The 288,358-nt window shown below is 37.5% G+C and overlaps 2 protein-coding genes and 2 pseudogenes across 3 annotated transcripts in view; 2 read left to right on the top strand and 2 right to left on the bottom strand.

Moving 5' to 3' along the window:
• The window catches only part of LOC138834374 (A disintegrin and metalloproteinase with thrombospondin motifs 6), a 209,452-nt gene extending 198,000 nt beyond the window's left edge, over positions 1-11,452 (top strand). For both annotated transcript variants that reach the window (XM_070032999.1, XM_070033000.1), the window contains exon 25: positions 8,368-11,452. In XM_070032999.1, the coding sequence (XP_069889100.1) occupies positions 8,368-8,477 (110 nt within the window). In that variant the 3' untranslated portion in view covers positions 8,478-11,452. The remainder of the gene's footprint in view (positions 1-8,367) is intronic.
• A 114,089-nt stretch (positions 11,453-125,541) lies between these two features.
• On the bottom strand, positions 125,542-287,202 carry LOC138834400 (spliceosome-associated protein CWC27 homolog; the record flags this gene model as incomplete). The annotated part of the gene is made up of 7 exons (XM_070033036.1): positions 125,542-125,950; positions 158,902-159,005; positions 165,675-165,784; positions 218,531-218,631; positions 284,599-284,753; positions 286,201-286,234; positions 287,123-287,202. Coding segments are annotated over 7 exons (747 nt in total), but the record flags the coding sequence as incomplete, so codon positions are not given.
• Positions 127,232-130,884, top strand: LOC138834373 (cytochrome c, somatic pseudogene; annotated as a pseudogene).
• LOC138834402 (U4 spliceosomal RNA) lies at positions 242,769-242,851 on the bottom strand (annotated as a pseudogene).
• Positions 287,203-288,358: the final 1,156 nt, after the last annotated feature.

Raw genomic sequence — 288,358 nt, 5'->3', positions numbered from 1 at the left:
GAGAGGCATAAGTAGGAAGACTGTGGCACAAGCTTGGGCAAAAAGTTTGAAACTCGGGGCTGGGAAGGTGGCTCAGTGGTAGAGCGCTTGCCTTGCATGCAAGAGGCCCTGGGTTTGATTCCTCAGCACCACATGAGCAAGAAGAAAAAAAATGTTTGAAACTCTCCTTTAAAACTAAAGAAATAAAAAGGAGTGAGAGATATGGTTTAAGTTGACAATATCTGCCCAACAAGCATGAAGAAATAAATTCCAACTCTTAGAAATCCCCATCCCCCCATACACCCTACACAAAAACTTAAAAGCTGTTAAGAATCTGGAGGTATGTATGGCATGGTGAATGGGGTTCAGACAACATTTTCACATAAAATAGAGCTGTGATCAAATCAGGTACATGAACAACATATAAAATAACACATTCAAATCAACTAAGTAACCCATGATGGGGTTCTGCTTGAAAATAAATGTCAGAAACAGAGTTCCCGATAGGAAATGTACTCATTTACCTTACTCAGATAACTGTAACCCCTCTGTACAGTATTTTTACAGTAAAAAATATACAAAAAGAAAAAAAAACAGAGTTCTTGTGGCTCATACTTATAATGCTCGCTACTCAGGAGACTGAGATCATAGATTCTAGTTCAAAGCCAGTGTGGACAGATTTGTGAGACTTTTAATTTCAATTAAGCAGCAAAAAGCCAGAAATAGAGACATGGTTCAAGTGATAACCATTAGCAAAAAAGCCAACCCAAATAGCTCAAGGCCCTGAGGTTAAATCCTAGTGCCAGTCAAAAAAACCAACCCACAAAAACTGCCATAAACATGTCAAAGCAAATATCTGGTTTGACAGGACACAGAGTCCTTGCCTCTTTGCCAAAGGTCCAGTTTTTACATATTGAGGCCACAATGCAATTACTTTTATTATAAATTTTTATATTTTCAAAATAGTATAACCTTGTTTTACATTAATTGAAAATCAAAACTTTGTAAGTTCTCTGAATACTTATTTTTTGTCTTTATGAGACATTCTAAAAAAGGCTGCCTTGAGAAGAGCCCAGCATCCATAATGGCTAGAAGTAGTTTGCCTAGAAAAATTGTCTCTTAAGCCGGGTGACAGTAGCTCACACCTGTCATCTTAGCTACTCAAGAGGCTGAGGTCAAGATTCAAAGCCTGCTTGAGCAGAAAAGTCTGTGAGACTCATCTCCAATTAACCACCAGAAAACCGGAAGTGGCCTTGTGGCTCTAGAGCACTAGCTTGAGCTGAAATGAGCTCAGGGACAGCACCCAGGCCCAGAGTTCAAGCCCCATGACAAAAAAAGAAAGAAAAAGAAAGAAAGAAAGAAAGAAAGAAAGAAAGAAAGAAAGAAAGAAAGAAAGAAAGAAAGAAAGAAAGAGAGAGAGAGAAAGAGAGAGAGAAAGAGAGAAAGAGAGAAAGAGAGAAAGAGAGAAAGAAAGAGAGAGAGGGGGAAGGAGGGAGGAAGGGAGGGAGGGAGGGAGGGAGGAAGGGAGGGAGGGAGGAAGGGAGGGAAAGAAAAGAAATTGTCTCTTAAATAATCTAAGTAAAAATGTCTCCCTTTCATGAAGCTATGGCAAATAACTGATCCATTGTAAGTTATTAGCCAGTCCGTTTCTTTCACAATGTCAAGGTACAAAAGTTCAGTGGGAGGGAAAAATGTAACTATCAGGTTATTCTATTAGACCCTTTATATTATCCATCTTACTTGTGTGACATACATAAATATACCTCCCTGTATGTGTATGTATGCTTACTATGCTGACAACAATCTTTTGAGAGTTATTGCTGATAAAGAAACCCAAGCACAGAGAGGAAGGGTTACTTGTGCAAATGAACAAGGCTAGGAAATAGTAGGAAAGAATTTGAACTCAGATTTGACAGAGCCAAACATAAATGTTCCACTAGATTTACATATACTTTTTAGTTGTTTTGTTTTGCTGTTTATAACACAGGTTCTCAAAATGTAGCCCAGGTTTGCCTTGAATGTGGTGATCCTCCTGCGCCCCCCCCCCCCCCGCTAGTATACAGGTATGCACCACCATACCAGACATTTGGCAAAAAATGCTGTGTCTCTGTATTTTGTCATGCCTGATGATCATTTTTCTTAAACCAAAGTCCTAAGTAAACTAGAACAATGGATATAATTTTGAAACATCTTTCAAACTTGATAGGTCCAGCCTAAAAAATACATCTTTTTAGGAAAGGTTTATATCATTTTTACTTGAAAAATTATAAATTATTTCGATAGATGCTATTATTATCATTGTTTAAAGTAGGAAGTAGGAGGCTTTAGTCTAGGAATACAGCTTAGTGATAGAGCAATGCTTACCTAACTTATGCAAGGTCCTGGGTTCAGTTACTCTGCGGCAAACAACAACAACAAAATAGATAGAATTCAAGGGAGAGAGAGAGACAGAGAGAGGGAGAGAGACAGGAGAGAGACAGAGAGAGAGTTGTGACAGTTAAAGAGAATGAGAAAGATAAATAGGGTATCAAGAAGCCAAAATAGTGGAAGGGAAATAGGAAAAGGAAAAAGGGAGATATAATTTACTATATTCAACATCTGCTTTAGTTTTCTATTTCTGAAAGCTGTCAGCAAAAGGCTAAAACGTAAGCATGATCTTGACAGCTTAACAGACTGCCACACCATTGCTGCTGAAGTTGAATTATTGTCACACACAGACTGCCACTGATGAGGGTAACACACCATTGCTGCTGAGGTTGAATTATTGTCACACTGCATTTGAAGCAATGTGCAAAATTTCTAACGTATGTTCGGCAGCTAGGACTAGCCTACTAAAGCTCATGTGAAACTATCCAAAAATGCCATTTTTGTATTGTGCATGCAGTTTCAAGTTTCCTTGTAGTTTATATGGTGAGTCTTTTCCACTTCTTGACAGCACAAGACACTGGGTCATCTCGTATTTATTGCTGTCAGTTAATGATTCAAGGTGTTCATGAGCTGGTAACCCACCCAGGACAGGTGTCTTCAGAGTATATTGGTTTCCTAGCCTCTGATGTCTGATGGTGGCTTTTGATGGATCTGAGTCTCCCTCAACAAAGAACTTAGGAAAGCCTTCGAGGCTTCACAGGTCTCATACTGAGATCACTGGAACAAAATAGCTACTGAATTTAGATTTTAGTGTGGAACCTGAGATATTAAAAATCAGTGAGAAAAACAATAAAGACCATTTGAATGCTGATTTCTAGGAGGTAGGGAAAGTCAGTTTTTAATTTTTTATGTACCACTTCAAAGAGCTCATAATCTACTTAAGAGTTCAGGTTCACATTCCTGGCTGTCTGGACTTGGGTTGCAGTATGCCACATGGAGGTAGAGTGTGGGTGGCATCCAGGGAATTGAACTGGGCAAAAACAAAATGGGAAAGCAAAGAGAGAAAGGATTCATCCATGGTAATATGAAATCAGAATGGAGTTTGCTAGCTAGTATCACCTAGCTTCAAGATAAAAGGAAGTTGGTGCACTGCTCTAATAGTAGTGAATAATGTCCCAGGTGAGACTTGTTATTTCCTCCTTGGCTAGGATGTATAAAATGTATAAAATGCCAATGGCTCAAGTGCAACCTTATCAAGAAGAGCCCACAGAGGACACCTCCCCAATCTTAACTCCTATACAGGAATGCATCCTGCTCATCTCTGTCTTTCCATTGCTTACCAAGCTCTCCATTTCTATGGGTAGTCTATCAGAAACATGTCTGTGTTGTACTTGTTTATTTTTTTAATCCAAAAGAAATGCCTTAGGCTTAATTCCTAACTCTGCTTACTATGTTTGTCTGAATCTCATAAGCAGCTTTTAGGCACAGAGAATCTATGATACTGTTCTACAAAGACAGATACTGAAGTGTCCACTGTGGCCATGGACAAATCTGTGTGTGGGTGTCTCCATGACTCCAGTGATTTAGTTGGCAAGCCTTAGAGTGGTTGATGAACTAAATGCTAAAGTACTCCACTGGAGGAGTTTGTCTAGTCACCAGGCCAAATTAAGACTTTAAAGTCAGAATGAATTTGAATCCCACTGCATCCTAAATGTGTAAGGCTTTTGAACGCATATCTTTTAGATCAGTGTTTTTGAAAGACTAATGTAAAGCACCTGGGGGAGGGGGGAAATCCCATTGCATATCAATGATATATAGATTCACGTGCTACCTATGAAAAAGGTTGTGTGATTTCATCATTCAACTCTACTAAAGCCTGGTTTGCCAATAAGATCTGCTCCAATGTGGGCGTGGCAAGTTATTTACAATTCTAATAGTGATCTAGTTCACTTCAAGGGACACAGGGACTGGCTTTAGGTACTTGATGTGTTTCTAAGAATTTTGGCATACTTGATGAATTGATTTTTTCCTACTAGAATTCCTTGGTCTTGGGTACAGTGGTGTGTGTGTGTGTGTGTGTGTGTGTGTGTGTGTGTGTGTGTGTGTGTGTGTGTGTGTGTGTGTGTGTGTGTGTGTGTGTGTGTGTGTGTGTGTGTAATAAGAATGGAATAAAGTATAAAAGCAGAGACTTGTTAGGCCCACAGAATGTGTCCTAGAGAAACCATATAATAATAATAAGCCAGACATTTATGGCTCATGCCTGTAATTTTAGCTACTTAGGAGGCTGAGATCTGAGGATTATGGTTCAAAGCCAGCCTGGGCAAGACAGTCCAGTTCATGAGAATCTTATCTCCAAAACGCTACTTAGAAAAGGCCAGAAGTGGTGCTGTAGTTGGCTCAAGTGGTAGAGCACTAAGCCCTGAGCATAAAAAGCTCAGAGGCAGGGCCCCAGGCCCTGAGTTCAGGCCCTGGGACCAGGAAAAAGAAAAGAACGAAGGAAAGAAAGAAGGAAGGAAAGAAGGAAGAGACAGAGAGACAGAGAGAGAGAAGGAAAGAGAAAGAAGGAAAGGAAGGAAGAGAAAATATAATAAGGACCTCTTCCCCGTCCAGTATCCTTACAAGAAGGTCTTGCCATTCTCCTCCCAGGAGAGTAGTTAGCTGGTATAGCCAGGATATCCTGCTCATAGTGGAACAGAAAACTCAGACTCTTTCCTCTGAAAATCTATGACACTTATGGCTCAGATTCCATGATCTTAAAGTATAAGAAAAGGACTTGGGATGTAGGGCAGTGATAGAATGCTTGCATAGCATGAGAAAAATATGACAGTAAAGATCAAAATTTTTAAGGCAGATGAATTTATAGAAAACATTTTTTTCAATCTTCCCTGGAAGATCATGAGTTTGAGGCCAACCTAGGTTACATAGTGAGATCATGTCTCAATTAGAAGAGGGAGGAGGAGAGAAGAAGGGGTAAATAGGGAGAAGAGGAGGAAGGAGAGGAGAAGGAAGAGCCCTAAGGGATTTATTGAATAGATCTATTAGTATTTATTTGTGGATAAAAATACTACTTGGGTGTAGAGAAAATTTTAAGTATTATCCAGAAATCAATGTCAATTTATGATCATTCATATATTAAGATTACAGCATTTAATTACTGTTTTGATTTTAGTGGGAAAAAATCTGATTTACATACAATTTTCCCTGAGTTTTATTTCATTTTCTTTTTACAAAAGTTAGCTGTATTATATATTGTCTCAAGAGTAGAAGACAAAAAATTATTTCATAATTGTAATGAGTTTTGAGAATGAGGAAGACCTGTGAAAGGATAAGTTTTGTAATTAAGTCCCCTCAACTACATCATCATTATGTCAGCAAGTCAATCCAAGCCTAGAACAAAGCAGTCTTCTCTAAGCTAAAACTGACAATGTCAAGGATGAATACACCAATCCAATTTAAAACAGTTCTTTTTTTTAAAAAAATGTTTTTTATTTAAAAATCTTTATTAAACAGACTGGTTACAGTTACGTAAAAGAATACATTTCCTTTTGGACAATGTTACCCCTTCTCTTGCTTTCTCCCAATTTTTCCCCCCATCCCACCCACAAGTTGAATAGTTCGTTGTATAGTTCAGTATGGTATCCAGTGAAGACTACTGCTGCATTTGTTTACCCTTGATCCCTCCATTTCTGTATTAATGTAACAGCAATTCAATTTCTTGGTGTATCTAAACATTGTCTGTCCACTCATTAAACTGATGAAAGGTAGGAAGCAGTCATTTAGGCTACTCTAAATAACTGAGACAACTGGACTTGTATTTTTAGGGCAGTATTTTCCCAGGAGCAATTCAAATAGTACATTCCCATTGAGAAATTTAACTTCTTGCTTCCTTCCCAACTTCTGGCAATAAGAGATGCTAACTCACGACTGATGATAATATCAATTCAATCTCTTACACTTACCATGTGTTTTCTATGCAGATGCTGTAATTGTTAAACCTGTAGTCACCCATGTTCCATAGTAGAGTGAATAATCACTCTTTAGTGACAAATGAAAAAGCTTTAGAAACAGAAGAGTGATTGCTTCACAAAGGTTGTACACAACAAAGCTAGTATTAAATCCAGGCAGTCTGGCTTCTAATTTTATGTTCTTGTACTATTGAAACAACCAGTTCTCTTCTATCTGTTTATCAGTTAAATCATTTTTATATTTTGGCAAAGAAGGTCAAAGCCAAAGTTTACTTTTGTATTTGAAAGTCTTACAAAGACCTGTTGCAGAGTATAATGTGATTTGGGATTAAAGATGAGTGATACTGTATTACCAGGGGTAGGCTCAGTTTTTTTCCCACTCTGGTAACTGTATTATCTTGACAGTAGACTCCTCTTGGTAACAGTGCTAAAAAAATTTCCCCAAAATATTTATTTTGGGAAAAATATTCATATTTTCACAAAATATTCACCTTCTAACCTTTTTATGAGAGTTGGGTAAGTTTACTGATCATGACTAACTAGAAAGAAGAGAAATAAAATACAATACTGGTTAACTTCTAGTCTAAAATATGTGCTCTTTTCCCCTCAGATTCACATAGGATCCACCAAATATTATCCAATTTTTAGTACAAAGTTTTAAGAATATTTTTTGTACTTCTTAACCATCTTTCAGCCAAAACTCAAATTTACTGAGAGTCCTAATGTGAAAAGTTTCTGTTCGAATTTCTAAATATTATTCTCTTTGTAAATCAAATCTTGAATAAGTGGCAGAGTTTATGTGTTTGGAGGATTTGAGGGTTCCAGTTTCAAATGTTAACTGTCATTGAAAGGGCTTTGACAGTGAGATCAGTAAGATTGTTACCTTACATTTTGAATAAGAAGAACTGGAAACTTTCCCATTTCTTTACAGTTAATTTTTCCACGTTTATCCTGTGCTCATGTAACAGATATTAGTTTCTTAGAGTTTTAGTGGGTTTCTGAAGCCAGGAAAAATCAAGCAAACAGTACCCTACCTGAGTCCTAATTACCTTAGAGAGTTTACCCAGGATGCTTCAGTACAGTCAGCCTGGAAAAAGCAAGGGTGGCATTTTGTTCTTGGAAGTGTGTAAGAATGTAATTACTAGATTGATAAAGCACTTTTAAATCTCCTGGTAAAAGTGTTGCAGAGTCTGGAGATGACTATCACCGCCACTGTTAGCACCAGTGGGATTGTGAGGCTGGCGGGTGGAGGGCTGCTGTGGCTACCTCTGCAAGCAGCCACCGCTGGAGCTGGGAAAGAGCATTTATTCACCTTCTGGCTGCAACAACTATAAACTGCAACTGTGGCAATTCTAGCGCTGAGGAGAAAATACACATAGGAAAAAAGGAGGCCATGTCTCACTTCCAAATTAAAAAAAGACATTTCTACATGTTTCCATAACCCACAGACTGCTGCCATTTGAGGCCAAGCCCTCGAAGCTTTCTTCTTTGTCTAGTGCAGTTGCTGAATCTAGGCCACGGTCAGCAGCCCTTTTCATTCACTCAGGCCCGTCCCCCGCCTCACAGATGCAGAGATTCTCTCGAGACGAGACGTGTACTTTGGTATCAAACAATACAACTCATGTTTGATTTTGGATAACCTTGCACTGTTGAATAAAATAGCCCTTGAGAAAGAAGCAATAAAAGCTCTGTAAGAAAAATGACTCATGTTTCCAAGCTGTCTAAAGTGATCACTTATCCCAACAAATGGTAATTCTTTCAAGACGCAGTGGGCATGCACCATACTTATAAAAGTCTGGAAGGAAAGCCTTGCAAACTTATTTAAAAAAAAAAATTCTGGGCTAAACTATATCAAAAGAATGTTTCTGGTAGTCTGTACCAGTCAGGGCATGCTTAAAAACAAAAACAAAAACCACATGGATGTGGAAGCCAAGGTGTATTGGCCCAAAATGAGGGGGGTGCGGGAGTCCTTGCTAAACATCCAGACACATCAGCTTGTTTATGTACTTGTTTATGTGCCCCTAATTGTTTTCCATTTTCTCCCCCCATTCGTTAGAGTGCAAAGATGTGAACAAAGTGGCTTATTGCCCACTGGTGCTGAAGTTCAAGTTCTGCAGTCGAGCATACTTCAGACAGATGTGTTGTAAGACCTGCCAAGGCCACTGACCCACAGAAAGCCAGAGAGAGAGTCTTGTCATTTCATCGTGGAAATGCATCCCTCAAGGAGAGCCACCCAGAGGAAGAGGATTGATGTCCTTGCGAAAGCATTACCCTGTGGAAAACATAACCACTGGTCAGCCCTAGCTGACAGGATTTCAATATTATTTTAACTTCTGTGAAGTGGGATTTATTGATCCAAAGTGCTGGACACGGTATTAGGAGGGAATGCCAGATTGGAGAGATCCAAACAACACAGGGAGACTTGCTTACTGTGGAGCGTTTGTGTTCTTTCGAGTAAATCCAATAGCCTGTTTACCTCCTTGGACCATTAAGATAATTTTTATTATGGACTTAGCAATGACACTGAATCCATTTGTATTTAAAACTGTTTAAAATGTAGCTGTTATGACTTGGTTAACTATGGAAGTAAAAGAAGATTCAGAATTCTTAAGTCATAGCTTAAAAAATATTTACTATACTTTATCTCACTACAACAGCACCACAATTTAAATTATAAAATGGGCTTTGAACTGTAATTTAAGGACCAATTATAAATCAAAAGTAATGGAAGTTTGTATTCTTTTTCTCCATTCCACTTAATTTCCTTAGGAATAATCCCCCTGTTCTGAACACTGCTGTGAGCCATATATAAAACTATATTAACGTGGACAATGAGGGACTTAGTTTAAAGCAGAGCAGCGGTTGCTGCAGCTGTGCAAGTCTATAAATTCAGTGCTAAGAGACGGTGGCCAACTCGCCAGTGTGCAAGTGAAGCTGAGATTTCCATTAAAAACTTTAAGAGAAAAACATTGCAATTTCATCCAGAAGCCAGACCTGTGGTATGGTAGAGACTGAAGTACTGGGTCCCTCACTACCACCACACCACACAGGATGCCTTATTTTTCACTTGAGTCCCTCCAACTCACTGTGTTTACATCTTCACCAGCCACAGATCAGCTTCTGCCTTCGATTGTTGCGTGCATGTCCAGCTTACTGAGATGATGCCATACAAAAGATAGGCCGCTCAGTAACAACCAGGCAGCCCCTTTTGCAAGTTGCTGACAATTATGATGCGTTCCAGATGTCCCTTCTTTGATATGGTAGAAGGGCATTTATTTATATGAGAGCAAGTGTGTGTGTGTGTGTATGTGTGTGTGTGTGTGTGCAGGCACTTCTGAGTATGCAGATAGATGAGTGTGCTTGCACATAAATGTGCTATTTTGTGAGTTTGAAAGTAGGCAAGGGACAACAACCAAAGAAGAAAAACTCACCAAGACTAAAGAGCATATGGCATAATTTTAACCATCATCCTACCAAGTATTTTGTGTTTTTTTTTTATGGATACTGTTTTGTTAATGTCAAATGTGAAGCCCAATTTCTTGGGCAAGTCAAATTCTAGAATGACATCCACTTAAATTAAAATGACTAGCCCATATCTTCCCTATCTTCACATCTTGCTTGTCCAAAGACTCAACAGCTTAGTTTTTAAAAGGGTAGTCTTTAATAACACTTTGTACTTGAATACTCTGTAGCTCATAGCAGGTTCTTGATGAATGTGCTCTGTGTTTAACAGGCCTTCTTTGGTGCACATACGTGTATATCATGCATTCACCAAAACTAAATGGCTACTTTGTAAGCATAGTATGTACAGTTGAAAAGCATGTGTCATACACTCCATGGTTCATTTTTTTTTCTAAAAGGAAAAGAAACTCAGATACCAAATGTCACCTAATCTTTCAGGTTTCTGCTGTGGCTAGATGGCACTGGCTTGTTTTCTGTACATTCCTTCACAACCATCCACATCTTATTCCCTGCCTGTCTCTCAATACCACAGTTCCTATCCCTGAGTTTTCCGAAGGTCTCTTGATATACAAGAGATATTGTCAAACCCCATGTAACTGCCCTTGGAAGACCAGCCCAACCACCACACTAGCTAATATGTGAAGGGAAAGCAGCTTATGGGCAGTGCAGTTGAAGCTTGAATTCCCTCTTGATCCTTTTCAAAGAAACATAAACTTGGTGCTAATGTGCCCTGGTGAAATTAAATAGCGCATACGTGGTTTTTGTGGCAGTTTAAGCATAGGTTTTCTATCTAGATCTGATTGTCACTAACACAAATATCAGCATATGTTTTTATTTCAAAAAGATACATTACTGATCAAAGGTCCTGCTTCATCCCCACGTGGAAGCTAACAATGCAAGGGCTGTCCCAGGGGTCCTGTGCATCGCCTCAGAGGTGGGGGAGAGGACCGAAGCCTGAATTCCCTCTGGGTCATACATCAGCACCAAAAACACGGTGATCCCTACCCTGGAGCATAGCATGCCTTTCAAGATGGAACCAAGCATAGAATGTAACAGGTTTAAACATTTTCAGGTAGGCCCTGAGTTTAAACCTGAACTGGCTTTAAAAAAGAGAGAGAGAGAGAGAGAGAAGAGAGAAAAGACCAACACATTCCACAACATGTTTCAATACCAGTGCTACTGTAGCCATTCATGTGGCTTCCTGAGGCTCTCCTCCTAAGTGATAACAATAGGATCTTCAGTAGAGGCTCCATTGCCCTGGCAGGTGGTCCAAAAGCTATAGCATCTGCTTAGGTACCCATGGCTGAGAGTAGTCTCTGCCATTGGTATAACTGTCTACCAAACAAAGGAAATGTAAATGTACCCAAATGATTGAATCCCTGGAACTACATGAGACTTACAGTATATTCCATTAGGAATTTTTCTCTTTGAGTGAATGTCACAGTAAGTATCCTTGATAATACAGAATGAAATTACCTTTGTATTATTGTGATTAGTTGTTGCTTATTATTTTATATGCAGTATTAATGTGGTACACTGTTACTTTTTTTGCTTTTGTAAATTATATTCTAATTTATTGCCATGTTTCCTAACACTTGTCCTACATTCATTCTCTTGCTTGTAATGAAAATGAAAAAAAAAAAGTCATTGTAACACTTGATGGAGTGAAATTCCACACCAGGCACAGATTTTTTAAAATATAGATAATTTAGTAAAAATAAAAAAAATCAGCTTGTAAGAACAATTCAGTGAAAGTGGTCTGTTTCCTGAAAAGTTTGTGTTAAACTCAGTGAAAGGAATTCTTCCCTTGGGATATTACATTTATATTATCTGAATTATACAGCTTGAAATAACCAAAATACCTTTCTTGGGCACTGCACCTATCTGAGGATAATTTAGTCTGATCTAAATGCAAGGTTTCAGAAATTTCATTGGTGCTACACCTCCTGCAGAAGAGCCAAATACCCACCAGCTACTTACTCTGAGGCTAGAAAGGAAGTTCTTTTGGTCATTGCCACACATCTTCATTCTGGAGGTGCACAACTCTTTCCTTCCTTGCTTGCTTACCCTGTAAATTCTTTGGGTGAGGACCAAGTAATGCAACCTGGTGGATTTTTCTACAGAGACTGAACAAGGAACATAGAAGCATGATGGACACACTTTTCCCACATTCACACATTTCCTTTTAATCCGAAGGTGAACTAATAGCATTGGTGGAATAGCACTGGTGCCCTCTGACACAATAATATAAAAAGGTAATTTTATATATTTATTATCTATAGTTTTATAACATAAAAATAGTTTAAATCTGAACATAACCTTCCTAGATGCTTAACTGTTTAATATTTTAATGACAACTTCACCTGTTGCATAAGAGGTAGAATATCTAAGCATAATGCTCCTCTAGTCCAGCCTCTCCCTGCCCCATACACATGCAAACATGCACACACACAAACACACACACACACACACACACACACACACACACACACACACACACACACATCGTACATGAAAGTAAACTAGGTTGGGCCATAAGTAGTGATGAAGAGCTATAACCCAAGAAACTAAAACAGGAGGATCAGGAATTTGAAACCATACTGTGCTTCATGGTAAGACCTTGTCTCAAAAAACAAATAACAATAAGACCAGAAATCAGGTTTGGCCAAATAAAATGATTAAGGTTGGAGGTAGATTTCCCCCAGATCACACTAGGAGCCCGAAGTAGCTGATTTGTGGTACCAATTGTTGGTTCTCATGGATATGCACCATCACTGCATTGGCAAAGGTTAGTGCTGCTGAGGGTTGGGTTGGGACCTGCCAAGAGAGAGGGCTTGCTTTCACTTAGATCTTTCAGATTGGATTCTATCTTTCCTTGTATGTTGTTTTCATGCTTTGAGTGACATGCCTCCTCCTTCGAAGTATCTAAAGGATCACATCATACTAAGGGTACTCACTCAATGGACAATCTGTCCTCTATGGAGATGTTGCCACTTCCCAGGGAGCACTAAATGCCATCCTAAATGTTTTACATTCCCAAAAGCCAGGTAATTTACTTTGGCTCATGGTTGTAGAGGTTTACATCCGTGGCTAGCAGCCTCCATTGGCTTCAGGCCTGTGGCAAGAGAGCAGGGTGTCAGGAAGAATGTCATGGGAGAAGGGTGTGTTGGAAGGAAGAGCTGCTCATCTCATAGTAGCACAGAAGGAGGCAGGGAGGAAGCAGGATGGAGTCCCAGATGATATACCTTAACAACCTTCTTCCTCCAACTAAGTTTCCATCACATCCCAATAATGCCTTCAAATCATGAATCCATTGGGGTCTGAATCCACTGATTAGGTCAGAGCCCTTACGGTCCCATCACCTCTCAGCAATCGACTCTGCCAGCTGGGGCCAAGCCTACAATAATTAAGCCTTTGGAAAGGGGAATAGGGAGATATATCTACCTTACAGAGGTAGGGGAAACATTATCTCACCAATTCCAGGCCTCCCAGAAGTGAGATTGCCTTTTTCCTCAGGCCGTCACACAAGGTGATTTCAACTACATCAAAGCTGATGCATTTGTGGGAAGGGCCTGGTCTGTGTCCCCAGCCAGGGCTGGGGCATGCCAGCTTAGGGTCACAGTCCTCTACTCGTATTGAATTGCTACTGTCAGAATAGCATTAGAGGAACCCAGAATCACTCAAGGACAGTGTGTGGCCTCTGTGCCTAGAGAATGACACTGAGACACCCATTGGCTCATATAGCTCACAGATGTGAGTACCTATGGGGTCTAGGTCCTGCGTTAGATGTTTAGCATATGGTCTCTCTTAGACTGAGCCACAGCTAAATTAAGAGGATGCTATTATGAATCCCCATCTACAAGTGCTGGAACTGAGGCTCAGAAAGGTTCAACCAGAAGTCAGGAAACTGCCGTGAGGAGCATCAGCTTCTTAACAGGCAGACGAGGAGCTGCCTGGTCACCCTCTGGATCAGGAAGTAGAGAAGGATGCCCCCTGTCGGAGGGAAACTGACTCTTCAGGCCTGAAGAAACCAGACCTTCCTTCTTGGAAAACAAGGGACACGAAGTCGCCAGAGAGGCTTCAGGGGTCAGTCCAAGGAGGGTGGCGCTCAGGGCTCCCATCTTGGCAGGAGCCGGTGATCAGTATGAAACTTCTAGTGTCTGATGATCCCACCGTGGTTTCGAAGCCTGTAGATTGTTCGTGGAAAGGGGAACAAGGAGAGGTCGGAGCCCATCTAGGATGAAAGATGACTGCCACAGAAGTCAGTTGCCAAACACTTGCCTATAGAGTGCTCCCCACTCTCCTGAAACATCCACTCGCTGCAAACCACAGAGCCCATCCCTGCCTGAAAGTCCCCTACACTATTTACAGACATACCAAATGGCCTAGCGGACCTATTTCGACACAACTGGAGCAGCATGATCCCAGGATTGACTTCAGAATAAATTCTGAAGGAGAAAGGTGGGCTTCTCCATATTTCAGCCCGAGAAAGACCACTGGGACTCAAAAACTTCGGCCATAGGGTTTCCGCCAGCAAGAACATTCTTTTGACCTGCGGTGGGTCCACAGAGTAGAACCAGGTGTTCTTTCAGCCCATGCCAGAATGTATTGGCCGCCCAAGTGGCCTCCTGTCTCCACCCCACCATGGGGCTTTAGCTGGCCTTCTACCAAACAGCTGTTCTGGGAGCCACAGGTGGCCACCCACGCCCATGCCCAGGCCAGCAGCTGCACTGGCCTAACTCAGCCTGGCAAGATATGATCTGTTGTCCTTCTACCCCAGCCTCTCCCTCAGCCATGGCACTCTGGAACTCTGGGGACTAGGGAAACAGAAGACTAAAGCTTAATTAAATATGCTCACTGTGTTGAATAGTCTCATAAAGCTGTTTGGGGTCCAAAGATGATCAAAATGTATGCTGTTGCTCTTCCTTCAATAACACCAGTTTTTGTGTTTTTTTTTTAAACCCTTCAAATTTATCTTACATCAATGCCTAGAACCTATTTTCTGTTTGTCGTACATTTTATTATTAGACTAAAACTCATTTCCGGGTGCTATGGATTTATAATTAAAAAGAAGCCAAGAATGCTAGCCCAAATTCAAAAAAATTATTATCTTGGGAGACCATCCTAGGTGCCTTAGGTAATACTGACATGAAAGATCATTATTGGACATTTGGATTAAATATACTAAATATACTATGAGATGAATAAAAGCACACTCAAACTAAGGGCAGTAAGTGGTAATTTGGTTTAGAGCTTTAACTTTAACATATAAAAAATCATAATCCTGAGACAATAAGTTATATGATGAAAAAATGCAGACTATCATTTCATTTAGAAAAAGCAGGGAAAAATAAAGTGTCTGATGTATTTTTGAAATAAGCCATATGTTAAAATAATGAAAGAAGATGATAACCTGGTAGCCCAGTTGGATCTGAAACATTTCTAAAAGGCAGGTCAGGCCAGAAAGACATTATTACCTGATGTGCTCAGAGACCCCACTATGTGGGGTGCCCCCACTGGGAGGGAATAGTGGGACCTACTTCTTCTATCCCACATTTAATCGCAGTTGCAGAAATTATGTGTACATACTATTCTCTATGTCTGGCTTTTTAAAAACCAACATGTTGGAACTTAACTATCCAAATGAATGCTGTTCCCTTCCATGTGACCCCAGAGATCACTTTGTCCTCATTGCAAAAGTAAAATCATCCTTCAAAGCCTTTGTGACATTGCTTCTTCAGATGACCTGCTCCAGTTGGATGGATCTGATTTGTGAGAAAAAGAACACACAACCTCACTCCAGACCAAATTTGGTACGTAATTAGTATAGAATAATTTTGGCCCCAAATAGCTTGTGTATTAGGACAAATAATGCCATAGACTGGAATTTCAAATGTGCTTTTGAACAAGTGATTACTTTGAAAGGGTTTTACTTATTGGTATACAAAAGTTGCAGTCTAAAAAAATGTTGTTCCCTCTCCTCCCCCGTTTTCCTGCTAGTATTCCTCCTCCTCCTCCTCCTCCTCCTGCTACTGTTCCTCTTCCTCCTCCTCCTCCTTTTTTCCTTCTCTTTTTTTTCCTCTTCTTCTTCCTCTATCTTCCTCTTATTCATCATTATTACTTTTATATTAGATATACAGGAGGAGATTCCACTGTTGTATCTTCATATGTGTTTATACTATACTCTGGTCAATTTCACCCTCCCCATTACACTTGCCCCACCCCACCCCCAACCCCTCCCCCACCAGAATCCCCAGAAGGTTTCCTTGTTTCAGTTTCATGGTTGGGAATAATCTGGTTTGGTATTTAACCTCCTTTATCCTCCTTGACAGAACAACCCCCTCTTGTTAGTCCCCACCCAATCTAAAAATTTTGTCTAAAATTTGTCTAAAAGTCACTTGCATTGCTTCATCGGTCAGTGTAAAATCCATACGCTGCAACATTTTGCTAAATGTTTTGCTATTTCCAGTTCTAAAATTAGCAGGAACCTGGACCACCTAGATGGTGCGGTCTTCTCTATCAGGGTGAAGAAAGATCTCATCTGGCTTCTCCAAGGATTGAGTAAACCTGAAACCCTGGAAGCCAAATCATTTGGCTTGAAATTAGCAAAGTGCTAATTTTACCTTCCTGGAGTCTCTAAAAGAAACACTTTCCTTCCAGAGACCTAATTAACTAAGATCTGTCAGCAACGTTAATGAAGCTACCCCCTGAATAGGCAAGACTTGAAGCTTGTCTGTTTCCTGGCCACTGATGGAAGTGTACAGACTGCACCCCAATTCAGACTGAGACAAATACACCCCAATGTGCACATGCAGGCTTCATCTGTGTAATGCTATTGCATCACGTGGATTTGTATGACACTTCCAAAGTAAACCTGTCATTTGACTATCAGAACGGTCCTCCCTGAGCAGTGAGCGGTATCTCCTAACTTACTTTAGTACTATGCAAACAAATGTCTATGAGAGTGAATGCAACTACTGTAAAGAATTCCAAGAGCGAATCATTTGAAGAACGTAAGTGTTCCGTACTTATGTAAATTTTTACTTGGGCTTTTTTTTTTAATAGACATGTACACATATCATGATACAAACTAAATATTATTTCCCAACATTTTGTTAGAACTTACCTGACAAACATATAAAGAACCAAATCATTTTAAATTTATATTCTCTCCCTCCCCAATCTCCAGTGTTTACAAGGCTCTGTGGCCTTGTTACTCGATGACTGTGGCTCTTTTGTGCGTTGCAGTCTGTATAGAAAGCTACCCTGGGTAGTAAAATCCCTCTCAGCTGTCCCCTTTAGCCCACAAGCCCAGAGCAAAATTTTCAGCTATAACCATTAGGAATTAATAATTCATTGTCACAAGGCCAAATGTGGAATAAAATATATAATTGCAAGTTATCTTTCGATGGTCACTGGTGGCTCATGGCTGTAATCCTAATTACTAAGGAGGCTGGGATCTAAGGATCACAGTTCGAAGCCAGCATGGATAGTAAAGTCCATGAGTCTTTTCTCCAATCAACCACTAAAAGGCTGGAAGTGGAGCTGTGGCCCAAATGGTACAGTATCATCCTTGAGTAAAAAGACTAAGAGCCTCCAGGCCCTGAGTTCAAGCCTGAGTACTAGCATATAGTGAAATACCATGTTTGTAAAAAGCTTTCAAATAGGCTTTTATTTTCTGTATGTTTCAGTGAATTAGAGAGAGAGAGAGAGAGCAATACAACAAATGTGTGAATTTGGTGAACCAGTGAACATAGGTGAGAAAGAGTGCAGTTTCACAAAGATCTGCTCATGAAGAGATTACAAGGGGGTTGAAATCTTAATCAAAAGTTTAAAGCTCGGGGCTGGGAAGATGGCTCAGTGATAGAGCACTTGCCTTGCATGCAGGAGGCCCTGGGTTTGGTTTCTCAGCACCACATAAGCAAAATGAAAAAAGCCAGAAGTGGCGCTGTGGCTCAAATGGTAGAGCTCTAGCCTTGAGCTGAAGAGCTGCCAGGCCCAGAGTTCACGCCCCACGACTGGAACCCCCCCCCCAAAAAAAAGTTTAAAGCTCAACGAACTAGTCTTTCCTTTTATAAGCAGAAAAGCAAGTAAGGAAAGGAAAGCCAGGAGCTAGACGTCCAGGTCTTTCAGATCAAATAGTGGCACACACATGCAATCTAGCACTCAGAAGGCAAAGGTAGGAGGATTGTGAGTTCGAGGCCAGCCTGAGCAGTATAGAAAGTTCCAGGCCAGCTGGAGATACTAGTGAGACGCCATCTCAAACCCACAGTAACAACAAAGCGTACATTTTAACACCCAAAGCAATACATTGTGCTTTACAAGTTCTTGCGACTGCCTCTAGTTTACTTTGTCTTTTTTTCTTTTCAGAAAAGGAAGATTCCAACTGCTAGCACAGAAAACCATGCAAGCGGCTTAAGCATTAAGAAAGGCAAGTGTCCAGTGAAGTCGGAGCTCCCCCAGCCCACAGGGGCTCCTCTTCTGCTGTCCTTTGTGTTTATAGCTCCCTTCATTTGCAGGGAACAGCAGAAACACCAGAAGCACAGGCTAGCAAAGAGGGGGGGGGGCTGTTTCTGCAGGTTTGCCACTTTCTCTTGGAGAACAAGAAAGTTAAAGAGGCCTCCAGAAAATGAATCCCAGGGACACAGAAGCCAGAATTCAGCCACGTGGAGAAGGGCCAGCTTAAGGGAGGCTGAGCAGACCTGAAATGTTTTAACCTTGGCAACAAGGGACCAGGAAGGCTATAAGTAAGGACTGAGAAACGACATGGGGGTCTCAGAAAACTTTATGGGGACTGTGTCTGAAGCCTAGTATCTGGGAACTAGTTGGTTGGAGCCTCCCAGGCTGAGGCCTGCACTGGCTACCAGGTGTATCTCCATAGGGTAAGAAACGCTTGGGGAATTCTGGCCAAGTTTAGAAGGGAGATTTGTGAAAATAACTAGCAAAGTCCTCGAACAGTGCAAGAGAGCTTGCAGAAGCCAAATGATATCATTGCTCTGTCTAGAGAAGCTTGAATAATCGCGCATCATTTTGCCTCCCAATTGCATATTAACAATTACTCATCTTTATTAACTGCCTTATTGAATTATTCACGAAAGCAAGGGTTCTGAAACTCACACACAGGCCTGGCCTTCCTTTGCAACATAAAGGAAACTGTAACCGCTCCTGCTAAGAGTGGTTAGTGTAATTAAAAGGAAAGGTTACTGCATAGAAGAGCTATGGACAACATCATAACCCACAGATGACATTCAACAACACTTTAAGCATGTTGTGGCCCTACCATTCCTGAAGCTGTATAGAAGACAAATTAGAAGGTGACATCAAAACTGATAATAAAATGACTGAATGAAACTGTACTGTACTGTAGACTCATGCTTCTCCCAACTTAATGATGTTGGGGGGAAAAAAAAACCCTGAAATTCTTCACGAATGCATCCAGATGTAGAAAGGGCTGAGTAGGTAGTGCTGGGAGAAATAAACAAGGAAAAAAGTCATAAAGAGAAGAAATCCCAATTCAGTGACAAAGTCTTGTTCCATGAAAACTAGGATGGCAATTGCTCCAAAAAATTAAACTTAGAATTGCCAGCAATTCCTCTTCAAGAAGAGGCTGGAAGATATGTTTCTACTCCCACGTCCATTGTAGCATTGCTCCCAGTGCTAAAGAGTGGACACAACAGTCCCTCAGCAGACAAGTGGATGGACGAATTGTGGGGCCTACTTACACAGATCATTCTTCAACCTTTGAAAAGGACATTCCGACCCACACTGCAGCATGGATGAACAATTAAGACATGACACTGAAATAAACCAGACACACAAGACAAATACTACATGATTCCACTTACAGGAGCTCTCTGGAGCAGACAAATTAATAGAGGCAGAGAGTAAAATGATAGTTACCAGGAGCTATGGGAAGGGAGGAGAAGGTGGGAAGGGTGGGGATGGGAAGTATTTAATGAATATAAAATTTCCATTGGAGATCAAAAGTTCTGGAGACAGATGGTGGTGATTGCTGCTATTTAACGTAGTGCTGTTGGACTAGCAATATGGTTAAAATGACAAGTTTTATATCATGTATTTATACTAGGAAAGATTTAAAAAAAAAAAAAAAAGACTGGGTGCCAGTGGCGCAAGTAATCCTAGCTACTCAGGAAGCTGGGATTTGACGATTGTGGGTCAAAGCCAGGCTGGCCAAGAAAGTTCATGAGACTCTAATTTCCAATTAACCACCAAAAAGCAAGAAGTAGAGATACGGCTTAGGTGGTATAGTGCTAGCCTTGATTTAAAAAAAAAAAAAAAGCTCAGAGACAATGTCTAGGCCTTGAGTTCAAGCCCCAATACTGGCACAAAAAAAGAAAAAAATATGTATATTATGTAAAAGAAAGAAGACAAGGGAAAGAGTAAGGAAAGAAGAAAGAAGGGAAAGAGGAAGAAAGGAAAATGGAGAAGACAGAAAGGAAGAGAAAAGGGAATGGACAAGGAGGAGAAAGGAGAAAGGAAGGAAGGGATGTAAGAACAAAGGAAGGTTAAAAGGAGAAAGGCTCCTAGGACCATGCCCTAACCCCTAAATCTCTGTGTCAGCTTGAGGGAACCAAGATCGTGGTCACCATTTATCCAATGGTAACATGTCCTGTCATTACAGTGTGCTCTCCCTTGCAGACTTGCCCATTGCCTTGTGACTTGCATGGCCATGGCTATGCAAGCGTCTACTCTTGTCTCATTGTCTTTGAGTTTGGCCACAAAACCCATTGTTCTCAGCCAATGAAATGTGAACAAAGGGATCTCCTGACCATTGGTAGTTGGCCCTTTCTTTTTCCCTTCTGCCATGAGATTAGCTTGTCTGAATCAGAAACCATTTGGGTGATTTCCTTTTGGGATGTTCATTTCAGTGTACTAGGAACAAAAGAAAACAATCCTTCAAGGCTACATTCCATTTAGTAATGACATGATCTTTTTTCTCTGTCTCTTCTTGTCTCTCACTTCTTCTTCCTCAGTAAGGGGAACTGCCTTCTAAAAGCATCACCTTGGAGACAATGTGTTTCCTGGCACATTCCTGGCTATGTAGTCTTGTGAGCAGGTTGTACTGAGGGTAGCTATTCTGAGAGTCCATTGGGAAATCTCCCAAATGTATCTAGAAAAATGAACAGAGGCCAGGCTTAGAGACTTATGTGATATCTCTGTGCTCTTGCCAGAGAACTGGGTGAAAGGCCATTGGTGCCCAGCCTTGAAGGAGGAAGGTATTTTCCCCCCTTGCCTGATCCCTGAACTTTTGTCTTCAGTCCTTATTAAAAACAAAACAAAACAAAACACCCTCCCTGTTTCTAGCATCTTTTCCTCTTCTAATATTCAGGATTGTTCTACTCCTTCCATCTGAGATGTGTAAATTGCTACATCTGGGTAGAGCCTTTCCCAGTGTAACTCTGTAAGCATTTTTTTTGCCTGTTCCCTTGGTGTCTGACCAAAATAGGTACAGTCATGAGGACTAATGCAGGCTGTTGGCCCTGGACTGCGACTGTGAAGCAGATGGAGGGAAGAAACGAAGGCTCTCACTGAGAGGCCTGTGGCAAAGGCCTGATCCAACACATTTGCCAGCCAGCAAAGAGTCTGAAGATGATGGTCTTAACCCTTTGTCTTGATTGCTAATTTCTAGTTGCCATATCATACTCAGTGTTAGAAACCATCCATGCACAGAGGGATTGCTGTCTCAGTGGCCAGTGCCCTGCCTTGTGCACCAGGCTGGTGAATTGATATCTTGTGATGGCCAGGCAGACTCAGGGGGTGGGGAGACACCGGCTCTGTGAAGAGCTCAAGTGTTCAATCCAACAAGAGAGAAATGGGCGTCAGCCAGCCGTCGCTGTCTGGCCTGGTGGTGGAGAAGTTGTAACAAGATGATAAATAATTGTGCTGGTTTATGAGCAGGGAGCTTTATTACACCAGAGACTCAGATCCTTTTGAACACAATTCCCAGACCTACCCAGTGGCCTCAGAAGCTCTGATTGACAGAATCATCGCCATTTTTTGAGGGGGAGAAGTTGAGTTATGGAGCTGTGCGTCAACTTTTCCACATCCCTATGGCACAAATAGCCCCAGCATTAGGTTTCCTGCCTCCCAGCCAAGGCAGGCAATTTTTTCAGACCTCTGGCCTCTTTCACAGCACTCTTCTGATACAAGTGTCACCCACCAAACATCCAAAAAATTTGAAGGCCCAGCACAGCTTTGGCTTCAAATTCGAGTTGAAAAACAATTGGTGGTGTGCAATAGAGCCCTTCCCAAAACAGGGCAGGAAAGTAGCCAAGCGGGAAAACAGAGTGGCTCCCTCATTAGGAGTCTCTGCTGGAGGGACAGACACCAGACACCTGTATTTTCCCTGTGTGTGGCCCCCAGGAACAGCAAATGTGGGAGCTGACTCCTCAGCTCTGCTCACTAGTAGAGCCTGGTTGGTACAGTTGGCAAACATCAGACTCCACATCTGGCTCAGCACAGCCCCATTTCTGAAACTGATCATGAGGTTCAATCCTCCCCGCCTCAAAGATCCCAGGATGCACGGCTTCCTCTCAATAAGTCTGGGACAGTTTGAAATGTGCCCAGGCCAACCCAAAATGACAAGAAAACTTCATGGCTGTCAAGGAGCTTATCAATATAGGAGAAAAACAATGCTCTGAATTACCATAAAAACACCCCAAACAATAACAACACAGAGAGAAACAGAAAAGGAAAGTGGGGATGAAGAGGAGATGAGGGGAAGAGAACTGGAAAATCAAGTAGCTTCACCATGAAGGCATGATTGTTTTTGTAACCCACACTACAAATCACCAAAAAGAATAAAGCACAAAGCCAGGAGAAGTTGCCAGTCCCTAGACAGGGCATGTGGAAGGAGGTGGACCAGCTGTCCAGGATGACGAGATTGCTGTTGATGGCACAAGCCTGCAGGGAGGTGGCTTTGGATGGTGTTGCCATGGTCTGATCGCAGTTGTTTACATCTATTCCTTGCAATAGTAAAACAGCACTGGGTTCCAAGCGCTGTGCTTCTGCAAGCTAACTGCAGTCCCCCTCAAAGCACAGGCGCCCCAGCACAGGCCTGAGGAGATCCTCCCTTCTCAGTTCACTTGAGATGACACTGAATGGAAAGAGCACTAATTTCCTACCCTTGTTTCTGTCATCTGTCCCTATTTTACCTGTTTCATTCCCCTCTTGGTTTGGAACAGCCATATGTAAGTCCTCCTTGTGCTGGCATAAGGCTCAAATGAACTATGTATGAACTATAAGTCTTCCTAGTTACCAGTGCCCCAGAGTTAGTCTACCATTGCCCTAGCGTGTGGTATATTTTCCATATTTCAGTCACACATAGGGCTTTGACTTTCCCCTTCACTCTTTTACAGACAGTGCTGGGGATTGAACCCAAGTCCTCAATAGACACTGGGAAAAGTTTCTGAGCTACATCTCAGCCTGTCTACTCTCTATTCTAATTTCTTTGAGATGGGTGGAGATGGTCTGTAGCAATGTTTCAACTCTAGGCTTCACACTTGTACTTGGCTTTCTTGCTCACAGCTGGTATTCTACCACACAAGAGCCATGCTTCCATTCCCCATCCTTCATCTCTGAGCACATGAGTTCACTACATGGTCCGATATTCCTGCTGTGAACCCTAGTTTCTGTCAGATGACCATCAACTAGTGAGTATCTTGTCCCCATTTCCTATTTCTAGAGTAAGTGAACTAGAATCCAATGTTTGCTTCACTGTAGGCAAAGGTACTGAAGTCTTAGAGTTTTTTTGCAGATCTGTTCCAAAGACACAGATCTGTTCCATCAACAGATCATTTGATGACTCCTAAACATGGTCTCCATACTAGTGGGCAGTAGTAGATTAGTGAGTAAAAAGACCATTTTAGCAGAGACTAACAAATGCCAGGCTCAGTAACAATCACACCGTGGGATCTACAGGAAAAGAGAGTAAACCATAGTACAAACATTTTGGACAAAAACTTCAAAGGACACCACAACCTAGCTCCCTGTTTTCTACCTGCCACCCTAACTTCATCATTGAAACCCCCCAAAAAACAGTAGCAGAGAAATTTCTGTTCCTACTGTATCTATAATTTCAGAGAAGACAAGTCTCAGAAGAGTTGGGAAGAAATTTAAGTGGAATTCATGTGTCTACAAGTGCACTGTGGCATGTACAGTTTCATAACTGAAGAAGCAGTTATTCTTTACACCACCAATGTAAACAATCAACAAAATGAAAAGAATGACATGGAGAGTATGCACACCACAGGAGGGGACATTATGCAGAATACAACATAAAAAAGACAGATAAAGAATTCAGGCTGGGAATGTAGTTCAGTGGGGTGGGGGGGGGGGCTTGCCTAGTCTGTGTACAGCATGTGTTCCATCCTCAGAACTGCAAATACATACGTACATACATAAAGACATACAAACATACAGACAGACAGACAGGCATAGTGGTGCATACCTGTAATCACAGCTATGAGGAAGGTATATGTAAAGTATCAGTATCTGAGGCTAGCTCTAGCAAAGAAGGGAGACTCTTCATGAACAAATAACTAAAGAAAAAGGCTGGGAGCATTGTTCAAGTGGTGGAGCTCTTGCCTTGCAAGCTTAGGGTCCTAACTTTAGACCTCAGTACTACCACTAAAAAGAAACAAAATAAAACAAAAAAGCAAGCAAAAACATCATAAAGGAGGATGCCATTTAAGGAGGAACACAAAAGTGGAACTTTCCTGAATGTTTAAAATACGATCTATTGACAAACTCAAGGAAACAGAACATGGTTTTTTTTTTTTCTGCTGTTATTGGTGGTGGTGGTTGTTTTTGTCTGGGGAATTTTTTTCTCTTGGGGGGAAGGAGAAAGGAGGCATACAGAAAGGGAAGGAGGAAGGGAGAGAAATACAATCACACTATTCAGCATACACTGTGTGGAAAATGACCTGTGTAACTTGTGGGCAGGGATGGGAAGGGGAAACTTGGGGAAAGTAAAGGCCAGGATGACAATGTCCAAAAAAAGAAATGCACACATCACCCAACTTAGGAAATGGTAGGTTCTCTGTACAACACATTAAAAGTAAAAATACAAACATTTTTTAAAAGGTAAATATTTAGGTTCATACTATCTTTGAAATAATTTCTCTCTATATTCTGTGGATTGTCTTTTGGTCAACTGGCAAGACACTTTATTACAGCAACAACAACAATTCAGAGTATGGGGAAAATGTAGAGGAAAAGAAAATTTAGGAACCAGAGGAAAAAATTCTTTATAGATGCTTTGCTCTGAATCTGAGCTTAATAAAGGTGTGCATTGACTAAAGAAAAACTTAAATGTAAGATAATAAAATGCGAAGACAGAACAGCTAGAGACACAAAATGAAACCCCGCTACAGAGGGAATGAATGACTTACCAAGAAAATGAAAGGAAGTGACAAAATTTCATTCTACCTTATGGCTGAATAATATTCTGTTGTGCACACATACCACATATTCTTGATCCATTCAACAGTTGTAGGGCATCAGGGCTGCTTCCATAGCTTGGCTATTGTGCATAGTGCTGCAATTAACATGGAAACTTCTCTTATAGCCTGACCTACATTCCTTTGGATAAATGCCCAAGAAGGGTAATGCTGGATTGTATAATAGTTTGAATTATTTTTTTCAGATTCCTATAATGTTTGCATAAACTTTTCTGGTTGAGGATCATTACTCCAAAATCCTTCAAAAATGCCAAACTTCCTGAAGGTCATGTCAACTCTCAACATGTTTTAGATTTTAGGGCATTTCAGATTGTTGACTTTCAGATTCAGGATGCTCAGTTTAGACATAAATTGTGAACTTTCCTTTCTTGTCGAAGCCAAGTTGGATTCATGTTGAAAGCAACGGAAAGAGTCCTGCCTGCGATGTACAGGAGGCTGGCAGCCTACCGGGGCCATATTGGCTGGGGTTGGGTGAAATTGATGAAAGTGAGGACGCTGATCATCAACTGCTTTGTTGAATGGCAACTCCTTTGTACAACTACTTAAAGATAATACACACACACACACACACACGAAGCATCTTAACACAAACATCATGGGGAGGGGAGAGGAGGACAGGAAACAAAGTGCTCCCTCATCTCTGGCCCCTGTGTGATAGAGATACTCCTCCTTCACTGTTGAGCCCTTGGTGAGCTGAAAATGATGCATGGCTCATGACACACACAAAGTACAAAGAGAGCAAGTGATAGAAATAAATTAACACAGTACTTGATTGCAATGTAAATGCATTCTTAGTTTGGCTTTACTTACTGACTCCCCTCCTTATCGACCAAGTGTTCCTTGACACAGGCTCTGTGTTTTTCTCGTGTTTTTCTATGTCCCTGGGCCAGGAACAAACACTGTTTAATGAATTGGAATGCAGGTGGATTTTTGTTTTAATAATTTGCAGCCTTGAAAGGAAATGACTTACTTGAATTGAGAAGTTTACTTAAAATGGTGGATTTGCTCATTAGGAACTTGTCCTAGACTCATACTCGATCCTTCCCCTGGGTGCCCAGTGAGGGGCTGAGCTTCACTGTGATTTTCCATCCCTGAGGGTGTTAGAGAACAGCTTGAACACGGGATGTCTGAAGAAGGCTCTTTTATACCACTTAGGACTTGCCCCCCTGTGGACTCCATTAGTATTAGATTTCTTACCTTTCCCCTGGCCAGACAATGTTCTCCCTACAGAAGCCAGGCATGGGAAAATTAGCCCCCAAAAGAGTGTCAGGACTCTGCAAGCTACCTCTCCATAGGAGCAGCACAGCAGAAACTGATAAAAGTATCAAGCGAGATCTCTGCCCTTTGACCCTCACTGGTCATCCTCAAGGCCTGGCAGATGACAACTGAGAGGCATCTGATGATGACCGCATCTGATGCTGGAATCGCTGAACATATGGAAACAGCGAGCGAACCTGAGGGGCTGGGGCTCTTATTTTAGAGAACAGAGGGTGAGCGTAGTCAGGCAAACTGCGATCTCTACGTGCTGGACAGAAAAGTGAAAAACAATCACCTAATTATGACATGGGCTTAATTTTAACAAGCTCAAAGCGTTTTCCAGCACTCTTGAAGAAAGGTTCTCAGCCCCCAGTGATTTCAGTTGCTTCAGGACAACCCGCACGCTGCGTCTGGGGCATCAATTTGATTTACAGAGTATTTCAAAATATTTATATATTTTTTAGGGTTTCCATCACAGCCCCAGCCAGTAACCTGCTGTGTTTGGAAAATGTCTGGGCAGTAATTGTCATTGTTTGCAACCGCTATTTTGGACTCCGGGCAAGTGCTGTGGCATTTTGTAGAATCTAAGAATGCAATTACCAAAGTTGTGTACATAATCCAAATGACCTCTTGGCTTCCGAAGCCCAACTTCTGTAAAGAGGGGGAGGTGAGGAGATGAACTAACAGCCACAAAACATTTGTTTAATTTTTCTTCTGTAGTTGGTCAGTGGTACATTGGATTTTTATTATGGCCAATTTGGCAAAAAAAAAAAAAAAAAAAGATCATTAGTGTAACAATTCCTTATAAGTACAAAACAGTGTTGAATTAAACACAGAAGAAAGAGTAGGAGTGGCAGAATGGGCTCTTCTGACCCAAGGTCATACCTAAGTGTTTGAGGAGGAAATTAGATGCGCATGACATGTCTGGGTCCTAGAGCCCGCCGTTCTTCATGGTGCAAAAGATTGTTCTGTCCCAAGTCAAAGAAAGTACTCCAATGCCACCTAAAAATCAGGTGCGATCAGTTAAGAATTTTGTTAAAAAGAAAAAGAACAGAAATCCTATTTAGTTAGGGACTATCTTGGAGTGAGTGAATGTACGTGTTGCCCTGTGTGACATTAGAAATTTAGACCTCTTAGATTTTATCCATGTCTGAAGGGATCGGGTTACTCACAAATTACTTTTCCTCTTTCTTTCTTTCTTTCTTTCTTCTTTCTTTCTTCCTTTCTTTCTTTTCTCTTTTAGATACTATCTGGAAATGGCACTACTGAAATCCTCCTTTACTGACAAACAGTCATTAAAGTCTAGTTGATCAGCAGAATTTCTTAAGTGCCAACAGATAAGTAGTTTGGGTTACTCTAGTGCTGGAAATACAGAACTGTCAAAACAAGACAAAGCACAATAATTTCACTAGGAGGAGTATCATGATTGGAGCTGGGTGGTGTGGGGCTGGGGTGAGGGAGAACCGCTCATTGGAGCAGTTTAACTTGCATGATTCCCAGCTCACTCCCCTCCAAAAGAGAGAGATCAGATTGCAAGGACCTTCCCGGCTTAAGGCAGTCCTCCTGTCATTGTCCCCACCTGAATTAAGACTTGTGCACCCCCACTCAGGCTACACTCAGGTTTACAGCCTCATCTCAGAGTTAGCGCTTTCTTTTCTTTGGTGGTACTGGGGTTTGAGCTCAGGTTCTTAAGCTTGCTAGGCAGGCACACTACCACTTGAGCCATGTCTCCAGTCCAGATTTAGCAGTTTATGGCTGCTACTCAAGGTCTTTTCTTTACTTTCCAGCTGGGATTTCAACTGTCAAGAGCCTCCCTTGTAAACTACAAAGCTGGCCCCAAAGAGATCCACTGAAAACCTGTAAGGTCAGTCCTGCAAGTGACTCCAGATCAAAGCAAGTGGGCCTAGCAACTCCTAGGCTCTCTCACTGCTGCACATCCATTTTTGTTTTCGTTTTCCTACCAACTCTTTAACTTCATCTTCTGTTTTCTCACCCCTGCCTAGAATTATATTATAGACACTCCCCCACCACCCCTCACATAACTATTTCCACAAAACCACCCATTTGTGCTGTAGGTCTGTTCTAAACTGCCAGCCAGGCTCTCCAGACATCTGTATCAACAGCTAATACCCAACAGGAGCATACAGGGCTGTCTTTGCAGGAGAGCCTTGCCAGGCACCTTCATGGAGAAAGAGCTCCTTCAAGACGTGGCTGGTCCAGTCCAGCTGCAGGACAAGAGACTGCGCAGAGGCCGCTCCAGGCTTGCTCACGGGAAGGCAGAGCTGCAGTGATTAGGGAGGGGTCCTGAGCCCAGACTCTGATAAAAGTCAGCGTTGTACAGTCTAAAGCATGCATCACCTAAAAAGGTGACCTCCTGTTCAATATCTTGGTAAATCATCCAGAAAGATCAGTAAGAAATAATTCCCTGGAAGCATTTTAAAAGTTGTGGTTTTTGTTTTTTGTTTCCCCCTTTTTCAGATTATACACATGGCCAAGATAAAATGTTTTTCTGACTACTGTTTGCATAAATTCTATGACCCTGAAGTGACAATTTTGCATTAAGACAAGCTTATCTTTCAGCCAAAGGCATTTGTATAGTATTGGCTTTACTAGATACTTCCTTTCTCTATCATACAGACTCAGTTACTCTGTTTTTCTGTTGTTGTTTTGTCTTTTTTTTTTTTTAAACTGTGAAAATACCGCACAGAGAGGTTACAATTTCATGGGCAAGATAATGAGTACATTTCTTATCAAGCATTGTTGCCTCCTCCCTTGTTTCCCCTTCCCATCCCTTCCCATCTCCTACCCCCACCCCCTGTTGTTTTGTCTTTTATTACTGTAAGCATAGCTTTTGATTCACAGAAATGAAAGCATGGACATTTTGTTCATTCATTTTCAAAGGGAACTGATGCTTTTGTGATGTAAAGATGTTCCCTGGGAAGCAATGACAGCCTTTGCCTGAACAGTGGACTTAACAACTAATACATTATTTTCTTGTGCCAGGAAAGCAGAGTGAGTGGAGCCTCAGACAGGAAAGAAAGCAAGGTATACTCATGGGAATGCGAACAGAAAGGACTCCAATCCTCCTGGTTCATTCCAACCAAGCCAAACTGCCTCACACCAGGAAATAGCAAATTAACTCTTTCTTATGTCCTTCACTTTAGCTAAGAGGCGATGTCAGGAGAGTGGAAAAACTACAAAAGCTGAGGGACAACATCCATTCTCTGAGTTCTAGCCTCAAGAATGACATGCATCCCCTTCCTCCCCACAACCCCAAAGTAATATATTCTAGGGCATTACTTAAGGCCAGAATTTTCTATACCCCAGCAAGTGCTACCAGTCCTAATTCTGTTAGTTAGACACAATACAAGATATTCAAGGCCTCCCAATTTTTGAGGATAATGTATGTTTTACCTTTGCCTTCTACTCTCTAGATTCTGGTCCCTTGCATTCAGGCTTTTTATCTGGTAAGGTTTCCAGGTCTCTCATGATCTAATTGCCACCCACTAAACGTACTTCACTGGATTAAAGTTGTTATTTTATAAATTGTGTGTGGGGGGGACTATCTCTGAGCTCTTTTGCTCAAGGTTAGTGCTCTACCACTTGAGTCACAGTTCTATTTTAGCTTTTTGGTGGTTAACAGATGAGTCTCATGGACTTTCCCGCTTGGGCTGGATCTCACATCTCAGCCTCCAGAATCTCTGGGATTATAAGGCCTGAGCCACCAGCACCCTGTGGTTAATGTCTTTAAATGTGGTACCTGAAACTGAGCCTGATTGTGAAGGTGTTCTCTGGAGTAGAATGTGTCTTGTAGTGGGAGGGCTCCAGTGGCATAGCACAAACATTAAGCATTAAGCATATCAGTAGTATTATCCATGATTTTGTAAACAAATGTAAATCGTATGTTAGTGGCATTTGGGAATGATACAGAATGATGTGGGACAGTTCAATTCAATCTCAGTTGTTTTTATTTATTTATTTCTATCACACTGTCTTTAGGAGAAAAATACTTGAAGAAATATACCTGCAAGGAGAGAAAGGTTATTTTTTAAATATTTATTTATTTAGCATTTATTTGTTTGGTGGCCCTAGAGGGTTGAACTTGAGGTCTTAGCCCTGCTAAGTTATCACTTGAACCACATCTCCAACACTTTGTACTCACTCTGTTATGTTCATCCATATGCCTCTTGTCTCCTATATTCCTGTCTTTCTTCTTACAGACTCTTGACAAACTAGCCAAGCCATTTACTACTGTCCTGACTTGAGGCTACTTGTCTCACAACACAAACTATATTTTCTACTGCACCATTCAAGGTCACCGGCAGAAATGCTGTAGTGAACTTGTATCCCTTTCCAACATTCATTCACATGCCAAGCTGGCTTATCTATGAATAAAGCTTGCTTTATTTCCTCTCTAAGAGCTGGTTGTAAAGGATGTTGCACATACCCACTGGTGTGAGCTGAGAGAAGGAAACTAATACAATATTGTGGATGTCATCCAGATATGAGCTGGACTGTGGCCCTACTTATAACTTCCTCTATTGTTCTGGTTTAAATGGTTTTGTTGTTCTAAATTCATGCATTGAAAACCAAGTTCCCAAATGGTGATATTCAGAGGTGAGACCTTTGCAAACTGGTTAAGCCACAAGTGCAGAGCTCACCAATGAGATTATTGCTATTCTGAAAGAGGCCTGAGAAAGCTTGATTGTCCTTCTGCCGTAAGTGGACCCATCGAGAGGCAATATCTGTTCATTACAATGTAGCACAGTACCAGACACGACATCTGTCAGGACCTTAATCTTGGACTTCCAGAATTCCACATAAATTCCTATTTCTTAGAAGCAACTATTTTCACCCAATTTTGCTATGGAAGCACAAATGGACTGACCCTTATGTATTTCTTTATTAATAGAGTTTTGAGACTCCAGAATCAATGTCAACTTGAAACCGGTTTCTGACAGTCCTCAAAACTTGGGAACCTCCTCCTCACCAGTGCATGGTCACCCGATTAAACATCTACAGCCCTTAAGGAATCATTACAACACATGTTTGCTGAGGTAATGCAGGGTTAATGCAGAGTCCTTTTCCACTCCTTCATTTAAAAAATTCCAGGTGTGCCGGGCGCTGGTGGCTCATGCCTGTAATCCTAGCTACTCAGGAGGCTGAGATCTGAGGAACGCGGTTCAAAGCCAGCCCGGGCAGGAGAGACCGTGAGACTCCTATCTCCAATAAACCACCAGAAAACCGGAAGTGGAGCTGTAGCTCAAGTGGTAGAGCACTCGCCTTGAGCTGAAGAGCTGAGGGACAGCACCCAGGCCCAGAGTTCAAGTCCCACGACCGACCAAAAAAAAAAAAAATTCCAGGTGTGAAAACTGGTTCAGCTATAGAAAGAGGGTGACATTGTGACTTCCTATTAGGGTTACTTCCCTCAGGCTCCTGATCATCCACCATTGGTTCTGAGAATCAGTCAAGTACTACTCTTGTTAGCTGCCTCTCCATTTTCCAGATTGTGTAATAATATAAATGATGTTCCATTGTTACGAACCTCTCAAGTTTCATCAAGCTACACATAGCTTTCTTTGCTCTTGCCCATTCAATTTTACCTATTTTTTCTAAACTTTCTGAAGTCTGTTTCTTGAACATTAAACAACATGGCAGACTGAGATAACATGAGTTTGAACCCACCTACTATATAAAGACATGGAATAAAACATAATAACCTCAAATTGATATGATATCAGAGTAGTATTTAAAAGTTGGTATGTGGGCAGTGAATTGAGTGTAGCATAGTTACCTTTGGGGTGAGAGTCAGGGTTCTATTGACCATATGGTGACAGAAGATATGCTTTTGGACATGAAAATAGTGAAGATAGAATTGATCTTCTTATGTAATACTCAATGCCCAGAGCTTTTTCAGTAAATCAATAAACATGAGAATGTGATACAATGGTTAAGGACCAATATCCATCATAATGATCCTGGAAACAAAAAATCATGAAGAAAAAAAAGGTAGCAAATCTAATCCAGCTATCCATAACATCATGACCAAGTGAGATTTATCCCAAGATTACAAGATGGTCCTGCTACTTGAAAAATCCATGCAATTCATCATATAAGTAAACTGAAAAATATAAAAATCACATGATCTAGCTTACTTTGCATAATATAATTTTTCCAAGTCTTTCCAGATCCAAAGAAACATAGGCTGTGTGGTTTCCCTCATTTATAATAATTAGGATGTGCCTAAAATCTACAAGTAAATCTAATGGATAGTAAAAAGACAAATAATTACACTTGTACATGATTAATTAAACAAAACTCTAAACATTTACACAGCGGGAACAAAGGAGGGTGTTCTTAGGAGAGGAACACAAGGGCGCAATAGCTATGTGCATATGATCATATAAAATGAAGATATCGAAATGAACTCCAGGAAATGGAAACAAGGTTATTTTTTATTGTACTGTTTGTGGTTCCCACATCCCCTTTGGTTTATTCCTTTTGTCACTATTTTTGATTTTTGTACACTTTGTCTCGTACATAAGTTTATCTGATTTGGGGAGGGGATAGGGAAGCACAGAACTGGTGGGACAAAGGGTGAACTAGTTTAGCAATTTTACTCACTAGACACTATGTTGGAAGTTAACTATATAACTTGTTGGGGAGGGCAGTCAGAAGAGGGAAAACTGGGAGAGAATGAGGGAGGGAGTAACACTGTTCAAAAAGAATTGTACTCATTTCCTCACTTATGTAATTATAACCCCTCTGTGCATCACCTTTACAATAACATTTAAATTAAAAATCATATGATAATTTCAATAGATATAGAAAAGGTGGCTGACAAAAATTTATATCTATACATGATTTAAAAAGAACTGTTAGCACTCAAAAAATATCTGGGCTCTTCCTCTGCCCCATAGAGCCAATCTAGACTAAACTAAGTTAATATCATCTTTAGTGGTGAAAGACTGAATGTTTCCCTTCTAATCAACAGCATGACTAGCCTGTCCTTTTTCTGTAATCTTGTGCAACACAGAAATGAAGGTTCTGTGCCATATAAAACAAAACAAAAAAAATTGTGCTACAAAGCAAGAAAAACAAATAAAAGACATGTAGATTTGAAATGAAGTTAAATTGTTTATTTGTAGATGACATGATAACTAATAGAACACTTTAATTTGGCAAAGTTTCCAGACATAGGGTCCATGTATTTCTACATTTAACAAAACTATGAGAAAATGGAATTACAAAGAAACCCATAGCATTTAAAACAGCATAAAAATCAAATATTTAATGATAAACTTAACAAAATATGTGTGCTATTTGCTTAATGAGAACTATAAACCATTGCTCAGAGAAAATTAAAGATGGAAATACACAGAGCATTATATTATGTGAATAAGTGTACAGACTCAATATTGGGGTTTTTTTACTTCTATTTTATTTTATTGTAAAGGTGATATATAGAGGGGTTACATTCATATAAGTAAGGTAATGAGAACATTTCTTGTTGTACAATATTACCCCATCCCTCATTTTCTCCCACTGTCCCTCCCCTCCCTGGCTTCCTGCCCCACGTTGTAATGTGCATTTTCAACACAGGGTCTTGTGAGTACGGCCACTGCATTGGTTCCCCCTTTGTCCTTTGTCTCACCGTTTTGTGATTTCCCTTCTCTTCTCCAACTCAGATAAACATAGATACAGGACAAAGGGTACCAAAATCAAAAACAGTTACAACAGGGGATAAACCAAAGGAAACATTTCTTCATGTGTCTATTGGCTTCAATATTGTTGACAATTCTGTCAAAATTAATATAATCCCAATAAAAATATCTGATGTACATTTTCATAGCAATTGACAAGTCTCAATAATGTTGACTTCAAAAATTTAAAGGTAATCAGTAAAAGGCTAAGAAAACATTTATAACTTTCAAAAGATTAGAAAGGATAAGTGAAAAGTTAGAACAAAATGAAGTAAATCTAGATCAATCCAGAAACAGAACAAGAAAAGACATATCAGGTAGGAACAAAGAGCATTTTAAAAACACGACAGAAATTTAGGTGGCTAAATAAATTCAAACATATTAGTAATTCCAATAAAACTGAATAGATTAAATTTACATAGCCAAGGATACCAATTCTCAGATTAGATTATAAAAACAAAATCTAGCTATTAGATTTTTCAAGTGATTAATTAAAAGTTTAATTAATTAAAAGTTTGAAAGTTTAAAAATGAAAAAAGTACCGGTTAAATTGTAAATAAAATTAATCTAGTATGGTAATAATAACATCTGAAAAAAGTAGATTTTTTGAGATAAAAGGTATTATGTGAACAAAATGATAGCATATCTGATCATATGAAAAATTTATTGAGCCTGGTATAAAATTAAAAAGCTACCTACATAATGCTTCCTACAATTTATTCAGTAAAAATACAAAACTTTTACTTTATAGCATTCTAAATAATTTTCTAGGGAGGTAGAAAAATTCTGAAACTGTATACACACCTAATAGCATTGCTTAGAAACAAAACCTGACAACATAACAGAAGAAATTGCTAAGTTTTTAGGAGGAAGAAATTAGCAAGACCAAACAGATTCAAACTTAATAGGATAGAGACTATTTTAATCTCACAATTAACAAACCTAATTCAATGGCCATACATTAAATTCTACAATGAAAAAATAGGCATGCATACTTTGTGGACAAAAAGGGAGTATTTAGAAGTAAATCCAACAGAAACCTCAAGAGACACTGACTGACCAACAGTACTGACCCCATCTACTTACCACGTACATACAATAAAATAAAAAATAAAAGTCTGATTTCTTAAAGTCTTAAGATATGTACTTAAATACACTCAACATTTCGATTTCATAGATTATCTTATGACTTTTTTCTTGGTGTCTTTTGCTATTTATTTTCCCATCACCAACAAAATTTTTCTTGGCTAAAATTAAATCCAGATTAGCAGCTTCTTAGCTGTTTCCTCATTCTTTGAAGAGATGAAATTGTATGTAAAGGAAGGCCAATGTTTTATCAAATGTTCTGCTTCTAGTTCAATAATGTTTCTAACACATGTCTACATGGTTAAAATATTTCATTGTGATTACATCAGTTTAATAATCTGTATTAAGAAAATATTATTTTAAAATAAAATATTTCACAGTCTGGCCAGACTGTCTGCAATACGCTTGTATGACATTACCAACTCAATTTCTGAATTCTTTTATTTTTCATGTAGATTTCATGGACTTGATTTTGCCTTCAATTTTATGAGTTCCTAAAATAGATTTATATATAGGACTCAGGTCCTCTTCTCTTCCTCCCTTCTGCTATCTGAATATTCATTTTCAAGGTTCTTAATTCCTGAAAGGATATTCTTCATCTAAACCTGCCATACTTTTTCAGTGATTCCTATATAAACTTGTTTCCAAGTTTTTCATTTAGTATTATGTTGGTTCAACAGGCTTGTCTCCTCCTTCAATCCATTGGTACACTATAAGAAAACCAAAATTTTCTTAGTCTGTTTTCCTTTTCCCTTTAACAGATCACTTGAAGTTCTTTCTTTTTTATTGTTATTATTGTCCTCTTTAAGTGGGACTTCAAATCAATGTCAGTTTATGAGTATTATGCATTTTTAAATAAGTTTTTATTGTGAGAATACTGTATAGAGGAAGGGTTACAGTTCATGAGCAAGGTAATGAGTACATTCCTTATCAAGCATTGTTGTCTCCTCCTTTATTTTTCCCCTACCATCCCTTCCCTCCCATCTCCACAACTACACCCCCCCCCAACCTGAATTGTAAAGTTCGTTTTTCGACATAGCATCTTGTACATCTCATTGTTGCAATGGGTCAACCTGTATCCCTGTTTAAACAATTTTTTTCCTTCCCCTCCCCAAATTATACCAACATCAAATACAGTAAAAAAATAGGGGTTATACCATGGGGGAGGGATATACAAACCAACAAAAAAAATCACGTGGTACCTTATAAATACGTTAGAAGCAATAGCAAGAAAGAAAACATCATTTGTGTCCTTATCTTGGGGTTCATTTTGCTTAACATCAACTTATCTGACTTTTCTGCTTGTCTCAGACATAGACTAGTTATTGCAAATAAGGGAAACCATGGGACCTATGTTTCTTCCAGCCTGGCTTACTTCACTTACTATAATTTTTCTAAGTCTTTCCATTTCCTAACAAATGGGGCAATGTCATTCTTTCTGATGGAGGCATAGAATTCCATTATGCATCTTGATCAATGTCACCGCTTCTATCATTCTCCCCCTGTCGGTTTTTAGGTACTTGCTTCATTATGGCTTTTTCTTCCTAGGGAACCAAAGTATTTCCTTAGAGTACACTCTTTTAATGTCTCCTTAGATACTTTCAAGCTCTACTTTTTCTCTTGATTCCACTACTGAAGAGTCATATTTTCTTGAACAAGTGCTTTCTTTGTCTTAAATTCTCTCTTGCTTTTTGGGCTCCTATTCCTCCTCTCTAAAATAGAAATAGTACTAGCACCTGTTTGGTAAGGTTGTTATAAGAACCTCATGAGTGAACATATTTCAAATGCTGAAGTCGGTGTGCATAGTCAGAGCTTAATACGAATTAGCTGCTATTAAAATGCTTTGCTCTTAAATTTTGATTTACAGCCCTCTTGATTTCTTTGGTGAATCCTTTGCCAACTACATTCCTGCAGGGCTTTTTATGGCATCGTCTGTCCCTTCCTCTCTGGTTCGCAGTCCAGGAAACTGAATTACTTCTTGACACCACTGGCAAAGCTGTTTGCTTACTTTGCACAGTCAGAATCATAAAACAGCAGAAAATATTTTTTAAAATATCTGTTCCTAAATCCTTCCATCTTCCACCCAAGCACCACAGCCAGTAGAGATACATTTCACACCTTTTCTGACTCTATCTTGTTCTCTTCTTATGAATCAGCAGACATAGATGGGCTCAAGGGCAAGTTCAGAGGTCACAGCTAAGTTTACTTCCCATAATCTTTCAAATAGGGAGTCAGCAGCCACTATAACCCCTGTGTTCTAGGCAAATGCCAGAATCCTTCTCACATGATAATATTTGAGAAGCTACGATGTTCCAGGTTTTAGAATTAAATTAAAGCCAAGACCATTGTGAGTCAAGCAGTCATTAGTAACTGGAAAGCATTTTTTCCCTTCATAGCTTTCTACCACATTAAACTACTTTACTCACTTACTTATTCACAGAGATTGATTCCACTACATTTCTCATCTTTTTCCCTTCCTTCTTTCCCATCCTTCTTTCCTTCCTTTCTTTTACATTTCCTATATGATTTCTTGTATTCTGCCAAGAAAACGATCATCTTTACTGCGCAGAAGAATAGGCCCATGTTTTTCTCAAGAATCCTTAAGTGTACGGTGCTGGGAGAGTTCCCTCAGTGTTCCCTCCTTCATGTAGTTTATGGCAACTTTCATACAACCTATCCTTGTAACTCTCTAAGGCCACTCTCAGATAGCTCTTGCTTATGTCTCTGTTATGTATTGTCAACAGTTAAGCCATTATTAACTACTCCTTTGACATTTTCAAAGAGAACGTGGTATTTTTTCAGAGTTAAGAAGCCCTTTCAAGTGAGCTTAATTTGCTACAATCACATTATCTAAATTTAATTCACATAAATTCACCTATCAAAAGGCCAGATGAGGGAGGGATGTCAGCCATAGTGGCTGAGTAGAAAATGTTCAAATTTTGTTTCTCCTCCAGAGTAGCAACCAGAATCAATTTTATCAGGACTCTGAAAATGACAGTTTTCAGCAACCAGTTGACATTTATGAACAAAACCAACACAATCCCCTGAGTATTGGTAAGAGAGCTCCTGTGGCATTTAAATTTTGCACTAATACCATTCCTCAGCTTGAAAGAAGACCTTCAAATTGAATGGAAAAAAAAGCAGCCCCTGTGCACACTGTAAGTTCCTAGTATTGCAGGGAAAAGTACAGAACTAAAATTATTTTTGAAGGTCTGTGGTTGTTTTGACCTTTCTTGGGTTTCTTAGAAGAGGAGTTCAAAGGGCTTGCCTTTCTTTCACCTAATTGGAAACTCTTCCAAGGCTGAGGCAGCTATAGAGAGAGCATTTGTTAAAAACACTTAAAGACAGATATGTTAGCCACTATCACCTAGAACAAGGGATAAATCATAGTTGGTGGCAAACAGGAAGTAAAGTAAGCACTGGAGAAGGAATGCTTTGAGGAAGAGTTTTTCAAAGCCCTCACATATTCTTGAGTATCTACAAGGCCACGTGTGTTGCCAGGTCTCGATGACTGTTCCATAATGACTGAGAAGGTCCTGAACTAAATCCCTGATTTATCTTCTGTTATAAGCAGAAAATGAACCTTGAGATAGAGGTAGAAACTGCTTACCCGAGTATAGAAGGTATATCCTCACATGGACTCAGCCTATCTGCAAAGAATGGCCATTTTGGTTTATTTTGTTCCTAGAGTTAAAAAAAAAAAAGGTCTTTGTCAAATCACCAAATAACTATTAAGCTAAAGGAATAAAGACTTCCATGACCACACAACAAAGAATAAGACTTTATAAAATTAATTTAGAAAAGGTAGGTATGGGCTGGGAAGGTGGCTCAGTGGTAAAGCGCTTGTCTTGCATGCCTGAGGCCCTGGGTTCGATTCCTCAGCACCACATAAGCAAAAAAAAAAAAAAGCAGGAAGTGGCGCTATAGCTCAAGTGGTAGAGCGCTAGCCTTGAGCTGAAGAGCTGAGGGACAGCGCCCAAGGCCCCACGACTGGACCCCCCCCCAAAAAAGAAAAGGTAAGACATACAGTAGTAAGAATAAATTCTGGAGAGGAAAAATAACTTGTTTCTCAAAGTTGTAACATATAAGTCTTTAAAATGTCTATTTTTAAATAAAAATACAAATCATGAAAGAAACACCAATTTATGACTCACACACAGGGGTAATATGACTGAAAATATCCCAAAGGGAGCCCAGACACTGGACTTACCACATAAGACTTCTAATCAACCATGTTCAATATAATCAAGGTGTAATCGAAAGCCACATATAAAGAATTAAAAAGAAAATATTATAAGAAACTGTTTCATAAAATAGTCAATAGCAATAAAGAGATGGAGATGATGAAAAAAATAGCAATTCCAGAATTAGAAAGTATAATAATTAGTTGGGCATTGGTGGCTCATACCCACAATTCTAGCTACTCAAGAAGCTGAGAGTGGACTGGGAAGGTGGCTCAGTGGTAGAGTGTTTGCCTCACATGCATGAGGCCCTGGGTTCAATTCCTTAACACCACATAAAACAGAAAAGGCCAGAAGTGGCGCTGTCGCACAAGCGGCAGAGTGCTAGCCTTGAGCTGAAGAGCTGAGAGACAGAGTCCAGACCCAGAGTTCAAGCCCCATGACTGACAAAAAAAAAAAAAAATAGAAGCTGAGATCTGAGGATTGCCATTTAAGGTCAGCCTGGGCAGTAAAGTCTGTGAGACTCTTATCTTCTATTAACTTCCAAAAAAGCTAGAAGTAGAGCTGTGGCTCAAGTAGTAGAGTGTCAGCCTTAAATGAAAAAGCTAAAGGGAAAGCACTCAAGTCCTGAGTTCAAGCTCTAGTATTGGCACCAAAAAAAAAAAAAGTACAATAATATTTTTAAATTCACTGTAGGAATTCAGTAGAAGTATTGGGTAGAAAGAAGAAAGATTTAGAGAATTTAAAGATAAGTCATTTGACATTATCCAATCAATAAGCAGAATTAAAAAAAAAAGTGTGGTGGGAAGAACAGAGTCTAAGGGAGATGGAGATATCATTAAGGACATCCACCCTTATTAGATGGAGAATCCCAGAAAAGGAGGTGAGAGAAAGTAAAGGAGCAATTATTTGAAGAAATAATGGCCCCAAACTCCCCAAATTCAATAAAAGATATGAGTCTATGCTTCAAATAAGGCCTCTGAACATCACGAATGGTGACCTTAAAAGCACCTAAACACACTAACGACAAAAACATGTAGGATACAAGATCAACATACAACAACCAGGTGAATTTCTATGCAGTAGTAATGAACAATCCAAAAGTAAAATTGAGGAAAATGCTTTTACAGCACCACCTAAAAACAAAATATTTAGGGATAAATTTGACAGATGAAATGTAAAACTTGTACACTATATCAAGTGCTGCCAAAAGAAATTAAAGAAGAGCTCAATAAATGGACAGACATCACATGCTCATGGATTGGAAGCCTTAATACTGTTAAGATAGTTGGATGGGGGAATGGAATCTTCTAGAATTCCTATCCTATTGTTGTATTCAGTGTGCTTATCTCTGAAAGTTAGCTGTTCATTTATTCTGGTCTAGTAGGGTACATGGCTTTGAAATCATATTGTAACAGCTTTTGACTAGAGGAGTATTTCCCCCCCTCAAATCCATGGGATTCAGGGAACACTCTGATTGGCTGGGCTTGTATCGCATGCTCACACATGAAAGTCTGTGGCCAAGGGAACAGAAGACTTTGTCCAAGGGATACAACCATGTCAAGAGCCAAAGAGGTTAGTTCTATGACCAGATCATGAGTGGGGACATGCTGGCAGTCCCAGGCAGACACAAAGCCACTGAATATTTGGGGATGTTGACATTTGCTTTATTTGGTTATTGACTGGAGTAGTGAGGGATAGGAATGAGTCAAGCATGGCATTTAGCTTGTATGACTCAGAGGATGCTGGGGTCGTTTTTGAAGATAGGAAACACAGGAACACAAGCAGGGCTGGAAGAGAAAATGAGGTCTGATTTGTACCCGGGAGGCTTGAAAGGCACATGGGAAGAATAAATATTGTTAACATGCCCGTATTACCAAGAAATGGTGCATAAATTCAACACAACTCCCATAAAAACTTCAGTGATGCTCTTCACCAAAACAGAAAAGCAAGCAACCCTAAAATTCATACGAAAGCACAAATGACCATGAACAGGCAAAGTAATCCCGATCACACTAAGGGTGATCCTGGGGACATCACAATACTTGACTTCATGCTACACCTCAGCACCAAAGTAACAGAAACATCATGGTACCAGCACTAAAAAACAGACATGCAGACTACTGGAATGGAATAAAAGATGCAGAAGTAAGCCCAAGCATGTATAGCCACTGATTATAAGCTTATTAGTAGGACTGCTTCCTCAATGTTGATACTCCAAACATTAAAAAAAAAATAAACAGCAGAAAAGAAAGAAAGGAAAGGAGGAAGGAGGCATTATCTGAAGTCATTTCCCTCTAAACCATCACGGTAAGGCCAGGCCCTGTTATCGGAATTCATGTTGCCCATCAGGCTATGTCTTCCTTTGTGGACTTTGTTTTACAAAAACATTAGGTCTGACTCTGACACTCCTGGTATCTGGTACTGTTCAGAAGCATTCTCTAACAGGTAGTTGTTTTCTTTTCTCCCATCCTATTACTTCCAGGAACTTCCCTGAGGGACCATGTGAAACAATTCCACTTCTCATGTTTATATTCCGAGGATGCTTATAGACTTTCCACATTCCCTCTTGCTTTGAGCCTAGCCAAGGTATACATGCTTAATTCCTTTAATCTCTCCCCCTAAGTCACTCCCTCTGGCCCCTTAATCATCTTAATTGCTCTTCTCTGAACAGCAGCCAGCTCATTATGTGCATCTTCCTTGGGAGGCTCTGAAGAACATAGTATTCCCCGTGTGGTCTCACTAGACTCATATATTACCTCCTAGCTTCATCATCTCCGGGCTGGACATGTGCAGCTGCACCCCACCACCATCCCCATCCCCACAACACCCTCGCCTCAGTAAATCCCTTATCTCAACAGGTTATCTCCCCACTTCCAGGTGGCCCATTCCCAACCTTGGAACCTGCTTTCACCATCTGTTCTCCCCCAGGCTCCCATCCAAGAGGCCCCTTACTGAAAAAGGTGGCCCAGGCCCAAAACCCAGATGGAGACCCAGGCTGAGTATCTGTAAATTGCAGCTAAGCTCCTGGAAGTCAGCTTTGGAAGGGGACAGCCGGCCCAGTGCCTAGAGTTAGAGGATGCAATGGGTCTGCCACCAATGCTCTAGTCTGCAGGCTTGTGACATTAAATAAGGTGTAACTCAGAGGTTGCTTCTCTGTTTCTAATTATCCTTTTTATCTCTGGTCTAGCCCAACCTCCTTCCCTAAGTGTTTTCATAACTCTCAGCCATTACTTTCAACTTGGTGAGGATAAACATGAAACCAAACGAATTACAAAGATCCTGTCTCACGATTGGTTATCACTCAGTGAATAGAAACCCCTGCGGAAGCTGAGTTCTTTGGAAGCTCTAGTCTCTCCCCCTCCTCCCCTGCTTTGTTGTTTTTGTTTTTGTTTTTGTTTTTCTTCTTAAGCTTTGTAAAAAGAAAATCCTCTAACCCTCTAAGGATGTGGTGGGAGAGGTTAAACTGCCTTTGAAAACGTCAAATGTTTGGATTTCACTGAAGGTTGGCATGGAAACCCACCTGAGGCTTCCTCCTGTGTCCTGGGAGGAAATAAAACCTGAGATGGATATTTCAGGCGCAACTGGAAGGCCTGACCTGGCATGGCCTGCCCAGTCTGAGGAGGAAACTGCCCTGTGGGGGAGAGGGGTGCACAAGAAAGAAATTGAGGGAGAGGGAACAAAAAGCCAGAAAGGGCATCACTGTTGTGTGTATACAGAGGCCAGAGGAGAAGATCTTGGTCATCCCAGTACTTTACACAGCTGTGGCACAAGTTGTTTTTATTCCAAGCAATTGAATCAACAACAGCACAGGACCAAGAAAGCTTTGCTGCTTGCAAACTCTGGGCCCCCGGTGAAGGCAGGGTGAGGTGATGCCTTCTTCCTTCTGGGGTTCCCTGGACCCTGGGCCCATCAAGGTGGAAAGCCCTGGGGGAAGGGGAGGGCCTGATGTCTGGTGTGGACCAAGCTCCCCTCCTTCTGTCTCCCCAAGCTTTCTGGGGTGAACAGGTTATGTTTTGCCCCTTAGTGTAAATTGCTCTACTCATATCCATACTTCAGTGGAGGAAAATTACAGTGAAAGAAAAATGTTATGTTGGTTTCTTCAGGGTAGGGGGCGGAGGAAGAGAAGAAAGTGATGGAAACAAAGAGGGAAACATCTCTCCGCATGGTAGGCCAGGCTTGTGGGCTACACAAGCCGTTGCTCTCCAGAAAATTACTGCCTTACCACTTCTTCATTGTGAGCTTGAGGATGCCCAAGTAAACAATCCTAGATTTTGAGGGCTCCATCTTCCACAGCTATCTATTCAGTGTAAGGTTGCCAGGAAAAACAAAACAAAACCCAGTTCAATTTCAGTGTCAGATGAACAGCAACTAATTTTGAGCATAAGTACGTCCCATACATTAATTTTTGTTTGTATCACTAAATCTAGCAACCTTATTTCAGGATTTCTGATCATTCTTGTAGTTTAAGTCTTACCCAGACAATCACCCTCTCGACAAGAAAAGAAATGTTAGTTTCAGGCACCATTTCCTGCCTCCTGTGTGGTGTGTCCCCTCTGTAATCAGCACCCACTCAGCTGCATGAGAAATCCTCAGGTGTTTTCTGGGAAAGTCAGCCTCAGTGGAGAGAGTAAAGAATGGGGATGGGAGCTTCTGGGTGCAGTAATTCAGGATCACGGTAAACCAGCCATTGGAATTGCCAGTGTGAGGTATGGTTAGTAGTTAAGACTTGTAGTCTCCTTTAATGGAGGAATTTATAAGATGTGCTATGAACCTAAGAGTTAAATAGTGTTCGCCTTTTTGTAAGCAGCAACTCTAAGTGGGGTTTACGTTTGGGATTAATAGTAAACCCCTTAGGCCTTAGACAGAAGAATGTAACTGCCCAAATAAACACTGTCGTGATCAGGACTCAGATCAAGCCATCTGAGTACTCAGTCTCTTCCTAGCAAAGGAGCATTTCCCAACTCTGAAGTAATTTGTAATTTGCTGGGAAAACGTTCTCAAAAAATGGATATCTTAGATACCATAAAAGGGAAAACAATTCTCTCTTTTGAAGTAATAAATACCATTTGTAGCAGAATTCCTCCAGTTTGCATTTCTGAATTATTTCCTGATAATGCTAGGCTTATAGTGCCTGAGTTGTGCCTACTGCCTAGTAAGGAAGAGTCTCATGAAGAGATGTGGGTGTGGGGTTTAGTGTGCTCTAAATGTTACACATTCTTCTTAGCACATAAATCCAAGAGTACTTCCCACTGATCGGATTACTGTAGGCTTTCAGGCAGAGTGGAAGAGCCCTCAGAGAGGAGAATTGTGTCACACTGTCTCCCAGCGGCCACTCTTCCATCAAGCCTCCTCGATAAAAAGGGGGAGAAAAGGCTGACGTTTCCCCCATAGGATTTTGACTAGGGTATTTGCCAGGGTATTTTACTGGGGTGTCGGGGGATGGGTCTCAAACGACCTTAGGAGGATTTCCCTTAAAAGTTCTGTCCTCTGGTATAAACCTGATTGCTACTTACCTAGGGAAGACTTCTTCCCCACTTCCAGATGGTTCTGAGGGCAGCTATAGAGAATCCTATTTCCCAGAGGATCTGGGTATCAAGTACCTCATTCAGGTTGGAAGGAGCTGAAGCAGCTATCTTCCCTTCCCACTAATTTCCTGGAGCACTATTGGTTGATGACCTAATAGGTCCACATCCCTCTTTACCAAGTCGTCAGGGGAGGCAGGCTTGGAGCAAGTGTGGAATTCTGAGTCCTGGTGGGGAGTCTTGGGAGTCAGCAATGGGAACGCTATTCTGTGTCGTGTGCTTGAAACTGTGGCTGGCCTGATGCAGATATTCAGGAACTATTTGTCGAATCTGTTTGACTGTAGAAATGTTCTATTGTCCTGAAGCTGCTTCCTTTTCAGTTCCTCCAACTTATCAATCTGACTTTAGCAGTCGTGTGCACTAAGCTATGCTGATGTGTTTTTCTTGGATACTGACAAATCTTTCAGCATGGCAGGCTGATTTATTCTGACCTTAATTGTAACTTCCTGATCGTGAGTCTTGTAACCAGAGGTTTTGTAGGAGATAGTTATGAGTGTGCACTGTACCAAAGGTGGGTTTGGCTTTTCTGAAGAAATGTTTTATTTAAGTTTCCTTGCTGAGGTGTTATATCTCATCTAAGCCCACTGTGTGATATTTGGGACTAGGCTGAGAATTTGGAGAGAGCAGTTCACTTGAAAACTGGAGCTTATTGAAAATGAGGAGCCCTCATAATTAATAAACTCTGGATATCTATCTTGGGCAAGTTATTTAGGTTTTCCTGAATAAACCAGATTTGCTTCACCTCAGCTTTTGGCTGGCAAATAAGAACATGTCTGGAGACCCCCATCAAATCCACATGGTTGGCTGCTCTCTCTGCAGGAGAATTTATGGAAAAGTTTGTCCAGCAGTTGGCATAAGAAACAATGCTACTGACTATTCAAACAATTAGATATTTATTGCAACCAGACTGTGAGACATTTCCTGGTGCCTCCTGTGGCGGGACATGGAGAGGGAGGAGAAGGTTCTGTGTCTTCCTGTTGGGAGCTCGTAGTTCAGTTGAAGATTTGAAGCTGACAGGCAAAACATTCAAGCACATTACTAGACAGGAATGTGCAGAGAGCATGGGTCTGGGGAGGTGGAAAGAGCAAGAAAGCGAGGAGGGGCTTGAGCTGATAGCAATAATGACAACATGCCAGTCACTGGGCTAAACAACTGGAGTAGATCTGCTCTGTGCATTTCGCACCAGTTCTATGATCTTGGTACAATGGCTTCTCCCATTTTATCCATGAGGAAACTGAGCCTTTAAAAAAAAACCCCGAATGTTTTGCTGAGGCCTTGCTCTGCAAGTAGATGGCAGATGGGAGACAGAAGTGTTTGTATAGGAGAAGGTAAAAAGAAGGATGTGATTTAGTGGGAAAACACCATTTCCTCCCCCTTCCTCTCTCCTTGAAATGTGGATTATAATACTTACCTTTCAGGATTGTTAGGCGGGATAAATGAGAGTGTCTGTGAATGTTTCCGTCCTGCCTGCTGCTCAGCGGGAAGTCAGACCGCACTGGGGAGGGGGGCTGGGGAGGATAGACATCTCATGGCGGGAACTGTGACATGACGAATGCAATGCCATCAGTGGGAAGTTCATCTGGAAGGGTGGAGGGAACCAGTTTATAGAGAACCTTCGAACCACAATAAGAGGGTGGAGTTCAATACTTTAACAAAAGTCATTGTTCTTTTTTAATTTTAGGAGAATCTATTCTTGAATATTTTGAGGGGGGGAAACTCCTCAGAAAGTGTAGTGATAGAATAAAAGAATCACACCACTCAGAGATTAAACACTTAGAATCTCTTTTTTGAAATTACCAAATTTCAATCCTAACTACAATGTGTTATACACTCTAGTATCATGATCCTAACATTATGAAATATAATGTTCATATGTATATAGTGTATATATGAGAATCCTGTATATTAAGCTCTGTTTCTCTTATTCTTCATCATGAATGTTTTTTTTCTCATCATCAGATAATATTAGAAAAGAAACTAAACCTGTAGAATATTCACCAGGTAGAAATCCCATAATATATTTAACAATTTCTCTACTGTCTGCTGAGATTGTTTCTAAGCTTTTGCTAGTATAAGTTGTACTGTGACAATTATCTTTACACATAAAATTTTAACTACATTAAAAATGCTTTCTTCTCCTGTAGCCACCTAATCTTTGATAAGGGAGATAAAAAAATAGAATGGAAGAAAGACAGTCTCTTGAGTAAATGGTTCTGTCAAAATTGGTTAAACACCTGTAGAAAACTAAAGTTAGATCCTTATATATTACCCTGCACCACAATCAACTCCAAATGGATCAAAGACCTTGGAGTCAAAGCAGACACCCAGAAAACATTTCAGGAAAGAAACCCTAGGTCTCCAAGGTACAGGCTGAAATTTTCTTAATAGAGACCCAGAAACACAACAAATCAAAGAAAAGTTGGGCAAATGGGATTGCATGAAGCTGCAGAGCTTCTGCACGGCAAAAGACATACCTGGCAAGATCAATAGAAAGCCCACGGATTGGGAGAAGATCTTCAGTAGCCATACAACAGACAAAGGTCTCATATCTGAAATATACTTGGAACTCAAAATATTAAATCCCCCAACAACAAATCCTCAAAAAAAAACAACTGCCCAATAAACAAATGGGCTAAAGACTTAAAGAGAAACTTCTCTGAAGAGGAAATAAGAATGGCCAATAGACACATGAAGAAATGCTTGACCTTTCTAGCCATAAAAGAAATGCAAATCAAAACAACATTGAGATACCACCTCACCCCAGTTAGAATGACTATAATCAAGAACTCTAATAACAGCAGATGCTGTGGCCAAAAGGGAATTGTTGGTGGGTGTATAAACTTGTTCAACCATGTTGGAAAGCAATATGGAGGTTCCTCAAAAGACTCCACATAGGGTGGCTGGGAAGGGATGTGAAGGGTAAACAAAGGAGGAGGCTGCAATGCTTGATAAGAAATGTATGCATTATCCTGCCCATGTAATTGTAACCCCTCTGTACAGTATGTTCTCAAATAAAATAAAATAAAATTTTAAATTAAAAAAAAAAGACTCCACATAGAGCTCCCCTATGAGCCAGCAATCCCACATTTAGGCATTACCCAAATGATCACAAAAAAGACCATACTAAAGCTACCAGCACAACTATGTTTATTGCAGCATTATTTACCATAGCTAAGATATAGAACCAACCTAGATGCCCCTCAGTAGATGAATGGATCAAGAAAATGTAGTGTATATATATATATATATATATATATATATATATATATATATATAAAATGGAATTCTATACTTCCATCAGAAAGAATAACATCACCCCAATTGTCCATTTGTTAGGAAATGGAAAGACTTGGAAAAAATTATATTAAGTGAAGTAAGCCAGGCCCAAAGAAACATAGGTCCCATGGTTTCCTTTATTTGCAATAACGAGTATATGTCTGGGATAAGCAGAAAAGATCAAAAGCTATGTACATATGACCAGATGAGATGATGTTAAGCGAAATGAACCCCAAGATAGGGACACAAGTGGTTTTTTCCTTCTGCTATTGTTCCTAACATATTTATAATGTACCATATGATTTTTTTTGTTTCTTTGTATGTTCCTCCCCAACAGCATAACCCCTGGTTTTACTGTATTTGATGTCGGTGCCCTGCATCTTGTATATACAGTTCTCTAGCTTGGGGAGGGGAAGGGAAAAACCCAAAATGCTTAAATAGGGATACAGGTTGACCCATTGTAACAACGAGATGTGCAAGGCACTATGTTGAAAAGCTAACATTACAACGGCGGGGAGGGGGGGGGGGAAGAGTAGGGGAAAAACAAAGGAGGAGGTAACAATGCTTGATAGGAAATGTACTCATTACCTTGCTCATGTAACCATAATCCTTCTGTACAACAGTTTTATAATAAAAAATGTATTTAAAAAATGTTTGCTCCTTTAGGCTGAATTCTTAGAAACAGAGACACTAGGTCAAAGACTGTAAGAGTTTGAGAGCTCTTGAATCATATGACCAAGTGGCTTTCCAGAAAGGTTGAATCAATTATTTACCCACCAGTAGTGAAGAAAAGTGCGTATTTTGAGAGACTTGACAACAATGTTTTATTTATTTTTTAATGTTGCCAGTGTGATAGAAAAAATTGTATCTTGCTTAACTTTGTACGTTGTAGATTATAAATGAGGCAGAACATTTTATTTTGGACCATAGTTTGTTGGCCATTTATATTTCTTCTACTGTAAAATTTATTTTTGTTTTCATGGCCCTTCTTGTAGAATAGCTCTTTCTAACAATATCTAATGCAAGCTTCATATGTAATTTAAAATTTTCTTATAGTCATTTAAACACATGAAAAGAAACAAGATGAAAAATATTAATATTTATATAAAATCTCAATAATGAAATTTAGTTAAAAAATATAATCAACATATAATGTTAGCAAAGGCATTAACCACATTTCAAATGCTATGTTGAATAAGGAAGACTCAGAACTTTCCCAACATAGCAGACAGTCAACTGGATGACACAAGTATAGGATAGTAGCATCTTTGATATTTACTTATTCATAAAGGAAGTTTATGTAAGTAATCTTTGTCCTGTTTGTCATAGTCTTTTCTAATAAATCATTTTCCTTTTGATGTTCACTTTAAAAAGTGTATGTTTTACAAATCGTTTAAATAGGGATACTGGTGGACCCATTGCAACAATGAGATGTACAAGTCATTATATCGAAAACGAACTTTACAACTTTCGTGGGGCGGGGTGGGGAGGGAAGAGGGAAGGGGGGTGGGGAGAATTGGGTGGGGGGCGTGGGGAGGATGGGATGGGATGGGAAGGGGAAACAAAGGAGGAGGAGGCTACAATGCTTGATAAGAAATGTACTCATTGGGGCTGGGAAGGTGGCTCAGTGGTAGAGTGCTTGCCTTGCATGCATGAGGCCCTGGGTTTGATTCCTCAGCACCACATAAGCAAAAAGAAAAAAAGCTGGAAGTGGTGCTGTGGCTCAAGTGGTAGAGCACTAGCCTTGAGCTGAGGAGCCGAGGGACAGCGCCCAGGCCCAGAGTTCAGGCCCCATGACCATACCCCCCCCCCAAAAAAAAGAAATGTACTCATTATCTTGCCCAAGTAATTGTAACTCCTCTGTACAGTATTTTCACAATAAAAAAAGATCCATTACTATTGTTAAAAAATGTATGTTTTAAAATTATACATGCATATCTATCATTCCTCCAACTTGTTTTTCCATTATTTTTTCACATGTTACTTTCAGATTACTTAATTTTTAAAAGGTTTCATTTTTAATGTAGTTATTCAGTATTGGCATTAGTCCCATTTATATTTAAAATGTATCTGATTTATCAAAAACATCACTTTTGTGTGTCTGTTGATGTCTCTCTATAGATTTTACTCATTCTTGTCTTAAGTATTTTGGTGGTATGTTCTTGTGTGCATGGGTGTTCAAGATTGTTGGTGCTTGGCAAAAGGCATGACTCTTTTGTTTTTTTGTTTTTTTTGGGTCCGGTCGTGTGGCCTGAACTCTGGGCCTGGGCTCTTTCCCTCAGCTCTTCAGCTCAAGGCTAGTGCTCTACCACTTGAGCCACAGCACCATTTCTGGCTTTTTTCTTTTTGCTTATGTGGTGCTGAGGAATCGAACCCAGGGCCTCATGCATGCAAAGCAAGCGCTCTACCACTGAGCCACTTCCCAGCCTGGCATGACTCTTTTCCACCTTTATTGTCATTTTGGTTTGTTTCCACATTTTCCTAAGAAATCATTATCCAAGATTTGCTTTTAATTTTAATTTTGCTCTAGTTTTGTAACTATTTTTACAACTCTTATCCTTTGGTCTTAATTCTTGGTTCTTATCACTAGTCCTTTTAAGTGATGTTTTCTGTTATTTTTAAATTTTTTATTTTGTTTTAACACAGTTGATATATGCTTTTCAGTAATTATTTCAAATGCCTATCTTACAGTAAATACTAAATATTTTGAATTAAAGAATAAACAAATGGCGTTAAGTCTATGCAGACCATGAGATGCCTTTCGTTTACTGTCATTCCTAAATTTGATGATTTTGTTGAAAATTATATTTTGCCTAAAAATTACAGAAATATCTAATTACCACTCAGTAGAATTAAAGACCACATGCCTTTTTGTTCTGTAATAAATTTAGTGTTTGCCCTAGATGATAGTCTTATTTTTTTAAGCATTTTTGCCAGGATAGGTCTACAGTTTGGTTTCCTTTCATTGGTTTTACCTGGAAAGAAATGAGACACTTCTATCTGCATGCTTAAATCTTTCTTTAATTTTGAAACTTTTTTCTAATATGTATTTGTTTATGTCGCTGTTTTGGATTTTTAGAAACATAACTAATTTAGACATTGGATCCAGGATTCTAGACCTTACAGCTATCATTAATTTTTATCTGTTTCTCCATTTTGTGTATATTCTGAAGACATTTCAGACATTCCATAAGTAAAGGATTAAGTTAGCCTTTCCTCTTGTTTTTCTTCTCAAAACTGAAAAAGTACAAGCTCGCTTTCTCTGTCTCATTCTATTTTTGGCAGTGTGAGTCTTGTGCTTCACGGGCTGGGATGCATATTTCACTTAAAACAAGAGACACCAAAAGTAGGATTGTGTTCATGCTTTTTTCAAAAGCTTGGGTGGCTTCATTTTTTATCTTTACTTATTTGCTATAGTTTTCCACTCTTGTTTTATATTGTGCACATGTCTTGTTTACTTGTGAGGTCAATCAGCTTTATTAAGTGTTTATATGATTACTCTGATAAATACTTTTAGGCATCTGAATCTCTTTCCATCATTGTTCGGCATTTTTTCTTTTATGTATGCTTCTTTTGGTAAATGCATTGTTGATTAAAAACTTGCAGGATAAATTATAGTGGGCTGCTCCATGCACTTTCTAAAAAATCATAAGACACTCATAAAGCACTGGTGCCAGTCTCAGAAAAGCACCTGTTGCAACACCTCCCAAGTGCCATTCCTGAATATTTCTGCCACTTTGACCACTCTCACCACCTACTTGTTTTGCTTTGTGTAAAACTTTACATGATCAGTATTAATTCTTATCTTTCTTTTAACTTTTTTTTTTTTTTTTTTTTGGTGGTGGGGCTTGAACACTGGGCCCAAGCACTGTCCATGCACTCTTCAGCTCAAGGCGAGTGCTCTACCGCTTGAGCCACAGCGCCACTTCTGGTTTTCTAGTGGTTTATTGGAGATAAGAGTCTCACAGACTTTCCTGCCCAGGCTGGCTTTGAACTGCGATCCTCAGATCTCAGCCTCCTGAGTAGCTAGGATTACAGCCATGAGCCAACGGCGCCTGGCCATTTTTAACATTTTTAGTTATGCTGAAGAAGACAGATCCAGACTGAGTGCTGGCCAACAAACAGGGTAATGGTTTCTTGTCTTTTCCATTTCTCCTTAGGTAGATGGATGCCCTTTCTCAGATTCACAGCAAGAATGATCATGGTTGGGTGCACTTTCCAGTCCAATTCTTCTTTAGAAGTCTGAACTGTTATACCCTTCTCTCCAAAAACTGATTCCTTGATACTTGGGACATATAGTCCATGAAAGGTATAATTTCCAGCACATATTGAGAATTAATTTAGAATTTCATTTAATAGCTGAAATTAAGAAAAAAAGTACAGCAGCTTATAAGAGTTTGGTTTTTTTCCTCTCTCTACCTCAGTATTCAGTACTCAGCAATATCAAGTATAAAAGTTCTGTTGGTATAAAAATTCTGCCTCATGACATCCTCAGAAGCCAGGCTCTTTCTGGCTGTTTGTAGCCCTAAAATGTAGTGCATGTTCTCAGGTTCCAAAGCAACCATAAAATGCTGGGCAATAGAATGGAAAGGGAGACGAGGAAAGGGGTGTGTATGGAGGGGGATGGCAAAAAGAGCACATCAGCTGTTTTGTAAAGGGACTCATTCATCTTCTTATGTTCCACTGGTCAACACTTAGTTCATGGGGATTTAAGTGAAGGGGTAGATGGGAAATGTAGTCAGTGCGCTGCAAAGTCATTATCTAGCTAAACCCTTTCGCTGTAAAAGGCCAGGCTAGATATGAGAAGCCAGACAAAAATATAACAGAGTCCTCTGTCTCCATCTGGAGCATAGCATATTGCATCATTTTCTTAAATTCCTCGCCCTGTTGCATTCTGGGAGCACAGGCCCTAAAGGATGCAGAGGGGAAGCACTTATGAGGCCATAAGGGGGTCCAGTAATATGCTGTTTCAAAAAAGCAGTACTTACTCAACACAGTGAAAGCTGCCCAATTTTTTAAGGCACATACCTGCATGTCTGAGAAGAAGGAAGTGAAAAGAAAATAACAGTCTCTTTGGTTTGTTAACTTTTAAGTGGCAAAATATGTCAGTCTCTTATAGTTCTTTTTTTATTCAGTTCCACATGTTTTTTCTTTAGTAGAATTTCCTCCCCAGATTGTAGAAATAGTTTTACTGTCAATCTTGATGTTTGGCTTTTTCTTCATTCATGGCTACTTTAGCCTATAGAAGAAGTTGGATTAAGAATTACAATCAATTTTTGACCAGAAATTGAGGAATGAGAGTTATACTGTAGAAGGATGCTTGAACACTCATTGGAAGCAATTGAGTCTGGAGGAAAATCTAACAAATCTGAACACGAGGCAGATAGCCTTCTGATAGTCTAGGGACACTAGAATGTAGTGGTAATGTGTATCCACAATCCAGTTCCTCCCAAAGGAAGCAGTGGGTCTATGTAAAACCATTAGACATGGCAGCTGAGAGAGAGAAGAGTTGACTTTAATTTTTTGTTCTGGGGGACTGGAAGAGTGGTATTGCTGTTGTGAAACACAGAGTGAGAGGAAATCTGACTTACAGGAAAACATTATTTTAATTTGAAGCAGGATGGATTGGAGAGAAAACCAGTCTATTTGTGGAAGAAACCCCAAATTACCTTATTCAACATCTACTTGGTCTTGCTTCCAGTTTGCTACTCGTAACTCAGGTAACTAAGAAACCTATTCCACTCCATCTCCACAGCAGACAAACTGTAAGGAATGTGTCTTAGACCCTGACAGTAGCTGCACCTTAGGAAGTTTAACTGCAGAAGTGAGTGGACAGGCATATGCAGGTGCTGAGAGCAATGGAGTAGTAGGAGATGGCTTTCCAAACACTAATAAAGAATGCTTTCTCTGGATGGCATTATGTTGGGAGATTTGGACAGAGTCTGTTGAAGGCTTGACAGTGGTACTGGGGAGTTAACAGAAGTCAGAGTCCAACACTTCCCCCTGACACAAAAGTAACAGAGGAGGGTGAGAATCCACAGGGGTCTCTGTGGATATAGTTCATTCACTTGGGAGCAAGGATGTTGAATAGATTTACAATTACATACATTTGTGCACAATGGATTAAATACTTCTGAGGATACACTGATGCAGAGTTGAAAGGAAGAGATGGCCAGGATGAGGTGGCCTCCAAAAGAAAGACTGAAAGTAACTGCTGGGAAGTGAGAGACATTACAGTAACTATAAATCACAAAGACAGTTGAGTAGCTGGATAGTGCCTTCCCTTATAAAGCCCAAATGACAGATGTCATTTAAAGTAATATAAAGTTTAGATCACTCTCTTTCCACTTAGAGTCAGTATTCCCTCAGTATTCTTGCCAAGATATTTAGGCTTCTTGGAGAGCTTATATTCTCTTAGTTACCTCTGGATCCTATTTCCTGACTTTTTGAAATCCTTAATCTATCTTTTATCTTATATCTTGTTTTTTTTTTTTTTCAGCTGTTTTCCTTAACCCATTTCCCCCACATTTAATGGAAACATTTGCTGAAGGTTTAGGAATGAAGGTATGCATGGTGGCGATGGTGGGGAAGAGAGGAGGCATTAATCACAGAAATACACATAACAGATATTTTAAAATGGAATGCTAAAATCACTGTTCATCCCAGCATGTGCTTAGTAGGATCATGGCAAAACGATTTTATTTTATTTCACTAACTTGTCAACCACACAAAAATACCCCATAGGATTGTTTGTGAGGATTAAATTGTGTAGACCTATGTCTAGCACAGAATAAGACATGATATAAATATTTCTTATGACTGTTATTATTTTTAATAGCATGACCTTGAACAAGCTGTTTAGTCTCTGAATTACATCTACCTTATCTGTAAAGCAAAGGTCATGTCACCTATCTCAGAGTTTTTGCCAGAATTGAAACTCCATCCAACATATTCAATGGTAGTTCTCTACCTATACCACATGTTAGGTAATTAGATACCAAGGTTATTGAACAACATTCCTGTCCTCAAGGAACTCTATTTGAGGTAACAAAGAAATAAACTACTATTATAGTACAAATAAGAGCGGTGAAGAAGTTATATCAAGTATACCTGCTGGTGGGCTGTATTTTTATTTTAATTTGTTTCTAGAATTTTAAACATTTCCCTTTTATTTTGTGAATGGCCCACTGACAATTTAAAAGTATATTGCTCAGGCTAGGCACCGGTCTTTTTGATGTAAAGTGCCATTTCATTCTGAAGTTTCTTTGTTGATTTTTTTTAATCTATATGATTTAGTATTGGTGAGAGCGGAATATTGATAGTTATTATTATTTTGTTGGAGTTTATCTATGCTTTCATTTGTAATAATACTTGGTTTATGAAACTGGGTGAGCCGATAGTCTATATATATTCATATATATATTTGCAATTGTTATAACCTTTTATTAGATTACTTTCTTTATCAATATAAAGTGATCTTCTGTCTCTTCTAATTTTTGTTTGAATTTATTTTGTCAGATTACTTGTTGTCAGGCTCCATTTGCTTGAAAATCCTTTTTCTGCCCTTTCACTTTTAAGCTTTTACTGTCTTTGCCAGTGATGTGTGTTTCTTGAACCAATTAATAGCTGGGTATTGTTTTGCAATTCAACCCATAAAAGATATGTGCTATTGCCTTTGAATCCTTTCTAGTCCTCCCGTTCTATTCTTTCAGTGAGATTTATTCTGTCCTTTGTTTTCATTGTCATGTTTAGCTTCCTCTTCTCTGTGTAGGGTTCCTTTAAGATTCTTCTGCAGTACTGGTATAGTATTCATTAGTTCCTTTAGTTTGTATTCACTACGAAAGGTTTCTATTTCTTCTTCAATTAGGAATGGTAGCTTTGATTGATACAATAATCTAGGTTGGAGTTATTTTCTTTCAGTGCTTCAAGTATATTGTTCCACACACTTCTGGATTTTATCTTATATCTTGTTTTTTTCAGCTGTTTTCCTCAACCCATTTCCCCTACATTTAATGGAAACATTTGCTGAAGGTTTAGGAATGAAGGTATGCATGGTGGTGGTGGGGAAGAGAGGAGGCATTAATCACAGAAATACACAGAACAGATACTTTAAATCTGCTGTTATTAATATTCTGTTCAGTTTGCCTTTCTGTGGGACTTGGTGCTTCTTTCTTGAATCTCTCAATATTTTCTCTTTGTCCTGTATACTCAATGTTTTAACTACAATATGTTATGGTTAGGTTCTTTTTGGTATTTTTAAAAGTCTGCAATGGTTGAATGACCATCTCTTTCTCAAGATTTGGGAAATTTTCTGCATCTTTAGTTTGTGCCTTTTGCTGACCCCTCCTCCACCAATGCCTATGATTTATATGTTTGGTCTTTTGTGGTCTAGCACTCTCACATTTTCTGTTGTATTTTCTTTTTTCTCAGTGTTTTAATTTACCTACCTTGTTTTTAATTCCTGACATTTTTGTCTTTTACTTCTTTCTGTTCATTTGTAAAGCTTGCAGTGAAGTTTTTATTTGACTTATTAATCTTTTCATTTCTGGAATTTCAATTTAATCTTTTCCCGATTTAATCTTTTCCCAGGCATTCTGTATCTGTATTCCAGGAATTTAGTTTGTTTTCATCTCCTGCATGATCTTCCTTATTGTATTCTACTTTTGTATTCTTTTTAAATTTATGTATGTTTTTGTTCATGTACCTTTTAATTTCATTGACAACTCATCTAATTCTTTTAAAATCCCTGTTTGGGATTTCACTTTTTTTTCCATTATTTGAGCCCACTAAAAATGCAGTTAATTACTTTTTTAATGAGTCATGTTGCCTCATTTCTTCTTCTTTCTTGTGCTTCTACCTTTGGATTTGTCCATCTTAGACCAAGATAATGGCTGTAAGTTTTAATCAAGTGACTTATTTCAGTTGAGGTATTCTCACCGTTGAGATAGTACTGGATAGTGGGAGGACTGAGGTATAGTTTCTCACCAGTAGACTAGAGGTATAGCACAAAAGCCAAACTGAGTCATAGTCACCTATGAGCCAATCAGAGAGAAGTACCAGTTAGAGAGAAGAAAATAGCTAAATCTTTATATATTATGCTGAACAGGAAATGCAGTGGATATGTGAATAAAGATCAGCTGTGCAGTTAAGGGTTGCAGTCACTTTAGAAGATTGCTCTTTGTGTACCAGGAGCCACTGACGGCTCAATGAAGTTTTGCACTCTGTGGGCTAGGCTGGTTCTCATCATTCCATTGTTTCCCCAATTTGTGCCCCAGAAACAGCAAGCATGCACACCTAAGGGTGTCCCCTGAATGCATATAATAGTGGAGAAGCACAGTGTCTTTCTTAGACAGGGAGAACCAAGATAACCTGGCACTCTGCCTATGATTTTCAGCAAATTTAGCTATTGCTCGACAGATGGCTCCCCATAAGAGAACGAAAGCTGGGCAAGTAGGGTTATCCACCAGGCTAGGAAACTAACATGTGGCAATTAGATAGCTCTTGGAAGCCAAGCAATGCACTAGCCATAGACTTACTCTTAATCTGTAGTAAAAACTCTCTTACTACAGTAATTCTCAGGTGATTAGCTTCATTTCTTACTGAAGAGGGATAGGCAGCCAACCACCATATCCCTTGCTGTCTAAGCTATCTGTTACTCAAACTTCTCAGCAGATCCTTCTCTTCTTAGTGACTTCTTTTCATGATTGGCTTCTACCAAGACACTATATCAGGGTGCTCTCTGGTTTCTTGAATTTTTTATTGCTTTCAGGGTCCCGCTGTAGCTCAATCTCAAACAATAGACTATGTCTCAAAATTTTATCTGGCAGCTGGGTGCCAGTGGCTCATGCCTGCAATCCTAGCTACTCAGGAGGCTGAGATCTGAGGATCTAGGCTCAAAGCCAGCCCAGGCAGGAAAGTCTGTGAGATCCTTATCTCCAAAAACTACTCAGAAAAAGCCAGAAGTGGCACTGTGGTTCAAGTGGTAGAGCACTAGCCTTGAGCTCTAAGAGGCTCAGGGACAGATCCCAGACCCTGAGTTCAAGCTGCAGGACAGGGGGGAAATACAGACACCTGGCTATAGCTCTTTGAGCTATCTGGAACAAAAGAAGAGCTTTCTTTCCCAAGGCTGGCCTGCACACTGGAGGACTCCATCACCTTAACTCTCCCCACTGTTTAAGGCTTTCAGAAAGTGTGGGTTTATTTTGTGGCTCAGTCTGCCAGCATTTTTCTTATAAAATTTACCTGGCTTTCCATGTGGTTGTGGTTTTGGCTTTCCTCGTCCCTATAGAGCTGGGGCTGGAGATCTTTTCCTTGCTTTCCTCTGTCTAGAATACTCTTTCCTTATCCTTTAGTCAAGGACCAAAGGAATACATGTCAAGATAAACCTATTTACATTACCCTTAGAGGTAATTGCTCTTTTACACAACTCATAACATTTCCCATATCATCTCTAACAAAGCACCAGGACATTATCCTAGAATGGTTTTCATGTTTCGCACACTCATCAAACTTTGGGATACTACATGAAAGAAAGTATGTCTTATTCAGTTTTGTATCTTGGCCTCCTAAAGTAGGAAGTAGGAGCTCACATGAGAAAAACTAGAAGAGTCATTGTGAATGTTGGAATATATTTGGCAATCTTATAAGGAGCAGTTTCCTAAATTAAGAATAAAAGCAAATTAGCCATGCTTGTGATATCTAGGTCTTTCTTTTGTACTATTCCATATAAGAACAGTCTTACATTTAGCCATAAAGTAGTAGCTGGGAAGAAATGTATCTGTCACCCAATATGACTAAATTACATTATAGAACAAGAATCAACCAGCATCTAGCCTTTCCTTCTCCAGATTCATTAACCACATGGAGTTCAATGTCCTCCATATTCTGGTTCAGGATTCATTTTTTTTGGATCCTGACTTGTTGACATTCTCCTAGGATATAGGACTATGTTTCTCAATTTCAAAAAGTGTAATTTTTTCTAGCCACTAACATGAATGTCTGCAATCCATAGTTCATTTATATTTTTAAATGATTTTTGACATTTCAGCATTCTTCATGCCCAAATCCTTCACCAGGCAATATCTGAAAAGGAGTAAAATTGGCAGATTTCAATTCTAACTTCATTTTCTTCTCTTGCTCAGACTTTGCTGGAGGTGTGAATGGGCCACGAGCTGCCAGGAGGCCACCAGCCAGAGGAAGAGCAACAACCTGGACATTAACTCCTAGAAAAGTGAATCTTGTCTCAGAGACTAGAACCTGCCTGTTTTTTTTTTTTCTGACTTCTGAGTATTAAGTTCTATTGCCACGTGTAACATGTGAGATGGATATTTTTGTGGTAACATGGGTGAATTTGTATGGAGAATGATTCATATGGAGCTGTGAAGTAAGTAGCTGGGGGGAGAATATGGAGAAAATTTGTTTTTGGCAAGAGACTGTGCCACTGAAGTTTCTTGAAGGCACTATGTATAACATGGAAAAAATTATGTTTCTTCTGTTCTCTCCAACCAACTACACGGTCACAGTGAGAACAACAGAATGGAGGTTTTTCTTGGAGACATATGTAAAAGAAAATTTAGCAAAAGTAAGAAATTACCTAGGAGAGCTGCAGAACCTACTCAAGTTTGTATTATTTCCTCTCCATGAAGAGACTGAAAATCTCTCAGTTTAAATGAAGGATTATTGCTGGCCATCAAAATGAAAATCCTCCTATACCCAGTAGCTGATGGGTGTACAAACCTCTTTACCAATCGGTATTCCATCTTTTGGCACAAAATATAACTTGAACTCATCTGTCTATTTATATTTTATTCAAAATTCCTAACTCCATGGGATAGAAATTGTCAGGCTCCCAAATTCAAGTCTAGAGAAGTTAAAATCCTGATTGTTTACAAAGCTTGTCCATCCAATAGAGCTGGTGTTAATTAACTCTGACATCCCTAAATTCAGTTTGCATATTCAGTGGTTGCCATAAAAAGCTGGGTCTGAAGGAACAAATGCACAAACAGTACCATTAAGGAGGGCAAAGGCAATGCATATTTTTCCTTGGGTTGCTTCTGTTACCAATCAAACCTGTAGACGTGAGACTAGAGAGTTTCTGACAGTGAGTTCCACCGAAAAAAAGATGCTGTTCATTTGTTTTGGCAGTGAGCTGCACTATTCTAAGAAGGCAGCTGTGCCTGGCAGAACCCAGCACTACAACTGAAAATCTGTCTTGTCTCAGCTTTTGCAGGACATTTGGTTATAGGCGATAGAACAGAAAGAAGATGCTCAGGAAGCTGCAGTAAAAATGCTAACTTGTAAAATTCTTTATGTGCAGCAAAATGTTTTCAGTTATTAAAGCAAAGAAAATTTAAAAAGAAATTCACTTTTCATCCTTTGCAGAATTGTATATTCCTACCATCATAGCCAGTTGTATTTCTTTATGCAGATTCTTTCCACCTGGAAAAATTCCATAGTAGCTCATGAGCATGTTTAAACCTGCAGCCAAAAAGTTTCATTGATAATACAGAAATTCTAGGGAGATTTTTTTCCCCCAGGCTTTGTTAAGTTCTACAAATGCCCTATTTAAATATATCATTCTAGACATCATGAAAACCAGTAATACAGAGACTGAGGCGTAAATGTTTACTTAAACTCAAATGCAAACTCACTTTGTGGAGTGCACTGGGCCATACCCATGTCTATATCACAGGAAAAACTTGATGTGCAATGAAGAGAAGGTGTTCCCTCTGCCCTACGTGACTGAAAATTCATACTTGAGTGAGCTGTCTGTCTGTCTGTCTGTCTGTCTGTCTGTCTGTCTGTCTACCTACCTATCCATTCACCTACCCCTGTTCCTTTCTACTTGATGGCAGGATATCCACAACAGTAGTAGCTTGGATGCTAAGTGAGGAGGAAAGGGGAAAGGGACAGAGTAGCCGAAGTAATATTTGCTCTTTTCCCCTAGCATGAAGTAATATACAGTGTGTATTCATGTCTTCTATGGGTTGACAGACACATAATCAGCTAGTTCTCTTACATGGCAATCAACTTCTTTGACAATACTTTTGTCAACACCATCTGGTATAGTATATCTTTGATTATATGCTAGAAGCTTTCTTTGTATCAGGGGAAGTATCTAGTTGTATCTATATTTTAAAGTGGTGAAATACAGACTTGGGTTTGGAATTGAGATTTGTGTGGGTTGGTACCAGGATTTCAACTTTCATGTCTTACATTTGTTTTGCTTGTGTGTTCAGGTAGTGCTATATCACTTGAGTCATGTCTCCAGCCTGGCCTTTTGCTGGTTATTTTGGAGGTGGAATCTTGAGGACTTTCATGACTGACTTCAAGCCCTGATCCTTTGGATTTCAACCTCCTGAGGAGATAGGATTATAGACATGAGCCCTCAGTGTGTGCATGCATGTGTACACATGCACACACACATTTGTTTGAACCTGGCACAATGGTTCATGCTTGTAATTGTTATCTATGCAATTAAATATGAAATTATCTGATTTGGGGAGGGAAAGGGGAATAACAAAATGGTGAGACAAAGACAAAGGATGACCCCATGCAACAATGGTACTCACAAGACATTATGTTGGAAATTAACTTTATAACTTCATGGGGGGACGGGAGGGGGGAGTGGTGATGGGAAGGATAGTGGGAGAAAAATGAAGGAGTGGGCAACAATGCTTGACAACAAATGCACTCATGACCTCATTTATGTAACTGAAACCCCTCTATAGAGCACCTTTACAACAAAATTAAATTAAATTAAAAAAATTATCCATATCTGAAAAATAAAAAACAAATAAAGTCTGTGGGCATGGATCAAGTGGTAGAGTACTTGTCTAGCAAGCATGAGTTCAAACTTAGTACCTTAAAAAAAATTTTTTTTTCCGGTCATGGGGCCTAAACTCTGGGCCTGAGCGCTGTCTCTCAGCTCTTCAGTTCAAGGCTAGCACCCTACCACTTGAGCCACAGCACCACTTCCGGCTTTTTCTGCCTATGTTGAACTCAGGGCCTCATGCATGCAAGGCAAGCAGTCTACCAATAAGCCATCTTCCCAGACCCCAAAGTAACATTTTTTTTTAAAAAATCAGATTAGTCCATTTTTCCACTTTGCTTTAGACCAGATTCTCCTTGGGCATTGTTGGTGCTATATGATGCTGTCTGCAGAAACAGGCCATAAGTCAGAAAGCAAACACTAGGCCAGTTGTATTGTGTATTTCTAATATAATACCTGACATGTGTGAACTGGCCAGACAGCTCCTCCAAGAGCTGCTGCACAGGATGTATGTAGTAAGCATTGGAACAAATTAGAAGTACAACCCTTGACTCTTTGGGAAAGGCCTAAGTCATACCATCCTAGAGGCAGGCATAACCCTTCTGCTTCTCTAGTGGATAATGTTTCTTAAATAGCACTAATGGCTTTATTGCAGTCAGTGGAAGACAAGAGGCCATTTGCCTCCTGCACAGCCATCACTGTGGTCCTCAGGCCTTGGAATATGTTCACTAGGAGACAGGCCATACCAGCCTCACTCCTCAATTCTTGAATAGCACTCAAACTAGTCTTCTAACTCCAAGAGTCTAATGAATCAAACTCTTTGGAGAGAAGAGGTATGAAGAAAACCCCAATGTCCTCAAATGTTTGAGTAAAACCAATTGTTTATCGCTTATGTATGCTTTAGTCAGACGTTTGCCAACTAGGACTTTTTGTTTTGTTTTTGGTATGGTCCCCAAAATAAAAGTAATGTTAAAGGTCTGATTTAAAATAAACTCAAACCAGAGAATATATGACAGAGATAGTATAAAGCCCACAAAACCTAAAGTACTTATCAGCTAATCTTTCCAAGAAAGCAACTAATGCAACCATTCAGGTATCATCTAACTGTGACTCTTCTTCTCTCCCCTTCAGTCTATCTGTATTATCAGTGAGACCAACATAGGACTTTGGCTTTGACTTAAGGAACTCTCTGAGAGCTGTGTGTAATTAAGCACCACTTTTGGGTAGGTCCTCCTAAACCCCAAGACTGCTCTACGTCAGGTTCCTGTCTCAGAAAACCTCCACTGACTTACCAGTCCTGCCAGGGTATAGCCACTTTCAGTGAGCACACCTGAAGCCATTTGATACTTTGGTGCTTTTCTCTCTCTGCCCTTTTTGAAGAGCCCATTCACCTCCAAGGTTTGGGGAAGATTAGATTTTTAACCAATTCCTGAAGCTTCTAGCTAGAGATGAACTTTCAATTCAGGTCCTTCCTCTTTTTTTCCCTTTTATTTGAATCCCAGGAGAAACATGAATATCTCTCCAGCTGCAGCTTTGTCTGATCGTTGCTGGCATCTTGAAGGAATATCTTTGGTCTGCTGAATCTCCTAGGCTAATTGGGTGGAGAGAGATGTTAAAGGGAGGACTTAGTAAGGGATAGTATCTTTTCTCTTTAGATAAAGCTGTGTTTTGAAAGAACAATAAATCCCAATAAATCTAGACTTAGCTCTAGACCCCAGGGCTTAAGGTCCTCACATTTGCAGGCTGAAGAGGGAAAAAAAATCTGGATTTAAACAAGCTCCCTGATTGGCATCCGTCAATGTTTTGTTGTTGTTGTTTCCTTACTCTTATTTCACCTACTCCTCTTCATCCTTTTTGATGGGGCCATGACTCTGGCTTTCACTATATCTCAGAGTCCAGAGAAGTGGCTTCTTCTCTGAGGACTCCAAGTCCCAAAAGCAAATATACACGACTCTATGTCCAACTTTTAGGGAGCCAAAAACTCCCCTGTGCCACCAAAAGGTGGAACCTCTTTTCATCCTCCATCACCTACAGAGTCAAAACTCCATCTGCTGCAGTATTTTGAGGTCTGCCTACTTCTGTAGGAGAGCTACTTTTTTCCTTACCTCACCTCTTTCTTGTCCCTCTCCCCTCAGTGGTGGTTACCACGAGGCATGTGGTTCTTTAGGTGGATGGCCTTCCTCTACCCTTCCTCATTCTGGGTCCACCACCTGAAGGGCTGCCTGCTTTGCCTCACTAACACTCAACCATGGGGACAAAGGCATGTGATTTGACTGGGAAATGGGGTATTTTCAGATCAATAAACTAAGACTGGCTTCAATGAGATGGCCCCAAATCCAGAAATTAAGGCACAGAAACAGACATACCTAAAGACAATCTGAAGACAAAGGAGGAAGACAGCCATCTAGCTACAAGCCAAGGCACGACCCAGGCCACCTAAAGGGGGAGACAGTGATGGAACTGAAGGAATCTATGCCCTCTGAAGGAATCAGTAATGCTGGTATTCAGACTTAAGACTTCTCAACTCCAGAACTATGAGGCAGCCACTTCCTATTGTTTGAAAGTTGCAGAATTGTATTTTTTAGGGCACAGTAAGGCCTGGGCTCATGACTTTCTCCAGTGATGTTCGTTCCACACTTTGAGTGTCCAAGATTTCAGCACTTGTCTATCTAACCAGCAGTCACAGATCTGAGGTCAGAGAATGTCTCTGAACATTCAGTGCTTGCTGCAGCGCTAGAAAAACGACAAGCACATAAAGAATGTTGGTTAAGTGAATGAATTTATGCTATTGGGATTATATATTGGGGCTGATGATATGCTTAAGATATCTTGAGGGGCTGGGAAGGTGGCTCAGTGGTAGAGTGCTTGCCTTGCATGCCTGAGGCCCTGGGTTCGATTCCTCAGCACCACATAAGCAAAAAGAAAAAAGCTGGAAGTGGTGCCATGGCTCAAGTGGTAGAGCGCTAGCCTTGAGCTGAAGAGCTGAAGGACAGCGCCCAGGCCCAGAGTTCAGGCCCCACGACTGGACCCCCCCCCAAAAAAAGATATCTTGATCTTATAATAATTACACTGTCAAACATCCCTCATTTTCCTGCTCTCCAATGTTTTCATTTGTTTAAAAACTGATTGGAAGTAAAGGGCCTCTATGACGAAAACTTTAAAAACCTGAAAAAGGAAATTACAGCAAGGAAACTAAACCTCCCATACTCCTGGATTGGGAGGATTAACATCGTGAAAATGGCAATACTGCCAAAGGCATCTACAAATTCAATGCAATACCTGTCAATGTCCTAATAGAAGAAGCAATGCAAAAATTCATATGGAACAATAAAAGACCCCGAATAGCAAAAAACAATACTTAGCAGAAAGAACAGTGCTGGAAGAATATCAATACCAAATTTCAAACTCTACTACAAAGCCATAGTAATCCAAACAGTTTGGTACTGGCACAAGAACAGACCTGAGGACCAATGGTATAGGATTGAAGACCCAGAAATGAACCCACAGACCTATAGTCACCTAATTTTCAACAAGGGAGCTAAAAAAGTAGAATGGAAGAAATACAGCCTCTTCAGTAAATGGTACTGGCAAAATTGGTTAAACACCTGTAGAAAACTAAAGCTAAATCCCCATATATCACCAAATGGATCAAAGACCTCAAAGTCAAAGCAGACACCCTGAAAACATTACAGGAAGGAATAGGAGAAACCCTAGGTCTCCTTGGCACAGGCCAAAATTTTCTTAATAGAGACCCAGAAACACAGCAAGTCAAAGAAAGGTTGGACAAATGGTATTGCATGAAAACTGCAGAGCTTCTGCATGGCAAAGGACATAGCTAGCAAGATCAATAGAAAGCCCACGGATTGGGAGAAGATCTTCACTAGCCAGACAATGAACAAAGGTCTCATATCTAAAATATATTTAGAACTCAAAACATTAAATTCCCCCAAAACAACTCCTCAAAGAAACAACAGCCCAATAAATAAGTGGGCTAAAGACTTAAAGAGAAATTTCTCTGACAAGGAAAGAAGGATGGCCAATAGACACATGAAGAAATGCTCAACCTCTCTATTTTTTTTTTTTTTTTTTGGTTTTTTTGGGTCTGGTTGTGGGGTCTGAACTCTGGGCCTGGGTGCTGTCCCTCAGCTCTTCAGCTCAAGGCTAGCGCTCTACCACTTGAGCCACAGTGCCACTTCCAGCTTTTTTTCTTTTTGCTTATGTGGTGCTGGGGAATCAAACCCAGGGCCTCATGCATGCAAGGTAAGTGCTCTACCACTGAGCCACCTTCCCAGCCCTGCTCAACCTCTCTAGCCATAAAAGAAATGCAAATCAAAACAATACTGAGATTCCACCTTACCCCAGTTAGAATCAAGGACTCATAACAACAGATGCCAGAGGGGGTGTGGCCAAAAGGAAATTGTTGGTGGGAGTGTAAACTTCTTCAACCACTTTGGAAAGCAGTATGGAGGTTCCTCAAAAGACTCCACATAGAGCTTCCCTATGACCCCAGCAATCCCACTTTTGGGCATTTACCCAAAGGATCACAAACAAGACCACACTAAAACTACCAGCACAACTATGTTTATTGCAGCATTATTTACCATAGCTAAGATATGGAACCAACCTAGATGCCCCTCAGTAGATGAATGGATCAAGAAAATGCGGTGTGTGTGTGTGTGTGTGTGTGTGTGTGTGTGTGTGTGTGTGTGTGTGTGTGTCTGTGGGTCTGTGTATATATATATATATATATATATATATAATGGAATTCTATGTCTCCATGAGAAAGAATGACATTGCCCCATTTGTTAGGAAATGGAAAGACTTGGAAAAAAATTATACTAAGTGAATTAAGCCAAACTCAAAGAAACTCAAAGGTCCCATGGTTTCTCTTATTTGCAATAACAAGTATATGCCTAGGATAATCTTACCAGACAAATATAAAAGGTCAAAAGCTATGCACATATGACCATATAAGGTGGTGCTAAGCAAAATGAATCCCAAGATAGGGACACAAGAGGTTTTATCTTTGTTGTTGTTGTTTTTAATGTATTTATAATATATATATATTATATATAATATATATATAATATAATATAATATATATATATACTATGTGATTTGTTTCTTTCGTATGTTCTCCCCCATGGTATAACCCCTGTTTTCACGGTATTTGATTCCAGTACCCTGCATCTTCTATATTTTTCTGATTTGGGGAGGGGAAGGGAAATAACCAAATGCTGAAACAAGGATACAAGGTGACCCATTGTAACAATGAGATATACAAGACACTATGTTAAAAATGAACTTTACAACTTGGGGGGGTGATGGTTGGGGAGGTGGGGAGGGAAAGGATAGTAGGGGAAAAACAAAGGAGGGGTAACAATGATTGATTGGAAATGTACTTGTTACCTTACTCATGTAACTGTGTAACTCTGTACAGTATCTTTACAATTAAAATATATATTAAAATAAAAAAAAAACCTTCTTGGGAAGAAAAAAGAACTCCACGCACTTGGAGAAAGACATATTGGGATGACATAGGATGGTAGTGAGGCACAGGAGCTCATTGTTCACTGTATTTTAATCTATCCTTTTGCTGGACAAAAGTCACCTCCTTGCTCTGCGCTCCTCCGCCAGTGCTCCTGTATAATTGCCCATGGAAGCTCGAAGTAGTTAGTTCAAAGCTATCACGAGTGAGCAGCAGAACCAGGGGCCAAATAGATTTTACCTAGAAGCCTGTGCTTTCTCCAAGACATCCCAGAAACTGCTGCAAAAGAATGCTGATGCTCTACCAGCTGTATTATTGGGGCATCTAGGCTCTTCCCCACAGAAAATTGAAAGCAGTGTAGATAATGCTGAACTAGGCCAGCTACCTAGAGCTCAGATGCAGTTACATAGGCACCCTCTAAATGGTTTCAGTTCTGACACAGACAGCCTTGTTTTTCTACTACCTTCAAGGAACATGATGCTTAATATAAACACACTTTCCAAATTCTTGGCTTTTAATTTTAAAAGTTACATTAATAATTTTGGATCGAATAATTCTGAAATGTAGTATCTTTATGTTGCCTTCTTAAACAAGCTGTATCATTTCTCCATCAGTCAAGAGCAACTCTTTTGGTCCCAGCACTATGCTGAAATCCATGCATTGTTACCCTAACACATTGAACTGTACATCCCTACAGTAAATGGCCTTATATTTAAGGATTTTTTGAGGCAATATTCAGTTTTATAATTTTTTAATTTCCCTTCTATAAAGGCCACCAAGTATTCCTATTTGCTGCTGTCAGTGAATCTATTCCTAACATTGTCTTATTTAATTTGTTCATCTATATTTAATTTGTTAATATTTCTGTAGGGAGAAGAAAATGAACATCAAAGCTTGTTAGAAATACGCACAAAATGAAAATGAAGAGAAGATGAGTTGAGGATTTAAGTTAAGGATTTCCTTCTGAGTTAATTAATATATGAGAGTCAGTACTTTTTAACAGTTGTTTTTAACTGCTCAGAGATTTCCTGGCCCTGAACATTAGACTTTGAAGTTAAGGTCACCTAAAAATGACCTCTATAAAGGTATAATGAAGCTTTACAATATGTTAACTCTCTTCCTGGGAATCAGTGGCAGACAACACAGTTGCCTGCTAAGAGTTCCTGTTGCCAATAGAATGAAACAACCTGGAACAGCCAAAAGAAGGAGGCCTTCTAAATTAGTGTTTGAAAGTCTGATATTGGAACTGAGGATGTAGTTCAGTGGTAGAGATCTTACCTAACACCCATGTGTCTCGGGGTTCAGTCTCCAGTAACACACACACACACACACACACACACACACACACACACACACTGTTCAACAGTTATCTCAATTGCCTTTGCTATTTCACATTTAAGATTTTCCTATACCCTTGGCAACAGTCTTAAAATTGAAAGGCAATCTTATTTATACATCTTGACTAAATTATATGCTACAGTTTCTCATTTTGAAAAAAAAATGAGAAGAAAGAAAGAGCAAGCTCAGATGAAGAGGAGAAAGAGGTAACTGGCTAAAATTCATGTGATTTGTGAAGAGACGGTTGGAGGCCAACACACAGGTTGTGCTCTGGTTGACTGGAATGCTTAGGTGAGAAACAAATGGAAGGCCCAGCCTGGAGGCACTTCTTTCTGGTTATTTCTTACCAAAGACCCTTAGTTTCACCTTAAAAAATAACATTTGAAATGTCTGTGTGATATATCCTATAATAAACCAGTACCAAAAACTCAATTCCTTTAAACATACAAACCAGCCATAAGGAATATTTTCTAGGTTAGAATTTTCATCTAATGTATGAAAAGGTCTACTACAGACTAAAAGTACTTTGACCTCAGATAATGCAATACATTTCTGAGTTCTAAGGTGATTTCCTGGTTCAGCAAAGGCCCTCCACAACAAAATGGCCCGGTAGCAATTTTTATTTTCTTACACTAACACAGGTTTTCTTATCTGTTGCTGAAAATTTTATGATTAATGAAACAGATAATACATTGGAGTTTAGAGCTAAACACTCAAAACAAAACATTGAAAGAAACTATCTCTCTTGGACAGCCAGAACTAGCTCTATTGGACAACAGATTTCATAAAATAGTTGCGAACATAAATAGTTATGGTTATTTAGGCTGATCATGTAGAAAAATAAGGATCCAATCCTTTGGCAGTAACATACGTAAAAACAAAGAATGCGGAATGTTTTTGGAAAAAGTGTATTCATATAATCTAAACAAATTCTTAGGGAAATGTAACCACCAAGGTATAATGTTAAGTACTGTGCTAAACTTCAGTTCTTCTTGATAAGTGCTTTATCACTTTAAAAAATTATTTTATTTAAAAGAAAATCTTAAATACACACAATGCTTTAAGCAGCAAGAAATTATCAGAGACCTTCTTTATACCTGATAGATACATCAGTATGTCCCCAAAGGATCTAGACATTAGGAGAGCAGCCTGCATTCTACCAAGGAAAAAGGGCACTGTATTTACCTGTACATACCATGTCTGCAGCTTTCCTTTTTAAGTTCAAAATTTTTAAATAAAAAAGCTGGAAAGGTGGGGGAAGATGAAGATGTCAACATGACTTTCTATAGCTTATAACAACTCCATAATGTTTTCTTTCTAACAAAAAGACTTCTCAGGAAAAGATATTGCACGCGTGCACGCGCCCGCGCGCACGCGCACACACACACACACACACACACACACACACACACACATACACACACACACACACACACACACCTGTACCCTTTCTCCTATTTTTATAGCATTGAAGCCCGACTTTGAACTTAAAAAAATCATATCAAATTACTAAGCTGTTTTCAAAACTACTTGTCAAAGAAGTGTACACATTTTTCTAAGCATAAAAAAAGTTGACCAGAAATTTTAATAAAAAGAAAGCAAGCCAGTATAGAGAAAGGCCATTTTATTATTATAGAGTCTATTTTTGCAGGTGGAAGAATTATTAGTGGCTCACAATTTAACTAGGAGGCTTCCTCTTTCCAATTATCCTTCACTCATATGATTCCTTTGACTTCCCTCCTACCACCCCAACTCTGATTCCAGGAAATTGATCAACAGTAGTCTTTGATATTGCATGCTTTGGTTACCTATTTTTTCCATCTATTAAAAAAAACCCACTCCATGCATGTGCCAAAGTTTTCCTCAGTCTTGCGTTTTGCCATAAGAAATGAACTTTAATTGCTTTTGATCAAGATAAAATATAATTAGCTTAAATATGATGCCAGACATTCCCTCCCACCTCTTAAATTTGTAAGAGTTTCATGGGCTTCTCCTACTTCTTGGAATCCAGAGTCGTGTGTGTGTGTGTGTGTGTGTGTGTGTGTGTGTGTGTGTGTGTGTGTGTGTTGTTTTCAGTAAATGGTAAGACATATGAATGTTGTTTTTAGTAAATTTGGTTATCTTAATCTATCTTAACTTTCTTCTCAATTGTGGTTAGGGTGTTCTGACAATACAACTTTCCAAATGCTCAAGGAATCGCATCCCCAGAAAACTTCAACATCTTTCCTCAAGAGAGGAAAGAATTTGCTCCAGCAAATTGTAATGCTCTGACCCATCTCCTTTCATCAGACACTTGATATTCCATGTGGTGCCAACAGAGACGGCATCTTTCTCCTACATCCCCCAGTACTTCACTCCTTTGCTATGTTCTTTTCTTTAGAGTTTCTCCATGAGAATCCTGCTCATTTACATTGGTGTTCTGTTAGCTTTCTGCGGTAAGGGGAAAGCATTTCAACAATTCCCTGCCCTTCCACTGGGAAATGTGTCTCATCCCTGCTCTGTTATCTTTTTGCATAGAGTGAGGTAAAGAAATGATTTATCCTCTCAACTGCATGCTCAGCATTGTCTTGCTAACATCCCTTCTCGGCTCTCCATGGGATTTGAAAACTTGTGTATTTCCTTGCTTTTGCTTGCTGATTGTATAAAGTATTTTTATCTTCTTGTTTTAAGTTAGATCTCACAAGCGAGGATTTTCTTTCTTTGGTAACACTTTATTTCCTATGTTCTTTTTCTTTCTTTTTTTTTAAGTTTCCTTCAGTTTGTTCATACTTCATTTACTTTGTCTTTTTTTCCTAATATTTTTAAAGAGGTATTTGCTTTTTAATCTATTTATTGACTTTTTTCTTTTTTTTAATTCCTTAGAATAGCAAACTAGTGCTTCTCTTTCTCCTCTTTCTTTCACTATTGTTTAAACAGATCTAAAACCTGAATTTCATTATCATTCCAAAGGCTCCTAGGTTTAGTATCTAAAAAGTACCACCAATCAGAACTGAATAGTTAGAATCTCCTATTGTCATACTTCGTGGGTTTTTTTTTTTGTCCTTTGGGGTATAAACTTAGCTCTGTTCAGGTGAAACAAAATATGTGTCTGGGGGAACAAAAAGAACAAACATTCCCTCATTCTCTGGGTCCTCACCTGTCCAACCACAGACAGACAAGAATTCTGAATAACAGTTTCTAAGACTTAACTCTTATGTATCAGGGTAAAAGGATAAATATTTATCTTTCTATATCTATCTGTGTTTATAAAGACAATTCATGTAAGAACAAAACAGTATTTTACTTAAGTAGCCAAAGGTAACTGAATTTGAGACTCTTTTTACCTCATCTTTCCAAGTGTGTGCTACAACACATTGGTAAATGTTACAGACCCCAAAATAATATATTGCAAGTTACATTCAGCTTTAATAAGATATAACAAATATTGTTGTATAGGATGTTTCCCAAGTTTCAGGTGACAGTTCACAATTTGAAAATCAATACTTAATCATAGATTGCAAGGAATTGGAATAGTAGCTGAGACTTTACCGTAAACAAATCTGCTTATACTTGGTTGGTTCCATTGTTGTTGCAAACTTTTTCTCTTAAGTGATACATTTTTCCTTAGGTAATATTTTAAGATGGACTTAAACATGAATCAGCAGCACCAAGAGAAAACTACTCTTTCAAGGATATGGGGACATCCCTTATCATTTGTAGTACGCAATGAGAAAGATGAGGAAGGCATATCTAAGAAAAGATAATTTTCAAATTATAGCAAATATTTACCTCAATTGCCTTGTTTTACAATTTCTAACTGCCATGATGTTGTCAGATTAAGAATTTATGTAACAATCGAAATGCCCCTTTGAAAAAGAATATTCAAATCAGATGACCTTCCTGTGGCCCTCTACCTCCCTTCTAGCATTTCAGTGGAGATTTTCAAATAGTTTAAAGTAACCGAGAAAGCACACCAATGGCCTCCGGACATGGCCAGTATTTAACATGACCACAGAATTGATCAACTGTTAAAATACTTTTGGTAGCAAAGAGGTTGTGTAATATACCTTTTCATGCTGCTAGTATTAAGAATTATTTTAGCCTTTATCTCAATATCATTCCAAGGAAATTATCTCCCTACCATTTATTGACTTATGTCATGCCAGTGTTTGACTTTTTTTTTCTTACTAAACTGTAAACTTTTGCTACTTCCAACTTCCAAGTGTGGTCTACAGACTAATAGCACTGTTATCGGTTGAGATTTTGTTACAATTGCAAAGACTCAAGTCCCATTCTAGACCTGCAGAATCTGCCCGTGAAGACAATCTCTGGAGGATATACATCGATGTTTGAGAACTGAGTCGGTCCACTTATAAACAATACTGCTGTGAACATCTTTGTGTACATAATTTCTCCTACTTGTGGATGGTTTTGCTGCCTTCCATTTCCAGAAGCAAGATTGTGACTTCAGAGGACTTGCAGAATTTTTTTTTATGCTTGCCAGGCTTTCAGGTGAGTACTTTGAGAGTCAGAGGTGTGGGTGCGGTCAACCTGAGGATTGGCTCAGTTGATGCCCTCTGTGGGATTGTGATTGACCTGTTGGAGCCCTTTGTCTTTAAGAGTCCTCCAGATTCCTATCTGGAGGCCAAGTCAGAGAGGAAAATAACTTTCTGTTCCATCTCTCTGCCCCATAGACGCACAGAGCTTCTCACGGTGCCCATCAGATTGCAAAGGCTGACAACTCCTAAATATTCCAGATACAGGCCAGAAACCTCCTTAAATTTCCTGTCTAGGGAATTCATTCCTGACTTTCTCTGAGTCATGAAGAGAAAGAAATGCTTCTTTTGGGGGCCTTTGGACTCACCTTCCAAGCCACAGTAATTCTAGCTTTCTTCTGGCATCCATAACCCAAAGGCTCATTGTGCGGCTTCCTGATAGCTCCCCGGGTCTCTTTGCCTCCCCACAAAATACAGATATTTTCTTTTACAGATAATCTCAGCCATTTGGGGTCTTTCATTCCAGTGCGTATGCCATCTTCATTGGGTTCCAACATATTATCCAGCTGTGGCTCTTCTCCCTCAGCATCTCCAGTATTTTTAGTTGGCCTCTCTGTTGCTGTTTTTCTTGGGACTCTGTCGCATTCTGAGGTTTATGATATGCTTTCCTGATAGTGATATTGTCCAGATCCTGAGCTTGTTTCTCAGCATTCTTAAGCCTGCCCATCAAAACTGCCACACATCAGGCCTGCTTATCTGTATGTCTGTCTGGAACAGTCTGGGAACTTCATCCTGGTGTTGCCTTCATTTGGGGATGATCACAGATGGACATCTGGATTTCTGTTAAGATGCCTGGAATATCAACATCCATCCTAGCAGACTTGACTTGATCTCTAACATGCCTTTCCAATTTCTCCTGAAGAGATTCCCCCACCCTCAGCTAAGGTGATCTTCTTTGTCCTTCAATAACTGGGCTTAATGATATCTCATAGAGAAATGCAAGAGTCCTTTTCATCACTTAGTATTCTTCATGAGATTCAGCCTGTGAATCCTACTTAATGTAGAGATAGTCAACTCTTTTGTGAGTATGGAATTTGTTTTTATTTTTATTATCTTTAAGTAATTATACAAAGGGGTTTCAATTCAACATGACAATTTATGAGTATAATACCTTTTGATCAGTGTTGTTCCTTTCGTTGTGTGGTATTATCATGAGCATCGTTGGGAACTGTTATATGAGTATGGGGAAGGAAGGGAGGGAGAGACAGACAGATAAACTATACTTCACCTATAATCCTTTTTGCTGTGAGATAGGCCAAATACAGCAACCTGTCTCCAAGATACCTACCTTCAGTTTCTTACCTTCTTATATGCCGAAGTAGAATCTACGCTTCTACTTCTGTAAGTCTGGACTGTCAATTGCCAATAAAATACAGCAGAAGGAAAGCTAGGTTATAAGAAGGGTTACAACTTCTTTGTGGCTCTCTTAGACTGTTTACATGAAGAAGTTCAGCCAAAATACAAAAAAATCAGACTATCCTGAGTCCATCATGCTATGAGGATGCCCAAGGAAACTGCATGGAGAAGCCTGCTGACAGAAACATGGGCAGCAAGCCCTCGGTTATCTCAGTTCACATGCTGGATATGTGGGTGAAGAAACTTTTAAAGGCTGGGGATGTGGCTTAGTTGTAGAGTATACTTACTTAACATGTGTGAAGCCCTGAGTGTGATTCCCCAAGACTGAAAAAAAAATGACTCCAGCCTCTGCTTCCATCCCACTGGACTGATGTGAGAGGTTGCAAAAGAAAACCATCCAGTTGATCCCTCAATCCTCATAACCAACATTGCCTTGTAAACCAGTACAGTTTGGGTGTAGGTGGTTATGCAGTAATAGATAACTGATAAACAACTAAATCTCTCTGTCTCTGTCTCTGTCCCTCTCTGTCTCTCATAAGGAGACTTCTCATTTCCAAAGTTGTGGAGCAACTGAATATGTGATTCTGTGTCAGGATTTGAAGTTCTACTTCCACCTGCCTCGAGAGGATATGGATGCTCTGGGAATGGCAAAACGTCTTCCTTAATTTGCTATCCTGAGGTGATATTCTCCAAAGCTGGTGCTGATAGCATCACTCCAGTGCTGAAGACTAGCTAGTGCTGGCAATTCATTCTTAGATAATGTGATTTATTATTCATTTTAACTAGGCATAAAACCAGGCAATAATCACAGAAAGTAATGGAATGAGCCTTAAATGGAAATCACTTTGTTTAGAGACATGCCTGATAAGATAAACACAAGGGCACCAACATAAACTCTTTTTCCCAGATCACAAAGTCATGTGGTGGCAAGGTCATGGCCAGTATCACAGTATTTTATCTATTAATTTATGGTAATTTTTCATTCCTTGTATGTTTACCATGTGCTAGTGATCTGTGCAATGGAGTAAATATGGTAGTCCCTTCTTATCCAAGATTTTGCCTACCGCAGTGTCAGTTAACTATGGTCAACTATGGCCCCAAAATATTAAATGGAAAATTCTAATTGTACACAATTCATAGACTTCCAATTACTGGATCATACTATCATTGATTGTACTGTAATCGAGCATCTTACTAAAACTGTTCTGTTTTAATGATTATTGTTGTTAGTATCTTAACGTGAGGGACCAGATTATGTTGGGGCACATATGTGATCCCAGCTCTCAGGAGACAGATATTGAGAGAATCATAGTTTGAAGCCAATCTGTGAACAAAAGGCTAGCCAAGATGCCATCTCAACCCACAAGCCAGAAGTGTTTTGTGTTTGTAATCCTAGCTACATGAAAGGGCACTGACAAGAGGATCATGGTTCAAGACCAGTCTGAGGCAAAATTGAACTGTATCTGAAAAATAACTAAGGCAAAAAACTATATCTGAAAAAAACTAAGGCCTGGCAGCATATATCAAGGAGTCAGGCACCCACTTACAAGCCAGAGGTTCAGATTTTAACCCCAATTTTGCCAAAATATGTGTGAATATCTAGAATACTGGGCTTAATTTATAAATTAAAATTGATGATGGTAGGTATGCATTATGTATGTATAGATGAAGCGTAGTATGTGGAGGGTTTTTGGTGCTATTTGGTTTCAGGCATCCAGTGGGGGTCTCGGGTGTAACACCCTGTAGGAAATAGGGGACTACTGGACTGACTCCTAGGTCCACTCAGAGAGCAAAAGGAGACAGTGTATGGAAATTACTGGACACTTGCTATGTACTCAATAAATGATAAGTACCTTCTTCAAGAGCCTAGTAAAACAAACTCTTTGGATTGCCATCCCAAGGGCCTTTAAATTGGAAGACTTTCCCCTACAAACAATACCCCAGGTATGAGAAATCCATCACTGGGGAGGACTACAGAAGGAACGCAACATCCACCCAAGGTCTAACCCAGACAAGTAGACATTTAAACGACCTGTGAGAAAAGAAAGGAGCGGGTGGTGGATAATTAGCACGAGCGCATGGAATAATTCACCCTGCTGCTAAGGCAAGCAGACAGGGCTGAGTCAGCTCTGGACATGAGAATTAGGGGAGAGCAGGCCTGGATGTCTGGAGTTCTTTCTGTCAACTTTTTATAAAAAATAAGTACCTCTAGCTGTCTGTCTGTCTGCTGAGGAGACGATCCATCACAGGGTCTGTGAAAGTAGCTTTCCTTGCGCCCGTCCTCCAGACTTCTGTTGTGGTTACACGTCTCACTGTGGTTATCCTTGTGTCTGCGTCTCCGTCTCCCTTGTATCATATGTGCTGCGTGTGTAAAACTCTTTATGTGGAGTCTGGGAATGGTTTTTAATACATTCAGAGCAATAAGCCAGAACCTCCACCTTAAATACCTGCTTCTGCCATTTCTCATCAATGGAGTTGCAAACACATATGGGAAGCAGCCGCCCGTGACCAGCCAGGGCCCCACCGTGCAAGGAGAAGCAGATGGGGAGAAAAGGGAGCTATTGTGCTGAACACCTGTCCAGCCATCGGGAGCAGAAGACAAGGCGCTCTAGGGGCCATGCCACACAATGGACAGAGCCCTGGTTTGTAGACACAGTCAACAAGTGACACCACAGGTGTAACTTTCATGGCGATTTTAGATGATGAGCAGAAAAATCACTTGAACTAGGTTTTCTTTCTTTTTTTTTTTTTGGTTCTTCTTTTCACATTGAATTCTAAGGTGAAATTGTTGAAGCTGTTATGAGATGCCTTTGGAGGTAAATTGATGGGTTCAAATTCCAGGTCTGCTGCTGGTTGGCTTTGAGATTTGTGGCAAGTTATTTAGCTTGCAGCTAAATTTCCTCACATTGCCTCTCCCCCACCCCCCGAAAACAAAAGTGGGAATAATAATGTCTGTCTTGCAGGCAGCTGGTGAAGCAGATCATGTGGCAATAGTATAAGCAAAGTGCCTATCCCTGCCCTGGAGTACTGTAGTTGCTTCATGCATTAAACATAAATTATTTATGTTGATAATGATTTTCATAATGAAGGGCAGAAATATTGCAGAGTGAATAAAACCAGCTTACACATTTTGATTAAATATTCAAGTCAACCTGTAAAAGGTCACTGGACCTCACTGCATCTATGAAATGAAGAGCCTTCTATCTGACATATTCACAGACTTGGTGTGCTAATGTCCCTTTGCTGAAGTCTTATATTCCTTTTCCCTGAGACATCCAGATGTCTGCTTCAAGAGATGTGAGGGGCCTCAGGATTATAGTCTAGGTCAGGATTCGTCTGACTCTGTGTAAAAGACAAACTCAGTTTTTATTTTACTTTGGGATGCTGGGGACTGACCCAGAGCTGTGCACAGGCTAGGCTTTAAAAAAATATTTGATGGAAAATTGCTTGTGTCCTCAAAGGAGAATGTTATAAACATCTACTACTATGTTTGTGCTTTTAAACTATTATTGTTCTGTTTACAGAGTAAAAAAGAACTGCTAGTCCTATGTTTTGCTAGCAGTTTTGTAATAAGTATAATAGTGAATAGCTTTTCTAGACTCAACTAATACAAAAGAGAATAACCATTGTTCACATGCCTGTGAGAGGTACCAGGCATCTTGACCTCCTCCGAAGTGGATACTTACACCCAATCTTACAGAGGAAAAATCTGAGGATAGGCATCTTGCCAAAATCCCTGCTGGGACTCAGTGGTATTGATTCCAAAACCTTTGCTCTTATCTGGTCCACTTGAACACCTCCAGGCTCAGCATCATTTACTTGATACTAACAACCAACAATAGGAACCTAGCTGCATGGCGTCTCTACAGTTGAGATTCTGCACACTATCCGTGCTTTCATCTTTGGAGTGACCCTGATGTTTCACCCTGGGTCTAGACGATAGAAACTCTCTACATATGTCAATTATTACAAGATGCTGAGTGTCAAACCTTTAATCAAGTATGTCACGGGAAGGCTACATCTGGAAAGAGTTATCCAGATGTTAGAAACCCCTTTGGCCAGCAGTTGCCAGGCTTCTGTCCAGGTGATGAGAACAGGACATCTCCCCCTCCCAACCCCCAGCCTCAGTATGTGAAAGATAGTCTGGAGTGACCGAGAGCTAGAAAACCGATAAGTACTGTTTCCCTGGAAGGGGCTTCAGCGACCTGGGTCACATACTTTCAAAAGCAACTGTATCCTGATGATGACTTGGAAGAAACTCTAAGCTCGAGAACAATTTGCCCCTTTTCTTTTCTCATGATTTCTGCCACTTACTGGGAAGAGGAGTGAGATTTACTGTGTCATGGCCTCACACTCAGGGCACACGTCCCCACCATGACCTGAAGGTAGGAGTTTATTTTTAGGTTGCTTTCCTTTCCACTAAAGAAGGAAGAGAATAGAAGAGAAAGGACAGGACAAGAAAGGAAAGGAGAGGAGAAGAGGGGGAAGGAAAGGAAAGCGGAGAGGAGAGAGTGGAGGGAGGGGAGAGGAAAGAAGGGAGAGGGAGAGCAGAAGGGGAAGGGAAGGGAGGGGAGGGGAGAGAATGCACGTGCAAACCCTGAATCCCAGAGCAGCTGGAATCATATAACATGTTGCAGAGAAATAAGGCAATGTGGGCAGGGCCTCTGCTAAGAGGACTAGCTTTGGTAAGAACTATGGCACCATATGAGGAGATTGGGCTCCCAGTGACTCACACAACTCCCTTATAAGACAGGTAACTGATTTCAGATCAAACTTTATGATGTGATTCAAATTACATGATCCTTTGCTTTTGGTCTCAGTATGCATTGCTGATATTTGTCGCTGATGGATTCTAGCCTGTTAATAGGGAAGCAATATGGCATCAAGTCAAATGACTAAAATGCACAGATGAAAAATGAGAACAATTTGCATTCAAATACATTACTGTCTACCTAAGTAATCAGGTATGAGTTAACTTTAGTTAACAGAAGTGTTAGTTTTCCCTTAGAACACAGGTATAATGTTAATACCAAACCTCATAGAATGGCCATGAGGCTCTAAGGAAAAGATGTATGCAAATCACTCGACACATGTAAGGGCTTAATGAGCCTCACTGTGGTGCTAGTGGTTGCTTTTGTACATTATTCTAAGAATGCTTCGTGTCTTCCTGTTAGTTGGAAGGCCACCAACCTCCTTTGGAGGAATGGTAGGGATTGGGATCACTTGTATGGAAACTCAGTTGGCTAGTGACTGGGGCCAGAGCGGGGAAAGACTGCTGGGAAGAGCTCAGAGCTAGCTGATGCAAGTCACATACTAGCAGACTCCACTTGTCATCTGGCTCAATCAGCTCAATTCAAAAAACCAGCCTTCCCACAGGAATTTCACACATGCAAATGAGTATTTTGATGGTCCTTGTAAAAGAACCTCTAGTTTAGTCTGAACAGTCCTTGCCATTTGCCAGCCAAAGTCCCCAAGATAGACCAAATTGCTGCCCAACTCCTCCAGTCTAAGCTCAGCCTCAGCAACCACAGAGGTAACAACTTTCAACCTTCCACTCCTCCAGGATGCTCCCACATCACTGTTGAGTGAACAAACCCTTGAGTTCTGTGAGAAGTGAGCTGTACAGCACTTAGGCCTAGAAAACGAAAGGGCATTCACATTCATGCCCACCTTTCAATGCTATGGTTCAAGGAGAAATGTCAGTGTAACCTTTAAGAACAAGAATTCTTGCTCTACAAAGCCAGTAGAACCACTTCGAGGTATGCCCATGTTTCTCGATGCATACAACATGTTGGCTCTCCTTTACATGTCTCTAATTATTTACTTACTTCTTTTTTCCTTTCCTTAAAAACAATTTTCAGGACAGTGAAATAATTGAGCTCTTGGAAAGATTGAAGCATAGTTTTGTTTTATCCGGTACATCTGGATTATTTTCACCCTAGGCAAAGATCCATTAGCATCACACAAAACAAAACTATATTGTCTTCAAACTGTTTTGTTGAGTAAAATTTCCACTGTAAAGCAAATGACATTTCTATGGCTTCATATAGAAAAGATTCATAGGTACTCTTACTTTTGGTATAGTCCTTGCTTGCTTTCTACTTCTCCCTCAAATGTAGGATTGTCCCAAAGATATATCCGGGGTCTCTTCCTCAGTCTCAGTGTTCCTGATTGTGGAGGTGCCAGCCAGAGTTATGCTGAGAGACAGAGGAGGAGACTGATCCCTACACCAAAACATTGAACTTTGGCCAGGCCACAGGACATCTAAGAGAGAAAAGTTTAGCAGATTCATTTCCCTTGAAGTATACAATACAGTCTTTAGCAAAAGCTTCATTCATCTTTCATGTAGTCATAGCTTGAAAAGGTTCCTATTTTAATATATCAAGAGTCATATCTGTTTGTCAAGGATGCAGATGAAATGTCCCTTTTGCTGACTTTTTTTCCATAAAAGCCTATGGGTCTCCTATGTCATGCTTCTGTGTAACAAAATGTTGCTTATAATGTCTTAATAAATCTCTGTGCTGTGGGATCATGTGGGCATGCTGATGGCTTGAGGGCTGTCCCCTGAGGATTATAACATGAGGGAGCAGGCAGGAGCTTTGCCTTTAAGGACATAGGTCTCTCAGCCTGAGACGCAAGTCAGGGTTATTGTTCTTCATGTATTTTAAGGTCAAGTGAGAGATTCAAGTTGAGAACCAAATAGAGTCTTCTTACATGGGTCCTGTCTAAGCCACCTGAGGGCTAGAGCAGAAAAAGTGCCCATGCCATCCCTTCCTCATTTGAATGTGAAGCGAATTACTTCTGTAATGGAAAACAAATCCTCAATGTCTAATTCTGAAGTATCATCTGGGAGCAGGTATAAATAAGTCTCCATTCCTCAGCTACTCCCTCAAAGCCAATCTGCAGCATTCTGGGAAGTTCTCAAAGTGGTCTGTTGTGCTTGGGTTAATATTTTGAAATCATTTCAACTCTATGTACATTGTGTGTATGTGTGTGTGTGTGTGTGTGTGTGTGTGTGTGTGTGTGTGTGTGTGTGCGCGTGCGCACGGGCATGTAAGTATGCATTTGTGTTGGTAGTACTGGAGGTATGAACTCAGGATCTTGTCCTTACTAGACAGACATTCTATCAGTCATCCATATGTCCATCCTCATCAATACTTGGTATTTTTTAGCTTACTTCTGGCCTGGTCTATACCTGGACTGCAATCTACCTTGTTTATGCTTTCCATTATAGCTGACAGTCACCATCACACCCAGCTACTGATTGAAAAGGGGATCTCCTGGATATGTCCAGGCTGGCTTTGAAATGTGATCCTCTCAAGTAGCTACAAAAACAATGTGAGCCAGAGGCCTTAGTTCTTTCTGGATGTATTGTCATTTTTTGTTGTTGTTGTTATTTTTTTTAGACAGTCTTGCTATATAACCCAGGCTGGACTTGAACTCTCCATCTTTCTGCTTCTGTCTTGTAAGTGCTAAAACTACAGGTGAGCATCACCACACCTATTATTGTTATCTTCTTTCATTTGTCAAATGCAGTGCATTTTCTCTAATGAGTTACTCTGTTAGAACATAATTCTTATGGTTATATTATACGCTTTTGGATGGACAGTTTATTTAGCTAGTATTCTGTTGCAAATTAGTTTTAATAATAAATAATTCTACCATAAATATCTTTGTACATCTTGAATTCTTGTCCTGTAAATAAATTCCTAGATCTTGAATTGGGTAGAAGTGTGCTCATAAGAAAGGGTTAAAGTTATTATTATAAATGAATAATATAATATAATATTAAATAGCATTAACCATTAGCCCAATGAATAGTGATTTTTCTAGAGAGAGGTCTTAAAATTGAAAAAAAATTACACAGTTTTAAAAATACATTTTAAGGAATAAGAACCATTCCAAATGGATTACTACAAAGAAAACAATTTGAAGTTTTGAATTGTCTTAATAGTTAACATCTTTGTTCTCTAAAATTTAAATTAGATATAGTATTCTTGTGGGGGAATGATAAACATATTCAAAAGAGAATAAAACAGACATCCTTTACTCGTTATATTTATAAACAAGTCATGCAAGGTCAGACAGACATTCTACACTTCATTTGAAAGCTAGGCATGCTAAAGCTTGTTCATTCTCTACTGGAAAGATATTTTAAAGTCCTTGTGGTCCATAAAGGATTAAGTGGAATGTATGACTTGTATCCTTCACTAAATTTTAAGAGAAAGGAGTTGTCACCAATGTACTTTGACCAAATGCCTTATTAAAGACACCACCAAGAATGGGGCCTGGAAGCCAGGAGGGCTGGCCCTGGCAGCTCCTTATTCTGTGCTTTAATAACTCATTGGCAACATGATGAAGTCGTTTATGTTCCAGACTTTGCCTCCTAGTATCTAGATTTTTATAGGTGTTTTGACTGAGGTGTAGAGAGACTTTTTTTTTTTGGCCACTGATTTCTATTCCAGATTGTGGGATGTGAATAATTTGGTAAATTGACATCAATGGGTTAGACTGTTCTTTGTTACCAGAAGCCCCTGGGCTGCCTGTTCCACTGGATGGTCACAATAATTTGCAACCACAGAAGAATGGCTGCTGGGCACATATACCCAAGTTAAATTTCCTTTTGCACGTTTTCCCCTTCCCCCATTTTAGATATTTAGGTAGCCACGAAAGTCTGAGGCAGCTCTCTCTTGTGCATTCATAATTCTGGCCAAACTTAGGGCTTCCAAAACTAATATCAGGCAGGAAAGATCCAAACCTTAGTGCTTTTGTGGCTTTTTTTTTTAAATTCTGGGGCCAGTTTTCGGCCATGTTTCCAATGATCAGTCTGTACTCCAGTTATATACTAAATACTTAAACTGTGTGTGTGCTACAAATGATGTTTTTCTAGCTTGTCCTTATAGCCTATTAAACCAGAATTGGCAGTTTTCCATCCCTTAGGAGAAGCATTTGGCATAAATAATATTGTCATTTGGGAAGGCTAGACATGGTTTGAAGAAGTGACCTTGTATAAATATTGTCTGAGGTATGACTGAGGCTAGTATAGTCTGGGCACTGGGCCCTCCTGCTAATGAAGTTGCTTCTTATAGCAATGGAGCCATCTGAACTGAAACTGTTATCAAATATATCAGAGGCTGTTCACACAGGAACCCACTTATTTAGGAATCCTCAGGGTCTGGAGGATGGCAGAGCAGGGCTGAGATTGTGTTGTCTTTTTAAAAGACAAGATGTCCTAGAAAGTGCCTTTGTCCTTACCACATAACTTCCCTCAGTGTGGAGACTGCTAAGCAGGCCAAGAGTTTGTTGATTTCCCCACCCACGTTTGGGGTGAGCTGCTGGCACTGAGTGCAGAGTCTAGGGTATTGCTGGGTATTGGCTGGGCTGTTCGTGGTTGACTTGGTATATCAATAGCACAATACAGTCCCCAAAAGACAGTTACTTTCCATTCCCTCTTTCAACACCCTAATTTAGGATTTCATTTCCTCTTTCCTGTCCTATGTTGCTCTACCGGTCTCCTAATTATTCAGAACTCCTTCCCTTCACTTTCTCTTCCTTCTATTAATTGACTTGCCAGATTTGTCTTTTCAAAAGCATGATTTTATTTTCAACAGTCTATGTATGTATCCATTCATTCAATAAATATTTATTGAGTGCCAACTGTGTGTCAAGCATTTTCCTCCCTCTTAGAATAAAATTTATAGTCTAGTGGGGGAGACAGATATTTGACAAATAACCAGGCCACTGGATATATTATAGAGTAGAGTTAGTGTTGTGTAGGCAAAATAAAGCAAGGTTCTTCAGGAGTATGAAATAAAGGAAGCTTACCGGGATGGAATGATGAGGAGAAACTACTGGGGAAAGAATGATCATGAAATTGTGCAGGTCTTGACTAGATAGAAGAAGGGTTGAGCCTTTGGGACAGGATGAGGTTGGGAGAGGGATTCCAAACAGAAGAGGGAACCAGCCCTGGCAGTGGGGGAAGTCTGGAGGACATGTGATTGAAGTAGACTGAGAGCACCACACTGGGAGGGTCTTATAAGGCCATGTTAGGAATTGTGGTCTACATTCCATCAGCAGAGTAGAATCACTTAGAGTATTCAAACAGGCTTACGCTTTGATAAGACTAGTATTTTGGTGGGAAAAAAAAAAAAAACTCCACAAAACACCTTGGGCTGCAGTAGGAAGACCTGAAGGACAATAGCTGAAGTGAGAAGTCACGTGATCTAAATACTAAGTGTGCAGGCAAGAGATAGACAGGTTTGAACACTGTTTATATGGAGGAAGAAAACCACAGATGTTGATATGAATTGGAGATGAAGAACAAGGGGAGGGAATTGTCAAGGATGGCAAGTTTCCCATTTACTCGTTTATTGATTATGGGAATGCTAAAAAAAAAGAGAGTTAAAATTTAGGAGGAAATCCTGAACAAAGACCAGAAGCAGGAGCATACTAGATGATTTTTTCAGGGAATAGCACAGAGGACAGTAGTTCTTACTTTGAAAATCTTAAATCCAAAATACAATAAAATCTCAATCCTTTTGGGCACTAACATGATGGCACAAGTGGAAAATTCCACACCTGACTTATGTGACAGGTTGCAGTCAAAACACAAGTACACTAAAAATATTGTGTAGAATTACCTTCAGGCTATGTGTATGAGATATATATAAAATATACATAAATTTATAAATTCATATATAAACATACATAAATGCATAAGTAAAATATAAATAAATGTACAGAAGATACTTCATTATGTATGTGAATATTCCCAAATTCAAAACCATCAGAAATCAAGCACTTCTAGCCCCAAGCATTTCAAATAAAGGATTCTTAACTTGTAATAAAAGATAAAGTCATTCAAGTATGATGGAGAATACAACAGATTAGGTCACACAGAGACTTGTAGACCTTTAGAGAAAGATTTTAGCTTCTAACTAAATAGAATGAAAAGATATTTCAGGCAGAGCAATTTCATGATCTGATTTTTTTTGTCGGTCATGGGGCTTGAACTTTGGGCCTAGGCACTGTTCTTCAGTTCTTTAGCTCAAGAGTAGCACTCTACCTCTTGAGGCACAGCACCACTTCTGGTTTTCTAGTGGTTTATTGGAGATAAGAGTCTCACAGACTTTCCTGCCTGGGCTGGCTTTGAACCATAATCCTTAGATCTCAGCCTTCTGAATAGCTAAGATTACAGGCATGAGCCACCAGCACCTGACCTGAGTTACATTTTTGAAAGATTCCTAGGCTACTATACAAGAAATACTTTAGAAGTCAAGTTCAATTTCAAGGGGAGCAGTTGAGTGACAATTACAACAGTCCAATTACAAGATGCCAGTAACTTACATCAGGCTTGTAAGGTGGTAAGAAGTAGTGAGATCCTGGGCGGATTTCTGAATATGGAACCAGCAGCATTTTCTGATGGATCATATATAGGGATAAAGAAAGAGAGGAGTAAAGGATGACACCATATATATAATATATATTATATATATAATATATGTAACTATATATATATAACATATATAACTATATATAGTTATATATGATATATATAGTTACATATATATATATATATATATGTATATATACATAGTTACCAGAAAGATGGATTGCTATTTACTGAATGTAGACTTCTGTAAATTCAGAATTGGATTTTGAATATTAGGTTTGATATTCTTATTAGCTGTCAAATGGAAAGATTGAAGTTTCAATAGGTGGTTTATGTGGGCTAAAATTCAAATAAACAATCTAGAATAAAGATAGAAACTTTGGTACATTTAAGGTAAATGTAAATGGTACTTGAGTCTGTGGGAAAGCATAAGTTGACGAAGGGAATACATATAATTATAAAAGAGGAACAAACATTGAGAAGTAAAGTGTAAAGAAGAAGATGAATTTTAGTCAGTAGTGCTCAAGGTTAACATAACCGGTTATAAAACATAATGACAAAAAAAAAGAAATGTACTCATTACCTTGCCCATGTAATTGTAACCCCTCTGTATGGTATTTTCACAATAAATAAATAAATAAATAAAATAATTCGGTCAATAAAAAAAACATAATGACATCATATGTCCCCTGATATGACACACAAAATTATTTCTGAGGTCTATTTGCCAAAAAATATAACCATGAGAAATGATCAAACAAATGCAAAATTAATGCTATTTGCCCAAGTTAATTGAGGAGTACTCTTCAAAAGAGTTAAGATCATGAAAAATGAATGATTGAGAAATCGTTACAGCTTAAAGGAAACTAAAAAGCCATGACCAATACATGCAATGTGGGAACCTGGATTGGATCTTGGAACAGACAAAGGATATTAGTGGGAGAACTTAAAATTCAAATGAAGACTGTAGTTTTGTTAATAATATTGTAGCCATCTTATTTTCCTGGTTTTGATCATTGTACTATGGTTCTATAACATGTTAGCATTAAGAGAAGCCTGTTAAGGAAATGAGGGGACATTGTTTGACATTTACAACTTATTTGTAAATCGAAAGAGAAAAATTAAAGAAAATTAAATTTATAGCTTTCAGACAGGATCCTTAAGGATGTGGCTGCCCTTAGGTTCATTCTTTCAACTTAGCACAGAGAGACTGGAGAAGCTGACTAATCTATGGACTTTCAGACTTACCCCTAAGAGACAGTGAAAGGTTAAGCAGGGTTTGTGGTGTAAGATGAGAAAATATATGTATTTGTTTAAGGCAAATAAGAAAACAGAATAAATACTGGGTTAGGCCCATATTCAGGCAAACACCCAGTTACTTTCAATTATTCATCCTGTTCTCCAAACAGAATTGACCATGAGTTAGTCCATGACTCACAAGGGTGTTAGCACATTGTAACGTCTGGCCGGGAAGATTGCTCAAATCCCAAAGGATTATCCTTGAGGAACTTTGCAGCATCCTGTTATTTTTTTTTCTCTCTCTCTCTAAAGTTCAGGCAGGAGAGGGCATTTGAAGCTTGTGGACTTAAAGGTAAGTTGTATGTAAAGTATATACACACCTGTCTCAGAGGATTCCATACTAAAGATGACAGTGGGATTCAGATACCAACCTGCATGGTGAGGAAATGCCAGGAGTAGACTGGGGAAAGAAGGAGAGACACTGAACTTTCTCTGCCAACTCTGCCTAGGGGGAGGAGAGAATAGAAACTTCATCACAGCAAAAGGGCTAGAGGTTGTTGAAGATGTTAAATGAGGAATGCTAGTGGTAAAATCATATATTAAACATTGGCTTTGGAGAGACTGCCCAGGAGTTTATAAAGAGGTTCGTAAAGGAAGAGTTGGGATTCAGTCCCTACTTAGAGAAAGGGCGAAGCAGTCAAAACATGTGCTCTTTAACCTTCCTACTGTCTCATGGGAACAGGCCAAGCATCCAGAAGAGTTTTAATCTTGGAGTCCAGGGTATGATCACCCCTCGATGGTGCCCTACCTCATTGCCTGACATGACAGGAAACCACAAGTCCATGCTCTGCCCTTGGAAACTCTGAACTCATCCAGTCCATTACACTAAGGTTCAAATCCTACAAAATACTATTATGAAATGTACCCACCGCTTTCTGGTGCTTACCTCATGCTAGCCTCTTTATATAATTGCGTCTAATCCTTTCAACAACTCATCCAAGTTGTCCTTCTCATCTCCATTTTAACGGGGGGATTTTATGGGTGAGGAAATCAGTTGAGCTCCTCCCAGTTCATACAACCGATTAAATAGCTGAGCTGGAATTTGAACCCAGGGCTGGCTTCTCACAGAGTCCCAGAGCTTTCCATTGGCCTGGTCACCTCCCAATCTTGGAGGATCATAGTACCAGGAGGAAGTAACCCCTGAGAAATATTAGCAGTTCTGAGGAGCACCATGGTTATCACTCGTGGAAGGCTGCTCAGTGTGCACACAACTGCAGGATTTCAGGCAGTTTTCCTGAGGAGAGGGCCAGCATGCCCCCCCCCCCCGGCCCCCTGCTGCCTGGCGGGAGTACTGAGGAGAGTTACAATAGTGCAGGCCAGGAAGAGTAAGGGGGCAGGGCAGGGAGCGGCCTGGCCTGCACACCTGGACTCCTCATGTTGGAAAATCATGAGGATGTTGTCAGTTTTGGCCTGCAGCTACATTTCTGGCTGAAATTTTGGGTGGCTTTACCAAGCCTCCAAGGCGGAAAGAACAAATCATGCTGAGAGAAACAGGGGCTTTGACAAGTGAGAGAGATCCGGGTGCTTGCTGGCCCTTTGCCATGAACTTGACATGTAAAGAGGAGCAGAGAAGTTTCCTTGTTACTGTCAAACTCTGTCATCTGCCCTGGGCGTCCCACAGAGTGAGAGGTAGTCCGGCCTCAAGCCTGCTCCCTGGAGCGAGCTTCTTTGATGCAGAATTATAGAAGAGTCCAGGCCCCCCAAAGACATTGTGTAATGACCTACCACATAGATGAAATAGACCCGCTAAGAACTAGTTTCATTAAGTGCAAACGACAAAGGAAGGGTTTGTGTGTGTGTGTGTGTGTGTGTGTGTGTGTGTGTGTGTAAAAAAATCAGCATTTTCCCAGAAAGGTAAATGAGAAAAAGAAAAGAAAAGCAAGTTGAGTTCAGGTGATAGGTGTGGGGAAGCAGAACAAAATAGATTCTGTTCAGAAGAGAAGCTCCTGCCTGTCCCTAGTTTTATGTCACTTATTTTTCCCTTCCTTGGCTATATTGTTCTCTGGCTGCTCTGCTCTTACCCACTTGTTCCTGCTCCCACAACAGCCTTTATTCCTCCCCTTGCTGCCCCTCATTCCTTGTGTAAACTTATTCTCCTAATGGAGATGGAGTGACTTCTAAATGAATGCTCCTCTTCTGTAGCTCCTATTACTGTCTAGACAGAGTTCAGACTTAAGACAACAGATTTGACCCTTCCCTGTCTGTCTTTGCTCACCTGAGTCTTGTCACTCTTCATCTTCAATCCTGAGCCATTTGCAGGTGGTTTTGGCATATGGAACACCGCTACTGCCTCTTCCTCTTGCTGTGTAGCCCTTTGCTCTTAGGGCTCATCTTAAATGTCAGTTCTTCCAGGAAGACCTCCCTGGGTCCTGATCCCTGGATTCTCAATCCTGCCAGGCATTGGTCTTCAGTGCTTATCTCTTGTGGCCACTATCCTACCCTAAGGCAGGTCTGCTTCACTCCAACAGCTGTATGGACTCTGTGAAGGGAGATACTGGATCTTGGTTTCAATAACTCACACGGGGAGTAGCACAACATTTAATAAGCATTCATTAAATGAAGAAATAAAGGGATTACATTTAGGTCAAGGTTCTGACCCTGACTAATTTCCATCAACATATACATCATTCTTTGAGTGAGTTCATCACTTCTATAACATTGCCTTAATTACCCCTCCTCCCTTCTCTCCCTTTTTTCAAAGATTATATAATAGGTTTCACCTTCACACACACACACACACATACTTTGATCCTTAAAGATGGCATATTTTTGTGTATTTATTTATTTAGATATATTTGCATTACTGTACAATGAACTCAAGGCCTTGTACTTTCTAGGCAGATGTGCTACCACTTGAGTAATGCTTCTAGCCCCTTGTTAAGGTTGATTATTTTCCAGGTAGGGCTTGCTTTACACCCAGGCTGGTTTAGACTTAGATCCCCCTCCTTAATCTCTGATCATGGAGGGTGATTTGTGTGCACCGTCATACCCAGCCACTGGCTGAGATCAGGTCTCACAAACTTCGTTTTGCATGGGCTAGCCTTGGACTCTGATTCTCTCATCTCTGCCTCCCCATTTTCTAGGATTGCAGGCTGGGGTCACTGTGTCTGGCTCCATGGTGGCATTGTAAGGACAGGTGACATAGGAGGGGGACATAAAGCGTAGCAGTTGTACAATCAACTTTCACTTTTCCAAAAGATATAAAGCCCTTTCTGAGGTGTTTGCCTTGGAGCCTCTTTTGAATGTGGTCAACACCCTGTCCCACTGTCCCCTGGACAGAATGCTGTGTCCCGGCGGGGCTCAGCTCTGCTCACTGGCTTTAGGGCTTGGACACAGCTCTACAAAGCCTTGTATTACTTCTCTAGCAGAGATCATCTGGGCTTAAGTTGGGGGCAGTAAAACAAATTAGATACACCAATGACCCTTCCAACTACAGCCACGAAAATAAAGTGAAACACATTTGTGGCTGTCTTTATTTAAAGCTATCTTTAAAGAGTCTTTAACCCCCCCAAAACAAAATAATACTCTTCTTTGTTTCTTTCTTATTGTTGTTTGTGTGTGATTAATTGGAGGTAAGAGTCTCAGGCTGGGCTTCCAAACATGATCCCTAGATCTCAGCATCCTGAGTAGCTAGGTGTGAGTGACTTGGACCTGGCTAAAATGAAGCATAGAAATATACACAGCAAACATGAGGGTTAAATGAAAATATCTAGCATATATCTGATAACTGCATAGAGGAAATAATATTTGAATGAAAGAATTTTTCAGAAGAATTTAAAAACTATAATCTCCCAATCTAGGAATGTAAATGATGCCCAGAAAGGATCAGGAAAAGCATGTGTACCTAAACATATACAGGTGGAACTGTAGAATACTACTAGTAGTACTGTTGCTGTTTCTGCTAATAATAATAATAGTACCAGATAAGATACTTTGGTAAACAGATAGATAGGTCCTCACTTTTAAACATGAAATTACTATGCCACCCAGCAGTTCACTGCTAGGTTGATAGCATAAATGAAAACACATATTTACATGAAACTTGTAGATAAATGTTCATAGTAGAAGCACTCTTAATTGCCAAAACTTAGAAACAAACTAAATGCCTATCAACTTATGAAATAATAAAATAGGATATGACATATCCACCCATTACTATTCAGCTATAAAAAGACATTGAGCCCCGATGTGTGTTACAACATAGATGAACCTTGCAATACCATACTTAAGTGAAAGAAGGCAATCACCAAAGGTCACATACACTCTAGGAGTCCACTAATATGTTATGTCCAAAGTAGACAAACCCAAAGATATAGGAAGTAGATAAGAAGTTTCAAGAAGGTGATGAAAAAGGAAAAGGAAAAGGAAAGATATAAAAAAGAAATGGTAGAGAAAGAGAGAAACTACTCAGACTACAGACACTGTGATTCTACTTATATAAGAACAAAACTTGGGGGCTGGGAAGGTGACCCAGTGGTAGAGCACTTGCCTTGCATGCATGAGGCCCTGGGTTCGATTCCTAAGCACCACATAAGCAAAAGGAAAAAAAGCCAGAAGTGGCGCTGTGGCTCAAGTGGTAGAGCACTAGCCTTGAGCTGAAGAGCTGAGGGACAGTGTCCAGGCCCAGAGTTCAGGCCCCACGACCGGATCCGCCCCCCCCAAAAAAAGAACAAAAGTTGGCCAAAGGAACTATCATACTAGAAAAGATGTGTATATTCTTGGTAAACTATAAAGAAGAGCAAAGGGTGATTAATGTAGTATCCACATGCTGTTTTTTTTTTCTTTTTTCGTTTACAGGGTGAGGTAATTAGAGAAAAGTATGCAAAAACTTCTGTGACACTGGTAATGTTCTGTTTTTTATCCTGGGTGGTGATTATACATTTCATTAGTATTTCTTTAACCTCTACAGAGAGACTATGTTAAGTTCTATATAGGATATGTTCCTCAATTATATACAAACTCAATTTTGTGATATTATGGCAAAGATTGGATGACACAAAACGCAAAAAGTTCCTAGCGTATGAGAAGTTCTCGAGATGATATGTGCATAAATCTAAAGACAGAATCAAACAACTTTTCCCTGAGACCTGCACCAGGTGGGTTGGGAAGGCACCACAGGGGTGGGGTAAGGACAGGGGACATCTTCTGACCCTCACTTAGGATGCAGAGACCCAGACATTGTCTGGAGCTCATCTAGCCCTTGAGGCATCTGCCAAGTGAGGTGAGCAGATGCATTCCAGAGGATGGCATGTTTACAGCCTCTTGGCCTGACATCACTGTCATAAAAGCAGCCAGCCCAATCCCTTCTTTCTCATGTAAAAATAAACCCCAGGTTATTTTACCATTGGTGCCACTGTTACAATTCTGACTGCTTAAGGAGAGATGACTTGCCTTACGATGTACCTCAGCACCCACCATCCATTAGAGCAGAATGTGAGGTGGCCACCAGGCAATGTTTGCTCACCTCATCTCTGCCCATGAGGGTTTAACACCCTGGCTGAAGGCCAGTTTTACTGGTGGTCCTCAAGGTCTTTTTCCAATCATCTTAACTGAGCACTTGATAAGAACAAGGCACTGTGTCAAGCACATGGTACTATGCATTAAAATTAAGACTTCTCAAAAGTTATTCACATTTTAACCCTAAGAATCTGTGAGGGTGACTTTATTTGGAAATAGGGTCTTTATAAATGGCCAAGTTAAGATGAGGTCATGTTAGAATGGGCTTTGATCCAAGATAAATGATGCTCTTATAAAAAGGAGAAATTTGGACACAGAGAAATGTGCACAAGGAGTATGCCAGGTGATTAGAATTATAAGGCCATAAGCCAAGGAACTTCCAGAAGCTATGAGAGATGCTGTCGGACTGTTTGTGTCCCTCAAAAAATTGTTTTATATGCCCAATGTGAGGGTATTGAGAGGTGGGAGGTGATTAGTTCATGACTCAGAGCCATCAAGAATGGGTTTAATTCTCTTATAAAAGACCCTAGAGGGTAGATACTGTGAGAAAATGGCCATCTGGGAACAGGAGCAGTAATCTGGCAGACATTGAATCTACCCACTTCTGATCTTGAACTTTACAGCCACCAGAATGGAGAGAAATACTGTTTATAAGCCACTCAGCCTATGGTATTTCATTATAGCAGCTTGAATGAACTAAGACAGAGACTTGTAACAGGTACTTCCACAGTGTCTTTAGAGGAAGTCAGACCATGAGCTCGTGTTACATAAAGGACAACACTATCACCTGTTGGGCAGTAGCTTCACTCATCATCCAACAAAAGCTCCCCGTGTCTACTTAGGAGCCAGATACCATAGTAGGTCTTCAAGAATAAGGCAGAGTTTCTGTCTATGAGTAGCTCACAGTCTTGGACCTTCCTGTGCTGAAACCAAATGTGGAAGAAAACAATGAGAATCCAATAAATGAGTATTGATACTGCTAAGTGTCAAGGGAGAGCTAAAATGGGAGTATTTCATCTTGAGCGAGCAATTCTGGCTTTTGCTGGTGTGGAGAGCAGGTGACATTTGAGATGAGGTTTTTTTGTTTTTGTTTTTTTGTTTTTTGTTTTGGTCGGTCGTGGGGCTTGACCTCTGGGCTTGGGCGCTGTCCCTGCGCGCTTCAGCTCAAGGTGAGCGCTCTACCACTTGAGCCACAGCGCCACTTCCTTGAGATGAGTTTTGAATGCTGAGTTTGTCAGGAAGAGGACTACTACAAGGAATAGAAAGAAATATGTACAAAGAAACATGACAAAACAGGTGACATTTAGAGAAGGGTAAATGTTTGGTGGGGCCAAAGCATAGGGTTCTGAATGAAGTGAAAACCCTGGGAAGCTGGGCAAGAGCACTTTGCAAAGATCTTTCCTTGTTAGTTCAGGAAACTCGTGTCATGATTGGCAATGTGGAACTTTTGAGGGACTTCTTGTCTTTTTATAATGTATAGTAAATAAGGAAGTGACATGTTAGGATTTGCTTTGAAACATCTAGTATTAATAGAGGAGGAAAGGGTAGAACAGGAAGGGCAATGTTTTAAGAGGCTGTTACCACATTATTCATGACCACAAATTGAAGACTAGAACTGGGTGGGTGATGGCAGAGTAGACTTGGGATGTAGAAGATAGTGTCAGTTGACGTCTGGGATGCTTTGTGGCCGCGAGGTATTTCTTGAATACCCTTGCTAGTTTGGGGAAGTGCCCAATTCACGAGTCTATCTTTCTCAAAGAAGCAACCAGAAATTCTCTTTCTCAATTTCCATGACAGATGGGTTCAAGCATGTGGTTCACCCAATGCCACAAGGCCTTTGATTTGAAAGAGGAGAGATCATGTGGAATTCTCTGTCAATGCTAGTGGAAAGACAATAAGTTTGAGAGGCAGTGGTCTTAGCAGCATCTGGATTTCCACTGGTGATTTCCCTGGCAGAGTGGTTGAGTGTTGTTCCTGTGGGCAAAGCCTTCTGCTTGGGCCTGCTGGCCCTCCTGAGGAGTTTGTGAGCCACCTAATAATTTCAGCTTTAAAACTGTCTTTTGTTGTTGGTTAAACTAGCTAGAGCATATTTTGTTGTGTGAAAAATACCATAAAAATAGAAATTGATACATATGGAAATGATAGGACTCAGTGGATAGATTGGGGTCAAGGCAGAGGTGGAAATTTGGATCCCTTCTCAGCCATCTATTTTGGGTGCCCAGGTTGAGCAGTAAGTCATATGTTAGCTAAGCTTGGGACAATGACAGAGAAAGGAGAGCTAGCAAAGATCACTGAAGCCATAAAGAGTCCAGTTTCAACATGTTGCGTTTCAGTTTCTTTTGGCACGTGTTGGTTAAGGACAGAAATATGAATCCTCTTATCAGCAAGGAAAGCTAATACCAGAGGTAGGATTTGTCGGAATGTATATTCATATTAAGTTATTATTGAGTGCTTTCAGTGTACTGCACACAGAGGGAACTGTTGCGAATAAAGTCCCTGATCTCATAATCCATATGATCCAATGGGATAAATCAGAAATAAGTAAAAAAATATTTACAATGATCTTGCAAAGATCGTTGCAAAGAAAATAGGTCAGAATAAAGAGATAAAGGGTGATGGTAGGAAGGATGGAGGGATGGGTATGTGAGAAAGGGGTCCAGGGAAATCCCTCTCTGAGGAGGTCCCATTCGAGTAGAATTAGGGAGTGAGCTTCACCAAAGACAAAAATAGAAAAATAAGCTTAGAGCAATTAAGGAAAAACAAGAAGGATAATTTGGTTTGAGTAAAGTAAGGGAAAGGAGTATGGTCAAAGATGGTCTTAGAGAAGTGGACCAGGAAGGCCTCAGTTCACATAAATCTCTACTGCTGGACAGAATATGGAATTTAAAAAAATCTTACTCTAAGCTAGGTACCTTTGGCTCATGCTTGAAATCCTAGCTGCTCAGGTGGCTGTGATTTGAGGATAAAGGTTCAAAGGCAGCCTGAGCAGGGAAGTCTGTGAAGCTCTTATTCCCAATGAACTACTCAGATAAAGCCAGAAGTGGCACTGTGGCTCAAGTGGTTAAGCACTAATCTTGAGCTCAGGGACAATGCCTACTCCCTGAGTTCAAGCCCCAGGACCAGCATAGAAAAAAAAATCTGATTCTCAGTTTGACAAAAAGGCATAGAAAGTTTTAAGCAGGAACAGAAATATGCTGCCCATATTTTCAGGCATAACCGCTGCCATGGGAAATCTTTGGGTGTGCAAAGAGTAGAAGAGAGACTAGTCAGCAATTATGATGATTTAGACTAATGATGGTACTTGGATCCTGGCTGGCTTTATTTTTATATAGATAGACAGACAGACAGACAGACAGATAGATATTTAAGATGCCATTTATTTGTGGGTTGTGGGGCTTGGACTCTGGGCCTGGGTACTGTCCCTCAACGATTCAGCTCAAGGCTAGTGCTGTACCGCTTGAGCCACAACACCACTTCTGGCTCTTTCTGATCTTGTGGTGCTGAGAAATTGAACCCAGGGCCTCATGCATACAAGGCAAGTGCTCTACCACTGAGCCACCTTCCCAGCACCCTGGCTGGATTTAGAAGGCACGGCCATTAGGACTTGCCAGTGGGATTGTTAGGATGAGAAGTCTAGTTTGAGCCTGAGGAGTGAGAGGACCAGTGGTGTGAGTTACTGAAGTGTGGGAGAGAAGGTTTGGGAAATGGTGGCAAAAATAAAATATTTGGATTTGCATTTCAGTTAGAGATGCCCATTAGACCAACAAAAAAAAGAAATGCCTAATTTTGTCAATTGGGAAATCATCTGAGATAGTATTATGAGCCACAGGATGGGATAAGGTCTTTAGAAGGTGAATGTAATTTGTGTAGAGGTCTTCAGATCTAGCACTGTGTTCATACCCATAGTAGAGTTTAAGCAGATAAGAAAGAGCTAGCTTCTTATATTGGGGTGGCCCCTCAATATTGGGGTCCGTGATCAAAGGAACGAGACTGAAACAAAGCGAAAGTCAGACAAAGCGGTATTTTGCGCCAAGCACTTAGAAACAGACTGACCGGTCAGGGCAGCCTCGCAGAGTGAACCCGCCCAGCTGCACAGGCTAATTTTTATAGGGAACAGTCCATGCAGTTTAGGCTGGCCACATGCAGGTGGCCAATAGTATTGCAACACTCACACAAAATTGCACACTCATGTTGGATCACACACAGGTGACCAATGAGGCTACAACTTATCCCTAAGCAGTTGTTTAAACTAGCCTACCACTTTGGTCAGTTTTGGCACGTGGGTTTGGGGGGCAAAAGACAGGGTTTGCATTCCTTGGTGGGTAGAGGGGGGTTACAGTAAGGAGTACATATGTACTCCTTACTGATTGGATGTGTCCACCTGACCTCTCGTCTTTGTTCTCTAGGCTCTGTTATCAGAGACTTGCAAACCACATTTTTACTGGCTTCCTAGACTTGTTTCTCAAGTTAGTTCCTCTAAGCTGATTCAGTTCCTCTGGGGTGGGGGTGGTGGTCCTAACATTAAGATGGGGTCCCAACACATCAGTAAATAGGAAGAAATCTGGAGACTGCTGTGCCACAAACATCAAATAAGAATAAGAGTAGGTTTCAAGATGGGAAATGTAATGAACAGTTTTAGTCTGGCTGCAAGTTTGAGTAAGGAAATGACTAAGAACTGGCCAGTGGGTTTGGTGGCATGGCGGTGGCTGGTGGCTCCTTGACAAGGCCAGCTTACGTAGAGCACTGGGGATAAAGCTCAACTAGAATGGACACAGCAGGGAGTAGAAAGTTAAACAATGGGGGTTAGTATGCACTCAGGACTAGGAGGAAGTGCAAAGGGGGGCCAGTGATTAAGTGTACACTTAGTACACTGAAGTTATGAGCATAGCTGAGCTTCCTCAGAGTAAATATGCAGATTGGTATGAGGAGAGAGTTGAAGAACAGAATCTTTAGGCATCATCAAGAAATATAGGCAACTTCCTCCAAAGATAGATTGAAATGAACTAGCTAGGTGGCAAGAGAAGCTGGAGAGAATCATGATCCAGAAACCAATAGAAGAGACAAGGTTGGAAGGCAGAGGTGGCCAGTGCAGTCAAAGTTTGCAGATAGGCAAAGAACAAAGAACCACTGGAGTTGGCTATTAAGAAGTTCTTGATTATTTCAACAGGGCAATTTCAATAGTGGGAAGATGTGATCCAGGCTATGTCTGGTTAAGGAAGAAAAAGAAGGTAAAGCACAGAAGGGAGATGGAGGGATGGAGAGAAAATTGCTACAAAAAGGTGAGAATTTTAGTCTTCAGGGAGATTTCAGCAGAAAGTTTTGCTGGCAGGAAAGAACAAAAGGCAGTACAGAAATAGAAGGAGGCGATGAATATAAGAAAGAAGAACAGCAAGTAAGAGGTGGGAAGTCCTTAGCTGCTGGCCTTTATTTTCTCCTGAATGTAGGATGTCAGACAGTGGTGGAGGAGGAGAATATGGGAAGACACCTTCAAGGGTGCTACGCTAATACATTTACATACTATATGATTTACCTACTATTTTGGTGTTTCTCTCTCTGTATGTCTCAGCAAACCTTCCAACTTTCATCAAACCAGCTGTCTCCCCACCTCCTTCCTCAAATCCCACCTGCAGCCCTGGGAAAGCCTGCTGTCTGGGCTGAGTTATGGATGAAATCTTTATCTTTCTTCTCTGGCACAAGTCTTTCCCCAGGAGGTCTGTGCTGAACCCACCGCAAGTCAAACACAGAATAGGAAAACCAGAAAATCAGAGCGAGAACTTTTAAAGAGAAGCATGTTGTGATGCATTAGAAATGTTCAAAAAATAGGCTAAGTTTTGAGAGTGGGTTTAATAGATGTGTGCTACCTATTTGAGGATAGAAGCCTTGCTATAAGGCAGGGGTGGTTTTGTTTTGTATCTCCTTAGGAAGCAGTTTAAAGAAATGGTTAGGACTCTGGCCTTGGAACTTGGCTGGAAATGAGTCATCTTGGCTAGTTACTATATCTGTCAGTGTCTCAATGTCCTCACCTGCAAAAGGGGGATTGCAATAGACGTCCTTCCCAGGGATTGTTGTGGAAATTAAATGATTGAGTATGTATGAAGTCCATAGGACCGTGCTTTTGTTGAAAACAGTCAATAACTACTAGTTGTTCATGTTAAGTTTATAGGCTTGTGAACCCTATGATAGGAAGTAACTCAAGATGAGACTAAAATGCCCTTATAAGAATGTTATAAGGGAACTGGGAGATGGTGGCTCACACCTGTAATCCTAACTACTCAGAAGACTGAGATCTGAGGATTGAAGTTTGAAATCAGCTCGGGCTGGAAAGTCTGTGAGACTCCTACCTTCATGAAACTACCGGGAAAAAAAAAAGCCACAAGTGGAGCTGTGGCTCAAGTGGTAGAATGTTAGTCTTGAGCAAAAGAAACTTAGGGCACCCAGGCCCTGCTGCCACAAAAACAAACAAACAAACAAAAAATCCAAAACATATAGGGGTGATCTTGTGTTGGTGTGAGAAGATGGGGTTTGGGATGTAACATCTTCTAGTCTTAGATTCTTTTCCCTCACCAGGGCAATTTTCAGGCATCCTAGGAGTGCTCTGTGGCAATCTTGGGACAGAATGTGAGGTTGGTGAATGGGGAATTTCTTGGGCCTCCATCCATGGCCATTCCTTAGAATCTCCTTCCTGAAGTTGCTAACTGTTGCTCTAGAGCCTGATGATCTGCTTTGCTTCCTGCTCATCTGGGTTTCCTCTTCCTCATATTCCTATGTGGAGCCATTTTTTATGAGAACTTACCAGTCCTTGGTGTTGATTCTTCAGATGAGAGTCTTTGCTAGCCAGCTGACCAGAGGACTTGGGTATCTTTCCTTCTAGGCAATATTTGCCTTAATGCAGGTCACTATGAAGAAGACAGAAGGTTGGGTGACTGTGAGAACACTTAGCAAGGAGGTAGACTATGGAACCCACACTGGGCAGAGCAGAGAAATCCAGACTCAGACAGGTCCGCAGGACCCATGTAAGGATTTGAAGACCTTAGGAAAGTTATTCTAGAAGGTTTAAATTGATTTGAACTCTAAACCCTGGAAATAGAAAATAAAGTTTGTCTACCCAGTGGATGGGTGTGATATTTATATAAAACATTGGACTCTGAAAAAAATAGATTTTTGAGATCTATTTAAGAATAGATATTTAAGTCTGGGGATAAGAATAGCAAAAGTTCTTTGAAGCTGATTTGAATGTTGGCATCTTATATCCCCTATGATAAATGTATGCAGTTAAATCACTGAATAGAACACAGCCCAAGCCCCCCTCCCAGACTTCATAGTACCCTCTCCAGGTGATTCCTTCTAGAAGTAATTGGGTAAGATATTGCGCCCTCACATTCTCTCTCTCTCTCTCTCTCTCTCTCTCTCTCTCTCTCTCTCTCTCTCTCTCTCTCTCTCTCTCTCTCTCTCTCTCTCTCTGTTTGACAATGAGGAGGGTGGTTCTTGTCCAGCTATTTAATGAGGGAGAGGGTGATATCTCATAAGTAGAAATCTCAACACTTTTACTGGATCTTTGTGTAACTAAGAGAGCAGCCAATAAAAAGTTCACGTCCTCTGCCTAAAGAGAAAGACCGCCAAATATACAGTTTTTTTTTAGTGAGAGGAAAACAGTAAGAACTATAAAAGATATTTGGGGACAACCAGAGAAAATCGAATAGAGATAGCATATTAGATCATTGCTACTCAGAACATACTTGCCGTAGCAGCAGGAGAAGAATGGAACATGCTAGGAAGGAAGTGTAGAATTTCAGCCTCCAAATAAGTGATTTATAGGTGCACTGAAGGTTGATAAACAATTTTGTTGTACTGATGTTATATTGCTTGTAGTTAGTAATGGTGTGCAGGAGTGTGTATGTGTGAGTGTGAGTTTGTCTGCCTATCTGTACATTTGCTTTTAACCATATGAAGGTAAAGCCTATAAAATAACTAGATGCCAGAGTCTTGGATGGCACCAAATATTGTCCTTATGGAAGCATTAGAACAGAAACTTCTAGGTTGAAGAGGGCAATCATGAAGACATATGCTACACCAAAAAGAGAAAAATGCTAGAATTAGGCCAAGCCCAAAGGGATGGCGCTCTGGAGTCTCCTCACATGTGGGAACTCATTCTTGCTTTGGGCCAGGTCAGCAAGTTTAGGAGTTCCAGTGTGTCTTCTAAATTCAGTAGGAAATGCCTCTCCTCTTGGTTGGAGGACTGTTCATTTATTGTAATTTCCTTTGGTTTCCCCCAACCCTAAAACCACATACCCCTTCCACATTGTGTGATGATGAGAAGAGAGAAATGAGACCTGCCCAGTGTTGGTGGAGGTTTTTGAAGAGGTAGCATCCTTGCTCCATGGGGAAGAAGTCCCTGGATTCCAGGTGGCATTTTTCAGAAGACAAACTGGGCTGTTGCCAGCTCCTAGGTCTCATTTAGTGTGCCATCTCCCCTGTCAATTTAAATGCTACCTTCATGGTTCTGGATCATTGCTGGGACTTTTTCTTTGTCAAATCACCTAAGCTGAAGGGATGAGGATGAACCTTTCCCAACCTCTTTATTTCTAGAGGACACTGACTCCTGGCATTTATTTTCAATAAAACCCAGCACAAACCAAAGACTGGGAGAAGTAGCTCCACCCCACTTGTATTTCCAAATTCCATTCTGGTTTGGAACTTATGTGCACAAGTTTCATTTTGAAATATGAAAAGGTAGAAGGATCCAACCTTTTTCTATTAACAGTAGACAAAGATAAGCATCTATCCACAAAGGTACAAAAGATGATGCTGCCCTTCTGGAATACTGGTAGCCAATTGAAGTTGTTTTGAAGCACAATGCTACCCAGGAGGCCTAAACCAAAAGAACCAGACATTCCAGATTGACTCAAATAATTCCATGTTTTACATGTAATGTTCTGGCACCTCAGTGATTTCCATGTTTGTTCCAGTTTTCATCACGCCCTGTGGTTTGAAATGGCAAGATCGATTGTGAAGTTGACTGCCTTCCTACCTTGTGACTGTCAGGTATAAGATGTTGTTTGTCAGGAATTAAAGAGGGGAAAAAAACTCTTTTAATTCAAGAATGCTCTTTCAGCAAGTATAAAGAGGGGAAAATTATTTTCTGGGGCAGCAGTCTTAACAAAGAAAAAGTCAAAGAAAGAAAATTCCCCATGGAAATTGTGGATTTTTGATGAACTTTTCCCTTTCTGCACAACTAGGCAATTACTAAAACTCAACATAAAAGCATTAAAAAAATTCTTATTGTGTCTTATGCAGTATTTAGTAGAGGAAGAAAGTGGTACTATTAACAATTGAACCATATGACTCTCAACTGCATTGTAACTTGACATTGAAGGCAAGTCACTATCCTTTTAGAAACTCCAAGTAGGAATGTTAAATCTTTTTTTTATTTTCTTTTGATTTGGAAATTCTTGCAACTCAGAGCTGAGATGTCTGTAGCACAGGCCATGTAACATAGTTATGTTGTCTCTGATTCCACAAAACAAATCTTGCCAACCATGCTGGGACAGATCGATCCTCTAGTAAGGCCTGTCTGCACGGGCCAGACTTTATCAGTCTTCAGTACTCCGTGTGATAATTACCTCTTGCCAAACATACTTGTCTGAATTATTCCACAAAACACACTTGATAAATGGGCTTCTCAAGACCATTATGTCTCGAAGAACTTAAATTAGTCCCAGATGATTTTCTTTTCAGTTAAAAAATGAATTTAAATAGAATATCAATGTAAATGCATTTCCAACTCCAAGTTCCCTTTCAACCACTGAAGAACATTCTGGCACTAAGTGATATACCTATTTCTGACATTTATGGCTTTTGTTTTTCTTGGACACAAACAAGATCTCAGGTGGCTGTATTTATTTTTTATATTTATGACCCTTTTGTATGTGTTGGAAACAAACAAGCTCTCAATTTTCTACCTGTAAAATAAAATAAGAACAGCTGCTGTGTAAAGATCTTAGGACGATTAAAGAAGATAATAACCATAAAGTACTGGGCATGCATTGGGTGCTCCCGGAATGTTATGACTTAATTCCATGAACTCTGCAACAGTAGACATACACAGATGTGAGGAGTTGATTGAACTAGAATAATCTCTCTTCCCAAATGAACAGATTTATCTTTCATTGTAAAATAATGGATTTCAGAGCGATTCAGGGCTAACTTTTGTGCATCAGCTAACTTTTCAACTTTGGGCTGAGGACATAGTTCAGTGGTAGAGCACTTTGCCTAATGTGTGAGAAGCCCTTGATTTGATTTCCAACTTCATAAAATATAATAATAAAATAAATCGACTAGTCTTCCTGATTTGCCTTTCCAGTCCTACTCCATGTCACTCCCTTCATGTTCCCAGTTGACCAGTCTGAGACATGGTGCCCCACCCAAACCCACGTTCCCACATCCTTGTCTTATGATCTCATTCTTTCTTTAAGGCCCTATTCAAACATCTCTTCTTCTACAAAGTTACTGTCATCCAAAGACAATCTCTCTCTTGCAGATATTCTCATGATATTCAGTGTTTTTGTAAATTGAAATTTAGAGTAGGATTAGATTTATAGTAAAGGTGTACATACATTCCTAAGCTCATTTCCTCTGTTCTTACTCTGGTGCATTTGGCACAACTAAGAATGTAATATTGGTATAAACATTGAGCGAGTTTTACTTATGGTGTTGATGAGTGCAAATTGCATTGCATTCACCTACTCCATGAATTAGAAATTGTAAACTTACTGAGATCAGGCACTGTGGTCCTCAACTCATTAATTTCTGTAATATGTACTAAGTCTGTATTTACCAATGAAAACAAAGTAGACACTGGCATATTTAATGATTGAAAAAAACAATTGCTTGAATTGCCTTTGTTACTCACTGAAAAAGTATCCTCTATTTGTTTGCCTTTTTGTTTTACATAAACTTATTATTAAAGTCAGACAGTATTTAGAAAAAAATGTGATTAGAAATGTAGAGCTCATGGAAAAATAAAGTTAATTAAAAAATTAAATAAATGTAGAGCTCAGTGAATCTTCACTCCTGTAACTCTCAACTATTTCTTAAAATAGAATATTGCTTTCATTCCAGAAGCCCTCCCCAGCTCTTCCAATCACTACTGCTCTGTCCATCTTAACTTCTCATACTGCCTTCACTTTTATTTTAGTAATGGGACACAGTGTGTTGGTCATGGTTATAACTTGAAACACTTTGACATTGTTCTAACCCTTCTGAAGTGGCTTGAACCTATTAAAAATTTGCAACTTGATTAAGATTGTAGATTTTCCAACAATCAGACAATGTCCATTGTCTCTGTAGTTTATATAGTTTCTGCATGAAGCTTAGTTTATAATTGTACCTACTTGACTTCAGAGTGATTCCAGTCCTGACAACATCAGTCAGACTAGTATAGGAAGTAGGACATAAACCATTTTCATTTCTGTTCCTTTAGAAACACATGGAACAAAATAATGCTTCCCAAATGGAAATATACAAAACCACGGAGGAAATAGATACTATTTTTAGGCTTCCCAGAGGGTATCACAAATAACTGGGAGGAGAGTGGAAAGAATTCCCAAAACAGGTGACCTTTTAACGGGACAACACAGGAAGGTCAACAACTGTCTAGAGAATGCATTGAGTTGGAGGAAGGCGCTGGGCAGTAGGAAGGATGCCATCCTTTACAAATGGGGGGGCCTTTTTGTATTTTTAAAAAATCAGTTTACTTTATTATTATAGAAGTGATGTACAGAGGGATTACAGCTATATGAGTCAGGTCATGAGTACATTTCCTTTTGTGCAGTGTCTTCTGCTCCCTCATTCTCTGCTAGTCCCTCCCTCCTGTTCCCACCCATGGGTTGTCTCGTTCACTTTCACCAGTGTCCAGTAAGTTCCACTGCTGTACTTTTGCACCCTTTTCCCTTCCAGTTGTGTACTCTCCCCCAACTCTCCTGAAGATATACACTTGAATGCACCGTACATAAGGAAAAAGAAGACAGAATCATCAAAAAATAAAAATATAAAAAATTTAAAAACTGAAAAAAGAAGAGAGGTCTCTTGTTTCCATATCTTGTAGTTTGTTTTGAGATATATTATTATACATAATATGTTATATATATATTGTGTTAATATAAGGAGGCACATAGGCATTGAGCCTTTGTGTTTCTCTCTTAAGAGTATCCTCTTTTGGTCTCAATGTGTGTATCTAGACTCCTGTGTAATTTATCATATCCCAGTGTATTTTCCATCTAACTTACACATATCAGAGAAAACATGTACCGTTTGTTTCTCGGAGCTTTGCTTTCTTCACTTAACATGAATTGTTCTAGTTCCATCCATTTCCCTGTCAATTACATGATTTTATTCTTTCCAATGTCTATATAAAATATCATTGTGTATAGGTCCCATATTTTTTGGATCCACTCATCCATGGTGGGGCATTTGGGCTGTTTCTATATCCTGGCTATTGTGAACAGTGCACCAAGAACCATGGATGTGCAGGTATCCTTCTCAAATCCCGGCTCATGGTGTTCAGGGTAGATGCTGAGGAGTGGTATGGCTGGGTTGTAGGGAAGGTCTATGTTTAGCTTTTTGAGGAACCTCCAGACTGCTGTCCAGAGTGGTTGTACTACTTTACATTCCCACTAACAGTGTAGTAGGGTTCCCTCAGTGGGGAGGGGCAGGCTTAAAATCCAGTTAATTTGGAGATTTAGGAGTTGCTGGCTATATTGCTGGCAGCCAGTGTGGCATTCAGAAGGCTAGGGCTCCTCTAAGAGCAACTCTTCTACAGTGATGTACTCATGAATCTACTACAGTAGATTCTTGGTGGAGGCCACAGACTGGGCGAGCAATGGTGGCATTGTCAGTAGACCACATTGTTCCTGGGAGGAGATGGAGCTGGGTAAGCATCTCCTTTGCGTTTAAAAGGAAAAGAAAAAGCCCACGGTCTTTCTTCTTTTGAATTTGTACCACTGCTTCACTGCTAGTTCTCAAATCACTCAGGAATCAATACCTACTTTGCCAAGAAGATCCTGATTACACAAAATTACACAAAAACCGATCAACATGGGATTGAGAAAATGGTTTCTTCTAGAGATAAATAAAGTGTCACACTTTCTGTCATAAAGAAAGACTCCCAGAGCAAACAAAGAGGGAGTCACCAAGCGTGGGTCTTTCTGCTATATAGCTCAGGTCACAGATAGCCACAACTCTGAACACAGGAGGGATCTACAATGCTGTGACACCAATGCAAGATGCAGAATGTACTGTACCATAAATGGGGACAGCTACTTTGGAGAAGGCAGAAATGCACCTCACAGCTACTACTCTTCCTTCATTTAGGCCCAGCTTCTTTTCCAGATCTTGTTCAAATCTTTTAGTAAATAGACAAAGACAGTTTTCCCAGGAATACATTGGAGCTTATGAGGAATAGAAGTAACACTGAATGTGTGACATCAGTGTTCTGAAAAATCACTAGCCTTTCTCTCCACCAGGAATTGTCCACTTAGGACCTGATGGATCTCCTCTCCTCTCTCCTCTCTGCCTGCTATCACCCATTAAAGCTCTCCACCTCCCACTAAGGTTGGTGACTTAGTTCACAGGTCTTACAGAAGCTTGCCAGCCTCCAACAATCAGCCTTTACCCTGGTTCTCTACCATCAACAATGAGGAAAAGAGGCAAGGTGTTCAGGTTTTTATAACTACTCCATATAGGATCAGAGTCTTTGTTTGGCTTGGATGCCAGAACAACCATCAAGTCTGAACAAACATGAAGAAGGCTAAAGGGATGGTGTTTCTGCTACCCACCATCTATTAGAAATGGCGAACATCAAAGATGCCCCAAAATGGCAGTAAGATTTAAGCGCTCTGAAGCAATGTTCTCTAAAAATGTATAAAATGTTTCTGCTAAAGTTAATCATAAGTGGGAAAGTAGAAAATTATTATGACTAAGTAATGTTAAACATTCGAAAATCTGTTGTAAAGGAAAGGAGAAAACAGATGGAATAGAGATGTATCCAAATGAGTATGTTCACCAGTGTGGAGGGATAGGCTTGCTAATTTTGGGGGTGATCCACAGAGGAATTCTGAACCCTCTGATGTGTGATTGGCTTATGGTGAGTACATAATTCTCTACCTTCTGATTTTATTGGGGGTACAATAGGCAACCATTACCAGGACACTATATCCTCAGCCCTAACTTTTCACCTTTACAAGAACATGTTCTACTTTTCAAAATATAAAACGAGGAAGAAAAATTTGAGCTTTGGAAACAGATGTTCCCGGAGGGTAGGGGCAGGAGGGATGGGAACGCGGTAGAGGATGAAGGCAGGGAAGAAGAAGTTGTAGCTGTTCATGTGGTATGGTTGTTACCTATACAGCCTGGGAGCCCAGGTCTCTCCAAGGCTGCTGGTTGGAGCCACCAAACAGGGGAATGGTTTATCTCTAAGCCCAATGATGTCACCTTAAAAAAAGCCAGAAAGTGTTGATTAACCATGAAATCTAGATTAATCCCCCAAGAGGAAGTGGGGGATGAATCCTTTTGGAGGATGCCCTTGAAGAGATTGCCATCTTGAATGCCACCAGGCACCATTGCCTGCAAAAGTGCCCCCAATAGTAAGACTCTCCTAACCAGTACTCCCTTTCCCCAATTTACTGTAGGCTAGGCAGTAACACATGGGCAGAGTCGCGTGGCAGCCTCTGCCAGCCTTCCCCCAGGCTGCATGCTCCTGTGCTTGTGTGGTGGGCAGGTCCCTCCCTGGGCAGGTTCATTCTGTACTGGCAGTGGTCAACACACACAGACTAGCTGTGCTCTTAAAGATGGCTATCATCACGATGGTGAGACAGTTGCTTGGCTAAGGCCTGTTCAATCCTAGAGCCAAAATGGGTAAATGAGGCCCTGGACTACTCATTGGATGACACTTTGATCGCCTTGCTTTTTGAAAGTATAGGATTTTACAGCCTCCTGTCATAGTGAGATCTGTACTATAGATACATGACCTTCATGCATTTATTTTTATTAAAATTGTGTTTAATGATTTCATCTTGTCATTAGGACACAGCAATCCATGCCTTTGAAGAGTAACCGGTAGGCTCTCCAAGTTGGCTGCTGGCAGGACTAGGGTCCTGTGTCAGGCTGAGGAAAGGTGGGTAAAACAGAGTGGGCGCCCACCAGCATGGAGGAACAAGAATCAGGCTTGCTGATTCTTGGAGAGGCCCACCGAGGGATTCTGAACCTTTTGATGTGATTGCTCTTTCCTCAGAAAGTCCTGGGAGAATTTACATAAAGCCAGTATCCAGAGTGTCAGTAGTGAGCTGGTGTTGCCCTCTGGAGTGGGTTTGCAAAGTGTTCTAAGAATTCTGGGTGCAACTGGACCTTGTTTTAGGCCATGCAAAGGGGGAAAAGAATGGAAGCATAGGAAATGGGAAGCCATTGGGCATCTTGACACCATCTTGACCTCAGTGTATTTCCTCTTGGGACAGATTGTTACAAAAAATTGGCCTTGTGGTCAGTTTTGAAGGGATCCTCACTTGCTTGATCATCTGTAGCAGACTGTCCCACCCTATTTGTCATTTAGTTGTTTAGGCAGAAGTTACATTGTGGAACACTGTTCTCTCCAACCTCCAGCTCCTTCTGTGGGCAGGAGGTAGGAAGGTATTTGGGGCTTGGAGATGGAATTTGGGTCCAGGTGGGCAGGATTGGCACCTCTCAAAAATATCCCTGCCCCACATTGCCCAGATCATTTGTTTGACCACATCAAGGCTTTCCACAATCTTCTTTTTGATTTTCTTGCCTTTATTCTTTCTCTTACAAAACAATGGTCTCACTAGGGTTACCAGCACAGTAAGTGCTACAGCGTGTTAAGATTGCCTTGGCAGGGAGAAGGCCTTTCTTTAACTGCTTTTGATCACTGCTGGAGTCTCAGTTCTTTAAGTCTTTTGAACTCACATCTATTGTTCCAAACTAGCTGCTACTGATTCTATAATCCCTGTTCTCTTTTGATTGTATTTCATTGACTCAAGTATGATGTCCTCAAGGGGATGTGGGTGTAGGGCAAAGAAGTTCCTAAACTGTAATCAACATCTTGGTACCCTTTGACAGATTGGAAACACATACGCAGCATTCACAACTAACTGGGTTTAGAAAACATGGCAGGTTTATGTAGTCTGGGAAAGACAACCCGGGCCCAAGACATGAGAGGAACAGATAGGGATGTTTGGTGGCTGCTTACATCAGAACTTCTCAAACTGGGGTCACCATCAACATCACCTGGGAGAACTTTAAGACCTCAGAGTCCCTGGATTGGGAGTAGGAAAGATATGCTAAGGCAGGACTGCTCCTATGGGCCTTTGCTACCTCATATAGTGGCCAGGACTCAGATTAAGCAATACAGCATTCCTGGGGCAGAATGTCTGGTAAGAGCATCTAGGTTCTGCAGATATATCTGGTCTAGTTTTCCAAACTTCTGGCTTTGCTGTTGGGTGTGGCCTTACGATTGGGACTCATAGCTGAAGGGATGTGAGAAAGGAAAGATGCTTCTGATCACCTGAGTGACCTGAGGGGGACAAGGCTTAGCAGGTACCTAAAGGCACAGAGAAGGATCCAACGCTTTGGTGAGTGACCCGTCATTGGCAGGAACAGTAACAGAAGAGCTTTACAGCAATGTCAGGCACCTACACACCTGGTTCCCAGTCAGCCAGCAAAGAGGAGCTGCAAGATAATCTTCCAGGAGTCTAGAACAAATATTCTAAACTATTCCAGGGTTGACCAAGTCAGAAACAATAATAACCATTACCAAAACCAAGCCTATTTGGCTTAACACTTAACTGGGAACTCTGTTGAACACTTTACAAGTATTAGCTAATTTTATCCTCACAATAAGTGTTTGAGGTAAACTGTGTGTCCAGTTTACAGCTGTAGAAAATTGAGACTCAAGGTTTAGGCAAATCATCTATGGATGCCCAGCTAGTAGGTGGCAGAGGCAGAAGTTGATTTGAAGACTGTTTGATGCTGCTGGTGGCTCTGTTGATATCAGAGGGCTCATTTCACTGGCGTGGTCTCAGAAGGGAGGTGCATACAAGTTGAAGGGTTGGGGTGGTGATAGGAACTGAATGACAATAACCCTGAAAAATGCAAAGAGCAATTAGAAGTCACCTCTTAACTATTTGGGAGTCTTGTGTCAATTTGGCTCATGGTCTGAGTCCTTAATCAGTCTATGACATCTTCATATCAGCCTGAGGGTTAGATAGGGGCATTGTAAACCAAGGCAATGGACCCAGATGTTTGTTAAAATTGTATTTTAATAGATAACTATTCATACTTCTTTAGGATTGTTTAAAAGGAAACCAGTGTAATTTTGTTAATTTAATTTTCTGACTTAAGCAGTGTCTATAAAGGGCTCACCAGTTTGGTCAGTGGAGATTGGCAGTGACTTGGAAACCTCATTGTCCTTGTAATACAGACTAGATGGTCTAGCAAGGGAACAGTAAAGGAAATGACAAAGCACCTTTTGGAGGATGATGACAGAAATCTACGTATGAAAATAATCACACCTTGGGGATCTTGGAGGATCTGTAAGCGTCATCCATTACTCACCAGTTGTAAGATCTCCCAGCATTAATCCACCTTGGCAGAGGAGAGGACATTACCAAATGACTACACTGCCTGCTGGCTTCTTCCAGGCTCCTGGCTGGAAAAGCAAACAAGTGAATATTCACTCTGGAAGATGAAATTGTTTCTCATAGAGAGTCTACCTCATAGAGGTCCTTCAGGCAAGCAAACCAGGATTTGAAATTTTATTTTTTATTTTTTTCGTTGATCACATTCCAACAAACTCTGGAGCACTGGAGTCCTGGAGGCAGTTTTCTTTCTTTCTTTCTTTTTTCTTCTTTTTTTTTTTAAATTTTAATTTCATTGTCAAGGTGATGAACAGAGGGGTTACCGTTACGTAAGGTAGTGTTTACATTTCTTGTTAACTTGTTACCCCCTCCCTCATTTTTCTCCTTTCCCTTCCCCTAACCACCCCCTAAAGTTCTACAGATCATTTCCAACATATTGTCTTGTGAGTATCGCTGTTGCATTGGTTTCTCTCTTGTCCTTTGTCTCACATTTTGTTGTTGCCTTTCCCTTCCCTAATTCAGATAAGTGTATATACAATACCCAGGGTACCAAAATCAAATACAGTGACAACAGGGGATAAACCATAGGGTAAAAACACAAAAGAAACAAGAAGTCACGTAGTACATTGAGAACAACAAAGAAAAATCTCTTTTGTCTAGGTCTTGGAGTTCATTGTGCTTAGCATCATCTTATAGGGTCATATGTACATAGCTACTGAGCTATTCTGCTCATCTGCTAAGTTTATCCTAATGTATACTAATTACTACAAACATGGGACCTATGTTTCTTTGGGTCTGGCTTACTTCACTTAATATGAATTTTTCCAAGACTGGAAGCAGTATTCTTAAGGTTTGTCCAGATACACGTATGTCTATGATCACCAGGACTACTTCCTAACCTTGTAATAATTTTAGAATAATATATGAATGTTGAACCTTGCCCCTCCTATATTGACTGAAAAGGGAAAACATTTGTTTGGTTCTTGAAGTACCTCACCATTTTAGGTTAATAGTTACTCCATTTCTAGTCCATGTGATAGTGGGAGAAGAGATTACCTGTAAAAAAAAAAACAACAAAACACCAGAATGAAACATTTTTCCCCTTATTGGTGGGATATGATTTTATTCACTAACAAATAAGGAAAACTCAAAAGAAGATGACAAAGAGCATGGGTATTCAGATGCTGGAAGACTTCCTTGGCCACCAGAGATTTTGAAATGGCTGCTCTAGACAGGTTGTCAAGAGATAAAAAGATAATCCGACACACTCGACTAATTTAACATTAGATTGGTGGCACATTACTAACCCTTTGTAGGACAGAGGAGACTTTCTTTGGAAATGCTCGAAGAGTACTACCCACAGTTTGCAGATAGACAGCATTCCCCTCCCAGCAGGGTTTGAAAGCAGGCCTCAGACCTGGCATTGGGAGCACAGCAGCCCTCCAGCCCAGTAAAAAATAGGTCATGGGAACATGTGACTATCACCAGCCTATAGAAGAGATGCATTTTTCTACTCAGAGCCCACAGAGTTGACAAGAATGTCTTTGTTCTTCATTTTGTTGGGTGACCATAGGCTTGCTGGCTTGGTGCAGAACTGTGTTTCACCTGGTACTTCAGAAGATTGGCGCCCAAAGCCCATAGTTGTGGTCCTGGGCCATGACTACACCAAAGGTTCTTCAGTTGCTATTGAGTAACTGAACTCCCAGAATTTTCTCATCAACAAAGCTGGGGCTTTGGCACGTGAGATGGTTTGCGTCAGATTCTTGTCACTAAATCTGGAGTCTGTGCCTCACACCTCTGGCAGAAAGATAAATGTCTGATGGAATGTTTATTGTGGCAGCATTGAAGAGGCACAGGCAAGACATGTGGAAGAAGCAGCTTCTCCAGTTGCTGAGCACTTCAGCTCAGGGGCCATTTTATCCTAGGGAGGTTGGGCCAGGTTTCTCAGAACTGAGATCTAAGAACAGAGCTCACCGAAAACAGGCAGGCCAGGAACTGCTGGGAGAAAATGGAAGAAAGAAGAGAGAACTCTTAAAAAGTGGACTTGGCAGGAAGAAAATCATGAGTGATCTTTGAGCAAGAAGCTTTCAGCATTCCAGGAGGAGTCTGAGAAGTATTGAGGCTGTGGAAGAGTGACAGCCAAGGGGGAGGAAGTGAAGAATTTTACATAGGGCACTTGTCCTAGAGGACATCATTCACATCATCAGCAACTTAGCTTTGATACTTGGGTTAAAAATGGTTTCTGCAGATTCTTACTTTTTTCTGATACATGGAAGGAAGGAATCTTGGGGAACTAGTATATTTTTTCCAATTCATACAAAAGCACCATATGGATGAGCAATCATCCTGAAGGAAAAAAGTACAGTTATCAAGAAACCATTCCATGGATTAAACCGTATTAAAATGGTAGAAACAATGAAGTGTCCTAAAGAAGAAATATTTATTACCTTTATTAACTTTATGCTTCAGATGGAGGGTAGTGAAGATTAATGTGTGTGTGTGTGTGTGTAAGATAAGAAGATCAATGGGAATGAATCTTCTGGTTTCAACAAGTATGAGAATACAAGAACTTTTGTTCTGAAAATTCCCAAAGGCTTTTTTTTGAGGGGAGGCATCCTATTTTGCCTGTTGCACTCCTCCCCAGAAGGGCTTGAAGCCATTTGTTGTAGTTGCTAGATGGGTTTAGAAAGTAACTGGAGAGTGAAGTGGGAATAGAATTACTAAGAATGTTTTTTCTTAGATATGGCTTCCTTGATGTGTTGCTTCACAAAGAACATGCGAAACAAGTAAAGTGCAAATTGTATTTTCAGTTGCACCACAACGGCCTCTAATAAAATCACTTCAATTTCTTATTTTCTATATCCTTTGAAAAAAACAAGTTTAGAAAACTGAGTTAGGCTGAAGACAAAAGAAACCATAGTTACAGTTTTTTTTTTGGGGGGTGGTGGTGATCCACTAATCTTTGTTGTGGGTATGGTTTGTGCTGCCAAACTAAAAAGGCCTCTAAGAGATTACATGTGGAAAACAAACATTCTAATCTTGATGTTCTAATGGAGGGCATTCCACTGATTAGGTTTTTGAATAACTAGTTTGTTCTCCTCTAACTTTGGAGTATTTCTTAGAAAATGATGGCTACGGGAAGGGTACATGTAAACACCTGGATAAATTACTCATTGTTTCAGTGAGTCCAACTGATTTTCTGTCTGATAAATAAATTGACCTGCTTAGACTTGGACCACTAGGAAGTCTTACCAGGATCATTAATTACCTTTTCCAGTCATGGAGTCATTGTGCTCAGGAAGGGTGAGGGGTGTACCCAGCAGGCTGGGAACTGAGAACACACGAGCTGTCGACTTGTGCTTGTGGCTTTGCAGGTTGATTACATAGTTGTACTTGACATTGTGCTATTGGTGAAAACTTCTACTATCAAAGAACATGGTGAATTTACCGAAGAGCTCATTTCATAAGGGAATTCTTAAGGTAATATGAGAAGAAAAATTAAGTCTATTTTTGTCATTTTAAAGTCTTATGTCCATGTTCATTCTTCAGCACTCTGCCTTAAGATAGTGTCTGTCCAGGATTCATCTTACAGAATAAATTGGGGGAGTTTATTTATAAAAAACACACACAACAAAGAAATCAAGTGTCCATCAGTTTCTTGGACCCCTAAGTCAGTACTTGTCATTTTAGAGGCCTGGGAATTGATTTTGACAAGATCCCTGACCTCTCGGAAGAATCTGCAGTACATTGACACATTTATAATGTCACATTTGTGTTCTCCTAGTAAGCAAGTGTGAATGTGTTCACACACACAAATAAGGAGGAAGAGAGGGAAGGAAAGAGGGAAAAAGAAAGAGAGAAAGGAACTGATTCTTAATTCAATACTAAATCATGAACAGAGACCTTAGGCTCTGCTAACCAATGAAATAGAGAAAACTTGAGTGTATACACACACACACACACACACACACACACACACACACACACACACACACACACACACAGAGGCATGCAACTGGTTGTGTGGACTGATTTGATTGGACTGAAAGTATTTTAAACTGTAAATTTGCAAAACTATGAATTCTATTGATATTTAGAATGATTTTTTTAACAAGATGGAGCATAACCTATGTGTTAGTTTTCTGTCACTGTTACAAATGTCTGAGATAAATCAGCTTAAAGAGAAGAAAGGTTTATTTTGGCTTACTGCTTCCAAGATTTCAGTCCATGGTCACTTGGCTACATTGCTTTGGGACTGTGTTAACACAGTACCTCATGGTGGGTATGAATGGTAGAAAGGATTTTCACTTCATAGAGGTCTGTAAGAAAAAGGGACTGGAACCCCAGTATGCCATTCTAGAAGGACCCCCACATCCCAGAATTTAAAAAACTTTAAAAAACTTTAAAAAAAAGTTTTACTGTTATTATAAAAGGGATATACGGTTAGATAACTTAGAGTACCTTTCTTTTTGGACAGTGTCACCTCTTCCCTGTCTCCCAGTTTTCCTCCCAACCCTAATTTAAAGTTCTGTTAATTTCCAGTTGGTCTACAGATTGATGACCAAGCTTTTAACACAGATTGATGAGCATCACTTTGGGAGGATGTTTATGATCTAAAGGATGGTACTCTGTCATCCAGCTTGTCAGAGTTCAACTCCTGATAAACTAGAATCTGAGTCTATTCAGAGTTCTACTCCTGGTAAAGTAGAATCTGGGTGTATTTCTAATGATGAATTTGATTCTTATCCAATGAGATACTTGAAATTTAGGGGGGGGGGAAAGTCTGAAATATCCAAAATAAGACTTGTATGTTCCAAACTTTTAAAAATTAAGGATTAGAAAACACAAGTAATGCTTGGATTTGGACTTAAATTCTGGCCTATACACAGGCTTTTCTCATGCTAATTTTTCAAGTAATGTAGGCTCAGTGCAATTTCTCATAATCCCATTTCATCTAATTTACTTAAACTCCTGTGCATCTTAGTTTACATTCCATAAAAGCAAACATCATTAAAGCACTGGCATTTTAGCCTTTTCACTGAATTGTGTCTATCTGAAAATCTGAATCTAGCATTCTTGATCCCTTTATGAAATTGGATTTAAGAGGTAGTCAATTTAAGTAGCTCTGAAATGATTAAGGAGCCCAAAGATGAGGCATTTGTGGTCTCCACATCCCCCCGCCTGTGGACCTGGCAGGGGCCTCTGGATGGGGAATTCAGGGAGGGGTCTCTTGGGGATTACCTCTTGGTTTACTCCTGTAGAGAGGCCGCCAGCAGCTGCTTTCCCAGGCCGTGAGGTTTCCAACCTTGGGTTGATGTGCGGTTTTACTCCTTTGTCTAGCCCATCATGACTTCCTGTTCTTTTTCTGTAATGTTTTTCAGATCCGCTTTTTCCTGTTGCCTTCCCAAGGCTGATTTGGGTCCAGACTCTAATTACCTCACACACACCTGCACTCTCCTAATATCCTCTTTTCTGTCTACAACTTTTCCTCTCACCATTTTTTTTTTTAAAAGAAATTCTTTTCACACAGAATCTTCTTCCTTCCCTGAAGCATCATTTCCATCGCGCTCCCAATTGCATTCAATCCTGATTCAGGTCTTCTGCTCCCAAACCTCTGTCACTGCCCGCACCATCCATCTCCTTTACAACTGAATCTCACTCCAGCCAAGCAAACGTCCTGACACTGTCTATACAATGCTGGAACATCTGCTTAATCCAGTCAGCTCTGTCAAATCTTCAGTTAATCATCTGGATGTTTTGTCTACAGAACGCCAAACATCTGGATTGACTGAAGAAATTCTCTACACTGATGGAGGTTGTTCTTTCTGTCTGTCTCTCTCTCTCTTGTAAATGGAGTAGACCAGATGTTTTGGCACCACGTAGACACATTGCTGTCTCTTACATTTGTCTTAGTAGCTTGTCTGCACAACCTTCTCTCCACCTGGAATATGACTCGTCTCCTCAATGCCATGTTCTCTCTCCAAAGTATGGTCCGCATGCCATCTGGTAGAAAGCACCTTTAGATAAATTCCAGTAACCCATCTTTTGGTCCATTCTAGCATTCAGTAAGTTTTTACATATGCAATTCTTTTAAACTGAAATAATTGTTTGCTTTTGGAACATTGTTGTCTTCTTCTATCTCATTAGATGATAGGCAAAATAGAAGGTTTGCCATAAAGACAATATGGCCTATGTAAAATGAGACTCAGTAGCTCCATGAACAAGGGCAGAAGCTCTAGAAGAGTCTTATCTTATATTCTCCTTACTTACTCTTCTACTTACTATGTGACCTGGAAAAATTAACTTTTTAAGCCTAAAATTTCTTCCTTATTTGTAAAATGAAGATAGAAACACAACCTACTTCCCAGAGTTGTCGATAAGGCTTAAATTAGCTAATTCAGAGAAGTGTTTAAAAGGGTGCCTGGCATAAGGTAAGTGTCCATTAAATGTTAGCACTTACTATTACAGATGGTTACTCTTGTTGAAACTTGTTTTGCTTGTCTATTTCTCCTTTGAGAGTAGCAGAAACCCAAGGGTCTACCATTGGCTTGTTTAGGTGCAGGTCTGAGGCCTCAAAACCCTTTCTACATTTTCTTTTTCTTTCTTTCTTTCTTTCCTTTTCTTTCTTCCTTTCTTTTTCTTCTCTCTCTCTCTCTCTCACCCCTCTTTCTTTTTCTTTTGTATTGGTCCCTAGGGCTTGAACTCAGGGCCTGGACACTGTCCCTCAGTTTTTTGCTCAACTCTAGTGCTCTACCATGTGAGCTACAACTCCACTTCTTCCACCCGACCTTTCTTATACTACCTGCTAGCCTTCTGTTCTTTCTGGAGTCAGGAATTAGAATATTTCTTGTTAGAAAGAGCTCCTGCTGAAGGAAGTAATATAGTGGGCATGTAAGTGTGTGTGTGTGTGTGTGTGTGTGTGTGTATAGACTAGAGGCTACTCCAAATTGATTTGTGGATTCTTCTTCATCTATGACAAAGTGCCTTATATGAAAATGAGAAAAGGGCAATGTGGTGGTGGTTTTCCCACAGTGTCATTTATACAATTGTTAGAGCTGTCCCTAAGGTCAGGTTGTACGCTTCCGCCATTTTTTTTTTTTAGCATAAACACATCTTTATGAAATGATGGGGATATTAAGTTATAAAATATGTAATAACCTATTTTGGGTCCTCAAGGATTTTTGGACATATGCTGGTCCATTCATGCATGTGTTTATTATTTCTTAGGAATGGCTCTAGGCTCTGAGACAATTGTGGAGAACTTTGGAAAAATGCTTGATTTCATGAGGTGAGTTCTGAGGTGAGAGGTGGGAGCTAATAACTGCCTTTCTCAGATTTGGTTTCGTTATCTGTAAATGGACAATAGTTCTCACTTCGTAGGGTGGGACAGTTAGTAAGAAGTAGGTAGGTTAGTCAGCAAAGTGCTTAGGAGTTAATGGTACTGTTGACTAGTTGCAATGGCAGATGCAAGGCTGAGCATGGGGGTAGGGAGATTGTGGTGAAGTACAGTGGAGACTGTGGGCTTCATTAAGGAGGTGTCGCTTATGCAAAGGCTTGGAGTTGCCCATGCTGGTCCTGGGGCTTGAACTCAGGGCTTGGGCTCTGTCCCTGAGCCTCTCTGTGCTCAAGGCTCGTGCTCTGCCACAGCACCATGTCCAGCTTTTTTCTGTTTATGTGGTACTGAGGAATGGAACCCAGGGCTTCATGCATGCGAGGCAAGTGCTCTGCCACTAAGCCACATTCCCAGCCTGGGAAAGCATATTCTAGGTAGCTGCAACAGCCAGTGCAAAAGCCCTGTGATGGAATATCAAGTCTTGTTTGATGAACAGTAGGAAGGATAGTGTGGATGCTGCTGCATGGGGAGAGTAGTATGAAAGCAAATCAAAGACTGAGGGGCAGGTAGGGCAATGACATGGAACCTCATGTACCGCTGTAAGGACTTGGGCCTTTATTATGGATTAAATGAGGTTCCAACAGTAAAGCAATATGACTTGTATTTTAAAAGTTTTATTGCCCCCCCCATGTTAATCATAATTCATAGGGAAACAAAGGGGAAAGTAAGGACACTAGTTGTGGAATTGTCTAGTAATCCACATGGAAGTTGATGGTCTCCTTGATGAGGGTACTGCAGCACTGGAAGAGGCCAAGTAGTGGTAAGATTCTGAATCTTTTTTGCTTTTGGTCGGTGGTAGAGCTTGAACTCAGGGCCTGGGAGCTGTCCCCGAGCTTCTCTGCTTAAGGGTAAGTGCTCTACCACTTAGAGCCACAGCTCCACTTTTGGTTTTCTGGTGGCTAATTGGAGGTAAGAGACTCACGGATGTTCCTGCCAGGGTTGGCTTTGGACCACAATCCTTAGGTCTCAGCCTCCTGAGTAGCTAAGATTATAGACATGAGCTACCAGGGCCCAGCTCTGAATCTATTTTGAAGGTAGAGCTAAGAAAACATTGCAGCAAACTGAATGTAGATGGTAAGGAATCCTGGCGACTGGAATGACACCTTGCCAATAGAAAAACTGTGAGATAGGAAAACTGTGAATGAAAGTTTAGTAGAAGCAGGTAGGAAGTATAGATAGGCGTTCCTTCGGGATATATTAGGTTTGGCAGACATATTTGCCTCTGAAATGTACTTAGCCTTCACATGATGTGCTAGGTCACTTTCCTAAATTTTGCTTTTTTTTTTTTTTTTTTTTTTACATTAAAACATCTCTTGCTGAATTCTCTGATTGCCAGGGAGTTAAGACCCATTCTCAATCAATTCATTCATTTCCACCAGTAATATAACATTAAAAATTTCCAACAGAGATAGAATGGTCCTTTTACCCTAAAAAGATGTCCCTCCAATTGCAAATTAAAGAATTTGTATATACCACACCAAAGGGAGAAGGAAACCCACAAATTATAAGTTTATTGTAATTGTTTTTTTTTTTTTTGGGGGGGGTCTGGTCATGGGGCCTGAACTCTGGGCCTGGGCGCTGTCCCTCAGCTCTTCAGCTCAAGGCTAGCGCTCTACCACTTGAGCCACAGTGCCACTTCCGGCTTTTTTCCTTTTGCTTATGTGGTGCTGAGGAATCGAACCCAGGGCCTCAGGCATGCAAGGCAAGGGCTCTACCACTGAGCCACCTTCCCAGCCCAGTTTACTGTAATTGTTGAAAACTAAAGCATAAAGCATATACTCTAAAGTAGTTACTATTTCCTATCTCTGTGTCCTTCATTCAAAATATAGTTTAATTAAAGTATCTGAATATCATCAGAAATCTTCAACCAAGTTCAGAAAAATAAATGAAAAAATCACTATCGTGTTTCCTGCTTTTGAAATTATCCTGATTATCAAATATTATCCTGATCATTTAAAGGTGTCAGTACATTAGCCATGACTGTTATTTTTGGCGTCATGAGAATAAGAAAATAATACTTGCTAAAAGACCAGTAACGCCTTCTTTTTGACTGGTGCTGTGAGTAAAGCCTCCAGAAGATGTTTTTGCTGATTAAGTAACATGAATTAATACCATGACCTAATCTTAAGGAAATAATTTCCAGCAGATGTGGAAGAGAGACCAGACTCTTGTCTGCATTTTGTTTGGAAGCAAGGGTGCTTTTTCTCTCTCTCTTCAGGTAGGATTTCTCACTCTCTAACTTGAAAATATTGTTTTTTATGTACATATGACCATATAAGATGATGTTAAGTGAAATGAACCCCAAGATAGGGACACAACTTGTTTTTTTTCTTTCTTGCTGTTGTTTTTAATGTATCTAAAATGTATTGTGTGATTTTTTTGTTTCTCTTGTATGTACTTCCCCCACTGGTTTATAACCCCTGTTTTTTCACTGTATTTGATGTCGGTGCCTTGCATCTTGTATATACATTTTTCTAATTAGGGGAGGGGAAGGGAAATAACAAAATGCTGAAACAGGATACAGGATGACCCATTGTAACAATGAGATGTACAAGACACTATGTAGGAAATAAAATTTACAACTTCGGGGGTGAGAGGGGAGTTGGGGAAGGAAGGGATGGTAGGGGAAGAACAAAGGAGGAGGTAACAATGCTCTATAGGAAATGTACTCATTACCCTACTCATGTAACTGTAACCCCTCTCTGTACACTATTTTTACAATAAAAAACAGTAAAAAAAGTTAATTGATAGATTTGTATATTATCATTTACAGGGAATAACTTAAAATAATAATTATATTTATCTTCCTTTTTCTGTAGAATTTCATTGCTTTTTGAATTGGACAAAGGATTAGCTAGGTCAGAAAATAATGATAAAAATAAAAATAGAAATATGCATGAAGATCATGACCCTGGCAAAAAGCTCACAATTTTGTGTGAATTCTTTAATTTCATTGTAAGTTTTTAGTTAAGTGAAATCAAATGGAAGAACTAGTTGTATACTGGAGGTATCTTCGTTGTATTAAAGTTAGCTAAAGTGATGGTACTTATGTCATGATAGCTAGAAGGCTACAAATTAAAACTTCCCTTTCATTCTTTGTCCTTCCCTTCCATCCCCTTAACCCTTCTATTCCCTTACTTCCCTTCCTTTCTCCTTCCCTCCTCTCCTCTGTTCTCCCTCCCCTTCCCTTTTAGGGATTTAGGTTACCATCATACCACATAAAACATCTCTTCACATGGGTGGATGAAACTCTTGGCTCCTCCCTGATAAAGTTGTGACCTGTGGCTGTGGTAAGGGGTTATTTTTGAGAATTAAAGACTATTTTTTTTCTATGAACATAGAACTTTTAACACCCTAATAAGATCCTGAAATTTACTATTTTTCCCCCAGAATTCAAATGTTACCAAGTCCTTATTAGGAAGGATTTCTCTACAATAGGGTTCCCTTATCACTTCTCTTCATTAAAAGCTAAAAGAAGAAAGGATATAACATGTACTTGGAAAGACTCCTGCTTTCTAGTAAGTGGAAGTGGTGCCACCTGATAAAGTGTTTGGAGTTACTGGAGGAGTCACAACTCTTGTTCTGTCAATGGCAGTGTTGAAGAATGTAACCCCTCAACTTCTCTACACCCCGTCCATACAAATTGCTCATACTGATAGGACCCTCAATGGTAACTCACTTCACACCTTCATTGCCTTTCTGGCTATCACTAAGATTAGACAGCATGTTTAGGCAATATTCTGCATTTATCTAACCTTTTCTATATAGGCCATGATGACAGCACCCAACAGGTTTATGTACCTCACACGTCAGATCTTATCAAGAAACTGGGCTGTGACAGTTTGATAAGGACACCCACTGTGGCTCACTGAATACATTCTAAAAACAACGGCAGCAAAACGCTCATCTCACACTGGCTAATGACCTTGCTTTATGGTGTCCTCTGCAATTTTAGATGCAGCACATTCAATGGCTGTGTGGTTTCAGAGGATGCAGAGAATGGAGGGTATGTGACAATGTGGAATTTTATATTGTACTATTAAATTTTAGAGACAGCCACATTTCCCTAAATTATCCTTCAAGAAAGGGAAAAGTCCACATTTAATTTTAGTTTTCATTTTGCCAACAGCTTCAAACAGTGAGTCTCAATGGTGGCTTAATCCAGTAATCCTATCTACTTGAGAGGTGGAGATTGGGTGATTACAGATCAAGGCCAACCCCCCCCCCCCCACCCCCCAGGAAGCAGCAGGGTTGGGGAGGGAAGACATAGGGGAAGAAAAGAAGGACAAAAAGTAAAAAACAAAAAAAACAAAAAAAACAAAAAAAACAAAAAAAACTTTGCCAGATTCCATCTTAATCACGGGGTTGTGGATTCATCTGCCTACCAAGCATGAGATCATGAGTTCAAACTCCAGACACACACACACACACACACACACACACACACACACACACACACACACACACACACACACACACACACACACACACACACACACACACACACACACACACACACACACACACACACACACACACACACACACACACACACACACACACACACACACACACACCCCAAAAGCTACCAGTTGTTTTTATCTGGGCTCCAGTCTTGTGATTGGCAATAAGGACACAGGATGACCCACTGCAACAATGATACCCACAAGACAGTATATTAGAAATGAACTTTACAACTTCCAGGGTGGGGGTGGGGAGTGAGGGAGGTGGGAGGGGAAAGGGATAGTGGTAGAACAACAAGGGAACGGGTAACAATGCTCAGAAAAAAATGTACTTATTACCTTACTCATGTAACTATAACTCCTCTGTATCGCATCTTTACAATAAAATAAAAATTTTGGAAAAGAATAATGAACAAGAATAACGACATTGTTATCTCAGAATAATGTCCTTGAGCAAGACACACAAAAAAAGACCAAATATAAAATTTATGAAATCTAAAAGTTTTTACTTCATTTTTGCTATTTTATGTCTGGTATTTTAATTTATATCTCATTGTAATCTTGTTGCTAGTTATTCATGTGCCTCAAACATGTTTCTATGTCCAAAGGCTTTATTATGAGTACATTTAATAGAATATTCAACAGAATTTAATTATGTCTGTATATTTGCCAAAATAGTTATTATTCAGTTAAACTCACAGTGAATTTTCATCCTAATATCTGTGGGATGGGACTTTCCTTGGAGATGAAGCAGGATGAAGAACACTTAATCAGACTGAGATTTATATCATATCAAATTATCTTTTTTTTTGCAAGTACTTAAGTCTGAATTGAGGACCTTGCATTTGCTCAGCTTGCTTGGCTGATTGATATTCTATGGCTTGAGCCACACTTCCAGCTTAGCTTTTGCTGATTACTTTAGACATAGAATCTCTTGGACTTTTCTTCCTGGGCTGCCTCTGAATCACAATTCTCTGGATCTCAGCCTCCTGCATAGCTTCAATTCCAGGTGAGTTACCAGTGCCTGGCTTCAATTATCTTTTAAAACTGAGATTATTATTGTGACCTGTGCCAAGAAGGTATGTGGGACCCTCTGTTCTTGTGTTAATACTGGGTTGGTAAAGTGGTCACATTTGAGGAGGAATGTCAGGGAAACATGGCACATTCACATAGCCTCAGCAGCCATTTTTTAAAAAATGACCAGTAAAGAATGTGTTTAGAAATCAAAGTTGCCACTTGTGAATAGCTGAAGTAAAACTGATAATACGGCCTTTGTGTTAAGGGGAAGATAGGGCACACTTCCAAGTGCTTGTTGGGTGGCTCTGAGACTGATTAATGTGCATTGGAGTTGGTTGACATTTCCCCAGCATATTTCTATCATCTCCCTCTCCTCTTTGAAGCTTACTTTTTCCTGAAGCAAAAAAAAGTTCCTGTTAATATGGACAACCCTTTCTGTCTTCTCACCTCTGGTTTTCTAGATAAGGACATAAACAAATGATGAAATACTTGACATTCAAAAATGTATGAAGAATGGGACTTAAGCACTGATCATCTAGCTTAAGCCCACATGAAGCCTCCTGGACACTCCTTTCTCCTTCTCAGAGGGGACCACAGATTTTCTGTTTTACCATACTTCTGTTATATATGTATATACCCATAAACAATATTTAAATGCATTACGTTTTAAAGTTTTAGATAGCTTATTTCCATTTTTCACATTTTTAGAGACAGATTACGTATAGTTTTGTTATTTATTCTTCACAAAATGCTGAGGCTCAAATTCAGGGCCTGGGATGTGCAAAGTAAATGCTCTACTACCGAGCTATATTCTGTGTATTGATACTTACCTTTGCATTTTATTCTATGGATATACAGTAACTTACTTATCCATCCTCTTAATGATGCTTCAGTGTATGCATGTTATCAACGTCTCCTTGAACAATGTGAAATTTCTTTATAAACCTAGGATTAAGAATTTTGGATTAGTGAATATACACACATATTTGAGAATGTAAGAAGTTTTAGCAGGGGAGTATAGCCACTCATATACCCTTGACCAAAGAATGTTCTTCTGGGACTAGGAAAGTGGCTCAGTGGTAGTGTGTTTTGCTTTGCATGCATGAGGCCCTGGGTTTGATTCCTCAGCACCACGTAAGCAGAAAAAGCCAGAAGTAGCGCTATGGCTCAAGTGGCAGAGCGCTAGGCTTGAGCTGAAGAACTCAGGCCCAGAGTTCAAGCCCCACCCCTGACAAAAAAAAAGAAAAAATAAAAGAATGTTCTTCTGTTAGGGAAGCTTTTCCTCCTTGACTGTGCGTGTGCACTTCTCATAGGTCTCTAAGTGCTACCTCTGCAGTAGTATTGTTGCGGTTATATTTTGAGAATATAGAGAAAAGTCTAGAGAAAAGTCTACTGGGTTATTATTATTATGTTTTAAGATTAAATGTTGAAAGACAGGCACTATTCAAAAAGTGGCTGGTGAAATTTTATTAGGTGACTAAAATTAGTCTTGTGGTATAATTTTAGCATTTAGAGTCTAGAATAGGCTAGCTAAAAATAAATAATATAAATAATATAAATACTCAGTGTGAACGATTGACATCAAAGGTTAAATTCTTAACAAGTTCCAATGGCAGCACGAGACCTAAGTATGAGCTGTGCAGAGGAGGACGGAATGACAGGTGTCCAGCATCAGGCTGTGGTGTGTAGTGGACCTAGCTCACAGTAAGTAGAGAGGCAAAGCATCCTGAAGGTATCCATAAAGTGCAGGCACTGCCTAGAGGAAGGGTGAACATTTACTCAGATTTCCTTATAACTTAAAGCATGAGGCTATGAAGTCTTACTAGTTTGGTTATTTTTACATATTTAGATGCACAATAAAACCATCAATACTTGTATTTTTATTTGATACTTTTTTAATTATATCCCGAAGTTAGTGCTAGAGAGATTTCCCTTAAATAGTCTCTCTGCAAGAAATTCTTATAAAAACATCTTGAAAAAGAAGCCTCACATATTTCAAGAAAAATGAGCACAATCAGGCTTGTGCAATGTGCAAATGCTTAACATATAAGCTGAAGGAAACAGATTTTATTTCAGATTTAGCACTATAAAAGGTCAGTTAGGAAAAAAGCACGAACCAGTAACCAAAGGCATTTGCTTACATCATTCCAGAACTTAAAAAACATAGTCATTGTCTTTTATAACGAGACAACAGGTTCAAAACTACTTTTCACACCCCTACGTGATGTGATGCTGTGGGGAACAATGGCCATTGGAAGGCCATTTATTGCTGGCATATTCTAGCATGTTCTGGTTATCTTCTTTCTTTTTTCTCTCTCATTAACTTCTTGCTTTCTTCCCTTCTTCTTTTATTCACTGGATTCCGAGGATCATAGATTTCAAATGTATCTGAATCTTGCATGCTTGCATCTTTAACTTTTCTGCTTTTATCCTCAAACTGGAGTACATGTGACATCCTAAGGATGGAAGAGAAATGCTTCAGTGATCTTTGCATGAGCACTGAACATAGAAATTTCATATCCCACTGTCACTGGCAAAATGAGCCATAATGGTAAAGAACACCGAACACCAAACACCACGATGGAGTTGCTGCTTATGGGTCTTGTCCCACACGGAAATCAACCTCTCAGAAAACACTGTAGTTTAAAGAATGTGCCTGGGGGTTGTTCTGATTGGTTGTATTTCTAGTAGTGAAATCTCTGTCTTGCCTTCACTTGAGGTTCCTTCCTGGTGGGGGGGAAATGAGAGTTCAAGTGATCCTCAAATTGTGCTCAGAGAGTAAATTCTCCTCACCAGGTTGAAGGACAAAACGCCAGACAATAAACCACACTTATCTGATGGTTTATGTTTTAAGTAGTTCAATGGGTCAAAAACAAGGATTACATGAAGAAAACTCAAAATAGTCAGGTTTGGGATGGTGCTCAGTGGTAGAGCACTTGCCTACCATGATCCCCAGTGCCACAAATTTATTTGTTGTGTGTATATATACAGACACTTATATGTATATTTATAATGTATATTATAGTGAGAGTTAAAAAAATGAAAGTAATATTGAAATGGTGTCACCAAACTTTTCTGGACAGTTGCTGGATTAAAAGTGGTTTTGTTTTCATATAAAAAGAAACTAAAGTTTTGGCTTAACTCCACGGCATGGACTGATTTTCTCCTCATACTGTTGATTACTATAAATCTAACCATCCTGCGTTCCTATTCCAGCAAACACTTACTAGTCTTAAGGTATCAACATGTGCTTGAATCTAAAGTGGTCATAAGCTGTCTGTCCTTGGCATCAGGGAATGTGTAAGTGATTAACTGAGCCCCCATTAGGAGGTGTGAGGAATAAACAGAGGAGTCAAAAAGATCAGACTTCAAGGTGACTGGATGAATTTGGAAGGAGAAAAATTCAGTTTTATACAACAAAACAATGTTGTTAAGGTTTCTCTACCACTTAGTTAAATCAAAAAATTAAGGTGTCTTATTCATTCTTTGCTTCATCACAGCAGATAGAGCTAAATTGCCTATAGGACTAAATACTCTGTATATACCACTGCAACTTTCAGATGAAACTTAAATAGGCTATTAATTTCTTATGCCCTGTATCTATATATAAGCAGAGATCTGGCAGTAAGTCCTAGTAGAGAACACTCACTCTTTGCTTTCTCCTCAATAGCTAAAACAAGGAGTGACATTTATTTGAGGGGAAAACTGTCAATATATTCAGATTTTGAAGAATCCTAATGCTCTTGGGAGAGAAAGACTTGCCATTTCTGAGCATTGTAGCTGCTACTCCTCAGGGTAAGTGGAAGCGCTCTCTACCTCTTCTATTCCACTGAGAAAGCTCATGAGTACCAGTGATAGATGACCTAGAATCAACTTGAATTCACAAATGATGCAAATCATATTCATATTACTGTACGTTTTAATTAATAATATGCTATTTGTATCAGGTTGCATAAAATCTCAGTAGAGACCCATGTGATAGGTGACTGCTACTTTTTATGCTATAGGTGCTTTAGTAAACACTTAGAAAATGCATCATGTAGCCACTGCACATACAGATAGATTCCAGAGTCTGATTTTCTTGTGATTTCAATTTTCTACAGTGTTTTAAGAATTAGCCTCGCAAAGTAAGTAATTTCTAACTCCAAAAAAAGGTTGAATGATCTATAGTCATAGTAACAAATAACCAATGGAATCAGCAGGAAACATCTACTAGACTGAGCCAATTAATGAAGACTCACTTAGGTTTAAATGATCAGTGATACCACCTCAGAACATATATTGCTGAAAGCCAACTAACCAGCAAGAGCCACATGTTTTTGGAAGTTGGCCAACCAAGTGGCAGACTCACCCAGTGAAGTGCTTCTGAAAGCCAGCCAATCAGCAACAATCACTTTTGAATGCTTGTGCTTCTAAGAACTTTACATAAGATTTGCAACTGCTTTGCTTGGTGAGAGCTAGCCTAATAACATTGCTCATTATGATTTGAATAATCGAGTTAGTGTTTTAATTTTTCATCAAAAGTTGGTCTTTCTGGCTGCTAGAGGCTTACAGAGCCAGACTGGGTAGGAAAGTCCATAGACTTTTATATCCAAGTAATCATTACAAGCTGGAATTGGTGGTGTGGCTCAAATAGTAAAGTACCAGCTTTGGAAGAAAAAGGGGCAGTAGTCAGGCCTTGACTTCCAGTCCTAAAGATCGGTGCGTGTATGTGCATGTGTGCCCACATGTGTATACACACAGAATGTTGGTCTGTTCTTCAATATTTCTTATAATCTATAGTGTTCCCCATAAAGCGCATTCTAGAAATTCTAGGTATATTATTACTGAAGGGAAACAAATTAAGAAGAATGTCAAGACTGTTCATTTAAGGGTTCTTTGCCACATATCAGGATTCAGCCCCTACACTGCATTCCAACAAGGTCTTAGTAGCTTGCCACATACTTAGTGGTTATGTTGATACCTAAGTCAACAGGAGGAAGTAGCTAGAATCACATGCTGCCCTTTAGAACAACTTTATTCCGTACTCCTACATGGATATTTTCTTCCCATCCAACTAAGTTATTAACACATTTCCACATATACGTAATTCTATTTTAAAAATGATCCCATTCTTTATCCCAAAATACAGGTTTTTTTTCTTTTGTAGTATCAATTTCAGGTAGAAATGGTCCACGTTTCAAAAATGATTTTACCAGACTTTGTCAATTTAAAATCACAAAAGAACACCTTCCTCTTTTTATGCCACGAGATAATCTTGCAAGTCTTGGCTCTGGTGTAGGAAATAAAATCTAGACACGTGAACAGCAGCACAAAGTCGACAAGGAGAAACAGATTTTCTTACAAATGTGAAAAAATAGAAAGCCATAAATTAAAGGAGCTGCCTGTTTCAACTGTTTGTTTCATACACCACTGCACTAAACAAGTCCAACATTTTGATTAATAACAAACCTAAACCCAGAGGAAAGAAGGGGCTATCAGCTTACAAACTACTTTAGATTTAATACCATAATACTTAGCATGGCTGGTTATTCTGCAATAATATTTAATCTTTAAGAGAAATAAAAGCATAATCAAAAATGCTTCACCCATTTATCTTTCAACAGGCTTCGGTCACTTCATTTTCAAAAGGAAAACAAAATAGTTATTATGATTTTCAGCATAATAAACTCCTGACCTATGTGCCTCCATAAATCACAGACTGTACAAACTGCAAGCATACCCGTGCGTCATAGACTCCAGCGAGGATATTCATGTAGACGGGAACACAGACTTACTCAAGTACACGAGGGTTGGGAGTTTACCTTCTCCCATGGCCTAGAAACTGCAAAGCCACTCTTTGGCTGGGCAAAGAACTGGCCAAAGAAGAGCAATGAATTCTTTTGGAATTAATTATGCACCAATCAGTAACATGAACATTTCAGAACATGACCGCTTGAAAGCAAAGACAAAAATCTGGTTGTGACTAATACAAATTTTCACACAGGCTCAGATTCTTAAATAAGAACACTGATTTTCGTGAACTACAGAAATATAGAAGCTTATATATACAGAGGTTGTGTTAGGAATTTTTAAAATGGAATTGTGAAAAATTAAAACGTAAGTGATTATTCCTTGTATACCTAGTTTTTAAGGTTTCCACACAGTTATGAACTAGATTAAGATATAGATAGTACTTAGTATCCCTAAGGAATGATTCTCAAACTTATAGTAAGTATCACAACATAGAGTTCTAAAGTTGAAATACATTTAGATTATTTAAGATGATCTGATATAAATGGAAGGGGAGGGGAACAACAGAATGGAGAGATAAAAGGCAACCAATACAACAGAGATATGCACAAGACAGTATGCTGGAAATGATCTGTACAACTCTGGGGTGGGGATTTGTGGAGTAGGAAAGCAGGAGAAAAATGAGAGAGGGGGTAACAAGTTCAACCTTACATATGTAATTGTAACACCTCTGTACAGCACCTTTACAATAAAAATAAAATAAAAATAATTTTGTAAAAGATCATTCCCATTTCTAAGTCATTTTTTTTGTTTTCGAAAGAAACATTTATTTTGATGTTTATTTTATAAGCAGGACTGAGGAAAAAATATCAGATTTTCTCCCATACAGACACTAGACCTTAAAAATAATAACAGAATGACATAAGTATAAAATGGAGAGGGAGGGAGGGCTTTTTGGGGGTGGGAACTAGTGAAAGAATGGAGCGGAAAGATGAATGAAGTCTATTTAAATGGTTTAAAAAGGGGGAAGGGAAAAAAAAGCAAATGTAATGGGGGGACTTAGAGCAAAGTACATTTATATTCATGTGTGGGAATAGCATACTGAGACAATAGACATTAATTAAAAAAGAGAAAAGATATGTTGTTGCAGGTACTTTAAATGTTCTACATCTGTACTGATTCTCTATCCACAAACTCTTCGGTATACTCGGAAGTATTCTTTATTGCACCTTTCTTTTATATCATCCTTTTGGTCAAGAACAACTGAAGAGAGTGCGGGACGTCTGCCTGAGGAGCTGTTATCCTTCCTGTGATAACGAGGAAAGAACGAACTGAAAATGGTGATGTTGAGAAAGGCAAGAAGATTTTTGTTCAGAAGTGTGCCCAGTGCCACACTGTTGAAAAGGGAGGCAAACACAAGACTGGGCCTAATATCCACGGTTTGTTTGGTCGGAAGACTGGTCAAGCATCTGGATTCACTTACACAGATGCCAGCAAGAACAAAGGCATCACTTGGGGAGAGGATACACTGATGGCGTATTTGGAGAATCCCAAAAAGTACATCCCTGGGACAAAAATGATCTTCGCTGGCATTAAGAAGAAGGGAGAATGGGCAGATTTGATAGCTTATCTCAGAAAAGCTACAGATGAGGAATAGCCACTGCCTTAGTTATTTACTGCTAAACAAATGTCTCATGGCTTTTTAATGTGTACCATAATTCAATTGATTTCTAATATCAGATTTCAGATCATGAATGGCTGGCAGAATATTTTTGGACAGTCCTGATTTAAGTAAAACTGGCTTGTGGCTAAGTGAATATGATCTTAAAAAAATACTGTCACTTTTTTCCCCCTTCTGTCATATGATTAGACTTACTAATGTTCAATTTTTCAGCAAGGTAGGGAATAATACCATCTCCAAATCTGTTAAAGATTGGTTTTATAGGGCTGGGAAGTTGGCTCAGTGGCAGAGCACTTGCCTTGCATGCCTAAGGCCCTGGGTTCGATTCCTCAGCACCACATACGCAAAAAGAAAAAAGCCGGAAGTGGTGCTATGGCTCAAGTGGTAGAGCACTAGCTTTGAGCTGAAGAGCTGAGGGACAGCACCCAAGCCCAGAGTTCAGGCCCCATGACCGGATCAAAAAACAAAAAACAAAACAAAACAAAAAAAGATTGGTTTTATATTCAGATCTATATGGCGAATTATGAGAACATCTTTAAATACTGAGGAAATCCCTTTACTGTCTAGAATCAAGCAAAGCTAACCTGTTAAAGGCAATGGCTGAAGATGAGGAACAGTGTCTATATTTTTGGTCCTGACTATACCAATTTAATTAGAATGCCCTTTCTCTGAGATCTGCCTTTTACTTTATTGAAAGGCATTTTAGTGTGGCTTATGTATAAATGTCAAACAAAGAATATTTAACACTTGCCACATTTTATAGTTGTCTATCAGTACAGATGCTTTTAAAAGTGACTGATAAGATAGAATACGGACTTTATTTTTGAATTCTTTACTAAGACAGACCAAGTTATAATTCTGGATTTTCTTTATGCAGCTGTTCAGAAACAAAATTGTGGAACTACTGTGTATATGTGATTGATAGTGGTGCTTTTTGCCAACTTCTTAGAGAAAAGGTTTCAGGTAGAGAGATAATTTGTAAATTATGTGGCCATAAGACTTAAGATAATTACAGATAAATATTAAATGAAAAAAAAAAGAGAACTGAATACTTCACTGTGATGCTTAAAGCTCTGTAACACCTAACTGCTCCCTATCTCACCAACACTTACTTTGTTTCTCTCACCAATTCTTGCCATTTCATAATTGCCTGGGGAAAGACTGCTAGTTGTTTGCAGTGGGATGCTCAGAGCCGAGCACAGTGATTTGTGATGGGAACGAAGCCTTTAGCTCCTCTGTACTAGCCAAGCCTGCTTGGCTAAGTTTGCTAAGCTACACCTGATCACCTTTTGTGAACAGGGATTGCCTTTATTTTAATGAAATACTCCCTGACACATCTCAACTCCATTGTCTCATGTCCCAGCAAGGCTGACAGTTGCTCCTGCACTAAACTCATGACAGTGAATGAAAGGACATTAAATAAATCAGCATGTCAATGTATAGATCTAGAACCTTTGTATCAAATAAAGGCTGAATGTTAAAAACCATATGAATAGCTTCAAAACCACTAGTTCTGGGCTTCTACCTTGAGAGATATTGATTTGATAGTCCTAGGTTGGGGTCCCACCATTACTAATAAAAACAATTTCTGATTATTATTGTTATTGTTATTATTTTGGTGGTCATCGGGCTTGAACTCTGGGCCTGGGTGCTGTCCCTGAGCTCTTCAGCTCAAGGTGAGTACTCTACCACTTCCACTTTTCTGGTGGTTAATTGGAGATAAATGTCTCATGGACATTCCTGCCGGGGCTGGCTTTGAACCATGATCCTCAGATCTCGGCCTCCTGAGTAGCTAGGATTAGAGGTGTGAGCCACCGACACCTGGCAATTCCTGATTATTTTAAAGTGCAAAGTAAATATCACAGAACTAAAGTTTAAGAACGTTAGGAGGGATGAATAATAGAGGGGTGAATTTGCTCATAGTGCATTACATACATACATAGAAATACCACAAGGAAACTCCTTGTGTAATTAATATACATTTTAATTAAGTACATAAAAAAGAATATTCACAATGTCAGATTGCTTTGTTTCATTATCACTTGGTTTTGCCCTTTCAGAGATGTAAAATAGTTGCTTCTTAGTAATAACCTAACTCACATACATGAAGACACTTAGTGGCCATTATTGAATCTATTTTTCCAACTAATTAGTACCGAGGACATTACTCATTTCTGAGTACTAGAACTCTATTCACTCAGCAAACATTTCAGGACTTTTAAGTGTACAGCTAATGCTAAGTACTAGTGATACAAAGTAAGATATGACCCTGGCCCTGCACTCCTGAAGTGAATGGACAGAAGGAGATGGCAAATGCATATTTTGGAACCGCCTACAAAGCAAGAGACAATGAGAGTGTCCACTGACACACCACTGCAAATAGCTTTTCCTTGTGAATTTGATAGAGTAGGTAGGAATCATTCCCATTTCTTTCTTTTTGCAGTGCTAGGGATCTTCCAGTACTACAGCAGTTTTTTACACCCACAGAGCTGCTCCCTCGACTATCAGCCCAAGACTGAAGGGGGAGAAACACACAGCTGGTAAGATGTTGACCAGGTGCTTTCTTGAATGTCTGCAAACTTTCATCTTATGAAAATGGATTTAACTTCATTCAGGAATAAGTTGGAAATTAACCCAGTACTAGATCTAGAAAGGGAGATTAATAAAAATCAGATTGGGTAGTGCTTAATATACGGCACAAAAATTTAAAACTGTAGCTATAAAGGGACGCAAGTGATTAGTTGTATGGCACCCAGGCTGAGAAGTTCCAAAAAATGTCTTGAGCAATATGGGTACATGTTTGGAAAAAAGCTTACTTGAAAAAAACCAAGTGATAATAAAACAAAGCAATCTGACATCGTGAATGTTCTTTTTTATGTACTTAATTAAAATGTATATTAATTACACAAGGAGTTTCCTTGTGGTATTTCTATGTATGTATGAAATGCACTATGATCATATTCACCCCCCTATTCATCCTTCCTAAGGTTCTTTTTTTCCTCTATACATTTGTGTCCTTTTATTGCCTTAAATAACTGCTTTCTGGAATCTCAGTCTCACTTTCTCCTTGCTCTTTCTAAAATGTGCATGCCGGGTAAGACTCCATTCAGCTGGAAATCCAACAGGGGTAGAATCGAAGGCTCAGGGCCTGCTGCTGTAGGGGAATGTGTCTGGCAATCTCCTTTCATGCACTGAATTATTACAGATTGCCTTGCGATCAATGATGATCTCCAGGTCTTTTTTTCCCCATATATACATGCATATATATATATATATATATATTTTTTTTTTTTTTTCAAAAAAGCTGTGAATCTAACCATGAAAACCTTTCTGGTTTAAATCCTTCGGTGCAATGTCTACATAAGGAAACTTAAATTTCTTATGTGGCTTTTATAATTTGGCCTTTGCTCCCCTCATTGATCTTCTACATCATCTCCCCACAACCCATCCCCATTACATAGTATGCTCCAGACATTCCAAATTCTTTCAGTTTCCTGAAGAAATCCTGCATTTTCTTGCCTTTTTCTGCCTCTCCCCACCCAATACACTTTTCATCTTCCTTCCCTTAATGAAGAGAACACCCTGATTCCTATCCTGGCCTACCCTTTCTCTAGCAGCATCAAGCCTTCTGGGCTCCCAGAAAACCCTGCCCACAGCTCTAGTTTTGTCTTCCTCACACTGTAGTGTAACTGCTGCTGCCCTTACTAGGTTATGTGGACTCTGAAGAATGGATGTTCTGTTTAATTGGCTTTTGTACCAACATTGGTCAGCAATAGTTGGCAAGAAGAATGCTCTCAATAAATGCTTATGAATACATACATATTTCTGAGAAGTTGGTTATCTCCAAAATCTTTGGCTAGAACCCTGGATTTTGTTCCCATTTCTCCTTGGTAGTAGTAGTACATAATTTCAATTTATTTAGCAATTATGTTTATAAACTTCTAGTTTTGCAGGGGATAGAAGAGAGATGGGGAGAATGATGAAAGGGGTGACTGATCAAGAAGCACTGGACATTTAGATAGACATGTTAAATTATAATTTCTTCTTCTTCTTCTTCTTCTTCTTCTTCTTCTTCTTCTTTTTTTTTTTTCCCCCCGATTGGTGGTAGGCCTTGAACTCTGGGCCTGGGCTCTGACCCTGAGCTCTTTAGCTCAAGAAGAACACTCTACCACTTGAGTCACAGCGCCACTTCAAGTTTTCTGGTGGTTAACTGGAGATAAGGGTCTCATGGACTTTCCTGGCCAGGCTGGCTTTGAACTGTGATCCTCAGATCTCAGCCTCCTGACTAGCTAGGATTACAGGCATGAGCCACCAGCACCTACCAACTGTAACTTCTTTGTACAACCTTTTAAGTTTCAAAAAAAAAAAATCAAAATCCAAAATAATAGAGAAAAGGCTACTACTCAAAAAGCTGAAGCAAGGCGTTTTCACCAACGCTGAATTTATGCTATGAAATTCCAACACTTCCCTTTCTCAAATGGGCCTGGGAAACTGCTTAAAGATAACTGTTTGCCTTGCGTCTGCTTAGCTCTGACAGCCTTCTCTTCCTCACCACTCTGAGAATGGCATGTACAAAATTTGTCATACACATAATTTGTGTATTGTGTTGACAGTTTCTCATTTCTTTATTAAGTTTGAATTCTTAAAAAAACCCAACTAAATAGTTCTTGGTTATTACTTATGTCTGTCATTCTATGAGACTGTGAATTACAAACTTAAATGATCTGGTTTAAGATTTTTGGTGGACATGGCTTCAAAGAAGATTTGTACTTTGAAACACAAAACCATCTAATTTTGTTTTTAAATAAAAAAAATCGAGCAAGACAAAACAATTTTCAAGTGTTACCCATGTTTTAGTTCTTTAAAAGGACCACACTGTTCTATATCAGAGATGGGCTGCAGCACACTTCTGTCCACGTCACTTCTCCAGAATGCTGTGTTACCTCCTTTCCATGGTATATGTTTTTGGTCCTTTCCAAGCCCCATTCAATTTCTACTTCCGCAAAATCTCTTCTGTCTGCCCTGGGCCTTATGATATGCCCCTACCTTTGAATTTCTGTAACATTTTCTCTAGAAAACTGTGGGATGAAGTCACACTTGAGTTTCAGTTACAGGTTAGTCACTGAGTGACTGTAGGACAGTTACATTGCTTCTCAGGGTTCTGTTTTCTTGTCTGTGTAAAGATGCACCCTATTTACTTCATATGGCTAACTGAAGTGATGAAAAGCCACCTTTCTTGCAAAATGGTACCTTTGCAAATAGCAAAGGGTCCCTGGATATTTTCCATCATTTTGACTTACATTGTACTTTGTGATTTACTCACATTGAGCCCAAACCTAATGCTATAGACTGAATGGATTAAAGATCAGGATGGCTTAGAGAACAAGATCAAGCAGTGAAAGGAGCTGGTACAGGCTTTCTCCTGGGGCTGCCTTTATAGAATCAATTAAGGTTAAATGAGGTAACTAAGACTAAACTCTCCTCTAAAAGGACTCATGTCCTTGTAAGAAGAGAAGAGTCATGAGAAACACAGGGGCATGGAAAAAAGGCTCTATGAGGGTACTGTGAGAAGGTAGCTATCTGCAGAAATTGGCCTTACCAGCATCTTCTTTTTAACTACCTAGAGTCTAATATGGTGAGAAAATAATGTCTGTTAAAGCCACCTAGCCTGTGGTATCTTGTGACTGCTGCCCAGAACATTCAGACTTAGCTTTTACCCAACTGTCTTTTTCTCTTCCAAGATCTCATTCCTCAGAATGAGATCTACTTTCATTTAGTCGGCACATTCTATTTCCTTGTTTTTGATCAATTTTATGGTTTAGGGGAGCACTGATCAAGCATTTATTAGGCCACCATATCACTGGAATTTGGTATTTTTCTTGGAAGACTTAGCTTACAAGAGAAAGATCACAGATACAAAACAGCATTTATAACATCGCATCAAGGGTTCGTACTATTAACATGATTCATAATGACTGAGAGTAATTCAATTACCTTGCTAAAGTAGCACTTCCCAGATTTTCCCATATACATTCACATTTATTTATTTGTTTTCTTCTTTCCATGTTGTACCCATCGGAAGGAAAAAAAATCACTCAGTACAATCTAAACCTAAGGAGTAAAGAATTATCCTTCTTTATTCTTCATTCCCTCCTCTCTTACCACCCCCCCCCTTCTCCACTTTCTTTTGGGGGTTCTAGAAGATGGAACTCAGGGCTTCACATATACTAGGCAAGTATGCACTATCACTGAGCTATACCTCTAGTCCCTTATTATTGTCGTCGTCTTCGTCGTCATCATCATCATCATCATCACTTGTTGCTACCAGGGTTTGAACTCAGCGCCTCATACTTGCTCAGCCTGTTCCTCTGCTGGGGCTTAACCTCTTGAGTCATGCTCCAGCCAGAAATTTGTTGGTTATTTTGGAGATAGGGTCTTGAGAGCTTTTCTGCCTAGGCTGGCACTGAATCACAGTTCTCTGGATCTCAGTATACAAAGAAGCTAGGATTACAGGTCTGAGCCACTAGTACCTGGCTCCCTTATTCTTTGTATTAAAAATGTGATTACTTTTGCTTTTATCCTTTCTCTTCTTCTACTGGTATTCTTATTTGGATTCTATTAAGTTTAAAGAATAATTTTGTGCCAGGCATGGGTGGCTCATGCCTGTCATCCTAGACACTCAGGAGGCTGAGCTCTGAGGGTCATGGTTCAAAGCCAGCCTAGGCAGGAAAGTGCAGGAAACTCACCTCTAATGAACCACCAAAAGGTGAGAAGTGGAGCTGTGGCTTAAGTAGTTCTAGCTTTAAGCACAAAAGCTCTGGGACTGCGCCAAAGTCCTGAGTTGAAGCTCCAGGACTGACTCAGAAAAAAGGAAGAAAAAACAATAATTTTAAAGTAATTTGATTTTAATAAAAAATTAACTATACTATACTAGAAACATACTTCTTTTTGATCTTAATAAAAAGTTGCAATAGTCTTCATTTACATGAAGATTCTGATTGTTTCTTGATCATTATCATTTGGTGAAATAGATTCTTCAGCAACTGATGGGAAGCTACTGAAAGGCAGAGAATTAGCTACCACACTGAAGTCAGCTTTCCAGTTGACAGTATTGAAAATGCAGATACCCAAATATAACTAATACTGATACAGATACTTATGCTGCTAATGACAAACAAAGACCATAATAGTCTCTGGAGATTTGATAAAACTATGCTAACAGACATTTGGTACTTGCTATGTTACAAATAGCTATGTTACAAAAGCAAATTAATATAAAAATAAACTTTCAGATTCAGTTTGAGTGAATTATTGATCCTTAGCCATATAAATAATAGTGATTTTACTAACCCCAAACATGGCAACTACTTTTTCTTCTATGATTCTCAGTTCACTTTAGCCACTACATTTTGTGGCTGTTTAGAAAATTTGACATTTTCTTATGCTTTCCAGAATGTTTACAAACACCAATGAGATACTTTCATTTCTTCATTTTGATAATCAAAATGTACTTTTCAGGTAAAAACCCTACAAGATTTAAATTTAGGGCTTTTCTCCATCATAGACTACAAATCCTAGCTCTCACAAATATTTAAAGCTTTTTTAGTAATTAAGAAATAAGAGGGGTTAAGCACCAGCACATATGAAGAAAAGAAGTGTGAACTTTTTTTTCTTTTAACATAAACTAGATGGCAGAGATGACAATAACTCATATGAAGAGGCAGGGACAGGTAGACAAAACAGGAACGACTCCAGAGATTAAAGTATGTTTAAAGAAAAAAGAGTTCAAGTCCAGTGGAACAGGGTGCACAAGGTAGTGAGGACTGAGGAACCAAAGAGGTATAAGAGAAAGAAATCAGGAAGAGAAGTGAAGATGAAAAAAGACTTAAAATGAGCAACAGAAATATTCACTTAAAGGAAATAGAAAAATGCAGGCAGAAACAATAGCTAACAGACAAAAGCAAAACTAAGAAGAGAGATCTAAACACTGACAGGAGAAAAACAGGAACAAAATTTTAAAACACTTCAACAAACAAACATAAGTAGAAGAAAATAGAACATTTGGAAAGCCAAGAAAGTATGAAAAATAGACACAGACTTTTGGAAAAAGAAAACAAAGAAGAAAATCAGTGGATTTTCTTTTATTGTTCATTACTAACATGGAAAAAACTCTCCTTTGTTCCGAATTTTGAAGGAATGTTAATATTGCCCCCTCAGTTTGGGGTTTTGAAAAGCCAACTCTAAAAATGCCTTTTGTTTCCCCTAGTTAAAAAGATTACATTATAGAGTGTCTTTAGTAAACACTGAGTATTGTTGGGCTAAATGTGAAATATGTAATTTTTAAAATATCTCTGGCAACAGGGGAATGCAGTTTCCTGGCTTTCATGCCTATCTAACTGCTTAACACGCAGCAGGACACAGGTGGAAAGATTTAAGAGGCTTTCCAGAATAGATCTGCAATATGCATTCTTACACCTGCCTTGGGGTTTAACCAACTGCTCAGCCAGTACGATGTAATCTATGGCCACTGGACTAATAGCTCCACATAGGGAAGACAGAATTTCCAATCAAAATGGCCTGGTGAGCAGCTGGAGTGCATGGCTGGCTGGCCACCTCTATCAAATCAGGCTTGTGAACAAAAAACAAACTTCCTTAATGTGACAGAAATTTATTTCAGGGCAAATTGTAAGAAATCACGGAGAAGAGCTTTCTTCATCCAGAAGAAAAAGAGCAGAAAAAGAGGTGACTTCAGAGACTGGACAGAGAGCTTAGAATTAAAATAATCACCATCCAGGGTCAGCAACTCTGAGGAGGACCTATTTATAAAGAACCACATCGGTCTTTTGCAGGATTATTTATAGTCTTGTATAAAATGAACACTAACCAGGGAACTTGGTCTATAATCATCTTCTCTCTTGCTTCATTTTTATCACTACCTTAGAGAAGTTGGCCAAGAGAGAAGAATGGAATAAAAACATTTACATTTCACTGAGCTTATAATTCTATGCTCTACAGTGATGAGACACTTCTGCTTTACATTTAAATTGAATTTACAGTGGGTGATCCTATAAGCATCTTTCTTCAGCTCCCACACTTTAAAAATTAGAATTTTTTTTTGTCAGTTATGTGGCTTGAACTGGGCACTATCCCTGAACTTCTCTGTGTTCAAGGCTAGTGCTCTACCACTTAAGCCATACCACTTCCAGCTTTTGAGTGGTTAATTGGAGTATCCCAGGAAATTTTCTGCCTGGGGCTGGCTTCAAACCATGACGATCATATCTCAGCCTTCTGAGTAGCTAGGATTACCTACCCAGCAGCACCTGACCCATACTTCTTTTAGTAGAACAGACAGTACTTATTAAGGAAGCATTACTGATCATTAACAAACACAATAAAATTAAAGCTCAAATTTACCTTATCTCAGAATATTAAGAATTGTGATAGAAACTAAATGAAAGATAACCAGTGTGAACAATCTTGGATTAACTAAAAAAAGATCCCTAAATAGTCAAATATCATAGGCATGGTATAAATTCCAACCATCATCATTACAGATCTACTGACTATAGTCAATTCTTAAAAATAATGGTAACATAGAAGATGAAAATGATGAAATATTTATTGGCACTGATTGTTCTAGATACCTTACGAAGTCTTTAAAAAGAGTTTCTCATTTAATCCACGAACTGATCTATCTCAAAAGAGATAGAGAAAAAGGATAGAGGGGTTATGTAATTTCTCCAATAACACACAGCTACTAAAATTTCCAGTCAGATTCTAAATTCGTATGCTCATACCATTTTCTATTTATATTCCTATGAAATATTGCAGGCAAATGATGCTGCAACTTCTTGTTCAAGTTGAACAAGCTTTTAAATAGCTTTCTGAACTTTGAGTATCATGGAAATATGAAATTTAACATCTTTTAAGACTTGAAAGAAGCTAGACAATTTTTAGCTTCCAGGTTAGTACAACCCTAAAGTCATTTGTAACAAAACTGCTGCATTAGAAAATTGAAAAACATGAAAGCAAACTCAGGGAAACTGCTAAGTGGGAATGCCATAAACACTGTCACATTACGTTGTACCCTATAAGCTGGGAATACTTTTCTTTTTAAACAACAGAGAATGTGATGAAATTACAAGTAACAACCAACAACAATAACGAATTACAAACAGAAGAAAAGATTTTGGATGCAAATAAAATCAAACTATTGAGCTCTGTCTGAATGACTGTTTCTGAGCACTTCAACTCCCTAGCTATGAGATTATGACCAGATTAATTTTTTTTGTGCCTCAAGTATCTTCCATATAAAATGGACATGGTAAGAGCTCTTAGCTTGTTGGTTGAAACAGAGTGGTGTTTGTAAATGTAAAAGTTAGTTGCTTAATGAAACTCCTATTTCTACTAAAATATCAGCTCGAATCCAACCGTTCACTTATCATTGTCAGATGAATTAGCTACATATAAAGAACTGCATGAAATTCAGAAATATTGAAATGGTTCCCTGTATTCTGTCAGACCACAATGGAATAAAATTAGAGCTCAACACCAAAAGCCATCATAGAAAATTCTTTAACTCATGGAGACTGAACAACACATTGTTGAATCACCATTGGGTCACTGAAGAGATCAGAATGGAAAATCAAATATTTATGGTATTTAACAAAAATGAACACATAAAATACCAGCTCCTCTGGGACACAGCAAAAATCAATAGTAGGCCCACAATGAAAAGAGTGAGGCTGAAACCAGGAAAGCAACTCCTTTTGCCACAGCCTTAAAAGAAAAACAACGACGACAACAACCTGGGAATTAACTTAACCAAAGATGAGATGGACCTCTATGATTAAACTTAAAACTTGAAAAAGGAAATTAAAGCAGATTTAAGGAAGTAGAAAAACTTCACATGCTCCTGGATTGGGAGGATTAACATGGTGAACATGGCAATACTGCCTGAAGCTATTTACAAATTCAATGCAATACCCATTAAAATACCAACAACATTCTTCAATCATAAAGAAGAAGCAATCCAAAAATTCATATGGAATAACAGAAGACACTGAATAACAAAAACAATGCTTAGCAGGAAGAACAGTGCTGGAGGAATATTAATATCAAACTTCAAACTTTTATTACAAAGCCATAGTTATAAAACAGCCTGGTTACTGGCACATGAACAGGCCTGAGGACCAATGGAATAGAATCGAAGACCTAGAAAGGAATCCAGAGACCTATATATAGCCACCTAATCTTTGATAGGGAAGCCAAAACACAGGATGAAGGCTGGGAATGTGGCTCAGTGATAGAGTGCTCGCCTAGCAGGCACAAAGCCCTGGGCTTGATTCCTCAGTACTACATAAACAAAAAAAGCTGGAAGTGGCACTGTGGTTCAAGTGATATAGTGCTAGCCTTGAGCAAAAAGCAGCTCAGGGATGGTCCTCAGGCCCTGAGTTCATGCTCCAGGACTGGCAAAAAACCAACCAAACAACAGCCAAAAAAAACCCCAAAACCACAGGTTGAAGAGATAGGCTCTTCAACAAATGGTGTTGGCAGAATTGGCTATAGAAGAAAGCTGAAGTTAGAGCCTTATATAGCACCTGCACCAGAATCAATTCCAAAAGGATCAAAGACCTCAATGTAAGACCAAATACCCTGGAAATATTACAGGAAGGGATAGGGGAAACACAGGGTTCCTTGACACAGGTCAAAACTTCCTAAGATCCAGAAACACAACAAATCAAAGAAAGGCTGGATAAATGGAACTGCATTAAACTCAAGAGTTTTTGCATGGAAAAGGACATAGCTAGTAGGATAAATAGAAAGCCCACAGACTGGGAGAAGATCTTTACTAGCTATACATCAGACAAGGATTCATATCTAAAATACAATTAGAACTCAAAAAATTGAACTCTCCAGAAACAAATCCTCAAAGAAACAATCCCATCAATAATAAGTGAACTAAAGACTGAAAGACTTCTTTGAAGAAGAATGGCCAATAGACACATGAAGAAATGCTCAACATCTCTGGCCATAAAAGAAATGCAAATCAAAACAATACTGAGATTCCACCTCACCTCAGTTAGAATGGCCTTTATCAAGAAAACTAATAGTAACAGATGCTGGCAGGGATATAGCCAAAAGAGAACTCTACTATACTATTGATAGGAATATAAACTTGTTCAACCACTCTGGAAAGCAGTATGGAGGTTCTTCAAAAAACTAAACATAGACCTTCCATAGATAGACTCAGCAATCCCATTCATGCACATTTACCCAAATGACCACAAACAAGGCTACACTAACGCTACAAGGACAACCACATTCACTACAGCATTGTTTACCATAGCTAAGATATAGAATGCCTCTCAGTAGATGAATGGATCAAAAAAGTATATATGTATACAATGTATATATAGACAATGGAATTCTATGCTTCCATCCAAAAGAATGACAGTTGTAAGGAAATGGAAAGAGCTGGAAAAAATTATATTAGTGAAGTAATCTAGACCCAAAGAAACATATGCTTCATGTGTCTAGGATATTCTTAGTAGAGGATCACAATGGCTCAATAGCATATGACCATATAAAATGATGCTTACTGAAATGAACTCCAAGAAATGCAAACAAGAGGTTTTTTTAATTGCACTGTTTGCAGTTATTTCTTTTTAATTTTTTCCTTTGTTTTATTGCCTGTTGCCACTGTTGTTTTTTTTTTTTTTTCATCCCTGTACCCTTTGTCTTGTAAGTTCATCTGATTTGATGAAGGGAAGGGAATCACAGACACAGTGGGACAAAGGGCAAACCAATTCAACAATGATACTAGCGAGACACTATATTGGAATTAAATTTTACAACTTGGGGAGGAAGGGAGTTGGGAGAGGAAGTAGGAGAAAATGAGGGAGAGGGAACACTGTTCAAAATGAAATGTACAGCCAGGCGTCGGTGGCTCACGCCTGTAATCTTAGCTACTCAGGAGGCTGAGATCTGAGGGTCACGGTCCAAAGCCAGCCCGGGCAGGAAACTCCATGACACTCTTATCTCCAATAAACCACTAGAAAACCAGAAGTGGTGCTGTGGCTCAAGTGGTAGAGCACTCACCTTGAGTTTAAGAGCTCAGGGACAGTGCCCAAGCCCAGAGTTCAAGCCCCACAACCGACAAAAAAAAAAAAAAAAAAAAGAGAAAAAAAGAAAAAAATGTATTCATTACCTTAGTTATATAACTGTAACCCTCTGTACCTTAACTTTACATTAACATTTAAATAAAAAATAAAGAACTGCACATTACTCCTACATTTAACTTGACTGCATAATACCAGAGAAAAGGACTGGAGGTATGCCCCAAGTAGCAGACAGATTTAATATCCTGTACCACACACATACACAACAAAAACAAAACCAGAGAGGAGAAGTGATCTGACTAATTCAAATGACAGTAGCTGACAGATCATCAAACATGTCTAGAAGAGAATTTTATGGCTGATATTTATGTGTGGCTATCCTATGTCCTTAAGATTCACATAAGAGAAAACAGAAGGGCCTAAGGGCACCTGCTTGGAGACTTTGTTAATCATTTGTGCTTTCATTAGAATACCAAAGAGATGGAAAAACTTCTGAGGAAGACACACACACACACACACACACACACACACACACACACACACACACACACACACACACACACACACACACACACACACACACACACACACACACACACACACACACACACACACACACACACACACACACACACACAAAACAAAACACTTATATACCTTTATCAGAACATGAATAGCTTTAATTCCTCATGCTACTTATTTTCCATATGTGATCTTTTCCATTACTTTGAAGAGTTTCTGAAAACGAATTATTTTCTTTTTTGGCACCACCACTGCAATTCAGGTAGTGGTCACCTGTTAAATAAAGGAGGCTTTAAAAAAAAAATTGATTCTATGGTCTACTGTCTAAGCTTTCTCCAGGTGTGGATAACTAAAAGAGAATAAGAAAGTAGCATATTACTCACTAATTTAAGCTTTGAAGGTAATAATATAAACGTAGAACAATAAAGGTCCAACTTGCTTACCAGGTACTACACAGGATTATACACTACAGTAATTAAACAGTGGAACAATTGCATAGGGATAGGGGCCACCCCCAGCAACATAAAGTAATGAAACAGACCTAAAACATAGTAAGACTTCTCTCTATAATAAAGGTGCATTTAATATCAGTGGGAGGAAACAGAAGTGTTCAGTTGTGGTGGTGTGCCATTTAGAAAAAAAACAAAAAGGTAGTGGTGCTGTAGCTCAAGTGGTAGAGAGCTCGCCTTGAGCTGAAGAGCTGAGGGACAATGCCCAGGACTAGAGTTCAAGCCCCACGACCGACAAAAAAAAAAAAAAAAAAAAAAAAAAGAAAAAAAACAAAAAGAAAACCCCTCCAAAACCCCCCTTGACCTAATAAGTTAAATAAATTCCAGGTGAGTTTTTGTTGTTAATTAAAAATAAAACCACAAAAATATCATAAAAGATGTATCTATATTTACCTAATCTTGAAATTTTAAAGACAGAAAAGGATCAGCATATGTTGTTGTAAGTATTTCAAACTCCATGTTCCACATAAAACAAAACAAAAAAACCTCCATAATTATATGGCCATGACAAGCTGGTTAAAAACAACTTAAACAAAAAGTAATATCCTTAATATTTAGCAACTTTTGTAAATAAAAAAACTTATATATATAACAGACTAGACAATTAGCCACCTCTATCCACAACAAAGAAATATAAATGGCCAGCTAATCCATTGCAAAAGTTCAACTTTATCATTAAACAAAGAAGTACAGATCATTCTAAGTGAGATGTTGTCAAAGATAGTCGACTGACTGTATCTGTGATTACTACATCTACAATGTACATGTGTACTCACATAATACCTAGGGAGAGGAGAACCAGCAACTTTTTACTGCTGGGATGGGTAACAATGACTCAACCTTCTGGAATGCAGTGTAGTGAAAATGTTATCAAAGGTTTGGGGAGTCTGCACAGAAAGCACTAGTGCCTGGTAGAGAGCACCAGTTGGAAAGTAGCTGAAGGAATTCCTGGGGTAATGTAAATGTTCTTTATCTTGGATTGATGGGTTTACATGAGTGCATGCAAATATCAAAATTCAAAAAGTGACTAGATAACTGTGTGCTCTCATTTTAAAATCAGGATGCAATTACATTTTTTTCCCGAAAAGGAACCTGTTTAAAAAATTTGTTTTTTCCCTTCTCCCCAAATTATACCAATATCAAATACAGTGAAAACAGGGGTTATACCATGGGGGAGGGACATACAAAGCAACAAAAAAATCGCATGATATTCAGCAGTTTTATTTCCTCTTAGTTTAAGGAAATAACAATGAATTTACTAAACTTTTAACTACTGCTCTAGTATTGATGAAAAATGAGATTTTTTTCATAAAAGGACACACATTAAATTATGCTATAGTCTTATGATAGAATATTATATAATCATCAAACGACATAATGTAAAGGCATATTTGATGATGTGAAAGCTGTTGATAATATACTAAAAAGAAAGAAAAGGGGAAAAAGAAGCATGGTATATTTCTACTTCTGGGAAAAGCATTTGTACACAATGTCTGGGGGATAGATAAAAACATTATGATGACTCTCTGTGGGACAGGAAATTAGAGCTTCCCCCCCCCCATCTTTCCCTTTTTACATGTTTTCTATACTAATATATATTAACCCAAATCATGTCATTTGAAAACACCAGAGAGGTGTTTTCTATAAAAAGAAACTGACAAGTTATTTAAAATTACCTATCAAGAAGTAAGACAATAAGTAAATACTATACATCTTCTTTCACTAAAGTTCACCTAGGATTTTGATTTATTCTGTTTTGCTTTGAGTAAGACTCTTCATTGGTAATTTCTTGGTAGCCTGTATACTGTGGTAGTTTGGTGCAGAGGAACCAACCCAGGCCACACACATGTGCTCTACCACTGTCCCATGCTCACAGCCCAAGCTTTCACTCTGCACTGCTTTGTTGTTATTCATGGTTACATGTTACAACTATGATGAAGTAACTTTTTTTTCCCTCTTTTTTGGGGGGCTACTTTGTGCCAATCCTCAGAATCTCTGCTCTTTAAACATTCTTTCCAATAGAAGTAAATGACTTAAGCATGCAGCACAGCTTTTTGCAGTTCCAAGATGTTCCTGTCAACTAAAATTAAAAGAAAAAGAAAGAAAGGAAGGAAAAAAAGACTCTGGAGAGAGTCCACAATCCATACTGTATACTTGTATCAAAGAAAAGGTAATCTCTTCTGCTTTCACCGCCCCTTCTCTCTGAAGGCTAAATTTACATTAGTTAAACTCAGTTAGCTTCAGTATTTAAAATCTGGATTCAGCTAAAGAATATACTTTTTTTAAAAGGCTATTTTTTTATTAGCACATTATCAAATAGCATCATCAAACTACTAACAAGTTTATACCTTTCTCTAGGTTTAAATTAACATGTGCCCTTTCTTCCTGTAGTACCTTTCTGTCAGGTCGTTAGGTTAAGAGAACTGTCTAAATAGCCTTTCACCAATTTAATTTAAGATGTTTTGTTGGTGCTGCTTGAGTAATCTGTCAATCCTCACTGTACTGCCCCAGGTACACAAATGCCTGTCCTCGCACACACTTAGTATTTCCAGAGCTTTTGCTAAGAGTTTGGCACTGTGTAGAGTGCTTTTGATGCTAGCAACCTTACAGGTGAAGAAACTGAAGCTTGCAGTTTTGGCTGATCACTCAGGTCCTTAGGCAGTGGTCACAGCAGGAACTTGGACACAGGCCATCTGATTAGACAGCTGCCTGGATTATGACATGATAATTCAGAATGTGGGGTGAGAGAGCAGGTTCTCATCTCAGAACTCTCAGTGGAAGAGAGGAGTGACTGTTTCCAAGGGTGTATTTTTTGTTTTAAGCATGTACAAAGTGTTCCCCCAGGCGAGAGTGGGTGCTCATACTAGCAGAAGATGGATACTGTTGTTTTAGATCAAAAGCCTCTCAAAGCCAAGCTGAATTTTTCCTTTGTGCTATTGATGATCATTTCCTGTTGGGCACACTGCTGGTAGAAGCAGGAGTTCATGATTCTTGGTGTGATAGCCCACCACTTGTTTCCATGTGGTTTGGGCAAATAGCCTCATTTCTTTGAACTGTACTCATTTATAGACTGGGAATGATGTTGATTATCTGATGGAGTTGTGAGAAAGGGTCCCTACCCTACATGTAGCTCTGGTGAAGGTTAATGAGACAAGATGAATAAAGGTAGGGGCACCTGAAATATATTCCTGCAAACATGTGCCCAAGAATGAACTGGTGGCATCCTAGGCCACTTCACCTTCTACTGTAAGCAGAAAAGTCAACATAAAAAGAGTACAAAGCAAGGATATATGATTTCTACAGTTACATTCATAATTGTATTAATTTGAATAAATACTTAGCTAAAATATACTTAATGAGTAATTTCAAATGAGATTTTACATTCAAGTAGCTTATCAGATATGCCCCAACAAACCTATAAACATATATATGCTATGTTGGGAGGCAGAGAAAATTTACGTGGGAACTTTTATTTGGTTTCTTTTCCGTGCATGTGCGCGAATGTGCGTGTGTGTGTGTGTGCGCGCGTGTGTGTGTGTGTGTGTGTGTGTGTGTGTGTGTGTATTGGAAGATTTTGAACTCAGAACCTCATGCCTGCTAGGCTAATGAGCCATTCCCAAAACTTTGCACTTCAGTTGTTTCTCGGGTTGGGTCTCTTATTTTTGTATAGGACCAGTCTTGGATTTTGATCCGCCTATCTATGCCCTTTGTGGATCAGGATTAATAGGCCTTTACCATCTTGTCCAGTTTGTTGGTTGAGATAAGGACTCACTAACTTTTTGCTCAGGTTCACCTTGATCTAAGATCCTTCTGATTTCTACCTTCCAAGTAGTTGGGATTATATCAGGTCACCATTTGTTTTAATGTAGTGAACTGAGAAGAATCAAATGAGCTTCATAGATTTTAGAACTTCTCATTGGTTAAGTAAATAAAGGGCCATTTCCCTGGGCTCCTGCCTCTGCCGTGTTACTATCTACTCTCTGAACCCGAAGTCTCAGTCTCCTCTTTGGTAAAAGAGGCAACAGTCTCAACAACAACTTTTCACAACTTTATGAACACAAAGTTTCTTGCCAGTGACTGAAAGCACTTCATCATTGACTCCCAGTTCCTGTTTTAAGCAGAAATCTTCCTCACAGTGACATCTGATCTCTCTTGGGATACTGGAACGTAAATCCAGTGTGGATATATGTCATGTCTGAGGTTATTTCACATTCCACACCTCACACACTATTTACATTAACAACAATCAAATGAAATCAGGATAGCTTGCAACATATGGCAACTGAATTAACTTGACCTATGCGAATAAGTAGAAACCTTTAAATACTGTGCGCAACTCTAGTGCTGTTGCAAACTTTAGCTTTGCTTGTTAATATCTATACAAAGCTCAAGGATTCATAATTATATGCTATTGGCTCTACAGGTTCTAAAGCATAATTGAAGACAAAATGCGTATTATCTGGCATTCTTTTTTTTGGGGGGGAGGGTCTGGTCATGGGGCCTGAACTCTGGGCCTGGGTGCTGTCCCTCAGCTCTTCAGCTCAAGGCTAGCGCTCTACCACTTGAGCCACAGCGCCACTTCCAGCTTTTTTCTTTTTGCTTATGTGGTGCTGAGGAATCGAACCCAGGGCCTCAGGCATGCAAGGCAAGCACTCTACCACTGAGCCCCCTTCCCAGCCCCTTATCTGGCATTCTTAATTGGTAAGAGTATAGGTTGTAAGACAGCTGCAGTTTATTGAGCAGAAAAGGCTCATTATCCAAATGTAGGAAATCAGACAGCAGGATTTACCTACAGGATGGAAATTTGAATTTCTGAATTAAAGAAAGAAAGCATAGGAACAAAGAGAAACTCTAGAGCTCTGCTATAAGCTACATGAAGCATAATTACAGTAACTACTGAAAGAATTACTCCCCAAAAGCTGATGATGAATGAGTATTTGGTTTGTATCTGATTGCTTAGTTTAAGTTTTAATGTTAAGGGGTTTCCTAGTTTTGGCAAGAAGAACAAGAGGGAGTACTTTACAGCTAGTGAGTAAAAAAATAGATCTAGTTCTTTTGAGATTATTTTGCAATACACTTTAATAGCAAAATGCATTCTCCTTTTGACTCTAAGAACTACCAATATTGCTTTGTTCAGATTAACTGAGCCAAGTACATTTTATTAATTTGATTTATGGCTTCAGGTATTATTGTATTATACACTCTTTCTCTCAGCTGGGGACCTCTGTACCCTTCCACAGCCCACAGAAACCTAAATCCTTCCAGCATTTTTTTGCTAACTGCAGCATGTCTTATGATGTTCAGGCCTCCCCTGCTTCCTGCACTCTGGCTTTCTTTGGTGTACACTATGTGAAAAGAATTGAAGTCTCAGTTCTCCAGAGTCTCTAAGCGAACACTTTATACCAAGTTTAGCTCCAATAGAGGCTGTTAAGAGATCCTGGAGATGTCATATCATGCATTGCACCAATCAGTCCACTTGTCTCACAGAAGCAGTTTGCTGATCACTTTTTGTGATTTCAGTATGCTGCTAAGGACCTACTCTTCAATCTGTGAGGCCAACAATGCACAGAATTTTCCCGAAGATATACATTACTCTTACTGAGGATAATTCAGAGCCAATTACTAAATATTTTAAAAAGAGAACAATGTCTTTCATGCTAAGAATGATTCACTATACAAATTTTCTTTTTTTTTTTGGGGGGTCCGGTCATGGGGCCTGAACTCTGGGCCTGGGAACTGTCCCTCAGCTCTTCAGCTCAAGGCTAGCACTCTACCACTTGAGCCACAGCGCCACTTCCGGCTTTTTTCTTTTGGCTTATGTGGTGCTGAGGAATCGAACCCAGGGCCTCTGGCATGCAAGGCATGCGCTCTACCACTGAGCCACCTTCCCAGCCCTCACTATACAAATTTTCTTTAAAAACACTGAAATTGCTAGATGTTGACCTGAAAGAAATGAAATCCTGTTAGGCATCGTCAAACTATTCAAAATGATGAGGATGCAGTAGACAACTCAGCACCATGCAGTTTGAGACAACCTAACAGTCATGTATACATCTTAAAAGAAGAATAGCTGCATGGTGCAGGTTTCAGAATCTTCAAAGAGAAAAAGGGAGAACCGGTATCCAATTCTGAAGAGTTGTGGTTCCAAGCGGGTAGGATAAAATACAGTGGTTCCTCACATCCCTTTCCTACCTCAGTTTAGCCCTGATTATGGACACAGTGCAACAAGTGCAAGGCAGAACACTAGAACGAATGTCCCAACTTCACTAGAACGAATGCCCCAACTTCCTGGCTAGAAAATGGTAAAGGGGAGACCTAGGATGGTAGGTGTTAGGGAGACTGTGAAGAAGGAAAGAGATCCCATAAAGTCAGTACACTTGGGGGTTTGATTCTAAACTTGATTCTAAGCTTTGAGAATTTAAGTAAGAGACAGATTCATCGCCAGATCCCAGGCAGGCAGTGGCCCATGTGAGAGACAGATAAAAATAGCAAAGTAGAGACCCTATGCACAAGACTGCCACTGAAATCAAGCCCTTTCCAAAGCTGGAGCTGGGTGGGCTATCTAGTATGGCAATGGTAACATTAAACATAAGATTTAACAAAGACTCTGAAACCCATTGTATTCAAAACAGTGAGGATAAAATAGACAACTATCTTGCATACAAGGATTAGGAAAATCTCAGCCTGAATGGGAAAAACAATAAACTACCAACACTGAGATGAAGACCCTGGAATTACCTGATAGTTTAAAATAGTTATTGTAAAAATGCTCCAAGAAACAAGAGCAAATACTCTTGAAATAAGTGGAAAGACAGAAAGCTTCAACCTAAATAGTAGATACTAATAGAAATAGAATAATTGAAATAAAAAACCCATCAAATAGGCCCATTAAAGATGACTTAGGAAAGAAAAAAAAAGTCAGTAATTCTGAAGACAGATCCTCAGAAACAACACATTATAAACTGAAGAGAAAAATGATTGGAAAAACAGAAACAAACAGAGCCTAGGGAACCATGGAGAAACACCAAAAGTCTAAAATTCAAAATAGTAAAGAAAACTTAACATAGCAAATATGTTCATTCTCCTCAGATTTATCAATAAACTGAATGAAATTCAAATAAAAATTCCAGGAAAGTTTTCTATAGATAGACAAATGGATTCTAAAGTTTATACAGAAAGGCAAAGAACTAGAATGATCAAAGGGATTTTGGAAAAAAGAAACATAGGCTTTTAAGAATCATACTATTCAATTCTAAAGCTTACTATAAAACCATAGTAATCAAGCTTATGTACATGATGATGAGACAAACACACAGACTGATGGAACAGATGGGAATACCAGAAGAAGACCATCTACACAGTGGACTGACAGGAGACCTCCCTTCCACACCCATATACAGAAGACTGATCAGGAGAATCCTCACGTATACACAGAGGACTAACTAGGAGACCTACCTACACATAGTGGACTTCAGGAGACTCCTCACCCACACACAGCAAACTGACCAGACTGACCAGGAGAAGCCTCACATACATGCTGTGGACTAACTAGGAGACCTACCTATAAACAGTTGACTGGTCTTTGATAAAGTTGCAAAGGCTACTCAACAGATAGTCTTTAAATGTTTTTACTGGAACAACTGGACAGTTATATGAAGAAAATTAAATGACCTAAGACTCACACATTACATGAAGTTTTACTCAAAAGAGATAATAAACCTAAATGTAAAATGTAAAACACTAAAACTCAGTGAGGGCAGAATGAGTGAGATCACTAATGGAAGAAGTACGAGGTTCCAGAATAGAAGATCCTGACATTAAATGAGTGGGAGAAGATGTGCCTAAAGAGAAAAGGAAAATCAGGACTGGCTGTACTTACAGAAGCCAAAGCAAGAGAATATTTGGAGCAATCTATCAATATGACCTCTAAACCAAGATGTATCTGGTCTTCAGACTCATGGATTTTAAATGAAAATGTATGTGTTAGCATTGCTGGAATTCTGTCAGAGCAGTTGTGTGCAGTCAAACCAGTGAAACTGCTGTACAATCCTTCCATCTAAAATAAGGGAGGAAGCTAAGAGGAAGAGGTGGTTGTTGTTGTTTGATGGGAAAAGGCTTGACTCATGTTTAAATGATGATGAGGACAAGTCGTCAATGGAGGGAGAAAGAGAGAGAAGAGAAGCTTATGATGAAGCAGGATTCCCGGCGAGAGAAAGGAACAGGGTCAACAGTACGGGGCTAATGTCCACACTCACTAAAGAGCAGACAAGGAAAACAGAATGGATCCAGACAATTACTAATGAACTATTCGTTATCAAGAGAATAAAAGCAGTGTACCCATGTAAGATACATCAGCAACATTCCTAGAAGCCCAAAGTAATGAACTATATATATATGTATATATATATATATAAAGTATATAAAATATATTTTAGAAAAATAGCTAACGACAGCACAAAAATAAGACAAAATTTCAAAATTTTATATGTTAAAAACAAATCTGAAAGGTAAGTCATAGATGGGAACAAGATACTTGGAATACCTATGGTTTCCAGATTGTGTAAAGAACTACAAATGAAGAAGAAAAAAAAAAAAGAAAAGAAAAACCTATTAAGTAAAACCTTTAAACAATACTGTGTAAATGAAGAAAAATAGTTAAAAGGAAACAAAACCACAAAATCAAATGGTATGTAGATCACTTGAAAACAATTAGACTTAGTGAAGTATTGCTGTGGGAATGTCCAAGATTCTGCTGTAGCATGCCTAAGTTGGTGATTCTGTGCACACTGAATCTCAAAAATACCATAGTGACATTGCTTGAGAAGAATGACCAAACAGAGACATGGAAATAAAGCTTCCCATGTCCTATAGATTGGGTCACATCCACACAGGATGATGTGGGCACTCCAATTAAAATATTTGTTTGCTGCCATTGTACTTTTCATTCGCGATTTGATGGAAATATACACAAATGATTCTGTAAATTATGTGTATAAAGTACATACTTAAAGCTTTACCAGGAGAAGCAATGAGAAGAAGCTATGTTCACTAACAGTATCTTATAAGGTAGAGCCAAAAGTCAATCATCTTGCTTTTTTTAACATCTGTATTATTAAAATTTCACTGGATATTCAGACAACTGGTATTTATTTCTTATGTACTATGCTAACTTCAGAGAAACACTCTCCGGTTCATGACTTTCAAAACTTCCATCTCTAGCAAAAACAGTGACTGGTGTATAAAACTGATATTAAACACAAGCCAGAATTTAGTAGTAAAACTCTGGAAAAAAAAGTCCAGACTTTACAGTTTTAACCCAGAATATTTAGGAGGAATTTTTCAGAACCAAGAATAAGACAAATCAGAGATGAGGCTTCTGACAAGAGCTGTGTCAAAAAGTGTGTAGTTTTATTAAAAACAGAAGCAAACCAGACTGAATGTGTATTTTAAAAATTCTTACAAATGTAATTCATTTCTCCTAAAATGTTATTTTCTTTCACTAAGCACTGCAAAGAACCTTAATCAATCCTTGAGATTCTAACTGCCTTACAGGCAAGTCTAAACTGAGTTGGGAGTATAAACTAGAATGACGTTTAGGGCGGGCCATTTGAAAGTGTTTAGCAGAAGCCTAACATGCACCCTCACTGACTTAGCAATTCCAATTTTAGAAATTTATCTTGAGAAAGTAGACAGTGGAACAGATAAAAATGTTCTTCTTAACATTATTTATAATAACAGAAAGTAGAAAGAGCCTAAGTACACACAGGCATGGTCATTAATAAGACAACTCAGACTATGTTTATCATATAATAAAATATTATGGAATACTAAATACTAAAATCATTTCACAACGTCATGTATGACAGGGAGACGTAGTCACTATACATTGCTGAGGGGAAAAAACAAGGATAAACTAAAACATATGATCCTATTCCCTCTTAAAATATACATGTACATAGAAATGTCTGGAAGAGTATAAATTAATATGTACAAATTACTAATGTAAATATTTACATATATTTATAGTATACAAATTAATATGTGCATATTAGGTATTTGATTTTGAGATCACAAATTGTTTTAATTTACTTTTGTGATGGGGCCTGTGGTCTGATTTTTCTATAGGGAATAGTATTTTCCTCATAATAACCATTAGCAACGTTTACTTCAGGCAACTATGCAACATTAAGGTTTTTCACATATTTAAAATACTGAATACTGTATGTACAATGGAAGAAAGGGGAAGGGGAAGAAGAAGTCAGACAGACCATTATAGTATTTAGTGAAGTTTAAGACAATCTTGCATTTAACAATCTGGAAAGACATTTTCGAAAGAGTATGTTAGTGAACAGTTAATGTTCACAAAATTTCAGTCTGCACTCAGATTTAATTTTTTGTGGTAAGAGCAGGTGGCTTTCTTTTTTATAAGTCTCTCCACTGCCTCGTTAGCTTTAGCTCTCTCAAAACTTTTCTTGGGAGCTAATCAAGCTTTATCTAACCAAACCCAAACTGGCATATGGACTTCATCCACATGGTCACATGAATGCTTTGGCTGATGCCTCCTGCCATGTGTCTAATCCATTTTATGAAATCCCCACTTGAAGATTGTTCTATAGCTGTACAAATTTGGTGCTGTAAAACTAAGAAAACACAGTGGCAAAGAGACTATCCTATCTGCAAAATGATAATCCAGTGTCACCTAACACTATCACCAAATATTGATGGTAAATAGCCAAACAAAAAAAAAAACAATCTTACTAATTCTGAGTGAAAAATGTCCACCATGTACTTCAGCTTAGTCTACTAGTAACACTTCTTTAAATGCCTTGGAAGACAGTAAAATCTGGGACTAATTATCAAACACCATACACATTGTTTACAGTAGAATCATATTTCTTTTCTTTCCCCTCCCACTTTTTTTTTTTTGCATAAAAAAGTAGAATGCTGCTGAATGGTACCCAAATGTCTGTTGTATACCATGCCAATACAGCAGCTCAGCCAAAAATGTGAATAGGATAGCTTGCCAAGTAAAAGAAAACATAACAAATTGGTAATGGTTTCTATCTTGACAGAAAATGAAAATGATCCCTCAATGTGTGGCCACTCATGCGGACACATAAAAATGTCTTAGAAGCAATCATTTTACCTCAGATAACAGACCCTGACAGTGTAGTACAGCAGACTGGCTGGCTTTCCCTTCTTAGAAAAGCGGCAACCATGACCTACAAAATCATCTGGGAAGCATGTAATTTATGCATAACACACATGCACATGCCATGCACTCATAATATTTGCTATAAATATTAGAATATGAGTCTCTTTTCTTGTGTAGAATATAGTTTTATGAAGAGGGTCTGAATCTCCAGAGACTTGATAAAGCTGAACTGACTTACTTGTGAACAGAAATGATGCTGTTGCATATAAGGTTACAAAACCAAGTGGTCTATATTGCGATAAAAAGGAATCACAGAAGGACCCTATGTACATCATTCTACGTAGTGCTTTGAACACTAAAGGAATTTTTATTATTAGATGAAACAAATACCAAAAATATTATGGAGGTGCAAAATACACAGATCTGATTTTCTACTTATGAGATGACAATTGAAAACAGAAATAAACCCGTTGATGACCTGCTGATGGTTCTTCTTATTTTTTTTTCTTCAGACAGAGAAGTGGCCAACAAGAAAGATTTTTTTCCCCCTCATCTGGTGAAATTTGCCCGTTTGTTTAGCTTTATATTGGGATGTTAGATGGAACGTGGATGTATGGTCAACTCCATAAAAAACATGAATGACACTTTTAAAAACACATAATTGATATCTGAAGATAATGAGCAATTCAAAATGAGAGAGCACTGAACCAAGGGGCTAGGAAGAACATTGGGAAGTGAAATGATCTTGCCAAGTTGAAAGTAAATTTGAATCCTGTGGGTTAGGAGTTTCAAATGAAACTTCTGGGGTTTGAATTTGTTGGTGACTTTCCTGTTCAATAAAAAAGGGCTTAAATGGCTTATAAAAAGGTTAAAAAAACTTATTGGGCATCACACTGCTCTTACAAAACACCATCTTGATGAGTTAAGTGTAAATGAATCAGAAACACATGGGTCATATTTCCTTAAAAAATGCATATGGATTAAAAAATAAGGGGACGAGAACTTGGCAAAACATTTTTTGTGTGGTGGCTGAACCGAAAACATTTGAAAGATATTTTGAGACATTCAAGGAATCCAAAATAAAACTAAACCTGTCCAGTCATATAAAAACAGAAAGCTCTTCTATGCAGTGTACATTTATTTCCATGGGTCAATCAACACTCAATGAGCCTCTGCCTTTGGCACAGAACTGTAGGAGAAGCCAGTTTCTACCTTCAAGCAAGTTTGAATTTAAGTATAAACAAATAGATAAGTAACTGAAACATGCTACAAGAGATCAAGGATTTTCTAAAACTTGGCACCATGACCCAGATCATACGGAAAGTATAAATTAATCAAGGAGTAACTGTTTTCAGGGTGCTCAGGTAGGTAAGCTTCTTCATTCCATTCAAATGATCACTCGTTCAGCCTTTTGGTTAAACAAGTATATACAGTTATAGAGCCTTACTTGTTTAAATGTTTTCTCAGTAAGTGTTTTTAAGTCTTTTTAAAAAATATGTGTCCCAGTCCTCCTTCCTCCACCCTCTAGATTTGTGAGTATTCAACAGATCTTGCTAACAGGTTTCCTAGAGATGCAAATGCTGAACAATTCTGTAAGAGGGGAGATACTGTTTGGGAGGCCATGGTTCTGAGTTGGGGTAATGGCACATGTGATGGTCCAGAGGCCCCAGGAGGTGGGTCATGTGTAGGGGGTGTTGCACTCGCTTGACTGCTTTCACAGGCCTCAGCCAGAGTGCTGTGGGAAGCAGTTAGGTGTGGGAAGGCCTAACATACTTCAGATGAATCAGCATGGGGACAAAGGGGCACAATATTCTTAAAAGCAATTTATTATTTCATTCTGCCAGCATAGGATAAAGTTCTAAGCACTGGGTAGGTACATGCCATTATTTTCTTCATTTTCTCTCTCTCTCTCTCTTTTTTTTTTTGTGTGGAGGGTGATGAGGAGGAATGGTGCTGGGGCCTGAACTCAGGGCCTGGATGCTGTGTTTTAAGGCTGGTGTTCTACCACTTGAGCCACACTTTCACATCCAGCATTTTGCTGGTTAATAGGAGGTACAAGTCTGATGGACTTTCCTGCCTGGGCTGGTTTCAAACTGTGATCCTCAGATCTCGGCCTCCTGAGCAGCTAAGATTACATGCATGGACCACAGATACCTAAGCTTATTTTCCTCATTTGCTATCAGGGTCTTTAAAAGCTGAAAAGTATCTGAAGCTAAAATATAATTAAGTTCATATTGCTAAGGATCCTGTAGATCATAAACTTGAATTGGAAGCCAGTAGCAAATAGATTACTGAATAAATTACTGAATCCTAAAATGTTGGTGGGAAAGTTTAAAAATCACTGATTTATTATCTTTTAAAGTTGTTTCCTAGCTACTTAATGTGTGTCTTATCTTTCTCACAATTTTCAAAGTTACTTAAGGCAGAAACAGTGGCAAATATTTGTTGTTCTTTTACTACAGGCTAGCACTACACTGGCATTTACTGAGTGGTTAACATGTTCACTGATCACTTTAAATTGAGCTGAGATGAAGTAAAAGGTGCAGAGTCTTTACAATGATGGCAACAGGATCTGAAAAGAAAGTGTATGACATAATGGAAATATCCCCATAAGTGTCTCTACTTTGAGCCTCTACTTTGAGTGTCTCTACTTTCAGCGTTAATGCAAAGAAGTCAGAGCTCTTACCATCCTTCATCATCGTCTACTTCTGTTTCAGAAATGTCATTTTCAGGATTTTCCGCAATTGCTTGGGTGAGTTTAGACTTGAACTGGTTCAGCAGTGCAAGGGTCTGAAATAACGTTTTTTACTGGTAAGTTTTCTGATAAAGATAAATATAATTCTACAAGAAATACTTGAATTTGGTAGAAAGGAAAATAACTCACTTGGGTATAAAACATTTAAGATAAATGTTTGAGTTTTGAAGGAAAATGACAAAATTGCCTTCAGGCTACAATAATGACATTAATAAACTTGGATGCTGTCATGTTTGGTTCTCCACTGACATTTTTCTCTAAGATATTATTCATGGTTTTGTGATTCTAGGACTATAATTTATTTACATGGTAGACACTTCACTTTTAAAATATACACTTAATAGTTAAGTTTTAAATTTTATCAAATAGAAAGGTAATTCACTAAGATATGTGGAATAAAAAACCAAATACCAAATACAAATACTAGCCTTCAAAAATTTCCACAATGTAAAAATATGAGTATCAGGAAGGTAAAATGAATGAACACATTAACTACTAGAAGATGGGTAAATTGAAACTAGTTTTATAAGCTGTTGATATATCAGAGACTTTATGATGATTATTCCCTCTAATTCAATAAGTCCAATTCTGGGAATCTATTCTGGTAAAACAATGGGGAAGCACAAGGACATTTCTTATTAGCAATATTTGTATAACAGAACATGTCAAATGTTTATCAAAAGGAACTAGATAAATTTGGTAAAAAGCAATTAATATGTTATACTGTTAAATTATATACATAAAATTGCATACTGTTCTAAATTTCTAAGTGAAAGAAATATCATGATGACCTCCCCGTCCTTCTCCTGCCCTCTCTCCTTCCTCTCTCCCTCCCTCCCTTCTTCCCTTTCTTCTTTCTTCCCTTTCTTTTGTGTGCCAATACTGGGACATGAAGCCATACTCTACTTCTGGCTTTTTGCTGATTAACTGGGGATAAGAATCTCTTGGATTTGTTTACCTAGGCTGGCTCTGAACCACTGGTACCATTCTCTCTCTGTGTCTTTCTTTCTCTCTTCCTCCCTCCCTTCCTTCCCATTTCTCTCTCTCTCTCTCTCTCTCTCTCTCTCTGTCTCCCTGTCTCTGTCTCTCTGTCTCTCTCTCTGTCTCTCTCTGTCTCTCTCAGGTTGTGGGGCTTGAACTCTAGGCCTGGGTACTGTCTCTGAGCTCTTCAGCTTAAGGCTAGTGCTCTACCACTTGAGCCACAGCACCACTTCCAGTTTTTGGTGGTTTATTGGAGATAAGAGCCTAGTTCAGAATGTGAGCAGAGAATAATGGTTAGAAATTTTTTTCCTATTCTATAGTTTTAAAGAGTTTACTTAGTAAAGTGGCATAAAGTACTACCTGTCTGATAAAGGACCAAACATATTGAATTCAATACTAAAATGCTCATACTTCATAGGAAAAAGATAAGGAATGATATTTCTACATTATTATATGTAGGATCATCATTTAAATTCTATTCAATAATTTAATTTTTCTTCAACATAATTGATTATATTATCTAATATAATAACTGGATAACAGGTATGATAAATCATAACAAGAAATTAGCTATAAAAATTTATTTAATGAATGTTAGGATTAAAATTCATGAAAAAATAAATATTAGGCAGTCAAAAACCTGCACTTAAAAAACAAGAAGTGTCAAGATATCTGAAAGAAATAATTAGGTTACTGCTACAAAATGACAGTGGAAAGAAAGTGCATTTTTACAAAATTTAATGATTACATACAGAACACCTGAAAACACACAAATTACTATAGCTGCTGAATGAGATTTGTGAAAATGCCAACAAAATATCATAGACATTTTGAGAGCTGCCAAATGTGTTAGGACTTTGGCATTTTTTTTTTCTGTTTCTAGATAGATATTATGGAACTAAGCCTTCAAATAATATCAAATCTTGAGATTTAAGCCCTATTCATTATAAAAATCTCTTTCATTTATACATTTTATTGGATTCACTTTAAATAAGAAATAAGTTACTACAGAAATATTGGATAATAGAAGCAGAAACAACTATTAGCACTATACTATGAGTAACCATTGTTAATATTTTAGTGTGTATCTGTTTCTTGTATCTGCTTATATAAACACTCATCCATCTAAATTACATGAGTCTATCTATCTATCTACTTTTCATTTATCTATTTAGTTTGTACCTTAAAAATATCAACCCTATTAATTATTTTAGTTTGGCTGTACTGGGGTTTTGAACCTATGCTTGCTTGTTATGCAGGTGCTGTACACAGAAGTAATGTCTCAGCCCCACCCCCTTTCTATTGTAAAGATGCTGTACAGAGGGGTTACAGTATCATGAGTAAGGCAATGAGTGCATTTCTTGTCAAACATTGTTATCCTCTCCTTTGTTTTTCTCCCACTATCCCTTCCTGTCCCTATTCCTCTCCCCTCCCCCATCCAGCCCTTTTTACAGTCATTATTTGTGTGTCTCCTTTTTGACCTGGATGCACACCTGGACATTGATCTGCCTATTTTAAGCTTTCTGTTGTAGGTGTAATGACAGGCATGTGATGCCATGCCTAGGCTTTTTTCCTTTCAGATGGAGTCTCACAAACATTTTTGTCTAGGTTGGCCTGGAACCCTGATCTTTCAAATCCCAGCCTCCCACCTAGCTGGGATGACAGGTATATACCACTGTGCCCAGCTACTGGTTGAGAAGGGATCATGTATGTGTGTACTAGATGGATTTGAACCATAGTTTTGATTTTAGCCTTGGTGTGAGCCACCAGCACCCAGAAATGTATCAGCTTTCAATGGTGGACTTTGCAAAATGCCTTTCTGAGTACATAAAGAACAATGAAAACAAAGGACATTTCTTCATGGAATGAAATTCTAAAAATTTCTAGAAAATTACACCAGACCTGGATCTTTCTCCCAGAGTTAAAAGTGGCAAGGCATTTTGTTTTCAGAGCCAATTGGCATGCTATTGGCATTTGCTCAAAATTAAAAAACTAACAACAAAAAAATCCTCTTGGTCTTTTTTTTTTTTACCTTCTTCTGTATTCAAGATGAAATTCTGTGAGCTCCATTGTAAAGCAAAAGAAGACACCAGGCAGAAAAGAAAACATCACAACAATACTGGGTCACATGATAAAGAAGATAGAATCTCCATGGAGGCATTTCTGTTTGGCATCTGCTAGGAATTACTCAGTCTTCTGGCTTTTGCTGAAGGAAGAAGTTGCCAACCACTTACAGCATGGTTCTTTAGCATAGCAAGAGACTTTGCATGAAGAGGTTATGTTGAAGACACCCAGCTTGGCAAACAGTCTGTGCATAGCTACACACAAGCATCTCCTACACAAGTTGGCCTCTGTGTCTTGACTCCAGCCTACTCTTGATATTGCTGCCAGGCTGAAGGGGTCTTCTCTCAATGCAACTGAGATCACATCCTTCCTCTCTCAATGGTTTCTTCATTGCCTGTAGGCTAACTCTAAATCCCTAATATGGCACAAAAATACCATACATAGGAAAGGGATATAACTAAGTAGATGAGCATTATCCTAACATATGCAAAGCCCTGTGTGAGTTTGATCCTTTCTGCAGTAACACACACACACACACACACACACACACACACACACACACACACACACACACACACACACACACACACACACACACACACACACACACACACACACACACACACACACACACACATATTCATTAACCAAAAAATTGTATGGATTGACTTACTGCTTACCTCTTTTCTTCTCTTAGTTATGTTATACTCATACTTGTATTCTTTTTTTAAATTAAACTTTCAAAGCTCAGCTGATAGAACATTTTCTTAGGGAGACCTTCCCACATTCTTAGCCATGTTTAGGTTTTACTGTTACATATTTACAAGTTCCCTGTATTTATTCTTTTACTCTCTTTCTTGGTATTACTTGTTTAATTAGATTTTTTTTCCTATAGCTCAGAGGGGAGGGAGGTGTATGCTTGGTGACTACCAAATGATTACTGCATGGTAGTTTGAGAAGGGGGGGGTAGGGAAGGAGGGAGGGAGGGAGAGGATGTTGGTACTGGGTTTGAACTCAGGGCCATATGCTTTCACTTAGCTTTTTCATTCAAGCCGCACTCTATCACTTGAGCCATAGCTCTTCTTCCATTTTTTTGCTGGTCAATTAAGGATAAAGAGTCTCATGAACTTTTTGGTGCGCAGTTTTTAAAATGTGATCCTCAGATCTCGGCCTCAGCTAGGATTATAGGCATAAGCCAGCACTGCATGTCCACAAGATAGGTTCTTATTAATTATTTGCATTGAGGGGAGAAAGAGAGACAATCATGAATAAAGGCGATCATCAGTATGTTTGATGGTCATTACAGTTGCTATTTAGAAGGCTTTGAGACTCCATGAAAACAAGTTAATGTACTTAAAAAGTTCCTCAAAAGACTACATATACAACTCCCCTATGATTCAGCAATCCCACTTCTGGGCATTTACTCAAATGATCACAAACAAAGCCATATTAAAGCTACTAGCACAACTATATTTATCGCAGCATTTTTTCACCTTAGCTAAGATATGGAACCAACCCAGATGCCTCTTAGTAGATGAATGGATCAAAGAAATGTGATACACACACACACACACACACACACACACACACACACACACACACACACATTGGAATTCTATGCTTCCATCAGAAGCATAGAATTTCCATTTGTTAGGAAATGGAAAGACTTGGAAAAAAAATCATATTAAGTGAAGCAAGCCAGACCCAAAGAAATACAGGTCCCATGGTTTCCCTTATTTTCAATAATTACTATATGTCTAGGATAATTTTATCAGATGAGCAGAAAAGCTCAAAAGCTATGTTCATATGACCAAGTAAGATGATGATAAGTGAAATGAACCCCAAGATATACACACAAGAGGTCTTTCTTTGTTGTTGTTGTTTTTAATGTACTATGTGATTTTTTTGTTTCCTTTGTATGTTCTTCCCCCTATGGTATATACCCTCTTGTCACTGTATTTGATTTTGGTAGCCTGCATCTTCTGTATACACTTGTCTAATTTGAGAAGGGGAAGGGGAATAACAAAATGCTGAAACAAGGACACAGGATGACCCATTGCAACAATGATACCCACAAGACACTATATTGGTAATGAACTTTACAACTTTGGGGGTGGGGGTGGGGAGGTGGGGAAGGGAAGGAATAGTGGGAGAACAACAAAGGAGGGGTAACAATGATTGACAAGAAATGTACTCATAGCTGGGCGCTGGTGGCTCACGCCTGTAATCCTAGCTACACAGGAGGCTAAGATCTGAGGATCGCGGTTCAAAGCCAGCCCGGGCAGGAAACTCCGTGAAACTCTTATTTCCAATAAACCACTAGAAAACCGGAAGTGGCATTGTAGTGGTAGAGCGCTTGCCTTGAGCTGAAGAGTTGAGGAACAGAGCTCAGGCCCAGAGTTCAAGCCCCACAACCAAAAAAAAAAAAAAAAAAGAAAGAAAGAAAAAGAAAAAAGAAATGTACTCATTACCTTAGTCATGTAACTATAACCCCTCTGTACAGCATCTTTTCAATAAAATAAAATTAAAAAATTCATTTGGTATGCTATTTCTTTTGAAAATTACATATAAATTAGTGCACTGTAGTTAAAATTCCCTATATCCTTTTGTTGAACTTTTCCTATGATTATTTTTATTCTAAGTACTGATGGATGATTCTTCCTTACCAATAATAAGTCATTTAAAAAGTTTCTTAATAGATTAATTTAACCAAATAGATTTGGGTTTTAAATTTACCTTGATTTTGCATATTTATTCATATGCCTAGAATGGCATGTCCAAATATATATATATTGATACATATGACAAAATAAATTAATTTTGCTTTTGCTTTGTCCTTATCTTTTCAACATGAAGGGAGCTATAAGAGATTTCTTTTATCAAGTGCCAACTGCCTCCCAATCTCTGATCTAGTTCTATCTCTACCTATTTATTCATTTAGTGCTGATCCTCACACAGCCCCTGAACTTTTTTTTACGCCAGATTAGTGCTCTATCACTTGACTACAGCTCCACTTTCTGGTTTTTTTTTTTTTTGTTTTGGATTGTAAATTGGAGATAAGAGTCTCACTAACTTTCCTGCCAGGCTGGCCAAAATCCTCAAATCTCAGCCTCTTGTGTAGCTAGGGATACAGGTATAAGCTACCAGTGCCCAGCTTCTCTTTGAATTCTTTATTTTTATCAGTTTTTCATATTGCTACCTAAAACTTCAGAAATTACTTGCAACAAACAGGGTTTTATTGAAGAAGACATCAACTAGTGGGCCAATGTCTCATGTCCAGGTAGTGTAATTTCAAGTTGAGCTGGCTGTTTGGTATTTAATTTACTGGGCTGGAAGAGAGACTCTTATCATTTGCACTTTTTACTTCTCCATTTCATAATATTCATTCTACATGAATTTCTAAAGATATATGGCTTTAAAGGGTTTCTGGGCTTGATATGGGAGGACCAGGCTAAAATTTGGAAGTTTCAGATTTTTAACCTAAATGTCTGGAAAGAACTCTAGAGTTTGAACTCTTAGGAGTGGCCAAGGTTCTTGGATCCCCACCAAGGATGCATAAATTCATCCTTTTTAATTTGTAAGAGGTAGTGCCTCCCCCATTGTCTAGTCAGCCCTGAAAGGCAATGATTTAAATACGTGTTTTTGGTTTCTGAAGTTACCTGGTCTTCCCGGGAAGATCCTTTCTTTGGTTGTTGCTTCCTCAAAGCCTCATACTTTTGCTTTTCTCTTCGGTATTCTGCCACAGCACCATCTGGAGTGGCTTCTTCCTCTGGAAAACAGTAAGCAATACTTACAAGTTAGAAGTACACAGAGGTTCCTACTAATGCAAATGCTCACATCACTAAACAGAAAGTAAAGATTTGGGCTTAGGTTTCCTCCATTTAAAAACAAAACTAATAAGATCCATTTATTCAGAGAACATTTGTGTTCTCCTTTAGAAGGTAACTGGTGTTAATTTATTGACTAATTTTGCAAACATCTTTATTGTTTTATCTATTTATTTATCTTTATCTATTTTAATTGTTCTTCTCACTTGTATTTGTTAAATGTGATTGTAAATCACCTATCTTAGTTTTAAAATAACTAAGGCGCCCTAAAGTTAGCAGCTACACTTTCTTATAAGATATAATCTTCCAAATATGGGTAGATATTTCAACTACCTGACATTTTAGTTCACCAGTTATAACAACAACAGACTCTAACTTGATTATACTACATAAAATAAACATATATAAGTCAAGATAGACAAAAGAAAAAAATTCTTACTAAGATTTAGAAATTTATGTATTTGGTCCTACGATAATCCCATGTGAAGTAAATTAACGTGGGCTTATAAATTATAGTTTTATATATGTATATGTGTGTATATATATATGTATTCTGTATATTGGAAAATTTGTGACTAAAAGCAAAACAAGTAAGTCTAAACAATCTCTTCTTTGGCTGGTAAACCATGATGAGACAATGTAATAATGAAAGCCAGTCATCTTTCTACTCATGAGTGAGTGAATCAAAAGTGAGTTATCATTGTCTCACTGTTACCTAGTTTGAAGAACATCGTAAATGTGTACTACATTAACAACAGTAATTTTATTCAAGAGATCTTCTAGTTAAAATAAAATACATGAACGAAGAAATAATTGGCTCTTTTTGTGGTTACTTAATGTGATTTTGATGGCACTTGAAAGAAATGATCAGCTTTATAAGTAATTTTATATGGGTGCTTTTAAAGTACTCTATGTCCAGCTCTGTTTTCAAGACTAACAGCTGTAAATGCTGAGCATATTGATGAAAAAGAAACTATTAAATACAGAAATAATAAATCATCTTAGTGGGTTTTGAAGTTTTTCATGTATTTCTTTTGAATTATATCTTTGAATCTTTCTTCTTATCTTATAATGGTTGGATTTGCATACCTCAGGATTCCTATGAAACAGTTAATGCATTCCCTTTCCCCCTTTCTCCCACTCCCCTCAGTACAGGAGACTGTGTGCATTCTAAGCAAGAATTCTACCATTCTACTCCCATAAGGACATCGGCAGACCTAAAGATTTCCACTCTAATATCATCTTTCACAGCTTCTTTGTTGCATTTACCTCACAGTGTTATCACTTGCTTTCTATCGCTCTTTGAATATATCTTGCTGTTGTCTTCACTTTCTAATTTCTGCACCTCCTGTTTCTTTTTTTCTGGAACATGATAAACATCCCTCTTCTATTCTCCGATTAATGTTCCTTGCTTAACTCCTGCTCAATCTTTAGTCTCATATTGGCTGGCACTCCATTAAAGGATCTTTTCTCATTACAGTCACTAAAGTTAGATTTACGTGTTCCTTCTTTGAGCTTTCAGGGCACTCAGCACTTTACCACACTTCATGGTAACTTCTTGTTTACTTTGCTTTTACCTTCAGTGGACATTAAACGCCTTTGAGAAGTCATGTTTCCCCAGCACTCAGGGCAGCACTTGGCTCAAATACTAGAATCACGAAGAACAGTCAAATGATGGGATGAAGTAATAAATGGAATTGGAGAAGAGGAACATAAAGAGGTAGCAGGCCAATCTGGCCCAACCTGATTTACAGCAGTAATACTTCACATGTGCCTGGAAGCTCCAGTTCCATCACTCTAATGCCTACAGCCTTTACCCACCATTTCCCTGTGACAGAATTTCATGATGTTCTAAGGAAAATTCTGGTGAGTATTCTTTGAAATACCTAATGCTTTCATGGTTGAAACAAATACACAAAAGATAAATTCTTTTTTTTTTTTTTGCCAGTTCTGGGGCTTAAACTCAGGATCTGGGACTGTTCCTGAGCTACTTTTTTTGCTCAAGGCTAACACTCTTAACACTTGAGCCACAGGGCCACTTCTGTGTATGTGGTACTGAGGAATCAAACTCAGGGCTTCATGCATGCTAGGCAAGCACTCTACCATTAAGCCACATTCCCAGCCCCAAAAGATGAATTCTTCACACACACACACACACACACACACACACACACACACACACACACACACACACACACACACACACACACTAGGCAAGCACTCTACCATTAAGCCACATTCCCAGCCCCAAAAGATGAATTCTTCACACACACACACACACACACACACACACACACACACACACACACACACACACACACACACACACACACACACACACACACACACACACACACACACACACACACACACACACACACGGGGGTACAAATGACTGAAAACCTTTATTTGTGGTGAGAATTTGAAAATAAATGCGAAGGCTAATAATGATGAATTCAACTATCTGATGTCACAGTAAGTCAAGATTAAAACATTCAAAACAAATTCAACTATGCTTACTTTTATTTTCATGTATTCCTTTCCATATGGTCTCTGTTAGTAAGGACCAACCTTCTGATTGCACTTTTCAGGAATGTGTAGCAGTGTTTTTATTCACTTTTTTGGAAACAGGCTCTTGGTATTTCCCCTGGCTATTCCCAAACTCATAATTCACACCGCCCTTACCCACAGCCTCCTGATTGCTGGGATTATAGTCATACACTCCATTGCTCACGTATTAGAAATCAGTGACAAGTAAATTGCTATGACTTCTGTTTATTGTTCACTCTAAAGATCTATGATACTATGATTATTAAGTCTGGTAAAGTTCTATTTAGATGGCATAAACACTAAAATTCTAACGTATTCAAGGTACATACAACCAAATGCAACAACACCTATATAAACACAAGTGCACCAAAACAGTTGCTCAATTTTTCAATTTTCTTACTGGGTATAAAGTATAATAACTAAGACTAATCAGAGTATATTCCATTTTCACGTTTTCATTTCTGATCAATACATTCTGAGTAATTTCCTTAACTTTATATTTCAGTTGTCTTTCCAGTTGTATCTCATCAGTTTTTAAACTATATCTGAGTTAATATTTTTATTTTACAAATTGTATTTAGCTTTTTTTTTTCCAAATTCATCCATTCTTTACATGACCTTAGTTATTCATTATTATTTTTATTCTTCAAAAAGTCTCTATTTTAAACATAATTATGTTTTATCTTTCACACTGTTCTTAGGATCCTTTTGTTTATGTCTTCTGGCTCTTCAGTGGTGGTCATTTTTGTTTTCTAATAATTTATTATTGAGATTAAGTGATTACATAAATTTCACAGTATTGTGAGACAGTAATACTTAATTAAAGTCACAAACACATTTTAACCTTCACAAGGCAAACTGTCATTAACATGGTCTATAAAGTTTGTGAATTCTATGAGCTTTGCAACAGCTTACACTAAGCTAAAGGAAAAAAATGTACATATTACCCGACGTGGAAGAAACAGTTGTATTATCAAAGCTAATTTTTTTTTATTGTGAGTTTATTTTTGTCTGAGGCTACCTCTTCTTCACACTACACAGGAACTCTTGGCACTCAAGATTGTGCAAAGGCTCCTTCAAAGAGGATTTGCATTATTTGCATTTCATTCTGCAAGATAATCAGAGGTTAAACACTACCTTTTTCTATGTTAAATTTTTGATTTTGGATTCTATACCATGTGAAAACATTCAGTATTTATACATTCAGACTTTCAGACCATATCTGTTAGGTAGTGTTTAGTTTAATTTTTTTTTTAATGAGACATTCTTTTTTCCTTCCTTCCCTCCCTCCCTCCTTCCTTCCCTCTCTGCTCCCACCCCAGCCCCCTTTCATTCCCTCTAAAAATGGAAAGGATTTTTTTGGCCTTCTTGACCAAGTGTATAGTTTTCTGTTTCCTACCTCTTTATATATACCTAAGGCTGTATCTTCTATCCAAGACAGAAGATGAAAATTCCAGATTCTAGCTATTAGAACCTACAACAGAGTCGAATATCATTCTAGCAACCTGAGTATTAGCATGCTCACTTAATATCCTGGTTATGTCTTCTTTTCGTTTCTGGTATCTAGGAATTTCCTTTCCCTTCCTCCTTCTTTTCCTACCTTCTTATTCTCAGTGTCTTTCCCTCGTGCCCATCATATTTTATTTATTTATTACATAAGAAAGAAGTTCTGTGTTAGCTCAGTCCATGCTACAGAACAAGAAGTAGTACACTCATTTCTCATGTGCTTGAATTCTGAATAAACAAAAATTAAAAAAGTAACTGGATAAATACAAATCTGGCTAATATAATGCAAAATACTTTACAGAATTATTTAAGTATGGAGTTCTCTACTATGGATTTTATTATAAATCTCAATGATAAATCTGAATGATTAAAATAATATGCAATATAATAACTAATCCTTAGCTGAAATTTCTGTGAAACATGCTAAATGAGTACAAACTAAGGATAGACTAAAAAAGGCACATTTATTGAGGAACTACTATATGTTAGACACCATGCTAAGATCTTTGATTACCCATGAAGGAGTATCCTTGGGGCTGTTTTACAAATGAGGAAAAAAGATAGGGCCATATATGATAAAAATAGGATACAATTTCAAGTCTGTAAAATATTAAAGGCTCACAGTATATCATACTGTCTTCAACTAATGTTTAAATTGAGAAAATGAAGTGCATTCTATGTGTCAGGTACTTGGAAAGATACTCTGAAAAAAATACAAACATATCTGATAAAGACTTATTACTCTTGAAATGAATCTAAATAGTAAAAGGAATTTAACATATGTGAAAATATTGAGAAATTGATGGGTACCAGTGGCTCAAGCCTGTGACTAGCAAATCAGAAGGCTGAGACCTGAAGCAGCTCAAAGTATCTGGTAGAAAAGTCTGTGAGACACCATCTCCAACTAACAAACAAAATGCTGATGGAAGTATTGTTCAAATGGTAGGGTACCAGTCTGAACAAAAAAAGCTGAGCAAACAATGAAGCCACTGACCAAAACCTAAGTATCAAATTTTGAATTCATGTGTGATATCAGTATCAGAAGGCTAAAGATTATGTATGTTCATGATTCCACAAACAAGGATCTAAGCATATACACATAAACTGACTAAAGGATGGTCTATTGATGGGAGAAGTTCCAAGGTGTAACTCCTCTGAACAACTAAAGAACTGGTTATCAAAATGAATATCAGGAAGCAGAAACATGTTTTTGGGGAGAGATTAAAGAAGGGAGCACACAAGATGAGCAAATGCAGTCATTATATTCATTGTACACTATACAAAACTGAATCATGTAACTAGGGGGTAGGAATGGGAGGGGAAATAATGTAGGAGCATGATGAAGGGAGTGAGTGACAGTGACAATGGCACATTGTACTCATAACCCGACTAATGGAATTGTAACCATTTTGTACAACTACTTAATGATACAATTACATTGTTTTCACAACGAAGATTATGTATATTATGGTATGAGTAAAAAGAGCTAGATGGGGCCTTGAGAATCTTCTAATTCAACTTTCCAGTGAAGAAACTAAGGTCCAAGTAAGGAAGTTATTTAGCTAGCTAGTGTGCCATGTGGGTGAGCAGCAGACCCTGAGCTAAAACATTCGAACTCCTAATTTAGATGACAATCCCTGGCAAAGACTAAAAGCTAATTCTATACTGAATCTTTTCTTCTGCATGGTAGAATGTCCACAACCCTTCCACAGGGGCTAGCCAAAAACTTAATTCTTGCTTCGCTTGCATCTCTCTACTGCTATGTAGTTATTGAACCAATAGCACCTATCCACAAATTTAGATAAGTGTTTAAACTCTCTCTTGACTCAGGACCAGAACTCAGGAGCTACTTGTTTCAAGTAGCTGATAAATAGATATGTATTTATGTGTGTATGTATATATACATATATAATATGGGCTCTTAAATGCCAGAATTAGTTAAAAAGGCTTATGAATACCTTAAGTTTTAGTGAATTTATTCCTTCAATATTAAACAAAAACTTTTATATAAATCAAGGTTATGAGGTAATAACAGTGAACATAATTTAAATACTGAAACAGATTTGTTGGACACAAAGTATTAATGCTACTGATGTGGAGTTATATCTTAATACACATTCTGAAATTACAACATTTTAATTAGATTTTTTAATACAGCAGATCTTGGTTAATTCCAGGAAAGGTACCAGACTTAAAAACAGCTAACACGACAGTTAACATTTCAAGTACTCACTGTATGACAAACACCAGTAATTGAACGACTTGTTTAATCCTTTTTATTAGCTCCATTTTTCTGATGAGTAAATTGAGGTAGTAGTAAGAGAGAAAGGAATTTATCTCAGGGACTATAAATCTGGGGCTACAAACCCCTGAAGTATGGCTATAAAATACAAACTTTTAACTAGCTTAGTTAGTTCTTCATGCTTGGAGAAAAAAAAATAAAGAAAACTTAAAAAGACAAACATTGCAATTGTACATAAAAGGCACCCAGGTAACACATCAATGTCCTGGTGAAGTAAAATCCCATAAAAATGGGGTAGGGGGCTAACTTTCCACTAGACCAGAACATATAGTTTAATGGATAATGAGAGAATAAGAGAAGAACAGCCTGCCGAACATTGAGTTTATGCAAGAACTTTCCATCCAGAAAGAACCTTATGGCTTCATCTTGATTCTCCCTGCTTAACTTTCCCCCTCATTCTAACCTTTCAAACACACGGCAGCAGTTCAGCATAGAATGGCAAGTGCCTTATCTGAATCATCCCCTAGGCTGTAAACTCACATGGCAGGCACAGCCCAGCTAGCATAGCATAGGCCTTGCATTTATTCTGTTAGTAGATGAAAGGACAAATCAATGGGTGAATCATTTTAAGTCTTGTATTAGAACAGTGTCTAGAGTCACCTTAATGCCAGACTAAAGAGAAGATTTCTGCGGAGTACACAAGGTGGGTCCCTACAATAGATTATTTTTAAATATTTTTTATTGTAAAAATACTGTACAGAGGGGTTACAGTTACATGAGCAAAGTCATGAGTACATTTCCTATCAAGCATTGTTTCAAGATAGTTGCCCAATTAAATGGAGCTATAACAACTAGATAATTTTGAAATATTGCTAAACAGAAGCTAGATGAGTTGGTGAAGCCAACTTTAAATAAGCTAGCCTCGATTAAGGTCCCTAGGTATTAAGCTTTTGGATAGAATCCCATAACAGTTGCCATTCTCCTTGAAGAGGTCTTGGGGATAAATGACATATGTCCCCTTTTTCATTCAGAATGCCTTTGCTTCTGCCTGTTTTTAAAGAAAATTTGTTATGGAAATTATTGCAATGGGAACAGTCTGTGACATGAAAATGACAGCCTATATGTTTATATATATATGTGTATATATATATATATATAAAACGATCATTTTTCATAAATATAGCCTTTAATATTTATTGTGTGACCAGAAGTTAAATCCTTACTATGTTTAAAAGATACTTACTTAAAAGATAAATGCTTGTCCAACAACCACGAAGCCCTGAGTTCAATCTCTAGCAATATGCATGCGAGCACCACCCCTCTGCACATACACCACAGGTGCACACACACACCACACACACACACACACACACACACACACACACACACCATTCACACTTGTTTGGATGTTATCTTCCAAGAGTAAATAAAAGAAAAAAAAACCCAGTCTATCCAATGAATGACAAAATGAAAGAATGTTCATAACAAAGAAATAAGTTAACTATTTTCTATGTAGAAGTATATTTACAAAGAGTTGGCAAAAGGATGTTAAAAGTCTATGTTTTCTGTATTATGAACTCTGATAGGAAATCCACCATGTATTCATTCTCATTAATCAATTTTTATTTTCAGCATGTTTTCATGCCCCAAAGGAAACAATACTGGCTCCATCTGGTGGTCAATGAGCTGCTACAGTTTCATTAAAACTAGACGTGGTTAAACAGTGTAGGTGACTACCTGAAATACACTTGAATAATAAAGGTTGTTTAATTGTTTCATATTATTTTGGGAATTAAATTAATTTTTGTAAATAATGCAAAGCTATTTCCCTCTGTCTATTAGTTAATTTGAGAAATGTGCAAGTTATGAACTGTCTCAGAGAATAAATAAAGTTGAAATATATTGAAATTTTCAGATAGGATTATGATTTGGACTACATAAAGATATTTACTGATTTCCAGCTGTATTTCCCATTGGACACTTTGAGAAGAGACCCTTTATCTTGACTTTTAAATTCTGTATTAGAGGAATATATCCAGAATCACAAAAGGAAATACTAGCCTTGGGTGTTCTTAAGTATCAAACACCTGCTAATTTTAGAAATGAAAACCTGAGGTTCAGAGAAGTTCAATGATGGTGCTGGGCTGGAAATATCAGAAACCAGGTTTTCTGATGAGCCAGCACTGTTTGCTTTTGTACACACTTTTCTTCATGCTGAAGACTCATTGCAGGTGTACTGCACGCAACATAATACCAATTTTGGAACTATATACTTTATAGCCCAGTGTGATAATTGAAGAAATGGAATGTGGCTTTAATATAACTAAAATTCTCTGATTAGGAATTTCCTTTTTTAAAAAAATATTTTTCTTGTAAAGGCGATGTACAGAGGGGTTACAGTTACGTAAATCAGGTGTTGAATACATTTCTTTTTGAACAGTGTCACCCCTCCCTTATTTTCTCCCAATCCCCCCAGGAAACTTCTTAATTTTATGTATTTTCCCTTAAGGCATTGCAGATTTCTGAAAGTTTGTTTTAAAGCTCCAATTCTATCAAAATATAAAATCCTCTACTTTCAGAAATATATTGCTTTGTTGAGTTTATAATTCAAAAAGCAATCATACTGTTAATAACTTCTAGTCATAAAAGCATATAATTTAGGCTACTACAAAATATTACACTAAAATTCAAATGAATTGAAATAATCTTACCTAATATATTCAAAGATAAGGAAAGCCAGGTGTGGTGGTACATGCTTTAAATCTCAGCACTCAGGAGGTTGAGGAAGGAGAATCATGAGTTCGTGGCCAGCTAGGGTCAAACAGTGAGGCCCGGTCTCAAAAAGCCAAGAACTGTTGGTAGTTTAGTGGTTGCCTAACACATGCAAAGCCCTGAGTTTAAGGCCTCAATTCCTAGCACCAAGAGCAAAACAAAGAATAAAACGAAGCAAGCAAGCAAATAAACAACAACAACAAAAAAAACCCCAAAAACCTAAATCAGTAAAAATAGGTTCTGAATAAAAGCCACCAAAGTGGTTTAAATTGGGCTTAATTGTATTATCTTTTTCTAGAATAAACAGCGAGTTTACTCTACAATCTTAGGAGACAGACTGTCAGACAGATTCTATCTGATAAGTAGCTTTTTACCAGATGTTTCTCCATTCTTCTTAAAAAGGATTAAAAAACTGGAAACACAAAACAAAACAGAACTGTAACATACACATGATGATTAAAGTTTATTGAGTATTATTGAGGGACATGAATATCTTTTCTTCTGGGGGCTCCAGCTTTCTACTTTATAAGCTGTAGCTTGCTGCTCCTGTTCAAATTCCTGTCCCTCACACAGATTGATTGATGTTGCCCCCAGGTCCTTCAACAGAGCATACTTTGTACTTCTCCAGATGGTATGAACCACAGTCTTGTAGTCTGATGGCCACTTAGACAATACCTCCATGCCTCCCTGTGTTTCTGGATGTGGAAACTACACATTGTGTACACTATTTTGTTACAATAGAACAAAACAAAGCAAAATATCCAAATCCTTCAATACTAAAACTAATATTATGCCAGAAAATCAACTATTACAGAATATCTGCATGTCTATCAGTATTTAAAATAGGTTCTACTGTTTCATAATAAATCCATGAGATAATTTTTTCAAAGTACTTTACAAGAGTTAACAAACTGGTTCACATCAGTCCTTAAAACTTTTGCAAGTGTACTATTGCAGGGTATTAAAAAATATTCCCTAGGTGATTGTGGAAATTCAAGTAATAAAGTGGCTCCCCAAAATACAGATCTGAGACACAATACTAAGAACCCTGTGCATGCTCTCTGGCTTTCCCTAATTCTGTAACAACAGAAGGGGATTCTTCTCCCAATTTTATGCATGAGAGAGCAGAGGTTCAGAGAGGTTAAATCTCTTGCCTCAGGTTATATGGCTAATAAGTGATAGAGCAGGGGTTTGAAATCAGGGCTGTCAGACTTCAAAGACCATGCTTTTTCTCCTCTATTACACAGCAAACACTAGCGATGGCTGGTGGGGGGAGGTGACAGGATGGATGGCAAAGAGGGAAACAGTGACAGCTCCCAATGCTAAAAAGTCTGTATGATAGAGAAGCGTAACACACACACACTGCTAACTGTATGGATAGGCAAATGAGGTAAGATATGTCCTGGTAAAATATTTGTGAGGGGAGAGTCAGACAGAAGGGAGATCATATGGTATGAAGAGTACACAGTGTAGGCAACCTATTTTCTTCTTTGAAAATGAAGAATTTTCATTTCAGGTGTAAGTCAGATGGAGAACAAGAGAAATAAGACAAAAGTCTGATCATGAAAGTCCCTGAGTACCAGATTAAGTATTGAAACTTTATTTTTTGATGGGCAATGAGCAGCCATATTTTATATCCTTCTATACTGCAATGAAATAATTCATAAGTGTTTGTGAACATTCATAGAACTAAAGAAAGTGTGCTGAACTACTCTAGACTGTTAAATTGTTTGAATTCATTTTCTAAGATTTTTTAAAGGCTTATTTTCTTATTGCAGTACTTGCTGTAGTTAGTTGATAAAACAGGGTGTGTGTGTAAAGTTCCAAGTTTTTTGGTACCCACAATTCTCTTAAGTCAATGAACAATGCATTCCTCAATAATTCAATAAATTGTGAGAGAAAATGAGAGACACAAAGAGAGAAAGGTACACATGTACACACAAACACACACACACACGTGTGCGAGTGCACACACACATACTTGCTCCCCAAGATTTTAGGAAGGAACTTTGGAAAACATTCTGGTAAAATTATTTTTCCATACCTATCAGAATATTCTAATTTATACTGGAAAATATGTGCAACTATTTTAAAGCACCATGTCCAGTTGTTTCTGGCTCTGTTTCAGTGTCTCAGAATTCTTTACCTGCCTCAATCATGTTCTCTACCCAGATACTCAGATTCAAGTTCAGATTGCATGCCTGCCCCTAACTGTTATGTGTAGTGAGAGCTCCATCTCTTTGAGATGAACTGAAGGTATGGAAAAAGTCATCTAACTATGTTTCATCTGAAGTAAACTTGTGTCCAAATGGACTTTCTGGAACCAGAGGCTGGAGGGGGAGTTGGACCGGGGTCACCGCTCAATTTTAGTGGTAATTTGGTGAATTGTAGGCTAGCTCCCAGCCTGCTGATTCTGGCATCCAGCTAACAGGTCATGTTGCTTGTGGTTTATTTTATTTTTTAAGGAAACAATGCTTTGCAGTTTTACAGTGGAAAGAATATTGGATAGAAGTTCTAACTCCTCCTAAAATCTAAATCTAAGTTAGGGCAAATACTAAATATCTTCAATGTTTTGTTTCTTCATTTCCAAAATGGAAAGTACAATTCTTATTTAATCTACTCACAAATGTCGCAGAACTGAATGTAATGAAGCATGTGATAGAACTTTGCAAAGTGTTTATGTTATATAAATATGAAATGTTATCATTTGGCAGTGATCATTAGGCATTGTATTTTATGTCTGTAAGTAACTTTGTAGTTATGACTCCTTTCAAATAATTAAATCTCACTGAAGAATGAGTGTCGATACAATATTTAAAAACACTTGTTTAAATAAAATTCTGCACATTAAGTCTTATTTTCAAAGCACCAATAAAACTCTATAAGTGGAAGAAATGTGGAAAATTCTTTTATGAGGTGAACTATCAAAAGTTAATCTATATTTTCTACAAATTTGGATGCTCAAATATAGTAGTACTTGTAATAGGACTTAAAAAAATTTCAATTTGGCCAGGTGTTGGTGGCTCACGCCTATAATCCTAGCTACTCAGGAGGCTGAGATCTGAGGATTGCGGTTCAAAGCCAGCCTGGACAGGAAAGTCCCTGAGACTCTTATCTCCAATAAACCACTCAGAAAACTGGAAGTGATGCAGTGGCTCAAGTGGTAGAGTGTTAGCCTTGAACTGAAGAGCTGAGGGATAGTGTTCAGGCCCAGAGTTCAAGCCCCATGACTGACAAAAAATTTTTTCAATTTGCTCACAGGACAAACAGCATCTGCTAACATGCTAGTGTGATAGAAAAATCATTCTGTAACTCCTACTTTTTAGTTACTGCTTGTGCTTTTACTTACAGAGCCTTTCATGGGCCAGGCAGTATTTGAAGTACATAAGTATAATGGCTCATTTAAATGCTACAAAGAAGTAGTTGTTACTGGAAAGACCAGGGTCTTATACTTTAAAACCTATGCTTTTGTTAAAAGCTGAAAATTGTACAAGGATGTGAAGAGTAAATGTGGATGAGATCTAACTGAGGAGTCCACCAAAGTCAGATGCATGAATGTGAGCTTCCTGAGGGCAGAGACTTTTCTCTTTTTCATTGTTTTTGTGTTTGGAGCCTAGAAAAGTACCTAAGCTATCTCTCACCGATAAATCCTTAAAAGAATGAATGATTTGGTTTTATAAAAGTTAATTAATTTTTCTTAGAAAAAAGAAGTTATGAATGGAATGCTGGGTGCAGTGGTCCCAGCTAACTGGAAACAAAGGAGGATGCCTGAGAAGAAATGCACTCATTACCTTGCCCATGTAATTGTAACCCCTCTGTATGGTATTTTCACAATAAAAAAAAAAGAGTTGTAGGTCAGTCTGAGCAACACAGAGAGATCTCATGGTGGGAGGAGGGAGTGGGAGCAGGGAAGAAATAGAAAAAAGGAATGAAGATGGCAGAGACAAACTAGAGTAGATTGAAGGCTTTCCTTGTCTCAAACCTTGAAGCACTGTCATATTAAGTGCCTTTATATTTCCTTTTTCTGAACATTTCCTATGATGTCCCGAAAGTCAAAAGAATGATTAAAAAATAAAGTCCCAATTAAAAAAAAAACCAAACAGTTAAAAGTCTTACTCTTGTATTCTAAGAGCACATTTTCTGAGGAAAAGACAAATAAATATTTAAAACTATTTTGTTTTGAAATGACATTAATTAATTCTTTAATGTACAGGATTATTTGGGTTTGTCTGATAAGTTCTGTAAACTGAATTTGTCACTAAAAGCAATCTTATTCTTTTTGTTTCTTTTCCTGGTGAAGTGAAACATTTCTCACCCTCTTATTTTAGATTAGAATATAATTGCAGACACATTCTCACTGATTAATTGAAAAAAAAAAAACTCTTTGGCTTAGTCACTACATAAAACAAATGTATTGAGTGCAATGGTTCACATTCTATTCCCAGCTCTGTCACTCACTGGGATAAAAGCTCTAGTCTGTTTTACAAATGTTTTGTCTCTATTTTCTAAAATAAAAAACACATTAATTACTATTGTCTTCAAGGTATGCAGTAAATTAACTTATGTAATACACTATTAAATTACCCAGAAAAATAATTTTGAATGTAGAAAAATAAGTAAGCCAACCTTGAGAAATATTTCTGAGAAACTAAGTTCAGTAGTTCTTTCCCAATAAACTTCCCAGCATCTTCACAAAATACATACCACAGATTAACAAAATGTTGGCAGTAGTACAGCAAATGTTGCAACCATTTTCCCTTCAGCCATAACCAAATGGGTGAGAATAAACATGATTATTTTTCTATAAATATCTCAAATGGCAACTTAGAACAGTATAGAATAAAGTATCAAGGGACTTCTCCATGGGTTTATAGAAGAAAAAACACATAGGACTTACATTTGATAATGTTTTTCTTTAGCAGATCAGGCCAGAGACCTGAAGTCTCAAATGATACTTTACCTCACATATTCAGAAATAAGCCAGAAAAACGGAAACAAAGAAACCAGTGGTGCTAATTCTTGATTTGGATTATTTGAGCCCAAACTGTAAGAGAAGGTCTAGTAATATATAGTAATATATTATCATAGATACTATTTATCTAGTGTGCAAGGCCAAATCATAGTAATAGAACTACACACATAGCATAATAAATTTTTTTGTAGGTCGTGGGGCTTGGGTGCTATCTCTGCACTCTTCAGCTCAGGACGAGAGCTCTACCACTTGAGCCACAGTTCCACTTCCAGTTTTCTAGTGGTTCATTGGAGATAAGAGTCTCACGGACTTTCCTGCCTGGGCTGGCTTTGAACCACGATCCTCAGATCTCAGCCTCCTGAGTAGCTAGGATTACAGGTTTGAGCCACCGCCACCTGGCTCTAAAATTTTTATTTAATATTCTTTCTTAGGTATTCTAAGAACATATAGATGCTCTGTGATTATTATATATATTATATATAATATATGTATATATAATATATATGTTATATATGTTATATATTATATATATTCTCACTGCTTCATTTCAGAGCAATAAGGCATACACACACACACACACACACACACACACACACACACACACACATACACACACACACGAAAAATTAGGATTACATGTAGAAAATTCAGAAAATAAATCTCAAAGCCTATGAAAAAAGTTACCAATTTGTATCAATGAGAAGGCAAGGTTTTAAGACAAATTTACTATAGAAAATTCAATGTATTTCTATGTACTAGCTGTAAACAACTGTAAGTTCAAATAAAAGTATTTATAATAACATCAAATAACATAAAATACCTAGGGATATATTTAAAATAGGTGAAATATGTGTAGGTAGCAATATAACACAGCTGAAATTAAAAAGGCATAAATGGAGAGATAAACCCAATATTGTCATCATATCATTTTCCCTCCATTAATCTGCAGACTCAACACAATAGCAAAATTCTAGCAGGAATATTTGTAGAAATTTCCAAACTGCTTGTCGTTGATGATTTAGAACAGCTAAGACAATTTGAAAAGCAGGCAAAGTTGGAGGATGTTTTGATTGGAGTAGTTGATTTCAAGATTAATTATAAAGGTAAATTAATGAAGATAGTATGGTGCTGGTATAAATATAGCTATACAGAGAAATACCTCAGTCAATGTTCAGAAATGGATCCAATTTTTGCACTGGAGATTGAACTTAGGGCCTGGGTGCTGTCCCTTATTTTATTTTATTTGCTCAAGGTTGGCTCTCCACCCACAGTTTTTGGTGGCCAATTGCTTTTTTGATGGCTAATTGCTTTATTTTGATGGTTAATTGAAGACGAAAATTTCAGACTTTACTGCTCTGGCTGGGATGAACTGCTACCTCAGCCTCTCTGAATAGCATAACAGGTGTGAGCCAAAGGAGACAGGCTCAACTGGGTCTTAATACAGATGTGAAGTAATTCAATAGAGCAAAGGATAGTCCTTTTTCTTTTCAAGAGTAGTGCTAGGACAATTGGGTAACTATTCATATGTAAAAATAACAAGGACAATGACAACAACAAAAAGCTTGGATCCTTACCTCATTACTTTTATAAAAAACTACTATAATTTCATCACAAGCCTAGAAGAAAACAGGAAATCTTTACGTTTTAGGACTAGATAAAGCTTTCTTATAAAAGAAATCTTTGGAAACTGGAATCCATTAAAATTAAAATTGCATGCTCTTTGAAAGTACTATTAACAAAATGAAGGGCAAGCCACAAACCAAAAATATTTGTAAAACATAGATAAAGGAATGGTATCTAAAATATATATATATAAGGATGACTTTCAAGGCAATAACAACATGACAGCCCAATTCTATATGAGGAAAGTAAAAAAAAAAGACAAACTAATTTTAATAATGGTCAAAAGTCTGAATGGAAACCTCAGGAAGGAATGGGAAATTAGCACATGAAAAGATGTCCAACATCACTCATCATTAAAGAAATGCAAATTAAAACCACAACTGTAATGCCAATATACATTCTAGCTAAAGTTAAAAGACTGGAAATACAAAGAAGTGGCAAGGATTTAAAACAACTAGAGCTGTCTAAGTTGGTGGGGGGAATGCCACTGGGAAAGTAGCTTAGTGGTTTCTTATAACAGATGGCTCTCATATGACATAGAAATCCTACTTCTAGATATTTATCCAACAGAACGAGTGCTTCTAACAAATTTCTTCATATCAGTTTAAAGAGGAAAATAATAAAAATAATTGATAAATAAACATGTTACAGTAAATTTATAATGTAATACAATCATTAAAGAAGGAAGGTGAAAGAAGCCAGACATATTCTATACAGTACTATTCAGATGAAATCCTAGAGGCATCAGAGTATACCAAGAAAAAGAGAGTAGGGTAGTGGTGGCCAGGTCTCTAACTGGAGACAATCTGAAAGGGGACTTTTGGGGGATGATAGAAATGTGCTATGTTCTGACTATTCTGCTGGTTACCTACCTGTATACTTCAGTCAAATCTCATCATCTGCATTGGTGGAAGTTTTTTGGATAGAAAGCATATTACCATAAAGGACATTTTTAAGAGACACATTATTTTACTTCTCCACAATGAACGAATAGCAAAGTAATTCAAATGGTTAAAGCAACATTGGGTATAATTCTCATTCATCTGCAATCGGTACTGTGTAATATTTTTATTTGTTATATCATTATTTTGCTTTCTTAAGGCATTTTACAAAAATTCAAATATTTTCTAAATTAATAAATAGATAAATTAATACCTTATGGCAAAAATTCTCACAAAATGTATTTAGTTTTTCAATGAGGCAGAAAAAAATCAGAAAAATTAACCTCATATGTACATATTAAGTCAATTTCATAGATGGTTATAAAACAATTTATCTAATAGTTATATGATACTTAATGACTGGGATGCATTCTGAGATGCACTGTTAAGGCAATGCCATCATCATTCCATATTACACAGTAGATGTACAACCCTGGAATGCAAATATGGGTTAATAATTTGACTCGATGTAATCAAGAGATGCAGTAAGCAGTAAATGCACAAGGCTGCTTGCTACTGACTTGAGTTACAGCTCTTGAGTTACTGACTTGAGTTCTGGCTTTTTGGTGGTTAACTGGAGATAAGAATCTCACAAACTTCCCTGCTTGGGCTGGCTTTAAACTACCATCCTCAGATCTCAGCCTTCTGAGGCACTTGCTTTACAGGAGTGAACCACCAACACCCAGCACAAACATTTTTTAATAAGTAGAAGGAATATACCCTAAAACAGCAATAGAAAGTATAGAATAATCACAACCTATATCATTAGCCTAGTTATCAAGTCCTATGTACTGTACATAGCTCAGTGTCCCAGTATTTTTATATTGGCAGCACAAAGACAGATTTATTTATGCCCACATCACCACAAACCATGACTAACTTGTGCAACTGTTTTCCTAAGTGTTAGGAATTTTTTAGTTCCATTTTAACTTTGTGGAAGTACTGAGGCACATGCCATCTTTTGTTGCCTGAAGTGCTATGTGGCACAAGAAAGTATCATTATATTTATTCTAGATCTGTAGTATCCAATGGAAATGTAATGAAGCCACAAGCAGAATTATAATTTTTCTAGTGATTATAATAAAAGTATAAAAAGAACTGAAAATTAATTATGAGAATTTAAGCTGATATATAAAAAATTATCATTTCAATATGTAATCTAAGTTACCAGTGAGGGAGTTCATACTTTTTGGCTTTAATTCTTCAAAATCTTGTTTATCAGCTGGGTGCTGGGGGCTCATACCTGTAATACTACTAAGGAGGCCAAGATCTGAGGAGTGAGGTTTGAAGCCAGCCCAGATAGAAAAGCCTATGAGACTCTTCTTCCTAATTAACTACCAAAAAGCTAGAATGGAGCTGTGGCTCAAATAGTAGAGTGCTAGTGTTGAACAACAACAACAACAACAAACAAAACTCATGTTAGTTCCCAGGCTGAGTTCCAGCCCAGGATGGGCACGCGCGCGCGCGCACACGCACACACACACACACACACACACACACACACACACACACACACAGATACACACACAATCTTGTTTATCATGCCCATAACTCAGTTTAATATAGACCATTTCAATTGCATTAAAATCACTGGTGGAGCTTCAGAATGTACCTATGGTTGGGTCTACCCCTCAGGCCTTGCAAATTTCGAAGTGATGACTAAATTGCAGGGGTTTGACAGTCGAGTGATAAAGGAGCCATCAGGAAAGGTATCTTAGAAAAATAATCTTAAACAACAAATTGAATATTGACACTTACTAGATACAAGAATTCTTCCGAGGAGAAGGAGATGTAACAAAGGCCATTATGGGAAGTAGGTTTGTATGTAGAAGAATTTAGTCTTTAAGGATCATGGTGAGATGGGATTACTGTGAAGGCAAAGCATAGGCCAGGCAGGGCCCCACATGCCATGCAAAGGACTTTATCCTGTAGGAAATGAGACACCATTAAAGAACTTTATAAAAGGGATTGACACATGATCATGCTTATGTTTAAGAAAAGCCACACACAGAACAAATTGGCAGGATCTGAGATTAGCAACAAGACCTGTTGGCAGCCAGTTAGCAGGTTGTTAAAATAGCCTAACAGAAATACTGTGGCTAAAATGGTCATGGTAGGACATAAGGGTCTGACTAGAGTTTGCAAGAGAAAAGTAAGAAGAATATCTTTTGAAGCAATTTCAGAATTTTGCGATCTAAATTCAGTTTTGTTTACTCAGAAAAATATAAAAAAGACTAAATCCTTATTAATGAATTATGTGTTTCTCAAAATATTTCTAGATATCTATACAAAGAAATAATTCTCAAATAATCATTTTTAGGTCTTAGATTTCATCTTCAAGAAATCTTATCCAATTTTTAACTTGCAGAATAAAACAATAATTCCACTGAATAATCATTTAATAATTTCAATATTTCCTAAGGTTCCTAAATTTTTTTAAAAATCATATTTAAAAATATGAATAAAGCCAGGCACTGGTGGCTCACGCCTTTAACCCTAGGTACTCAGGAAGCTGAGATGTGAGGATCACAGTTCAAAACCAGCTCAAGCAGGACAATCTGTGAGACTCATATCTGCAATTAACCACCAGAAAACCAGAAGTGCATCTGTGGCTTAAAGTGGTAGAGCACAAGCCTTGAGCAAAAGAGCGCAGGGAAAGTGCCCAGGCCCTGAGTTCGAGCTCCAAGACACTGCCCCCCCAAGTATAGTATGAATGAAAATACAGCTGATCTATATGGTATTATATGCTCTAAACAAAGATTTCACAAATTTCCCCAAACAGTATGCCCTTGACCACATTACAGACACTGGATTACAAAATTAAACTGTTTTCTAACTCAGGATTTCTATTGCACATAGGTTATTTCTATGGAATCACATCTTTAGATGACTGCTACACTCTTGTTACAGAAATGAAACTATGTCTTCTCCCACTCCCTCATCAGAGTCATCTTACCATTCACCTCACTGCTCTGAATGTTTCTGTAATTCATCAGCACACCAAATTTTGGTACTAAAAATACTGCCTAGTAGTTATGAATATTGCATAAATATGACATACAATCATTAATACTTGTTACATATTACTTACAAGATGCTTATTTCAGATGAATCAGTCTGTTATACCCAGCACAGGCTAGCTCCTTCAAAATTCATAGGAAGTGTCTTAAAATTTCTATGGGCTCACCAAGGTGTCACTAGACATTTATTTTAACTCAGTGGCACATGTGATATTACTCTGGTGTTTCAGACTCTATGCCATTGTGTTACATTAATATATATATATATATATATACATATATATATGATCACAACACTTCTGATTCCAGACCCACCAGTGAATTACAAGACTCTGCTCTACCCTTTAACCTGGAGACTAAGATTACTTCCAATGTAAGACTTACATTAATAGAATAAAAGGTTTCTAAAAGGCTCACAATTGCTCCAGAAGAGCAAGATAAAGATGAAACAAGAATTAATAATGATGTATCTTGCCTAGCCAGAACTGACAAGGATCATACCAAATGTGTAAGATTAAAAGACTAGAGATTTTGACTAGATCTTTTCTGATTTGATAGAACTGAACTGATCATGCAATATAGAAGGTGGCTGACTGATAATGTTCAGGATGAGGATTAGCCTTTGGAGGATAATGTTTATATGCATCTCTCCAAAATTATTTTCTGAATAAAAAATATGTGCAATGTCAGATTTCTTTCTACATCAAGAAGAAGCCAGTAGGGAATGTTTCTGCCTGATGTTTTCTTGCTATCTAGACGATCACCATTGTGCTAGGTGAGCTGAAACTCTATACTGTATAACATTTATGAAAGTGAAATTTTCCTTGAGCTGAAACTCTATACTGTATAACATTTATGAAAGTGAAATTTTCCTTGTTCTGTTAAAACTAGTGAAATGGTATAGATAACAGATTACAGACATGATGTTTTATTTGGCTTAGTCTTTTAGCTTATTTAAAATGATGTTTATATAAAGATCACAAATAAAAGCTTAATTATTAACTGAAAACCAGAAGACACGTGTTCTTATCCAAGAACTCAACCATTGTTAGACAGATGCCACTTGCAAGGGACAAGTGTTACTTCCAGCACTGAGGTACAGCTACATTAGCAGGAGTGTAGGCACACAGGCAAATATGGAAACTGTAAGAAAGCTGTTAGCCTACATTGGTGCTTGGATGATATGCACGCATACCACCCTCCTCATCCTTTATGTTACCAACAGCTATTTATCTGATGGAACAGTGTTGACAGAACTTGAACTGGTGCCAACCCAAATGATGTGAAACAAGGTGGAAGAGTGCTTGCTGGAGGGAATGTTTCCTTTTTAGGAAGCAGAAGTAAGATGTTACATAGAAACATGGTTGGAACAGACTAGCACAGGTTTTAAAAAGCAACGGATCAAAGAAAGTCAAATAGATGGTCAATGGATACAAGAAGGTACTCAAATACTCATAGGAAAAGTATGTTTCAGGGAAAGGATAAATGATCATCTAAATATGTATATTAGCATCTCAGGTGAGTTTTAGTTGGTATAAGATGCTGCTAGTCTTCTTTTATCAGGCAAAAGCAGTGAAGACTAAAATAATAAATTCTAATCTGCTGAGAGGCCAGAGTACTTACAATGCCATCAAAACCCACACCCAACCTAGAATGTGAATATAAAAAGCAGACTAAAGTCAATCTGCTTGTTTAATTGCAGGAAAGAAGTAACACCTGATGCCGTTAATGGCATATGGAAACAGTTTCATTAATAAACCTCTTTCTTACTCAACAGAGATGTATTCCAGTCCCACAACAGAAGCCAAGGGTTTTCACCTCTCCTGTTCTCTCCTCTCATGTTAGTACTTGGGAACGGACACTGTGTTTCTTTCACTGGACAGTGAATGCAAATGCTCACCACTCTCTTGTCAAGCTTTGTGAATGTAAATAACCAATTGGTTATCCATGATGCAGTAACTGATGTCCCACATCCACAAAATCCAAAAATGTGTTCTAAATGTCAAATAGGAAATAAAAGACTAAATAAATTCTGTATCGTTTTAGTGTTATATGTTTTATTATATGAATTGTATAATGTATACACACTTAGGATAGTGTTTATGGGTACATATAAAAAAGCTAATATATGAACAATTCAGCATACTTTCTGTAAGTAATTTCTTCTAGGTAAAAGAGTTTACAAATGTCCTTTTCTCTTCCTATCACCTAACCAAATACCATTATGAATACCATTATGTTAAAAAAACAAATCATGACCTTTCTTGACTGGCTTAAGATAAACTTATTTAGTAGTTAGGTTATTCTGACCATGGCTTTGCTTGAATAGCCACTTAAGGAAGTAACTTCTGGTTGAGAAGAGAAGGGGATGATGTGGGTGAAATATGGAGCAATCTGATGGCAAAAGAACATATTTTACATTCCACTCTGTAAAAAGATACACAAAGGCTGTAAATGAGATATATGTAACTAATTTATCAAATATTATAAAAAACTTTTATCCAAGATATAAAAAAGCCCCAGAATCCTAAAAATGCAGTACGAAAAAATTCAAATGACAGACAAAAAGTTTAACAAAAAATAAAAAAAAATGAAGTGATTTGCAATCACTATTCTACAGGGTAAGGATTTTTTTCTTTATATAAAACATTATGCAGTGTTTTATCACATAAGATGTTGACTATTACTGCATGCAAAAAGGACTATACTTGTTGTCAGGTGATTTCGGTCCTATCAGCTAGGTTGTTGCTTTTAGGGAAAAATCAGTTAACTTATCTGAGTCATGCTTTCATTGTGTAAAATACCACTTGTCCTACTTTCCTTATAGGCTCTTGCCTGGGAGAAATGAAGGGAAGGCCCAAAGAGGGGGTTGGGTGGGGAGATGGAGGAGATGCAAGTATAGGCTTTTGTTAGGTATAGTTTGGCGGTCTAAGCAACACTTCTAACTTCCTTTTATGCTAACAAAATCATATATGTTTTAGACAACCAAGTGCTCATCAGCCAATGAGAAATGACTGTGTAAAGTCACTTTACTTCATCATTCACCTTATTCATTTTCCAATTTGCTTTGCAGAAGGCCTGATATTGTTATGGGTATTAGGAAAACAATGATAAAAATTCTAATAGGGAAAGCAGAAAACAAGTGAGTAAAGCATAGAACATAGCAGAAAGTGGTAAGAGAAAAAAGAAGTAGGGAAGGGCACCTGGGCTGCTAGACAGGGCACTCAAGGGCTCAATGAGATGAGACCTGGGAGGTAAGGAATGAGCCATGCAGTTCCTCTATCCAGAGGTTAAGAAAAATTCACAGCATAGTCATGGTCCTGAGACAGGCCTCATGACATGGGTTCAGATCAACAGATGCTGCTCAGGGTAGAACAGAAGCAACTGAGAGCAAAGTATAAGGAAATAAGACCAGAACGGTAAAGAGGGGAGAAAGGACAGATTATGAGAAACATAGAAGTAGATACATGTAGAACCTTTGATTTTTATGAAGCCCATTAATGAGTTAAAAAAGTGACTAGATCTGAATTAGAATTAAATTCCTAAAAAGAGCCCATTGTGCTATTATGTTGACAATAGCCTTCTCAAGAATACTGGCAGAAAAAACAAAGAGATCATTTAGGAGGTAAGTACACTAATCTTAGAGAGGAGAGAACTATCTCTAACCAGTTGTTAATGGAGTTAAGTGCTCAGCTTCTATATCCTGGATTTGCTGATCAACCAGATTAGGTGAAGGGGAAAAGAAAAACATAGTCAATAATGACTGTAAAATGGAGAGAAAGGATGATTTCAGGAGATACAGATTTGGAAGATAAGCTAGGTTGCTTAGTTTGGGGCACATTAAATTTGAGGTGCCGCTTTGTTAAAGATTAGCATATAGATAGTATGTAAGTTCTTGAAAGTGAAAAATACTGTCAAAGAATTAAATGTGTCCAGTGTAAGAGAGAAGAAAGTAGAGGCCAAGTAATAAAGGTGTTTCAAAAAGTAAGGTAAACAGTATAGATTCTGAGTAACAGATTACTTAAGAAGAGGCTAGGCATTTGTCTTGGCATGAAAAGTCTAACTGGGGTAAATTTAAGAGGTAAAGCCTGGAGAAGAAGTGGAAATAGTAAGTAGATATATTCTTTCAAGGAGTTTTTCAAAAAGGGGAACAGAGATAAAGGATACTAGAAATAATGTGAAGCCAAGAAATTAAATTTTTTTGGTGGTACATGGATTTGAACTCAGGGCCTCATACTTGGTAGGCAAGAGTTCTGCCATGTATACCACAATCTCAGGCCAAAAAATACATTTTTTTTCATGGAGAAAATAGTGCAAGTTTTCATGCTGATGGCAAATAAAATAATAAAGAGAGAAACCTGATGCAGTGGAGAATGGAGAGTGATACTTGCAAGTAGGTGGAGGGGGGTAGCGGGTGCAGGATGTAAGGCCCATGTTTAAGAGTTGGCCTAGGACTACAGAGCACTCAGGTGGTTACAGGAGAGCTAGCAAGCAAATGGCACAGGTGTAGGTGAGTTGGCAGTTGTAGTAACAAGATTTTCCCTCTGGTTGCTCACAGTTAGGAAATGTCACTCCTTCCCAGGGATGAGTCTAAGTCATATGATTATCCCACACTGTGTTCTGGCCAATGGCAAGTCTGTCAGGCTTTTTGCAGAGTTACTTCCTTATATTAAATACTAAAGGAAGGCCCAAAGGAGCAGGCCTTTGGCTTCTACCTTTCTTTCTACTTTGGATGTTGCTCCATCATGATGTAATGTGTGGAAATGCAGGACATCTTATGACTAGAAGAGAAAATCTGTGTCAGGAATTTAGTAATCATATGTAATATAAAAGGTTCATGAAGACAGAGATCTTTGTCTCCTTATGTATTCAAAGTGTCTAAAAAAGAGACTGGCACATGGTACTCATTGAATAAATGAACTATCACTGAAGTGTGCCATGCTTCCAGACTCACAATATAGTGATATGCATCAGCTGGGAAGGAAATAATCCTATTCTTATGCTAGAAGTACAGTAAAACACAGGTAGCAAACGTACAGGAGCCCTTTACTTTGAACTAAAATATACTTCACTGAATACTTGACACTGTTTTGATGATGATTTTTAAACTACACTATTCCCTATCGGTATTTTCTGTTAACTTCTCTAATTTCTTTAGAAAATGGAATTGAACATAAATATATTTCATAAATCCTTAGTAAGATACACATAAGACCATGCTGTGGACTAACATGTTTTATTCATTAACTTCATTTTCCCCCTTGTCTCCATTTTTTTTGACCTAGAAGTACAATCATACTGATGAAACATTTTACCACAGCTATCACCAGTTTTTATTGAAAAGCATGCAAGATGCCCTGTTTTAAACATTTAATAGCTTCAATGTCTGCTTTTTTCCTTTAGAAGAGTTATATTTCTGTGACCCATGCCAGCATACTCCCCTCACCCCTTTCATTTTAGCAGATACCATTATCTTTCTCTTCTGGAAGAATTTTTGTATACCTGAGTACAATGAACTCCTTCACCACACAACAGAAGAGAAAGTATTTATAATTTTATTATATAAGCACACATGTGGCATTATATGCACAGACATACAATTAAAGCTGAAATGTCCAAAGTCTGGACTAAAACCATATTTACACTGCTAAAGGCAAGAAAAATTATTTAGTCTACAGTAATGAGTAAGTAGCAGCAAAACAAATATTTGGTTGACTGTGGAAAGCCAATGTTTTCATTACTTGTTATAAGCATAAAAGCTAAAAACAGGCTGACCCAGCACATTCTGCCAGCAAAGAATACATGTATTCATCAACCTTTTGGCGACTATAACTCTGACTCCTAATTTATTGATTTTTACATGCAGTGAGGGCATAATCAATTTTGTACTCAATATATTAGATATTATGCACACATATGTAGATGCTTTCATATTATCCATTAAAAAAAAACTGAATGTGTCTAAGTGCTAGTGGTTCATGCTTGTAATCCTAGCTACTCAGGAGGCTGAGATCTAAGTATTGCAGTTCAAAGCCAGCCTGGGCAGTTATTTCCAATTAACTACCAAAAAACTGGAAGTGGCACCTTGGCTTAAGTGGTAGAGCACTTGCCTTAAGCAGAAGAGCTCAGGGACAGTGCCCAGGCCCAGAGTTCAAATCCCATAACTGACACATACACATACACACAACAAAAAACAAAAAACAAAAAAACCTTGAATGCAAATTCTTTGTTAGATTAAAATAGAACATTTCCTGTCCTGAAAAGTATTTTAATCTTAGACAATATATTCATATATTGTCTATACATATACATAGTATATGTCTATACATATAAATAGTTTATTTGATAATCTGCAAAATGGTTATAATGTGCTGGATTATAAGAAGCTTATAAGATGATTTACATGCATTTAAATATCTTATATCTAGTATATGTAGTCACTCCTGTTCCTGTTTTACAGATAAAGAAGCTAAGGCTCAGAAATGACATGCTTAACATAATGACTTTACAACTTTGGCGGGGGAGGGGGGAGTTGGGAGTGGGGGAGAAGGGGGAAGTAGGGGGGTAGGAGATGGGAAAGGGATAGGAAGGGGAAACAAAGGAAGAGGCAATAATGCTTGATAAGAAATGTACTCATTACCTTGCCCGCCCATGTAATTGTAACCCTTCTGTACAGTATTTTCATAATTAAAAAAAAAAGAAGAAATTACATGCTTAAAATTGCTGATCCCCAAATCAGAGTCCTCAACAACAGGAACCCTGAAATCATTCTATGAGCAAAGCAGAGGGAAAAATGCCCCACAGTAGTAATTAACATTTAGTAACTTAATTCCCATTTGAAATAAAGTACAAATATCCATTATGCCTACTTTAAAACAAAAACAAAAACAAAAACAGTCCTGGGGCTTGAACTCAGGGCCTGGGCACTGTTCCTGAACTTCTCTTGCTCAAGGTACTCTACCACTTGAGCCACAGTGCCACTTCCAGCTTTTTCTGTTTATGTGGTGCTGGGGAATTGAAATCAGGGCTTCATGCATGTAGGCAAACACTCTACCACTAAGCCACATCCCTAGCCCCATATGCCTATTTTTATGCACATGTATTCAGAGAATACAAAAGAGCTGGGAATTAATGGCATTTCTATGAGTGAAAATAAAAGTTTATTTATTTACTTATTTATTTTTTGCTGTTCCTGGGGCTTTAACTCAGGGCCTGGACACAGTCCTGATCTTCTTTTGCTCAAGGCTATCACTCTACCACTTGAGCCACAGTGCCACTTCCGGTTTTTACTGAGTGGTTTATTGCAGATAAGTGTCTCACAGACTGTCTGGCTCAGGCTGACTTTGAACCACGATCCTGGGATTTCAGCCTCCTGAGTTGCTAGGACTATAGATGTGAGCCACCACGCCTAGCAATAAGGTATTTGCCTTTTTGTTTATGTGGGGAGGAACAGTACTGGGGACAGAACTTAGGACTGCATGTCTGCTAGCCAGGTGTTATGTACTTGAGCCACTCCATCAGTACCTTTACACATTGGTTATTCCAAGACAGAGTCTTGTTTTATGTTCATGTAGTCCTGGACTGTGATCTTACTATTTGTGATTCCCTTTGTTGTTGGGATGACAGACACGTGCCACTGCCCAGTCATTGTTGTTTCCCAGAAGCTTGATGCCTAGCCATCAATTGAGTTGGAGTCTCACAAACATTTAAGACCAAATGACCTCAAAGCATTATCCCTTGATTTCTACCTCCTAAATAACTAGAATTACAGGTTTGAGCCACCATGTCCAGCTTCCTGTGTCCTTGCAATGCATTTCCATTATTTTTTGAGTAGTTTATTATTTTCTGATTTAGAAAGATATCCTAGGTTTTTATTATACTTTCCAAGTCCAGAAATCACCTTTTTTGGCTAAGAAACTCTGGTTACTTTAAATGGAAAACAGTAGATTTTAGAAAACAAGATTTGGAAGTTGCTACTGCTTCTAGATTTTCTCAATAACCAGAGCAAGGAGATATCCTCTTAGTAATTGTAGTTCCACACCAGAGTCAGTCCTGTCCTCTCTGTCCATGTTCATAACTGTTCTCAGCAGTAAAATGTTTTTTACTCCTTTGCTTCTTATTTTATTCAGGCAAATGTATTTATTAAAAAATCAATCATATGCTGGATGCTGTAATCCTAGTTACATAGGAGGTTGAGATTTGATGAGTGCAGTTCAAAACCAACCAGGGCAGGTATGTCCATGAGACTCTTATCTCCAGCTAATCATAAAAAGACAAAAATAGAGCTGTGGCTCATATGGTAAAGTGTTAGCCTTGAGCATAGAAGCTCAGGGACAGGCTGGGAAGGTGGCTTAGTGGTAGAGCGCTTGCCTTACATGTATGAGGTCCTGGGTTCGATTCCTCAGCACCACAAAAGCAGAAAAAGCTGGAAGTGGCGTTGTGGCTCAAGTGGTAGAGCATTAGTGTGGAGCTGAAGAGCTGAGGAACAGTGCCCAGGCCCAAAGTTCTGGACCCACGACCGGTAAAAAAAGAAAAAAAGCTCAGGGACAGTGCCCAGGTCCCGAGTTCAAGCCCCAGGACAGGCAAAGAGGTAACAGCTAGGAAGACCCATACCAAATAAAACATAAAATATTATTTTGATACACAGAATAATTAATATAAATAAATTATAGCCCATGATATCAGGTTCCATGAGTTTTTACTAACAGGGTAGGTAAATGGGGAGGGGGAAGGGAAAGCTCTTGTTTTCTAGGGAGTGGCTCTTATACTCAAAGTACTGAGCCTGTTAGGGAAGGTTTCTATTGCTCTCATTCCCTAAATATCATCATATACATAAAATGGTTTATCTACAGTACTTCAGAACCTCACAATGTCAAGGTCAGATTTGTTTACAGTACTTTCCTCAGAGAATACTGTCAAATCACTGTGTCAGAGTTTGAATTGACTTTGTCTTTCTTTCACTCCCTCAACAATGTAATGTTAATCATTTGATACAGGATTAGGTTTGTTTCCATTTTTGTTTGATTTGGTTTCTTTCTTCTGCTGAGGCTTGTTGACTTAATTTTTTAAGCATATAATTGGTGAAAGTATTTCCAAAGTTAAAACTATCCCCAAAGATAAACTCAGGAGACATTACTGCTCACCAGTTAGTGAGTCTAGTTCCTTATGCTACCCCATTGTTAATAACCAATGTCATTTTTTTCTGATTTGTCTTTCCTAAGTTTCTTCCTGAAAAAGTAAGTGGTGTGTATATGTCTGTGTATGTGAGAGAGAGAGAGAGAGACAGAGAGACAGAGAGACAGAGAGACAGAGACAGAGACAGAGAGACAGAGAGAGATTGTTTTGGACTTCGTATCTTTCACTTAATTTCAAAGAACACGAAGTTTAAATCCTAACATGCTTTTTCCCAGACAGCTTGGGAAGGAAGTGGTAAATTACTGCTTTTATTTGAAGCCTACCACTAATAATCCCCTTTCAGTACTAGCTGCCTGGCAACACACAGACTGCTAAAAGAAAACAAGCGAACAAACAAAAAGCTTTCAGAATTGTCATTACCAAATATTATGTTATATATTTTTAACTGTTTCTTTTTTTGTCATAGAAGAATAAGAATGTGTTTCAGAAAAGCATTAGAGATTTCTACCTTGGAAGCCTCAAGAGGCAGTGATGGGAAGAAAACCAATCAAGTTCCTCAAGGGAGTAAGTTTGAGGCATGAGAAAAGGCAGTGAGTACTAGTGATTTTTGCCCTACCAGTCCCGCTTCCTTTTATTAAGTGCTCTTACTGGAGCTTTAACTCAGAGCCTCTTACTCTTGCTTGGCTTTTCTGCTCGAGTGGGGCTCTACTACCTCAGCTACATGTCCACTTCGGGCTTTTGCTGGTTTAATGGAGCTAAGAGTTTTACTGATTGTCTGCCCAGGCTAACTTTGAACCATAATCTTCAGATCTTAAGCCTTCTGAGTAGCTGGATTACAAACAGGAGCCACCAGGCCTGGCTGACTTGATTTTTAGGAACAATTTCAAGATGGTTTGAATGTCAGTGATATAGTCGCTAGGCAATGACCGGCAGTTGTCAAGGAGGGATATGAAACTACTGTTCACAGAAGTAAGTTCTGTAGTGGAAGGCAGAGTTCAGAAGGGAGCAAGGTTTAAAAAGTTTGCTTTGAGGTCAGAAAGAGATGAATGGGTGTAGACACAGGGGAAAAAGCAGCTGTGGGGAGATTCTGGCAAAAGAACAAGGAGAAGAGAAAGTTGTTGAGGATTCTGGAAAGGGACTGTGCAGTTAGTTTTGAAAATAAGTGGGGTCACTTTGTCCTGAAACAAAAGACAGGCTGGAGAAATGTGTGGGGACACAGAAATCCAGTGTTTCAGAGGAATGAAGATGAGGAAGCCCATTTTTCCATGAACTATCTAACAAGGCAATCATGAGGTCATGTATAAGGATTAGTACAGGAGGCTGGGTTGGCACTGGAAAGTAAGAGCCTTGGGAAATATCTGGCCAGAGAGGCCAGGCACACTACAAACACTACAACATGACAGTCTATGTTGGAATTTCATTGGCTGTGAGATTTTAATAATGTAGAGTACATTTATCTAAAGTAAAATTGGTGATGTTGATGACAAGTAATGATGTTGATTGGTGATGTTGATTTTTCTCTATTTAAGTGGAACACTTGCTGGATTTTTAAAATGATGTTAGCCATTCTAAAAGTGTTGCCATCCTCCTATTATTTAGCAAAGAATTTTAAGCTTGTCCATAAAGTCATGAACAATTTGTCAAACTCAACTGAAAACAAAGCTTATAAAAGATACAGTGTTTGTTCAATCTGAATTAGAAATAATGTATATTTGTGATTACATATACCCATTCTATTTTCATGTTATTTTAAATTAGTTCTAATGTCAGCAATCTACAAAATTGTATCTCTTATCACATTAACGTGGTAGGAGAAATTAAATTTTGATTTTCAATGAACATTGCTGTCACATACTAAAACTTGCCATTCTTGGAACTAGTTTCTAGAGACACTCTTGAGTTTTAGAACAAATCAAAGGAACCTAACGTTTCATAGCGGCTAATTCCAGCTCAGGCACAGAGATTTTAAAAAGTAAGGGAGTAAAAGCTCAAAGACATTTTTTAGAGTAACTCTAAGAAAAACATAGTGTAATATGTTTTGAAATCTGAATCCTAATAATTTCCTTCTCAACACTAATCTTACAGAACAAAATTTAAAAACAAACAACTGACAACTAATAGAACTGCCATTATCTATCTTGTGATTATACATTTACTTCTTTACTAATTGGCCCTATTTACTTGATATCCAATTAGAAAATAAACCTGATAGGTTAGATATTTTATCAGTTGGTTCTATGATTTATTCTCAATGCCTTGAAAACTGCTTAGGATGAAGGGACACAACCAATATGGACTACTTAACAGAAAATCTAATATAGAGTCCTAATTAGAATTAAAATTTGCACGGTGTATTATTAAGAATTGGATATGTTTGGTTTGATCTCTAGCACATGATCCAAGTAATACATGTGCTGTGTGTGCTCATCAGGGACTATGACCTGAACCACGATTCAAAATGAGTTAGGCCAATCTAACAATTTTCTTGGGTTCATAGAAAAAGGAACAAGATGGTAGGTCATTATTAAATATCTAAGATATCCTAGGTCAAGACTTTGCAAAATTCTTCTTTGTTGTTGTTATGGTTCTGGTGTTTTGAACTTTTGGGCCTTGCCCTGGCTAGACAGTATTTACCACTGAGCCATGTTCCCAGTCCTTTTTTGTTACTTTAGGTTATATTTCAGATAAGAGCTCATATTTTTTTCTTGGAGACTAGCCTAAGACTGTAATCGTCCTACCAATTCCTACATGAATGTTGGCATCACAGGTATGTAACATGAGAGGGGGTCTTGCTAACATTTTATCTGGGCTGATCTCCAACTGTGGACCTTCTAAACTCTGCCTCTTCAGTAGCTGTGATTACAAGTATGAACTACTGTGCTTCAACTAAAATTTTTTTATTAAAGTTTTTAGGTTAAATTTCATCTTGAATAAGATAAGTACGTTTAAAGTTTAAAAAAATGTATCTTTATTTGAAATTAGATTTAAGTTAATGAAATCAGTATTTCATTGAGTATATGATATAGATTGATATAGAATGTTAAAAGGAAGAATATCTTAAGTAGCATAAGATGTTCACTGAGATTGTTAGGTGTTGGAAACTTGGAGATAGAAATGAATACTGATGAATCATCTTTGAAAGGTATTAGGAAGTATACTTTTTTGGGACTTTGGATAGAATCTAAAGGAGTTTGGGAAAGTTTCACAGGTGATGAAAGTATCTGAGCTAAGATATAAAGAACAAAAATTCCACAGGTAAAATGATGGAAGCTGTTTAGGCTAAAACTCTGTCCAAGTAACATGACACAGGTAAAAAGAGTAAGGCATAGTCAAGAGCCCATCAAGATTGTGAAACACATAGAATCTATATGGGGAAAAATGGAGGAAAGGACCTATCACCAGAACTCTAAATGTTTGAGAGAGAAAAGGATGGGTACACATTTAAGGTGTTGCTTACTTTATCTGACACAGTCCTCTCAATCATCATGTAAAGTTGGTATCTCCACGATGGTGGACATCATCTCTCCCTGTACTTCAGGGTCCATGTGAGTTTTGTAGTGCTGCCTTATCGCTAGCACATGACTCCACACTGGCCAATGGGAGCTTTTTGTACATGATGGAATCCAAATAATATGATTTTTTTTTTGAGATTTCTGGGATAAAAGCAAAAATTCTTCTCCCTAGGATTCAAATCTGAGAAGAGCAAGAATATGCTATGTTCAAACCCATGGAGGGGTAGGACTGTCCCCAGGAGGACACAAACAAGGAAGTATATGAAGGAGTTTGGATGGGGAAAGCAGAATGATAAGATGGAGAGGAGAAAAGAAAATCTAGTTCTTCTTGACATCATTTCACAATCTTTTGGTCCATAATGCTAAGTACAAATTTTTGTGAGAGATGTCATGTGTACAAACAAAGTTTTGTGTGTAAGTGTAAAAACAGCATAGGAAAGACAATGAATGAAAAAAAAATTTTAAGCTGGGCGCTGGTGGCTCACACCAGGAGAGGCTGAGATCTGAGAATTGCGGTTCAAAGCCAGGCTAAGCAGGAAAGTCCATGAGACTCTTATCTCCAATTAACCACCAGAAAACTGGAAGTGGTGCTGTGGCTCAAGTGGTAGAGCACTAGCCTTGAGCTGAAGAGCTCAGGAACAGTGCCCAGGCCCAGAGTTCAAGCCCCATGAACACCACCACCAAAAAAACAAAAAAAACCCAAAAAACCCAAAAGCAAAAAACAAAAGCAGTTTTAGTTGGTTGATTCTGCAACATTCCCTGAGCACTATGCTAAGGGATTTACATGAAATTTCTACAGATGCCAAAGCTGGGACACAACTAATACATGAGCTGTGTGTGCTCATCAGGGACTCTGACTTGAACAGCCATTCAACATGAGTTGGGCCAGGCTGGGAAGGTGACTCAGTGGTAGAGTGCTGAGGCCCTGGGTTTGATTCCTCAGCACCACATAAGCAGAAAAAGCCAGAAGTGGTGCTGTGGCTCAGTGGTAGAGCACTTGCCTTGAGCTAAAAAGCTGAGGGACAGCGCCCAGGCCCAGAGTTCAGGCATCACAACTGACAAAAAAAAAAAAAAAAATTAGTTGGGCCAGTCTAACAGTTTTCTTGGGTTCATGGTAAAAAGGAGCAAGATGGTAGCAAGAATGAGGACATTCAAATTTGGAATGGTCATTTTAAACCAGGTGCTATACAAAATTCTAAAGGATTATATAAAAGAAGAAGACTCAGTAGAAAGGAGAGTATGGGGGGTAGATGTAGAAGTCAGGAGAAAATTAGCTGAAATTAGATGAAAAAAAAGCCAACTGAAAGTTGAAATTAGGTTTACTTCAATGAAATCAGTATTTCACTAAGTATAAAATACAGATTGATGCTGGAGGTTCATACAAGGAGTAGATGTTTACTTAGGTGTCTAGGTAAGTAGTTTTTAAAATGCATGTTTGAAGCTTGAAACTAGAAATTAAGACTGATGAATCATAGTTATGAGAAATTTTGGGAGTTTAACCTGCACTTTTCATTCTATATAACCCTCTACAGTTTAGTTCCTATCTGAGACTTAGAGATTCCATTATATGCTTACAAGCATCTCTCCTTTACTTACATGAATATAAGCATAAAATCAGTACAGAGTAAAACAATACATCATCAGTGAGCTATCAAAAGGACCATACATTAGTTCTTTGCAAGATAAACAGGTTCAGAAAGTGAAGGAAACTTCCAAAAAGAATAAGATGAAACTGGGAGTAAAAATCTCAGGCTTTGTATCCTAACTGTACATTGTGAGACTAAGTAAACTAAAAATACCAAAGACAGGAAACCAATTAGGAAGTAACTACAGTATTTTTACAAGGGATTCTGGGGAAGGGCAAAATAGGGGGAGGAAGAACAAATATTATATTCAATATATATTATGTAAGTATTGAACTAAGTAGCTTGAGTAGAGATGCAATGAGGAAAGATGGAGAAAAATGGAGGCACATTTATCAAGAAGCACTGTACTCATAATTTGACTTGTAGAATTGAAACCTTTTTGTACAACTCTCAAAAAAATAAAAATAAATCAGATGAGATACTGAGAGATACAGCTAGAGCAATGGATGAAGTAACTCATGACAAAACAGTAAAAATGTAAAAGACTACAGATGGAGGAACAGATGAGCGGTAGTAAATAAGTAAAAGTCAATTTTGAAGATGTTATCAGTCTGGGTACGCAATTCATGCCTGTAATATGAGTTTATTCAGGAGGCTGAGATAGGAGGTTCACAGTCCAGGTCAGCTTGGCAAAAAATGAGATTTTATTTGAAAAATAATTAACACAAAAAGGGCTAAGAGTATGACTTAAGTGGTAGAGCCCCATCTGCTAAGTGCAAGGCCATGAGTTAAAATTCTACTACTACCAAAGGGAGAAAATATATGAAAATGTTTTGACTTTGCTGATTGTATGAACAGTAATGATATTTATAATTGCAGTGGGGATTTAAACTGGCAATTGTTATTATGGGAGAAGAAAATGCACTTAATTTTAGTCACTATTAGTTTTAATCTTCATATAAGAATTAAATGTTACGTTTAATTCGAGTTCTCTTTTCAAATTGACTCTACAGTGACAAATTTACTGGGTCCTAATGACAAAAAAAAAACAACAAAAATCAGCTATTAAGTCTAAATAAAAGGCATGCACACATTCACATAACCATATACAAACATTCACAACCAAAACATTTATATCTTTAATGGGTATAAGAATGCTTTACATTGACAGGGAAAATACATGGAAATAACATAATAAAAATGACTTGAATTTATGCCCCGGATTTCTCTATGGAACTTAAAATCCTCAAGCAGACATTATCTCATTGTTTTAAGAACTGCTATGAAACAATCTGACATTTATAAAACACCATTCATTCTTATAGTCTTAAAGGCTAGAGAAGGCCTGGGAGAATGATATCTTCATATCTACGGAGGGAGGCAGGGACAGAGGGTGCAGGGGGGATAGAGCTGTGGTAGATGTTCTATACAATGGAGAGAGAACTCCACTTTAAAGAGAGCTAGTGGGAGACACTGTTAACCTGGAAGCCATCAGTAAAGAAGAACAGAAATGATCCAAACTAAGATTATATTATACCTGTCAAATCTAGGAAATTGTTGAACACTAATTGGTCTTAAGTATACAGTTTTTATTAATTTTACAAAGGAGGAAAAAATAAATAGAAGTCTTATTTAGCTTATAATTTAAGTTAACTTAAAAGATAAAAGTATTCAAAAAACAAAAAGATTCAAAACTAAATATATTTATGGTATGCAAAATGGTGTTTTGAAGTATGTATACATTGGGGAATGACTATTAAAATCTATTATATATATATATATATACATATTTATTTGAGATTTTTAAAGTATGTAACACTGTTAACTATCTATAGTCACTGCACTGTAGACTAGATCTCCAGATTATTCTTCAAGTGAAATCATGGATCATTAAATCGCCATCTCAATCCCACCCATCCTCTGTCCTGGTAATCATTACTCTGCTGTCTGAACAACTTCTTCATCTTTAGTGCTTTCTGTGAGGGTAGTGGCTTATTTTCTGTCATCCCATCAGGAATGCTAAATTGTTGATTTAACATCTTTGGGGGGGATTATATATTTTTTAAAGACTCCTCTTTCCTCCTTACATTCCCTTTAAGACTGGGACTATGTTGCTGAAAGAAATTTACCTTAAAAAATAAAATAAATGCTGGGTGCAGGTGGCTCAAATCTATAATTCTAGTTACTCAGGAGGCTGAGACATGAGGACAGTGGTTCAAAACTAGCCTGGGCAAGGAAGTCCCTAAGACTCTTAACTCCAATTAAGCACAAACATATAAAGCTTAGTTTTAAACTTATGGTCTGTTTAAGGTTATGCAGAGAAACAGAACCAAAAGGTATGTGTATGTATGTATATGTGGAGCTTTATTATAAGCAATTGGCTTTAATGATTAAAGAGGTTGAGAAGTCTCAAGATCTGCGGTCAGCATCCTACAGCCCCATGAGAGTAGATGATAGTTCCCTTCTGAGTCCAAAGGTCTGAAATCCAGGACAGCTGACACATTTAAGTTACAGTCAGCAGGCTTAAGGCTCAAGAAGAGTCCATGATTCAGTTGATGTATGAAGGTAGGGAAAAAAAAAACTTAGGCCCAACTCAAGGCAGTCAGTATGAGTTTCTCCCTATGTTAGGAAGGTTATCTTTTCAATTTTATTCAGATCTTCAACTAGTTGGATGAAATCCACTGATATTAGGCTGGCCTTAAAGTAATATTAAATGTTAGTATAATCCCAAATCATCTCCAATAACACATCCAAAATAATCATTAATGAAGCATCTGGTGTTCCAGTAGACCAGTGAAGTTGATACAGTAAACTAACCACTAAATTAAGTTATAAGGGCCTCTGATCCATAGAAAAACTAACAGAATTCACTTTTCATGAAGCAGCTGGTGTCAATGTAATAGTTCTTATAAAGGAGCTATAATCAGTCAGGTGCCAGTGGCTCATATTGGTAATCCTAGCTTCTCAGGAGTCTTCAATCTAAAAGATTACAGTTTGAAGCCATTCCAACCACCCACTCCCTCAAAAAGATCATGAAACTCCATCTCCAAAATAACCAGTAAAAAAAAACTGGATTGGAAGTGTGGCTCAAATGGTAGAGCACCAATAAGCAAGCTGATCAAGCCCAAACCTTGAGTTCAACCCCAGATACTGGCAGGAAAAAAAAAAAAGAGAAAGAGTGACAGGTTCCTTACTTGGATTGGAGTATCACAACTAATACCAAAAACTAATATCTCACTTGTCTCCTCTAGACAAGAAAGAACCCAGAAGGAACCAAACATTCAGATCTTTCCAGCTCCACAACTATGTGATATATGTCAGCCACATGCTAACTATTTAGAATGGAAATTGCTGTTACTGAAGTAGAGGTTATTAGTCTGAGTCATATGGCATTGTTGAAGGTGAACCAGGAAAAGGCCATCGAGAAGGGTCTGGGAATAGCACAAAGTTGGAAGCCAAGGGAATAAAACTAGTGTAAACAAATCTTTAAGTATATTTTGCTATTGTGTGCATGTTCCATCTTGTACATATCATGAAATGTAAGATACCTACCCAAACTGCACAAAGTTAAATATGCATGGAGGAGCTACAGAAGATGGTGGCATTTTACTTGGGAACTTAAATGGAAGTAGAGGAAATACAAGGGAAGATATGGACATCATAAAATACTTAAAACTAATTTCTCAGTCCCAATCATATAACTGTGAGAGAACAGAACAAGTTTTCTCCAGGAATGAGCATACCAACTCACAGATACATGGGGATTTTGATTATCCCTACAAGGACACCTTTGTTGAGGGCACTGGAGTTGTCCTGATGTTCCTTCTCCTCTTGAAGCTTGGACTACTCAGTGCTTAGTTTTATTTGGTGAAATACTTAAGAATCTCAGCCTATGCCTTAAATTGTGATTGATTGTAGGCTGGGAGGCCTTATAAATATATAGATATGCTATATATTATGTAATCCAAGATCACAAGGGCATAAAATGGAAGAACTGACTAAAATCTAGACTTTTCTGAATTTAGACGCTGTGATCTTAACCATGACACCACATTGGCTTTTAAAAATCAAAATCTCACATTATTATTTGCCACCAAAAGAAATTACAGCATTCTACATACTTTATGTCTTGGATTCTTTAGTAGATTTTTTAAAATAGTTAAGTGAGCATAGAAAAACATAAAATTAGCTCATAAAATATAATTTTATTGTTGAAAGAGAAAAATCTTTAGTGGGTATATCTGAGTAGGTTATTTGGACATTGTGTAAAAGAGACAGCCAAAGATGGAAGAGAATGGACTTGAGCTGTGTTCTTTTTCAGTGAGAATGAGAATGAAATCTTCAAAGAGAGGTGCACAGAGAGCATGGGCTTTCTGTTGCAGGTTACTACCACAGAAAGAACCAAACATTCAGATCTTTCCAGCTCCACACTCTGTGATATATGCCTGCCATGTGCTAACAATTTATGAATGGTAGTTGCTGTTACTGACATAGAGGTTATTGGTCTGAGTCATATGGCATTGTTGAAGGTGAACCAGGAGAAGGCCGCTGAGAAGGATTTGGGAATAGCACAAAGTTGGAAGCCAAGAGAATAAAACTATCTAATGTAAACAAATCTTTAAGTATATTTTGCTGTTGTGTGCATGTTCCATCTTGTACATATCATGAAATGTGAGATACCTACCCAAACTTGACAAAGTTAAAACAAGCAAGTTAGTCCAGAGATGCTGTAGTTTGCTAGTCCTGCCGAAACATTGCTGTGGCCCTCTGTCCCCTACAAGAGCTGCCATTATCTATTCCCACATGGGAATCCCAAACTCCTTTTTTCAAACTTTTGCCACGTATACACATGCTACTAAACAGGAATAGTTTCTTAAAAATGTTGTACGAAAGGGTTTCAATTTGACATATCAATTTGAGTATAATGGATCCTGATTAATGTTGCCCCTTCTATTGCTTTCCCTTTCTCTCCCAATCCCACCAATCTCAAGTTACCTAGTCCATTTTCACATATGTACATTGAATATTATGACTGTATTTATTCTAACATTTACATTTTGCTAATGTAGAAATGGATATTGCATAAAAGAGACAAAGTTATGAGAAAATAGTACAAGCCCACACTCTGAATTGCACAGAGTAGATGAACACCAACTAAATGAATATCTTGAATGAAAAGAAATTAGAGGACAACCCCCCTGCATCTGTTCTAAAAACAATTAACATTAATTTTTTCAAGCAAATTGTTAGTAATATTTTAAAAAATCTATAACAACTTGGTTTTGTGCATACCAGCTGAATGTAATTCTATCACTTACTTCTGTTGGTGTTTGCCTTTTGTTGTTCCACATTAGGTTTGTAAAACATGTCCATGTTTCTGTGTGTAGTTATAGTAACTTTGTTTTCATGGAAAATAGTATTCAATTGTATGAGAAAGCATAGCACACTTTTCCCATCTACTATATATATATATATGACATATATGTATGTATGCTGTTTATTGCTTCTAGCTATTATGGAGGCACATTAACGTGAATACTTCTGCACACATTATACATTTCTGTGATTTTTTTTTTTTTTTTTTTTTTGTCAGTCATGGGGCTTAAATGCTGGGCCTGGGCACTGTCCCTAAGCTCTTTAGCTCAAGGAGAATGCTCTACCACTTGAGCTACAGCACCACTTTCGGTTTTCTGGTGGTTTATTGGAGATAAGAGTCTCACAGACTCTCCTGCCCAGGCTGGCTTTGAACTGCCATCCTCAGATCTCAGCCTCCTGAGTAGCTAGGATTACAGGCGAGAGCCATCAGCACTTGGCTACATTTCTAATGACTATGTAAGAGTAGAATCAGTGGTTTATGGAGTATGTGTACTTTTAACTTTGGCTAAAGATGGTTATTGCTTTCTAAAGTGAATGTATCAATTCGTAGTCCCAATACAAAATAATGGGAATTCCACTGTATTACATTTCTAGTAACAATGGATATTGTTACTCGTTTTCTCAAAAGTTATTTCTGGAGGCTGTGTGGTCTGGCTTTGATTTACATTTTCTGAATATTTATGAAATTGAGTAAATTTTCTTATAATTATAGGACTGAGTATTTTTCTTTGTGAACGGTCCATTGAAATCTCCTGCCAATTTCTCCCTGGGTTATTTCTTTTTTATTAAATATTAATTTTTTCCTTGATATCATGGCTATGCTGTATTTCTCTTCCCACTATCTGCTCCTGTCTCTCCACTCATATCAGATGCCTTGATGAACAGGGGTTCTAAATTTTAAAATGATAAAAATTCCGCCTATTTTCCTTTTATGATTATTTTTGCGTGTGCTTATGTCCTAATCCTAAACAAGGCTATAATGAAATTCTCTTAAAATGTTACCTAGAATTTTGCTTATCAGCCACATTTAAATCTAGATTCCATACAGAATTGATTTTTATGCTTGGTGATTTATAGGTCCTCAAATTAATCCAAAATCTGACCATCATTACTAAAAATGGTCTTGGTTCTCCATTGTCTTGAAGTGCTACTTTTTACATGTGTGAGTCTCTTCCTGGCTCTTTTGTTTTGCCCTTGATTTTATTCATATGATCTCTAGTGTTTGTTTTAAATTAAAACAAAAGGTGGTTTACAATTTTCTTTCATAAATGCCTTTATTAAATATTTTCAACATTGCATTAATTTCCTACATTTAACAGCAAACTGTGTCCGCTTTTATACTCTAGAAGAGTTTGTATAAATTAGTTTATTTGAGATAGCTCTACATTCAGTCTCTCTACTGAATAATATTTAGTATCCTATTTCTTAGATTAGCCTCAGAAAAGGGAAGTATTTTTAGTAGCAGATATTTATATATAATAAACCTATACTTTAAAAATGCTTACAGATTATTTGTATTTTATTTTCTTGTCCAATCTCACTGAGTTTATTGAACAGTATTTTTAAAAAGCCAGCACTTTGCTTTGCCATCCCCATGCTATACATTTTTTTGCTTTATTATTTCCTTTATCATTCAAGTTCAATTTTCTGTTAAAGAATCTTTATCGATAAAACTATTTTGACTATTTACCCTAAACATTTGTATATTTATTTACAAATTATATACACCACTAATAACAATTTCCTTGATCTTCTCTATTTGTCTTTCTAGACTAAAAGATAGATTAATAGACATAGAAATGCAGATATGCTCTTCCTTCCTTTACTGATATGGATTATCTTTGTGCCATTTTGGTCTAAGTGATAGGAAGAAAATAAGCTGGTCCTGCATGGACAAGAAGCTAGAAAAAATATAGCAAGAGGAAGTTGTGTTGTGTGTGTGTGTGTGTGTGTGTTTGTATGTGCTAGTCCTGGGACTTGAACCCAGGGCCTGGGTGCTATTCCTGAAGCTTTTTGCTCAAGGCTAGTGCTCTACTTCTGTGTTTTTGGTGGTTAATTGGCAATAATTTCACATACACTCCTGCCTGGCTGGATTCAAACTGTGATCCTCAGAGCTCAACCTTCTGAGTAGCTAGGATTACAGGCATGAAACATTGGAGCCTGGCTCCTACTGAGCTTTTAGTGTCAACTATTACATTAAAAACATTTATAGACAATAACTTTTAAAGTCTTAATTGTTCTTTATATTTTTCTATACGTACACACATATATTTACATATATTTAAATATTAAGACTTGAATTTAAAGGTTTGTTCTGGCTAAGTGTTCTACCACTTAAGCCATGCTGCCAGCCCATATTGTTATTTTTCAGTTAAAATCTTGAATTTTGCCTGGGGGCTGGCAGGAATTCTTTAACTTACACATGGTGTGTTCAACCATTTGAGATAGGATATCACTAGTGATTTTTGTCCATGCTTGCCTCAAAGCACAACTCTCTCATCTCTGCGCCCTACTAACACGAGCTATAGGCATGCACCACCATAGCGGCCTCAAATTTTAGTATAGGGAAACAACGCTGGTCTGGAAATTAGAGTCTTGAGTTCTAATTCCATAACTTTGCTTGTGATGTTGGTATATCCCTAAGCTGGCTGGATTTTAGGTCAGCCTTTTATTTGACTGACTCCTATGTAGCAGGTGGAGTAGGATTATGTGTTCCTTCCAGGACTAATACCATGATGATTACACTGGTATGTGCAATATAAATAGAGCACACTACATGCAGAATTACTGGTACTTAATATATTCCTTCAGGATAGCTTGTTTTCATATTTAAATATACAATATCGTAATCTTATATCATATTATGGATTTTTTCTAAAAACAAAACCACCCCAAAATATTACTAATATTTGCTATTTTGTTAGTTCTGAGAACTCATTATTCCTTTTGTCCTTTCTGCCATTTCCGTTTTTTATGTAGCTCTTAATAATATAACCAAGGGCTTATCTTATTTGGGTGAAAAAAATACTAATACTCAAATGCTGTAACTGTACCATTTTCTGGGAGTTTTTGTAAGGAATTTTGAAAATAGAACTATTTAAAACTGTCATCATATTACATTAATCATTTAAGAAAATCAGTCTAATGCCTCACAGATTAAATTGTCTAAAGTCAGTTTAATGCAACATATTCACAGGTTTACACTATGAAGTTGTGAAAAAGAATATCTTTTTCAAATTTGATTAAGTGCTGCAAGATGTTGAAGAAACTCAGCACTCAGATGAATTACTGTATATGTTTGATGTCATTTTTGGCAAACCTCAGAAAGTGTCACATAAAAGAAAAACATCATAGTTAAAATAAGGTCTTGACAGCAGTCTGGAAAAGTTAACAATTCCATTCCCAAAGGGGAACTTTTAATCAAACTTTTAACAATGATATAAATTACTCCCATGAGAGAATCTTAATACCAAAACAAAATAATAAATGTGTCTTATTGTGGTGTGGGTACAAACACTTGTGAGCACACATACACACATAAACATACACACATATCACCTCTTTTACTATCTAAAATGGACATACTTATAATTATTTCAATTTAGCCTCCAATCTGATTCTAATGTTTATCCAATGTTTCCTTGCTGAATTATCAGTGGCAATTTGAGAAAGAAAGAAAAAGAAAGGAAAAATGAAATAAAGGAGGAAAGAAATTTAAGGGGCAATATATGTCAACATTGGCTAAGGAATTTTAGAAACTGACTTTTTCTTTTAAATGACAAGTATAGGAAATTCTCATCAACAATGAAGACAGAGTTACAGAGTTCCTGGCTATCAATTCTTCAACATATCTTAAACTCTAGAGTTGAAAATAGTGGGAATTTTCTATTTCTTATCTACATTCATATGATCTTTTTTTTTTTTTTTTTTTTGGTGGGTCATGGGGCTTGAACTCTGGGCCTGGGCGCTGTCCCTCAGCTCTTCAGCTCAAGGCAAACACTCTAGCACTTGAGCCATAGTGCCACTTCTGGTTTTCTGGTGGTTTATTGGAGATAAGAGACTCACGGACTTTTCCTGCCAGGACTGGCTTTGAACTGCGATCCTTAGATCTCAGCTTCCTGAGTAGCTAGGATTACAGGCGTGAGCCACCAGCACTCGGCATTCACATGATCTTTATATCATGTTCTATGTCTTATACTAAGAGAATGAAGAATATATATATATATATATATATATATATATATATATATATTTTTTTTTTTTTTTTTTTGCTAGTCCTGGGGCTTAAACTCTGGGACTGGGCACTGTCCCTGAGTTCCTTTTGCTCATGGCTACTGCTCTATCACTTTGAGCCACAGAGCCACTTTTTCTTTTCTGGTGGTTAATTGGAGACAAGAGTCTCATGGATTTTCCTCCCTGGGCTGGCTTTGAATCATGATCCTCAGATCTCAGCCTCCTGAGTGGTTAGGATTACAGATGTGAGCCACTGGTATCCAGCAATGAATTATTCTTAATAAAGCATCTGTTTACTACTAAAGCAAATTAACCACTTATGAGTAATTTCAATAAAAAAGATTTTCAAAAGTATGTTACAAATTATAATAAAATTACAATATAGAGGCAAAAATATACTAGTACATTTTTCTGTTATGATGATAAAATTCAGAAAAGTAAACATTACAGTATTAATCATCTTATCTTTGGCAAAAGTAATATGTATCATTAGGTATTATTTCACTTTTTATTTTTTATGCTTTTGTACATTTCTGCTATTTTTTCCCAAAGGATATACTGTTCATTTACATAGTCATTTATCCACTCATTTCCTCCATACTTTTTTTTAATCTTAAGGACATCAATTGTATGAGAAAGCTAAAAGTATACTGACATCCGTAAGCTTTCACCTAGATTCACCAGATGTCAATATTTTACCACTTTTGCTCAAGTTATTGCCCTCTTCCTCCCTTCTCCCCTATTACATAACATGATTCTTTATCCTAAGTAGTTGATGGTATCTCCAAAACTATTATCATACTAAATAATTTAACATCAATACCCTAATATTATGTATTCTACAGACTTTATTCAAATTTCTCCAGCTGCCTATCAAAAAAGTCTTAATCATTTAAAAAAAGGCCATGACTTGGTGAGGATTTTTGTTTTCTTTTTTGGGTCCAGACGTGGGGCCTGAACTCTGGGCCTGTCCCTCAGCTTTTCAGTTCAAGGCTAGCTAGCACTCTACCACTTGAGCCACAGCGCCACTTCTGGCTTTTTTTCTTTTTGCTTACGTGGTGCTGAGGAATCGAACCCAGGGCCTCAGGCATGCAAGGCAAGCGCTCTACACTGAGCCACCTTCCCAGCCCCAACTGGCATGTTTTTTAACTGGTATGTTTTGGTACATTATTTGGATGTAATCAGGTTAAACATACCTATCTCTTCAGTTCTTTATGTCAAAAAAAATAAAATTCTCCTAACTTTGTGAAATACATAGTACATAATTGCTAGCAGTAACTATTTTATTACTATATATTTGTGGTGCTGGGGACCAAAACCAGGGTTTTGCATATGCTCATCAAATTTTCCATCTATTGTGATCCATATTTTTTCACTTTGTATTACAACTTGCTCTACTTTTATAATTACCAAAACTTTGGGTTTTGCTTTTCTAGTTATTTATCTTTTAAAAACATTGAAAAAAATTGAGATATATGACACATACCATAAAATTCATTCTTTTAACTTATTCTTTAATCTGTTTTGAATTTAAAAATCCAGATAATGAATTTGTTAGCAACACCCTCTAAGTGAGAGGAAATTGAAAATGACAGATGATGTGTAAGGCTCTCTGAATCAAGTAAAAATATACTTTCACATTCTCAAGTAAATGAAGTAAATCAAGTAACACCGAGATGAAGCGCAGACTATTGGGAAAACGAAGTCCTGATACTTTCAGTCTCCAAGAAAAAATGATGATCCAATAATACCTTAACAGAACATTAACAGCCCTGAGTAAGGGACCTCTTTGCTCAATGAGGATTAAATCTGTGTGGAATAGGTATAACACAGCAAGTGCTATGGGAGAGCTTCTGTTTCTTATAAAAACCAAGACAAGCTGGTTTAACATTATATATTTGATGGAAGAAAAATAGTCAAAAACTGTAACTTTCATAGTATATCAAGCCTGAGGGGTCCTAGTGTGATTTAATCGAGTATTAAAAAGATAGTGTAAAGCAACTGGAAATGGCCCAACGAAATTTGAGAGGTATTAAGAACCTAAGGGATGTGTTTCATGAAGAGGCTTTAAATTTTTTTCCTTGATTTATAAGCTCAGATTGCCCTCTTCCTCTAATTTCTGGCACTAATCATAGAGCAAGCATTGTCTGCTCAGGATCTGACATTTTATCTCCCTAAAGCTGATTAGAGAATATGTTTAAACCTGAACCCCTATGTCACTATGTTCAGTCTGTCACTGGGTTTGAAATGACGAAACTTAAAAAAAAAAACCGACAGGACTTAAATATAATTTAATGAAAAGGATTTGGTAGTTTATTAAAGAACCTGAGAGAGCCAACACAGGAAACCAACTTTATCTCTAATTAATTATCAATCTCATTCAAAATTTATTACCTCCCAAACCAGTCCTATGGAGAGGCTGGAGTGATTTAGAATGGGACTACAGATACTTCAGGTTGTAAATAGGAGTGTCCTGTCATACATTTCTTTTTAGACACTGCTGCTATCTAAAAAAAAATATGCCACACACTTTATTTACCTAAATTGGGGCACAGGGTAGCCCTGCTGCTGATTTTGCATTCAACTCAGAAAACTAACTGTTCTGAAATTTGCAAAATTAAGTTTAATGCTGTTAAAAGTCAATTATATATGACTAATTATTGCATATTATTTGATATTGTTTCCTTTATGTACTAAAACATTGTCATATACATTATCTTGAATCTTTAAAAGTAAATGATAGAAAAGTGCAAAATCATAGTTACAATTATATAATATGTATCTCTAAGTATACATAATCTATTACATAACATTCCTATGATACAAGGAATAGAAGAGGCGTTCAAATTTATATATTAACATGTGATGTCAGGAAAATGAACCCTTAGATATGTATTTTAATGTTTTTTTTCTTTCATGCATGTGTTTCTAATGCATTTATAAGATTATCTCTTTGTTGCTTTGTATGTCCCTCCCCCACAGTATAACCCCTGCTTTCACTATATTTGATGTCAGTATAACTTGAGGAGGAGATGGGGAAAAACCAGTTGTTTAAGGATACAGGTGGACCTGTTGCAACAATGAGAAGTACAAGTTGTCATGTCCAAAACGAGCTTTACAACGTCGGTGCGGGGAAGGGGGGGAATGGGGGGGAAGGAGAAGGATTGGGATTGGGGGGGAGGGGGGAGGCTGGGAAGGGACGTGAAGGGTAAACAAAAGGAGGAGGCTGCAATGCTTGGTAAGAAATGTACGCATTATCCTGCCCATGTAATTGTAACCCCTCTGTACAGTATGTTCACAAATAAAATAAAATAAAAAAAAATTTATATATTAACAACAGATAGGTCTAGGTTTTAAAGTAACTTGTGTAGTACAATAGAGTAGATTAAAAAATACAACTATGACTAGATGTCATTCCTTAATTGTCACTACACATTTGGGTAAAGAGTATAAAAATCAATGAAATATTATTCTCTTGATCAAAGAGACAACAGAATTCCAGAACAGAATCCTAAAACAATGGAATTCCTAAAGAAAGTATCATGCCTATTAGAGCACCTGGCTTAATGGCAGAACTGCATTCATGTAAGCATGCCCACACAAGTATTTTAATGCATAGACACTAAGATACAAGTTTTTCTTGGTCTAATAAGTACTTCCCAATGATTCCAAGCATCACAAACTAAATTCTAAAATGAACTGTCAATAGTCAGCAAGTGTTAGGACTTTTCAGGTGGAATCATAAAACCAAAGCTTTACTTAAGCATTACCGTATTCACACAGACAGCTTGTGAAAACAAAGAGTATTATTATAGAAGTACAATTTTGAAAAGCATGAACAGGAAATCTGCTCTGGGATTTTAAGTATGTCAGATGTGTTGGTATGGCTTTTGTCAGATTTTTGTATATGGGCTTTAACTATGTTAACACAGTATTAAAGCTCATATTTTCAACTTATAAACTTTAGGTAAGAAACAACATGAATCTAGGAATAGCCATTTTTTTTTCTTCTTACAAATACAAAATTCTTGTTTATAGAGTAATATAGGTTTATCAGAGGTTTTCTTACTGTTTAACTTCCTATAGGAAAGCTAAAGAATTATGAGGCATTTTACCCCTGCATTTACAAAAAGAGAATCAGTTGGATTTAAATAACTCCACTGCTAGTAACTCTAGGGATTCTAATATTTCCCTACTTATTTTATGAGAAAATAGAGCATTCCAAAATACTGGACAGCACTGTCACAAGAATTATCATTAATAATACCAAAGTCATGTTTGTTTTTTCTCCAGTCCTAAGGCTTGAACTCAGGATCTAGATGATGTCTCTTAGATTTTTCTCACTTCCAACTTTTTGGTGGTAAACTGAAGATAAAAGTCCCATAGACTTTCTTGCCTGGCCTTGCTTTGAACCATGATCCTCAAGTCTCAGTCTTCTAAGTAGCTAGGATTACAGGCGTGCGCCACTGATGCCTGGCAAAAGCTAATGTATTTCTAGTATATACATATTTCCATATACTAGGAGATATAGCACATGCAACAGGTAGAAATTCATGTGGCAATCTTGTTTATATTATACAATGATTTGCTACTTTAAATTATCTAAAAGGCATTTAAAAATATTAATTATCTGCTTCAAACTTTACTGGCAAATTAATATGTTTTTTGTTGTTGTTGTTCAAAAGACTAAGTCATACAGAATTACCAGAACACTTAGATAGTTCAGTGTAGTGTTAGACTAAAATAAAATGCTTTATAAAAGCCAGATATGTAAGCCACATAGCATAATCAAAAAGGCTTTCCTGAACAGGTCCAAGAGAGTATTCAGTTCAAGTGATGCATGAAGTTTCAGAGTCAAGGTCAAATAACACTTTCCCACTTCTTTTTAAGTGAAGATCCTTACTATACAACTACACATGAGAACTTCTGGATGTGTTCCCAGAATTCAGTTAGCTTTATCCTTGGAATATCTACAGCCTAAGTTCTGATATACACTGAAAGATGTTTAAAATTCTGCTTTGTTTCTATAATGTTATGCTGTAAGATAGCTCATGGTATCATTTGTAATCGCAGAGTAAAAAATACTTCCAGTCTTAAAAATTGCATAGCTGAAATTCACAAATCTTCCACAATAAACAATTTTCTATGATTTATTAACAATACTATCCAACTTTAAAAGATCAAAGGAAGCTTACTAGAAATTTAATTCCAAGAAAAAATGTAATGCATAATGTGCATCATAAATACATTCTAAGAAAGGATATCATTAAGCCTTCTAACAAGGTGGTGATAACATGGCTCCTAATAGCACTTTAAAAATATCAGAATCAAAATAAGATCTAGCTTGTGGGTTCTAAAGGCAAAACCTGGCTGACAGGAATCAGCATTTCTTTGTGATTCCAGAAGGGAGAATGCAGGAGCAGCCTGCAATACCAGAAATTAAAAAAAAGTTCAAGGGATAGTGGTAAACTGAAAGGACCAGGTCCTTATGAAAGACATGCATGGCTCTTGACTATGAAAGATCTTAATATTGAAAATACATGGGAGGCTCAGACCTGAGGACCGTGATTCAAAAACAGCTCAGGCAGGAAAGTCCATGAGACTCTTATTCCCAATTAATTACAGAAAAAGCCAGAAGTGGTGCTGTGGCTCAAGTGGTAGAGCTCTAGCCCTGAGTAAAAGGAGGTCTGTGACAGCACCCAGGCCCAAAGTTCAAGTCTCAGGACAAAAAAAAAAAGGAAGGAAGGAAGGAAGGAACGAACGAACGAACGAAGGAAGGAACGAAGGAAGGAAGGAGAAAGAAAGAAAAAGAAAGAAAAGAAAGAAAAAAAGAAAGAGAAAGAAAGAAAGAAAGAAAGAAAGGAAGAAAGAAAGAAAGGAAGAAAGGAAGAAAGGAAGAAAGGAAGAGAAAAAGAAAATACATCTCACCAGAAATGGAGCCTTGGCTCAAGTGGTAAGAGAACTAGCTCTGAATGCAAACGCTCAGGGAAGTTCCCAGGCCCTTAGTTCAAGCACCAGAAATGGCATAAACACATAAACACATAAACACACACACACACACACACACACACACACACACACACACACACACACACACACACTCACACACACATAAATCATGGGAACTGGATTATTTTTGCAACTTTCTGGTAAGTCTTGTATTTTTTCAAAATAAAGAATATAAAATGGGCTATTCTAAAATCAGAAAACAAAATCAAAGCCAACAAGTAAATTACCCCCACTATTTTGGAAGCCAGTTTCAATTGTCACTCAGAGTTAAGGAAAATCCAGAAATTTTTGTTGAGGAAAATAACATTCAGAAAAATAATTCCTCATAATCTCTAACCATGACATTCAAAAGATTTTAGAGACTATCATCATTCACCTACATGGACTAAAGATTCAAATATTAACTTTTGTGTTAAAAATTCAGTCTTTTAAGATTCAAATCTTTCTTAATTATAATTAGTATCTCAAAGGCAAATAAATACACATATAGTCTTTCAGCTGTGCAGAATTACTATAATTATTTTTTATTGCATTTATCTCATTCCTATTTGATCATGGATTACAAAGGCAAGCACCATGCATTTCTAACTTCATAACCTAACTGTGGCACCTTTCCCTTTTTCTTTTCTTTTCCTTTCCTTTGACTCTCTTTCCTCTCTCTTTCCTCTCTCTCTTTCCTCTCTCTCTCTCTCTCTCTCTCTCTCTCTCTCTCTCTCTCTCTCTCTCTCTCTCTCTCTCTCTCTCTCTCTCTTTTGTTTTTGTGTGTGTTCTAGTCCTGAGGCTTCATTGAACTTCAGGCCTGGGCATGGTTGCTGAGCCTGTTTACTTAAGGCTAACTAGCACTTTACCATTTGGGCCAAAGCTCCATTTCTGGCTTTTTGGTGGTTAGTTGGAAATAAACGTGTCATGAACTTTTCTGCCTGGGCTGACTTTAAACCATGATGCTCAGATCTCAGCCTGTTAAGTAGCTAGGATTATAGGCTTGAGCCACTGGCACTCTATGCTGGTACATTTGTTCTTTTTTTGGGGGGGGAGGGCGCGGGTCCAGTCTGAACTCTGGGCCTGGGCGCTGTCCCTCAGCTCTTCAGCTCAAGGCTAGCACTCTACCACTTGAGCCACAGCGCCACTTCCGGCTTTTTTTTTTCTGCTTATGTGGTGCTGAGGAATTGAACCCAGGGCCTCATACATGCAAGGCAAGCGCTCTGCCACTGAGCCTCCTTCCCAGCTCAATGCTGGTACATTTCTTAAGGTACAAGGATATTCATGAATATTACTTTACTCAAAACAAATAAAAATTATAAGCAAGTGATTGATCTAGTTCAATGGATTGCTTTCAGGTGTCTAATACAGTTATAAGAAAAAATTCCCTGGGGGAAAATATGTATAATTCAAAATAAACAATAGTTCTTCAAGCTTTCCATATTGCTGGTACATCTTGTTTTTATTCTAGGTTATAGTGCTTGAACTCGGAACCTTGTGTTCTTGCCTAGCTTTTTTTTTTTTTTCCATCCATCATGGGGCTTGAACTCTGGGCCTGGGCGCTGTCCTGCACTCTTCAGCTCAAGGTTAGCACTCTACCACTTGAGCTACAGTGCCACTTCCGGTTTTCTAGTGGTTTATTGGAGATAAGAGTCTCACAGACTTTCCTGCCCGGGCTGGCTTTGAACCATGATCCTCAGATCTCAGCCTCCTGAGTAGTTAGGATTACAAGTGTGAGCCACTGGCACCCGGCTTCAATTGCTTAGCTTTTTTGTACAAGGCTTATGCTCTAACGGTTGGGCCAAATCTCTTACTTCCTTCAAGTTATATGTAAATTTATCTTTTCTTTTAAATATAGTTTATAATTTGTGCTATTATAGATGAGTTAATTTTGTATTAGCAGTTAGTTTCATTCAAATATATATTTTATTTCAGTGGCTTTCAAAACTTCATGAAATGTAAGTAATTGAGGATATAGTTCAGAGTTATGTAGTCTTACTTCTGTTTCTTAAAACACTAATATGTTGTTTGAATTATGCAGTTTTGTTCTGCATCAGAACACACATTCTTTATGGCAAGATATGTTTCATCTTTTTTTTTTTGTAATATAGTATCAGTGACTCTCAAAACTCTAGACCATAGGAATCTTCAAGCTTCACAAAAACATGAGAATACAGTGGATATAAGTATGCAAAAGCAAATCTATTACATCAAATTTAGTACATGCTTTTACAGGCAATGGAATAAAATTTCTAATTTGGTTTAAAAGTGAATCTACAGTACAATTTATTATTTCAAAAAGAAAACAGACTTGAGAGTTCTAAGCCGTAGTTTCGGAAATTAACCTTTATATGTTTTCAGGTAAAAAAAAAAAAAGTTCTATAGTAAATTAAAGATTTTTTTTCGGGGCTGGGAAGGTGGCTCAGTGGTAGAGCGCTTGCCTTGCATGCATGAGGCCCTGGGTTCGATTCCTCAGCACCACATAAGCAAAAAGAAAAAAAGCCAGAAGTGGCGCTGTGGCTCAAGTGGTAGAGCGCTAGCCTTGAGCTGAAGAGCTGAGGGACAGCGCCCAAGCCCAGAGTTCAGGCCCCACGACTGGACCAAAAAAAAAAAAAAAAATTTTTTTTTCATGAAATAAAATAGCTTTTCTAAAGCTATTCTAGCTTAATAAAATTTATAGTGAATCACAGACTATATTAACCAGCATAAACAGCAAGGTATTATTTTGATCATTTTTATCAATATTTAGATCTTCTATGTCAACATAAAGTAAAAACAAGTGAAAACCAACATTATGTATTTAATACTATCCAAACCAACACACAAATGTTCATATAAACCTTGAACATAGGTCCCAAATACTTCTTTGAAATGTTTTAGAGTACACACATACAAAAAATGAACATTTCATTCTTGTCCACTTACAATCCAGTTATGTGCTATGGTAGCATTAAGTTTTGTTTTATTTTTAATACTGTTAATGCTCATTAAGCCTGCTTGCCTGCTTAAGAGCCATAATTATAACCATCTTTCCATCGAACTTTCTTCTTTGAAAAATGCTCTAAATTTCTATTTATTTTATTGGCTACCTGTTCAAAGCAAGTAGGGGAAAGCAAACAAAAATCTCAAGAAGGAGGGAAGTGGGAAGCTGGAATGGAGAAGGAAAGAAGGAAGCTGGAGGGGGGGTAAAAAAAAAAAAAACCAACATCAAGAGAAACTGCAAAGTCCTTACCTTCATTTCTTTTCTCCACTTTTGTTGCATCTTCTAGCTTTTTTTGTTTTGCTGCTAACAATTCCCTCTTTAACTGTCTAGCTTCTTTTCTGAGCTCTTCACTATAAAGAAAAAGAAAGTTATTTTTAATCATATAATGTACTAGCATTATATAATTTACTTGTTTTGCTAAACAAAAAAAGTGAATGATGTAATTTTATTTCTGTATGCAATTATTTGTTATAAAGAAACATACCTATAAAAGAAAAAGAAGAAGAAAGAGGAGGAGGAGGAGGAAGAGGAGGAGGAGGAAGAGGAGGAGGAGGAGAAAAAATAAAAAGACATGATGAATTCCTGGATTCAGGATGTTTTAAGCACTACTGATCAAGGTTCACGTATTGGAGACTTGGCCCCAATGATGATGGTATTTAGTGGTGAAGAGGTGTCACAGTGGGAGATCCTTAGGCTAATAGGGATGGAAGGGGTCTTGGTACATCCAAGTATCTCTACTTCTCTGTTTCATGGTCATCTGTCATGGAGTGACCCAGCAGGTGTTGCAGATTGTCCTGTCAGAGTCTCCTATGCTATTTGGCCTTCCAGTATCCAAAACCGTGAGCTAAATAAATATCTTGTTTGTAAAATTAGCCCATCTCAGGTATTTCATTATAGTAACAGAAGTTTGATTAATGTAAACCTTTAGGGTCACCTGTGAATAGTTAAAGCTCTTCATATTGTATCTTTGAATGTCAAACATCAACTCTACAGCCAGCCACAGCTAGGCATGGCTCATGGAAGGCCTCCCCTTCTGGAAATAAGAGTCAAAGTTATTGAAGCGAAGGATTAGTAAAATCTAAAATCTAAATCGTTCCACATTGAGTGAACATTTAGGGATTCTTCTTGATTTTAAATCCCAGGCCTTTCTACCATTCACTAACCTGTATTAGATTTAGAAATTGACAGGCCTCATGACATCAGATACAAATAGTCGTATTTTAAAATCAGCCTTCAAGATCTTTGAATTCTGAAACTATCCTTTCAGATTAAAAATCTACTACCTTTTAAGAATCCACTACCTTTTAAGTCTTTTTATCCTTTTCTTCCTGCTCAAGTTGCTCATACTCCTAACAATCAAAGCCAACTCCTTAAGCATAGTTCCTGGTCTATCACAGCACCATAGTGATTCTCATTGGCTTTGTATCCACTCTAGGTGATAACTATGGCATGATCAGTCTTTTTACCAGTGATTCATTAGTTCTATTAATTTTCTCAACTGCCCTATGGACACATTACAGCTTCTCCTGGGAGAAATTGTAGATCTAGGTTAAGCATTTCCCCCTAGGACCTGTTCCAGAAGACAAAACTGCTGGGAATACGTAATGTGAGCCATGAGATGTTGCCATGGATCTGCCTTTGTAACAAGTTCTACTGATGATTTCTGTGTGCATGCAGGCTTGGAACTTCACAACAGAAATTAACTTCTCTCTCTTTACAATGTCAGGCTACTCCTACTCCTTTCATTGAACAAACAAATATGCTTAAGTTTCTCTGGATTCTATTCAGATCAAGTGATTATCTTCACAAATGGATTCTGTTCCTGAAAGGATAGTCTATATGTAGAGTCTACTTCATAATCTCTTGCAATCTATCTCTCTTGTACTCTACCGAAACTGCTTCGATATATATCACACAAATTCAATGGTCTTTTCTCAGTTCTTCTCTTCTTTGCCCTCTCTATCATTCAACAATGTTAACTACTTCCTTCCTGAAATTCTGTCCTAATCAGACTTGTTAGCATTTTAGCATCATGACTTTTCAGTCCTCCAGTTTACTTTTACTTCCTACTTATAAGTTGTTAGCATTTTTCTTCTCTATCCACTGTACTCAGACATTTTTATAAAATCTCATAAGATAAACTAACACTCATACATAGGTTATTCTCAACTCTAGATCTTTTGCCTCGATTTGGGGCCTGCATTTGTAACCATCTGTTACAAATCTTCATGCTAACCAACAGAAATTTAAGGTAAGACATACAAGTAATTTAAAGTTTTCCAGAAGCTACATCTTTCCAAAGTAAAACACACACACACACACACACACACATCCAAACTTTTAAATTATCCTTAAAATTCTATACCAAGCAATATAGGAAATATTAATGTGACATTTTTATATTTTTGTACAAATCTTTAAAATCTGGTATTCATTTTGCTTGTATAGCACATTGCATTACTTACATTTCAAAGACTCTGGTCTAGAAAGAAAACAGGTCAGATATTTTAAAATAATATATCCTACATTTATTCCTTCTAAAATAAAACTATTGGTCATGAAACCATTACCAATGAATGACCAGGCCCTGAACTTCTCCTAGACTCTCCCTTTCCTCTTCAATGAATTAGTATAGAAACAGATTTCACCATACTGCAGCTCCTCTTACTACTTATGGTCACTACCAAGTTCAGTTGCTAGAAATGTACATCTCAAATGGATGCAAGTACTTTTTATTTCTTGAAAGTTTATAGACACAATTCTAGAAATCTAAAGTTTAGTTATCTCAAGGAAAATGTAACTGGATAGGCCTCGCACTGGTGATAACAACTATATTTTTCCTCTATCTACGAGCCACATCCATTTCTATTATACTACTTTTCACATTTTTCTTAATTTGGTAAGTAATTCAGGATGGTATTTTTTGAATGCTAAGTCTTTGAGGTGGAGATTAGTTTGCATGTCTTAAACAGGAAATGATATATTTCTAGGCTTTATATATACTTCAAATTTGAAGTGTACAAAGAATGAAGCAAAGTTCACACTGTATAAAACACTACTGCAGAATCAATAGAACAGTGATTAAACAATTAACTTGGATTCAGAAAGGACTAATTTTAAAAGTCATCTCTACCACTTACAAGCTGAGTAACATTAGTTACCTAAAACTCAGTATTTTCTCATTATATAATATGGATAAGGTATGTATATTATTGAACATACATAATACATATTCAATAAAAGTAGCAACTATTTACAGGTCTATGCTTAAAATTTATTACTGTTTGTCATGGAGGAATAGCTATTGATTATATTATTTATTGTACATGAATCTTACTTCTACTTTGCATAGAGACTTTATAATTTTAAAGAGAAAATGAACACATGCTTGCTTCTAAGAACCTATCCTTAAACAGTCAAAGATTTAGATATGCCATTGAAGTATCATACAAAGTGAACAATGATGAATAGAAATTCAAAAAAGACAAAGTGAGACAGAAAAGGGTCTATACTGATCATTAAAAACTACTTTAATATACTGATTTTTACAATGTTGTCACAATCTTTCAGACTATTCATCATCACCATTTGTTAGTACTTGTGGAAAGTATAACTTTTCAAAAAATTAATCTTGACATCATAGACTAATTTTAGGATTTCAAATCTTACATTTTTCTGGAATATAATTCTGTCCATTGGCACTAAAACACATTTCAATCTGTTAGGATAAGAAGGAAAATTAAGAGTACATGTCACCATGTACTGCCAAACCTTGGGCTTTTGTTTGTCTAGGGAGCATCTTTTTGGCCCCTCCAAAGCTTAGTTTCTGTTTGGATGATAATGTTTTTTAAAAAATAAATATCTTTACAACTGAGGCTACTAAGGCATAATAATTTTTTTCTGTAACTGTTTTTTCTAAGGTATATTTCTAATTTGAATATATTTAAATTTTATTATGGTTTGTTCATAGCACCATTAGTCATCAAATAATTCTGCATATATATAAATATACTAAATAAATATACTAAATAATATCTTCTGTGGAAGATATTAATGGAAGAAAGAATTCCTTTTATAAACAATAGCAATAAAACAACAGTAATCCTAATGAACTAATAACAGCCTAGAAATTAAGGTATCCTTTATGATTACAGTAATAGCAAAGAAATTGTTAATTCGATAATTTCTAAAAGTTGTATGGTACTGAGCTATAGGCAAAGAAATCAAGATGAGTAAGAAGTGAAGAAAATCCATCTTTGCTAGATTCTGTAAATCATGTATCTTTCCCACATCATCATCATCATCATCATCATCATCGTCGTCATCATCATCATCATCATCATTATCATCACCATCATCATCATCAATGCAGTACTAGAGTTTGAAATGTCGGCCTCATAGCTTGCTAGGGTAACACTACCACTTGAACCAAAGCTCTAGTCCTATGTTTTGCTGGTTATGATGGAGATGAGTTGAGTAAACTTTACAACTTGGGCTGGTGTCGAATCACAATCTTCTAGATCTCAGCCTTCTGAGTAGCTAGGATTACCAACAAAAACTACTGGCATACTTCTCATTTCTGACACAGGCATTTTACTGATAAGAAAGCTGAAATTTAGGGAGATGAAATAAAAACTTTGCCTAAGTCATATAGTCAAATGTAAAGGAACTCGAAACTAAAAATGAGACCTCTTAAATTCTAAGTCTGTACTTATTCCAGAATAATACAAAGACACCTGAACAAACTTTCTGTAAAGCTTCAATTCCATGTACATTAGTAATAAAAGCAGCACATGATAAAAAGTAATAACCTCCATGACAAAGAAATGACTGAAGTATTTTTAGTTTTAGTATAAGATTACTGAGGCTATGGAAGAGATGGTTTTAAGGAGATATATGAACTAGGCCCAGAAAGATGGGACAGGAATTAGACATGTGGAGACAGTATGAAGAGGGACCTAGTCAGTACATATAACCTAGAATGAAGGAAGAAAAACACAAGGTTATGTTAACAGGTATTTGTCTGTAACATAAAATAATACAAAGGGCACATTCCCTGAAGCTGTGAAGAGCATCTGGGGTATATGTGAGTGGTCAGAATATTTTCCTTTAAGTTTTTCATAATCTTAGGTTTCCAACTTTCAAGCAAGCAATTCCCCAACTGTTCTTATTGTGTTCATTTTACTCACTATTTATCCATTTCATTAAGTTACAAGTAATACCTGTATTCCTTAAGTTACTCTCTTAGAAGTAACTTGTGACCTATAATTTATCATCACAAATTCCCATATCTTTTCATCTTGGCCCCTCAGAAAACTCTAACTCTACTGATCCCTTTACCTTTCTCTGCCTCTCAAACTCATCTCCTCCCACCACTTTGACATCCTTTTCCTATTTACCCTGGCTTTATATTTCTACCTGCTCAAGAGTGCAGTCTCAAAGCTCTTTTCTCATTCCTTCTTAGAAATTTCAACTACACTGAGAATTTCAATTCCATTTTACCTTAATGCAACCAATATACAAAATACCCTTCCACTCTCAAGCTTAAATTCACTTTCCTAAGTATCAACTGAATACATAAAAGCACCAAATTTACCATTTTTGAACTTGGATTGATCTCAAAACAGAGTACCTTTTCCTATCTTGCTTATTTTTGATAAAGCCACCAGTGTGCTGGTGATCAGGTCTACCTTCTGATATCACTCCCTTTCTTTCTTTTCCACTCAGTATTCTCAACCTTTCTATGGTTAGTGTCAGCACTACTGCCCTGTCCTTTCACAGTTCCTTAAATCCTACCAAATTATTTCAAATATTTAAGATCCTCTCATGAGCTAGCTTCAAAATCCCTTTTTGTCAACTTCCTCTCTGACACATCTTCTATGTTTACTTTTAATTTAACTCAAAACATAGCAGTCATAATTACCTTGACAAACTTTGAGCTTCAGTACACATTCCCCTTAACATATGGGAAGTGAACTCAAGCATGACCATCTGTAACATTTACCTTAAAAAAAACTGGTAAAGATTATCTCAACCTGATTTTTTGACATGCCTTTGAAGAAAACATTAATCAACAAAAGTGAAATGAAATATACAGTGAGTTTCTTATAAGATGGTAAATAAATTTGCTAAAAGACTTTTGTTAGCAAGCTAATGGTTAAACATAGGTTTACTGAAGTCATTATTTCTTGTCATAGATGTTGCTCTCACACTTTAAGCCTAATGTTGCCAAAAATCTGATAAGAAAAACATATGGAAATGATTGAAAACTAAACATTATATCTTTCATGATTTTTAGTCATTTCATGGATTTTACCACTAGGCTTTCAAATCTTTTCATAATGAAACAAGCTGGTTGATGAACTCCTAAAATCACTACAATAAAAATTCACCCGAAGTATTAAGACTGTAGATCGTAAGTATTAAGACTGGAGCAAGATGCAGATTTATCATTTCTCAGAAGGTATCCATACACTATGTCTGAATTCACACACACAAAAATATATAGAAAATATTTAACAAAACTAAAAGGAAATCCCAATGTGTGTTTAAAACTTTGTTATTATTATTAACAGATTAACTGTACCTGTTATGATGGCATTGGCCAACAAAAACAAGCAATCTAAACCTTTTCTTTATCTCAAAACCAGAATGACAGGTTTTTGTAAAGTAATTCCATGTCTTGGAGTTGATTTTTGCTTAGGATCATCTTATATGATCATATGTATGTAGCTATTGAGCTATTCTTCTCAAGAGATTTTTCTTTGCTGTTGTTGTTTATAATGTACTATGTGCTTGTTTCTTTTGTATGTTCTTCCCATTATGGTAAATCCCTTGCTGTCATTGTATTTGATTTTGGTACCCTGGTATTGTATATACATTTATCTGAATTAGGGAAGGAAAGGGGAACAATAGAATGGTAAGACAAAGGACAAGGAAGGAACCAATAAAACAACAATATTCACAAGACAGTATGTTGGACATGATCTGTGCAATCCAGGGGGAGGGAAGTAGGTAGGGGGGAAGGAAAGTGGGAGAAAAGGGAAGGGGTAACAAATTTGACAAATGTACTTATTACCTTACTTATGTAACTGTAACCCCTCTGTACATCACCTTGACAATAAAAAGTTAAAAAAAATAAGAAAGGTAATTCCATATGAATTCATTTAAGTAATACAATGCTTGGCTTAGAATATGTATTCAACAGAAATGTGTTCCTATTAATAATAATTATTATTCTCAAATCTATTACCAACATTACTGCTATTCTTCATATGTATAGACTATAAGAATCAATTTCAGATTAAAAATTCTTAGATTAAATAAAAAGATTAACAAGGCAACTCTTTCCATTTTTCCACTCTCTGGATGTGTATATTTCAAACATGTACTGATATGGTTTTGTGTTCAATACAAGACTTAGATTAAAAACCATTTGCTATGAAATGGGGAACTAAGCATTAAAATTGAAAATAACAAAATACTCATATTTCAGTTATGATTACTAAACACTGAGAATAGAATTGCTTATTATTTTATTATAATCTAGTTTTAAAGGGTAAGAATAAAACAATCTTTCAAAGAAGTGTATATGTACTTAAAAATCTTATGAGGAAGGCTAACAGACAGCTTACATTGATTCAGTCTTAAGTGATCTTGAAAGGCCTCTTTCAGATGATAAATTTAATCTGACATTATCTACATAGCCTTTATAATCGACATAATAATTAGAAATAAACTAACTCCTACCCTTAAGCATTTTGCAATTTTGAAGGAGACAAAAAGGAATCTATATACATATGCATAGCCTTTATACTGATAATCTTGCTCCTTTTATGTTATAGCTCACATGTAGTTTTAAGTAGGAAGATGAAAGAACTGATATAGGATGTCATCAATCTCTAAACTCTTAAGATTTTTTTTGAAACAAACTAAGCACAAACATAAAAACAAAATCAGAAAATAACGATACATAAAACAATAGGCAATTTTTGCTATTCTAATAAGTAAAAGAATCAAAGATGTTATTTTATAAGACCTTAGCTTAGGCAATATTTAACAGAAGTAAATTTGTTTTGGCAGAAATTCAGTGGTAGAGCGCTTGCCTTGCATGCCTGAGGCCCTGGGTTCGATTCCTCAGCACCACATAAACAAATAGAAAAAAGCCGGAAGTGGCACTGTGGCTCAAGTGGTAGAGCTCTTGCCTTGAGCTGAAGAGCTGAGGGACAGCGCCCAGGCCCAGAGTTCAGGCCCCACGACCGGACCCTCCCCCCCCCCCAAAAAAAATTCAGTCTTTAGTCATATGACTATTCTACAGTCCAACTTTAGAAATGATATTAATTCAATATGAAAAACAAATGAGATTTCCAATTCTAGTAATACACTAGTAGACAATATACTAGATAAACTGAAAAGTATTATATCAATATCAAATACAGTGAAAGCAGGGGTTATACCATGGAGGAGAACATACAAAGCAACAAAGAAATAATCTTATAAATATGTTAGAAACAATCGCAATAAAGAAAAAACATTTGAATACTTATCTTGGAGTTCATTTCACCAAACATCAACTTATCTGACCTTTTCTGCTTGTCTCAGACATATACCATATAGTTTACTTCACTTATGGCTTACTTCACTTAATATCATTTTTTCCTAAGTCTTTCCATTTCCTAACAAATGGGCAATGTCATTCTTTCTGATGGAGGCATAGAATTCCATTATGTATATATACCACATTTTCTTGATCCATTCATCTACTGAGGGGCATCTGGGTTGGTTCCATATCTTAGCTATGTTAAATAATGCTGCAATAAACATAGTCGTGCTGGTAGCTTTAGTGTGGTCTTGTTTGTGATTATTTGGGTAAATGCCCAAAAGTGGGATTGCTGGGTCATAGGGGAGTTCTATATGGAGTCTTTTGAGGAACCTCCATACTACTTTCCAAAGTGGTTAAACATGTTTACACTCCCACCAACAATGTAGTAGAGTTCCCTTCTGTCCACATCCCCTCCAGCATCTGTTGTTATTAGCAAGATCAATAGAAAGCCCACGGATTGGGAGAAGATTTTCACTAGCCATACAATGGACAAGAGTCTCATATCTAAAATATACATGGAACTCAAAAATAAATCCCCCAACAACAAATCCTCAAAGAAACAACTGCCCAATAAATAAGTGGGCTATAGACTTAAAGACAAGCTTCTCTGAAGAGGAAAGAAGGATGGCCAATAGACACATGAAGAAATGCTCAACCTCCCTAGCCATAAAAGAAATGCAAATCAAAACAACAGTGAGATACTACCTCACCACAGTTAGAATGGCTATAATCAAGAACTCTAATAACAACAGATGCTGAAAACTCTCTTATGATCAAATACCTAGAAGTACTAAACTCAGTATAGTTAAAAAACACATAGCCTAGAAACCAAAGAATTATCCAGAGTTTGAAAAATGAGAAGAGGGCTTAAAACCAGAGCAAGAAGCATTGAAATTATTATTGGAACACTGAATTGCTAGTGTCAGAAAATTAAGAATGTGGATTTTAAACAATTATGGGGATGGATCTAGGGTTTCTACATAAAATTAGAATCCTTCCTTCACTAAAAGTATGGGAATAAACATGCCTAATAACAAACACAGGAAGACCACCAAGAAGTTAGTCTGCTCAGGTCTATGCAGGTAAGCAGGATTTCAAGCTAATTATCATTCCCAGGATATCTGAAGAATATTTCTAATTAAAATCCCCAATGATCTGTAATATGCTGAAGCATCTGTTAGAACCAAAGGAAAAAATCTTCTCTGAAGGAAAGCATCCTCAATTTATATTTCACAGAACTCTGAAAAAAATGAGTTTTAAAAAGAAAATTAGGTGCCAATACAAAGATTTCATAATATCAAAGAGAACAAGGCCTTGTAAATGAGAATCAGAGAGCAGCAAATAACCTGATACTCAAAACTTCAGGTACTATAAAAACAAAATGTGCATTATATGAAGAGAATGAGAACAGAGCATTAGATGTGATCTACAATGTTAACTAAAGAAATGAATAAAGTTAAATTCAATGAAAAGTTAAGTAGCTGAACTGGCACAGTAGCTAATGCCTGTAATTTTACCTTGTTGGGAGTCAGACTGAGAGGATCACAGTTCAAAGCCAGTTTGGGCAAAAGTTAGTGAGGGCTCATCTAAATAAATAAACCAGGCAAGGTAATATGTGTCTATAATCCCAGATACACAATCTGAGGCTATTCCTATACAAAAATGCAAGGTCCTACCTGAAAAAATACCACAAAGGCAATCAAACAAAAAAAGCATGAAATAATGGAAAAAGTGTAGCTAAAGACAGAATGGGTGAACTAGGAGATACATTTGAAAACACACAATACAGGATGTAAAACAGGAAATAGGATGTAAAACAAAACAGGAAAATAAGCTAAGTATAAGAGGTTAAAGACATGGCAGACAAAAGGTAAGACAGTATATTACAGATATAAGTGGAATTGCAGGACAAAACAGAGATTGAGGTGTAGCTGAAACAATAATATCTGAAAATATTGCAGAATTGATGAATCTAACTAGTCCTTAGATTCAGGAAGTTCAATAAATATTAATCAGGATAAAGAAAATAAACATATAGACATATATAGTTAAAATGAAAAATAACAAAGACAAAGTGGTCCCTAAACAACTAGTAAAAAGTAATTAAAATGCATTACTCAAAAAGTTCATACTTATTTGCATAGAAAGTAGACTGATCTAGTGTAGAAATAAAGCTGTAATGGACTTTCAGGTGACATAAATTGTATGTCATTATATCTATTAAACCAAGAACAAATAGTGGCTGGATGTTTAATAATAAAATGATTATTTCAAGTGTATACTATAAAAGAGGGCAAAGCTAAGTTTTCAATACATTTGTAATAAGATATTGTAGACTAGATTCTTCATCATATTCTGACATTTTTACTCATGACTTACAGTTGTTCATAAATGTTTCTTAAGTTGATGAAAGAATGAAATCATTCTTAACAAATTCATGGATATGAAAACTGAGAAACAGAACATATTTTAAAAGAATCCTAAGAACACTTGAAATGTTAATAAAATTTAATAGTAAACATAACGTGCTATTGGTACTACAAGCACGAAAAAGAGAATTAGAAACTGTTTTAACCATGGGATATATAGATGGGTCCAGAAAGGAAGAAATTTGGAATATCAGCAGTATAAGAATGAAAAATAAAGAAGGTTTGCAGTTAAGTCAACACTGCAGCAATTAACTTCTTCACAATAATTTCCAAGTAATGGATTAAGAATTTAAATGTCTTCAGGGCTTTATTCCATGCCATACTGATTTCTATAATACAGTTTATAATTCTGTTCACAGTAACTGTAGTTAATGGCCCCAGATCCCTGTCTTTCTACTTGGCCCCTAGTGGAGCTGGGATGATAGGTACAAGCCATTACACCAGCTTTATGTGTTGAAATGGATTTTTGATCAATTTTTCCCCAGGCTGGTGTTGAACCACAGTTCTCACAATCTCCACCTTCCTTGGCCCATCAAAATGGAAAATTTTATTTTAAAACTCAATTAAGGGGCTGGAGACATAGATTAAGTGGCATAAGAAAAAAGGTTCTAAGTTCAAAACCCCAGTACCACAAACAAGTATAACTACTATCTTACCCTCATATTTTTGGGGGGAGGGAGAAGACATTCATATTGTATTTTCCAGCAGCATCAGCAGGTACAGATCCCAGAGGACTTCCCTCGGGCCCCAAATTCATTGGCAGGCTGTTCAGCTGGGCGGGGCAGTGAGGAGCGCCTCGGGGTGCTGGGTTCCCCAGAATGATGCTCACTTCATAAGGTACACAGGTGAGCCCCAGAATTACAAACACTTACAATTCTAGAAGGAAAGGCATGACTTGACAAGAAACAATCTTTCTAGATCCTAAAGTCAGATGCGGTATGGAAGAGACAAAATTTAGGGTGTAATCTTTGTCCTTATTCCAATATGGGGGACTTTTGACACAGTGGAGGGGGGACTCTGCCCCCCAGAGGCTGGGTCCTTCCTCCTCATGAAACCTTAGGCCAACCTCCCATTCATCCACCCATGTTGTCCCATGTATGTAAAAAAGAAGTTAATAATAAAGCAATCAAATACGTCATGAAGGTCTAACTGTTCCCACCCATACATCAACTCAGCTTTTCAGACAAGGCCTGGGAAGCTTCATTGGTCATCAAAGGGGAAAATAAGAGAGTGCAGCTACAAAATAGTTGTTTTTTTTTTTTTTTTAATGAAGTAGATAAATTAAAGCTATCATACTCAGAACTTGGCCTGGCTCAATTTGAAGCCTTTATAACTACTATCTTCTGAAAAAATAAAAATCAAATATGCTTTATCACTTCTTAAAAAAAGAACTACTTTTAGGAAATACTTGTAGGAAACTTGGAAATGTCTTTAGTCTTATTTCCATTTAGTATTATTGTATGTTAAATAAGAGTATTTTCTTAAAATATCCCATAATTCTTTTTTTTAATAAAATTTTATAAAAAAATTTTAAAAATAATGACCAGGCAAACTTTTTACTAAGAACTAACAGCATTTGGAAAAAAATTAATAAGCTAATAAACAAAGGCATACATTAAGGGAAAATATTATCAGAGTACTAATCCTGGAAAATTTCAGAGGAAAAGGTGAAGATGTGTTGTAAAGAGTAGGATTTTTGTGAAAAGAAAGACATCTCAAATGCAACACCTACAACAGAAATCACTAGGATAGATGAATTCGACAAAAGGTTGCATACTGAAAAAGATAAGGTTATTTTTGTGAAGGCCACACTCCCTTGAAAATAGCTATCATTACAAATTTACATAATTTAAGATTTTCCATTTCTCACAGTCCTTGCTAAACATTTTTTACTGACATCAAAATGCATTTTTCTCATTATGTAAAAGAATGAAAACATGACAAATGTATTTAAATATAATATACATGATATGACTTAAATAAGGAAAAAAGATGAAATGCAAGTTTTTTTTCTAGTTGATAACCTATACTTACATCAGTATGGATCAAAATGGCTTCTAGAAGATCACAAGTTGTATTCAGTGTTTCACAGAGTTGTATTTAAGCAATCCTCTTAAATCACTAAGACTTCCCACACTTTAAGTTGTCCCTGTCTTTTTCATCCAATGCATTTCAGATGCAAAAGATCCTCCATCAATTAAAATTCCTTTATTTTTAATTCTTGACCATTTAAAAAGAGGTGAAAAGGTATGATATTCTGATGGCACTCAACAAGGTTAAAAGTGAGCCATCCTGCTTTGGATCTGTAATCAAGTATACCTAAATGGAGTCCATAATAACTACATGCTGATGATGTTGATGACTCTTACTTGGCTGGCTGTTTTTTCTAGCTTCAGATATTCCTTACTTGGTAGCTTGTAGTTCCCTAATTGCTCCAGAAAGTACTTCATTTGCTTTTTTTAGACAGAGCCATTACATAAATGTGATTTTTACTTACCTTACTCTGAAAACAGCCTTTCCTTCTTGTCTTATCTTACTGCTCTTCTCTCTCAGAATCAGGTATGTTAAAGTTCACCACACATGGTTAGTAGACTGCGTTTGCCTCATTCGAGTTCCTCTCCCAAACTAGAGCCAGGGTGTGTTTTATTTTTTAAAGCTTAATTCTGGCCTAATATTCTTGGTATTGCACCCTTTAATTCTCCAAGTCCAAACTCATGAACCCTGCTAGGTTCTTCATGGTCTCAGCTCCACTTTGTTTCTATCTCTAGCTCTTGCCTCAACCCTTGCATGCATCCCACATTTAATCTAAGACACTTCTCCTTCCCACATTCCCTCCCTAATAATTGTTCAGACCTCAGTGTTCATGCTACTTTCTCCACAATTCTTTTGTGACTCCATCATTGATTCATGAATTCCTGACATATATAATGTATTTTTTCAAATATATATTATATAAACTATAATATTATATATTAACATTATATATTACATGTTAATATTTATATATTATATATCATATACATTAGAAAAAGAAGTTCCTTTGGGTATTGGTAAACATTTGAATTCATTAGTCCTTCTTTAAAATTAAAACAAACATAATAATTAAAAATAACTTTAATCATATAAAATATTCTATTTTCAGGATACTTAATGAACAATCTTTTATTTAAGATCTAGTTAAAGCTGTGTTATCTATAATACTCTCACTGCATAATCTCAGATATTTAGGAGTACATAAAGTTAAGAAGAGAGTACAGTATATTCTGTCAAAAAATCAAGAAGAGAGTATGGCATAATCTGTGGGATGAATGAGTGCATTTTATCACAGGGTGTATCTAATGTGGTAGGTAGTAAGTCTATTATGACAATGACAATAGAGATAAAACTTTAAACATAAAACAAATAATTTCCAGCACAACTGCATTATACATCCATAAAGGTAGATCAAATGGCTGGAAGATCTGACTTGACTGAAAGCCCAAATTGCTTTAAAACGGGAACAAAATTTGCTCTTCTCTCTCAATCAAATATACTGATAACTTGTTCTGAGAACAAGTTAGCTTTTGCCAAAAACCACTATGTCACTAGAGGTGTTTTGGGAGAATTAAGATAAACTTTCACCCCCCCCCCTTTTTTTGTTAACTTTTTGCTTGTTTCCTATTCTTAGCACCATGGAGGACACAGCATAATGAGGCAAGAAGAATGAAGTTTCTGTAATTGTTCAAACAGTAAACAACAGTTCCAAAGTCAGAGAAAAGAGAAAAACGCTTATGACACAGCACATTACAGCTTCATAGACACTGTAGGCACTAAGACCTAGCAGGGGCTGCTGCCTGACTTGAATGAAAACCCTCACCTACACTGACACTTTAAAATTCTGCTCTAAATGAATCTGTGGATTCTCTGACTGAAACCCTGCCTGGCACTTGATTGAAAATAAGCTGCATCCTTTCAGGCACCAGTGACTGAAGGCAAGATCTGACTTACAACCAGGCTACTGTTGCAGAAAGCACCAGGTTTTCTTTTCCACAAGCCTATGTTGACTTCATCCTAGGGGGTTTCCGAGACTTTGTTACCACCTGGCAGACAAACACCATGAAAAATCTGCTTGAACTGTACTAGACCAACCCTTCAAGAAAATATGGACAAGATGGGAGCCAGGAAAAGCACTTTGGAAACTACTTGCACCTAATAAAAACATCTTTTTAATTTAGCTAGTGTAAGATCCAAAGTAGTGCAGTCCAAATGGAAAAGATGCTTTATTTATATTTATGCGGGTTCTTAATTTAGGCTTGATTCATGCTTCATGAATAAGAACTACCATTTTATAGAGTTAGGTGAACATTTGGCTTTTCATGTACTCTCACTACCCTTCATTGAACCAATATGACAAGTGGAAAGATCCACTATTTGACCTTAATTTGTGAGTAAACAAAAATTTTGTTTCATAAAGCAAGGTCATTAAAATTATAGTTAATAAAGTAATATAAAGTTTCACATGACTGCTTTTTTTCTCTATTTCAAAATGTTTCCAAGTACTGTGTTAAGTACATCTAAACATAGTATTTCAATAAATCTTCTGAATCTACTGAGTGTTATTTTTACAGGTGGTAGATCAGAGAGAGGATGGTATACTCTAAGACAATACGGGGAGAAACATTAAGGTTAATGAAGCAACAAATCAGCTCTTCTGTAAGATAATCAGAACTACAAAAAATAAGCTCAGGAGAAAAAAAATGTTGCGTTTCCTATGATCTGCATTGTATATACTGAAACAAAAGTTGCAGTGGACAAATAAAAATAAAAATCTCTTTAGAAATAGTAGGGATAGAGAGAAAACATTTTCAATGAAATATAGTTTGAACAGCATTTCTAAAACCTTAGCAAACTATAGAACCACCTGAAGGCTTGTTAAAACACAGATTGCTGACTCCTGAGTTTCTAATTCTGTAGATCTAGGGTTTGGCCAGAGATTTCCACTTAGAAAAAATGCCTTGTGAAGCTGATGCTACTGGTCTGTTGATCATACTTTGAGAACAAATGGTTCAGAGAAATAGTGCATATATAAGCAATTTTATTAATATTTTCTTAGCTTTGAAAACAAATCTATACAAGAGGCTCACAAAGGTAATTACATTTGGTCAAACTACAATATTTATAGATGGACACACTAAAAATTTAGACAACTGGGAAACAGTGGAAAAGGAAAGTTTTTCTTCTCAGGTAATGTCACTAATAAACAAGCTCTGACATTGCCCAGGAGCCAAAGGAACACAGGAGCCCCTCTACGAGCTTAACATGCGTCATTATTGCATTTTGTAAAGGCAATTTTTAGAATGACTTTTCTAAGATGTGGTTTCGGGGGAAGTAATACTTTTTGGGGGAGGAGAGTAGTCTAAAATTTGACATTGCTTGAGTTTTCAACTTGTTACCATCAGTTTTGTCAGTAATGCTATACTCTGGGGTATTAAAGTATATAGAATTTGCACCATAACACTACTTGTTCAAAAAGACACATACTTAGTAAGTCATATAACAGTAACTATACAAAGCTAATATAATAATAAATGAAAGAATAACAAATGGATTTTGGAAAGTACTTCCTTCCTTCTCTTCCCCTGAGGAGCTTCCCGTGACCCAAAGTCCTCAAGATCAACACTAAATGGTCCCTCTAGCTCTCATTATGCTATAGGTAAGTTAAGTTCTGTTATTCAGTGATGTTTGGTTTACACTTCACATGAAGTCAAAGTTCTTTAAAAAGTTCTAGAATAGTCAGGTTTCCATAACTCACACTTGTAATCCTAGCTACTCAGCAGGCTGAGATCTGAGGATCCTAGTTTGAAGCTAGCCAGGGCAGGAAAAGTCATGAGACTCATCTCCAATTAACTACCAGGAAACTAGAAGTGGCACTGTAATGCAAAGTGGTAGCCTTGAGTGGAAAAAGCTCAGGGACAGCACCCAGACCCTGAGTTCATGCCTGACAGCCAGCTCCCCCGGCACCCCCAAACAGGGCTAGAATATTACAGCAAGTTTAATTCCTCATGTTCCATTGATTTAAGAGTAACTCCTTATGTGACACTGGAAGTTTGCCCTGATGCTAAGAAGGCTTTCTTTGCCAGGACTTCTGATTCACTGTGTAATCTTAGACTCACTGTAGTCTTTTACTTGGATTAATGAAGCACTAACTGCTTTATTAGATCTCCTAAATTCCACATGAAAAATGTGCCAACAAAACAGAATCTTACTCTTGTTAAACTGTAAATTCACATTGTGATACCTCTTATGTAATGATACTCTACAACATACATATTTATAATGACAATAGTACTACTACTACTACTAACACTAAAAGCAAGTATCTCTTATATTTCCCATTTGTTAAGTGCTACATAAAGAGATCACAAGCTTTGAAATCACAAAGTTAGATTCAAGTCTGGGCTTGAAAGCTCACTCACAGTACAATACTAAGAAAGTTTACATAAAACTCCCTAAGGCTACTTCCTAATATGTAAATAGGAGGAACTTCTAGAGTAGTGTAGGATTTTGAACTTACCTTGATGGTTTCTTCTTTTTTCCAGCCTTAAGACTAACTCAAATTGTTACCCTTTTTTTTTTCTATTAGTTGCAATATTCTACAATCCTTAGGTTTGGGACAAGTTTATTACATACTTCAATAAAACAATGTGCAAGGTAAAGTGTTACACATTTCCTTATATTCTTCCTCATATATTGCAGTGAGTGATCACAAGTATGGTGCTGCTGGGCACTGGTGGCTCATGCCTGTAATCTTAGCTACTCAGGTGGCTGAGCAAAGCTAAGCCAGGCAGGAAAGCCTAGGAGATTCTTATCTCCAATTAACCATCTTGAAAGCCAGAATTGGACCTGTGGCTCAAGGGGCCTTGAGAGAAAAAGCCAAGAGGGAGTATGAGACCCATGTTCAAGGCCCAGGACTAGCACACACATATACAAAAGAAAAAAAAGTGTGGTACTATAATCTATAGAAAACTTTGCCACATTCTTTCCAAGTGTATATGAAACATTCTCAAGATAGACTACATGCTATCCCAAGAAACAAGCCTCCACATATTTAAATGGATTAAAATAATACAAAGCATGATCTCCAACCATATGGAATAAAATTGGAAATTAATATATTCCCAAACAATCAATGGATCAAAACAGTCACAAGGAAACCAAGGTACTCTGAGGTGAATGAAATGAAAGTAACATATTTAAGTTCATAGGATATAAAGAAATTCACAGCAGTAAGTACTTCCATTAAAAAAAGAAACCTCAAATCAATGATAGAGTTTTCTATTCTAAGAAACTAGAAATGTACTTTGTACTGTTTAGGCACATTTTAGGCTTATGTAAACATAAGTTACAACCTCATACTCTTTGTTTTTGTTTTTCCTTAAAAACAATCATATATTTAGAGAGAGAGAAAAAACAAACAACAACAGCCAGTGACCTACTGATTGTCAATGGTACAGTTGGGAATTGTACTTCTCAATGTCCTCAAAGTTAAAGTGATGAGCTGAAGATAAAAATTATTCTCCTTGGTTTTTGATTCATATTTTCAAATTACATCCACAAAGTGTGTATATTCATATAATCCATTGAATCCCAGGGAACAGATATAGATGGCTTATCATCTCTTTTACAGATGAGGAAACTGAGTCTCAAGAATCTTCCTTGACATTGTCTCAATTCTTAGTGACTACTATAATCTGTGATATATGCACACTTGGATTATTGTTACTATGGTTTTCTCATGTACTTTGGTTATAATGAATTATTTTGAGTTCTAAACATTTTAAATCTAGATTCATTTTCTTGTATGTACAACATATGACAAATGTAGATAGATTATTTCAGAATGTGTAATGCTTTTAAAAGATTATCTAAGATCTGTTACTTTAATATTAATATTTCAAGAAGATAATGTTTATATGTATGACTAGGCTGACTTACCATATACTGAAAATTATATACCAAATACTGGATTTTTTTTGTTCATTTCTTGGCTGTTAGGACCCAGTACAATTAGCAAAAAGTATAGTTCTATGAATAAAATCTTCAATGTTATAAACTAAAATTACTATGGGATTAAATGTTTAAATTAAAATTAAACCACCTTCATTCTAAAATTAAGGCAGATCTGTTTGCTCTCAATAATAAAATTAATTACTGATTTAATTATTTAATTTTCTGTATTCAACAATTCAATTTCTAGTTAATCCAACCCCAAAGTCCTTGTTTATGTCACACCAAATCTGTACGAATCAGGCAAGGCTATGCCAAATCATGCATCTTGACGTCGTTTCTTTCCCTTTATAGATTTATAGCACACCACTTGTAGGTGAATATTAACTTTTCTACTGAAGCCCATCCAACTACCTCCAAAATTAAAAATGCAATTCTTAGAATGCGACTGAAAACTGTGCCATTTGGGCCTATTATACTAGCTGTTTGAGTTTGATCTTTTTCTTTTTTAATATTTTTATTATCTTTAAGTACTTGTACAAAGGAGTTGCCATTCAACAAAGCAATTTATGAACACAGTGCCTCTTGATCATTGTCACTCCTTTCAGCATTCTTACTTACCCAACCCAACCCTCCCCTTCCCTCACTTTTCTTAATTTTTAGGTTATGTACTGAATATTTTTGCCGTTTAACACAGTAGCTTATATATACAAAGCATCTTGATCTATGCCATCCTTTCAACATCTTCCCTATTCCCCCCTTAAGTTACTGCCTTCCCTTATAGTTCTCAATTCTGTGGTATATACAGTGCATTCTTCCTGCATTCTACTTCCTTCCCCACTTCATTCTTCTACCTCTCTCCCCTTAGCTCCAGCTCTTACAAGTACCCATTTCCTGGTACTTACTTTGTTTGGCTTTGACTTAGTCTTTGTGAAGAATTACACTATTTGTGCTCTCCATACAGCTATTAGTTAGATTTTTTTCAACATATTAAACAACAGAACCATATTCTGTCAATCTCACTAAACAGAGACAGAGACTCCATAGCTTTTATTATTTTTTTAATGTTGTTACAATGTGAATTATGTTTGGGGTCAGATACATGGTTGCTTAGTAAATATTTGTGGAGCAGCTATTTTAACAATAATTTAAAACATTTCTTACCTTGCTCATGTAATTGTAACCCCTCTGTACAGTTTTCTCACAATAAAAAACACTTATTAAAGCATTTCTAATGTTGTTACTATAAACACAAAGGCAAACATATTAGCTTGATTTAATTATTCTATTATATACATATATGTGTATGTATATATGATATTTAAATATATGTCCTGTAGATACAATTATTTTTTGCTAATTAAGTAAAAAATAAATCTGCAATAATGATTTAAAAAAAAAAAACACATTATAGCTAGGCACCAGTGACTCACATCTGTAATCCTAGCTACTTATGAGGCTGAGATCTGAGGATCATGGTTCGAACCCAGCCCAGGTAGAAGGCATGAGACTCTTATCTCTAGTAAACTAATCAGAAAAAGCCAGAAGTAGTGCTGTGGCTCAAGTAGTAGAGTGCTATCCTTGAGCACTAAGAGGATCAGGAAGCTGGGCGCTGGTGGCTACTCAGGAGGCTGAGATCTGAGGATCATGGTTCAAAGCCAGCCTGGGCAGGAATGTCCATGAGACTCTGATCTCCAATAAACCACTAGAAAACCGGAAGTGGTGTTGTGGCTCAAGTGGTAGAAGGCTCACCTTGAGCTGAAGAGCGCAGGGACAGCACTCAGGCCCAGAGTTCAAGCCCCACAACCAACAACAACAAAAAATGAGGCTCAGGATTAGCAACCAGGCCCTGAGTTCAAGCCCTAAGAAAGGCAAACAAAACAAAACAACCCATTAGGTGCCAAGGACATAGATTTATCATAACACAGATATCTATTCATCTATTTAAAGAAAGTAAGCTATAAAATGATGCCTTATCCTCATTCTCAAAATGATAACAAACAATCCTAATTATTCCCTAAAATATATTAACACATGAGTAGGTGAATTTTGGGAAATGAGTTGTTTCTTAGGAAATAAAATTTGTTGGTTGGGAATTTGTTGGTTGCATTTTTTTGTTGAGATCTGATCCTACCCTGACTCTAGGCTCGACCATATATGAGACCTGGTAGGAAAATATAAATACAGAAAACTGGTTGGAAAATCTACTTTGGCCAATAAACACTAAAAAATAATATATAAGACAATGCTTAATAATCACTAGATTATTGGGGTTTGTACTTTTGGAATATATCCTCTTGGAATCTGAGATTAGGTTTTGAGATAATCCAAAGACAATATATAGAAGAAACTAGAGGAACTGGTCAGATAGGCAGAATCATGACCCAGGACAGATAGCACCAGTCACGGTCCCTATGCACTGTCTCAGGTAGCTCCAAGACACTCGACCAACCTTGACTAAAGTCTCACACACTGCAGAACAGACTGCACCATCCATTTGTACCTGTTTGAATTTCTGACTCACTAAGTATAAACTTTTTGTTTTATTTACTAAATTTTGGGATTTTTTAAAAACAGCAATAGACAATTGAAATAAGACTGTAGTATGGTATGTCATCATATGTATTTTGAGAACATGCCACGTTTACTTAATTATCAATTCATGATAAGAAATTCGCCATTATTTATGTTAAATCCTGCCCACAGTTAGAACAAAGTATTTAGAATACTGGAGAAAATAACAGTGCTTATACTATAACACTTAAAAATATTATTATATATGTAGAGTTCCTACTCACAAATTTATTTAGGAATTTTATGACAGAAAAATTGATGCTGCTCCATTAACAACATTAAAAATCCAAACTGATTCTAAATGAGGTCCTTATGTTGAACAAGTACAATCATAAAACAGTCAAAACAACCAGAACTAGCACTGAAAATCTAGCCTGAAAATCTCAAATACAGGCTGACCCTTTTGTCTTATCTGATGACATCTATTACATGATGTTGAGGTGCTCTGAAATAAAATCCTGGGCAGTCTATGTGGTGACACAGCCTCTGCCTTCATGGCTTGAATAGGCAAAAACTTTCTCTAAAAAGAATCAATGTTTGGAGGTTGTTTTACTATAAATGTTAATGACTTTTGCATTGTGTTCACATTGAGGGCTTAAATTCATTTTAAAATATAATTAAATACTGTTAAATACTGTAATTCTTCCATTAATAACAATCCACTGAAATTTCAATAAATGAATAAAATCATTAAATTGTAATGACTTATTGGTATTAAGAATATACTGATGGAAATAGGGATACAGGTGGACCCATTGCAACAATGAGACATACAAGTTGTACAAGTCGTATGTCTAAAACGAACTTTACAACTTTGGTGGGGGGGGGGAGGGTTGGGTGGGAGAAGGATGGGATGGGAGGGGGAAACAAAGGAGGAGGCTACAATGCTTGATAAGAAATGTACTCATTATCTTGCCCATGTAATTGTAACCCCTCTGTACAGTATTTTCACAATAAAATAATAAAATAAAATGGGAAGAAGAAAAAAAATATACTGATGGGGTAAATATGGATAGTAAATGGAGGGTTATTTGAGGTTAGAGTACTGGGTTGGAATTACAGCTCTGATACTTTGTAGCTTATGACTTTAGCTCCTAAACTAAAAAATAAAAGGGTCTAATAATAACTACTTAATAGAACTGTGTACACAGGTGTGCCAAATAGCATGAACTTTATGTATCCTGAGTGTTCAGTTTTTCCCACTAGGGAAACTGGTCTTCTTGAAACTATGTAACTGTGGATACCAAGGGACTTCTATAGTAAGTTTGTAGATACAAGGTTTTTTGTTTGTTTGTTTGTTTTTAAATCAATTATACACATTGCAGATATTTTCTCCTAATCTGTGTCTACTCATTTTCTTACCAATATCTTCTGATAAACAGACATTTTAATTTTGCTGAATTTCTTGCTTTTCCTCCAAAATACACTGATACTGAATTTATTGAAGATGCAATTAAAAACCTAGTAATTAGTTATTAAATCATGAAGAAAATACTTGACCCAAGATGAATTTTCAAAAAGAAATTTAGATATATCACTAACTCTTAATCTTACGTTTCTATTTTAGCCTCCAACATCTGAAGTGAAATTGTAATTTTGCTCATTGCATTTTTATTTTTGATTTGTAGTTCTTTAGCAAGGCTATCTTAATTATGCAAATATACTGAGTATTATTTTGACCCCTTTAATTAAAAAAAAAAAAAAAAAAGAAAAACCTTGACATTTCAAGGACCAAAGCTACTAACAGGTCTTTTCTGGGTTTGCTTCTTAAATTACCTAGGAGTAGGTCCCTGACAGAGGTCTCACTTGATAGGCTTTGTATTGCTGCTTGGTAAACCTGGTAGACATCACGTAGCCATCCTGACTGCTCATATTCTGCCCACACAAAGGCATCTGTCTTTGTCTTGTTTTGGACAGGTTTGAAAAACAGTCAGTGAATAAACGTGGTGAAAAGGAAGTACAGTCTTTATTAGGCAGTGATGAATGAACTGAATACTGAAATTTAAACTTGTAATAAATGGTGCTGCCTAGACTTTACTCCTCAAAACAATATATTGACCAGCTGTTAACTTACTCAAACCTTAAATCAAACACAAGCTTACAATGTCACCAATCTGGTACCTTCTCAGGAAAAATGGGACTGGAAAATTCATTGTCAGCTGATGTTTTTTTTTTCCTTTCTACTAAAATATCACTATTCTTTATAGGCTCTTACAAGCACATTTATAGATTTTTATCAACAGACTTATATTTGCAACTTGGACTAATTACATTTAGCCAGCAACATCTGGTTCATCACAAGATGTTACTGTATGAAGATCATTTACAGAAATAATAAAATTTAAAACATAAAACTGGGACATTCATATACAGAAAGTTTGTGGAAAGACAACTAAACTAAGAATAAGGTAATTTCTCTGCCTGCAAATATTCCTCCAAATATTTATCTTTAATTCAATTTCTAATCCTTCAAAACTATCACCACTTAAGATGATCTTTTCTTGTAATGGACATGGTATCCCTAATGATCCAAGTCTCTCAACTCTTTTGAAATTACTTTTTGCAACTTGAGTAATAAGCCTCATAAACTTCTTAAACCCAAATGTTAACAGCAGAAAGCAAAAAACAAAAACAATAAACCCCCAACAAACTAATTTAAGCCTAGACAATTCAAAACTCAAGATTCAAATCCAGGAACTGTTTACATCATACACAGTAAGTTTGCTGAAGTATATTAGTAGTTAAACAACTCTCAAAATATAAATATAGGATACTGTTTTAAGAAAACTTTAACAAGGGAACTCCATATTAGAGTAAATGCTTATTACTATTTCATCTATACAAATCTGCTTTTGAACATATAACCACACAAATTTTAATTTAATTTTCATTTAATGGCAATATACATATATATTTAATTAGCAATAATTGTTCCTCAGATAAACCTCATTTGCTTCAATACTGCCACTGCACAAAGCTGTATAATTTTTAAAAGCTAAAACAATTTGATCCTATCAATTTTTGTGTCCTTAAGTATTGATAGCAAGTAGGGCTTGCTACTGAAAACACTAACTCATAAAATGACACTTATTTGCTTTTGGAAGCTAATGTTCAGTATCTGCTAAGAAAAATAGTTTGAAGTCATATGTGTATATATATGTAATCTGCATGAAAAGAGAATGATTTGCAGCTTTTAAGCTAAAGAGACAGATGCTGCTAATATTTTCCTTAGACAATTTTCCTCTAAATTTTCATTGAACTATTCACATTTCAGATTTCTTACGGTCATTTTCTTTCTTTGATTCTTCCTGTAGTTCTAAAGTAAGACAAAGAATTTCCTTCTCTTAAAGAAAATAGGAATAAAAAAAGGAATTTTATTCTCTTAAAGAAAATAGAAGAGAAAAATACCCAAATAAAAAAGGTATTTATCCATATGTCTGCGACCTCATCTTTCTTGTCCTTTTAGGTAAAAAAGAGAATGTGAAGAATCTTTCTGAAGAACCTTTTTGTTCCCAGTGATTATAAAATGGTGGTGATGGAACATAAATAGGTACAAGGCTACCAGATTATCCCAAACTGATCATTGTGCAGGCTGTCTCTTGGCCATTTTTCAAAGCTGAAAGAAAATGCTTTATTTGTTTTGAGTCCCATAACATTTGGTGTCTACTCATAAAGTATAGTTCCCTTGTACACAATTCTTATGTTGTTTTGAATGAAATAATACATGAATTGACATCTCCACGTTTTAAACACAGAACTAACCAAGTCCTGTTCTACACCAACATTAGCTAAACAAGGCAAGACAGCTACAAAGCACCTGCTTTGCCATATATTCAGAGAAAAACACACATTTTCTAATGCAAAAACAAGTCTCAGGATGATAACTTCACTTATTGCTAATAAAATACAACTTTCTTCTACAATAATGACTTGGGAGTGAAAACTTACTGCTCTTTTTAAATTTATACCCAAGTAGTTTTTCCCAAAGATGACAACAACAATAAATCTCTTTTTAAAAGGCCAAGAATTGCTATTGTTAGACCATTAATATTGAGATTCACTAAGAATTATTTCAAGATAGTAAAAGTTTAAATATGATCGCAGTAACTATAAACTTGGCTCCGAGCACCAGTGATCTCATATCAGCCTGTAGGCACTGAAGGGTGAAAGAAGAGAAAAACTAAACAACATAGCTCCAAATGTATTTAAAGAGATTGTTTGTTTCTGATATCTTCTTTTTAATAAAATTTCAAAACTTAATTCTTAGATGTAGCTTAGGTGTAGTTTTCTTTTAGAGGGATTTGCACATCTATCTTTTACACGTGTTATAAAAAATGTTAGAATCAAGAGAAGAATACTAAAGTCATGGGTAGTTTTAACCCTAAGCAAGGACAATGAGAGTACTTTCATAAAGTAACACATAAAAACCAACACCAGGGCTGAAAATTGAAGTAACCGAATAAACTAAGAGCCATAAGAACAGTTACTTCTAAGATGTGCATCTCTATATTTTTATAGCACCAAAAAGAACACTGGTGTTATTAATACTCTCTATCCAAGGTCAGTTTTATAAAAGAATGCAAAATATTCAAGTACATCTCAGCTATGAGCTTTTAAGAAGCAGTTACTATCTGTAGGATATTGTTAATACATAATATACCAGTATTCTATACATGCTTTAAGATAACTATTATTGAAAGCCAAACAAGCAAGCAAACAAACAAAAAAACCAAATAGAAAATAACAGGTGTTTGAGACATTAAGAGAAACTAGAACGATATGCTGTTGGTGAGTATATAAACTGATGATATTGCCACAGAAAATAGTATGGAAGTTTCTTGAAATATTAAAAATAGACTTGTCATGCGAGCCAACATATATACCCCAAAGAGCTGAATGCAGGTTAACAAAGAGGTATTTGCACATTTATGCTCATGGCAGCATTCTACACAACAGCCAGAAAACAGACATAATTTAAGTGTCCATGAGAATAAGAAAATGTGGTAACAGAAGTGAAATATTATCTCGCCTAAAAAGAGAAGGAAACTCTAGTATACAAAGAGGATAAAAGTTGAGGAAAATGTAAATGAAATAATCCAATCACAAAACACCACATAATTCTACTTCTGAGAACTATCTGGAACAATTCTTTTAAATCATAGAAACAGGAAATACAATGGAAGCCAAATGCTGGGAGAATGGTGCAGCTCATCAGTTGAAAATTTCTGAGATCTAGTTGAGCATATAGTTAATACTACGGTACTGTACACTTAAAATATCTATGATGGTAAATTTTCTATTTGTGTGCTTTACCATAATTAAAAATGACGCTTTTTTTTTTTTTTTTTTTTTTTTGTGGACAGTCCTGAGGCTTGAGGTCAGAGCCTGCCACTATCCCTGAGCTTCTTTTGCTCAGGCTAGCACTCTACTATGTGAGCCACAGCGCCACTTGTGACTTTTTGTAGTTGCACGGTACTGAGGAATCCAACCCAGGGCTTCATGCATGCTAGGCAAGCACTCTACCACTAAGCCACTTTTCCAGCCCCAATATGACTCTTAATAAATGAAGGGAAGAGATTGTGCCAGAGTTTGCAAATGAGAGTTGCTTTATAAGTAGTAAATAAACTCTTAAGGAGATGCAAAATAATGTATAGAAGTCCCACATTTTTCCCTCAGAGGAAAGTAGAAGTTCATCATTCAAGTCAAAAGGAGCTTCCAACCTCCACATCCACAAAGAAAAATTCCACCCTCTAGCACCTCTGACAGAGAACCAGTAACTACCATTTGAACAACCAGTACCCTGTAGCACTGTAGCCTCATTCTGCTAGAAGAATTTTCCTCCTTGTTGAACCTCAATGTGTCTCCTAGTAAATTTCATTGACTGATCTTAATTCTATCCTCAGTAGAGAGAAAAGAAATAACTTAGTACTGGTTTCATGTGAACACTTTTACTATAAAGAAGCTGGGAGAGAATGCCAATATTATAGTTTCTAGTTTCTTTGCCAATGTGTCCATTAACCCAATGACCTAAAGCATAAGCAAAAAGACCCACATAATTCTAAGTCATTTTCTCTTAATACAGAGTTCAAATGTTATCAGTAGTTTTGAAAGGAATGCTAATTTATTAAAAATCACTTATGTTTTAGATATTCTTTGTTTGAAAACACAAATATGAAAGCCCTTAATCTAAGAACCAAAAGGTTGTATCACCTGTGGCCAGAACCTGAAATAGTATCTGGCTCTTTTGTTCTTTCCCCAAGTAGTTCTCAGTCAAAAAAATGTCTTAGGCTGAAGATTAGAACAGAAGCATATTATCTTCTTATTTATCATTCATTTCATTTCATTTGTGTTAAAAATTTAAACTGTTCAGCACAGCTTAAAGTGATTAACATGTGTTCAGTCAGTGTGATCTTTGTGCTAACTGTATATATACAAACATAAACTAATACTACATGCTAGCGGCAAATGTTAAATGAATGAAACACTGTACTCAATTACTTAGGTTTTCATCTTTAAAGAAATGACTTGTGTTTCAGTGCCAATAGAAAGCTGTTTGAGAAAATCAGGAAAGTAGGCTTTTTAAATTATACTGATAGACTTTATCAAGCCTTTTATGAAAGTTTGGTTTCACATGCTTAACTGAAACTTTATTAGCTTTTAAAAGGGTTGGAATTCACCTAAAATGGAAGAGCAAATGAGTAAGATAAACTGAATATGAGCAAATTTTTCAATGAAGTATGAATAAATGAGCATCTAGTGTATTTTTATACTTATTGAGTGTTCACCAAATCTTCAATAAAGATTAGCAAAAATTTTTACTTTGTACTTTTGCATAAGTAGTATTGTAAACAAATCATACCAATAAATTTTAATATTTAAAAAAATTCTAGTATGTTTATCTTTAAAAATCATGTAGGTATTTCAATAACTAAAACTACATTCCCATTTTGATTTTTCAGCACTATCAAAATTCTGCTAGTGTTCAGGAAAAGATAAGTAAATAATGAAAGAGAGTATCACTCACTGGCCTAATGAAATCCACTTTGTTCTCTCTAGTTTTTTCCTCTTGAGTCTTTGCTTATCATCTTGAATTTAAAAAACTACAGGATTGACAATAGCTTTATAAAGGACAGAAACTACCTCCAAACAGCAGTAGACCTACCAGGAGAGATCCTTGCCACCCCCCAGTGAGGGCAATTATCCATGAAAATGAAGTTGCATCCTGGAACAAGAGTAATCATCTCACAGAAACCTAGACTATTTCCCTCAAGTGATGACAATGATAACTTCTACAGAAGCCTTTGTAGAATCAGAATGAGATAGTGATCAATCAAACCACTGGTATGACCAAAATTATACATCTGTCAGCTATGAAAAGAGAACTAATTTCTGGATACTTCCCATCTTCCTGGGAACTGTGTCATTAGTGGAGTTTAATTTGGAAATGAAGTACTTTATCCCACAAAAAAATCAACATGATTTAATTAGAATTCAGATAATAGGCTCAATAGTCCTACATTTATGTAGTAGTTCCAATTTCTCTTGCATAAAAAGCTACTGACTTCAATTGTTTCTACTGTGATGTATCTGGAAGTCAATGAAAGACTCTCTGAGTTTCCTGATTATATATACTAGTAGTGATTTTAGGATCTCAAAATAAATACAAACAGCAGAAGTTTTAAAAGCTTTGAAGAAAACCTCAGAGTTCTTTCTGAACAAGTAAAGCAAACACATTTGGCATCTTCCTTCTTACTAACATATGCAACAACAAGCAGACAATTTTTTCAACAAATAGTATTTCATACAAACAGGGTTCCAGTGGGTCACACCTGTAATGCTAGCTACTGAGGAGGCTGAGATCTGAGGATTGTGGTTCAAAGCTGGCCTAGGCAGAAAAGTCCATGAGACTCTTATCTCCAATTAACCACCAGAAAACAGTGGCGCTGTGGCTCAAGTGGTAGAGCACTTGCCTTGAGCTGAAGAGATCAGGGACAGTGTCCAGGCCCAGAGTTCAAGCCCCACAACCAACCAACCAAACAAACAAACAAACAAAAAAAATAGACTCATCAGGAATGCTTTTTACACACTTTGAACAACCTCATAACATTAAGGAAATTAAGTGTTTTAATACAAATGAGATTCATTTGAAAGTGATGACAAGGATTTATTGACAATGGCATTTTGGAGAAGAATTTGATTTAAAAAAAAATTGTACTAGAGCCCATTACCTGCCATGCTACGGAGTTGGCTTTTTGTTCAAATTGAATTTTGTTATCTGAATGGAACTGTACTAAAAAATACATCAACAAGGGAGGCGGACATAAATAGAACAGTGTTTTCAGAAAGATGACTCCATCAATATAGCCAAACAAAGACCAATAGCAGACAAATCAATGATGCTACAATATTATGAGGCAGTAATGCAAAAATTTTCTGTAGAGGGACAGATCACAAATATGTGGCTAACAAACTAATCTGTCATTATAGCATAAAAGCAATAATAGGTAAGATGTAATTTCACAAGTGTAGCCATTTTCTATTAAACTTTATCTCAAAAACTGAGGGTAAGTTGGATTTGGTCTGTATTTGGTAGTTTGCCAATAATTCATTGAGGGCAAAAATAAATACCTGAACTTAGTAACTAAATATGCCAATGAAGTGATAAAGATGTAAAGAGATAGGTCTTTAAGATTTAACTATGATTTGATAAGTTTTGCTAACCTTATAGAATTAGGTAATTAAGGAAAGTAAGAGTCTATGACCATTGCCAAGTGTCTAGCCTGGGTAAACAGGGAAGTACATATATATTTACTGAGAGAGGAAATCTAAGTTGGAGAATAAATTGAGGTTGATTGTAACTTGTTTGGAAATGTTGAACAAGTTTATGTGGTGCATACAACTAAGATCGTTACAGAATGCTTTTTCCTCTCCACAACTTATCAGTTACCACATCCTTCCAGTTCTTCATAAAGCTCTCAGATCCCTCTGATATCTCCTCTATTCCCAATGCCTTGGTTAGTCCCTTATGAGTAAGCTGCAGGATGTGCTGTCCTGTGACCTATGGTCCATACTAAGTATACATTTGGTCATGCTTCCCAGCAATGCACAAGCTCATGTATGATCTGACTCATGCCTGCCTCCTGTAAACTGCTGCTAACAGCAATCATAGTATCCCTTTGTCTCTATATGATATATTCTGTTACCTTCAGCTGAAAATAAAACCTTCATAGAAAGACTTGTAGTCATTATGCTAAAATATTAACAGTTTAGTATAGATTGAGAAGATCTAGATTTTTCATCTTAACTTTCTATAATGTATCTCATGAATACATATTACTTTTTTAATAAAGAAGATCAAGTTAAAAACATCCACAAAGGCCAACAATAACCAACATTCTTTTCTGCCAACTGCTCAGTGCTTGGAAAGACTTCATGTTTCCATGCACTATCCCTGAAAACACTGCTTTACGTACAGCACACATCTCTCCCATATGGCTCCTGCTACAGGTCTGCCTGGGCATCTCAGCTCCCACAGAGCTTTTAGTTATTTAGCTGATGATTCCTACAACACTCCTCCAACTGACTCTCAGCCACAGATGCAGAGGAGAGCCTGAAGGGCTATGTTACTCGCAGGCAACCTATCTGCAGTAGTTTCCTCCCAAAGACAGCTCTTAGAGAACTGATCTAAGGGAACATTTAATTATAGTATTTTGGCCACAACAGACTTTCCTCAAGCAGTTACCATACCCTTATAAGAAGCATAAATAGTCCTCCTCTCTGGCCACTCAACCAGATGTCATATCTAGTTGCCATTCGTTCTGAACTCCTCTCTGGCCACTCAACCAGATGTCATATCTAGTTGTCATTTTTTCTGAACTCCATTTCTTTGTTTTTAAGTGCTTGTCTGCATTCTGACTTTGATTTTGATTCTGATTTTGATTCTGCATTCTGATTTTGATTCTGAATTCTGATTTCAAGTGTTTTATTCTCTGCCTTATATAGTTAGCACAGACACCTTCCTGATATTTATGTCTCTAGTTTCCCCTCATTGTAATCTACTTTTTTAGGAAATTATCAGAAATCTTAAATATAGCCCCACCAAAGGAATCAGAAACTATCTCAAGATCTATACATTCTAATCCAGTACTTCTACTGCCAGTATTTGCCTTATACTTGGACCTTTCCTATTTCCTGTGCTTTCTTGCCTTTGGGTACTTTCTCAAGTCCCCTCCAAAAAGGAATAACCTCCTCCTACCTATCTTCAACCTGTTAAGTTTTTAAAACATAGCTTAAATACCACCAATTCCATTAAGCTTTATTCACAAGTCAACTATTCTTGTCCTGAATTCTTTTAATACTGCTGATATCCACATATATACTCACCAACATCTGTCCTTGGCTCTATTACTTTCTTACATTATACCAGTTTAACCCTTATCTTCTTTATTCTTAGAATTTCACATTCAACTAAAATTCCACAAACAGTAAATAAATAGTGAGTGAATGTTTCATCCCAAGAAATATTTTAAGGGCCAAGACTTTGTCCTCAAACATATATTCACTGTGTATCTAATACATTTAAGGGCCTAACCAAGCACTTAAAAAATGTAAGTACCTCACTTATTCATTCATTTAATAACCATACCAGGCACAGAGGTTACAAATTCACAAAACGCATTAAAATAAAAATCTGAAAATGATTCAACCTTCCATTGTTTTGAAAGATGTTCTTTTCTATCAGACATCTTCCTGGCGCCTTCTGGGAACACACTATGATGATTCATTATTTTGCATAAATACTCTCTGTAGAAATGATCACATTTAGACAAAGTGTAAAAATCATTTCAAATCCAAACCTAATTGATTTTATGAATTTAGATTACCAGACCTCTGTTTCTTTTCTCTGATGCAAAAAAATAAACAACAACAAAAAAACCCCAAAACAAAACAAAACACTTGTTATTTTAAGATTCAGAGTTATAAAATTCAGCTTTAATACTTATGGGGAAATGGGCTTTCCAGAACACTTGTAAGTCAGAGGCAAAGGACACCTGGGTATTAATTCTGCTTTTTCCCTCAGGATGAGAGAAAGTGTCCTTGCTGTTGCTGAGTTTGTTTCAAGAACTAGCAAAGTCTGGTAATTATAAACATTCCCTTAAAAGGAAGCCCACAGATCGTTAGTTCAAGTTCTTCTGGAATAGTGATGAAAATGGAATAGTCCACAGATTGTTACTGCTTTCAGGATAGTGAATGTAAAAAGGGCATTGACAGTAAGAAATGAACTTTCCTGACTCAGGAATTCTATTTTGCTTGTATATTGTTATTAGCAGCTGTTTATCCCTATTAAGGTCACTGGAAAGAGACAAACTATGGTAAGACAAACTGCATCTGTTTCTAACTGACTTAAAAAAAATACACTAAATCTTTGGTTATTCAAACTGGGAAAATAAATCCAAAAACACACATATGTACATAAACATGTATGTGTATACGTTATATTCCTGGCTATCTGTAACCTACTCAAAATACTGTATAACATTTAGAGAAACTATTTTTATTGGATAATTATGCTAGTTTCTGAGGACAAAATCAATTACATACATCAATTAACTGCAGAGCATTAGGATAAATGTCTATATTCAAAAATCTCTAGGTAAACTGGGCGCCAGTGGCTTACACCTGTAATCCTAGCTACTCAGGAAGCTGAAATCTGAGTATTGCAATTCAAAGCCAGCCCAGGCAGGAAAGTCCATGAAACTCTTATCTCCAATAAGCCACCAGAAAACAGGAAGTGGCGTTGTAGCTCAAGTGGTAGAGCACTAGCCTTGAGCTGAAGAGCGCAGGGATAGCGCCCAGGCCCAGAGTTCAAGGCCCACGACCGACAAAAAACAAAAATCTCTAGGTAAAACATCCCAAACACTAGAAAGGTTAAAATTCCTTCCCAAGAAAACACTATTGAGGGTTTTTAAACTCAAAAATATTTGAAATGCAAGGGTTTATAAAACAGTAACAACTATGTCAGATTTTATACTTTGGAACAAGTATGACAACATTTTACATTAAGTGGTAAAAAAGATATCTGTGGGGTAAGCAATTTTCTTTCTTTTTGTTAAAAGTCAAAAACTGGAAATGTAGCCAGGTGCCAGTTGCTCAGGCTGAGGTATGAGAATGACAGCTTTGAGTCAGAAAACAAGACATATTCAATAGACTTTTGTCTCCAATTAATCAGCAAAAAATCTAGAACTAGAGGTGTGGCTCAGGTGGTATAGCACCAGTCATCAGTGGAAAAGCTAAGTGAGAACATGAGGTCCTGAGCTCAAGTCCCAGTACTTCCCCAGCCAAAAAAACAAAAACTGAGAGAATAAGTAACAAAACAGATTTCTTTAAGACTGGACCTCTTTCTCATTGGGCTTGCTCAGGAAAAGCCATTTTGCTACTTAATGGTAAGTGATAAGACTAATATTATACATAATGACTTCATTTGAAATCTTTTTTTCTCCATGAAAAGGAAAAATAATTAACATCTCATAAATTTTGAAACAGACTTAATGTTTTAGTAACTAAAGAAAGCAATGGAGTCAAATTAATAATTTTATCAGTATAGAAAAGCACTATTTAAAAAAGTAATAGAGTATGCTATTGAAGTTCTTAACATCTTTAAAACCTGACCCAGCAAGCCAACATTTAATTACATATGTTTAAGATTATAGGACAACCATTTCATACCAACGTGTTAGAATTTCTTCAGGAAATAAAAGACCTTCTAATAAATACATTCCAAAAATGCAGACAGACTACTAACTTCTGAGGGATCTTCACTTTGTACCTGGAAAAAACTTGAGATTGAATGACTCATGAACCACAATTACCCATATCCACAAATGCCCTGTTGCATACCTGGGTATTTGTTTGTATGTGACATTTGGAGGGGATAAAGTGGCAAGCACAAAACCCTTCTGAAACTTTTCCTTCTGTATGGAAAATTTAAAACAACTCCTTTGGAATAGAAACACTGCAGTAACCTTGCTTTCCTTAACTAAACTTAGAGCACTCAATGAGGGGCAGATTTTCTGGGCTCCGCCTTCTGCAAACAAATTTGAACATACTGAAAATTAGCCAGGTTTTACATCCTAGAATCTTAGATTTAGGGATGAAGACTGGAGAAACATTACAAACAGTACTGTTATTCTGTTGGGTGATTTAAACAGTAAGATTTATTATCTTCTTCTAGGCCAAATTTTAAGGCATTGGTTTTGTCAAAGTTGCATACTAACTCACATCAAATTAGTCTTGATGTGAATGGGCCAACTTACTCTACCCACATACTAAAAGTAGGAAAATGATTTGTTTCTTCTTCTTCTTTTTGTTTTAAAGGTCACATGCCTGGGACCTCTACAAATAGCATTATTATTAGGGGACATTTTTATGTGGTTCAAGGAATGGTAAAAAAAAATTTTCACAGAGCAAATGTTGATTAGCAATCGAATACAAGTAAAAATACAACAGTAAGTGAAATGTAAAACTAGAACATCTCATTCAATGCTCTACAAAGCAACAGCAAGAAATCAGTGCTACGGTGCCTAACTGCCTTGAAGTTCATCTGTCTTCTTTCCTGTCCCTGTCTCAGAACCACTGAGGAGTGAGTATTAGACTATCTCAAAAGATACAGTACTTCTAAGCACTTTGAGAAAATGTGTGGCCTTGGAATATTTAAACTTAGTTGCAAGGCATAGGCTGAAGGTTCATTATGATACTATTATCCAAGTGGTTTAAATGTGAAAACACAAAATACTCAAACATTTCCAAAACTGGATATGGAATATAACTTATAAGCTAGTTTTCTGCCTCATTAAAAATCATTTTCTTAGGTTATACAATTAAGTCTATGTACTTTATCACTAAAATTAACCTCACATGTTTTATGTCTTTCTTTGATTTTGATTGTCCATGTTTCAACAGTGGTAAGAAATGGATAGGCTTGAAAGAAACAGAAATAATATACATTATCACAAAACTAGAATCTTTTTTCCTTAGTCAAGAATACAGTGTTCTCTTTCATAAAAATATAAAAATACCATATAAAATAAATCAGAAAAGCCTCATCAATTTTCCTAGAGTTTTTCATTCCAAAAAAGTTTAGAGAGAAAAATTATTAAAAGAGATTGAATGTCTCACACAAAGAACAAATAAATAGGTTACATAAAAAACCTGCCTATGAATTTGTGGCACACTATTCTTTGTAATAGGAATGAATCCGAATTCCCTATATTTAGCAAGATAACATCATAGAGCAATATACAGCTATTTCCACTGCTAATTTACATAACGGAAAGTGGAAAAGTTTGCTGTTTCCACATCCCAAGCCAAAGTATATAATTATCTTTGCCAAATGTTCAGCAATGTACAGAGTTTGATTGAATAAGACATCCATAGCCTGTATTATATCTGTTTTGTAGACAAGCAAAGGAAAGGGAATACTGATTTAGTCTACAAACCTGTAAAATGTTTAAGACTTTTATTTTAGATAGGAGTTATTTATTCAGTAATTTTTTGAAAACTAGAATTTCCAGCAATAATATTTTATCTTACATTTTAAAGATACCATGTAAAAACAAGTGAAGAATTTTAGGGAAATATTCCAGTTTAAGAAAGTTTCTTAGGTCTACTATTATGTGCCCGAAATAATAACTTTTTATTTATCAGAATAAAATGAACTTGTAAGTCTGACACTCATAGGAAAATATACATTTTAATAGTCTTCTCCATTTCTGTTTTATTAATTCAGATTTTGAAAGATGTGTCTCTGTATGAAGGGATCTATACAGGCTCCAGGAACCTTCAGTTTTGGCCATGAAAACCAGGGGAACTCCCAGAATTGCAACTGCTTTTCCTGTTCTACAACTGAATCCAAGGACAATCTTTAGAAACAATTCTTGCTTCACTAAATATGAAGCTCACTTCTGGAGATGGCTCAGGGGAAAGGATTAAGAGCTTAGGTGTACACAAGTAAGAAATAGCATATTCTAAGCATATGAATGGGAAATGTTTGGAACCTAGGTATAGAATACATATGTGTCCTTGGAGTCTATAAAGAAATGCTTTAGTATATTTCAGACTAAATAAAAGGCAGAAAATAACAAGGACAGACATCAGTAAAACTAAAGGCAAATGCCTGTAAGTCTCCCCTTTCCTTCCGAAGGTGTCACTGCACTGAGAGCATTGCCTTTTGGCAGACTGAGAAAAGTGATTACCATCTAGTCTAACTTAGAGTGAAAGGCATTCCATAGAACTCTAAAACCCAAATTATAAACATCAGGTTAAAACAAAATATGGTATTATTCCAGATCTCTTATACGGACCTAAAAAAATAACATTAAAGTTCCTTTGGTTTAAAAATGGAAAGAAAGAAGAAAGAAAAGTTCCTTGTGTTTATGATATGTACAAGAATAATGAGATAGTATGAAGAGACATAATATCAGAGCTTTATAGAAGAGTTCATTTAAAGTTCAAATCAAAAATGTTCAGGGTTAGGCTGCACTTTACAAAGATGACAGGAAAAAACGCTGAAGTTATTACAGTATTATGCAAACAGATACAGTTCAGTAAGTATGCAAACTTTCCAATAAACAAATTTGATTTAGTTTCTTTAAAACTTAACAACTTAAATATTAGGGGTATCATTTTTTAAAAAACAAAATTTGAGATTGCTTTTGTAAAAATTCATGTAATTGATATTTACTATTCTAACAAGATGTTTCCATCCAGTGTCGTAAATCAATAGCACAAAAGTTCCAGCTGTGCTCTAAAATATAGCTAAAGCTACTTTTCCTTTAAATCAGAAGCTCTGCGAATATATTCAAGAAATACAGGAGCAATCAATAGCCTGTATGTCTTGAACAAATAATAGATTTTACTTAAGACAATGATTATACTCAAAATTCTCTTCCTACCTTGTATAGGAAGTAAGTCAACTAATCTAGCAAAGACTGTGGATGAACACCATAAGAAAAAGAAAATTAAAACTATCTGAATAAGTCACAGAGCCATAGACTTTCAAAAAAAAAAAAAAAAAAGCAGGTTCCAGGGGCTGGGAAGGTGGCTCAGTGGTAGAGTGCTTGCCTTGCATGCATGAGGCCCTGGGTTTGATTCCTCAGCACCATATAAGCAAAAAGATAAAAGCTGGAATGGTGCTGTGGCTCAAATGGTAGAGTGCTAGCCTTGAGCTGAAAAGCTGAGGGATAGCGCCTAGGTCCAGAGTTCAGGCCCCACAACCAGCCCCCCCCCCCCAAGAAAAAAAGCAGGTTGCAAAGAGCACATGAACTGAGCCAGGTGCAGGTGGTTCACGCCTGTAATCCTATCTACTCAGGAGGCTGAGATCTGAGGATCTCAGTTCAAAGCCAGCGCAGGCAAGCAGGAAAGTCCACGAGACTCTTATCTCCAATAAACCACTAGAAAACCGGAAGTGGTGCTGTGGCTCAAGCAGTTAGAGTGCTTGACTTGAGGTGAAGAGCTGAGGGACAGAGCCCAAACTCAGAGTTCAAGCCTCACAATGGACCAAATAAATAAATAAATAAATAAATAAACACATGAACTGAAAGCAAAAACCTGAGAGCAATAAAACATATAACCTTTAGGACTTGCATAGTTGTGCCATCATTTAACACTCAAGTCCAAGACAATCTAACTACCCCTTTATATCACATTGCAAATACTTCTCAAATCAAACCACTAGAGGAATCATCTCAAAGGCACACAATGAATAATAAAAGAATCCAGTTATAGAACACAGATAAAAGCAATACTCCTCCATCATTGCTTTCAGAGGAACTGGAAGTTACTATCACTTGAGATACTCTAAATAAGACATGCAAAGAACATTTCTTGAGGTCTTCAGAAATAACATATGTGTTGTCTACCTGGTCTGGTTTAAGTATGCATTGATTCAAAATCAGTGAGATACACTTGAAAAAAGCTTTCCAACACCAGAATTAATGGAATACATACATAAATCTCTATGAATAACACAATAATTTGCAATTACACAGGCTTATTACATACCAGGTACTGTTAAAATAGTTCATATATAGTAACTCACTGATTTATATACTAATTTTTATTGTAATATTTGTTGCTGTTTTTCCTATATATGATTCCTATTGCAATCAGAACTTCCCATTGCTCTTGTTAAGAGTATCTGGGTCCAACTACCCCCCCAAAAAAATGACCTTAAGGGAGGAAAGACTTGTTTTATTCAAAGTTCTAGTCATTACAGTAGAAGGGTTTGGCAGAACAGCTCAGGTCATGTCTGTAACAGAGAAAGCAGTATCAGGAAGGGACCGGGGCAAAAGACTAAGCCCCTAGGGCTGGGAAGGTGGCTCAGTGGTAGAGTGCTTGCCTTGCATGCACGAGGCCCTGGGTTCGATTCCCCAGCACCACATAAGCAAAAAGAAAAAAAGCCAGAAGTGGCGCTGTGGCTCAAGTGGTAGAGTGCTAACCTTGAGCTGAAGAACTGAGGGACAGCGCCTAGGCCCAGAGTTCAGGCTCCACGACTGGACCCAAAAAAAAAAAAAAAAAAAAAAAAGACTAAGCCCCTAAAGATATGCCTTCAGTGATCAACTTCCTCCAACCAGACCTGAACTTTCAAAGTTCCACAGCTATATAGAAATATATTTCAGAAATATATTCCAAGTCTGAATCTATCAATGGATTAAACCATTCATTAGGTCATCTCTGGAAATCATCCTCACAGACTCACCCAGAGGCAAGCTTTGCTAATCAGGTGTTTCTCCATCCAATCAAAATTAACAATGAGAGATTTTTGGATCTTTCCCTTTCCTCCCCTCCCCTCCCTCCTCTCCCTTTCTGTTCTCTTCCCTTCCCTTTCCTTCCTTTTCTCTTTTCCTCCCTCCCTCTCCTCCTTCCCTTTACATTGCCCAAGTGGCTGGCCGGGACCTCCTAGTCTGTCAGTTATAGACTTCGGTCACAGCCTTATCAGTAGCTAGGACTACTGATAAATACTGCTATACCAGGTATTTTCAAACTAATCCTATTATACAGTGATATTAAAGGCTTACTTTACAAATGAGAAAACTGAGGTGACTACTTGCTCTTATCCCAAGAATTTAGAGGAAGGCAGGACTTTGGCCCTGGAGTGTGTGCTCTTTTCAATTAGCAGAATAGGAGCAGTTCAATAGTATGGTTGACAGACCCCTGAAACCTTCTCAAGAAAGTCTATGAGTTAAAACTATTTTGATGCTACTACCAAGATACAATTTGCTTTTTCTTTAATGTTTTGACATTTGCACTGATGGTACAAAAGCCATGGCAAGTAATATGCTGGAAGTGTAACATGAATTAAGTCCAAGGAAGCAAACTGTTCTGAAAGTCTGTGCATTTATTTTGTCAGGCACTAACAGTAGCAAAGAAAAAGAAAACTAATAATAAAGGCTAGTTTCATTTAAGAATATCCGCCAAAAAGCAAAAATTTAGTAAGTTTATAAAACTGCAATCATAAGCACTATATTTTGTGTGATAAAACAGAACTATGAATAAAACACTCTTAATTGAACATACAATCAATTACAAGGAAAACACTATGCAATTTAAGTTATGAGCTAAACCTTTTTTTTCTTTATAGCATACCTAAAATGAAAAAAAAACTATTCTGATTTGGAAACAAAAATAAACTTCTCACTTCAAGGATGACTGAAGATATCAAAATCCAGTGAAAAATGTGAGCATTCATGAAAAAATCAGAAATAAAACAATTTCAGACCCACTATTGTGAAACTGACCAAACAACCAGAAGGCTATTTTGGAGATTAGTGATAATTTTAACAAATGTGATCCTTATATAACAAAATGTATCAACATTTGGAAGATCTGAATAACCTGATGAATCAGTACTTTCCAAATGACCAACACATAATGTTAAAGTCATGCATGGGCGAATGATTCATTCAAAGGGTAAAATAAACCAATGGATTTTAATGGATAACAGATTATGGAGAGTTTATTGAATTGGTTTTAGACTTCACAGTGTCAATAACATAAGAAATTACTACCTGTTGAGTTTTTGTACAGTATCAAAGAAGAATAACCACAATTATCTGAAAAAGATGCTAAGTAAATGTCCTTCCTCAAACCACATATTTTTGTGAGACCAGATTTCCCTCTTATAATTTAACCAAAACAACAAAGTGCCTGCAACAGACTAAATGAAGAAGCAGATATTGAAATCCAACAGCAATTAGAGAGATTTGACAAAAAATAAAAAGGAGTTGAGGAGGTTGGGAGGGAAGAGATGGCTGGGGAAAAACAAAGGAGGGGACAACAATGCTCAAGAGGAAATGTACTCATTACCTTACTCATGTAACTGTAGCCCCTCTGTACAGTATCTTTATAATAAAATATACATAAAAAACACTCTTTTTACTAAATAGAATATATTAAGTATACAAAGGAGTTTCATTGTGGTATTTCTATAAGGTAAATAATGTACTGTGATCATTTTTTTCTGATGTTTATATCATTTATTTTACCACTTAATGGAATTTATTGCTACTTTTAAAAACTATTTGATGTGTATTTTTAAATATTCATAATTTTAATTTCTAATAAATATTGATAGAAATAATCCAAAGAAAAGCTCTTTGGAGCTATCAATACTTTTCAACAGTGGTCCTGAAACCAAAAGGTAGAAATTATCAAAGTTTAAAAAAAATTGGTATCTAAGCAGAAGACAGTAGTAATGAATTGTAAGGCTATTAAGATAAAAAGGCCAAAAAAATGAGGCTGAACACTCTGGAATGCTTGGAAGAACACAAAAGCAATGTGTCATTTGTAAATAAACTATATTTTGTGAGTTTGGGGGTTTGTTAATTGTACTTTTTTATGGGGCTTGAACTCTGAGCTTGGTTTCTGCCCCTCAGCTCTACAGCTCAAGGCTAGCGCTCTACCACTTGAGCCACTGTGCCATTTCTGGTTTTCTGAGTGGTTTATTGGAGATAAGAGTGGGGGGGGGGGACTGGGAAGGTGGCTCGGTGGAGCGCTTGCCTTGCGTGCTTGAGGCCCTGGGTTCAATTCCTCAGCACCACATAAGCAGAAAAAAAAAAAAGCCGGGAGTGGTGCTGTGGCTCAAGTGGTAGAGTGCTAGCCTTGAGCTGAAGCGCTGAGGGACAGCGCCCAGGCCCAGAGTTCAGGCCTCACAACTGGACCAAAAAAAAAAAGAGTCCCACAGACTTACCTGCCGGGCTGACTTTGAACCTTGATCCTCAGATCTCAGCTTCCTGAGTAGCTAGGATTACAGGTGTGAGCCACCAGCATCTGGTTTTTAATTGTACTTTTATTTATCTTTAAGTTAAAGGGGTTACCATTTAACATACCAGTTTATGAGTTCACTGTATCAATATCAGATCTTACAAACCTTACAAATCTTATAAATCTTTTATATCATATTTTGAATGAAAAACAAACACTGATATAAGCACAACATAATGTAATATTTCACTTAGATAAATCCTGCTAGGATACACAAATATCTTAAAAATGTGCTCTAATTGCATATCAGATGCTTAAGAATTGTTAATTGAAAAAAATAGCTGGGAAGGTGGCTCAGTGGTAGAGCGCTTGCCTTGCATGCCTGAGGCTCTGAGTTTGATTCCTCAGCACCACATAAGCAAAGAGAAAAAAAAACAAAACAGAAGTGGCGCTGTGGCTCAAGTGGAACACTAGCCTTGAACTGAAGAACTGAGGGACAGCGCCCAGGCCCAGAGTTCAGGCCCCACGACCAGCCCCCCCCCCCAAAAAAAAAAAAGAAAAAAGAAACTACTTTAAATAATTTTTTTTCTAAGACTTGCCTGCTGAAAACAATCAAGTATGTTGTTTTAGTGTAGTTCCAGTGAAATTTCATAGATTTCATATACACAGAAATGCATACACATATTTGGATTTGTATACAAATATATGTTAAATATTTAATTCTTGATATCAATTTTTTCCTATAGCAATTTTTTTCCAATGGCACCAAACTAAATTTCTCAATAATAAGTTACAGCTTGCTTCTATAGGAAACATTTCCTTATAGTCTAAATAACATACAAACAAAATTGCACATTATTATCAGTAAGTACCCTGAGGTTGAGACAGTGACTCTAAAACTAGAAATAGACTGAATTTTCTGGGTGTAACAAATAATCTCACAAATAAAAGTTAAAACTGAATCATAAAGTATTCAGGTAAGAATTGCTTTTAGAAAACTCATATCAAAGAAAATAATTTTATAAGAAATGATGCTAGCACAACAATCATGCTATTTGCAACAGAATGTGTTAAATCAAGACAAAAATACCCAAAGTCACATTTTTATTATTAACATCTATATGACCATATAACATTTGTGCACAAGTGGTTGGATATCACTGCTGTGACCAGCTTTCTAATAATGGCTTACAGGCCTTTTTGTTTTCCATGAACCCATTTTATTATTCAATAGGTAAGGAAACAAAAAGTGAATCTAGAAGCTGCTTCTGAGTATAATGTACCGTAGGCTGATGATGGTTTGAGGGCTTTCAGAAGATAATTCAGGAAAAAGTATTCCAGATCCTGAAAATACCATCTACGTTGTCATTAACAAAATGACCTTGAATACATAAATCACTTATCCTCTCAAAACTTTATCTGTAAATAAGAAATTTTCAGTGCTATGCTCTGAATATTATATTCTCATATATGGAATCCTCACAGAAAGGATTGGTATCCTTAGAAAATATAATGGTCCTAGATGTGTCTCTTTCCTATAATGCCACAGAACAACACAGTGAAAAGATAGTTGTCTAAGAACAAAAGAGTGTGCCCTCACCACACACCAAATTTCCTAACCTCCAGAACTGTGAGAAAAAAGAACAACAACAAAAAACACTTTTATGTAAAAAAGCCAACAAGTCTATGGCTAAGAAATTAGGAGACAGTTGATATGCTTCTTCCACCTTCAAGCATCTATAATTTATTAAAGTGATGCAAAGATTTAGAACAGGGAGACTAAGTGGGGCAGATTATATACTTTCTAATGGGAAAACGACAGTAGTTTGAGAGATTCATCCTAGCTATTTAAAAATGTATATCATACATCAGCTATTTTCCCTTGAATTGATAATATATAATAAAATGAACAATTTTAAGAATCACCAGAAAATCTAGAAAATATGTCACAGAATAACTTTCCAATCTTAAAAACAGAATAAAATATTACAATTGATGTGATTTATACAGCTATGATTTATTGAATGCCTAACTCATCATGATAACAATCTGAAAGATAGGCATTGCTGTCTTCAGTGAAGAAACCGAGAACCAGAGAGATTATTAAATAACTCATCCAAAAGAAACTAAATTAAAAACTGTCCTAGATGACTGTGTCTCACTTAAAGCAATACTGTATTACAAAAACATAAAGCATTTATGATTCCTATAAGTACTTATGTTATTGTTACATTTTAATGACTAATAACAGAAAATGGAACAGTATGGAAAAGTAAAAGGAGCAGTATGGAAAAATAAACTACACAAATACAGCAAAATAACTTAAAACATAGAAGAAACACTAATAGTAAAACTTCCAAAATTGGGTGAGATATGGGATTAGATGGCTTTTTAAGGTACATTCCAAATCTCAAACTTAAAAGTTCCCAATTCATTGAGGCTTAAATAGGTTATTTAATCCGTTCTTCAACTGACTACAGGAAGTAATAACTTTATGTTATACAAATTGTACATTAACCACAAATGGCAAGTATAATATTTAAAGGAATAATACGGGAAATTATATAAGGAAAGATTGAAAGACCTGTTATTTTTAACTTTTTATTTTCTTTCATTGTGCTTTCTAAAAGAAAAATATATTGACAATTCCAAAGAAGAGTTTAACCTAGTTACTCTCATTTTCATAAAATGAGGGAAATTTGGTTAGTAGAACAAGACTTCATTTTTCATTTCTATTTGATTTTTTATACTTAGGATAAGACAAAACATTCTCCACGTAGATACAAAAAAATGTTCCCAAGAAAATTCCAATTAAAATTTAGTTTTTGGAAAAATCAAAAGAAAACTAAGATTCCTATGTATTATATAAAAGTGTAAAGAGAAGACAACAAACTAACAATTGTTATTATGATCTGTAGCAAGAAACAAAACAAAAAATTACTAACTTTGTTAAGTGAAAGAAGTCAGAATATAATCTCCTATGCCTTTCGTGGTCCTTTAGGTTTTAAGGAATGTTCTCCTTTCAAAAAATCTGACTGGCCAGGCACCAGTGGCTCATCCCTGTAATCCTAGCTACTGGGGAGGCTGAGATCTGAGGAACACGGTTCAAAGCCAGCCTGGGCACGAAAGTTTGTGAGACTCTTATCTCCAATAAACCATCAGAATACTGGAAGTAGCACTGTGACTCAAGTGGTAGAGTGTGCTTGCCTTGAGCTGAAGAGCTGAGGGACAGAAACCAGGCCCAGAGTTGAAGCCCTAAGACCAACAAAACAATAAAAAAAATCTGACTGATAAACAAAATCTGCAAATTGTGCAGTACAATATAAACATTAAAATGCACATCTAAGGGGCCGTAATAAATATAGAAGGAATTTATAGAACAACTGCAACAGAATACATTCTTTCCAAGTACACATGGAACATGTGCGTGGCCAAAACACAAAATCTCAGTAAACCTAAAATAACCAGAATCATATACAGTACATTGTCTCATCACAATGAAAATTTTAAGTCGATATCAGTAATAGAAGCTACATAGAACATTCTCAAATATTCAAAGTTAAACAGCAACTTCTATATAACCTATAGAACAATGAAGAAGACATAATGGAAATTGGGAAATCATTTGAATTGAATGAAAATAAAAATACAACTTAGTACAGGTTCAACTACAGAAACATGCAATGATAAGTAGAGGGCTGGGAAGGTGACTCAGTGGTAGAGTAATGATTGCCTTGCATGCATGAGGCCCTGGGTTCGATTCCTCAGCATCACATAAGCAGAAAAGGCCAGAAGTGGTGCTGTGGCTCAAGTGGTAGAGCGCTAGCCTTGAGCTGAAGAGTTGAGGGACAGCACCCAGGCCCAGATTTCAGGTCCCATGACCAACCATAAAAAAAAAGATAAGTACATAGAGAGACAGACAGACAGACAGACAGACAGATAGGTAGATAAATTTACTGATTCCTGCAGTTGTAGACAAGGCTCAGATAAGGCTGAAATCTACAGAGCAAGTAGGCCTCAGACTGACAAGCTGCAACTTTCTGGGTACACACTAAAGCTGCTATTTAGGTGGAAATTCTTCAGATTTTCAAAAGACTGAGTCAGCCCTCCAGGTTATCTGGAATAATCTAATTTATCTAAAGTTCCCAAGCTACCTTTACACCAACACTTAGATAAATGATTAACAATTAGAATCTGTAGCACAGCTAAGCTGACTACAAAACTGATCATAACAATACACTAAACTTGGTGAGATGAAGAGAAAGCAGTGGTTATGGAGAATTTCAGAGTTATCTCAGAACAGTCCAATATCAATTCTCTAAACATTCATCATAGGAAAATTTTAAAATACAGACAAGATAAGGAAAAAAGATATGAAAGAAAAAAATTCAATAAGAGTAAGTATGCTGAGCCAGGTGATCGTGGCTCACATCTGTAATCCTAGCTACTAAGGAGGCTGAGATCTGAGAATCACGGCTCAAAGCCAGCCCAGGCAAGAAATTCTGTGAGACTCTTATCTCCAATTGACCACTACAAAACGAGCAGTTGTGGTTCAAGTAGTAAAGCGCTTGCCTTGAGTTGAAGAGCTCAGGAACAGCGCCCAGGCCCAGAATTCAAGCCCCATGACTGACAAAAAAAAAAAAAAAAAGTATGCTGTACAACTACCTATCTCAAGAAATACCATTATAGATCATGATAGATCATGTAGAGTTTTCAAAGACTAATGACACTAAATTTTCTTACTGTGTTCCAGAGTTAACTTCAGAGTCAAAAGTTGAGAGCTAGAAGTATCCTTTAAAGCAGCTAATTCCTTTTTTTTTCTTTTTGTCAGTACCAGGGCTTGAACTCAGGGCCTCAAGTTCTTACTGAGTTTGCTTGCTTATGGCTTATGATCTACCACTTGATTCATACCTCCAGTCCAGCATTTTGCTGGTTAATTAGAGACAAAATCTCAAGGGCTTTTCTGCTTGGGCTGACTTTGAGTCTTGATCCTCTGATGTCAGCCTCCTGAGCAGCTAGGATTACAAGCCTGAGCCACTGGCTCCTACTTTCAATTCCTTCATTTTTTAAATGGGTGAACTCTCCCAATAGTTCTCACCATTGCAACATACTGCCTTCAAGCTGCTTTACATTTTACTGAAATATCTATATACCTAGGACACGTCATCATACTAAACTATTTCTTTACTTCTATTTTTTAAATTCATCCACAGGCATTTTGTGAATTAAAAAAGTTCCCTCCCTCACCCAAGAAAAAATAAAACAAAAAGAAAATAAATTAACATCAGCAATAAAACCTACTTTCTCCAGGTTAAATGCATCTATTTCTTGGGGCTATGGTTCAGGGAAGAAGGTTTGATGAGATGAACCCCAAAGTTACACCTCAGGTCTACACTCCACATTTCACATCCAAATCTGCATACCCACTTTCAGTAGCCCTGCTTACTAACCATACATCATTTACCAATGGAGAAAATCAATTGGGTATTCCATAAAAAATACTATATTTATAAATGAGTCACATATAGGAAAAAAACTTTTAAAACCACTATTAAAACTCTTGGCATACCCAAACTCTAAAATTTGTAAATAGTCAAGCAAAAACACAATGTTAAGAATGAAATAGGAACACTTTATTGCCAATGGTTTGTTTTAAAAGGTGACATTTTGTGTTTGTTTTCTTTTGTAAGATCAGAAATGTTTCCATAAGTGCTATATTTGAAAAACATAGATGGAAAAAAATAAAGCAAAGCATTTCCCTAAGCAATAAATGTCACTGGATTTTCACCAGGACATTTATCTTTCTAAAATAAAACAGTTGCATACACCAGCTAGTTAAAGTTAGCATGTTATCTTTTCAATTTATTTCCTTAAGTGAAAATCTCTATAATCACATTTGTAGATATATTATTGTTGTTTTATGAAATTGTCATAACGTTTTTATTACAAAAAGATGGTCTCAAAAATAATCCTTTCAGGGTCTGGGAAGGTGGCTCAGTGGTAGCCTGCTTGCCTTGCATGCATGAAGCCCTGGGTTCAATTCCTCAGCACCAAATAAGCAGAAAAAGTCGGAAGTGGTGCTGTGGCTTAAGTGGTACAGCACTAGCCTTGAACTGAAGAGTTGAGGGACAGTGCCCAGGCCCAGAGTTCAGGCCCCACAATCGACAAAAAAAAAAAAAATCCTTTCATTTCTATAAACATTCAAAAATAAATAAATAAATGAGATTGAAAAGAATTGATGACTTAAGTAAAATATAACCAATTTACATCTTTTTCAAAGAGACCTTTCTTTTTCATTTTATTGGTAAAATTTCTCATACATTCTACTTAACTGGCTGCTGGCAGTATAAACTTCCCTTAAAATACACCTTTGGGAAAATTATTTAACCTTACCTGACTTGACATTTTACTTGAGATTTCCTTTACATTTAGAGTAATGGATTTATCTATACCATTTTATACTGAAAGTTAATTTTATTGTTATTAAGGTATTGTACAGAAAATTTACCATTTCATAAGTCAGGCAATGAGTACACGGTTCTTTTTTGGACAATGTCACCCCTTCCTTTGCTTTCTCCCAGTTTCTCCCTCATTTGATACTTTTTTATCATTGTTGGTGGTCATGGTAGGGCTTGAACTCAGGTCCTGGGTGCTATCCTTGAGCTGTTTCTGCTCAAGGCTAGGCTCTACAACTTTGAGCCACAGCTCCACTTCCAGTTTTCTGGTGGTTAACTGGAGATAAGACTCTCATGGACTTTCCTGCAGGAGCTGGCTTTAAACCACAATCCTTAGATCTTAGCCTCTTGTGTAGCTAGGATTACAGGCGTGAGCCAATGGCACCCTGCTCATTTGGTACTTTTCAACATTTCTTTCTTAGATAATATGATGGGTTTATGTTTCACAGAGGTGGATATTTCATCAACTTCATTTGATACAGAACTACAATCTCTATAGCTAAAAGAGAGATTTAGGAAGTGGGAGAGCCAGGATGCTTAGACAGGATGAAAGCTACTACATTTCTAAGTAGTTTTAAATTACCTTTCCAAATGATTCTCATGGCCTGAACTTGTCTCCTCTACTTCATGCTCATTATACCATTAACTACATACAGCCCATTAAGTGCTACTATGGTTGCTATATATGTTTGATAACTATTATTAGCCACTTGACAAATTAATTTTTTATTTTACTGTGAAATACATAATGGCTGGTGGATATTAAGAGAAAGTAAGTTACTTGAGAGAGCTATACTGTGGGACATGAAAGATCCTTTAAACTTTATAATTAAAAGCCATCATTATTTCATTTGACCAGGAGTCTGAGATAGGAAGGGTGGGTACTTATCACAAAGGAAACAGGTTCAAAAACATCGCTTTCAAAATTATATTAAGTGAAGTAAGCCAGGCCCAAAGAAACATAGGTCCCATGGTTTCCCTTATTTGCAATTACTAGTACATGTCTGAGACAAGCAGAAAAGGTCAGATAAGTTGATGTTAGGTGAAATGAACCCCAAGATAAGTATTTAAATGTTTTTTTTCTTTCTTGCAATTGTTTGTAACATATTTATAAGATGATTTCTTTGTTGCTTTGTATGTCCCTCCCCCACAGTATAACCCCTGCTTTCATTATACTTGATGTTGTTATAATTTGTGGAGGAGAAGGGCAAAAACAAACCATTTAAATAGGATACAGGTGGATCCATTGCAACAATGAGATGTACAAGTCGTTAGGTTGAAAACGAACTTTACAACTTTGGCCGGATGGGGAAGGAGGCGGGGGAGATGGGAAGAGATGGAAAGAGATGGGAAGAGATGGGAAGGGATGGGAAGGGACGGGAAGGGTAAACAAAGGAGGAGGCAACAATGCTTGATAAGAAATGTACTCATTATCTTGCCCATGTAATTGTAACCCCTCTGTACGGTTACAATAAACAAAAAAACATTGCTTTCAGTCAGGTCTCATTTCTAGTACATAATGCTAGGGTCTTCACAGATCATAGTTGTTGGAAATAAAATAATATGTATCAAATAAATGGTTAAGATAGTGCTAGACATAAAATTTGTGCTCAGTTTTCCAGTGTGCACAATAATTCCTCTCCCTCAGTCTTTGCTCATTACTGTAGTTATTTGGTATTCCTTTTAAAATAACATAATTTAGAAATCTCACCAAATCTTCCTATTCATATTAATGTTCTCCAGAAATATAGAAAATCCAATATTCTTCCAACTTTGAACCTTTCAAATTGATTTAATTTAGTTGAAAAGATTTATTTATATTTATCATATATTTAACACATCAATAAAACAAATAAACTATGTTCATATTTTGTTACCATGGAAGATTCCTCATAATTTGGTCCCAACCTATCTTTCCAGATTTACTTCTAGCCACATATACTCCTCTAGTCACAATAGAATGTTACCCAAATACACCCTGTATTTTTCTCAGTTTCCTCTGCTGGAAATTCCCTTCCCACCCATTTCCTCTTATTCAAACTCAATTCCTTCTCCAAGACCTGTACTAGTACCATCTACTTGTATATAGGCAGGCTTCCTGATCCACAAAAATTAAAATTAATCTCTCCTTACCATATGAAGCTACTGTACTTTCTCTGAACTTGTGCTTCATTTAAAGTTCACTGGGTACTGAATGGAGCTGGCTCTAAAAGCTGGTAACTTTTTTTTTTGTAACAGGTACTATCATTATCTTTACATGATTATATGGGGATAGTAGATACTTGAAATTTTTTATTGAATGCAAACAGAAATCTGCCTTATTTTAGCTTGTTTTTTTTTTTTGTTTTTTTTTATCACATCTGTTTCCTTAACTTCTACTCCTGGTTCCCTCCAGCTTAGTTTTCATCACTACAACGGGCATCTCTATAGACTTAATCATGTCATTTTCCAACCTATATCTTTTTATTGTTCCACATCATCTAAAGGAATACAGTTTCCAAACATAGTCATCATGGTGCAACCTTTACGAACCATTCTAACATCACATTCAATAAACTGTATCCCAGGGGAACATGTATGTTTAAGTCTTGGACTGCCCTTTACTAAAGTTGTAAATTTTTTTGTTTTTCTGATTATGTAGCCCAGGCTGCCTTCCAATTTGCAATCCTCCTGCCTCAGCCTCCCAAGTACAAGGGTTACAGGTATAAGGCAAAATGCCTGGATGAAATTGTAATTGTGAGTATGTTAAATTCTGAAATTACAACTGGAAAAAGGCTGGAAAGCTCTCTAGCTTCACCATTTTCTCCCTATTTTCTTTGTAACTTTCTAGTCTTATGTGAAATTGAGTAAATTCTGCATCTCTGAAAAACACAAAAGTTAGCATTAGAATCTAAGCTCTAGGTTCCTCAAAAATTAAAAGGATTACATTCCAGATTTTAAAGCAAAGAAGCTTTAAGTGCTGTTCATTTCTGGTCCCTTATTCATAATATGATGAAATGTGATAATATATAGAAAAATTTAAATCATGTTTTACTTACAATAGTGGTACAGCACTGGGCACCTGTGGCTCATATCTGAAATCTTAGCTACTCAAGAGGCTGAGATCTGAAAATAATGGTTTGAAGGCAGTTAAATCCTTGAGACTCTTATCTCCAAATAACCACCAAAAAAGCTGGAAATGGAGCTGTGGCTCAAGTGTTGGTAGAGTACCAGCCTTGAGCACAAAAGCTCAGGGTCAGAGATAGCACCCAGGCTCAGAGTTGAAGCTCCAGGACCAACTAGCCAAAAATAAAAAGGCACATCCCAACAAGAATGTGAAAATATTTTATTTTCATGTTCACTTGTTTATATGTCTTTTTTGGTGAATACCTGTTCAGACCCATTGACTATCTTAAACATTGATTTTTTAAAATTTCTTCATATCTTCATTTGTTGTCCTACTCTGTCCTACTCTGTGTGTGTGCTGGTCTGGAGCTTGACCTCTGGGCCTGGGCTCTGTCCCTGAGCTTTTATGCTTAAGGCTAACGGTCTATCACTTGACTGCAGTGATCTGAAGTAGTTAGATTGCTGGTACATACAACACTGTAGTAAGGCTAGACAATTGCTCTGCCTGAAAACTGGGAGCTTGTTAACCTTAAAGAGCCAAATAAGATAAATACCTTTGGCATAGTCTACTTCTATGTCAGATTTATAGCTCTCCGTAAAGGTTTTATTTGTTTGCATTTTGTTTTAGCCTGTTTAGGTGCCAGGTGTTCATCTAAAGTAATCCTCAGCTATTTCAATACTTTAAAAAAGAAAAGCATAAATATACATAATAAATTTCAAATATTCTTAAACTCTTAGGGTTTTTTTCCCTTTCTTTTTTTATTTTGCCAATCCTGAGGCCTGAACTCTGGGCCTTGGGGCTGTCCTTGGGCTCCTTTTAATCCTTTTACTGTTCTACCAGTTGAGTCACAGTGCCAATTCCAGCTTTTCTGGGATTTAATTGGAGATGAGTCTCACAGACTTTCTTGCCTTGGCTGGCTTCAAACTGTGATCCTTAGCTCTCAGCCTCCTGAGTAGTTGGGGTTATAGGCATGAGCTGGAAGTGCCCAACTTAAAATCTTAGTTTAAAAAAACTACAATTATTTTTTAATATGAACATAAACTTTTATGTCTTTGTTAGAAAACCAATATTTATCAGTGTTTTGTGAAAAGTGACTTAAATAATAAGAAGTTCTGAGTCAGAGTAATTTATATATCCTGCCATATTATGACCATACCCACCAACCCCAAAGGAGCAATGCTACCGCTAACTGTCCCCTTCGGCAGGCTGGGGTTACGGGTACTCAATTTCTTTTGCTAGATGAACTTACATGCTAATTGAAAATGGTCCCAAATCACGGACACAGCTTGAAAGTAAAGATAGTTGGGCAAGAAAAGGAACAACTATTTTATCTCTGTAGAGTGACCATTGTTTTCTATGGGCATCTGACTCTAGCATTGAGAAAGACAAAATAATCTATATTCCAACTTGCCTTTTAATTTTATTTATCCTACTTTGCTATTCCTCCAACATACAGGAAAAGGTTAAGCAACAAAAGGTACTTTTATCTATAATTAATTGTATTTTATCTCTAATATTTAAATATATTTCTATCTCTAAATTTATTTGTCTATATAAAATATGAACGAAAAATCATTCACTGAAATACCAGTACCTTTGTTCCACAATTCTTTCCATACTACACAGCACAGAATAAAACAATAAAAGGAATAGAATATAATTTAAAGTATTTTCCAACTTAAGTGGAATACATTAAACTTTACTGAGACTATAACAATAAGCATAAAACCAAATAAAATACTGGGAATACAAATCATTACCTATGCCATACTAAATGTACTTTCTCAGGTAAATTACACAGGGGATAATGCAAGTACATACAAACCACCTAAAACTAAATCTTACCAAACTGCACAACCTGTATCGGAACACTTTGAAGCTAAGGCAAGGGTTTTCTTTTTAAACAAAGCTGGCCTTCAAGATATTTTAAGCTACTGTCAATAATGTGAACAAATAAGCATATCTGGAATTTTTCTATTAATTTGTAATGATTAATAAAACTAAAAAAAAACTAAACACTCATCTAAAAGAAATTGGCAGAGAGTTATTATATAACTTTTAAAGTTAAGAAAACACTCCTTTCATAGAATAAGAAAATCAAATATACAACAAAGAACAAATCTTACTTCCTATCTCATGAGTACTTATATACCTTTGATCTAATGCATTTCTAGAACAAATTGAAAATTCAAATTTAAAGAATGATTCTGCAATGTAAATTTATGTCAATTAATACCTACTTCTGACCACAAGAAATTTGTTCTTTCAATCAGGTCAGAAACCTGCCAATTATCATATAATAATTTTTGAGACTATTTAAAACAAAAACTCTATAAAGAAGCAGCTAAATAAATTATCAAAAACTGGAAAGCAGAATAAGTTAATAAACTTAGGAACTAGGAAAATATGTTATTGGTCTTTTTTAAAAATTGAGAGTAGAAGAAAATAAATCATATGATATGCTTCAAAGTAAAAATGGATATCCTATTTACGGTTTAACACATATATACATTTAAAGACCAAACATATTTAAATTAGCACACATTGAGTAAACTGAGCACATGTATAGCTATATCCATCTAATAAGAACTAGGGAATGAAGAGATAACAAATATTATTAATATATCAAAAATCAACAGTTGGGTAGAAAATCACTGTAGTAAATTCTGTGTGGTATCTGAGAAACTGCAAGAAGGACAATAGACCTGTACAAAGTAAACAAAGCATGAAGTGGATGGTGGTTTCCCAAAGAATGTGAGAAGGAGAAAGGATGTGAGCTCTAGGGCATAGAATAAAGAAATTGCCTAGGAAGAAGAACATAGATCAAATGCAGATAGGTAGATTTCTTCTAGGAATATGAATAAACTCTCTCACAGTTTCTGGTTTCTTAATGATATAACAAGGTAACCCACCAAAACTGAGAAGGGTGGGAATGTTTGGAGTTGCAGACTAATATGACTGTCTTCCAGGAAAAATAAGAAAATCAATTAAGAAAGCTAGCAGAAATAACAAAGCAGTTATTCATTTCCTCCCTCCCACATTCCCACCTGCCCTAGTCACAGTCATGAAAGAAATACCCTTGCTGTATCATGGAGATTGAGGTTCCGATGCACTAGAACAGACACCCCTAAAATGTAACTGAGACAACTTGAAGATTATTTTATCTCATGTGGAAAAGGCCAAAAGTAGGATATTCGAGATGGAATAGTAGTTCCACAAAGTCTTCTGGGGTATAGGCTGTTTGACCTCTCTAAAGTGCGATTGCTGGTCCAGCTGACCAATCTGTGTGCCTATTGGCTAGAGGAGGAAGGAGTGAAGGAGGTACTCCTCTTCCTTTCTTTCCTTTAAAACAGACTGTCAGACGGTTGTATTTCTTTTACTTCATTGGTCATGGGGCCAATGCTAGTTAAAAGAAAGATAGTGAAATGTCTTTTACTGAGGTAGCCCTGAGTCTAGCTAAACACCAGAGTTCTTAATACTAAGAGAAGAACAGATACTGGAGGGCTGGAGGGACAAGCCATCCTTGATATATCTATGTACCTCATGGCTTCCTAATACCCTCTCTACTATCAGTGCTACAGTGAGTAGACATCAGATCTACGCCATGCCAGATTCTCTCTCCTGAGTATTTCTATTTGGGACACAGCAATCAAGCCAATTTTTTTCTGAGGAAGGAAAGGCAATTCAAGGCTGCAGTAGAAGAGAAAACATAACTGAAAATGTGCTTTCCTGTAAAAGCTGTAAGCAATTCTTTTTGTATAGGTTTGGTTTTTAAGACAAGGTCTTGCCATATAACTCAGCCTGGTGTCCAACTTGTAATCCTTCTTCCTCTACCTCCTTTGTGCTGGGATTACAAGGCTTACAGTACCACTACTAGCTATATGTAATTCTTTATCTGGATTTGTACACCTCTCCTATTGTTCTATATAGAAATTTCTTCCCTTGACTTACTTTGAATGTATTTAGCTCTCTACAATTAAAGAATTCCTTCCAGGCACTAGTAGCTCAGGAGTATAATCTTTGCTACCCTGGAGGCTGAGATCTGAGGAATGAGGTTTGAAACCAGCCCAGGTAGACAAATCCATGAGACTCTTTTTTTTAAATTTAATTTAATTTTATTTGTGAACATACTGTACAGAGGGGTTACAATTACATGGGCAGGATAATGCGTACATTTCTTACCAAGTCCATGAGACTCTTATTCCAATTAACAAGCAAAAAGCCAGAAGTAGAGGTATGGCTTAAGCAGTAGAGCACTAGCTTATGAGCAAAAAGCCAACCGAAAGCACAAGCCCCGAGCTAAAATCCCAGTCAACACCTACACTAAATAAATAAATAAATAAAACCCCAAACAGAATCCTGATAATAAGAAAGTTATGATTGTAAGAACAAACTGCCCTCCTTATAATATAGTAAGAGCAATACAGGTTATTCTCTTTACTCTGGAAGAGGACAAATTAAGATACCAGGAAGGTGATGAATAAATTTACTATATAGTCACAGCTATCTACAGCAGTTTCTTTGTTCTGGTGAAAGCACAGAGTCTTTGGTATACTGTACTACTGTTCCCAGCTGCTCTCTGTTCTTCTATGTGAACTGTCTAAACATTCAGTGGCATCAGGTATCTACAGCAGTTTCTCTGTTCTGGTGAAAGCACAGAGTCTGTAGTATATTGTACTACATTCCCAGGTGTTCTCTGTTCTTCTATGTGAACTGTCTAAACCTCTTCAATGGCATCAGGCTTAATTACATCACTCCCTCTGGACAAAAAAAAAAGATGAAGCAACTTCTAAGCAAAACCTTCTAAAGCTAGCATTATTATTCCATAAATCCATTATAATTCCAGTAATTCCATCATTATTCCTTCCCCTCTGACATTAGGAGGAACACATCTTCATCTCGGGTCTTGGAATGAAGATAGTATGAAGCAGATCCATAGTTGTTTAATGAAATGTTGCTGTTCCTGTTGCTATCATAGCATCATAATGTAAGATGACTAATAAAGGAAACCGTTCAGGATGTATGCTATATATAGGCATTCTCAGGTATGCCAGGAAGGACTAATAGAATAAAAATTTGATACCCGTTACCTCCGTGTTCTAATGTTATCACCACTGCTTAGTTAATTTATTAAGCTAGTAAGCTAACAGTTGTTAGCATATGTCTTTATCTTTCAGGACTTCTATATCTAATTTGTTCAAAACTTGATAATTAGCCACCTTAACATCCTACAAATAGTAAGGTAGTTCCCTATTACCTCTCCCTTTGGCTAAAGTAATAATCCATTAATTTATCTTTCTGCTTCAGCCTCCTTCTGTGAATCTATCCCTACATTTATATAGATTTGTAAATACATTTACAACATCACATTTTGTTAGAAATTTTTTATGCCAATCTTTTTTAGCTGGACACAGATGAGTAAGTGCTTACCAGCCTCTTTCCAGGCTTTGCAGAAATGTCAGACTGGTACAGACTCAACTACTACTTGCTAATTTCTAGCCATGGACTATAAGAGAAGTCACCCCATCTTGGAAAGTCCCAGTTTGGGGTTTTTTTTATTATAAAGCAAGAACCATACCAAAAACTATATTTTATAGTTTTATGGTGAGGGTGAATAAAATGAGTGGCTGCCTCCATTGCAGAATATAGCAAATATCTGTGGAATAACGGAACAACTCACTATAAACAATTCCACAGCCCTCATTTATTTATATGACTATCTTCTTTGTTAGACACTAAGTAAAATGTGAGAAGACCCTGAGACTTACGCAGTTGTATCTTGGGAGCTAGCACAGTATATATTCACAAAGCAGAAACTCAATGTTCACAATCCAAGTGGTAACATCTCTGAAAAGTTAGAGGGAAAGAAGACAGATGAACTAGAAACAGCAAAAATAAAGTACCTGACCATAATTTTCCCTCAGGACCTTGTGTGATTTCATGTGCAAAACAAAGGATTTTGTATCATGGTGGGCATCTCTTTCTTAACATGCCCAAACTATAGCCTATTTAATTTACAGGTGAATTTATAATGTAATGCCCAAGATGGCAATAAGTATCTCAATATTACTCACTGTGTTTACAATTGTTCTGGTTTAAAGAATACTTTGTCAAGTACAGAATAGTTTGAAGAAATGCTCCTTGTATACTATCTCAGTGATGTTTCAGGTTTTATTCCCTATAAGCTGATGCTTCAAGATCAATAGATAATAATTCTCAAGGGTAATACAAACAAAAAAAGATCCTAAAAAGATGAAAATACTTCTCCATTTGACAGGAGATTCTTCCCCCACATCGCTTCCTGTCTGCTGTACAAAATCTAATTGTAAAAACAGTACGGCCGTCTTACTTCTGGAGTATTTAACTGAAGTTCAAGGATTTTTTTGGTTTTATTTTAAAGGTGAGTCCTTGAATATGGATTAACTCGTTCCCAATGAATTGACTTGACATTTTAAAAGTGGTATTTTATTTCAAATAGCCCAAGAAACAGTTTTGCTGAGAATATCCAAAAATTCTAGCTCTAAAAATCCAAACAGAAGAAAAAAGGAAGCTTGCCAGAAATACCAAACTATGATATGGTTTGTATTATAATTGATACTATTCTAAGCTTTTAACCATAACAGAGAAAAACAATAAAACAAACCATTCCATCTACTTTGGGAGATTATGAAACATTAATTTAAAGAAGTATACTTAATGTTAAAATGTTATTTCTTTAAAATAGTGACCCAAGCTAGTGCTGGTATCTCAGGCCTGTAATCCTAGCTACTCAAGAATCTGAGATCTGAGAGCTGTGGTTCAAATCCAGCCTGAGCAGGAAAGTCCACAAGTCTCTTATCTCTAATTAACCACTAAGCCAGAAGTGGAGCTGTGGCTGAAGTGGTAGCACCTAGCCTTGAGCAAAAAAGCTCAGGGACAGCACTCAGGCCCTGAGTTCGAGCCCTAGCATCATCAGCACACACACACAAAAAACAAAATCAAAATAGTAGCATCAGGGTGATACATGTCAAATGGCTGATATGTGACTGATCTTAACTTGTAAAAATGGCAATTTTATTATCAACTCTGTGTTGCTTGTTTTTAAGACAGAATCTTACTGTGTAGCTCAGGCTGGCTTTGAACTTCCCATCCTCCAGTCTCAATTTACTATAAGTTGGGACTGTAAGTAAGTTTCACCATAGTTCTTCTCAACTTTTTAAACCTGGTTTTGATCTTTTGCTGAAACATAGATAATTGTTTACTTAATACCCATAATATTTTATAGGTATATCTAGTAGGGTACTTGTGATGATAAATTGTAATTAACTCCTTACAATTCTTTTTTTTTGGGGGGGGGGGTCTGGTCATAGGGCCTGAACTCTGGGCCTGGGCGCTGTCCCTCAGCTCTTCAGCTCAAGGCTAGCGCTCTACCACTTGAGCCACAACACCACTTCTGGCTTTTTTCTTTTTGCTTATGTGGTGATGAGGAATCAAACCCAGGGCCTCATGCATGTAAGGCAAGCGCTCTACCATTGAGCCACCTTCCCAGCCCAACTCCTTACACTTCTTATTCCTACTTTGTGGCTATAATAGAATATCTGGAGATTGGAAAACTCATAAAGAACAGAGGTTTATTTCTTACAGTTCTAGAGGCTGAGAAGTCCAAATCTGAGGGTTCTACAACTAGTAAGGAACTTGTTGGACGATATTTACATGATCTAAGGTGGTAAGGTACCCATGTGTTCAATGTGCATTTGCATGAGAGGCAGAGAGGGGGGCAGAGGAAAGGAGGGAAGTACAGAAAAAAATATACTAGACCCTTCCTTTTATCAGAAACCCATTCTCAAGATAACCTGCTCATTCTGGCAGTAGTCATATTAATCACTGATTTGTCTTCATTATCTAATCACCTCTTAAAGGATTCATCTGTCAACAGGATTACATGGGTTGAAGTTTTTCAAACACATGATCATTTGGGGGTACACATTCAAACCACAGCAAGAATGTAATAAACATATACAGGCAGAAAGCATTTCTGTATTTTCAGGTACCAAGAGTCTGGAATATAGTAGTTCTTATATAGCTGCTAGATACAAGAGTAACATATATTTATGAATAGAATGGTTTAGGAAAAAAATATGTAAAGCAACTATTAAGTTTGCATGCAAACATTATCAAAACCAAGACTGATTTAAATGGTTAAAATCTGCTGTTGAACCTAAACATTTCCTTAAAATACATTTGGTCCAGACCAAATTATTACTCCAGACCAAAGAAACTGTAGATTTCTTTATTCACAAACCAATAATCCTACATTTCTATTTCTTTTCTTCTTTTGTTTTCTATTTCTTTCAGTATATTACCTGGAGGCTAAAAGAAAATGAAAGGAGACAGAAATGCTTTACATAGGTGATACCCTTCTTTATATACATTTTGATGAAAGCAGTAGATGATCAGTCCAATCATTTAAATTGGTTTGTTACAATGTCTGTGGATTCCAGTTTTTACTGTGGTACTATCTCTTAAAATTTGTATTCTAATTTGAAAATATGTACTATCTTTTCAATTTTTGAAATTTAAATATTGAAATTTTGTTTTGAATTTGCTAAAGAAAACCAAGTTTATACCGTACAGATAACCACATAGTTCCTGTCTGATCATAAAGCAAACAAAACCAGAACACAAAGTACAGAAACATTCACAAATTTTCTAAGGCTAAGAGAAATCTTAAGTTTTTTTTGAGGTGTCTAGAAATTCTCAGAAAAAAAATTCAAGTTTCCACAAGAAATCCGGGCTATATGTTACAAATCCAACAAACGAAGACAGAGTGAGACTAGCATTAGTAACTGTTCATTTATGTGTCCAGCCTCTGATCTTCAACCTCAATACTATCATTATAATACGATATTTCAAATTTAGTCAAACTAATGTAGTTCATGAGGAAAATAGCTGAACTGTACCAAATGAGAGGTCTGTTTCATGAAAAAGGAACTCTATTATCAGCCAGGCCCCGGTGGCTCATGCCTGTAATCCTAGCTACACAGGAGGCTGACATATGAAGATCAAGGTTCAAAGCCAGCCCGGGCAGGAAAGTCCATGAGCTCTTATCTCCAATAAACCACTAGAAAATCGGAAATGGTGCTATGGCTCAAGCAGTAGAGCACTCACCTTGAGCTAAAGAGTGCAGGGACAGCGCCCAAGCCCAGAGTTCAAGCCCCACGACTGACCAAAAAAAAAAAAAAAAAGGAACACTATAGTCATCCATGTATGTCAGATAAATAAAACATGGCTGATAAACAAGAACCTGTTCAAACACCAAAACTAAACTCATTCTGGTTAGCCTTGAAAGATTTTTATTAAATCTTTAGCTAGACACAGGTGGCTTACAACTGTAATCCTAGCTCTCAAGAGGTTGAGATCCAGAAAGATGTAAGTTTGAAATCAGTCCAGGCAGAAAAGTCTAAGGCACTCTATTTTCAAAATAACTATCAAAAAGCAGAGCTGGGGCTGAGCAAGAAAGCAGAGTGAGTTTGTGGCCCTGAGTACTGCCAAAAAGAAATTTTAAAACATTATTACAAAATCATTAATAGTGATTTGAGAATGTTTCATTATTTCTTTGATTTACAATTCAAGGAAAATACGTTAGAAGAATCACAATAAAATTAAATGATAGAAAGTTTATAAAATGACAGTATTTTCATTTTGACTAGTTTGCTTGTTTCACCTTATTTTTATTATTCAGTCATTTATTATCAGATACATAGATGCTAGAAACTAACAGGCAAGGATGAAAACTCAATTTAGTTTACATGACTAACTTGCAGCTGCTGAGCTCCACCTACAGGCAAAAGAAGATTCTTTCTAATAAGCTTTAAAATAAGACTAAAAGACAAACTATCACAAGCTTTCAATCAACCCGAATGCACATTAAAACAGACTAAATTTTTTTTTCTCATGGCCTAATAGCAAAACTTCTTAACTTAGTCAAAGGTAGGACCTCATTTCATATGTTTAAATGTTCAAATATTTTTACTAGAATAAATTATTTAAAAATTGTAACTATTTACTCTGTCTTCTAAAATTATGTGCTTTGCTACACTGACATTTAATGTTTTTCAAGACTCAAACCAAGTTCAATTGATATATGTGCCTATCTGAGGTGATGCTATGAAATATATTTTTTTCTACATTATTTCATACTGCAGAAGGAATCAAGGGAACATGAATTTGTTGGAGGAGTAAGAAATTTCTACTTTATTCAGTTTTGGTTCACTCATTTGTACAAATATTTGAATACTATCCTATAATGTTTGACTATGACGATACAAATATAAATGGACACAATAAAAACTGTAAAGAAAGCATAAGAATATACAAAGAAGAAGAAAAAAATTAACTTAAAGTCATATGTATTGAAAAGAAATGCGAGGAGGGTACAAATGAAGAGTTAAGAGAATGTAGTACCACGTTGCTGACCTTGTAGTTAAGATATTAGCTTCTCAAATAGCAATATACTTTCTGTACCAATCAGGTGTGAGGTGGGCCAGTCTAAAGTCCTTTCCCCTTTTCCCTGCCCTTTCCTTCCTTTCTCTCCATTTCCTTTCCTCCTCCCCTTCATTTCCTCCTCACCTTCCCCTTCTCCTTCCCTTCTCCCTCCCTCTCCTCCATCTCCCCATTCAGGGCCTTACTTGTTAGACAGGCATTCAATTATCGTGCTCTCTTATGTTAATGGACCTCAAGGTAGAATTTTGCTTTATGCCAGGGCTAGCCTTTGGCTGCAATTCTCTTCTCATTTCACTGAGGATGACAGGCAAGCCACCTTACTCAGCCACTATACTTTTATCATAGTTGGAATAACAGGTGTGCACCACTACACCCAGCTATTGAGTGAGATAAAGTCTTACAAATTTTTATGCCCAGGCTGGCTTGGGTGACCCTGATCTCCACCACTCAAACTATTATGATTATAGGCTTAAGCTACTTTGACTGGCTTGAAACTCCCCCCATGTGAAATAAATGTTCCTGGACAACAGACAACAATTTAAATGGTAAGGTTCTTGAAGGATAAAATTTCCAAGGATAAAATTTACACCGGAAACCAAGGAAGACAATTGAAAAACAGCTATTACATTTATCAGTGAAAGGAACTGAGTTTGTTTCAGTGAAGGAATTGAGGGAAAGACAATTTGTAATTAGAAATAAATGAAAAGTCAGTAGGAAAATAAAATGGAGAACTTTTGTTAACATGGGGAGAGATTAAGCCTATTCATAAATTAAGGTGGGGGAGCAAGTCCAGCAAAGGGAGAAAACTGAAGACAAAGAGAGAGAGTCCAATGAAGGATTCCTCTCCTTTTAAAGAAAAGAAAAAGACTGGTCTGACAGGGTAAGATAAGAAAGAGAAAGGGATAAGAGTTGAAGTTTCCTTTTAGTTCATGAATCAGGAAACCCGGTGGTGTGCAGAGATTGAATTGAGATTGGAGGGGAATCTGTAAAAACTGTGGGGATTGAGTAATAAATATATTTGGAACTAGAAATCCAGAGAAATCAGAATAGTTCATAAGAGCCGAAGAGAAGGGTTTTGAATTTTTTTCACTGTGAATCCCCTAAATTCTTTACTAAGACACAACTACACACATTTCTCATAATACATTAGAAGAGTAAGATTCTACCATATATAAATTTGTTGACAGTTATATTTTAAAGAGGACTCCCAAACTTAAATGTCAGTCCTGATTGCAGGACTAACATCCAAACAATAAATAGTTTTAACAAATTCTAGATGTGAAATCTAATTGAAATAATTCCACAAATTTTCAGTAAAATTATACTTTAGCTTACCAGTAGGCTACTCTAGTCTTTGCCCACTTCTCAGATTAGAAAATGACTAAAGGATAACAGAGTCAAAAATTCACAAACATCTAGATGACAGGTTTGTACATATCAAGAACACTGATTTCTTTTTTTTTTTCTCCAGTTGTGGGGCCTGAACTCTGGGCCTGGGCACTGTCCCTCAGCTCTTCAGCTCAAGGCTAGCGCTCTACCACTTGAGCCACAGCGCCACTTCCGGCTTTTTTCTTTTTGCTTATGTGGTGCTGAGGAATTGAACCCAGGGCCTCATGCATGCAAGGCAAGCACTCTACCACTAAGCCACCTTCCCAGCCCCACACTTATTTTTTTTTAATGATTTTACATAGATATCCTAGTTATCTCCACACCTCAAGTTGAGTAGAGAATTTCTTTTAATATAATAATCATTCTATCATATTATGATATTTTAAGACTTTTAGTCTCTTTTTGTTATTATTGGTGGCATTTAACCAAAAATCAACTCCAAGATTTGAGACATAAACTATATGAAGCTAGTATAACTAACCAAAAGCACTGATGATATTTAAAAATTTCCTAAATTAATATGTAAATGTCTAGACTATATTTTCCTTCGAAAGCAGTGAGTTTAAAAAACACCTAGTGGCCAGACACATGTGGCCCATGCCTGTAATCCTAGCTACTCAGGAGGCTGAGATCTGAGGATTGTGGTTTAAAGACAGCCAGGGAAGGAAAGTCCATGAGACTTTTATCTCCAAAAAAAATCACCGAAAAACCGGAAGTAGCACTGTAACTCAAGTGGTAGAGTGCTATTCTTGAGCTAAAGAGCTGAGGAATAGCACCCAGGCCCAGAGTTCAAGCCCCATGACCAACAACAACAAATAAAGAACACCTAGTGATAACATAAATAAGTATTTTTTATCTTCTCTATCTTGACTGCCTTGCTTTTATTTTTTTTTCTTGAAGCCTTATTTTATTGGCACATTAGGTCAGTTTACCTCAAGATGCATAAAACTTATTTTATTTACCTAAACAATGACTTTTTTTCTTTTGGGTGGGTCGTGAGGCCTGAACTACTTTCTGCTTTTTCTGCTTATGTGGTGCTGAGGAATCAAACAAGGGCTTCATGCATACAAGGCAAGCACTCTACCACTGAGCCACCTTCCCAGCCCCTAAACAATTACTTTTATAAGCTTAATTTTCTTTAATTTTCATTGTAGATTAGCAAAGTACTTGAATACAGTTGTTTCTTCTACAGTGTACAAGATGCTCATACATTTAAGATTGTCTGCTTTTACTTTTATACCCTTAATCAAAAAAAAATTCACATAAATAGACACAGCAAGAAGGTAGCTGTTAATAAGTCACAAAGATGGCTCTAATCAAGAACTAATTGTGCTTGAACTATGACATTCAACTTTAGCCTCAAGAACTGTCAGAAATCAGTGTTTGTTGTTTAAGCCACTCAATCTGTGGTATTTTATTAATATTTCAGCAGCCAAAGGTGCTCCTACATTAATCTATTCTCTATACAACACATAATCTCTATGTGTCATTTAGTTGTAGAAACTTTTCAATGGCTCTCCACTATCCTCAGGACCACAAAGTTATTCCTACATTAACCACTAATGCAATTTTATGCTTAACAGGATACCCCACAAATAAGGAAGCTTTGAAAGTTAACCTTTTGTTGTAAGGAAGCACACACTTTTGAGAATATACTAAAATGTCATAAGTATACAGTAAATAAGCTTTACCTAGTTATGAAGAATTCAATTTTACTAAATCATTTTAAATTACATTGTAAATTTACTAATGTATATGATCAATTTTACTAACTTCTAAGGTATGTACTTGAAATTGTATTAAGGATAATGCGATGAGTAGTGGGGTTTAAGAAACACCTAATGATAACAGCAGTATTTTCTATTAGAAATCTAGTCTTAAAAAAGCTCCTAATTATTAAAATTAGAAAATATATGAATGTAATAAAAGAAAAAATTATATGTTTATGACTAATTCATGATTTGACTTAGTTACAGAGCTAAGGGCACACTTTTTTTAAACATACATTAGCTAGACAAGGGAGGATTTCTTTGTGACATTTCCACACATCCCATCACTATGAGAGGCTCTTTTAACATCATTAATTATGAATCATGAATATGACTATGAAAATCTTCAGCCAATATTGGCCTGAAATTAATCTATATTAAATTATTCAATAATGATTACTTGAGGAACAGGTGAATGTTGCTGAAAAAATGGCTAATTAAGGTGATTTCTGTGTGCTATTTCTGAGTTGAAAAATGTTTTACCTTCAGTGAGAATTTCTGGGGATCACTTTTTTTCTGGTTATATAAAGGAAAGAAAATGAGGGACTAGTGTAATGAAAAGGGTTTATTCCTAACCTTCATAAGGTTGAGACATAATAGAAAAATGTAATTTATATATAGTTCTGTCTGTCTTATCCCAAACTCAGACAAATAATATTCTAAAGTATTATTACTTTTTAGAAGCAGCATTATTTAAAATGTATTCAATAAAGTAGCAATAAAAGAATCATACTGAAGGCTTTTACTTGAGTTAAATTTCAGGAAAGAAAAATGGTGAGTCACAAAATTCAGTAAAATTTATCATCAGACTGAATTTTTTTCATCGACTGAAATTTCTTTTATGATACCACTGAGATTAGGAAGGGTTTATAGCATTATGGTATTTTCAATCAGACTTGAGACATTTAAAAATGTCTTTGGACCCATACAGTTTATTCACAAGTTTTGACATATTTTACTCACCTAAATTATTTTGAGGCCCTCTCTTTCCTTTTAATGCAAATTACTCAAGTGTTCTCATTGGTATCAGACAAACACAATAGCTATATGTAAAAGTATGGAGAGCCATTTTTAAAAGATACGTATTTAAGCCTGGTCTCTTTTCTCCAAACAGGCCAATCTGTACCACTGTTAGATTTATCAAAATATTACCAAATAATAAATCTGTTTAATAGAAAATTAGTTTAATAAACCACTGAATCTCAGTTGAGTCGAAGTATAAAAAGATAAAAGTTCTGATACCCAGAAGCCTAACAACAGACTCACCTGCGGCTCACTGGTTTCTCCTCCACTTCTCCCTCTCCAGCTGATTTCACATTTGTACTTATGTCCTTTTTTAATTTCTTTGCAATTCTTTCTCTCAACAGGTTCTTCTCATCACTGTCAATATATTCATCTTCTCCACATTCATCTTCTCCATCCTGAAAAAAACTGAAACTGAGTATCTGCCAGACATTCTATTTTCCTTTCATTTCCACAGATTTATCTCTGACTCTCATTGTATAGTCCAGGTTTGTCTTGCTTCGTTTCCCTTTGCTTTGTTTTGTTTTTAACCAGAAATGTTCAAAAGAATCTTCTCCAGGTGGGAATACCCCTATGGTCTTACTATGTGAGAATAAGAATAACTCAGGAAGAGTTATTTACTCAATGTATGTCCAGCCTCTCTAACAAATTGCTCCCTCTATATATTATGTCTGTATATTGTGTCTATCAACATTTCTACTCTTTTTTTTTGGGGGGGGGGGTCCGGTCATGGGGCCTGAACTCTGGGCCTGGGCGCTGTCCCTCAGCTCTTCAGCTCAAGGCTAGTGCTCTACCACTTGAGCCACAGCGCCACTTCTGGCTTTTTTATTTTCTGCTTATGTGGTGCTGAAGAATCGAACCCAGGGCCTCATGCATTCAAGGCAAGCACTCTACCACTGAGCCACCTTCCCAGCCCAACATTTCTACTCTTATGCCAGTGGAAATTGTGTTTCTTGAGGCACTTGGCTAACAGACTGACAGGTTAATTCAAGGAGAACAGGTATAGTGAAGAAGTTGAAATTTATACCTATAACCTAAATTATAGTTACCAGTATACTTAAAAAACGGCAATGGATCACCAGTTCACTCAAAGCCTTAACCTGTCTCTGACATATTCTAGAACTCTAGCTCAGCAACACTAGTTAACTCTGCAGTTGTTCTTTCTAGCCTGAAATACTCTTCTTGTAGATACCTATCTTCTTGCCCATCGCTTTCCTTCACCCTTTGTTCATATGCTAACCTCTCAGTGATGTTTTTCTTGATAATTCTAAGAAATGGTAGAATCACTTTCTACGCCTTCTTCAGAGGCTTCCTTTCGAAATGTGCTTATTATTTATGATTACTGTTTCTCATATAATAAAGGAAATACTCCATGAGGGCTAAAATTCTTGCCTGTTTTGTTTACTGTTATATCTTTAACTTTCACAAGAACTTTAGCACTAATAATTGAAGAAGACATAAAAGAGAGAAAAGAAGGAACAATCTATACTAAGTGGATCATTTTCCTCTTGTGATTATTAGACCTAGTGAGTCTTGATAAAGCATTATTCTTGAGTGAGGCTTGTGAACCCCAAGAATAGTGGTCTTGGATATCAGGTTATTAGCATTCTTACATGGCTATATGTTTAGTCTCAGCCCCTATTGCAGATTCAGTAAACCAAAACTTCTAGTGAGAGAAATTGTGAATGCTTTCAACAAGATGTTAAGGTAATTCTTAAGAACTATTTTTTTTCAAAACTGCACAAATATTAATATAAAGTGTTACTTTTAAAGAAAATATTTTATTTTGAAAAAATGTGAGCTTTCTATAAATTCAAGCTGTATTTACATAAAATGAATACTTACATCATCCAAATCTCCTGTTGTATCACCTTTTTCACTATAAAAAATAAGTAAAAGGAATGTTACCTTCAAAGTAAATTTTTTAGTAATTGCTAGGATTCATATTCCAAAAATTTACCTCAATATACGAATCTCAAAACAGCACTGTAAAGCAGAGGAAATGTCTTACAACCGAGTTGATATTTATAGGCAGAATAAGACATATGCTCCATTAGCAGATATGTGAAATCACTGGATTTTTAACAAAGGCTTTAAAAAAATCCATAAGGATATTTTGCCTGCAGAAAACAATTTTTTTCTAATAAAAAAGATCCTAAGAAAAGACTTTTGGAATTGAAAATGAGCTGAACTCAGTATTCCAATAGTATTTTAGATCCCCTTTTTAAGACACTGGCCTAATATATCATCTTCATTAAGACATCTTTCCTTCTCAGAAAGAAGCAACAAAAACAGTAAGACAACTTCCTCTTAACACCTGAGTTTATGTGAGAATGTTTACTCAGTGAATTGGCCTAAAATATAGTAACTTCTTCCCAAAACCTTACACTCTGATTTGCTTGCCCATCATACCAACTGAGACAAGAACACTTCAACAAAAAAGCAATGCAACGTGCAATTAAATATTCAACTGTTAAAACAAACAACTTTCCAGTAATCACACTATCCTAAGATGAAATAAACTAACAATTTTAAGAGTAATTACTTCAACAGAAGTAGCCAGAAAGAAGACTGAAAGTGGCAACACAGTTCTTCCATCATGCTAGAGACTCTATAGCTTTTTATCAAAATATGGTTGGTTTGTTTGATCTTTTAGCTAGGTTTCTAAATTTGGATTTATGGGCTCTGACGATTTACTAATAAAGGAAGGAAGAAAGAATCTGAGCTTGAAAATAAGAACTTAAGATCATACCAGCATCATACTAACCTGTCAACAACTGGAACAGAACTGAGATGTGGATCATCCTTAAGGAGATCATGACTGCTTTTACTTTTGCCCTTCATGCTCTGGAAAAAGATTTACAATACCATTAGTGGAAAAACAAACAGTTTTCCAGAAGCACAAGATAGTCGTTACATATTAAACACATTAGTGTTTAATAAAAAATATGTCTCTGAAACATTCAGGAAAAACTAAAATGGACTGATAACTCAATTATCACTCCATTGACTGATAATAATGATCTTACTTAATTTATTTCAAAACAATTTTTTAAGACCAGGTCTCATTAACTAGGTAGCCTTGAACTTGTAGTCCTCCTGCCTAAATCTCCAAGAAGTGGAATTGTAGGTGTGCTCTATCAAAACTACTATTTGGAAACATCTTTTTTTCTTTCTCCACAAACTGATACATCATTAAAAATAAGTCTACTGATGACCAATTCTGACCTAAATCATCACGATTCACATATAGCTAATTAATTTTATAACCAATATATAAGAACTTAGAAGATAAATAAGAAGAATAATTTGAAAGTAATATATACTATGAATCATGAATCACTTTTTAAAATATACCTAAAAATATCAGATAAAGATGCCTACAAGGTGCTATTTTTAAAATGGTAACAAGCTACTTAGAAGACCCGCAAGCATAGGGCATTCATCAGGGTCTAAAAATTTATTAAATTTCATAATTTCAAAGCTCATGTTCTCAATAAGTTTCCATTATAGTATGGAAATAGGCATAAAAAGAAGACAGAACTAGAGCAATAGTGTAAGAAGTTACTATAGGAAACAGAACTAAAAATCACTACCACGGATGCTATTATTCTAATTTATCAAGTACAGGCTGTATGCCAGGCATCATGCTACAAACAGTTACGTCTAACATTCATAATCCCTCTCTCTCTCTAAATTAAAGAATATGAAGTGGTCATCATTAGCCCTGTTTTATAGATGAATAAAGAGATTGGTTTCTTAGGAGTCACAAGTTAGTGAATGGAACTGGGCCTAGGACTTAAATTCAGATCTTCCTAATAGCAATAATGCACAAAAAAATCTAAATGTATTATTTTTCTTGCTCTATTGCCCCTTCCACTTCAGACCCAGAACACTGGCTGGATTTCAGAGCTGGAATCGCACAGGCTACAGACTTCCCCACCACATGATAGGACCTGTGTCCTGGCACTGGGCCCCACTGTTAATTTTGAGAACAGCCCTT

Source organism: Dipodomys merriami, unplaced genomic scaffold (genome assembly GCF_024711535.1).
Source record: "Dipodomys merriami isolate MVZ:Mamm:240054 unplaced genomic scaffold, mDipMer1.0.p SCAF_213, whole genome shotgun sequence".
Taxonomy (NCBI): Eukaryota; Metazoa; Chordata; class Mammalia; order Rodentia; family Heteromyidae; genus Dipodomys; species Dipodomys merriami.
This window is presented reverse-complemented; position numbering and strand designations above follow the sequence as displayed.